This window comes from Pteronotus mesoamericanus, unplaced genomic scaffold (genome assembly GCF_021234165.1).
Source record: "Pteronotus mesoamericanus isolate MK-2021 breed Mesoamerican mustached bat unplaced genomic scaffold, CSHL_Meso_final contig_44, whole genome shotgun sequence".
Lineage (NCBI taxonomy): Eukaryota > Metazoa > Chordata > Mammalia > Chiroptera > Mormoopidae > Pteronotus > Pteronotus mesoamericanus.
Window position 1 is genome coordinate 3,405,299 of NW_026555166.1, and position 288,358 is coordinate 3,693,656.

The window sequence follows — 288,358 nt, forward strand, 5'->3', positions numbered from 1 at the left end:
ACAGGCAACCCTCCACCCACTGTCTGTGCCCATGAGTCCTCTATTTGTGTTCCTTGGTTTGCCCCTTCCCCTACTGTCCCCTATTAGCCCCTCTCCCCTCCTGTCTTGTCACTATCAGTTTTTTTCTTTATTTCCAAGTATTTGGTTCTATTTTTACTCATTTGTTTGTTGATTAGGTTCCACTTACAGGTCTTTTTTCTAATTGTTTGTGAGTTACTCAAACTCAATCATGCAACATAAAACTTTTTTTATGACACTTAAAAAGTCTTTAATAATTTTGCACAAAAAATTCCTTGTCTAGTGTGGCTTAGTGGACTGAGTGCCAGCCTGGGGACCACAGGGTTGCTGGTTCAATTACCAGTCAGGACACATGCCTGGGTTGCAGGCCAGGTCCCCAGTAGGATGCGCATGAGAGGCAACCAGATATTGATGTGTTTCTCCTCCTTCTCCCGCCCTTCCCCTCTCTCTAAAATAAATAAATAAAATCTTTTTAAAAAATTGTGCACAAATTACTGATAGGCAAGCTGATTCATTTTTTTTATTTCTTATCTATACAAAACTAACTAGTGCATGTGGCTGGTTTACTTTTTGGTGAAGCTGAAATACAAATCTAAATGAGTAAAATCTAATTGTTTAACAAGCTGCTTATGTTGCTTAGAAGATTTACAAGTTTCATCAACTTTAATAAACAATATGTAATACACTGTTTACTATTGTGATATATTTTTAGGATTTTTGCATAAATACCAGCAGTGTTTTTTTCAACCTATCAAGATAGCAAGGCAATTGTTGTGTCTATAGATACAACTCAACTTCAGAAGCAAAGAAAAATAATAAATCTTCCACTCTATAACACTTCATATTTTATTATTTTCCTTTGAATACATTTTTTTCAGTCACATATAGTCTAGAATATTAAACTAGTTATCACTGTTGAGGTTTTTGCTTAATTTATTCATATGTACAACCTATTATTTATTTAGCAGATATTTTACCAAATTCTTACATGTGCCTGGGCATTAAGAATCCAAAATGAGAACAATAGGAATAACATAAATAAACAAAAAAAAAACCCACACACACACAGTTCCTTCCCTGAAGAATTTTGCTGTCTAATATAAGACACATACAGTTAATTAAATACACATGCATTTGGATAAGAGAATGTGCATAGAATGATGAAAAATGTCTTTAGAAACAGTGCAAGGAAAAGATTAAATGGCATACTTTGGGAGGTATAATTTAGCTCAATCCCAAAGTGCCCATATCTTTAAATGTTTTTTTCTCTTCTATTATTTTGTTTTTCTATTTTGAGTATGCCAATGTTTTTATATTGCATTACTTTTACCTGTATTTTTGTTTATAATTCATGTGGAGATATTTGGCCACAATTTTCTTTTTTTTATTTTATTTTTTAAAATTTTTTTTATTGTTCTAATACCACTCTCCCATGCCCCACCCACCCCCACCTCCTTCCCTTAACCCTTCCCCAACTTGGCTTCATCCCTGTGTCCTTCACATCTGTTCCTTGATCTGACTCATCCCTTCCCCTCCCTGCTACCTCCCTCCCTCCTTCTCATCCCTGTTGGTTTCTTCTTTTTTTCAATGTTGCTAGTCATATTTTTGTTGCCTGCTTGCTTTGCTAGTTAGGTTCCATTTATAGGTGAGATCATATTGTATTTGTCTTTCACTGCCTGGCTCATTTCATTTTTTTGTTCCTGGTAATAAAGATATCATGCGGTTTCTTTGCCTGTTAACAAATAGTACTTTTTCATTTTCTTCTTTACTGTTTTTATCTTGTGTACGTGTTATTTCAAGGCTTTTATTTTTTATTATTCATTATTGAAATATTTCTTTCCAGCATCTCTTCTGACCCACAGCTACTGGCATTTTCTTCGGGTTCTTGTGAAGAAGAAAGAAGATAAAAATGTCCAGCCTCCTTCTATGCTGCTGTAACAAATATAGACTATTTGACTTACATGCTGCCTCCAGGATTTTTAACTCTTCCTACCACACTGTTTAAGAGGCAGTGTCATGTAAGTACATATGTATATGCTGGAGAGCATCCAACAAACAGTCAAGAAAGTTCCACAATAACGAATAAAAAAATGTCATGCAAAATACCGGGGGTGGGGTGGTGGAGGTAAGGGGATACTAGAGTATTTGTGCAGTCACTGTGGACGCCCTGGAAAGCAGTAGTGACACAGCAGTCTTTTAACACTGTCTTAAGGACAGTGAATTACTTATAAGAGTTCTTGACTATTTTGCCCTGAATGCTTTTGCTATACAAAATGCTAAGGGGGAAAGTCAAACATATGTAAGAAGTCTATGGCTGTCTATCTACCAGTATTCTGACTGATAGATAAAGAGGCTCTGATCTACTCTAAGTACAGTGGGAATAGAATGAAGTAGCAAATCTGCAACTCACTCAGTTTATATGGAACTGGTGACAGTTCAGAATAAGGTTGGAGGAAAAAGGTAAGTAGATATTGTCCTATTACAAATAACATAGACAAGAATATCAAATATTTTAAAATTTCCTGTTAAGGAACTAAAAAAAAAATGTGGGATAAGACATGGGAAAGAGATTCTTAGTATTAGAAGAGAAATCTTATATATTTGACTTATAGATTTAAAAAAATTTACAAGTAGAAAAAATAAAACTCTTAAAATAAAAAGTTGTGGCTGAGTTCTAATTCTATGAAAAAAAAAATCCAAAGTGTAGTAGTCTATGTTAATTAAGAGAAACTACATATAATCAGTGTCTGCAAGGTGTATTTAATGGCCAGGGTGCTCATGTAAATATTATTGCCATTTTCACATGGGCCAAATCAACTTAAATTAGCTGGCAGTTAGTGTAACAAAAATTATATTTTTAATTACTTTTCAATACTTAAACAGAAATAGAAGGCAGAAAATTTGCCTAGCAGGTTTTGCCACAGGGAATCATTTTGCTGAGAGGAGGAAAGGAAATCAAGGCAGGGTTGCAATAAGTATTGATATTTTGGTTAAGAGGAGGTATAGAGAAGATGTCCCTGTGTGTCTTCAAATGGGAAAATAATAGAGTAATATGAGAAAAAGTATGTCTTTCCATAAGATAGTCCAGTGACATGTGGTAAAGATGTTGACATAGGAAAAATCCAAACCCGTAGGGAGGTTTTACATTTTTATTTGAGCCAAACTGATGACAATTGCTGGGAAACAAAGTCTCAAAAAATTGAAAAAATGCTTCAGAGAATGGCAGTTTTGCAGCTTATTTTATACATTAGAATTGAAGGAGGAGATGCAAGGAAAAGTTACAGGAAATCCATTGGTGATAGATGAAGAGGGTGGAAGAAAACAAAGAGGAAGAAATATCCTGGATTGGATAAAAAGTAAAACAGAGAGACATATACTTATTTTACATTGGTGGTTACGGTATAGTTAACATTAATAGCACTGAGAGAGAGTTTTGAGGAACAAGATGACAATGAGAAGTTCTGTGGTCTCTAGCTCTGGTGTAATAGTTGTGCTGTGAGGGGTCTGGAAAAGGAGATTACTGGACATTTCAAAGGAATGTTATCTTTCATGCAAAAAGACAAAGGACAGATTCACTTAATGTAAAGATTGACTTTTGTCAAAGAAGCTACAGGGCAGTGTATGACTACCCACCATGATTCACTTTTACTTAGAAATTTTTATGTTCAAGTTTTATGTGGTTACTTTCTGTCTCCGAATTTGTAAGGTCTGCCATGCAGGCCTTCTCGAGCTTCTCTGGCCTAGTATGTGGCCCCTTTTTCATCCACAAAGGTAGAGAACACTAAATGAGCTGTCCATTCTGATTTGATTGACTGATATAAGTATCATACAAGAATCATTAGATCAATTGATTTTATAGCTCTATTAACTGAACAACTCCAAGGTATGAAAAGGAGGCAAGGAAGATGGGATGTTTGGTTAAGCACAGTGAATGGTGAAATAATTTATTCTCTTTTACAATTTTTCTTGAGCTCTACCTCAGTTCTAGAGTTATTTTACTACCATTTAGATAGAGAGAGAAATTAAGCACCATGTCCTTTACAACCCACTGAGAGTGTACAGGAAACTTAATTACTTAAGGTTCATTCAGCATTATTTAGAAGTAGGGCAAGTGGGGGAAAGGCATTTAGTATATGGGAAGATATTTACTTTCCCATAAACTAAGAAATGGAGGAGGCATTATTGAGGGTGGGGAAGGGTTGACATTTCAGTAAGACAATAAGGGAAACACCAGAAGAAATGTGGCTGGTTTATATAAGAAAGTTTGCCAGGCAGAATTTCCACTGAAAAAAATATTATTTTCCTTAAAGATGATATATAGAAGGAGATAATACTATAAAATATAGCAGAACATTTAAAGAGAGTATCATAATAGAAATAAAATTCATTTAGGACTCAAATAAAATTACATATTATGTGGAACTCTGTGTGTAGGAGGGTGTATCTGTATAGGAATATATTCAATTAATATAAATATACACCTTAGTATATATGACATAAATGTAAATTCATGCACATATTTATATCTGAATATTTAAATAGTATTATGCACATATATCTGCAGATATACTCAACTACAGACACTGTAAGTAGATTATTTCTACTCAGAACTTGATTGTGACAAGCTAAGTATAGAAGCCATGCTAAAAGTTATGGATAAATGGGACCTTTTATGAGAATGAAAATATTAAACTATAAATTGCTGTTAATCAGCAAGTTGAATTATTTTAGTATAAAATATGTGTTGTTTGGAATTACTTCTTTACCAATAAGTTTCACCAACAAGACCAGCTTTATGACAAGAAACCAGCATTGCAGAGGAAGGACCAGTGCTCGGAGTTTGCTGTTTTGTGGCTGCTGGTTAAAAGTTCTTAATAATTTTATCTTTCAGTTTAAGTGAAGTTCAATGGGACCGAAGATCCTCTGCCGCCTGCTTCTTAGCTCAGCCCAACGCAGGGCACAGGTTCCCACCACGGTCCGCGAGGGGGCTTGGGCGCCCTGCTGGGAGGGTCTCGGCCGCCCTCAGTTCAGTGCCATCTATTCCCAGGTCAGCCTGGATGCCTCGTAGGGTTTGCATTTGGCCCACGATTATCTTCTTTCCAGAGGGAGTGCAAGATTAAATAGCAAATGCATAACATCAGGAAAGGTCAAAAAAGAAAACGCTGTTTTTCCTTCCACGTAGAATAAAGGCCCTGGCATTTTTACCTTGGACTCAGTCCGATAAATTCTGTGCTCTGACCTGGCTACTAGTGATTATTAACCTTTCAGAATGCACCCCTTCTCTTGGTAACAAGGAGCAAGATTTATTTTATTTTATTTTTTCCAGGATGCTAAGCTCGTATGAACTGCTCATCCGTGGAAGGGCCGGGCCCTCCAGAAGGCAGCCACACTTTCCGTGTCTGAAGCCGCTGATCTCTAGTACTGGCCGAATCCCTTTCAAAAGGTACCGGTTTTGCTGTTTTAGATTTTAGTTTTCTCTGCATTGGAAATTGGGGAAGTGGTGGCATTTATCCTACCTTAATTGTTTTAATTTCAACTGAGGTAAAAGACATTAAAAAAAAAAAGAAGAAGAAGGAAAAGAAGTCTGAATCTTACCACTTTGCTGGAGAGACCATGACTGACGCGCCATTTGTAAAATCCTTTTCAGAGCTCAGGAGACTTTTTTGTCAAATGCATGGAAAATCTGAGAAATGAGCAAAAAATGTTGGTAAATAAAATTCTTTTGCATTTTGTGGATGTATTTTTCATACTCAATAAGTTTGTATGTTATTAATGCTCTGTTAATATATTTCTAATTAAAATTAATAATAAAAAGAGACTATACTTTAAAACTGTATGCCACAGCTCCCATAGTATTTAGAAAGAAATCTGCAGATTTACTATAGAAATAAATATTGAGTGTAATAAAATATATATTAATGCTGTGATATTTTTAAAAACTATATTACTAAAAATATATCAACAAAAAATAAAAGAGGCTCTTCTAGAACTATATTTTAAAAGTTGAAGTTATTAAAAAATGTGCTGAGGAAGATTACAGTCATACTACTACTAATGTTACAAAATGACAAATCTAAACAAAATGTGTAAATATATACATATAAAAATCATAAATGGCTGTTATAGTGACCGAAAGGAAACCCAAGCAACTGTTAACAGTGAATTGCTCAAAATGTTAGTACTCTTTATAGTAATGGTTTTATTTTAATCTCTTAACATAATATACTTAAAAGTATTTAAATGCTTTAAAAAGTGAATCAATATTAAAAATCGGAATTGTGAGAACATTAAATATTTCCCCATTGGTATGAAAAAATTATATTCTATATACTCTTACTTTCTACCCATGAAATTTTTTATGAGAGTAGGTATTTAGTTGAAAATACTCCTCTTTTACTCTTTAATTTTACTGTGCTTTATCTCCTTGAGCTTGAAGCTTGTCTTGGGAGGAGTCATAGAACAGAGACTGCTCTTCTTCTATGCTGTTTGTAAATAATAACTCTAGATGTGATTATAAGACACAAAAACAGCTATACAGCCAATAAATTCAATAGGATAAAATGTATTTAGAATATGTATATAGTCATTTATATAGCAATATGTGTGTATATATGCACATATATGTATGTGTACACATGTACCATACACTTACGATATTTTATAGCCTATATATAAACTAAAAAATGTACATCAATTTGATGTAATAATCTTTATATTTGAAAACAACTGAGTGAATCAAATCATGAATTTTTATAATGTAACCTTTTTTTCACATGTAAATGCTCAGACCAAGTGACAATGCAGCATAAACTGTTTAGGGCACTGAATGTAACTCATGTGCACAATGATGGAAAAGTGAAATAAGAATTACTTTTTGCTGCATTTATATAAGAATTGCTCCTGTTATATTTCCTTAATTTCCTTCCCATGGTAATTTCACTGGATAAAATAAATCTCATGATATTTTCATTTTTTATTCATTAACAGCAAGCTTAGTTCTTAAAAATAAGTTATGCAAGTGAAAAAAATAAAAATTTGGTAAAGGGATAATTCAATGTCAGGACTAAGAGAATAGTGTTCTATCATTTTCTTTTTTTGTTGATATGTTTATTTATTTTTTCTTCTTTCATTTCTTTCATTATTCACATTAAATTCATCTTCAGAAATAGTTTATAAAACTTACAGTCTATTATTGTAATCTATTTTATTTATTGATCTAGTAAACTAAGATTATCACCATTCAAATTTTCTTATATTTGTTTTTCTTTCAAAATGGAACTTTTCCTTTTCTGTATTCCTTAGAAAAATATTTTTCAAGCTTGACTAAATGCACCATTTTTTTAAAACAAAGCATGATGTTTGACTTTGTTTCAATCAAATCTTGTTTAAATACACACAATACAAATTTAATTTCTTTATTCTTTTATCTGTTATTTACATATATTATCATTTAAATTTTACTCAGACTGTAACTATAGAACCCATAATTTTATGTTAACAACATTGATTTTCTAAATCCAGCATATTTAATGTCACTTACATAGCATTTTATGTTTTTTGTAAGTTTGACAAGTTCTAACATTGTACTATGTGGTACCCTGCTTCTTATACTCTTTTCTACTATAGGATAACAAATAAATGGTTTGAAGATATTGGCCATTGTTATGTTATAATCATTATACCCTCTGCTTTTATAATCAAATTATCAGAAAAGATCCCTTACATGAGGGAAAGACAATGTCTGCCTTCTTTCTGAAATTGCTTCCTTGGAAGATTTTTTTTTTTTTAAAAAAACATCTAACTGAATACCACTGTAAGAATAAATAACTGTATTTCTTCTTTCATTTGCAAAATTTTTAACAAGGAGAGGAACATAACTACTGAAGAGATTTCATGGTGAGTTGGACTCAGACTAGAGCTCCCTGATTTTTCATAATTTGTACCTGCTTTTAAGCAGAATTGAAAGCAGTCTTGACAAGCCTGCTGGTTGAAAATGAAGCAGATTTTAAGAGGCAAAGGGCATTTTTGCTTTTCGTTTGGGACCTAGTACCTTCTGGCTTCCCATAAACTGCATCTCCACAATCCCTTCGGATTGAAGAAATAACATTTATTTGGATGGATTACCTTTGGTGAATGAATATACAAATTAATGTTTAACTTAAAGAACAAATTACATCCTTAACTTCTTTATATCCAGGAAGTCTGTAGCTTTAGCCATGTCTATTCTTGTGGATCACATTATGTATTTTGGAGGATTGATCCCTGATAAATTGATTTCACATCATGGGGAAACATTTTCTCAGAGCAAGCATACACCTAGGTGAACAGAAAAGACAACACCTTCCTGTAGATGCTCCACTGCATTAGTGCTTTCAGGCTCCAGATCTGGCAAGATAAGCCAACCATGGGCAATCTCTTTTGAAAAAAAGCCAAAGATTCCTAAGATGATGTGATTCAGAACAAAATGTTCTGATGTCTTCCAGTACTGATTATCTCCAGTCCTAGGAAACTGATCTCAAAACTAGGAGCTGAGCAAGAAAGCCCCTGGTTTAACTTAATGCTATGATGTAAGGTGCCCTCACAATGTCTCTCAATAATATAATCAAGTGGTACATGGGGAAACTATTGCTGGAGGAACATTGTAAAGTCTGTTATTTATTGTCGAAATAAAAAGACTTTCGATCTCAGATAGTCTCCCTCTTGGTTTCCAAGATGTATGAAACCGATGACTTACACTTTAGTCCGTGAAAATTCTGTTGACTTTATCAGTCCACAATAATGAAACAAAATCCAGCTCATGCTGTTTAGTTTACTGCAAAATGCCCCTGATCTGCAGCCATGCCATCTGCTTGCTACTCTATGGTGCTTATCCATTTCTTTTTCATCCATCATTCCCAATCCAAATTATAGCTATCCTCCTGTCCTTACTTGAAACAGCGCATTCTTTATAAGAATGCAAAGTGTTTCTCTTTGTTGAACCCTCAAAATCATGTTATATCATTCTTGTGACAATTTAAGTTTCTATTGTTTACAATCAGTTTTAAGGGGCTCCCACAACTGGGGTGAGGAATGTAGTCTTTGGAGGCAGACAGGGACACGCTGAATTGGAGCTCAGTAACTTAGTCACGTGGTTCCCAGCCAAAAGCTTAAGTTCTTTAAAGCATCAGTTTCTTTATTTGGAAAACGAGGATAACAATAGTACCCAGGTCATACACTTATGGAAATTAAATGATACAATATACAGGGTCAGCGGACATAATGCCTACTTGAGTGTGGTTGCTCGGGTACATGAATGTCTCGCATGAGATGGACAGCAATTTGAAAATTTCAATTAAAATGTCATATGATGTGCTTGAATGTGATACTATGTTATAGAATTATATACTTATGATTTTGTAAATAAAAAAGGGCATTATATGTGCCGCACCTTGTATTTAAAATGTTTCATAAATTTTCTGGTACAGTGGAAGTTTGTTGTTGTCATTTTTACTAAATGCTCAAAATCACTGCTTAAATCAAATTCCACTTCTCATTATAAACCACCTATTTTTCTCCATAATGGAAAATTTAAAATGGGACTTTTATTCAGAATATGTAAGAATACATTCTTAAAATTCAGAAGTATCAAGTATAAATGGCCATGTGAATCGTGCTATTAAAACAGTCTCCAAATGTATCACTACCCTTTTAATTATGATTCACATATTGCAAATATGACTTTTTTTTCACATTCTGGGCAGACCACATGCAGTTCTTTTTACCTTAGCAGTATCACACCATTGTGATTCATTACACAATATGATATGTCAAATAGGAAAACACTTTACTGACTTGCTGATGCAAATTTAACATGTCATTTATATACCTATTTTCAGTTCTTAAATGCTTTTCGAGGCTGAAGTAACATGGTAAATAAATGTGATGTCGCTATACGCTTTGAAGTTTTAAAAAGAGAAAAAGAAAAGGAACAGAATAGCTATTCAAAATCATTATTGATGCTTTCAAACCATATGTCTGTCTTAATTTGTTGAAGACATGGCTGTGTGGGAAGCCGCCTAACTGGAGGAATTTGAAGGGCACAGGAAAAATCCTCTTGCTCAAAATTTTCAGCTTATGGGCTTTCAATTTCACCGTCTCTCAGCCTTCAGAAAAATCCAAATTAAAATTCAAATTTTAATGAAAGTGATAACATTTTCACCTTTAATTAATTTCATAGATTAGCAGTAGAGGAATAAACATCAAAAAAAAAAAAATTCAAAATAGGTAGAGGTGAGAATCAGAAAACCCCAGGGAAAAGAACAGAAGGAAAGAGTAGAAAGAAAGAAATAGTAAATTTTGCCCCAGCCCAATTTAATATCTTCTAGAGTCAGAAAGTAAATAGACTTCTTATTCACCATTGACTGCTGTTACTAATATTAACCAAAATCTACTATTCATACAATTGTTTTTATGAAGTCCCATGGAGGTTAAGATTGGAGATACATAATATCAATCTGATATGTTTTGTTGGCTATTGAGAGTTGTTGAAGAGGTCTGGTATTTTAATATTAGCTATACCTATTCAGTATGCATTATTCTCCTAACTCCAAACCTGACTGATGCTAAATGAGCATATATATTTGCTCATACTCTAGTGGGGATAAAATGCAAAGAAATGAGTAAAGTTTTTAGCACAAGTTTTATCATATATTCATTTTGTGATCTATAGTAATTCAATAAAACTCTATTTAGCTTTCAGTTTCCTTATCTCTAAAGTGTGACAATAAAAAAGTTACTCTTTTCTTATTAACACTGCAGTGGTGAAAATATTGAATAAAACAGTATTATTTAGAATGACATTTAGGTAGAGGATAGATATAGAGAGATAAGCAACATACAGCTTAATTTATCTGACTCTGAAATAGTCACTTCAGTATAATTAAGTAAACGAATTCTCCATGATATATGTTTTGTTATTCTTAAAAAATTTGATTTCATTAAATGATCCAGTCTAAAGGACTGTAGTATTAATAACAAGATAGAATTTATAATTTCTATGTAACATTATTAAAGATTGTTCAAAGACCTGATTTAAATTAAATATTAGAATTAACTATTGATTTTATTTATCTAATCTTTCCTTTAATTCTTAGGGTAATTAAGTGTAAGTTACAATAATATAAGCATGTTTAAGTTAATTCTAACTGAACAATAGATTGTATTTAAATATGGAATTTAGCATTTGATAATCACTTGTAGTTATGAACTTTTATGCTAACTCTGTATTTTGTACTAACTTATTTAAATATCTTGATACACCTCTCTTGAATATGCCAACATATTTATGAACGCTTTCAGCCAAAACAATTAGTTTCTCATCAGATTTGATAGACTCTATCCTCTTCCTGTGTGATCACTGCCACCTTCACCCAGACATACTCCCATTCCATCATTTCTTGAGGATGTAAGTTTCACAAATCATATATCCTTATGGAGCTCATATCGCTGAGAGGTTCTCATCTTCCACCTGTCCTTGATTTCTCCACAGCACTTTGCTGCTTATCCCTCAGTCCCCTTGCTTCTAACACTGCTCACAGGAAATGAGTGCAAAAAAGGACCTCTTTCTCAGTGAGTCTGGTGGCCAATCTCCTTTCAGTTTCACCTCTCTACCTGTGGAATAAAAGACAGAGCAATGAAAAGGTTTATTGTACTAAATTGGGAGATTATGCGTGTGTAAGTTTGTGTGTTTCTCTCATCATCACTATAGACTATCAAATTGCAAATAGGCTTTTCTTTAGGAAGAAATACAGTGTGTCTGCAACAACTGAAAAAACTTCAAAAACCATTAAATTTCAAATCTATGAGTTATCTTATAGCTCATCCAGTTGAATATACTTTCCAAAGCTGAAATTTTGTTAATGGATTTTTTAAAATCCTCCTCCTTTGTGCTGTTACTCTTTGTGCCTCTCAGCACACTTGCATGGTGCCAACCTTGCATAATCTTTTCTGACTATGCTTTTGTCGACAGTCTTCTGTGATAAGGTAGCAAGGGATACTAATCTTCTAGGTCCAACCCTTTAATAACAGATTTACCATTTTGTTAATTTGTCCACATTGGGCTCTATTCCACATTACAAAATCAAAATCACATTTTTTTAACTAGGTCTGCCTGATAGCATATTATAATAATATTATAATCATCTTAGGTCTTCTTTAGATCATTCACTGATATCCTCTTGTAATGGTTTTCACAGATATCTTCTTGGCTACCTTGTTTCATTTACCACTCCAATTTTTCCCAGTTCATGGTTGTCACCATTCCTGATTCTTTCCATGAACTTACTCATTTAGCCTGTCTCCTTGCTGTCAAGGACCATGAAGGGTTTTTAGCATTTTCAAGCTAATAAGTTACAAATTAGCCACCACAGTTTCATGTATGTTGGTAGAAGGCACAATACTCTAGTTCAGAGAAAAAGAACTCTATTAGAGCCCAGATGGCTGCATGAATTCATGTTTGCATATTTCTTCCCATCCCTCAATGTTCCACAAAATAATGCAGAATAACCCAGACGGATGCTGTGCTCAAGTGGATTTGATTCACAGTTGAGGAATCCCAGACTTAGGACATTCCTCTGCTTTATAAAGGGGCAACTAGCAAATCTATCCAACCTTTTCCAAATAGAGACATCATCTTTATTGTACTTGATGAAAAACAAATTTGCTCTCTACTCAGAAGGTATATACTCTCATTATGTTCTAAGATGTCTGCCACACAACACCCTTGAAAAGGTAGTCTGTAACAACAGCTTTTAATGTTTTTCCTCAGAAGATGTGCAGAAATGCAAGAGACCCATGGGAAATTATCTCCAAACATCTACCCAGAATAAACGTGGTTTATTTTCTTTTAAAACATACTGAAAGATAAGGAAAGTAATTTTTTTTGGAAAGTAATATTTATTAATCATGTATTTTCCAAATATTATTTTAATCTCCCAAAAGATTAAGGTTTAAAAGAAGCAGCTGTTATTATTATTACTTTACACAGGCAGAAGGTAGGGCTGGTTTAGGCAGAGTCAGCACTTAGATTAAATGCTGCTAATTTCATGATCCCATGATCTTTTTTTCTCAGTTTTATTCTGGTGGCATAATCCTTCTTACAGGTCAATAATAGGACTTGAAATAGCTATACCACCCCACAACTTCTCTGTGGAGATAGATCTGTTTTGTATGCCTATAAACAGTTGACTCTTGGAAATAAAAGCCTGCATTTAATGCCTACTCACTTGACGTATGTGGTAGGTTTTACTTCTTGGATAAGTACTTTGTAAGAGATCCTATGTTCCTATCAATACTGAATTTAGGTAACATGGAGAAGTGGGCAAGACTTCTGGTTGTAAGCTCTAAGTTTCAAATCATTACTGTTCCCTTATCTTAGTCCAAAATTATAGGTTTCAGACTTATTCTTTGCAGTCAATATACATGACCCAATGACAGCAACTGGAGTGTCACAAGGAGACACTCCTTGGTAGAAATTTCTGTCACTGAAATGGCTGTTTTTTAAATATTCTCCCCAAATAATTGATATTGCTCACTGGGCAGACAAGAGGTCCCTTTTTACTATAATTATTTCAACCATAACTATGTAGAGATCTTAAGAATATAGAAAATATATTTTCTCATAAAAATTTTTATGAACTACTGCCCCAGTCTTCATGTTCATGTTATATATATCATTGAATCATTCTCTAGAGATTTTGTATTCAAAAGTGTATCATTTGATATCCAATCTTTTATTTACTGCTGTGCAATGGGCAGTGAATTTTTTTATCACAGTGTAGATATAAGTTAACCAAGTCTAAACAAATATGAAAAACATACCTTGACCCCCCATTATCCAATAAACAAAGATTTTACCAGCTGAGCTGTCATATTAAGACTTTAAAAATATTGAGACTATTGTTTTCTCCTTTATACCAACTATTATCTTAATTGCCTTCACTATAATAGAGCTAGACTGGAATGAATCTACTTTTACAAATAAAATCTATAAGAAGATAACAATAGGTAACTCTTTCAATAGAAATTGCTTAAAATATGACAGCATCGTGTTCGCTTATTGTTACATATTTTTTAAAAAAAGAAGCTTTGAAAACAAGACTTATTTTAACCTCTTAATAGAATTCATTTTAAAAAGAAACATCATTTTCATCTCTTCAAATATCCAACATGGAATGAAAAAGTTTATTTATAAATGTGACTTTCTGATACTGTGTCAAATAAAACTCAGAGTGTCAACGCTGAAATAAATTGATACAAGAGAAGAAGAGAATCCCTCCCTATCTGAGAAGGAACTTATTAAAAGCAGAATGGAAAGGTGTTATAAACATCCATAAGTTTCTTTTGCTGAATACTAGTTGAAAAGAGATGCTTTCAGAAAAATAAATCTGAGACCATTGTTCATTTCATGTGAGCATAAGAGTACCAAAAACATATAGCTTCCAGTTCAATGATTAAACTCTTTACACAAACAAATGTTCTCACACAAATGTACAGCATTAACAGTAAGTCATCTGCTTTAAAATAACATTAAGGCTAAAGTTAAGAAGGGAGGTAATAAAAGGGGGACACCTATGGGCAGCAAAGCCAGAGGGATATTGAAATGGACAGTTGGATCCCCCTGAGAAGAGCAGCATCACCAGTCTACAGCACCAGAGCCCAAAAAGTACACAGATAACAACCAGCTGCGAAAAGCAGTAGTGTTGTTCTCTGACAGAGACTGGTGGCTGGAGACGCAAAGAGCCTTTTAAAAGACAAACGCATGAACTTTTATTTGCAGCCACCTACTCTGGCCTCTGGAAAAAGCAGGGGCAGAGTGGGTTAGAGATGCCTGAGGAGAGACTGGGGGAGGAGGCTTTGGGGAAAGAACAGAGAGACTAGCCAATGGGAAGCAAGTGCTGACTCATCCCCCATATGGCTGCAGCCATGCTGCTCAGGCAGACCACTCCGCTGAGCAGCAGCAGCCTGAGAGAACCCAATAACCTTACCCTCAGGAGAGACTCTGCCCTGCCCTGTGGTGCCTAAGCCTGACTGCTGAGTGCAGAGTGACTAGATTAACAGATGAAGGAGACAGCCAGACAATAGATTCCTAGAAGTCTCAAACAGACTGCCTAAGGTCAGACAGGGACAACAGCTGAAATCAACAGAGGCAGATCCAGAAAGAAAAAACAGCTGTGTCTTACCATAGAAGTTCACCCCACAAAGTCAGGAAATCATAACAGATCAATTTAAGAAGCAGAAGCACAAAAGAAGAGTCTCACAAATAATGGGAAGACAAAGAAACACCCTCCAGTCTAAGGAAAAAGAGGAATCGCCAGAAAGAGAACTAAATGAAAGAGTGTCAAGTACACTATTACATCTTAATTTCCAAACAAGTTTCTAGGGAAGGTCAATGAGCTCAGTAAGCTCAGAGAGAATTACAAAAACTACAGGGAAACTACAAGGAACTTACTGCAAACTATATTAGCATGAAAAGGACATAGAAACTATCAATAAGAGGCAAGAGGAAATGAAGAATACAGTTTCTGAACTGAAGAACACAGTAGAAGGAATCAAAAGCAGGCTAGATGAAGCAGAGGAATGAATCAGCGAGCTGGAGGGTAAGGTAGAAAAAAGCTCCCAGAAAGAGTAAGAAAGTGAAGAAAGACTAAAAAAGAATGAAGAGGCATTTAGGGAAATGCAGGACAACATGAAATGTAATGATATTCTTATAATAGGGATACCAGAAAAAGAAGAGGAGGAGGAAGGGATAGAGAACATCTTTAAAAAGTTAATGCTGGAAAAATTCCCTAATTGGAGGAGAGAAAAAGTTACACAAGTCCAGGAAACACAGAGGGTCCCATTCAAGAGGATGCAAATGAGGCCCACTCCAAGGCATCATTAAAATGGCAAATATCAAAAACAAGCAGAGAATCCTAAAGGCAGCAAGGGAAAAACAGATAGTAACACACAAGGGAGCCCCAATAAGGCTCGCAGCTAACTTCTCAACAGAAACACTGCAAGCCAGAAGGGAATGTCAAGAAACATTCCAAATCATGAAAAGCAAAGACCTGCAACCAAGACTGCTCCACTCAGCAAGGCTCTCAGTTAAAATGGAAGACAAAATAAGGAGTTTCCCAGACTAAAGAAGGCTAAAAGAATACACTTCCACCAACTTGAATTGCAAGATATGCTAAAGGAACTACTTTAAGAAGATGAAGAAAAAGATTCTAGTAATACCCAGTTCCTTTCACAGTCACCGATACTTGATATTTTCAATATTTTTAATACTGATTAATCTGATTGTGACAATGATATGTTATTTTAGCTGTTTATTATTTGTTGAAACTAAACTTGTTTTTATATATTTCTTGCCTATTTCTATTATTTTTTGAAAGCTTTAAATGACATTTTGGTATTCTTTATCCATTTTTTGATTACATGTTTGTAGAATTTTTTTCTCTAATAAAATCCAAAACTATTAACCCTTTGTCCAGATGTGCTGCAAATACTTTCCTATTCTATTACTTGTCTTTTAACTTTTTTATATGTATATTACTGTATAGTCTTAAATGTTGAATATGGTCATATTAACATTTTAGTTTATAGCTTCTGGGTTTCAATATTTTACTTCAGGGTAAGGAAAATATTATTTTGTATTTTCTCCTAAAACTCCTTAGCGTTGTGCTGCGCAGCAGCTATAGGGGTGCACCGCTGAGCAGGAGCACCACAGAGAGCACAGCACTCCCCGAAACCTGAGGGAAACTGGCCAGGGCCAGCTGAGGTGGTAGCAGGGCTCTGAAACCTGCAGAGCCCATCCTGGAGTTGTCACGCATGAGGGAGAATAAACACAAAACGTCTCAAACACTTCTCTGTTTTGCCGGGATAGCTGAACGGAGCACTTCCCTCTTACTGGAGAAGGCCGTGGCACATCCCACTAGTGGGGAAAGCCCCATCGCCCTTTGTTCCAAGGCTTTTATTGAAAAACTTATCAGTGGGCCAGGTAACAAGAATGCATACGTACACTCATTACACTAGCATGTTAAGTTCCACAGAGAATAGATACCTTTAAGAAAACAAGTGACAGGAATTCACTGATTTACATGGGTCCAAGAGGAGACCAGTCTAAACAAAAGAGAATGAAGATAAGGGCAAGTGTTTTAATGATAAAAGGTAAGGGGTGTAAATAATGTGAAGGTCCTTTGCAGCATGAACTGACCAGAGATCTGAAGGAAGAACAAAGCGCACTCTAAAAAATTTACCTCTTGGCCTGATTACCCCGGGACCCGCCAGATCTGATTTAAGGCTGTTTTTCTTGCACTGTCTCAAGTCTGAGCCAGGTAGGGGGAGGGAACCACCAAGGGATAAGGAGACTGCTTCTCGGTTGCAATGAGGACTCCGGCCTTGTCCAAGCCAAGACAAGAGGTGTGGGGGCCTTTTTGCCCCTTTTCTGTGTGCCCCAATTTCTTATTGGCTGCCCATATTGGTGGATGCCTGTCTTAGGTTGCCCCTCCCCTGAGGGATTTCACCCGCCCTTGGCAGGGACCATCACAAGGCAAAGCAGAGAGGCAGGAGCTACGTCCTGGCCCCGGGGGGAGCGGGGGTGGAGGTCAGGTCGCCTCAGGAGCCTGTTTCTCTAAGGCCTCCTGATTATTTCCAGCCTTGGGGCCCTCCAGCCTGTTGGCAGTGTTACAGCTCCTGAAACCAGGCCAGGTGTTTCCCAACACCTTAGATTTTACACATTGATTTTTAACTCATCTGAATATTTTTTGTATAATGTGTGAAATAGGGCTCTATCTTTGTTATATAACAAGTAATAGTGGCTCATGCACCTTATTTGTTGAATAAGTCTTATTTTCCCCATTGATTTGAAATATCAATTTAATCCTATATTACATTGTTAGACAGATATATATGCTTGTTTCTAGAATGCTCATTTATTTCATTGATCTACTTGATTATTTCTGTGCTGGTGTCATGTTGTTTTGATTGCTGAGAATTCATAATGGATTTAAATGTTTTAATATTTTACGATGGAACTTGACATTTAATAAATAAATAAATAAGTAAAATCTGCATTTAAGAAAAGAGAAAGAAGGTACTCCTATTTTTTTGCAACAACATTGATGGAACTGGAGAATATAATGCTAAGTGAGATAAGACAGTCGGTGAAAGACAAATACCATATGATCTCACCTATAAGTGGAATCTATTCTACAAAATAAACTAACTAACAAAATAAACCACAGGCATGGAAACATGGAGCAGACTGAACGTGACCAGGAGAGATGGAGAAGGAAGACAATGGTGGAAGGAAGAAGAAAGGACTAGATGAAGAACATGTATGAATGACCCATGCACATGGACAACAGCGTGGGAATTGACTGTGGGAAAGGGGGTGGGGTGGGGTGGGTGGAGGAGGGCAAAGGAGGAAAAATTGAGACAGCTGTAATAGAATAAATGACTTAAAAAAATAAAATAAAAGATAATCCTCAAAAACAAGAGAATGACCAAACAAAAGGGGTAAAATCTAAACACTTGGTGAATCTAGAGAAAGAGTAAATAAGAGTTCTTTACATGATTCCTGCATCTTTTCTGTAAATTTGAAATTATATAAAAATAAAAAGTTACCAAATTAAAATAAAAAAATGATTGAATGATAAAAAATATTTGGCTCTTCAAATTTTCCTGGAGCACAAAATAATTTACAATTCAGTATATCTGCCAATAATTTTCATCCACTGTATTTCCTGATGATAAGAAAGAAAGAACAGAACACACCTAAGTGTTTAAAGAGATCTTGGGGTCCGAATTTATGTTTCAGGCTTTGTAGACATTGTGGTGGCAGTGATATATGTGGTTGGTTGTAGCTATACTATGAAGAATAATGATTCTGAAATTTTTACTTGTTTCAGATTATACTATGATAAAGTGCTCAATTTTATTGACAAATGTAATTTTGTCATCAATGTTCCCATACGCATGTTAAAAAGCAAAAGGTAAGTTTAATCCACATAGAGGCTACAAATTGTATTCGCTGTAGTTTCATTTCTCAATGTGACATATGTCATTGAATTTTGACAATTCAAAATAATGGAATAGTATTAATTATATTGTATAAAATCTGCTTAACATATAAGAATATATGTATGTAATTAAATGTAAAGTTTTAGGTATATATAAAAGTTTAGGTGTTGCAAGTGTGTTTATACATATACCTATATGCATATACACACATACTTATATACAACATATGTATGTACATATAGTCTTTTTTTATAAAAGACTACATATGTATATACAGACTACTATATATATACACACACCTATATGGATTAAATAACATCCCTGACTTTGATTGAAATAAATATTTTAAATAATAAAATGAAGTAGTAACATAGTGAATAGGAAGGTATAAATTATATGTGATCATCTTATCTATTTGGCTGCTCATCTCTACCTTTTTTCTCTCTATTCTAGAGTGATATCCATTAATAACAGTTATTTAACAAGTGCCCTCTTATTACAATGTTTTCTCATGATGTTTTCTAAATGTATAAATAAATTTTATGAATTAAATTCTACTTCTAATTTGAAGGAATTTTCATATGACCATTCTTGATAGGAGGGGGTATCCTGTTCCCAAAAAGTCCCCCCAGGTCACCGTGGATGAAGAAAATAAGTCATTCCAGACACTTGCAGTCTGCCCGGAAAAGGGGGTGGCAATTCCTTCTAGTCAAGAATATCCCAAGCCCCTCTCTTAAAATGGCTTTTATTGAGAACAATATGTGTAGGGGTACACAGCATGTGTGCAAAGTTCATCAATCAATGTCAAAAGGCTATGATTGAAGGAACACAGAGATCTGCTTCAGTTCAGGGTCTGGTAGACAGGATTGCGCCCATTGGGCCCTGAAACTTGGGAAACTGATCACATTCTATGCTCGACTCCAAACACCAGTACTCATTAACTCAACGGCATTCTTAGCAAAGTAAGTTTCATAGAATTTAATGCATTCCTTTTCCAGGCCTAATTGTCCCCAGGAACCACCTGATCCAGTTCAGGGCTGTGCCTGACTTTAGTATTGTTTCACTGACCTTGTCAGGCAACAGACAGAGCAACCAAGAGATAAGGAGATTTCCTTCAGTTAGGATGAGGGCTCTGGTCATGGCAAAGCCTATGGGTGAGGGTCTTTCAGCTTTTTTCCGTGTCCCCCAGGTCCTTCCCTGATGACCCCTGTGTGACTGTGCCTGTCTTAGGTTGCCCCTGCCATCAAGGGGTCTTACCCTTCATTGGCTAAACAGCCATCCTCCAAGTCCAAGCATGATGATGTGAAGGAGGCAGAGGCTGCACCCCTGCCAGGGGGACATGTTTTTTCTCTTCAGTGGCCTATTTTCCCAAAGCCTCCTTGTTCAGCTCCAGCCTTGGGGCCCTCTATCTTGTGAGCGATGCTACAGTCCCTGAAACCAGGTGAGACGGTGCCCAACGCGCTGTTATTAGGCATATTGCTCAGTGAACTTGTCATAACACGAATTATCACAGTTGTACATTTACATTTATTTAATTGATAAATTAATATTTACTGCCTCTACAAAATATCTATGAAGACAAAGACCAGCCTGTAGAGTGTCTGGCAAATAGTTAAATACTTGGTAAGTATTTGTCAAAAAGAAGATAAAAAAATTAACGAACACAAATTGTGAAAATTCACAAAAGGCAAAAAAAATCTAAAAAATATTTTCCCATGGAATAAAGTGATGAATATCTAAAAAAAAAATAGTCACATGCAATATTTAGTTTTGAGAGATTCATAGTTTCAATCAATATAATTTTAACTGATACTGTTACAATTAATTGTTTCTTCCCTTCTTATATCATGTATTGGAGATTATTAAATTAACAAGAAGGAATTTCTAGGCCATTTAATCAAATATGCTTAAGAAAAGGAGGCATATTCATGGACTGCTGACTGAACATATTAATAATGACGTGTGATAAGTATTTTAATTAGTAGTCAGTTTTAGGATGGTACAAAAAACCCAGAAAATTAATTTTCTTGTTATTTATCCTTTCATGTTTTATAATTAGATTTTTCCCTTTCAGTTGTCCTCACTTGAAAATATCATTTTCACATGTGATCTAAGTATAACAGGGTGCTAAGCTATCATCACTGCCATAGTGATGTCCCCGCCCTTCTTTGTCACTCATTGAAACTAACAAACGAATCCCAATATAATCACACTTGTGTCACAGTGTCCTTTGTCCCCACTATGTGAATTCAAGTTGTCAAGTTGACTCTAACACCACTGAAAAGCTGGACTTTTAAAAGGCCAAGCAGCACAATGTCTGTAAAGCTATTTTTCTACTTGGTTCATACTACAGAATGAAGATTCCAAGCCTAGAATGTGTCTGTCATTTTCCACTTAGTTCACTCTCTGCAGTATAAAGGAAAGATCTAATAATTACAAGGTGAAAGTGACATGTAAGCAGATGCTTGCGCTACAGATCTTTTTCTCTTTTGAATGATGTCTCACCATTCCTCAGTGTGAGAAAATAGCCCTGCCAGTTTCCATTCTAATTAAATTAATTAGACCTTCTTGGAGTCTTTTTCAACTGAAAAGTGTTTCAGCTGGCATTCTTAGTATTCCTGTACAATTTCAATATAGGTTTTCCCCTTCTTGCACATGTGTTTTAAAGTTATATATTCTGACACTGGGTGTGAAGAAAACACTACAGCAATCTTTCATTTTACAATCACAGACAATAGTCACAGGCTTTCATTATTGCAAATATGCTCACATGATGTTCAGGATTTTTCAAAATGGAAAAGTAGAGAAATTAAAAATAAAACTTTGTTAAAAATATGATAATTTGAGAACAGAGAATGGTTTTTGAATATTCAGGACTTGGAGATAAAGTTTGCAGAGAGTACCTGGGACTTAGAGAGTCTCATTATTCCTATGTTAAATGCTTAACATGAAGGGACCTTATTCATACCCAGATGAAGATTGCCAGCCTGACTTCATGTTCTGTAAGCATGCATTAACAATTTGCATTTCTTTCCTGGAATCCCATTTTACAACCTATAAATGTTATGTGAGAAGCTTAGCAATCATAAGTGGTAACCATAATGATGCATGAGGCAGAGTAGCAAATGGGGAAATTTGGGCTTCTCTGTACAATACAGAAGAGGGCGACTCAGCCTAAGGAGTTCCAACTGAAGACAGGAAGGACATGCCTGACCCTTGAATATATGTATATGAAGTGGACATCAACACATTTTTTCTGTACTGCTTTTATACAGAATATAGAGGTTCATAAAAATTTGTAAAATGAGAATGTATAAATATATATTTATCAGAATATTCTGAGCATTTTCAATAGTAATACTTCACTGTAAATGATGTCCATAATTGACAATTTGTTCCAGAGCAAATACTAATTCCTAGCACCCTTTCTGTTTTTCACACTATTAATTATCTCTTATTATCTTTGAGTCTGGCTTTTTCTCCCATTTCTCTCATTATCATAATAGCTCATTAGAACTCAACAGTACCTCCTAATTGTTTAAATTTTCTCCTTAATTATTCTTCCTTAATTCTTGTCATCATTTGAAATGTTGATCTGTCAGCATCACACTTATTAAAACTCCCAACTTCCTTCATTACATTTTCATAATATTACAATATGACTAGATATTTCTTCCTTCAAAGTTTCTTTTTTTGTTGTTTTGTTTTGTTTCCATCTGTTCCTATTCTTTCCAAAACATTACATTGCTGAGGATTGTGCCCAAGGATCAGTGCTCTAATTTTTACCCTTCTTTTTATCATTCCTGTTTCATAGTACATAATCACCTAACCCATAGTTCTAAATTCATCCCTATTTGAGTTGTGTCCAAATCTATTTTTATGGCCCTGAACTCCCATTGTTGTAGGTATGAGTCAGCACTTACTCTTTCCATCTTCAAAGTATATGGCATGTGGTAATCTGTGACATAACTTGACTAAAACTGATGAGTAATTATCTTTTTCTTAAACCCCATTATTACTGATTAAAAAAAATAAATGGTGCCATCAGTCTTTATTATCCAGACTTAAAATTGTATGTCAACTTCTGTTTACTCACATTAAGCCCTAATATCCATTTTAACCGCAAACTCCTACAGATATTTCTAACATCAGTTCCTATTGCATACTCAGTTTATTACCTAATAACAAATATTTTAAATTATTTTTGCTATACCATACCATTCTATAACTGCTTTATTCTTAATATTTCAACTTTGACTACAAAATAAAAAACAAATAGGTTTGAATTCAAAAGTCTACCACAATAAGATCCTAGCCAATGTTTCCAGTTTTCTCTGTATTAATCTATTTCAACTATTTCTGTGTGTTTACTAATTTTTAATTATAAGAGACATGCATTGGTTTATATTGTAACATTATATTCACATTGTAAAAATACCCAAATGTTCCATAAGAACACTTATTAATTACATAGAGAATACATTTCACTATGTATTCAAAAAAAGCAGCTGGACATCATCTTAAAGTATTCAATTCAACATTATCTAAAATGTTTAAGAATAACATCATGTACATCCAGATGTAAGTAACTGAGAAAGAAAAAGCATTACCAATGTCATATGACTACCAAAATGTTCAACTTGAATCCAATCATGAGTAAAATAGACAAATCTAAACCGAGGGACATCTAAAAACCAAGTGGCTTGACTTCTTGAAAATATCAGTGTACTAAAAAAAGAAAAAAAAGAAAAAACTAAAAATAAGAAATATTTTCCACTAATGAAGCCAAAAGAGACATGCACTCTAAATAAAAAGATTAAATATTAATCAGATCCTGAATTTAAAAAATAGCTATACAGAACTTTATTTGGGAAATTAATAAAATTTAAATATGGTCACAAATTCATTCAAGGAAGTAAGGATTTTTCAAAGTCTTTTCTCTGGAAGCCATCAATATAGTTCATCTTGACTGTCATGTTCTAAACTGCAATATTTTGTAGCATTTAATTTTGTCTTAATTCTTCACAATTTATAATTTTCCTTAACAACTGATATTTTGGGTAGATGGTATTGATCCAGGAATAAAGATTTATATTTTGCAAATAGAAAAAGATCCATGGTATCTGTCTTTATCCATTCCCAATTACACAAACATTGTACACTCCTAGCAAAGAGCCTTGTTATGTGGTATTAGGAAAGTACATTATACTTGCCAAAAACTTTCATGTGTTATCTTATTTCCACCTGACAACAGTCTTGTACATTTGGCAGAACAGGACTTTTTATTATTACATTACGTAGAGTAAGAATAGAATTCATAGCTTGTATAAATATTTCTCTCTGAATAAAAAGTCAGAGTTTTAAAAATTCAAATAATATAAAATTATATAATGTGGAACAATTTTAAATTGTCCAAAACCCACTCCGTAACTTGAAGTTAATCATGCCTATATGATTTGTTGTTTAATAATTCTAGTGAATATATTAATTTTTTTTAGTCCTTAAATCCAGAGACTTTATTTGGGAAATGCAAATTAAAACCCTAAGAGATAATCTCTACATACATATTACAATGGTTATAATAAAAAATACTGACAATATCTAATGCTGATGAAGATACAGAACAGTTGAAACTCATACAGTGTTGGTGGAAATGTTAGATGGTACAACTACTGCAAGGAAATAGTGTACAATAGCAGTTGCTGAAAAAGTTAAGCACGGTCTTCCCATATAACTTAAAAATCCCACTCCTGGGTATTTACCCTAGAGAGGAAAAAATATTATGTTCATATAAAAATTTGTACATGAGAGTTCAGAGCAGCTTCATAATAGTGAAAAGCTGAACAAAACTCAAATGTCCTTCAGCATTTGTGAGAAGATAAACAGACTGTGTTGCATCTATACTGCAGAATACTACTCAGCAGTAAAACAGAAGGAATCATTGATACACACAAAAGCACGGATGAATCCTGAAGATATTGTGATGAATAAGACAAACCAGGCTCAGAAGGATACAGACTATGATTCCACTGATTTAACAATGTTAAAAAGACAAAACCAGACTGATAGGAAACAAACCAGTGGTTTCCAGGCATTATTGGTGGGAATGGGGTATGACCATAAAGGGAAAGCAAGTGGCATTTTTGGAGGAGGGTGATGGAGTTGTTTTTTTTACCTTGATTACATGGATTTATATGTGTGTTAAAATTCATAGATCTGTACTCCAAAAGAAAAGAGTTAATTTTCCTGTATGATAATTATAAAACTACAATAAAAAAAAATAATTCATCCAAAGACTACATTCCTTCCATGCTATGTTTGGGTGCATATCCTACAGCTCCTGGGCTCCAGCACTTGGGCTCCAGCCTCCTTAGGCATAGAGAACATGCCTCTTGAAGAAGTCACTTCCTTCTCCTGCAAATTTAAGAGAGACCATGGACCCTTCCTGGCTTCACAAAATGTTGATCCTCTCTGACATTTTTTGACCTACTCCTCTTCATTCTCTTCCCTGTCAGGGGACATTCTCATTTAGTATTCTCAATACTTTCAGGAAAGCCAGAAATAGAGGTTGTTTCAAGTCCTGTCTACTTTCAGCTCTTTAAATACCTCTGAGGCAAGAAGTACAAATGCCTTGACACTTTTTTTGAGTAGCAACGGCTTTAGAACAGTGCTTCCCAATCTCTTCCCCTGTGTAGACTAAGGACTGGAATACTAGGGTTGGTACTGTTCTCCTGCTATGCTTGTGGGTTATTATTAATTTAAAAAAAAATTTTTAAACAAAATTTAGGTTATATTATGTATGTTATTTTTTGTGGCTTCCTTTTCTCATAAAATGTATCATGGGCATCTTTCCAAGTCAGATCATGAAGATCTAAAAGATTTTAAAATTATGAGTGAAATATTTCATATTGATTGGTATTTATGTCCTCCACGTTTAACTAAAATGGGCTATATAGTTGAAATAGATATTTGTGTATATATCTCTTTTAAAATTTATGGGACTATTTCTGTAGAAACATTTTAGGATATGTCTCATTAAGTCTAAGGTTACAAACAGATATTCTTTTAGTTTCTTTATCATACATCATACCCCTACTTTTTCTTTTATTCCATTTGTATTAAATATCTTTTTCCATCTCTTCACATTCAATTAGTATGTTCTTAGAGCTGAAGTTAGTGTCTCGTGTCTTATTATTTATTAACCATTCAGCCACTCTGCATATTTTGATGGAAACTTTAATGCACTTAAATTTAAAGCAGTTACTAATAGTTATGGATTTATTATTGCCATTTGGTTCATTGTTTTCTGGTTGTAATATACTTTCTTTGTTCCTTTCTTTCTCTCATATCTTTGTTTGTGATTTGATCATTTTCTGAAGTGGTATATTTTGATTCCCAGCTCTTTATCCTCTGTTTGTATACTATGGGTTTTTACTTTGTCATTACATAAGGCTGGTATTAAACATCCAATAATAATAATAGTCTCTTTTAAGCTGATAACAACTTATCTTTAAAAGCATACAAAATGTCTGCATTTTTGCACTTTCTTCTACATTTTGTTTTGATGGCATAATTTGTAACTTTTTACCTGTGCATCCATTAAAAATTACTGTTGTTATAGTTATTTTAGTACTTTTTGTCTTTTAACCTTTATACTAGAATCATAACTGGTTTACCTATCACGTCTACAATATACAGGGAAACAAGCTATTTAACTATATATTTATCCTTACCAGAGAGTTTTATAGTTTTATAGTTTTCATGTTACTTATTAGCATCCATTCAAATCAGCTTAAAGAACATCCTTTAGCATTTCTTTTAAGTCCAATATAGCGGTAATAAACAGCTTCAGATTTTGTTTTCCTTTTTGTTACTTCTTCACATGGAAGGACAACTTTGATGGATAGAGAATTCTTGTTCAGAATTTTTTCTTCTTTATACACTTTGAATATATTAGCTTTCTGACCTTCAAAGTTTCTGCTGAAAAATGATTATGGGACATTCTTGGAAGGAGCTTTTTTGTTTTTGTTGTTTGTTTTTGTTTTTTAAATTAAAAGTCACTTTTACTCCTTTTGCTTCAATATTCTTTTATTTAACTTTTCACAATTTAATTACATGTCTTTGTATAGGTCTCTTTGGCTTCATTTTGTTTGGTATTTTTTTAGACTTTCTGGATTTGGATATCTATTTCTTTGCCCAGGTTAGAGTAGTTATAACTATTGTTTCTTTGGATTAGCTTTCTGCCTCTTTCTTTTTCTCATCTTTCTGAAGTCCCCTGTATAGTATATATTGTTTCTCCTCTGGTATACCATCAGCCTACTAAGCTATCTTAACTCTTTGCCAATATTTTTTCCTTTTGTTCCTTTCTTTGGATGAATTCTACTTCTTTGTCTATTTGTTGATTCTTTCTTCTGCTTGATATAGTCAGCTGTTAAATCACTTTATTGAATTTTTCAATATAACTATTTTAGCCTTTAGCTATGTGATTCTTTTTGTATTTTTTATATTTTATCTTTTTGTTGAAATTTTTATTTTGTTTATGCATTACTCTCTCAACTTCAGTGAACATCTTTATGACCATTACATTGAATTATTTGTTAAATGACTTATCTTTATTTCATTAATATCGACTTCTGGAAATGTACCTTTCTCTTTTGTTCTGTATCTATCTTGTTTTCTTCTTTATCTAGCTTGTTTCCCTGTTATGTGTCTCTCCTTATTCCTGTTCCATCATTTTCCTTGACTTCCTGTGTTATATTATGTGCATGATATAAGGCAAACACCTCTCCCACTCTTGACAGACTAGTCTTATGTATGAAGTGAACCTAATTGATCAGCTTGGACTGTGTTCCTGGTTGCCTCTCACATCTTTGTTATTGCTCAAGTTGCCTTTGTTCTTAGTGGCTCCCAGTAGGTGAGGGTATACCAAGATCCACAGATATCCCAAAAGGGAGGATCACAGTTAGCACCTAGATGCATGTTGATTAGAGGCCTGATTCTCAGACATTTAAAAATTACGTGTTAATTAGAAGTAGGTATGTAATCAAACTACTTCCGGGTGTGACCCAGTAATGAATATTTTTCATTGCTCTCTCTATGCTCTTCCTTAAGGAGTTACCCACAGTGAAGCCTCATGTACTAATTAAGGACTGCTTCTTTGCTATCACCCTGTGGGTCTTATGGACACAAGTCCAGCTGGTTTTCAGAGCTAGATGTTTTGGTGCATGTCACTTGGGTTGTGGGCCTTAAAAGTTGTATTGCTAGATGTGAGGTCCTTTGTTCCTTAGGGAGAAGTTGGAACTTGTGTGTTTCTTCTTAATTGTATGGTTCTGGGTCATCTATAAGAAAATAAGTTTTAAATCCATTCTGAGTTATTCAGTGGTGCTAAGAGATCATACATTGAAAACTATTATGTCCCATTTTAAAGGCCTAATTACAAAATAAGAGAAAATTATACACTTTAAGAATAACCATGGTTTTTACATTGGTTGTGTAGCTCATTATATATAATTTTATCCTTTATTTCTGCCTCTGGATAAAAAAAAATAACTTTTAGGTGTTAGAGACCTGGAAATGTTGAAAATTTCAATCATTCTTATACAAAGTTATTAATGGAGATTCTTCTTAGGGATATTTAAATCTAGGTATTTAATCCCACATTTAATCAGATTTTCACCTTACTTTGACTAAGTTCCAGTATGGAGACAGTTGTAAGCAGCCCAGCAGTGGGATTAATCCAATGCAGCTTCTCTTTTTAGAGCTGTTTACTTAAGCAAAGAATCAACTACATAAAATACCAAAAAGAAGCCCATGCCTTGAAGTTCTATAGAATCTGGAAAAACTATCTCATATATTAATATAATTGCTATGTATCATTGCATTTTTTATTTGTTAGGAACTGTCCTGCCTGGTTTCAGGGATTGCAGCCGCGCTTACAGGCGAGAGGGCCCCAAGGCCGGAGCTGAGCAAGGAGGCCTTGGGAAAATAGGCCATTGAGGAGACAAAATCTGTTCCCCTCACATCACCCTGCTTGGCCCCTGAGGATGGCTGGTTAGTCAATGACGGATAAGACCCCTTGATGGCAGGGGCAACCTAAGACAGGCACAGTCACATAATGGCCATTAAGGAAGGACTTGGAGGACAAGGAGAAGGAGCAAAAGACCCTCACCCCTTGGCTTTGTCATGGCCAGAGTCCTCATTCTATCTGAAAGAAGTCTCCTTATCTATTGGCTGCTCTGCCCTGTCAGCCTGACTTGTCAGTGAAACAATGCTAGAGACAGGTATGGTCCTGAACTGTATCAGGCAGTCCCTGGGGACAATTAGGCCTGGAAAAGGAATACATTAAACCATATGAAATTTACTTTGCTAAGAATGCCCTCTAGTTAATGAGCACTGATGTTGGGGACCACTTTATGAGGCGTTGGGAACTGTAGCCCCACAAAAAAATACATTGTATCCACTGAAACTTGCTCTACTTCATATTCCTCGAATAAGGAAAAACCAGGTATTTTACCTCACAACAAAGAGATAATTTCTGAGCCCTGAAAACTGTGCTTTAATGAGCATCTAGTGCCAACTTGTCTGACAGACCTTGATTTAAGACAAAACTCTGTATTTCTTCAATTTATTATCTATAATCTTTCGATGTAGATTGATAGGCTTTTTATGCATGCTGTATAACCCTGTGCATATAATTCTCCATAAAAACCACTTCTAGGGAAGGGCTCAGGGCATTCGCCACCAGAGGGAATCACCAGCCACTTTTCCTGATGGGCAAATTGTGTCTGGTGTGGTTTATTTCCCCATCCGCGGTGACCTGGAGTGGCTCTGTGGGACAGAGACCTTTCCCCTCATTTATTTTTTAAAGGAATTATAATTATAGATTTTAAAATTCCTCCCCATTGCAAGTCTTGGTTGCTGGTAACAGGAATCCCAGGTACATTCACTTTTATTTTAATGGAAAGCAAATGAGAAAACATTTAGGAGAAATCCCTGAATAATAGCACTTTTTACTCAACCTATTTCTTTTCTTTAGAAATATCAACTTTTTATTAGATCAGTTAATTTACTCTTTACATTGAAACCATACTATTTATATCTAAATAGGTTTTTAAGACATGATTATAGTAAAATGATGCACTGTGATATTCTTGACTGTATAGAAAACCACATGAAATTAGAAATGTTGAAATATCCCTTTTGTTTTGTGATTATATATTCTTTATATAGTGTCATATAGAGAATAACCAAATAATAAGAAATTCTATTATTTGATGAAGATATTGTTCACCACTTTCTGTCAGTTATCACCTGTTTTAAGGTTTTGCCTACCTCACTCAGTGTATGAAATGTCATTGAGCCTGTTATATACAGTCTTCTTCAGCTATTAAAAGTCAGATGATGAATGAATGTTTATGCACAGGGTAAGTTTATATCTGTGAACCTTAAGAAATCTTATGAATTTTAGAATTTTGTTTGGTTTAAATTTATAACTTAGCCTTGGAATGTCATCATATGACTGCAGTTTCTGACCTCTTCTTTTTGGTTACCAAAAAATATCTGGTAATTTTCTGTTCAGTTGCTGAAGCTATAATACATTTCACAGAAGGTTTATGCAAAGTGTACTCTGTTTGGCAATTGACAACCTTCTTCATAGCCCAACATGGTGGGCAAATCATGCTAATAGTCACAGGCTGAGCTTCCCAGAGGAGTCATTCAACAGGAGCATCAGAAGTCATCTTATTGTAATCTATTTTGAAAATCAAAGATCCCACCATTTCTGAATTTCTTAAGGTCATTGGTCGACTTTATGTTTCCTGTGACATATAGCCTAAACTAGCTTGGAGGTGAAAGATGCAGTTAAGAAGGCAAAGTGAAGAAAAGAATTTTGAGATGCAGCACTTTCAGTTTAATAGGCTATTAATGACCATAAAGGATGCAACAACAAAAAAATATGTTTCTTTCATCCTTGCAGGGACTCTAGGTTGCTGACAGAGGATACAGAGTAATACAACTTTTGGTTTTATATTAATAATACACACAAACACACATTTTTTATTTATTAATACATATTTTCAGAAAAACTTCTTAATTGAAAGGAATTGCCTTTATTGTGTGTTTGAGTATTTATGATTGTGTGTCCATGTTTCTGTGTGTTTAAACTATTTAATATTTTTATTTGTTATAAAATATTTTTATATTGTACTCCTGTCAATTTTACATGAGTTTATTCTTCATATTTAAAGTAAACAATCCTCTTTATTATAAATAAAAATAGAGAAAAAACCAAGACTAGATGGAAAAAATCACACCTTTGGCTTCCCTCACATGCCTGTGGTGTTTGAAATATCTCTCAATATTTCATGAAGACTTCGTAAAACCACTGTGTCTTTATATCTCTTGACAGTGCACTTCGCTGCCTTTGAAATCTGTCAAACTCATTCTGTCTTTGAACATTTCAGGATTTTGGGAAGTTCTTTCTATTAAATTTATTTTAAAAAAATTTTAACGTATATTTTTGCCTTGGCACTGTTCTCTGGGATCACATAAAACAGGTAAGAACCTTTTTTTAATGTGGCTTTTCTTTTTTCCGAATCCTTAAATATTTGATGTTTGTAAGCATGTACCCTGATGAATCTCCTTCGTACCCTCAATAAATTAAAGCATTCTATGAAAGTCATGACTTTTAATTGTATAACCATGTTCTCTTTCATATATGTCAGGGCATTTAAACTGTGTTCCACTAAAGGAAAACAAAGGATTAACAGAGTTGTTTGGAACGGAGGGGAGGGAAGTTCATTCTGTTCCTCCTGTTTTTCACAAAACATTTATGTGTTCACTCCTCCTGCCATGGGGATGAGAGAGGAATTTAGTGGGTCCCTCAAGTTTCTTCCACCATTCATTTATTGACTTATCCTTTATGATATTGTTAAAGAAAAACTACACTGGATTATTGCAATTGGAGTCAAGACTACTGCAGTGGAGAGGAGAGATTGACCTCTAAATCACTGAATTAAAAGACAGGACAATTTCTAGGCACTGGGGTGAGCTAGTGGGAGATTACTCTAGTACATTAACAGGGGAATTGGTCAATGTGATTATGTCATCTGTGTTTGCTAAGTGGAGGTTATTAAACTTGGGTTTCTATCTCTCCTCCCATAAAGACTGGAAGGTATGGGTATCATTCATGATGACTAAATTTCAAAGGATGGCTCTTTGGAGAAGGATATTCCTGAGCTGTAAAACAAGCAAGAGTCTGGGAGAGAATTTATATCTTACAGAGGAAGAAAAGTAATTTACAATTACAAGCTTAATGCTTTAAGAAAAAGGAAGCTAGGGCCTACAGTTAGGGAAAAAAAAATCTGTCTAAATTTTAGTCAAGCTGAAGGTAATATAAGGCTGACTTGATGAATATTTACCTTTGATTGTTGAAAAACTGGCCTTTCTTAGATGCCTTTAATAGGACAAAGTCATATTAGGTTAAAAAAAAAAGGGCCAACTGGGTTTCCCTTATTGCATATTCCCTGATACTAGGGACAGAAGGTTTTTAGAAGTCAAAACTTTTGTACTACAGAAAGTTGGATGAATGTGTAGCAGTTGTTTTTGAGGAAGTCCATATTTCTTACTGTGGGTCAAATAATCTTGACATTGTAGTAGAGGACAGCTCAACTTGGACTTAGAGAAACACATTTATTTCCTGTAGTCTACCTTACTCAGATGCTATAATTTGTCAATTATTGGACCTCTACTAACAAAGAAAACACCTGGATATCCTTATCCTTGTGGTTATCTTATGGATACTTTTTGCCTTGGTCAAAACCCAGAAAAGTTGAGGAATAATGATTGTGACCCTAACATAACTCAGGTGGAACAAAGTGAGGAGAAACATTGGGAGTTAAATACCTGGAGAGAAACAGATAAAATAGATGAGGGTGCTGAAATTGTCAATGTTTTGACAAAAACTGTTGACAAAAAAAAAATAATAAAAGCCCCCACAGATATGGGGCACTGAATAGAATGGGGCTGTAGTAAAAAAAAACAAAACACCTCTAGAATCTGGTACAGGAAACACTATATATTGACTAAAATTGAGAGAAAAAGTTGAAGGAAAGACAAGAAAATGCCCACAAAACGTAAGCCAGAGGTCCACCTGGTAAGCATTATTATGCTAAGAAAAATGATGAGTTTAGGGTATCAAAGTCATAGTTGTTGTACAAGCTACAGAACAATAAATCTGGAAAATCATAAAGAAACAAGGTGAATGAATTACTGAACTTTGCTAATACTTACTTCATGTCCTATAGAAGACCACTTCCCACTTCCCTTGTAGTATAAGCCAAGCAACTCAAAACAGAAGCAAGGAATTGTGATCACATTTGAAGTTTAGAAAGCAGCACTGGCCATAATAGTCTATAAAAGTGAATAACTATTTTCTCTCGATAATTTATTTCTATGACTTTAGCCTGAAAAAAAAAAGTTATGCTTTGGTTGCTATGCTCAACCTTATATTCTAATTGTAAAGTAGTAAGTTCTAAATATTCATTTCTGCATATGAAAATCTATGCCTCAACTTAAAAGTATTAGAGTGTTAGAGCTGGAAAGAGGTTTAGAGTTAATCTGTTAAAACTACCTTGTTCAGAGTTGAGTAACATGTCCAGATAATTTAAATCAATGCATGGGCCAGCTGTCAAGAATTCCATATAATGCAACATACACAGTAGATGTTTCAGTGCTTGGTGACCAGGGTTAGCATTTTCATATATACTTTAAGAAAAAATCCAAGGTTTGTAAGAGATATGAGGAAAGCAAAAGAAATAAAACATGCCTGTGGGATCTTTGAAGCATATATTTTCTTTGTTTTACACTGATTAAATTACTAGGGTGGGCGGGTGGTGATCTTTTATTGGAGTGACTGCTACTCATATGAGGAAGCTAAAAATCATTATTATGATTGAGCTTTTATAAAAATGTTCTGATAAAAACAAAACAAAATTTAAAAAGTAAAAAGGTAACATTAATAAATACTGGAGATGCACATCAAAATTTGCTTTAAAATACATTAAAATTACTTGAGGAGCAAAACACAATTTTCAATTGGAAACTGTTTGATATAACTAGCTGAGATAACATTGCAACCATAACATAAGATTTTGAGCAGATTTGTATATATGTGTAACTCTTTTGGATTATTTGCATACACATAATACATTTAAATTAATATTTGAATAATGGATGCTTGACTGAAGTAACTTCCCTCTCAAAGCCATAACATTGAAATGGAAATTATTTATTATGGGAATCCAGCCTTGGAATGATTTTATGTGATAAAATTTAATGGAAGTTATATCAAATTTTGTGTCAGGAAATTCAAGTGCAAGTTACAGGCCTTTCTTTTTTTTTCTGTTTTTGTTTGGTGAGATTTGAGTATAGGAACATCTATTATATTCCCTCCCCCAGAGATTTTTTTTTAAAATAAAAATATTCTACATGAATACTTTTTAAGAACTCTGAATTGTCATACAAACATTAGTTAATCACTGCATTAGCAATATGCAGTACTGATAACTAGGTATAAAATACTAAGATATAACCTCTATCCTTAGAAAACTTAACTTTAATGTTGGTGATATGGAGAAGGGAAAAATTCCCCTCATTTCCCTCTTAGTTTTCTTGGCTAATCTAGTAGTTAAATTGACATAAACAGGTTAACATGAGAAAATAACCAGATTTAATTATGTTTGGACCTAAAGGGATTTCATAAGAGTATGTGGCCCAAGGACAGATTAGACAGTCTTATATGCCACCTTGTATTAAGGAGAAAATATTTGGACTTACAAGGGAAAGAAGACAATGCACAAGTGAAAGAGCAGAAACAATACCTTTTTTAAAATTTTTGCCAGGCCTCTCAAAAACAATGGGACAGAAAGGAGAGTCTAACAAACAGACTTTGCTGGGTTTCTCACTCTTCATCACACTTAGTTCATATTAACAGATAGTTTCTATGGCAATAGCTCCCTTCTTGAGTCTTTTGTTTCTATATAATAATCAAGTTAAACTAATATCCCCCAAAAGGCATATTTTGGGGTGACAAAACTCTGCTTCTCCTCACTGACATGAAGTACAATTAGAACCTAATCTGTGATATGATGGAGCTGCAAAAAGGAGCAACTGAATGAAATTTTAATGGTACAGAAATTTTGCTAGAAACAATGGTTGCATTTAGCTTGATGAAAAATGAGAAGAATATTCTGTGAGAAAGGTAACAAAACATAGGGACAAGCCAGAGTTGAAAACAAAAAGGAGGATTCTGTGAGAGCCTAGGAGTTTGCATTTGATTCTGAATGGTGCCATACACAAAATACTTGAAATGAGGTGAAGCATAACCAGAGTTACAGTTTTGAAAGTTTGTTTTTGCTGTATTATAGGGAACAGTGAGTTACAAACAGCAAAGATGAGGTAGCAAGGAGACTTGTAAGAAATGATTATAATTAGTGGCAGGGAACATAGAGTGTGGAAAATCTGAGAATGACCAAGACTGGAAAGTTGAGAGTATTTGAGGCTACTCAGGTATTAATTTGAAAGAGAGGAAACTACCAGTGATAACCGGCAGTGGAAACTTTCTCCAGTATTGGGAATAATGAAGAAGGTGCAAAAATTAGGGGATAGAGATGGAAATATATCAATCAAAGTTCTCTGTGGAGTGTTCCAGTAGAGGTTTGTAGTATGTAGTGAACCACATGCAAAGGAGAGTGAACTGGGACAGTGAGAGATAGAAAATCTGTACCTATACCTGTATCTGTATATACATTAGTGTTTGAGGTCCTCACGGAGAGAAAATTAATCACTATTGGAGAGTGAGTAGAGTGAAAAAGCTGTTTAGAAAACTATGCAGGAAATATATACAGAGAGAGAAGCAGGCTGTAGAAAAGTTGTGAAGACCAAATAATCTACTTTGCCAATGGGAATGAATGTTGAGTAGGAACACATAAATAATGTGCTAATCACTGTTGATTTGTCATTGGCATCCATTGTGTAAGGTCTTAATTTCAATTTGTATGATACCCTCAAAAGTGTCAATAGCCTGACCTAGAAAAGGCAGCATTATTGTACTCTGTGCTGTTTAACTGCATTATTGCAACAGAAGAGTAACCAGTTTGTATATTGAGAATCTGGGCTAGAAGGTTGTTGATATGGTGACCAAGGATTTATGGCAGAATGAAATAGGAGGTGATTAAAGACTTGGGTAGCTAGCTTGGAACAAAATGTAACATTAGTAGGAGGGAGATTTTAATTATGGGTTGAAAAAATATATACAGTAGGAAAAGGTATGTCTTACTGGGATGTTTGTGCTTTTTCACAAGGTTATGAGGATAACCTAACAAGGATGAAGCAGAAAGGTTCATGTTGTAAAGATGTAATAGGATTGGCTTTTCTCCATTCTATTTTCTCTAATACTAGTTATGTGGACTAAATGTTAGGGAAAAAAATGTTTAGTAAATATAGAATGAACAATGTTAAATTTATTTTAAATAACTTTCTCAGTGATTTGTTTGAACTTTTAATATTTAACCATTTAGCATGAACTTCTAAAATCATTTGACCATCATATATATTTTAGATAAATATGTTTTAATGATAATGGTCTATGAAGTTTATTTTGAGAAATCCTAAGATAGATAATGTAAATCAGGTACCAGTTTGATGCCTAAAATAATTTATACTCAATAATTGCTACTTTAAAATAAGTAATATACTTTATGATGACCTTCTTTTGCATAATCCTATAGAGCCATATAGGCAATATTATTTTATTTATTTATTTAATCTGTTTTTGTATTTTTTTCATTGCTGCTAACCTCCCTTATAATCTTCTCCCCCCTGCAGTTACCACTGTGTTGTCCATGTCCATGAGTTCTTTTTCCTTTTTTGCTCGATCCCTCTACCTCCTACCTCCTCCACCCATATAGCTGTCATCGTGTTCTCATGAGTCTGTCTCCATTTTGCTTGTTAGTTCAGTTTGTTCATTAGATTCCACAGATGAATGAAATTATATGTTAATTGTCTTTCTCTGACTGGTTTATTTCACTTATGGAATCTTTTCCAGGTCCATCCATGCTGTTTGTCACAAAGGGTAAATGTTTCTTCTTTTTATGGCCCAATAGTATTCCATTGTGTAAATGTCCCATAGTTGTTTTATCTACTCATCTACTGATGGACACTTGGGCTGCTTCCATATCTTGGTGATTGCAAATAATGCTGCAATGAATATAAGGGTGCTTATGTTCTTTTGGATATATTCCCAGAAGTGTAATTGCTGGGTGAAACAGCAGAACTATTTTTAATTTTTTGAGGTATCTCTGTACTGTTTTCCACAGTGGTTGTACCAATCTGCATTCCCACCAACAGTATAAAAGTGTTCCACTTTCTCCACATCCTTGCTAGAACTTGTTGTTTGTTGATTTATTGATAATAGCCATTCTGACAGGTATAAGGTACAATATATAGACACTGTTAGACAACTGCTTGTGTTTCAGGTTTTGCCATGTTTTCATGTTTTTGCCTGTTACAGAGCTTAAGACTGTGCTTCCTGTAATTCAGTTCTGGTGGGTGAAGCTAAAGTAGAGGGCTATTTGTGGTAGGCACTGTGCTAAGCACTAGAGATTCTAACTCTTTCCCATAAAGAGTTAATGATCCAGGAGAAAAAAATAGACAAGTAAAAAAATCATAATAAACAATAAGTGTAATAAAATACATTTTACTTTAAGGGAAAAATGTCCAAGAAAGGTTCTCCAATGATTATTTATCCTATAGTTTAGTAAAGAAGTATGAGAAGGAAGTATTCAGTTAAAGAAGGAAATATGGATCTTTTAAGACAAAAGTAAAAACAATAAAAATAAAAAGAAAATAAATAATACCCATTTGAGAAACAATATGGTGTACTGAGGAATTAAAGTAGTTAATTTAAGCTAAAAAAAATTATAATTTAGGAATGGTAAATGAGGATGCTAGAATGTAAACAGGTGCTAAAACTTAAATTGCTTTATATTGCATATAAATTACTTTGGACTTTGCTCTGAGGGCAGTGAAAGAATTTTTAACTATTTGAGTATATATATATATAATATATAATATATATAAAATACATACACACAGAAGGAGGGGGAAAAAGAGAGAAGTGGAGGGGATCTGTCCAGAAAGTATCCAGCCATGCACTATGGAAAAAATAGAAACATTTATTAAAGAAGATACACAATACAAGAAACATTGTACATAAAACAATGATGCCTCAGTCCCCTTCAAAGGAGTCACCTGGGGACCTCGCACAGTTCTCCCAGCATCTCTTCCATTGTTCAAAACACTGCAAAATGCTCTGTTGGAATCGCCGTCAGCTGTCCCATCGTATTTTCTTAAATCTCACAGATGGTCTGAACTCTCTTTCTTTTCAAAGGATTTTTAGATTTGGGAAAAGGTAGAAGTAGCAGGGTGCCATATCTGGTTCATTGGTAGCAGTTTGAATCAAGTCATTAGCAACTGCAACACAATGTTCCTTCTGCTCTGATAGCAGAAGCCATGGAATGAATTTTGCCATGACACAGTTTATACCGAGATTGTGCATCAAAATCTCAGAGGGAGTAATTGTTGTAATCCCCAGATCGGATTCTAGTTCTCTCACTGTCAGTCAGTAGCTAGTCTTTGTTTATTGCAACCTATTCACTTTCAACATTCTCAGTTCTGGTTGTTGCAGGCCTTCCAGAACATGGGTCACTTTCAACAGATTCTTAGCTGTCTTTGAAGCATTTGTGCCACACTTTTATTTGTGCTGCACTCATTGCATCATCTCCCAAATCCTTCTGAGTCATCTAAATAGTTTGCATGAAAGAACGTTCAAACTTAATGCAAAAATCTGTTGCAAATCCGTTGCTCTACTTGCTCAGTCATTTTGAATGCAATGGCCACATAATACTCATACTCACCCAATGGTGTCTACCACCCCCACTGACTAAGTACAGTGAAGGTGTGGTTGTTCACCCATGTGTATGACAGTCCACTCTTCTTGGCTGCCAAGTACATCGATGTTACACAAACCATTCTCATATAACAATGGCTGGAGTTTTTTCAGAGGACCTTGTGTGTGTGTCTGTATGTGTGTGTGTGTGTGTGTGTGTCTGTGTGTATACACACATACTTTTTATTTGCTATCACTATAAATTACTTAATTAAAGAATGTTAACATAATTTTTGTGAAAATTATTGGTAACTAAAGACTATGACAGTATAAAGAATATAGATCCAATCAGTGTTGAGTTAAATGGATTAGAAATTAATGGGTGAAGGTCGTTCTGTGGATAAAAATGTCATTTTATTAACTTGTTTATATTTATTAAAATATTCAAATGTACATATATATTTTAGAATATTTTCAAATAATAGCTGAAAACTATCATCTAAACTATTCATCTAATTAAGCAGATCTCTCCATTCCAAGATCTTAACTGTTTGAAATTTGAAGGTAGTTTAGGTGTTGATGGCTTGTGTAACCTACCTAAACATCCTGTGGTGTCTCTTGAGGAAGTATTTTATTCATACAAATGACTTTGATTATGGAAATATTAGATACATATTTGCAGAAAGTACTCCTAGAGTAAAGCTAAGAAACTAAGGTTCATAAATATTCACCAATTCTGAACAAATCACCCTTTTTTTCTGAAACAGGCAAAATCCCTAGATGATGTCAGTGTTCCCACCTCAAGTTTCATCAATATTTTATTATCTCTTCAATTGCCAGGAAAAGAGTACAATTAATCTACCCATCATGGCTTGACTTCTGATTTCTATGGAGCTCAAGTTTTTCTAGGGAAACGTCTTTATTCTGTTAAGCATAATATAGCACAGGAGGAGTTCCTATTTTTCTCTTGGAGTTGCAAACTCCAGTAAGTTAGAGTGAATTTATTTCAGAGATTTGACAGTTCTCCAGTGTTAATATATTTCATTCTAATTTTGTACATTAGTGCATGCTTGGAGTGCCAACCATCCCCTTATTGTAGATCATAGATTTAGGGTGGCATTACTTAATGTTTGCTAAAGAGTGACTACTGTATGCCTTGCCAATTTTATTTATTTGGGTTTTATTTAATTTAACTAAATATTAGGGAAAATAAGTACTTAAGATAGCATTATGTATGATTCAGAATAAAATCACAGTGAGTTCCATTAAGTGGGTTTTCTTGGACTATGTATATATAAATACAAAATAGACAATGCCAGTTATTTATATATTTCAGAGTTTTCCACTAATTTTCTGTTCGTTGATATGTGATCTGCTATTTTTGATATGTAATGATGATATATTGCAATTTCAAAAATAGAAGATTCTTTAAAAAAATAACTAAAATGGTTTTTAAGTACTTGTAGCATCAAGCTTTATAGAATGACAGTTTCCGACTTTGAAGAAGAAAATATATTTTAACTAGATCAAATACTACTTAGTCCTTATGTGGTATGATAGTGACAATAGTCTACAATAGTCTTAGTGATCTCAGATCCCATAGACAAAGAAAGGAGAACAGCGGAATTCTCTGAAGCCATTTGTCAACCTTTTTGGTGGAATTTTTTTTGATGTGTGTAAGGATATGTCTGTGAGGGGGTTGTGTTTATATGTCAAATTAAACATAAAACTATGTCCAAATTTCCTAAGTGCAAAATTACTCTGAAAAAGTATGTTAGTTTATATATAAATACTAAAAAGGTATCTTTTAAACAGCAACTTATGCATTACTAAAACATGTAAGCTTCAGTGTAAGAATCACATTGAAATGCATCCAACTCTTTTGTTTAAAGTATTTTTAAAAGATCAAAAAATAGACTATTACAAATTGAAGTTTTAAGTGCAAATAACTTACCAAATTTTATTGTAGATTTCTGTAAATTGTTTTTAGAAGGTGTTTTGATTAATCATTAATATTTCTCTATTTTGATTAAATAGAATAAGAAAAATTAATTCTTGATATTCTTAATTAGGTCTAGTCTAGATATTAAATATTTCACTCTCATCAAGGTGAAATAAGCTATATTTTTCAATCATTGTACCAGAAAATTGGTTAAATGACTTCCTTTGAAAATAACTCTGTTCCTTTACCTTTACAAAGGAAACATTACTGATGCTGGGAAGGAGAATAGTAGTTTCCAAGCCAATGAACCCAGCCATCTTAGATGAATAGACAAAGAACCAATGTTTGCCTAAATATAATAATTAAGGTAATTTAAAAAAGCAAAATTGTGTCAAACCAGTGATATATTTGTAATACGTGTGTGCTTTTGTGTATTAAAACTAAAAATGAAAAGGTAATAAAGTGGTTAAGACGTAATTTAAATAGTGTTTTCATCTGAGAGGACTCAGAAATATGATATGGAAGGGCACATTATTAGAATATATTATTTGTAATGAGCTAATTAATGGGCTGAGTGGTTGGTGTACTAATATTCATTATATTATTAAATAAGTACCTAGTTAAAAAATAGAAAGGAAAGATTCAATTCTTATCTCAGAGAAGTAGAAAGATAAAAAGACCATTAGTTGTACACTTACAGCAAGAAAAAAGCTAGACAGACTGTACATTAATGACTTTTCTGAAACACAGCAGAGAATTTAATTCTCATGGCATTGAACTAAGCCAAAATCTGGGAGAGCCAGGCATCTGCTCCGAGAGAAATCATAGGATTACTTGCTTAAATTGAGACAGGTGCTGCTGGACATGAAATAAGCCAGCAAGAATTTAGGTGAAATACCTGATATTATTATCAAAGGCCTAGTGCAGACTATGTGAAAGTGTAAATCCCTTGAGCATTACAGATTTAGGAAATGTTCACACTTCTTACTGGCCTTTTCTCCAGGAATCTGTCAAGGCACTTTCAGGCAAGAGTGGGGAGAATCCTTTGAAATCTTCCCCTGTGATGCTAGCTACAAGAGGAGAATAGAAGAAACTACTTAGCTGTATCTTTTATTTCTCTTTTATAAAATAATGTCTTGATGTTCAGGCAAAACGGAAATTAATATTGTCACCTTAGAGAGCTAAATATGCCCTCTGACACTGAGGGAAGAGGAAAAGAGCAAAGGAAAACAAAAACGAATCCTCTGGCCCAGGGGAAGAGCATGGATAAGCACTAAACTCACCATCACCAGTGAAGAGGGGGAAGGAGGAGCTGCGAAGGTCCTGCTCACGGGACCCTTGGACACAGTGGCTGCAGAAGACTGAGGCGAAATCAGAACCTCAGAGGAAAGTTCCCCACACTGACCCTTACATCCAGAATAATAAGAATTTGATGTAGTATCTATGGAGTACAATTGAGAGAACCTCAAGACTGATATTTATTTCCAGGTACAATACAAAAGGAAAAATAAAAGCAAGGAGTTAAATAGACATTGAGAAAATAAACTTTGGCATATCAACCTATAGCCTAAATTCCAGGTATCATCAAAAGCAGTTGAAACCTGTGGTACACTTAAGGTATCCTTGGCTACAGCAGGCTAGCCCAATTCCTGATTAGATTAACATAAGCCCCAACACTAAAATAATAGCGGAAATAGAGAAGTGCTAATTACCGTGCATGATGACTCTCTATCAGCCTCTGCTGTTCTACATAAAATGTAAGTCTTTCAACTGCAAGTTGGAAGCAGGCATAAGAAAAGACAAGAAAAAAACAAATTCCAAAAAGACAGAGCAACCATCAGAACCTACTCATGTGTCACTTATGTTGAAAATCTTAGACTTGGAATTTAAAATAAAAGAACACCTCACTTTGTTGTGCTTTGCTCTCCTGCACTTAGCAGATGCTGCATTTTTTTAACCAGTTAAAGACCCTCCTCCAGAAAAACGATTAAGACCAGCTGAAGACTCAAATGATGGTTAGCATTTTTTTAGCAATAAAGTATTTCTTAATTAAAAGTATGTACATTTTTAGACATAATGCTCTTGCACACTTAATAGACTACAGTGAAGAGTACATATAAGTTTTATAGGCACTGGGAAAATAAAAAATCATGGAACTTGCTTTACTGTGATATTTGCTGTATTGTGGTGGTCTGGAACTGCACCCAACATGTCTCTGAGGTATGCCTGTAACTGTGTTAAATAGGTTAAGGGCCCAAATTGTAAAGGTAGACAATGGGCAAGATAAGCTGGGTAAAATAAGTAAAAGGTAACAAAGACTGCTTTTGATGGGCTCTTCAATAGACTTAACACAGCCAGTGAAATTAGAATAAGTGACCTGAAGACTGGTCAATTAAAATTATGCAAATATGAATGTAAAGAGAAAAGATAAGTGAAAAAACTGAAAGAAAAAAAGCTTCTGTAGCTTTTGGAGAAGATCTGTGGGACAATATAAAGTGGACTAACGTGTGAGTAACTGAAATTTCCTATGAACAAAGAGCAAAAGAATTATTTGGAAAAAATAATGGCTGAAAAATTTCCAAAACAATGATGACAGACTAAAAAGGAAAAAAAAAAAAAGAAAAAGAATACCCACCCTAACATGTCATCTTCAATAAAATTAAGACAAAGAAGCCGATAAAGAAAATAGCATATTACATACAGAGATAAAATTGTAAGAATTAGAGATTTCTTTTCATACATCATGCAATCTATAAAAGAGCAGTGACATTTTTAGAGTGATAAAAGGAAAGAGTAAACAAACAAACAAATAAAAGCCTGTCAACTGTGAATTCTCTACCCAGTGAAGATACCTAGTAAAATTGAAGACAAAAATCTAAAATTCTCAGATAAAAACTCTGAGAGTTTACTTCCAGTAGACCAACTCTATAAGAAATAGTGAAGAGAGTTTTTTAAACAGAAAGAGATTCTGCTGGGCAGATTAAGTGGGACTCTGAAAATAAAGTAAGTGTAAGATAAAACCTATTTTTTCTTGTTTTAATTGCTCTAAAATATTACTGAGTATTGAAATCTAGTGGATCCAGATCTGTTTCTCCCTACTTTTCTCTGCTGAGCACAGCTGTAAACCCTGGGAACAACACAAGAGGCAATTAATGAAGGCCTACGAAGGGAAAAGAAGAGGGCAAAATAATTAGAGACCTCAGGACTGGAACTACAACACAGCAACAGGAAGTTTTACATACTCCCATCCAACAAAAGTAGACGACCCAAACCTAGCATTTCTGATTCCAAGCTCAACAAAAGGCAGCACAGATAGGTTCATTCCTCCCCTAGGCCAAACATAATTTTTCTGACCACATTAACTGAGCCTGACAGCTACCTGCAAGACAGATCTTCAACAGACCTTGCCAACACTAGTAGCCAGAGAAAGTATTCTTCTTCCCCTCCCTGCCAGAGGTTTCTCTACTTCCTCTCCTTACAATAGATACTGATTTGGGAGAAAAGATCTGTAAGAAGAACTCAGCAGCCACAACAAGCTGCCAGGGCTTGGGATATCATGGGTCTTTTTGTCCCAGTGGCCAGAACTCCCCTCACCTTCCGAGAGACATTGGTATATCTGAGAGTCATGAGCAAAGATATCAGCACAAAACAAACAAACAAACAAACAAACAAACAAATCTGATCTAGTCAGAAAAACCACTAGTCAGAGAAGACCTAAGACTTTTCTCCCTGACTGTAAGACGCCAAGAGTCCAAAGCAGGGATCCCCTTTCTTTGTTTCAGACGGCAACATCAAGGGAAGTAGGTACTTCCAGCAGCACCAGATAAACTAATCACACAAAATAACACTACAAAGATTCAGAAAATTAAATTGCCCATGGAACCAGAGCTCACAGATATAGGTCAACCTAGATATAAAAACTAATCAGGGTGGGTGCTAAAATAAAATATTTAAATAGGACTTAAGATCTCTTAACATAATAGCCAAAATGTTTAAGATGCATCAAAGAAATAACCTATTATACTAAGAACCAAGAGAATAATCTGAATGAGAAAAGGTAAGCAACTGATACCACCACCGAGATAAATGAGATGTAAGATCTGAACAAGATTTTATGTATAGCAGTCATAAAAGATGCTTCAACAAGCAATTAAATGACTGTTGAAACAAATGAAAAATGGAAAATTTTCAGAAAATAAGTAGAAGTTTTAAAAAAGACTTAAATGGAAACCCTGGCCTGCTAGCTCAGTTGGTTAGAGCATTGTTCTGATATGCCAAGGTTGGATTCCCTGTCATAGCACATAAAAAAAATCAATCAGTGAATGCATGAATAAATGGAACAACAAATCAATGTCTCTCTCTCTCTCAAAATCAGTCAATAAGTTTAAAAAAGAATCAAATGGAAAAATTGATAAATTGCTGTATTACATATAGTTGGTTAAACATTGTCCCCCAAAGAGATATTTTCACCTCTCTGAACCTGTAATTGCGATCCTATTTAGGGGGAAAAATGCAGATATAATTAAGATAAGAATATTGAAACAAGATAATCTTAGATTACAGAGGTAGGTCTTGAATCCAATGACAAGTATCTTTAAAATAGACACAGAGGGAAAAATATGGAAACAGAGGGCAAGATAGAAACTATGAACTAGAAGCAAAGGGAAGCCTGGAGCCACTAGAAGCTGGAAGAAGCTATGATGGATTTTTCCCTACAGCCTTCACAGAGTGTGCAGCTCTGCCAATACCCTGTTTTCAGGCTAGGGGGCTGCAGACCTTTGGGAGAATAAATTTCTGTTGTTGTAAGCCACTAAGTTTGTGTTAATTTGTCATGGCAGTCATAGGAAATCAATATGTTTATTAAAACAAAACAAAATTTTGTTCTATAAAAGATCCTGTTCAAAAGATGCAATGACAAGCTACAAATTGGAGAAAATATTTTCACATCATTTATTTGACAAAGTAACTAAAGTATATAAAAGTGATAGTTGACTTTGTCTCTCAATTTGACAGTTCTGATAGTTGGTAAAACATTATTTCTAGGTATGCCTATGAGGGTATTTACAGAAGAGATTGACATTTGAATCCATAGACTTAGAAAAGTCAACTTCACCAAAGCAGGAACATATCATCAAATAGGCTGAGTGTCTGCATAGAACAAAAAAGCAAGAGAAGCACAAATTTGCTCTTTTGTTTGGTCTGGGATGTCTGTTTTCTCCTGCCCTCAGACTTACACTGTTGGCCCTTCTGGTTTTCAGGACCTCAGGTTTGGACTAGAACTACACCATTGGCTTCCCTGGGCCTCCAACTGACAGACATTTCATCATAGGACTCCTTAGTCTCCACAATTGTATGAGCAAATCTCTAACAATAAATCTCTTTCTGTAGGTGTTTATATATTCTATTTGTTCTGTTTCTCTGGAGAACTGAGATTAATACAGTAAATACCTCTCAAAAATTACAGTAAAAACAAAAGCCATAAATGTAATAAGAAAATGGGCTAAAGGTATAAACAGACATTGAAATGAAAAAGAACATATAGATGGTATATAAACACACAAAAATATATTCAATATCAGTATGTATCAGAGAAATGTATGTTAGAACCACAATGAAATATCATTACATAATCACCAGAGTGGCTAAAATTTAAAAAAAATAGTATCGACACTAAATATTTGTAAGGATGTGAACAAATCTGATCACCCATATATTTTGCTGATGAGACTGTAAAATAGTACAGCCACTTTGGAAAATATTTTGGCAGTTTCTTATAAAATAAAACTTGCAATTACCATATAAACAAGCAATTGCATTCATGGGCATTTATCCAAGAAAACTGAAAAATTTAGTTCACACAAAAACCTCTACACAAATGTTCATAGCAGCTTTATTTTTAATAGTCCCGAACCGGAAAGCCATCCCAATATCTTTCAACAGGTAATGATAAAATTAATTAGCCAAACATACCACAAAATACTACTTAGAAATAAAGAGTGATGCTAAATGAAATAGGCCAGTCAGAGAAAGACAAATACCAAATGATTTCATTTATATGTGGGCTCTAATAAACAAAATAAACTGAAAAACAAAATAGACACAGAAGAGTGGACACATGAAACAGACTGACAGCTGTCAGAGGCGAACGGGGGACTGGAGGAACGAAGGTGAAAGGATTAGCCAAAGAACGTACATAACTCATAGATACAGACAACAGTGTGGTGAGGGCTGGGGGAAAGGAGGGGAAGGGATGGGTGAAGGTGGGCAAAAAGGTGGGAAATGAGGACACCTGTATTAGTATCAACAATAAAAAGAAAGGGAAAAAATAAATAATAAAATAAGTGAAAAATTGATACAAAGAAAACAGGTGAATCTCCTGGGAATTATTCTAAATGAGAAAAACAATGCCAAAGGTTCACAAATTGGGTGCTTTCACTTGCGAAATATTTTGAGAAAATGTAAGAAATCGAGAGGAGATTACTGGTTGCCAGTCTTCAGAAAAGAGGAGGAGGAGAGAGAGAGGTGGATGAGGTTATAAAAAAGAAACAGCGATTAGAGTAGTGATGAGACTCTTCAGTATTTTGACTGTTACGGTGGATACATAAACCTACACATGTAACACTGTTCAGAACTAAATGCATAAGCATATGACATACACAGTTTAATACAAATAATGCTGGTAAAATCTGAATATGATTTCATTCAGATTTTAAAATTCATAGATTTAGAATTTACCCTTGTCAATACAAATTTCATTAAAATAATTTTAAAATGTGAAGATAATTTAAAAAACAGGAAAACATGGCTTTAGGATGCTTAATATTATTAGAAATTAAAACTGATGGCATATTGCTATGTACATCCTTTAGTGACTAGAGTTAAGAATCTGGCAACACCAACGATTACTGAGGAACATGGAAAAACACATATTATTGAGAGAGATAGAAATAGATATTATAACTTTAAAAAAATTAGTTGGCATTTTCTTATAATGTAAATTAGTGATTTTTCAACTGGAAACTGATTTTACCTCCTAAGGTACATTTGGCAATGTCTAGTTTTTTCTGGTTGTCAAAACTGACAGTAACTAAGCACTGCTGGCTTCTAGTTGGGTTAGGCCAAGATGCTGCTGAACATCCTACAATCTACAGCATTGATTTTCAAACTTTTTCATCACAAGGCACACATAAACTACTGAAATTCCAAATAATTACTAAATTTTAAATAATTACTAAAATTCTGCAGCATATATATATATATATTTTTTTTTGCCAATATGACAAAAAATAAATATAGCTTTGATTCATTCACACCAGATGTCTATTGCTATGTTGGCTGTTGTCATTTTGTTTTTTTAAATTTGACAATCTAAGGAAAAAGAGCTCAGTGCCTCTTACTGAATAGTCAGCTATTGAATGTTTTGAGAATTATTGCAGCATACCAGTGTGCTGTGGCAGACCAATTGTAAATCTCTGATGTACAGGAGATCCTCCCACGTGAAGAATCACTGTCCTAAGAGTGCCAAGGCTGGGAAATCCTGACTTACATATAAACCTCTTACATGAACCAGCAATCTCAACCCTGGGTATTACCCAGGAGAAATGAAAACACGTGTGACTAAAAGACTTTATACAAGTCAAGGAACATATAACAAGGACTCATGGACAAAACCAAAGGGGAAGGGTTGAGGGAGGGCGGGAGGGAGGGGGCAAGGGAAAGTGATGGGGAGAAGGCAGAGACAAATGTATTTGAAAAAATAAATAAATAAATTTAAAAATAAATAAATAAATAACTGACAGTTTCAAATACTGGGAATGATGTGGAACAACTAGAATTCTCACATATTAACGGTGAGAATGCAAAAATGGTACAAGCACTCTGGATAGAGTTTTTAATAAAATTAAATATAAATTTACCAGAAATAGCATTAAAGTTAGAGTAAAGGAAGTGAGGCATTCACCTAGAGAACAAAATATAAGGTCATGTCAGAAAACTCAGTAATCAGCCCTTGCCAGGTTGTTCAGTTGGTTGGAGCTTCGTCCCATACACCAAAAGGATGCAGATGTGATCGTTGGTCAGGGCACACACAGAAGGCAACTGATTGATGTTTCCCTCTCTGTCTCTCTCCCTTCTTTTCTCATTAAAATCAAGAAACAAATCCTTGAGTTAGTATAAAAAATAAACTCAGTAATCAAGATTTAAAAAAAAGACTTTATATAAATTTTCTTATCAGGCTGGTTCGTAATAATAAAAATTATGAAATAACCCATGTGCCCATTATCAGATTCATAGAAAATTATAATGTATTCATACAAAGAAATCCTACTCAACCAGACAATGGAATAAACCACTGATACATAAAAATATGGATGAATCACAAAAGTCTTACGTTGAAAGAGAGAAGTCAGACACAAAAGAATAGTTATTCTATTCATTTAATTTTTATGAAAATGTAGGACAGGCAAACTGAATCTATAGTGATAAAAAGCAAATCTCTAAATACCTTAGGTCAGAGGTGCAACAGGTGACTACAAAGTTTGATGAAAGAACTTATTGGAAATGATGCAGATATCCCTTAGGTTGTTTGTGGTGCTATTCACTAGGGTATATATCATTCTCAAATTGCATGTAACTATACAATTAAAATGAATTCATTTTAACACATAATTTAATTCATAAATACATTCAGTTATAAAACAGTAAGAACTGGTTCTTAATAGACAAAAAAAGCAAGGGATTAAATAGAATTCTAAAAGGGAGTTTTTCAGTTTATCCTGTCTACTATAGCAATTCCCTCTATACCACACCTTTTTCTGATATATTTTTGTGCATTTATTTATCTGATTATTGCTTGTATGTCCACTAGTATATTCATTTCATGAAGCCAAGGCTGCTTTATTATGTATTTACTAGCTGTATCTTGAACACTTAGAATAGTGTCTGGCACCTACTAAATACTCAGTGAATATGTTTTAAATTGATGAATGATTAGTAATGTTTTGGTTTCTCCAGGTTTTTTCTGAATACCACTAGCCTGAGAGACTACACTCTGTGTTGATCTCATAGAACATGTGATGCATGCTTTTATAATTTTGCCTATTTGAAGCTCCATTGCTATATTCATTTTTTTTCTGGCTCACTTGTTTCTCTCATTGTATGCTCCTTAAGTTTCAGAGATTGCATGTTTAGATCACTTCATGCTCAACATCTCACTGCATCCTTAGTGTAATTAGCACTCAGTAAATCTTAATTTCATGAGTAAGTAAATGAATTTTAAAGATAAGAATTTCAGAACTATTTGAATGCCACATTTGCACAGTTGAATAACTATTTAAAAATACTATTTTTTTAATTTATTGCTCTCCTTACAAAATGGAAGTATTGGAGGAAATAAGATTAAATCCAAACTGAGTCAATAATAGGCATTTTTGAACTTGAAGAGGGAGGTTACAAAATTAAACATTTTTCATAAAGGATCTAGTAGATCTATCACTGGACAGAGGACCTGGCCCTGAGTGGGTCTGCCTGTAATGTGTGAATTCTTCACTTCATGTAGGAAAGATTTCGCAACAGGAGTTCAGGTGACTATGATGGTACGTTTGTTAAAGCTGGGAACAGTAAAACAAGGAAGTGCCTAACATAGAAGCAGCAACAGGAGAGCCTATGCTGGGCTGCCTTAGCTCACTGGGAAGTCAGAGAAAAGGGACCCTTGGTGACAGGTCGAGGGGATTTGCCTGAGACAGGCTGCCAGCTGCCCATTGTTGTAGAGTTTAGGAGATGTGTCTCTGTGGAAAAAGAAGTGGGAGAAAAAGAAGGGAAAGGGAATGGTGCAGGCTGCTACCCAGAGAGAGGCAACATGCTCTGGGTCCTTTATCTTGATGCTTTTATCTCTTGTAGCAGGGAATTTGAGGGGAGGTTAGAGGAGAGGGTTTCAGTAGACCATTCAACAGTTCTCCAGGTGTGCCCTTTCAGTGTCTTGGTCTCCACTTATTAGTGACAGAGAAGGGTGTATTTAGTCATTGTTGTGGATCCTGGAGTTGCCCACCTGGTTTTGTTGCTTCTCAGAGCTTGGAGCTGAAATACATCTGATGCCTAGACTGTATCTGCAGGGCGGTGACCATCTGCACCTGGCTGTAAATTGCTCAGCCACTATGTTCAGCCACCTATCTCAGTTTTCTTATTCCACTTGCCAGGGAATTTTCCTGGTTTACTATACTGTCTCAGATCAATTGTTTTGTGAGACATAATTTTTAAATATAGACCTAAAAGTTAAAAAAAAAAATAAAAGCATGTCCTGATATCTTCTTTGTTCCAGGTATAATACTAAGGGCATACATTTTATTCAGTTCTTTCAAGATCTCTGAGACAAAAACTGTTTCCTCCACTTTTGAAATAATGAAATTGAAACTCAGAGAAGTTAAATTGAATATAGTCACAGAGTAACTAAAGGGGAAAACATAATTTGAATCTAAGTAAGTGTCAGTTATGCCTATTCTATTCTATTGTCTTCCATGTGCTGTGCCAACTTTTTCATTTGTTGAATATTCATGTAAAATAAATATTTAATATATTACATATTCAGGTAAAATAACTATATGGATATTTCCACAGTTTTTAAATGAAAAAAGCTTGAAGTTTCTTTGGTCTGAGTCATTAACACTTTTACTGTAAAACCATCTTTATTTTTTTGTTGAAGATGGTTCCCAAAACTCCTATTCAGGTGTCTTTATTGACTAGCACATTGAACACTAAGCATTTGATGCTGCATATTCTTAACCTGTGTTTATCAATACATAATTCCAACAATTGGATTAATACCTGATCTCCTTAAAGGAACCATCACTTTTTTGGTGTTATGGTCTCTCACTTCCTGCCAAGTAAATACTGGCCCACAAATGCTGATTTCACCAGCAAATGATTCTGGAGAGATTCAAGAAATAATCAGTTTGAACAATAGATACTAGATTATAATAAAACAGTAAACAATAAATAATATGAATTTTTCCATGTATATATCCAAACCTGTTTATGAAATAGTAGTGATTTCAACAGTTCTCAGAGAAACAAAGATATTCATTGCTCATTTGATAAAGTAATGACTTCCATCACCCAAAGATGATGAGAACACTAACAAATTTCCAAGTACAATATTGCTCCTTAATGTTTATATTCTCCTCCATCCTATCGCCTTAGTGCAAGTAGGCTGAGTTACCTGTAAGATAGCTCAAATTTTTCACATCTGAAAGTTAGGGAGAGTTTGAGCTTTTTAGAACTTAACCAAGTTCCATTTACAGCAAGTGATTCTCTGAAGTACTGATTTTTGCAAGCAAAATATTAACATCATTTACTTTTTTGTTGTTTCAAAGTCATGCCATTACAAATTCACCTGGGAGGCATAAGATGAACGAACAAGAACAGGGAAAGCAATGGACTGCCATAAAAAACATTTGGCAGAGTAATAAATAGGTCTGTCAGGTCAGACTTCATTTACATAAACAGTTTTGCCAAAGATTGCTTAAAAGGATAGATGCTTGTTCCCTGCATTACTTGTGATGCATCCTTCTGTGAGTTCTGACCTATTGTGCCGGCAACAAAGAAATTGTTTTTCTTGTTTCATTTTGTCTTGAAAGGACAAATCAAGATTTTTTTCCTCTATATTTTCAAAATAGGTGAAGAAAAACTTCAGAATCTTTCACTGTGTTATAGAAACTACATCTCAAAATAGGTGCAGGGACACTTCCATAAATTTGAGATAGCTTTCATGAAGTTACCTTTTATCATAAGAAATGTATTCCATACTCAGAAATATTGGACTGATAAAAAGAAACAATTTCAGTTCACATTCTGGATTTATAAAACAACAACAAAAATAAAAAAAAAACCTGTTCTTTCATATTCTAGTTAGTTATAATTACATATTCCAAAATGGGACTATATCAAACTAAAAGTTTTTTCACAACAATGGAAAAAAAAAAGGAAGAAAAGAAATAGTTACATATTCCAGATCTTTTGTGAGAGGAATCTCAGAGACAGTCTCTTCTCTTTTGGCCCACCACACCTAATTAAGAATAAATCCTTTCTCTGATCCTTCTCTAAAGTTTATTCTTTTCATTTTGCTTTTAATTTTCCCTTTGTTTCTAATTACATTAACCTTGTTAGCTTTTTCCCCAAATATTACAGCATCTCCCTATGGAAGATACCACCTTCATTCTATCCTAATTTGGATGCTTATATTAAGTGTTACATTTCGACTACAGACACAGTGAAATGTCTCCACAAATTAACATGCTCCAGTGCATTTTCAAGGGCATCAGAATAATGGCCAAATCTTAGCATTCTGAACAGTTGGTTCTTAAAATGCAGTCTATTTATATAACCGTACACTACGTACTCACAGGCCAGTCTTCCTGAGTTATTGCTTTCCTCCTTGCATAGGATGTTCTTCCCGACTCTATGGAGTTCTGCAGAGTCAACTTTACTCAGGTTTTCAACATAATTCAAAATGCTACATTAATCAATTTGCGCATATTTTTTTCCAGCAATTTTCAGCAGGAATTTTCAAAAGAGTTCTTGTTCTTATCCTGGAATTGTGGTAAAGTGCTGGTACTGAGGATAAGTTTTCCATTTGTCCTATATTTTATGTAAAATAAAGCAAAAGCAGCTAATGCTAATTTCTCTCTCCAGTGTGTATAGAAATTCAACAATTCAGGGACAAATCTTTCTCAATCCCACATTCTGTTAATTAGGACAATAGACCTGCATTTGGCAGGATGACAGTGGCTGGTTATTTGCTGTCTTCATACTCTTTCAGGGAGAAGACGATGGTATCTGTCCTCTGGGGGCTGAACGTAGGAGTCTAATCACTTTAGAAGACCAAAGAGTATCTGAAAAACAAACCGGTCACCTTTTTATTCCTCAGCTCTAATGTGCTCAGTCAGAAGACCTGTTGTCATACTGGTACTCGTAGGACAAAAGAGCATCTAAGGGAAGAGAGCTAGTGGGGATTAGCGGGCTAGCCATTTTGTCTTCAGGATACTTTGAATTGCCCCACCCCACTGCCAAATCCACACCACGTATAAAAATTATATCATGTAGAGAACAGCAGTCCCCTCCAATGGAAGCAGCGCTACCAAACATGCAGTTATGATAGCTCTCTGCACTTTCCTCCTTTATCTTATTTTGTTCCAAGAATGGGAAAGGTAAACTTAACCCTACTCTAGCTTGTACTATGGGGTACAGAGGATAATTTGATGTGTATAAAATTAAATCTTTGAGCAAAAATAAACAGTTTTAGGAATCAAAAGGAGACAACTTACATTGGAAGGGCTAAAATCTTAAGGATACTGAGAAGGTAATAATTGGAAGAGGGCCTGGGTGGACTACCATTTAGAAAAGTTTTTTTTTTGAGAATTAAAACCATTTTCTGATTATAATTCAATGAGTTAATGATCTGTAAACTGTTGGTTACATATTAGTTCATCTAACACAATCTTAAGTGAACCAATACCATGTACGCAAAACTGATACAGCCCCAGGACAAAAAGAAAGCATGGCACAGCCAGACAAGGCCAGTTTTTCTGAGTTTGCAGGCTGATTAACATTATGTCACCTGGAAAGGCTTCTCTTACTCTCATTTTAGGACACAGTTCATTCTTTCATTTTCTGATATTTCAAACTACATGTATACAGTTAGCCAAACCTATTATAAATTTAAATCAATTGTAATTCTTCGTTATGTTAAAGATGCTCTCAATCCACTGTGGGACAAATTTGTAACTTGTATAATTCTAATACTGGAAGTCAGAATGAAATTGGGCTCAGAAGCAATTTTGGCATCTTTAAACCATGTGACCTTGGGCAATTAATGAAGTATGTGCATTCATGAACGACTTCACTGTACTAGCCAGTAGGGGTGGTTGAGTGAGCATGTGTACTGTGTGGCTGTTGTTTCAGGGAGCGCCGGGCTCCTGGATCTGAGGGTCACTGTCTGGAGCCAGCTGAGGTAGGAGCGGGGCTCTGAATCCCACAGGCCTGGAGCTGAAATGGATGGGGGAATAAACACGAGTCATCGCAAACACTGCTCTGTTTGCCAGGAGAGGGGAAAAGGCACTTCCCTCTAGTGGAGAAGCCCTGGGCTCCTTTTTCCAAAGACTTTTATTGAAAGGGTTATCAGTGGGTCTAGTTAATAGGAGCAATCTTATTATATCAGTATGTTAATGTTTACAGAGAATAGATGATGTTTTGAAGAAAACAAATGGCAGGAATACACTGATTTACATGGGTCTGAGAGGAGACTAGTAAACATGAGAGCACCAAAGGGTTTAGGGTTAGGGTGTGTGAATAATGTAAATTTTCTTCCCAGCATGAGCTGGCTATCATAGCTTTTGAGAGAGAAACAAAGCATGCTTTAAAGATTTACTTCTAGGCCTAATTTCCCCTGGGAACTGCCAGATCCAGTTTAGGACTGTCTGCAGTATTATTTCGAGCCTGAACCAGGTGGGGGAAGGGAGCCACCAAGAGACAAGGAGATTTCAGAAAGAATGAGGACCCTGGCCATATTCAAGTCCAACCGAGAGGTGTGGGCTTTTTTGCTCTTTCTCTGTGGCCCTCAAGTTTTTTTTCTACTGCCCATTTCAGCTGTGTCTGGCTTAGGTTTTCCCTTCCATCGAGGGATCTTATCCGTCATTGACTACCAGTCATCCCAGGGCCAAGCAGGGTGATGTGAGGGAGGCAGGGGCACAGCCCCTGCCAGGCAGACCGGTTTCGTCTCCTCAGTGGCCTGTTTTTCCAAGGCCTCCTTGATTATTTCCAGCCTTGGGGTCCTCTCGCCTGTTGGTGGGGCTATAGTCCCTGAAACCAGAGGCTATCATATTAAAAATTACTGAGTGAGTAGAACAGTGAATCTGCATCAAATTTTGTGTTAAGCTTGAACATTCCTCTATGGAAACTATTCAGATGATCTAGAAGACCTCAGCTATGGACAACTGGTGATTGGCAGCTTGCTTCATCACAGCAATGTGCTCCCTCATGTATCACATTTCCTTCAGAGTTTTTTGGCAAAACATCGTATCACCCAGATGACTCAGTCCTCCTGTGACTTCTGGTTTTTCCTAAAACTAAAATCACCTTTGAGAGGGAAGAGATTTCAGACCCTTGATGAGATTCAGGAAAATATGTCAGGGCAGCTGATGAGGTTCCAACTGTGTGAGGTTCCAAGGGCCAAACTTAAAGGGGGCTGAGGCATCATTGTCCTATGTACAGTGTTTCTTGTATCTTCTATCTTCTTCAATAAATGTCCATTTTTCATGTTGGGTGGACACTTTCTGGGCAGACCTTGTATATATGTACACATGCACACATATACATATGCAGACATATGTCAATATACATATAATAAGTATTTATACTCATAAATTAAATAATATACAAGGGTTGGAAAAGTAGGTTAAAGTTGTTCCCATGGAAAATAATACAATAATTAATAAATAGTAATACAAGATTAAACTGTTTGACATATTCACAACTATAAACCTACTTTTGTCAACCCCTGTATATTAAGTATGTATAATATAAAACACCTGATGTATAGCTGCTCACTGATGACTAATCCGTTTCCATATGTCTTTCATTTGTTTATCTCCTATACCCAAATCACTTAATATTTTAAAAATGAAGTTTTAGTATATGTTAATTTACTATTTTCTCTAAACAGTGTTTTCTCTTTTATTAATTTGCCTTCTTTTAATGGTCCCTTTTGTTTCCCTCAGTTTTTTTAATAAGGCTTATCTAACCCTGGTTTTAAGCTTTTAAGTCAGAACTCTTAGGTATTTAAGAAGCTCTTTTGTCTTTCCCTTCCAATATGTGATTCTCAGTTTGTCTTATACACTTATTCTAATATCCAAGCTTGGCAGAGAAATTTTTAAGTGATCAGTCTGGGCTTATTTTTGTTCTACCTTTTGTTCCATATGTTGATTATTTACATTTCTGGAGTCATATTCATAACTTAGTACCTACCATCTTTTCGGATTCACATTCTTTTTTTAAACATATATTTTATTGATTATGCCATTACAGTTATCCCATTTTTTCTCCCCTTTACTCACCTTTGTCCTGTACCCCACTCTCACCAGTATGCCTCCACCTCTTAGTTCATGTCCATGTGTCACATATATAAGCTCTTTGGCTTCTTCATTTCCTATATTATTCTTAACCTCCTCCTGTCTATTTTGTTCTTACTATTTATCCTTCTTATTTCTTGTACCTTTTCCCCCGTTCTCACCTCTCCCCCTCCCTGCTGATAACCCTTCATGTGATATCCATTTATGCAATTCTGTTCCCGTTTTAGTTGTTTACTTAGTTTGTTTTTATTTTTTATTTTTGTTTTTTAGGTTTAGTTGTTGGTAGTTGTGAATTTGTTGTCATTTTACTGTTCATAGTTTTGATCTTCTTCTTTTTCATAGATCACTACCTTTAACATGAAAGAACAGATCAAAACTCCAGAAAAAATACAACTAAGCAATGAAGACACAGCCAACCTATCAAATGCAGAGTTCAAAACACTGGTAATCAAGATGCTCACAAAAATGATTGAGCACAGACACAAAATAAAGGAAGAAATGAAGGCTATGCAAAGTGAAAAAAAGAAAAACATACAAGGAACCAACAGTGAAGGGAAGGAAACTAGGACTCATATCTATGATGTGGAGCAGAAGGAAGAAATAAACAACCAACCAGAACAGAATGAAGAAACAAGAATTAAAAAAAAATGAAGAGAGGCTTAGGAACCTCTGGGACTTTAAATGTTCCAACATCTGAATCATAGGGGTGCCAGCAGGAGAAGAGGAAGAGCAAGAAATTGAAAACTTATTTGAACGAATAATGAAGGATTCACATTCTTTTTAAAAGTATGTTTAAGGTTTATGTGTATCTTTTCAGATTTTATAAGTCTGTTGTTCTAAAGCCTAGATATCTGTCTGAATTATATCATTTAAAAAATACGTTATAAACTGTGAGAGGATAAGATTACTTTATGCAAAGGTTAAACATTGCTAAATTGCTCTTTCTAGTCACTAAGAATTAAGCCCCTTTCTCTATTTAATACTTTTAAGGGATTTTCACTTAAGCCAGGGCAGTGAATTGTTTACTAGATTTTCTGCTTTTAGTTGAAGATTTCTGGTTCAAAGGATGATTCGGGTCTCCCCATTTTTGTCCTATACTCTTGCTGAGCACAAATATTTTATCAGAGTTTGTGTATTGGTCAGGATTCTCCAGAAAAACGGGATACATCCATCTATCTGTATCCAAATCTTTATCAATATTTATATCCATATCCATATCCAAAACCATATCTCATTTAATCTATATATCAGTATTTATATAGGTATAGATATATGAAATTCTTAGTAATAATTTTATTTTTTAATTACTGTTGACACACATTATATTAGTTTCAGGTATGCAACCCAGTGACATTACATAACATCCAAAGGCATTACCTTGATAAACCCAGCACCCATCTGACACCACACAGAGTTATTACATTATAGACTATAGTTCCCATGCTGTACTTTACATCCCCATGACTATTGTGTAACTACCAATTTTGTGAGGATAATTAAAAAACATATTGATTGATTTGAAAGAGAGAAAGAGAGAGAGAGAAGCATCACCTTGTTGTTCCACTTTTTTATGTATTCATCAATTGTTTCTTGTAGGTGTCCTGACTGGGGGTTGAACCAGCAACATGGCATATATCAGGATGATACTTTAACCAGCTGAGCTAGCTGGATGGGGCTATTGAGGAGATTTTTTTTATGAGTATTTGCACATGTGGTTATAGAGTCTGAGAAGCCTCGTGATGTGCCATCTTCAAGCTGGAGAACCAGGAAATCTGGTGGTATAAATCACTCCAAATGGGAAATCCTGAGAATCAGGGGGTTGATGGTGGATAGTGTAAGTGTCTGCCTGGTGCTGAAAACGCAAAATCTAGGAGCATCAATGTCCAAGGGCAGAACGTGGAAACCTCAACTGAAACAGAGTGAGCAATTTTGTCTTTCCTCTACACGTTTCTTCTCTATTCAAGCCCTCAGCAGCTTGGATGATGCTCACCTTCATTGTGAGAGCAATCTTCTTTGTTCAGTCTACTGATTCCAAAGTTAATTTCTTCCTAAGATACCCTCACAGATATACCCAGTCTAGATGACACATAAAATTACCCATCAAACTCTGTGAGAAGGAATATAATAAAGAGATAAAATATATCAAAATGTTGGAGTCAAATGGACCTGGTTCTATTTCTAGGGTTAGTCAGTTATTAGCTGTGTCATTTGAAAAATTGTATTTACCTTTAGCTTAGTGATTTGTAAAAAAAAATTATTATAGTGCCTATCTAAAAGGAATGGGGGAAATCCATGTGTCAATACATTGTTGGGTAGTGTTATGATTATTAGGCCATTTACATATATTATCATATTTACTCCTAATAATAGCTGGATAACTTAAGTATTATTATAATTCTGATTTTATGTAATAGAAAACTGCTTTTGAAAAATTCAGGCTACCTGAAAATATTAAGTGTAAATTAGTGGCAGATTTAGAATTATATTCAGTTCTGGTTCAGTTTAATTTGTAGGTCCATGTAATGTCCACTATTAATTCATGAAGGAAACCCACAGAGAAAAGTCCTTGTTTCTCTAAAATTAATTAATATTTAAATATGAAAATTTAAGTACCAATAATAGACAAGTGGAAAAGAATCGTCCTGGTGTTTCTTACATACTTACATATATCTGATACCTGATAGAATCATGTATGGTCAGCATTTTCCAGAGGTTTTCTTATCAGTCGCAACTCACCTTCCTTTGTATCATTCCCTAAAACTCTGCTCTTTGAAGCTGCTCAATCTGATAATCATCTCCATCAATATTATTTGTAAGTTAATTCTGTACCCACATAGGTTATTATTTTCATACAAAGCTAGTATTAAAAACATGACCTACTGGATCAGGTTTAATTGTAAGTCAAAGATGGAAGAGTATTTTGTAAAGGGCCTTTGTTCACTTGTAAAACATATTATGTAAACATAAACATATTATACTTGTAAATAAGAGTGACTCAAGGCAGAGGAATTGGAATTAATAGAGAAACATATTTCTAATGTCGATGCTTACTAGGCACTCCATTACAGCTTAAAATAGCTGCGTGCAATTTAAATTAAAACTTTAAGTTATAAACTTTTATAATATAAAAGAGTAAGGACTTATATAGGAGTCCAAGGAACTTGATTTTATTTGGGTCTCTGGTCTTTATTAAAACACTTGACATTTGGAATTTGAAATTTGGGCAAGTAACTTCTCTCTGCAAATGAGTTTACTATCAAGTGGGAAGCCCAGATGATCTTACTTTTTTTCAGTAAAATGATTCCAATGTTTTGCTTGACCAATATCCTCAAATCTTTCCCCGTTATCTTTTGTATTATACTTCCTAATTTTATTCCTTTCCTGCCTTTATGATTCACATTAGTAACATACACAATAAAAAATGAACAAACAAAAGCAACCATTTCCACATCATCTTCCATCAGGTACTTGAAAGAGTGTTGTCACCTTCTCAAACTCACAAATCACTTGATTCTTCCTAGAAACACAGAGCAGAATATGTAAAATCTTAGTATCAGAGATAAAAAACAAACTAATTCTGCTTAAAAAACATTTTACCACAATATAAATCAGCATCAAATTATATATTTGTGTACATATATATTAAAAACAATAAGACATATCTCGTATCTTTAAAAAAGTCTTAGAATTAAGTACTGAATAATGAGTTTCTTTAAATACATTCTTTCTAAGGAATAGTTTTCAAATTTGCTGTAAGAGATTTTCTTATACTAAAGACCATCACAGACAATGATGTTATTATTTTCTCTGAATGAGTCCATTAGTATTCTGAAAATACCCATGTATTAACAGCAGTTACACATCAGACCCCTTGATTCTATTTTTTCTACAGCACAGCTGGGGATATTTTAGGGTTTTTAAATAAAAACTTTACATTCTTTAACCACCTTGTTATTCAGAATAATTTATTTCAGAACTGCGGTAAAATTTTAGTTTTGTTTATCCCAGCCTTATAGTTGGAACTGAGTTTGCCAACTCACAAATTAAACTATCCATGGGGTTACTTTAGTCCAATGGTGTTAATTTTTACATGGCATTTTCTCAGTCCAGATTTTTTAGAAAACATAAACAATACCTGTGATGATGATGTTTTTCCTTTTTAATATTTCTCAAAGTCACCTTTTCTTTTTCATATTTGAGCAAAAAGGAATAAGGACTCATGGACATGGGCAAGTGTAGTGATTGTTCGGGGAGGAGGGTATAAGGAGACGAAATGGTGATGGAAAAAATACAATAAAGATTGACTAAAAGTTAGAGATGTTAGTTCTAGGAAAGATCTTATGAGTTTTCTGTTTCAATGTTTGTTGTCGTTGTTATCATTACTGTTTAATATGTTGGGAAAATGCACATCTCCAAGGGTAAATAACTGTTTCAAGATCAGAGTGAATGTGTTTTTAAGTCATAACTCTGACTCCAGCAGAGATACTCAAATGTCTATCTTGGAAATCTGATCCTCATTTTTTTTTCTTTTCTAAATTGATCTGAGAGGGAGAGGGTGGTGGGGAGAGAGGGGGAAAGAGAGTGAAAGAGAAACTTGGATTTGTTGCACTTATTTACACATTCATTAGTTGCTTCTTGTATATGACCTGGCCGGAGATGGAACCTACAACCTTGGTGTAGTTGATGGCGCTCTAACTGCACTACCTGGCTAGGACACCTGATCCTTATTTTCAAAAGCTTTGCATTCCTTATATTAGCTGACCTACAACCATAAAGTAGATTTTACAATTCATAAAACTTTCAAGAAAGATTATGCCAATAATATACATTTTTTTAAGAACCCATAGTTTTCTCATGAATTAAATTCATGGGAACTCCCCTTATTGTAGCCAATTGAAACTTTCTCTGACCTATAATATGAAAGTTTCACTTCTATCTTTCATTGAAAGAAATGTCTTTATGTTCACACAGTTCAAATTCTTTCTCAGACTCCCCAAGGATGGCCAGAGCAGGTCTTATGTGAATTCCTCACAAATTCAGTCAGCAGAAGAGGCTATGTTCATAAACTCTTCATCATTATTAGCTGTAACTTAAATATGAATAAGTTTTGTTTGCTGAAACTTGGATTCTATACATGAGGCCCATTTTTTTCCATTATAAAACAGCTTTAAAAATTTATTATTTTCCTCCTATTATCTATCCAGAATTACCTAGAGTAAATAATGTCCAGGTTAAACTGATAATGAGAGAGTAAGCAAATTTAAATAAAATCCAAATTTTAGGTCCATAACAAGTGTTCCATAACTTGTCCCTATATTTAGTCATAGGAATGATCTACATGTGCACCATAGCTTATGGGAAATTTCATTTCTATGCATATAGTAATTGCATGAAGTAAAAGTAGACATTGATTTTGGAAACAACAGATTTTGTGCTTGTGTCAGATCTCACACTTTATATTAGACTACAGGGCAGTCAGTTAATATTTATAGTCTCCTATGTGTGTATTTATTAAATGATGCTAAGAATATTAGTTTTACTTGTCACATAGGAAATTTGGGAAAAAGTTATTTATGGTGGAATGAGTATTTGCTATATAATAATTAATTATAATCTGATGTCCCACTAGATATTTGTGATCAAAGAGCAAGAGATCACTAAAACTTTGTGCTGTTATATGTTAAGTGAATAAATTATGATTTAACTCACATAGGCTTTATGAGGAGAAAATGAAAAAGAATTTAAAATACCCATATCAATAATCAATACCTGATATATATGTGCATGTACATGTCATTGTGTATTTTTATGTGTTTGTGTGTATGTAATACACTATGTGTATGTATATGTGTATATATTATATGCATTCTATATGCATGCATAATACATGCATTTACATAAACACACATACATATGCAAACATATAAGAATGCTAGGTATGTTGTATGAGGATCTTTGGAAATTAAGAATTCTTTGAAGTTGAAATATTAAGAAAACTTGACAAAATTATTTGAAAAGTGCTACTATTAAAATAGTGAAAACGAAGAGTGATTCAAAAGAATGTAATTTATAATCATAATTCAGAATGATAAAAAGAAAAGTATGAGTTGAATATCCTCGATAAGGAATTATATTAAAAACCACATAAAAGGGAAATAAATTCATTATTTGACCAATATTAAAATATTTTAGAAGATGTAAAGAAATGTCAATCTCATTTATTCAGTTAATGAATACATTTTTGCCAATTATTTAGACTGGAAAGAAGATTAGTTTTATGGCTTCTATAAAGCAAATGGTTCAAAGCATAATTTATAAAAGTTTTGGTTATATTTTGACCTCTATGAAATCCTGCAATGACAAACTAACAAGTTTTGACTCAAGATCACCCACTAGTATCATAAGATATATTAAAAGCATCCGCCTTTATCCTATTTATGCTACCGCTGTTATCAAACACATTTTATTTAGACTCAAAAGAGAGCCATATAGGTGTCAGCCCACCATTCATCCAGCATGTGAGCATGTTTCAGACAGAGCACCAGCAACTTGAACATCTGCTTTGTTTTCTGGTCTCTCTTATGACTAACAATGATTTGTTTTCCTAAGAAACACTTTTTTTGTTGTAGAGGTGATAGTATATCATTTAAGTTTCTTATAATTTTTTGGGCATATGTTGCTTCAATTATAAAATCACTAGTTATAATTTATTTGCCAAATGTTTTGTTGAGAAAAAGATACTCTAAAATAACATTAAGAAACATCTTGCATACTGATAAGATGCTTATTGATGAAAAAGTAGATTTCCAGTCAGTACTTTTTAATTCATGATGATTAATTTCACTAAAATGTAAAAGGAAAAAGAAGTTACCAAATATAACTTTAAATTTAATCAAACATGAGATCTTTGTGGTACAAAAATATTATCAAAAGACTTTCTTTTTATTTTCCTCTATCTTCTAACAGAAGAGTGTTTTGGGATTTTTAAGACATTGTCAGTTCTTTCTGCATTACCATGGCTTAATTAATTAGATTTTAAATTATTGTAGTTTGGGCAAAAACTCACACAACAAACCTCGTTATTAAAATTTCAACTTTCTAATGTTCAAAGCTGACAAATGCAACCTTACATGTTGTTTAAATATTTAAATGCATCTATACAAGTTGATAATTATGTCATACTCAAGCTGTCCCCTAACCAGATGCTGCCCCAGATCTTCCATTTAAGGTAAAGCCCCATAATCCACCAACAAATAAAGACTAATTCAACAGGACTCTGCTCCAGCACTAATATCCTTCAGTTCTGACATGTATGTGCTTATTTCTCATAAATTGTTAAACATTGTAAATATCACTCTCTTTTGGTTTGATTTATGTGTATTTTGAAATTTAATTAACATCTGTCATCTCATATAGATACAATAAAAAGAAAATAAAAAATTTCTTCTAGCGATCAAAATTCTTAGAATTTAGTCTCTTAACACTTTCTCTATATCCTATAGCAATATTAGCTACAGTTATCATGTTGCACATTACAACCCTAGTACTGATTTATCTTATGACTGGAAGTTTGTACCTTTTGACCACCTACCACCAATTCCCTCTCCTCCAACTCTTGGGAAATGCCCAGTCTGGTTTCAGGGACTATAGCTCTGCCAACAGGCAAGAGGGCTCCAAGGCTGGAGCTCATCAAAGAGGCCTTGGGAAAACAGGCCACTGAGGAGACAAAACCTGTCCCCATTGCAAGGGCACAGCCCCTGTCCCCCCTCACATCACTCTGCTTGACCCTGTGATGGTCGGTGATCCATGACAGGTAAGTTCTCTCAAGAGGAGGGACAACCTAAGCCAAACATCGGCTTGTATGGACAGCAGACAAGGACTTGGAGGACATGGAGGACATGGAGAATGGGCAAAAAGGCCTGCACCCCTCGTCTTGGCTTGGACTTGGCCAGAGTCCCCATTCTACCTGAAAGAAATCCTCTTATCTCTTGGTGGCTCTGCCCCGCCCTTCTGGCTCAGACTTGAAACAATGCTAAAGGCAGGTACAGCTCTAAACTGGATTGGGTGGTTCCCGGGAACAATCAGGCCTAGAAATAAGTTCCTCTGAGCATGCTTTGTTCTTCCCTCAAAAGCGATAATAATGGGGTCATACTGGGAAGGAGATTTACATTATTCATAGATCCTGACCTGAGGCAGATCTCTTGTGTTCCTCCAATTGTTATCCATGATCTCTATTTGTTTCCTGCAAACTGTGGCCTTTTGACATTGATTGATGAGCTTTACATCCATACCCCTGTGCAAAGGGTTCTCAATAAAAACCTTTGGACAAGGGAGTTCAGGGCCTTCTCTCTCCTAGAGGGGAGAGCCATGTCCCCTCTCCTGGCAAGCAGAGGAGTGTTTGTGATGACTCGTGTTTATTCCCCCCATCCGTGACAACCCTGGGGCCGGCTCTGCGGGATTCGGCCTTGCTCCCTCCTCAGTTGGCTCTGAACAGTAACCCTCAGATCCAGGAGCCCCATGTTCCATCGTGGCACTCCCCGCAAAAATGTCGCTCCCCGCGACATCCAACCCCCTACATCTGATAGCCACAAATCTGATATCTTTTCTAAAAGTTTGATTTTTTTGTTTATTTGTTTGTTGTTATATTTCACATACATGTGAGATTATACAGCATTGGTCTTTCCCTGTATAACTCATTTCACTTAGCATAATGCCTTCAAGTTTCATCTTTGTTGTTCTAAATGGTAGGATTTCTTCATTATTTATGGATGAATAATATTCCATTGTATATATGTGTATATGTATCTATATTACATATATTACATATAGATTACATATAGATTCTATATTAGAATATTACATATATTTGTGTATGTGTGTATGTATCTATATACACACATATATAAATGTATGTAATATTCTTTATTCATTTATTGATGGACATTCAGGTAGTGTCCACTCCTGGGCTATTGTAAATAGTGATACTATGAACATAAGTGTGCAGATATATTTTTGAGTTGGCATTTTTTTCTTTGAATATATTTCAAGTAGTACAATGAAATTTCTGGATCATATGATAGTTCTACTTTTAATTTTTGAGGAACCTCCATACTATTTCCCATAGTGGCTGCAAAAATTTACAATCCCACCAAAAGTATACATCGGTTTTCTTTCTCCACATCCCCTCTACCATTTATTATCTCTTGTCTTTTATAGATGTTACTCTTAATTTCTCTTAATTATTTCCAACCTACAATGATTCCTTCAAATATGCCAAGGAAAGGAAAAAGTAATGGAAGACAACATTACGGTACTAGCAATAGTGAGAGTTGTCCTACTCCAATTATATCTGGGAAATGTGCTCATCTTGTCATTAGGACCATTCTTCTAACAGGCACAAGCCACTGAAAGAAGCATAAAGAGAAGAAGGAGCCTAGGAGGTAGAAGAGGGAGAGGAGGAAAAATAGGAGAAGGAGGAGACAGAATACAGACAGGCATGCAGATGACAAGGATTAATGAACATCTCCAAGAATTCCTTTTCAGTTGGAGAAATATTCTTTATAAATCTTATAGAATGAACATCTCAATTTTTCCCCCACTATCTCCCAGATTATTACCTTTTGCTTACCATTAGTCAATTTACCCTGGAGTTCTGAACATTTATAAATAGTTCATAACCTTCAAAGAACTGCAAAATGCTATTCGAAAGTTCATGAGAGCTATAACTTTAAATAATATTTATTTTAAATTTTCACAAAAAATAAACAAACAATGAAATGCACCTATTGTTCCCAGTCAAGTTGAAAAATATAACTCTAACCAAGAAGTATTACATCAGGCAGAGGGAAAAGTTATCTCAGAAAATAAATCATTTTTGAGCATATAAATGAAACTGTAAAACACAGAACTTTTAGAATTTTATTAATTCAAATTTCATGACAACAAGACTAAAATATCCCCTTGCAGTATTTATATATGTGTGCTTCACTCTGTATTTTGGGCATAAACAACTCTGATGGACTATGTCAATGTTAATAAATTGGGAATTAGAATAAACTTCTGAAGAGAATAAATGACTCCCATTTGCAGAATTGTAGACTTATGAAATACAACAGTATTTAAATAGCAGCCACTCCATATTCCAAGTTTTATAAGTAAATAAAATGAATAAAGCACCAATTGGGGAATTAATTTACTCATAGTTTATTATGTAGTGAGTTAGTTTAATGGTACATATTTACTGATAATGTATCAGTTTGAGTGTTAGAAACCTGACTCAGACATATATAAGTTGTATCATTTTGTGTATGTCTTGGGCACTTGTTAAACCAGATAAAATTTCCTTGACTGGGTTAAATTTTCTTAGTAGGAGACCCTGGCCAGGTAGCTCCATGGGTTAGAGTCCTGTCCTGATACATCAAGATTGTGGGTTAAATCCTTTGTCAGAGCACATCCAAGAATCAACGATGAATGCATAAATAAGTGGTATGACAATCAATGTTTATCTCTTTCTCTCTCTAAAATAAATAAAAATTTTTAAAAATTATTAGTAAGAATCAGTCATCATTTTAAAAAATGGGTATCACAACACTCATTTAAGCCCTTAGTATGTGTGCGATATTTATACACAGTGGTGGGCAAAAGTAGGTTTACAATTGTAATACAAATAAATAATACAATAATAAACTATGTTTTGTATACTGACAACTGTAAACTTACTTTTGCTCATCCCTAAATGTCACATACTCAGGTCCTATTTAGAACTCTAAATTATGAGATTATTAGATACAGAAATTTCCATATATGTCTAGTGTGAGAAGGAAGGAGGTCCTGTGGTTTGCATATGGGATCACTCTCTGGACATGATGATAGGCAGAGAGGAGACGTAATCATAATTCTGTTCTTCATACAAAATGGCTTTATTTGGAAAGTACCCTTCTGATGTTTTAGTAACAACTTTCAGGAGACACCTAAAAAAAGTTTTTAAAATGGTGATAATCACAACTTTACAAGTATCACATACTTTTCTTGTTGCTCTAAAGTGAAATTTAGTTGTTTTTTGAGGAAAAATATACAACAATTAGTTGAGAGTTATTAAGTATAGTAGTTAACATTCACAAAATATCATTTCAATCTGCTTTTTCCTGCTAGAGATGGGGAAAAATAAATGTATGGTGCATTTAGTTAAGAGGTGCCAAGTTAGTAAAAGAGAATTGATGTAAAAAAGAGCATCTCTCAGGAGAAACAAAAATTCCTCTTAACCATCCTTACCTTCAATTTTCTCAGTTGTAATTTTGAAGATAAGAAAATCCATGTTTTTGGCAGTTTAACATATGATTGTATATATTGGTCTTAATGATTTCAAAAATTATTGTAACAATAAATGTTTAACAAATAAGGAATAGTATTATTCATAATGTCATATCCATTAATTGATGCCTTTATTTTATGGTATACTAAATAATCATATATATTTGTGAGGTAATAAAAATGTACTACATAATATTATATAATTTAATTTACATACTTATTTACAATATCTTCTCATAGTTATTTCTTCCTATTTATCCTTGATCAGGCAGTATAAAATAGTGGTTAGAAATATAACTTTTGGTATTTGACTGCTTGTGTTCAAATTTGGCTCTATCACTAATTAACTAGGATTTCAGAGCTTACTTATTCTCTCTATGCCTGGAATTCCTCATCAGTAAAATAGTAAAAAAATAAGAATAAAAATAACACTTACCTCACAGACTTCAATGTATTGCTTTGGCATTAAATTAGTCAATACAGTAATGCATTAAGAGTCTGTCCTGCAGCATGCATTCCACTGTATCTGGCTTATTTATTACATTTGTTTGTAATGATGATTTTTATCAGCAGAATGTAAAAAAAACAACAAAAAGAAAGAGAAGTCTTTAATATAAGAAGGAAGGTTTGAAATTTGAGGATGAGCTCTGACCATAGATCAGTTTTACATGCTGAGAGATAATTTACGTAATGGCAGAGGCATAATGGCTGGGCAGACGTCATAGAACCTGAGTTTTAGGACTGCGTCTTGTTTGTGCATTTCAGGGAAAGATTGGGATTAACGTAGAGATTGTTTAGCTTTCTAGTGTTTATAATGGTTTAGACATTCAAAAAGAAAAAAAAGAATATTGGCTTTTTATTAATAAGGCATGCTCAGTACCTCTATTTCTGTTTCTTACTTTTTTAAGATTACTTATTTATACCCTGTCTTGTTCCAAAACACATTTTTGGGTGATTTGCAGGGATCTATAAACTATATTACAATAAATTCAATGCATATGAGTAAAGCATAGATACTCTTGACTTGAAAATAATTTTTTGAAAGTTAAGGTTTTTCAGCAGTTTTAATTTTTATCGTTATTTTAATAGGATACATTCTTTAATTATGCTTTCAGAATTTTTCCTAAAACAGATATCCAGTTGGAGTTCTATGACTTGATAAAACTTTTATATTTTATTAGCATTCATTTTTGATTTTCCAAGATACATGCTTATATATTTTTTGTGAGTAAAGATAACTTTGTTTTCCACTTTACCAATGTGTAGTTGCATTTGCTAGTCCTTCTAGAACACCCTAATTATGAATGGAAAAGATGGGCATTTTTACCTCATTTTTAACTGTTAGTGACATTTTCATTATTTTAAATTTTAAGCATGTTTCTAGGCTTGGCTTTATGTGTAGGTGTTCATTTAAAATATAGCATCTATCTATTCTTATTTATTAATATTTTGTGTCATTTTTTTGCATTTGTTGAACTGATTCAGGACCAGATAAATCTGGATGTCCTTAAAGGTGCCAAATATCCTTACCATAAATGAGTAGCTTTGATGTGATTTATATTGTACATGGCAGAAGTTTAATTTTTAAATGTACCAAAAGTCATAATGGATTTTTTTTAGTTTTAGTTATACACCAAGTTAATGTTAACAATAGTTCATTGCATTGCCATAAGAGGGTGAATTTAATATATGTATAAGATCCTGGATTCCTATATAGGTCTGGTTGTAACATTTTATGTAGAATTTTAGAATCTCCATAAATGAGGTCACTATAGTTTGTTTGAATAAGGTGGTCATCTTAGGTAGGACTAAAAAGGTGAATTAAAGGTGCTTTATCCAATAGGGAAAAATCTAAAAATCTGCTTGAGCTTTTTTAGATAGAGACAAGTATCTTCCCAAAGACTAGTGATTGCCTGGACCCTTTGCTTTTGCAGAGGAAAGAGACTCCATCAAAAGTAACTAGCCATGTAACCTCACTTCTACCTTTGTCCAACTGGGAAATCTTGAAGTGGTAAAAGAGATAGTGAATTCTGAGACTATGGCTAGTATTAAAAATAAATAAATACATGTATCCTAACAGTGGATGACATCACATGGCTATATTTCAAACTATTAGCAAAGCTATAGTATACAAAACAATGTGGTACTTATATTAAAACAGATATAGAGATCAATGGAAAATAATTGACCACCCAGGAATAAATCCATGTCTTTATGGTTAACTGACCTTTGACAAAGATTCCAAGAACACACAACGGCGAAAGGGTAGTTTCCTCAATTAATGATATTGTGAAAACTGGATACCCGCTCCTATAAGAATAAAACAGTACAGACTTGATCCCTTTCATGCTATAAACAAAAATCATTCAAAATAGGTTAAAATTTAAATGTAATACTTGAAATTATTTAACCACTAGGAAAAAAATATAAGGGAAAAACTCGACGTTGTTTTTGGCAATGATTTTTTGGCTATGATCCAAAAAACAGTGGAAGAAAAAGCAAAAATAGACAAATAGGACTTTAACAAACCGAAAAACTAATGCACAATGAAGGAAACTATTATCAGAATGAAGAAACAACCTATGGAGTAGTAGAAAATATTTATAAAGTATACATCTGACAAGGAGTTAATATCTGAAATATATAAATACAAATAAAACAATAAAAAGAAAATAACCAGATTAAAAATGGGGAAGGATTTGAAAAGACGCTACTCAAAAAATTTAAAAAAGATATATAAACAGCAAAAAGGTACATGAAAAGTTACCCAACATCATTAATCATCAGAGAAATATATATAAAAAGCAAAATGAGAATATCACCTTACTCCTGTTAGAATGGCTAGTATTAAAAGACCAAAGTTACAGGCGCTGGCAAGGGTGTGGAGAAAAGGGAACCCTTGTACACTGTGAATGGGAATGTAAATTGCTATAGCCATTATAGAAAACATTATGGAGATTGCTTTAAAAAACTGAACATAGAACTATCATATAATTCAGCAATATCATTCTTGGGTATATAGCCAAAGGAAGTTATTAACTTAAAGAGATATATTTATTTCTATGTTCATGGCAATATTTCATAATAGCTAAGAGATGAAAGCAACATAAATGACTGTCAATAAATGAATAGATAAAATGTGATCTATACATGTGGATATAGACACTTACATGCCTGTGTGCACACATGCACACACAAAGAATATTTCTTGCCATGAAAAAGAAGAAAATCTTGCCATTTGCAAACTTGGAAGACATTATGTTAAGTGAAACAAGTCAATCACAGAAAGACAAATATTACATGATCTCACTTATGTGTGGAAGCTAAAAGGTTGAAACCTGAGAAGCAGAGAGTAGAATACTTGTTGCCAGAGACTAGGGTATTGGGGGAAATGGGTAGATTATTGGTCAAAGGTAACAAAGTTTCAATTATGCAGGATGAATGTATAGTGAAGATTTAACATGGTGATTTTATTTAATAATATAGTATTGTATGCTTGAAATTTGTTAAAAGAGTAAGTAGACCTTTAGTATTCCCACCATTAAAAATTTGAAAGCAACTATGTGAAGTGATGGCTATGTTACTTGGCTTGATTATGCTAATCAATTAACAGTGTATTCATATATCAAAACATCAGATTATATGTCTTTGATATTATACTTCAGTAAAGCTAGAGGAGGGATAATGACAGTTCACAGGGCTAAATAATACATAATTGGGTAAATTTTGTTAATAAAATAGATATATCCTTACTTTCTTAAAATAAACTGTTGATATATGACATATGAGTTTTTGATATAGTATTAGATTCTGTTTTTATGGAAAGCCTTTTAATCATAATCACATTCTTTTTCCATTGCTACTAAAAACCAATAATTTTTGGCTTAGGAATGTGAATCAAATGACTTCTCCTTTCCCACACACTCACCAGAAATTTAAAACCAAGAACCACTGCTTCATACTGAGCATAAAAGACCTTTTTTCCTCTTTAGTTTTCTATCATTAATTCTCAAGGTTAATGCAGTTTGATTTTTTTAAATAATTGTGCTCATAGACTAGAAAGTACTTCAGTTCCTTACTGTAATTTTCAAACTTTTTTTACCTTATGGTACACATAAACTAATTACTAAAATTCTGTGGCACACCAAAAAATATATTTTTTGCTGATGTGACAAAAAATACATATAATTTCGATTCATTCACACCAGAGAGCTATTATTGTATTGGCTCTTGTCATTTTTTTTATTTGACAGTCAAAGACAAAATAGGTCAGTGCCCCTGACTAAATAGTCAGGTTTTGCATGTTTATAATTTTCTTTTTTGTGGCACACTGTTTTAAAATCGCTGCTCTACTATGTTGAAACCAAGAGAAACTCAATCCAACTTCTTTTAATTTTTCTCCAAAGAAAAATTGTATTTATTGTATTGCATCTTGAAAACCCTGCTTCTGACACCAAAGAGACTAAATGCCACACACAGACACACACACACAACACTTTTAAAGAAGCCATTGTACTCACAACAGCTGTATGTTGGAAAAATTCCACTGATTTTGTTTATTCAAAATATCTAAATTCAAGAAAGTTACTAGAACTCTATTGAACTCTGCAGGATTCTACATCTGTATAACATAAGTGCACATGGAAAGCGCAAAGGAGACTTTCATAAGCTTCAATAGCCAAGTAGCCTGTGGGCAAGCCTCATTCCAGGATTCTGCTTTCCGTCAAGATTTGGGAACACAGTATCTTCCTAGTAAACATTTGGCATTTGTTTGACTGCCCTAGGCAAGTCTGCAGTGCTGTGCATATAAATTATCATATTATTCCCTGTATGCTCCTGGTGAAGTAGATAGGAATGATCAATGCTATTTAACAAAGGGGTCATGTATCTCTGTGTATGTTAGCAACTAATGAGGTACAAAAAGTGAACATCTTAATGTATAGTTAGAAATAACCCAACAGCTGGGTAAATTTTTTTAATGTTTGTAGCATTCAAGAAATTGTAAAAAATGAACTAGAGGAGCATAACTAATGCCTTTAAATTTATATATCACAGCAGGTAAAATAGTTTTTCTCTTAATAATTATCCACATACATTTTCTATATACTAGAAAATGTAGTAAAATGTCTATACATACAGTATAATTGGAGAAACGCTTCCAATCTTCACATAGAGATGTTTGTTTTATCAAGTAGTCAAATTATTACTGCTCAAGTTCAAGGATCCATTGAAGACTCTGTGATTAAAATCAATTAATTAAGTAAATAGTTATTAAACAATTACTTGGTTTTATTTATTGCAGTTGTCTCTGAAAATACAAAGTTGTTATATCTTCTAAGTGTTCTCTTTCTAACCAGTATGTTTAGCAGAGAATTTTAAAATTTGCTTCTAATAGAAATTGCTTGCTAATGAATAAATAAATATGTTTGAGGCAAGGGTGGTTGTGGCAGTGGTATGAGCGCAGTTTGTCATCGTGAAATTGAGCTACCTGTGTAATACGTGAGCGGTCTACAAGAGACAATTGATTTTATATTTCTTTGGTATCAATCTTAACAAAGTCTTTTTTTTTTTCAGAACTTATGGAAATTGTTTTAATTGCCTCATGTGACAATCAATTAAGGGAGGGAAGCTTATGGAAACACCTGTGGGGCCCGGCCTTGCCATCTGGGGTCGGGGCAAGTCCCTGGATCTCACCAGCTGGATGGTCGTTGGCAGGCCTTCTGAGCTGCCGGTTCTCAGGCAAAATGAGCACATCTTTAACAGAAAATGTTTATATCACTTCTGTGGCTCACGTCCTTACTTTGAAAGGGAAGGATTTGTTTCATCATGATGGTCTTCAACTACAGTGGGAGAGTTCTTTTGTTCTCTCTTCCTTGTATCTTAGTTACAGTCTAGTTTATTCAGACTGTTGATATAGTTTCCACCTTTCTTGTTCTAAGTTTTTTGCCCTTCCCTCTGAAAGACCAAAAGACTCTGACTCATTCAAAATAGGTTTTACTGAAAGGAGTAGTCCATTACACGGTAAATGTAATGGGCTGGTAAAAATGCCTTGACCGGCGTGGCTCAGTTGGCTGGATGTCCCGCAAAGCAAAAGATTGCTGGTTTGATACCCAGTCGGGGCACATGCCTGGGTTGTGGGTTCTGTCCCAGGTTGGGGTGTGTGTGAGAGGCAACTGATCAATGTTCCTGTCACATCAATGTTTCTCTCCCTCTCTTTTTTCCTCCTTTCCTCTCTCTCTAAAAACATAAAATATTTATGTTTCAGGTAAATAAAATATTTTAAAAATAAAAGAGTCATGGTAAATGCTAAATGCGAGAAGTTCAAAATAGATAACAACTGTGCTGCTTTTACCTAGACCAAGTCCTGGATGTTGAGAGAATATAAAAAGGTCCCTCTGCCCAAATACATTTTCCCCACATCTCTCCTTACAAATTTCTGGAGGTTCTCCTTCTGGCAGTTTCTTTGAATAGATACAAATGTCCCTGTGAGGGGCAACAAGAAGGCCCGAGCACCTCGATGTGAACCAGATGTTGAATAGAGCAATGACATCCAGGAAATTTGGAATTCATAAGTCAATTTTAAAAGATTTTGGGGGACTCACGTAGGATTACTAATTTTTTATTTAACGAAGTCTTAAAGCCAGCAACTTAAGATGCAGTTCTTTGCTCCAATTCCCATTTAGTACTAAGATACAGTCTTTTCTTAAGATCAAAATTTTAAGTTAATAATAAGACAATGAAGCAGAAGCTGTTTTTATTATAGCAACACTTTCTATTTTTATTTTTTTATTTATGCTATTACAGTTGTTCTTGCATTTTCTCCCTTTCCTCCTCTCCACCCTGCCCCATTCTCTTCCCACTTTTATAGTGTAAAGGAATTGTGTGTACTCTTCCTTTAATGTGAAGAGCAATAGAATAAAGCAACTCAATTACTGGGTAATACAAATCAGACTCCAAAGCAAATGGGTTTCTATTTTAGTTTTAAATTGTGTTACACTTGTTAAGCACACCTATTTATAAAATATCATGTGTAAATAAATAGAAATGTACTGGGCAATTTTTCAGTGGTCAAAAAAAAGCATATTCATTGACATTATACGGTGGTCAAAATAAATATATTGATATATTTCTACACTAACTTAAATATTAAACTTATTATCATGTTTCAAGTCTAACAATAGTTTTTAAAGATTATAAAGCTCAATACTATATATAGAGACAAATGGTAAACTCAAATGCCATTCCAAACACAATTCAGAATAGATATTAAAAGTTTATGAATATTAAAACATTTTACAGAATATTAGTCATCATACAGATGACTAAGAACTAATATTGCTAACATAAAATAAGTCTGTACCTGCTTCTATGTGAACATTCTGTAATGTCAACAGAATCAGTTGATCCATGACCACACAGAGAGAAATCTTGTGTCAGTTGAAGAATTCTTTCCTTAATGAAGTTTTGAATCTCTTTCAGTTTGAAAAGACAACAGTTACAAAAAAACATGTTTAAGATGTTGTGGATAGAATTTTTCTGTAACAGATGTTAAAAAATACTGGATGATTTAACCAGTATCCAAAAAATAACTTGAGAGGCTAAAATGCTATGCTAAGCTTACAAATTAAAATTTACTTTTAGGCTCTCCTAGCGGATACCACTAGAGCGGCTGCTCATCTTTCACAGCATTCTTCCTCTGAGGCCCTTGTTAGTAATCAGGATGGAATTTAGTAACCATGTGATTCCAATGTGTATTGACCCTCTGGCCACAACGGTTTAAAACAGAACTGGACAGTGAGTTTCTGCATGTGGCAATGAACAAAATCAAAGTGAAATTATAAACTGAAGGTTGAGCAATTTCTAGAAAATAAATGAATGGAAACTCAGAGAAAGCATATTTTCACACAGAAAACACCTAAGTGATATATGTTTAGAAGTGAAATAAAAGAAATTTAAAAATAACACATCTTATTTTTTGGTTTTCCAATCATATCCATTCATACATACTTAAGAGTACATTTAGAATATTGATATGGTGAGGGGAATAAGAACAGCAATCAACAAGTTTTGATAAAGTCCATACAATTTTCTCTAGAAATACAGAACCAGGGACCTTTTTAGGGCTGACATAAGCATTTAGCACATCTCCCAGATATGGAGGACACCAAAGGCATTGGATAAACAGAGAAGTTACCATAGTCTAATTCCAATGAATGTAATGCAATATATTCAAACTGATTGTTTACTTTTCTAAGAGATATTGTCTTAGAGCTTATGTAGCTTTTCATATGGAAGGAAGCATTGGCCCAAGTATTATGGCTGTGGTCCTACCGACAATTTATTGCTCAATATATGCCCATGAATTCTAATTTTTATGCACTTGTCATTTATGAACATCCTTACACTGATTTAGCATCCCAGAGTCTTACCAACTTTGGGAAATTAGCAAAATTTAATTTTTGAGCCTGTAAATCCATAAGAAAAGGTTAGGTCAAGTGTGCAGTAAATGAAACACTACAGGGTCTAGTAAGTATCCCAAGATCATACCGCTTTATTTTACTATGCATTATCTTCCAACTTTTCTAAACAAGATTGTGATTAGAGGGCTAACATCTGGTCTGGGTTTATGTTAACCTGCCGTGAAATGAGCTTGTTATTTATTTTCTTAAAAACTACATTTAAAACCAATTTAGAACTTTGTGTCTGTTCTGCAGAAACCTCTAATCTATACAACACATTGGGACTGAATAAACTGAATTTGCAGGCAAATTGCTGGCCTGTATAGTTGGTGGGAAGCTGAGATTACAGCCTCTCTGTGTCAAGATGACCTATCTATATCTTGGTTCTTATGTGTTTTTCTGTGGGAGTCCTGCATACCCGTGGTGTGAGGGACAAAGTAAGTTCAGTGCTGTAGAGCTGCTGGACCTCCTCCCTATACTGAAATCTATCTGCTACTTATCCAGTCCTTTTCTTCCACAAATTAAGTAAACACAGTGTCAGATTGAAACCTACTTGTGTCTACTGAGTCTGACAGCTTATTCTGACACTTAGCTGTTGTGACCTAGAGTTTATTCAAATGTTGCTATTTGGATTAACAATATGATAGCACCTAAAAATTTTGAAAAGGAAAATTAAACCTTAAGATTCATGAAGCCTTATGCTTAAAATCAAACAAAATCTTAAAATAGATAATTTCCTTTCCTCTGTTGTGAGTTTGTGACACTGTATTAGTTGACTAGGGCTACAATAACAAACTATTGCAGAATGGGCATCTTAAACAACAGAAATCTATTTTCTCACTGTTTTGGAGGCTAAATGTCCAAGATGAAGAGGCCAACAGGTTTTGTTTCTTCTTAAGCCTCTCTGCTTGATGTGCAGGCGGCTGCCCTCTCACTATGTCTTCACGTGATCTTCTTTTGTGCACAGACACTCTGGGATCTCTGTGTGTGCCCACATTTCTTCTTTTTATAAAGACAGGAGGCCATTTGGACTAAAGCCCACCCTAATGGCGTAATTTTACCTTAATAATCTCATTAAAAGCCTTATCTCTAAACACAGTTATTTTCTGAGGTTTTGGGTATTAGAGTTTCAACACAAAAATTGAGCCCATAACATACTCTATGTATTCAAGGCTAGAATGGATGACCATTGGTGAAGATATAACATAGAAAAGTGATACAAAGAGTTGGACATTTGCTATAGTCAGCAACCTAAACACATACTTTCAAAAACATTAGAAAGATTTTGTAGTTTGGTAGGAATAAAGTATTAGGTCAAACCATAAAATTGTCACTTTTATAGTTCTTTTTTTAAAAAAATTACTGTTACGTTTGTGATTGCTAGAACATATGCAGAAACAGTGTCCTACAATAAATAATATATTGTTGGTAAGAAGGAAGTTATTCTCACCAATATTTACATGTGATCAACTTTAATTTATCTTCCCACGTGGTCTGATTAGGCCCAAATATGTAGTGTAGATAGTAATCATATTATGTGATAAAGGACCCCCATATTATGAGGAATGTATTTACCTGCTTCTCCTGTTTTAAGGTCATATGTTATGTTACAGGATAAAGTAGCATTTTCTTTTCAAAATTGACAGTAAGTGGCAGGGAGTCACTGAATCAAGCACTGTATCTACATTGCTAAAATGACTTATCTGTGGCATTTTTATTTAAAAACTTTTTATGCATTTCATTTAATTATATCTAATGTCTAATGCATAAATTATATATCTAATTTTTTAACCTCACTTGAATAGTTATAAGAATCAAAGATTGAAAGAAAGGAATATGTGACAGAGTCACAATTTGAACTCAAAGTCCAGGTCGTCAAACTCCAATCTTTACCATATATTCCCTTGTCTTTCACAAGAAGAAGCACAGGGAAGAAAGTTCTGAAACAATATTTACAGAGGTAGCAGTGCTATGTATGTTGGTGAGCAGCCAGACTATGAATTTGGTCTTTACCAGGCAAAGAACATATTTTGTCTGTGGTTATTACTTATGCCAGTTTAAATGTCTTGTTGTCATTTTTAAATAAATTTTTATAGAAAATGTAATTTTAGAGTCTTACTGAGCCTTCTATATGTAAATCACTCAGTGTAAAATAAATCACCATAATTAGCCCCTAATAATCCATTAGACAGTAGTGCAATTAAAATCTAGGTATTCTATTTTGAAATCATTCGGTGGAAGGAATAGGTGACTATGTTATGAAAAGAAAACAGAACATTCCTGAGAATTCAAAAATTCCAAATCAGAAGCTACTTTAATGAAGACAGTTACTTTATTGATTCTAGAGTTGTTTCTATAATACTTTCTACAAAAACTGTTGGTTGAAAGGTTTTGGTGTAATGGAGTATAGAGAATGGGTCCCCTTAAATATGGGGTAAATCTCCCATTTTGCAAAAGGCAGGAAGGAGGCAAGGAACAGCAGAGAATACAGATTTTAAGACATTACATACAAAGGCAGGTTAACAGGCCATGACGTCCTGAAGAGAATGTCTGAGGAAGATGCAGAATTGTATATGTGACTCTGAGAATGTGCCTGGGCAGAGTGACTAGTGACATAGAGGGGGAGGGGGCACAGGTAGCTCTACAGTGCCTGAGTGATTTGCAGGTGGGCAAATGCCCTCCCTGGATGCCCATGTGTCACTGGAACTCTGGTCCTGACTAAAGATGGAACCTGAAAGAGGGTTAAAGACACTGAGAAGCTGACAAAAATGGTGGATACTAACACACTGTAAGAAGAGCCGATTGTCAGATATTGCATAAAGTTCTGAGCCACACACTTAAAATTAGGGCAGGCCGAGTAACAGAGTAAGAGAGGTGTGGAACAAGATTTGTCTTCCTGGTGTTTGCTGGAAGTCTTCCTGGAGGTCTGCCTGAAGAAGCTAGCAACAGAGCTGGAGGATCTGCGGGGACCAGCCTGGCCAAGCACATAGGCACATGAGAGATGCTTGGAGCTGAACTGTGACCTGGAATGCTGAGCTGCAGACTTTTCTGGAGGATGTTTGGAGAAGTTGCTGTCTTGGGATGTGTGCCTCCCTGGGCTCCAGCCTCTGAGACAGTGCAAACATGGCACATGTTTTCCTGGACCACTACATGGAAGAGCAGTGCACCCCAAGTCCTGAAGGAGAAAGCAGCTGTGAGAGGATGGCGACTCTGAAACATACAAATGCACATTCCAGAGAGGATGGAGGACTGTTTGCATGACTGACTAGTAGACAGGTAAGGATATGGGGAACTTCTGGGCATGGTTTTGCTTGTAGCCTTTTGGGGAACAAAGGAAATTCTGGGTCTCATGGGAGATGAGTTCTCTGGTTATCAAAGTATCAAAGCTTATTCTCAAAGACCTGTAGTTGTCTATTGTTTTCTCAGTTACCTTCCATAAATATTAGCTCAAATTTGTACCTCTGTTTCAAGTGTCTCAGAGGTTCACCAGAGCTGAGGCTTCGCAGGCATCATTGGTTGAAAGCACAGGGCAAAGGAGAAAAATTGAGACCAACACTAGACAGAAGTAGAGCCTAAGAAGGAAGAGGCTGGGAATGGAGATGCTTAGGGTAATACAGCATTCTAAAAGCTCCTGTCAGGGAATACTGAGGCTACCTGCATACCCAGGGATATATGCATGCTCAGGAAAGACCACAAAAGAACCTAAGTTCTCACCTGTGGCTGTCCTTCAGGGTTCATCCATGAAGGAAGTGAAGGCTAAGACAGAGTTATAAATTTTCTGGCAAAGTACTAACAATGCCCCAACACAGAGCTTGTCTTAAAATAGAGGGAGAGTATTTAATTTTTTAAGAGGGTGGGGTGGTGATGGTGTTCCTAATGTCTAAAGAATTCTCTTTAAAAACACTACCTAATCACTAGATTAATGGGTGAGAGATTCCATAGCAGCACTTGACAAAGAATGCAAAATTTTCAAAATTAGTTCATAAAAAGCATGAAACAAACCACACAAATATAGAAAAGCAGCAAACACAAACTAAGGAGGCCAGGGAGAACTGTTTTTCAGAATTGCTGTATCACAATATTCAGAATGTCCAGTTCACAAAAACAAAAAAGACATGCAATCAATACACTCATTTCTAAAATGAAAAATAAACCCTTTTTCTAGAAAACAACATTAATTTACCTTCTTGTCATTTTCTACCAATGTAAAAAGTTGGACTATAGAGCTATTGGTTAATTTTGAACCTCAATAATTTAAGTGTATATTTAACTTTTAGTGTTAATACTAAAAGCATAAAACACAAGTTTTATACTACGTATAGTGTTAATACTAGAAAAATAAAAACATTATTATTTTATTTTTGTTTTTACTCACATTGAAAACAAAAATAAAAAAAATATTTAGTCAATTCAGAAGGTAATGAAGTGGGTGGGGGAAGAGAAATGGATAATTTTACAAAGGAGAAACTTGTGAGACACATGGGAAATAGAGTTAATGAAGTCAACAGCATCACTAATAAAGGGAAAAGTCAGAGCTATTATATCACCTGATTGGATGAAATAAGAATGCACTGTCACTTTCGGGATATATCTGCCAACAAATGAAAATAATGTAATCTTGATGAATCATAAGAAAAATACAAACTGAAAGACAATATCCATAATAATTAAATTGAAATCTTCAGCAGCAGCATGTAAAGACTGAGGAGCTGTTTTAGACTGTAGGAGACTAAGAGACATGCTACAAATGATTGTAAACATACGCCTTTGCTTCAATGGGCCTTACTGGAACAACATATGAAACTTAAATGGGAGCTATATATTATATGAATTTAATGCATCACTGCAATTGTGTTGGTTTTGATAGTTATAATGTGATTGTGTAGGAGAAAATGTTTGTAGGAATTTCAAAGTAAATTATTTAGAAGTAGAGATGTCGTATTAACGATTGACAAATGCTCAATGTGGTTCAGAGGAAAAAATACTATTTTCAAATGATAAAATAGCCTGTATGTTTATAGTGTATAAAGTACTTTGAAAAATAATCTAAGGAATATATAGAGATAAAAATAAAGATTAAAGCAGAAATTAACAAAGTAGAAAATAAATTTGTAATAAACATTCAAAGGAGCCCAATATTCATTTTCAAACAAATTATTTGAAAAATATTTGACTATACTAATAAATAAATAAACACATTAGAAATAACATAAAGAATAGACAATAAATATTAGAAATAAAAAGGTACTTAAAAATACTATTGTAGATTGACAAGATTATACTGAGCATTTTTGGAAAGTTTTATACCAACATAGATATGTCAGATGAAATGAATATTTCCCTACACTCAGGATAAACAGAAAACCAAGATAATTCTATAACCATTACATATAATAAGTTAACTTATAAGTAAATACTTGTCTGCAAACAAAAGACATAGATGAACAGCACACATAAACACAAACACACTTTAGGCATTGTTGGTTTCAATAACAACTTACATCAAAATTTCAATAAAGAATTAAATTTAATTTTACAGAAGATATAGCAGAGTATAAAAAAGGAAGCAATGTTTCTCAATTTATGTATTAAGGCTGAAAAATCTACACCAAAATCTGAAATAAGCATTTAGAGAAAGAAAAATTATGTCTGTATTATAATATGAACAAAACTTGAAGAAAATTGCATTGCAAAATTATATAAACTGAATAATATATCATGGACCTTTGGATTTATAGAAAATTTTAAAAACTTTTGTTAAATAATGTATTAGAGAGTTTTGTAAGGCTTCTGGATATCGAACCATATACAAAAATCAATTGCAGTTCTATATACCATCAACTGACAAGGGAATACTTTATAATAAAATGAAAAATAACAATTGCCTTGGAAAATATTTAACAAAAAATACAAGATCTATTTGCAGAAAAGTGTAAAATGTTATTGATAGCCATTAAAGAAAGCTTGTAAATTGACAAATGTAATACATTAGAAATTGCATTTTCAAGACATATCCTCAAAGCATTGTCTTAAATCAATTTCTATATGTGATATGTATATATACAATCCAAAAGTTCTTTACAATGTTATTGTGTGAAACTTAGCAAGTTGATTTGAAAATGCTTGGGTCCAACATTAGGGGAAAAAAAAAAAGCCATGCTAATAATACAGGTATTGGCTAATTTTTAAAGTTTTTAAAAACTGATCTGTTTTAGTAATGCAAAGTTGTATGAGAGTGAAAAAATGGAAATAAAACCTAAATATAGACACAAATATATATGGACTATTGAAAAAAGAATGAGGCGGCACTGTAGAGAAGGGACAAAATTTCTTCTATTCAATAAAAAGGTACTTGTAAGGTGGTTGATTTAGCACTTACATGTTTTTGGCAAAATTCAAATGTTTTTCAAAGTAAAAATAACAATAGGGAATATTTTCAGAACTTTGAGACATAGAAGATTTCTAAACAAGATGCAAAATCTTTAAGTAGAATTTTGGCAAGAAAGAAAAGTCAGCAGTATAGTTTTTAATCTTTTTAAAATATCCAATAATGCAAAATGACAGAGTAAAAAGATCCAAAGATTGGTTTTTCTACCTAAGCAGCCATTGAACTGGAAAGAATGACTGAAATTACCTATGTTGAAATGCAGGAAACTTATTGATCATGTAAGAATCAGGGGAGTACTTGATGGAGGAAGAGGAGCTGTTTTTGATAAGAAAGTAACATCCTCAAATAGCTATCTTAGCCCCACTATAGCTTTGGGGCTAGTGATCTGCATTCCCAGGTGCCTAGCTGGTGCTAGGGCAGGCGTAGGAGGTCTTGGGCTTCAAATATTAGAAGTTGTGTATTCAGACTTATCTGGTGGTTCCCTGAAGAGCTGAAGCTTTTCTCAGCTTTTCTGGGCTGCATTAATTTCCCCTGGTGGCATCTGTCAAGATACTCAAAAAAGGCAGAACCCTTCTTTCACATGCCCTCTTGTAAGGCACACATTTAAGGAACACTTTATAAGGTCATTATCTGAATACAGAGAAAGTTGGCCAAAAATTCAGAGACCACACACATATCTTGCAAAAATAATTTGGAAAAGTCACAAGTGGACATTTTCAAGCCTACACAAACAAAATCAACAATTCTGGAGGATTGGGAGAGTCCAATTTTCAAAATTACCACATCAAACACTCGGAATGTCCAGTTCTTTAAAAAAAAAATGCGAAACATTTAAAGAATTCAGAAAGTATGATACATTGAAAAGATTAAAAAGAGTTTGACAGAAACTATCCCTAAGAAAGCCCCAAAATTATAATTACTGAATTCAACTACAGAGTAAAGGATGATATATCAAGCTGATTCATCATACTAAAATCAATCAACATAATGTACTATATTATTAAAATAAAGGAAAAATATGATCATATCAGTAATTTCTCAAAAATAATTTATCATGATATCCTTTCATGATAAAAACACTCAGAAGAATAATAATAAAAGAGAATCACTTCAATTTGGTAAAGGTCATCTATGAAAAATCTTCTGCTGAAAACAGACTTAATAGTGAAATGGTGAGAGATTGAAAGCTTTCTTCTTAAGATAAGCAAAAAGATAAAGATGTCTGCTTTTAACCACTGTTATTCAATGTTATAGTAGACATAATAGGGAAATTAGGCAACAAAATGAAATAAAATGCATCCAGAGTGAAAAGAAAATAAAACTATTTGCATTTGACATGATCTTGTATATAGAACATACTAAGAAATCACAAGAAATAATTAGAGCTAATAAACAATTTCATGGAAAATTGCAAGATATAAAGTTAATATACAAAAATTTTCTGTATTTTCATACTAACAATAAACTGAAAATTAAATTAATAAATAAATTTTTTAAAAGAACATCAAAAATCAAAATATTTAGGAATAAATTTGAGAAAATGAAGAATTAGACAATGAAAGCGAAACAACATTGTTAAAAGAAATTAAGGATCTAAATAAATTGAATGACATTCCCTGTTTGTGGAAAAGAAGTTTTATTATTGAAAAAATGTCATTACTCTCCAAATTGATCTATATTTCAAATTTTCAACTACTTTTTTTTTTGCAGAAATAAGTAAACTGATTCTAAATCTTATATGGAAATGCAAAGTGTCATGAGTAGGTAGAAAAACTTGAAAAAGGACGAAGTTGGACTACTCACAATTCCCAAACTTTAAAGACAGTATACCAAGCTGGTATAATCAACAGTAGCACATAGATTAAGAGCATAGATTAATAAGTGAGTTGAGGGTACACAGCTAAATCTCTACTTGTAAGGTCAATTAATGTTTGACTGAAACACTAAGACAATTTAATAGTTAAAAAAATGGTCTTTTCAGCAATTGGTTCTTGACTCAATATCCATAAGCAAAAGAAGTGCCTGGACTCCTACCTTAAACCATGTTCAAAAATTAAGTCAAAATGGATCAAATATCTAAATACATGAACTAAATGATAATATTCATAAATATAAATCTTGGATTTAGCAACAGTTTTATGGATATGACACCTAAATTACAAGCAACCAAGGTGGAAAAATATGAATTGGACTTCATTAAATTAAAAAAAATAAATTTGGGCTTCACAGAGTGCAATCCTGAAAGTAAAAGTTACAAAGCAAGAGAAAGTATTTGTAAATTATATGCCCATTAAGAGTCTAGTACAGAATATGCATATTCAACAACACCTTAAATGCATATTGCTAAGAGACAGAAGACAATAATGGAAAGGATGCATATTGTTTAATTCTAACCATATGATATTCTGGAAAAGGCAAAATATGTAGAGAGTAAACATATCAGTGATTGCCAGTGAGTTGAGGGAAGGAAAGGAGGGATGAATAGTTGGAGCACAGGGGTTGTTTAGGGCAGTAAAACTATTTTTTATGACACTGTCATGGTGAACACATTTCATTATATATTTGTTAAAACACATAGAATGCATAAGACAAAGAGAGGATCCTAAAATAAACATAGACATTAGTTAATGATAATGTATTGATATTGGTACATCAATTGTAACAAAAGTCTCACACTAGACCAAATTATTAATAATAGAATCTATTAGAATTAAAGATGTGTATAGGAACTCTGTATTTCCTGATAATTTTTTCTGTAAAGCTATACCTGCTCTAGAAAATAAAATCTATTAATTTCAAGAAATGTATGCTAAAATTTGTTTTCTGAATCAACGTTTTGGCAGGTTTGTTGCATATGTTTCTGTGCATATTTTGACTTGGTTCATAAATAATTTTATCCTTTTTTTGAGGTCACACTAAATGATTTACTTATTTATAATAATATTTTTTTATGAAAGCAATTGACTTTTCTGTTCTGTGACATTTCTGCGTTCACTTATTTGTTCCAAAAAGGTTTGAGTTGTTTGTGTTTACCCTCTGCCTGATTTGTCACCTCTTTGTTACAGTAGGAATTTTCAGCTTAACTGCGAACAGTGGGTGTATGTCATTGTTTCCTTCTTTTCTTTATGAAAATTTAAAATAAATATTTAAAGTTATAGTTCTTTCTTAAATAATATTGTCTTCTGTGAATAAATTCAGTTTTATGTATTCCTTGTTAGTGTGCATGCATTTCATTTTGTTCTTGTATGATATCTTTAGTTAACAGTTACAGTATAATGTTGAATAGGAGTGTTAAGAGAATATTCTGGCCTTGTCCTTGAATTTAGGGGTAAAAATGTCCCTTTTGTCACAAATAAGTATAAAATTACTGATAGGTTTTACATAGACGCTACCAATTTATGAGAGTTCTGTTTCATTTATACATTGCTATGCTTTTTGTAATAAATAGATAACAGATTTTGTCAAATGATTTTTCTACTTCAATTGATATGATCATGTACATTTTCTTCTATGATCTGTCCGTGTGCTGTATTACATTCATTGATTTTTAAATGATGAAGTGTCCTTGCAAATTGAGAATAAATCCCACTTACCATTATGTATAATTATCTTTTTAAATTGTGGGCTTTGATTTGATAATTCTTAGTAAAGGATATTTTATCTCTCTTCATGAGAAAGATTTGCCTGTTCTTTTTCTTTATTCTCATGTCTTTATCTGGTTTTAATAATAAGATAGTACTGGTCTCACTTAATGAATTATGACATGCTCCTCTATTTCCATTTTCTAAAAGACAATGTAGAAAACTTATAATTTCTTCTTTAAATAGTTGATAGAATTCACTGCTAAAATCATTTGGGCCTGGCGATTTTTTTATATAAGGCCACTTATTATTGATTCAATTTACTTAGTATTAATACACCTATGCAGAATTTCTGATCCCTTTTGTATGAGTTTTAGTAGTTTGAACCTGTAAGCAATTTATCTATTTTATCTAACAAATGTGTGGGCTTAGAGTTGTGTAGTATGCCTTTAGCATAACCTTATTGTCCATGGAATGAGTAGTAATGATCTTTCTATACTGAAAGATTACTAATCAGTAGAGGTGACCTTTTGTTTTCTTTATTGTGAGTTTTTCTCCTCTCTATTTTTCCTTGGTTAGGCTGTCTGGGTGCTTTATCAACTTTATTGCTCTAGTTAAAAAAAAATATTGGTTTTGTTGATTTTTTTTCTTTTCATTTATTTTGTTCAATTTCACAAATTTCTACCTTACAAGTAAATCTTCAGCCTTACTTGTTATTTTTGCAGTGGCCAATTGTTGACACTCAGTATTTTAATTTTAGATCTTTCTTGTTTTATAATATATATATTTAATTCTTTTTAAATCATTTTTTATTATTATTCTATTACAGCTGTCCCAATTTTCCCCTTTTGCTCTCCTCCACCCATCCCACCCTCTACTTCCAGTCAATTCCCACACTGTTGTCCATGTCCATGGGTCATTCATACATGTCCTTTAACTAGACCCTTTCCCTTCTTTCCATGATTGTCCTCCTCCCCTCTTTCCTCAGGGGTCACTTTCAGTCTGCTCCATGTTTTCATGTTTGTGGTTCTATTTTGTTCATTAGTTTATTTTGTTCATTAGATTCCACTTATAGGTGAGATTATATGGTATTTTTCTTTCACCAGATGGGTTATTTCACTTGGCATAATGCTCTCCAATTCCATCCATGCTGTCATAAAAGGTAAGAGCTCCTTCTTACTTTCTGCTGTGTAGTATTCCATTATGTAAATGTACCACAGTTTTCTTTATATTTTATCTAAACACTGTTTTCTTTTTATCTCATAAATATTAATATTATGTTCTAAAATTTTATTTACTTCAAAATATTTTAAAATTTATTTTGATACTTTTTTGGTACAGGTTTTCATTAGAAGTTTTTCACTTAATCTCCAAATACAGTTATTTTCTAATTTTCTGTTATTGATTTTTTGGGAGTTAATTCCATTGTGGAATATGAATATATTTTGTATCATTCATTTTCTTTTAAATTTGTTGACTTTATAACACAATATGTGGTCAGTCTTGGTGAATGTTCCATGTGAGCTTGAGAAATATGCATTATTCTGTTGTTGGAAACAGTATTCTATATATGTTAATAGAATCCAGTTTATTGATAGTGCTATTTAGTTAACTCTATCAATAGTGATTTTCTTCCTGCTGTGCATATCATTATAGAAAGAGGGGCTTTGAACTTTATAACAATAATAGATTTGTCTGTTCCCCTTATAGTCTTAATATTTTTCTCCTCTTGTATTTGGACACTGTTGTTAGGTTCATTTAGAATGTTTATGTTTTCTTTAATAAACAACCCCATTATCATTATTTAGTTATACATAAATATCCTTATATTTTCTTAAACTTATATTCTGTATCTTCAAATTTGTTAATCATTTGTTCTGAAAAAAAAATGAAAGCACAGAAAAGTAAAACATGTTATTTATAAAGAGTTTAATAACAGTTTAAAATATTGTTCTTATGTATTATTATGTAACAAAGTACTCCACACTCAAACAACTAATTTATAATTATTATAAATCCTTTGACTCAATAATTTAAACAGGGCATAGGAAACAAACTTTTGTGCTTCACTATGTTGGAGGCTTCAATGAGAAGATTTGAAAGGCTGTGACTGACTTAAATGATTGCAGCTCTAATTATCTACAGAATTATTCACTCATATTTTTGGTTTCTGGGTTTGGATGAGTCTAAATAGTTTGAACAACTCATCCATTTTGCCTGAAACTGAGGGTGTTCCCAGGATGCAGGACTTTCATGGTCAAAACTAAGACCATCTTAGGCATAGAGTTGGTCACTATCTTCTAAGTCCAAGATCAGCTATGACAAATTGATTAGAACACCTCTCATGCACTCATCATCTGCCTTATGCTTTTCGAAACATGGTACGGGATTATGAGAGGAAAATTGCTATGAGGACTTGGAAACAAATATTTAAAAACAGCAAGGCAGAAACTACAGGACTTCACACAAAGCCAGAGAAATCACAGAGCATCTCTTATTTACAAATGAGTTACAATGGCTACCTGACCTTTAACAGGAGGGGAATTAGCTTCTACCTTCTGAGATTGGAATGTCAAAGTCACATTGTAGAAGAGAACCTAGGGGAGGGAACAATGTTGTAGTAATCTTTGAAAAAGACAATATACCACAAAATATACAATTATTTTTATATATTTTTATAAAGAAAGGAAATAAATTATCATCTTAAAATTCAGGTTAGCAGTTATTAATAAGGAAATAAGAGTGAGTTGTGACACCAAGGCAAGCTAGTGGCATGTTTGAAATTATGACAATGTTTTTATTTTTTAAGTACTATTCTGGGTACACATTATTTTAAAAATATAAAAATATTAAAATTAAAAATGGAAAATTCTACTTTGGAATGATTTTCTAATGTATTTTTTTAGAACCTTTCTCTTTAAAAGCAACAAGTGAAAACATTTATTAGAGAATTTTCAGCTTTGATTATTTCATTTTCTGAAACTTTTGAGTTTGTAGATTAGAACCTCTAGAGCTGGTTAATTTATTGAAATCAACAACAACAAAACCATTGCATTTGAATAATGGTTTTCTCTAAGAAAAATTAAAAGGAATAAACCTGATGATGCTACAGACATATTTTGTGGAAAAGTTGAAAGCTTTATTAACAGTATAACTAACTAGCATAAGCAACAGAATAAGCAAACAAATTAGTAAAATCTGGCCCAAAGATATATCATTAAGAAATATATTTTTATTGAGGAAATTATCATTGTGAAGAGAACTTTCTATATTTTTACAAGATTAGAATCAGTGATGAAGATGCTTAGCAAACAAGGCTAGCTCTGAGCATTAAAGCAAGGAAGCCATATGTATTAACTTTCCATGGTGGCTGTAAAAAATTACCACAAGATGAGTGGTATAAAACAGCAGAATTTTATTCTTTCACACGACTGAAGACTAGAATTTCAAAATCAAGTTAGCAAGTTCATACTGTTTCGTAGCTTCTGGTGGTGGCCAGCAATCTTCAACATTCCTTGACTTGTGGCCACACAGCTCCAATCTCTGCCTCCATCATCACTTGACCTCTTCACTCTGTATGTATATCTGTCTCTGTGTCTTTCTTATGTTCTTATAATGACAATAGCCATACTGGATTAAGAGTATACTCTATTCCATGTCTGGGAAGCTGTTTATCTGCCCTTTGATTCTAAATGATAACTTTGCTGGCTACAACAATCTTGACTGTAAGTTCCTGCATTCCATGACTTTGAATATTTCTTGTCAATCTCTTTTAGCCTGCAAAGTTTCTTTTGAGAAATCAGCTGAAAAGCTTCCCAGACAAGAAAAAACTAAAGGACTTCATCATCACCAAACCATTATTTTATGAAATGTTAAAGGGCCATTAAGAAAAAAAAGATTAAAAGTATGAACAATAAAATGGTAATAAAAACATCTATCAACAATTAAATCTAAAAAACAAACTAAGCAAACAAGAACAACATAGGTAGGATCATGGATACAGAGGGCGTTTTGATGATTGCTGGATGAGAGGGAGGTTGTTGGAGAATGGGTGAAGAGGTGAGAGGATTAAGAAGTACAAATACGTAGTTATATAATAGCTATGGGGGTATAAAATACAGTATAGAAACAGAGTAGCCAAAGAACGTATACGCATGATCCATGGTCATGAACAATGGTGTGGGGATTACCTGAGGGAGTGGGAGGTACTGGGTAGAGGTGGGCAAAGGGAGAAAAGTTGGGACAACTGTGGTAACATAATCTATAAAATATCATTTTAAAAAAGAGTACACCCTATGACAGTATGACCTCATCTTAATTACATCTGCAAAGACACTATTTCCAAATAAGATCACATTCACAGGTACCAGGTGTGTGGAATTCAACATATATTTGGAGAAGATGCAATTCAATATACAATACCACCTATTAAAAGCTAGAGTTTATTTCATAGCATTGACTTTAGTTTTGGAAAATGCATTTTCAGCTTGTTTTGAAATTTTTTAAATAAATTGTGTTTGGATATATTTCTCAGGTTTTAATTTTTACAAGAGCTCAAGGGAATTGAGATCTGGTCATTTTTTTTTCTCTAAATGTATTTAGGAGTAGTGTCAAGAAAAATTCATATTTAGGGTGACGTTAAGGTTAGAGGTCATCTGAAAATTCTTAGCTTTTCATCTTTCATGTCTGACCCTCTGTACCACTTCTTATCCCCAACAGGTATCTACCTCACCCCCCACATTGAAATAAAACCCAAGGTTAACGTAAAGTTTATAATAGTAACATTTGACTTGATCAACCAAAATTATTCTCGTAGTATGAGAGTCATTACCATTTTAAATAGTGATACATATTAAGTATGTTTCAAGTAAAAGTAGAACTCTCAATTTGATTTATAGCATCTACTAACCACATCAGTTAACAAATACTTAATTGAGATGTCTAGGTTTTGGGCATGAGGCCTACAAAAGTTGAAAATGCCCTGTTCTTTTTTTAAAATTATTTATTCCTATTATTAATTGCCCATTTTCCTTCATAATGTTTATTTTTTTAACATGTTTATTGTTCATATTAACATACACTAAACTGCACATATTTAAAGGATGCAGTTTGCTACTTTAATATGTGTATTGGCTAGCTACTCTTCCATTTTTAACAAGCAACTTATACCATAGCTACAATATTAAAATTGTCTAATATTCACACATATCAAAAACATATATGAGGTCTGTCCAGAAAGTATCCAGGCATGTAATATAAAAAAATAAAGACATTTATTGAAGAAGATACAAGATACAAGAAACACTGTACATAGGACAGTGATGCCTGGGTCCCTGTCAAAGTAGGCACCCTGGGGCCTGACATAGTTCCAATCACTACCAGCTTCCCTTTCATATTTTCTTCAGTCACATCAATAGTCTGAAACCTCTTTCCTTTCAAAGGTGATTTTAGTTTTGGGAAAAGCCAGAAGTCACAGGGTGCCAAATCTGGGCTGTAAGGGGGTGGGTCACTTGGGTGATTTGATGTTTTGCCAAAAAACTCTGCATGAAAGACACATGATGCATGCGTAGGTGTGTTGTGATAAAGCTGCAATCACCAGTTGTCCATAGCTGTGGCCTTCTGAAACATCCTAATAAGTTTCCACAGAGAAATGTTCAAGCCAAATTCAAAATTTAATGCAGATTTGTTGCTTTACTTGCTCAGTCATTTTGAATGTGACAGCCACACAGTACACATACTCAATAAATAATGTCTACTGCCCCCAGTGACTAGAATGCTGAAGTCATCATTGTTCACACATGCACATTCCAGCCCACTCTCCTTGGTTGCCAGGTTCAACATTGTGCAAACTTTTCTCTTTATATGGACAATGGCTGCACTCTTTCTGGACGGACTTCATATACAGATCACTAATATAGAATTTAGATATTAATTTTTATCTCTAATGACTATAAACATCTTTGGAAACTTATATCTTCTTGCATCTTAGTCGCCTTACAAATAGGTGGTGGATGGGTGGACAAAAATTTTAATGATGACTTCAAAAAGTTTTGGTGGTCAATTGAGAAAATAAACTAGAAAATGCAGAAATGTAATACATTTGAAACTATCTGAAGTCAAATATAAAATTTCCAGTGTTCATTATACTTTAAAGATATTATACTTTTTTCTTACATCCAAGCTAGTGACATGGCCTTGTAAGGGGGCATGCTGGTTCCTTTTTTTCCAATAACCCGAATATCCAAATTGCATATGCAAGATATAAATGAGGCTGAAAATTATAATTATCAATATTTTTTCTTATTTAGCTTGTCTTCTATGCATCAAATTATTTTATTTTTAATGTCTTAAAATATTTTAATAATTAAATTACTAAAGTTGTCCTGGCCAGAGTGGCTCAGTGGATTGAGTGCTGACCTGTGAGCTAAAGGGTCATCGTTTTGATTCCCAGTCAGGGCACATGCCTGAGTTGTGGGCCAGGTCCCCAGTAGGGGGCTCTCGGGAGGCAACTACACATTGGTGTTTCTCTCCCTCTCTTTTTCCCTCCCTTCCTCTCTCTTTAAAAATAAATAAATAAAATCTTTAAAAAAGTTACTAGTGTTGGGTTTTTCCTCTCTCCTCTTCTTGATTAAAAAAATATATATATTTATATATATACAACAACTTGACTATATATATATATTTATAGTTTCTGGAGAAAATTTAATTCTTTCAATAAAAAGCTCTTATCTACTGAACATAACAGTATACCATATTGAATTTTTAAATATATTAGTTTATAAATAAATAAACTTCTTGAAAGCACAGATTTGGAGTTGTTTATTTTCATTACTATATCCCCAGTCACATCAGAACACACAACCGATAGTGGACACTGAGTATGTATTTTTGAAAAGGTGAATGCATTAATTAAAAAGACTGCACAGATAAAGCAGTGTAACAGTAGTTCAGAGTAGAGGTTCACAGTCAGACTAACTTGCCTCATATCCTGGTTAGCCCTGGTTACCGGGCACGTTTTACCATAAGTAAGTCACTCAGTTTCCCATAGCCTCTATTTTCTTATTTGTAATTTACAATATTAAATACATGTAAACTGCATAGAACACTGCATTAACAAGTATCTAATAATACATAATTACTAATAGATGATATAAACTAAGTACCCATAAATGATAACTATTATAATACTATCATTTGTCATTTGTTGTTTTCAATACATTAAATAGCAGCCACCTTTATGTATCACATACTTAGCAAAATTAGGTGTCATTGAAACCTATGTCTACCAATGAAATATAAAAGCAGTTTCCTGGGAAGTTGGATATTTCTTCAATTATAAGAATATGTAAATCAGTATACTTGTTTTTTTGTTTCTTACCTGTAGCTTAAATTTAAAGTCAAAGGTGAAGGAAATTGAACACTGCATTTCCCAGATCACAATCATGGAGAAAGTATGGCTTTGTTCTCACATGGCCAGCCTCAATGCTTTCCACTGTGACATGTAACTTAACACTTTTGAATCTCAGTTTTCTTATTTGCAGAGAAAGAAAGAAAATGTCTTCCCTATCTAGACAAGTGTGAAAAATAAATTGCATGCACATAAAAAGCTCATGCCACAGAGCAGGCAAACATTATGTACTGTTTCCTTCTTCATCCTTTCTACTTTCTTAATTAGCTCCCTTTTCCTACTCTGGCAACCACTACTAACTGCCTTGTCTCACAGTTTTTATGTTCCTTAATAAAGATCAATTTGTTTTGCCTATAATTATTGAAAATTATTTATTCAACATAAAACTGGTATTGAAAATTTATTTCAGGACTCTTTAAAAAATAATCACCAGAATGCCTGTTAAGAATTGTGAAAAATTTAATTATAGGAAGGCTGAAATAGTTATAATTTCATAATGAACAGTTTCTACCTTGTGAGCAGGACATTATGGAAGTTGAATGGTTACAAAAGATGACTTCAGAGACATGACCTAAGGACAATGTTTGTTTATTTGAATAGTCAATGATATTAGGTCACAGTGAATGTCTGATGGAGATTTTGCAACATTAACAATGTCCTCACCACTGGGAACATGATATCAGCTCTATGTTTATGCTTCTCCCTAAAATTCGTATAACTCCTTAAAAAAAGTCTCCTAAACAGAAGTCAGCAAACTTTTTGTATAAACAGACAGACAGTAAATATTTAGGATCTATGGGTCCTAAAGTCTTTGTTGAAAAGTGGCTCAATTCTGGTTTAGAAGAAAGGGAGAAACCATAGACAATATAGAAACACATGACTATGGTCTGTTCCAATACAATTTTATTCATAAAATATTGAATTCACAAAATTTTAAATTAAATCTATTTATTTAAATAATTGCTTTATAATTGTAATTTCAATGCCAGTTACACTATGGTATTCAAATTTCTTGTTTAAAATAACTCTATTTTTACAGTCAGATTCCTAAGGAAGGATTCCAACTTATATAAGGCATTGCTAATCAAAATTTCACCCACAAGTACTGGACTATAAAGTGAAATATAGAATAAGGATTTATATTTTTTTTTACAGCAATTTGACAAAAAACTTATGTATAATGAATCTAATAATTAAAAAATGTGGCCCTGGCCAAGTGGTTCAGTTGGTTGGAGCCTTGTCCCATACAACAAAAGGTCATGGGTTTAATTCCCTGTCAGGGCATATACCCAGGTTGTGGGTTCAATCTCTGGGTTAGGCGCACATGAGAGGCAAATTGTTGATGTCTCTCTCTCACATCAACATCTCTTTCTCTCTCTTTCAATCTCTCTCTTTAAAATCAATTAAAAAAAGAAAATCAAGATGGCAGAGGAGTGAGTGGAAGTCACACTGACCTTCTCCCAGGACCAATCTGGAATTACAAATAAATTCTGGAGAAATCACCTGAAACAAATAATTGAATAATAGTGAGAGAGGAGCCTTATAACCTCAGACAGACAGAAGAATCAGCTTTTGCACAACCTAACTGGTAAGGAGGGTGGTAGAGACTTAGGAAGGTGGGCAGGGCACCCACAGGTGGGAGTGCCAGAAGGATATTGAAACAGCCATCTGGATACCCCTGAGAAGAGCGGAGTCTAGACCATAAGTGGGATCTCCAGCCTACAGCACCGGAGCCCAAAAAGTACAGATATAACAATCAGCTTTCAAAAACAGCAGGGTTGCTCTCTGCTAGAGATACGCAGCTGGAGATGCAAAGAGCCTTTTAGAGGGCCAACGCATAAATTTTTATTTGCAGTCACTTACCCTCATCTCTGGCAAAGGTGGGGGTAGAGTGGTCTAGAAATGCATGAGGAGAGACTGGGGAAGGAGCTGTGGGGAGAGAACTGAGAGAGTAGCCTGCAGGATCCCAGTGCTGACTCAACCACCATACAGAAGCAGCCATCTTGCTCAGGCAGATCACTCCCCTGAGCAGCAGCAACATGAGAAGACACAATAGCCCAGCCCCCAGGAGGGACTTGGCCCTGGCCTGGCGGTGCTAAAGCCTGATTGCTGAGTGCAGAGTGGTAGCCACAGATAGTAGGTCCCTAGAAAAGGGCAGGGAGGCAGAGTAGACTAGAGACACCTGAGGAGAGACTGGAGATGGAGGCTTTGGGGAGAGAACAGAGAAAGGAGCCAGCATGATCCCAGTGCTGACTCCTCCTCCATAAGGCAGCAGCCATCTGGCTCAGGCAGACCACTCTCCCTGAGCAGAGCAGCAGCAGCCTGAAAGGGCCCAATAACTGTGCCCACAAGAGGGACTCTGCCTTGCCCTGTGGTGCATAAGCCTGACCTCTGAGTGCAGAGTGACTAGATTAACAACTGAAGGAGATTGCCACAGACAGTTGATTCCTGGAAGTGTTCAACAGACCGACTAAGGTCAGACAGGGTCAACATCTGGCATCATCAGAGGCAGATCCAGAAAAAAAACATCAGTCTCCTAACATAGAAGTTCACAGCACAAAGTCAGGAAATCAAGACGCATCAATTTAAAAAGCAGAAGCAAAAAAGAAGAGTCTCATAAATAATGGGAAGACAAAGAAACACCCCCCCCCCCCAGTCAAAGGGAAAGAAGGAATCCCCAGAAAGAGAACTAAATGAAATAGAAGCAAGTAAATGATCAGATATTGAGTTCCAAACAATGGTTCTAAGGAAGCTCAATGAGCTCAGTGAGCTCAGAGAGAATTACAAAAAACTACCGGGAAACTATGAAGAACTTACTGCAAACTATATCAGCATGAAAAAAGACATAGAAACTATTGATAAGAGACAAAAGGAAATGAAGAATACAATATCTGAATTGAAGAACACAGTAGAAGGAATCAAAAGCAGGCTACGTGAAACAGAGGATCGAATCAGCGAGCTGGAGGATAAGGTAGGAAAAAAGCTCCCAGAAAGATTAAGAAAATGAAAAAAGATTAAAAAAGAATGAAGAGCCATTGAGGGAAATGCAGGACAACCTAAAATGTAATAATATCCATATAATAGGGATACCAGAAGGAGAAGAAGAGGAGGAAGGGGTAGAGAACCTGTTTGAAAAGTAATGATGGAAAACTTCCCTAATCTGAGGAGAGAAAGTCACACAAGTCCAGGAAGCACAGAGGGTCCCATTCAAGAGGAACCCAAAGAGGCCCTCTCCAAGGCACATCATCATTAAAATGGTAAATATCAAAGACAAATAGAGAATCCTAAAAGCAGCAAGGGAGAAACAAGTAGTAAAACAGAAGGGAGCCCTGATACAGCTTGTAGTTGACTTCTTAACAGAAACAATACAAGTCAGAAGGGAATGGCAAGAAATATTCCAAGTAATGAAAAGCAAAGGCCTGCAACCAAGACTGCTCTACCCAGCTAGGCTCTCAATTAAAATGAAAGGTGAACTAAGGAGTTTCCCAGACAAAAAAAGGCTGAAAGAATACACCTCCACCAAACCAGCATTGCAAAACATGCTAAAGGGACTGCTTTAAGAAGATGAAGAAAAAGAGTCTATTAATACCAATTCTTTTCACAGTCACCAGTACTTGATATTACCAATATTTTTAATACTGATTAATCTGATTGTGATGATGTGTTGTGTTACTTTATTATTTGTTGAAACAAAACCTGTTTTTGTATATTTCTTTTGTATATTTTGTTATATTTAAAAGCTTTAAATGACTTTTTGGGACTCTTTATCCATTTTTTGACTAAATGTTTGGAGAATGTTTTCCCTAAAAGAACACAAAATTATTAACTCTTTTTTAGATGTGTTGCAATACTTTCCTATTCTATTACTTGTCCTTTAATTTTGTATATGTATATTACTATATAGTCTTAAATGTTTAATATAGTCATATTGTCAATATTTTACTTTATAACTCTGGGTTTCAATATTTTACTACAGGGTAAGAAAAATATTAGTTTGTATTTTCTCCTAAAACTCCTTAGATTTTACATACTGATTTTTAACTCACCTGAATATTTTTTGTATACTGTATGAAATAGGGCTCTGTATTTGTTTTATTTCAAGTAATAGTTGTCCATGTACTTTATTTGTTGAACAAACCTTATTTTCCCTATTGATCTGAAATAAATTTAACCAAAGACGTAAAAGACCTGTATGCAGAAAACTATATAACATTGAAAAAAGAAATTAAGGAAGACACAAATAAAGGGAAGCATATACCATGCTCATGGATTGGAAGAATTAATATCCTCAAAATGTCCATACTACCTAAAGCAATTTATAGATTCAACGCAATCCCTATTAAGATACCAATGACGTATTTCACAGAAATAGAACAGACATTTCAAAAATTTATATGGAACCATAAACGACCCCGAATAGCCACAGCAATTTTGAGAAAGAAACACAAAGTAGGAGGGATCACAATACCGGACATCAAACTCTACTACAAAGCCACCATACTCAAAACAATCTGGCACTGGCACAAGAACAGACCCATAGACCAGTGGAACAGAATAGAAAGCCCAGAAATAAGCCCACGTCTCTATGGACATCTAATATTCGACAAAGGGGGCAGAAGCATAAAATGGAGCAATAACAGCCTCTTCAACAAATGGTGTTGGGAGAGCTGGACGGCTACATGCAAAAAATTGAAATTGGATCATCAGCTGACACCATACACAAAAATAAACTCAAGATGGATAAAAGACTTAAATAGAAGTCGCAACACCATCAAAGTCCTCGAGGAGAACATTGGCAGGAAACTCTCAGATATCCCACGCAGCAATTTTTTCACTGATATGTCTCCTAAAGCAAGGGACATAAAGGAAAGAATAAACAAGTGGGACCTCATCAAAATAAGAAGCTTCTGCATGGCTAAGGAAAACATCAGCAAAATGAAAAGGGAGCCAGCCCTATGGGAAAATATATTCGCTAATGATACATCAGATAGAGGTTTGATCTCCAAGATATATAATCATTTATTCCATTGTTAGATATATACATTTGTTTCTAGAGCGCTCATTTTATTTCATTCATCTACTTGATTATTTTTGCGCTGGTGCCGTGTTATTTTAATTGCTGAGACTTTATAATGGATTTACATTTTTAAAATATTTTATAATGGATTTTGACATCCAAAAAAATAAATAAATAAATAAAATCTGCATTTTAAAAAAGAAAAAAAGGAACTCCTACCTTTTGAGACACATGTATGGAATTGGAGAATATTATGCTATGTGAGATAAGGCAGTTGATGAAAGACAAATACCATATGATCTCCCTTATAAGTGAAATCTGTTCAACCAAATCAACTAATGGACAAAATAAACCACAGGCATGGAAACATGGAGCAGACTGAAAGTGACCAGAGGGGATGGGGAAGGAGGACAATGGTGGAAAGGAGGGGAAAGGAATGGACAAAGAACATGTATGAATGACCCGTGGACATGAACAACAGTGTGAGAATTGACTGTGGGAATGAAGGTGGGATGGGCGGAGGAGAGCAAAAGAGGAAAAACTGAGACAACTGTAATGGAATAAACATGATTTAAAAAAAAATAAAATAAATTTAAAAATATCCTCAAGTGAGGATTTTAAAAACTGCAAAATTGTATTTTTTGTGTTTTCTGTGTTTTATTCCATTTTTATTATAATTTAATCTTGTCCATTCCATAGAAGTATTAGTCCATGATCAATTAAATTGCAGGGACAGGTCTCTTACCACCAGTAGAAAAGTCACTGCTGCGTGGTGTGCCGTGGTGCTAGGGTGGGCATCAGAAGGTTCACAGCAGAAGTGATGTATATCCTCCAGAGGTTGGATGGCTTCCCAAGAGGCAACCATCAAGCCCATGTCAATGTCATCAATATCCCTGTTTATAGGCTGAAAGGTCTAATCCAGTGGACTGGAAATGCTGGTGAGAACTGAGCTCCATGTAGGAGCTTGGCATCTTAGTTTAGGCCCCCATTTCGTAAGTGGCAATATATTGGCTAATGTTTTTACTAAAACACAATTCATTTTATTTTTACATTAGTATGAAACAACTAACATATTAACAGTATGCAATGTTTGATTTAGCACTATAAGGCCTTTCTTTTATTTAATGAGTTAATTTATTTAAATTTTTAATTATATTCCCTGAACAACAAACAAAACAAACAAACTATTGTGATGATTTATTAATTCTGTTATAAACATTGCTCTCTGTGGGCAGTGTTAGTATGTGGACAAAGTGGCTTTGAGATACTCCTGACCAGTAACCAATTAAAAGGTCAAATTCTGCAAGCTACACCTGCAAGCAGTGTCTGAGTGCAGACATTGGCTGACACAGCTATCACCTTACTTCCTTACTTCCACTCCATAGCCAGCTTTACCTTCTGTGCTGAGAGCTTTCAACCACAGCACCCGGGGAAGTGTTCTAACACCGATACTTGATAATAAATGCAACCGGGCTGATATATTGCTAATAACTTTGTACAACTGTATAATTTTGACTAATATAATGCTTGAACCCAGTTGGGTGTTGGTAATAAGGGGACAGTAGTTAAAATGTGAACTTTTCCATCAATGCGTGTACTCTTTGCAAATCATTTTGTCAAGTACGTCTTTGTTCTTATTTTCTTTGCCGACTAAGGTGTTAGGTGTTTAAGTTAATTCAGTCTTACAGCAATGAATTTTGTCCTTTTTTTTTTTTTAGTTTCAGCTACTATATTAGAAATTTGAGAAAACAGAGGAATAACATCACGTCCTGTTCTTTAGGGGCTCACAGATTAATTGTGGAGAAAATGATGCAAGGACTGTTACAACTCAGAGAACTGACTGTTATATAAAAGAAGTTAGAACCTTTTGTGGAAACCCACTAAGGACTTTTCCTAGCCTTAATGCAAAATTAGAGTAACAGAACTTAAAGCTTGAGAGAAAACAATAAATACATCTGGTGGTGAAACTGTGAATGTCCTGCAACTGTTCTGTCCTGTGCTAGACATTATATGGGTCATCATTAATTCAGTATGCATTGGTGTCTGTATTCCCATCAAGCATAAGACTTCCTCGAAGAAAACCTATACATGACCAGACTTATTAATGCCTCTCTTCACAACCACCTGAAATTCATTACCATAACTATGAATACTAGTTACCTGATCATATTGGACCAAATAGCTAGAAATGTAAGACTCTTTTCTTGATTGTGATTCAGTTACGTTATAAAAATAAATTATTTTTCTTTGTTCCTTGGAACACTTCTGGGTTTTGTTGAGCTATGTTTCCAGTTTGCAAACTCTAAGACCCATCAAAAAAGATTTGTCATTTATTTACAGCCAAAGCTTCTAGTCTCTTTTTGAAGTAAAAGGCTCACTTAGCTAAAGAATAGGGAACTATATAACATATTTGGTGACATTTTTAGGGAAATCAAACTGTGGCATAGAAGATGTGAACAAAACCTTGGTCACAAGAAAATATGTGACATTTAGAGACCTTTATGAAATTTGCTGTTTCTATAGCCAAGGTATAACATGAAAAGGAACTTGAAAGTGGCAATAGATGAAATTGCAGTAAGACTAGGATCAGTGTGTGAAGGGTTTTCATTTTTAAAAAGAGGAAATACACAAAGGAGACATAAAATATTATTTATTAAATATTTTTAAATGGGGGAAGGATTGATGAGAGTTCCACTTTAAAAGGTGATTTGGTGATGTTTTGAAAGATGAACTAGAGCAAAGGGAAAAAAATTTCTGTGTAATAAATGGAATAAGCTACACCTTGGAACTTAAAGCAAGACATAACATGGGAATAGAGACAGACACAGTTTTAAAGTCTTTGTGTGGCGGAGTCAGGAACATTTTGTGACTAATGAAACCAAGTAGATGAAGAAATAACTAAATCATTGGAGAGTACCTTGAGGTTTCTCTCTGAGTTAGGTGATGGTTATTATTCATTTTCTTGGGCTACCATACACTACATACAAAAGGCTGGGTGGTTTAAACAACAGAAATTTATTTTCTCTCAATTCTGCGAACTGCAGGTTTAACATCAAGGTGCCACCAGGGTTGGTTTCCTCTGAGGCCTCTCTCTGGGGCTTGCAGATGGCTGTTTTCTTGCTGCTTCCTCACATTGTCTTCCATGTGCAGAAATTCCCCTAGTATCTTTCTGTGTGTTCTAATCTCCATTCTTAAAAAGACAGCAGTCAATTGGATTAGGAGTACCCTAAGGGCCTCATTTTAACTTCATTACTTTTTAAGTCTCTCTATTGAACTATAGTCATGTTTTGAGACATTGGGAGTTAGGGCTACTAATACATACAGGGTTACCTGGTTACATGAACTTCATCAGATGAACTTGGGGGAAAGGTGGATCTAATTCAGTACTTAACAGACAGTGATGTGGTAAAGTAAGCCAGGGCACACAGAAAGTATTCCAATCACATTTATTTTTTAAATTTTAATGTCATGACTAGGGACTCTTTAATTATACAAATAAAGCTTTTAAATATGTATGGTGTGACTAATGTGTCATTCTGAAGATCCGGAGCATGGCCAGGACTGGTGGAAATCATCAGCTACTGAGGCTTACATCTATGAGAATAAAAATAAAAATTTTAGTGAGGAGAAAATCCTGGTGAACAGCATAATTGGCCAAATAGGAAAAAAAGAAAAAGTGGGATCACATAGACATGAGTTACAGTTGGGAGTAATTGCACTGTTTTGTATAGTTCAGCCATCAGTAGGTTAAGAAGGAAGGATTATCAAAGGAGGTCGACTCATGCTTCACCTCGCACTGGCCATGTCTCTTCTACTTTAACGTGTTTAGTACTGGGCACTGTGTTTTAAGGGGAACATGGAGTGGCTAGAGGTATATTTTAAGAATGGCATAAAGACCCAAAACATTCATTTTTTTCACTTTTACTCAACCATTAGTTATTTAATTTCATTAAGGCAACATTAGTACCTCACCATATGCTCAGCAACCATTTATAATCATCACAGTTTTCTTGGAGTTTATAGTGTAATGATAGAAGAGTCATTAATCAGAAAGTCACATAACTAAATGTGAAGTTACACTGTGACAAAGCATATTAATAAGAAATATATATATATATATAACAAGAGCCTACATTGGAGGGATATAAGAGAGATCTGAGAAGGCTTCCCAAAGAAAGTTGAATTAAGCACGTATCTCTTTCAGGAATATCCAAGGGGATTAGAAGTGTTTCACTTCTGATAAAGCCTTTTCCAAGATACATATTTTGTCCTTATATAAGTGACAAATTTTGCCATGGCTGGTGTGGCTAAGTGGATCAAGCACCAACCTGCAAACCAAAGGTCCACTAGTTCGATTCCCAGGCTAGGGCACATGCCTGGGTTGCGGGCCAGGTCCTTAATAGGAGACATGTGAGGCGCAACCACACATTGATATTTGTTTCCCTCTCTTTCTCCCTCTGTTCCCCTCTCTAAAAATGAATAAATAAAATCTTTTAAAAAATTAAAAAAAAATAAGTGACAAATTTCTACTCAAAGAGACTTTCTGTTTGTTATATTTCTTTTTTAACTACTTTTTATTGATAATGGCATTACAGTGGTCCCATTTTTTTCTCCTTTTTACCCCCTCCACCTTGCACCCCCCTCCCATCAGCATTCGCCCTACCAAGGTCATGCCCATGAGTTGTACATATAAGTTATTTAGCTTTTCCCTTTCCTATACTATTCTTTAATATTCTTAACCTCCCCTTGCCTATTCTATGTCTACCAATTATGCTTCTTATTCCTGGTACCTTTTTCCCCATTTTCCCCACTCTCCCTCCCTGTTGATAACCCTCCATGTGATCTCCATTTCTGTGATTCTGTTCTATTCTAGTATTTCGCTTAGTGTGTTTTTGTTTTTGTTTTTTAGGTTCAGTTGTTGATAGCTGTGAGTTTGTCATTTTATTGTTCATAGTTTTGATCTTTTTCTTAGATAAGTCCTTTTAACATTTCATATAAATAAGGGCTTGGTGATGATGGACTCCTTTAACTTTACCTTATCTGGGAAGCACTTTATCTGCCCTTCAACTCTAAATGATAGCTTTTCTGGATAGAGTAATCTTGGATGTAGGTCCTTGATTTTCAAGACTTTGAATGCCCAGCCCCTTCTTGATTGCAGGTTCCTTTTGAGAAATCAGCTGATAACCTTATGGGAACTCTTTTGTAAGTAACTGTCTCCTCTTTTTCTGATGCTTTTAAGTTTCTCTCCTTATCTTTAATCTTGGGAAATTTGATTATGATGTGTCTTGGTGTGTTCCTTCTTGGGTCCAGTTTCTTTGGGACTCTCTGAGCTTCCTAAACTTCCTGAAGTCTATTTCTTTTGACAGATTGAGGAAGTTCTCCATTATTTTTTCAAATAAGTTTTCAATTTCTTGGTCTTCCCCGTCTCCTTCTGGCACCCTTATGATTTGGATGTTGAAATGTGTAATGTTGTCCTGGAGGTTACTAAGCCTCTCCTGATATTTTTGAATTCTTGTTTCTTCATTCTGTTCTGGTTGAATGTTTATTGCTTCCTTCTGTTCCAAATCATTGATCTGAGTTTCCTTCCCTTCACTGTTACCTATATATTTTTCTTTATTTCACTTTGCATAGCATTCACTTTTTCCTCTATTTTGTATATGTACTCAACTATTTCTGTAAGCATCCTGATTACCAGTGTTTTGAACTCTGCATCTGATAGGTTTGCTGTCTCCTCATCATTTAGTTCTTTCTTTGGACTTTTGATCTGTTCTTTCATTTGGATCATATTTCTTTGTCTCTGTGCACCTGCTATGTTGTAAGGAGCAGAGCCTTAAGTATTTATCAGGGTTGGGCAACCCATTTCACTACATTGTGGTGCTGTATGTGGGGGAGGGGTCAGAGAGAGAACAATGCTGTTGCTCAGCTCTTGCCCCACTTTCAGCGCCTTCCCTCATTACCCACAAGCAATTTGGGTACTTTTGGTGCTAATTCCTGAGTGGGTAAGTTTGTGTTCATCCAAGACACTGTGGGTCTCTCCAACAGACTCTCCTGTGAGGCTGGGAGTTTCTCTTGCCACTGCAACCCCCGCAGATTTTAACAGCCAGGGGTTTTGAGGCCTTAGTTTCCCCATGCTGGAGCCGTGGGTTGCGCAGTCTGTCTTGTTCCCTAGTTGTTCCTCCCAGTTTATCTGCACGTAAATGTGGGACTGCCCTGACTACCAGCAGCCACCTTGCTGCTTGTTCTCTCCACCCCAGCTGCCTGTCTCCACCCCTCCTACCAGTCGGGATGAATGTTTCTTATTTAACTCCTTGGTTGTCAGACTAACATACAGTTGGATTTTCTGGTAGTTCTGGTTGTTTTTTGTTTTTAAATTTGTTGTCCTTCTTTAGTTGTGTGAGGAAGGAAAGCACATCTACTTACATACACCTCCATCTTGGCCTGAAGTCCCAGAAGGTATGTTTGTTAGTTATATTTCTAAAATGTGGTGTGATAAAAGTACTTGAACATTAAAGGAAAATAAATTTCATTTTGATATGACTGGAGGGGTACTCCTAATCAAATAATTGAATTTGAGGGTCAAAATCAGAGGAAGTGAAAATAGTGAAGGTCATATAAAATAAAAGAACTTTATTAATCCATTGAAAACTGAAGTCTTCAGCTTTCTGTGATATCTCATTTGTTATAAAGAGAGGAAACCTTGAAGCAATTGGATGTAACAGCCCCACTGGTTGTGAATGAAGAGGTTGCAAATATGTTTTTAGTGTGCATAGAGGCTTGGGAACCAGTTCCATTGTCATGAATGGAGGGATGGATATGCTTCCTGCAGGCATCAGAGGAAAGTAAAGAAAGAGCTAGGAGAATGTTCAGCAGCAATACTAAGAGGACTAATAACACTAAGATGAGAGAATGAATATTGCAAAATACTATGATAGGAACTGGAGTCTCACAGCTATCTGAGGCCTTGAGATAACAGAATACATGAGTTACCCTGTCATTGAAGAGTTTCCCGTTAAGACACTGCAGGAAATAGAATAAGGATATGTGCATGATGCCACGTGAGTACACACAGGGAATGCTTAGACACTCTTTGGGTAAGAAAAGTCCTTTTAGAGATGGCAACTGATTCTTGAAGAGCCAAGTGGGATTTTTGATGTGATCTGAATGTTTATGACCCCTACCCCAATTCATATGTTAGAAGCCTAACTGCTAAGTAGATGTTGTTGGATATGGGGCCTGTGGGTAGTCATGGCAGAACCCATGAATATGAAATTAGTGCCTTTATAAAAGAGGGCTGACAGACCTCCCTAGTCTTCTTTCACCATGTGAGGGCACAGAGAAGTCTGCCATCCATATCTGAAAGAGTTTTCACCAGGTCCTGGTCATGCTGGTACCCTGATCTAGGACTTCGAGCCTCAAAAATGTGTTTGAAATAAATTTTCTAATGGACAAAGACAAATATCCAGGACAACAGGACAAGAAATGATATCCAAGTTAAAGAAGATAACATCTACATAACCATGTACCATGATATGTGCTAAAAATTAAAAGCAAGTAAGCACTGTTGGAAATTAAGTGATTGGTAGATAATACCTTACCCCATCTGAATAAAATTGCTATAAGAAAAAGATTGGAGACACTGACTTTACCAAGAATCATGTCCAAGATAAATTGTGGAAACACCTGTAACTGTATAACTCTTACAAGTGTGTTATTTGTGTTACCTTTGTATCTCCACATTGAATAGGAGGACATTTTAATAACAACAAATAAAAGTTTTCATTTTTTGTGATTAAGAACAGATAGATGAGGAAACCTTAAAAGGACTATTTATCTCTGTATGACTTGCTTAATAGTATTATATACAAAAGAAAACTAGACTGAATCCCTTGGACATGAAGAAAAGAGAATTTTTTAAAAAGTATCTCACGTATATGTATAATCAAATGAAAAAAATTAAAGAGTAAAGAAAATAGAAACAGACTCATAGATACAGAAAACACACTGACAGCTGTCAGATGGGTGAGGATTGGGTGGCTGGGTGAAAAAGATGAAGGGATTAAGCAAAAAAAAAAAAAGGTAACTCATAGACACAGACAACAGAATAGTGATTACAAGAGGCAAAGGGGAGTGGAGGGAGGTAGAAGAGAGTAAAGGAATAAATGGTAGAAGTAAATTCGACTTGGGGTAGTGAAGATACAATACACAGGTGATGTATTATAGAACTGAACACCTGAAACCTGTATAAGTTTATTAACTAATGTAACCTCAATAAATTCAATTAAAAAAGAAGGTGAGGGAGGGAGAAAAGCATCCACATTTATGCAACTTGACCTTTGGGGAAGTGAGTACTTCAGATTAAGCAGCCAGTTATCAACTCTGTAAATGTCTCTTAAATATTATTTATCTAACTCCTAGCCTCTCTTCTAAAAATCAAAATAATAAGGTATACTTGGCATACAGTATTACTTAAGTTTCAGGTCTGTAACATAGTGAGTCTACACTGCTATACCTTACAATGTGATCACCATGGTGAACCTAGTAACCATCTGTAACCATGCAAAGTTACTATGATATTATGGATTGTATTCCATGTGCCATACGTTACATTTTTAGGGCTTATTTATTTTATAACTAGAAGTTTGTACCTTTTATTCCCTTCATGTTTTCATACATTCCCCCATCCTCAAGCCCTCTGGCGGCAATCATCAGTTTATATTATGTATATAGGAATCTCTTTCTCTTTTATTAATGCATTTGTTTTGTTTTGTTTTAGATTTCACATGTAAGTGAAATCATATAATATTTAGCTTTCTTATTTCTAAATAAAATCTGACATTTTATTTAGAATCATACCCTCTAGTTCTGTCCATGTAGTTACAAATGACACAATTTTGTTATTTTCTTTTGCTGCATAATATTCCATTGTGTGTGTATATACTTATTATTTCACATCTTCTTTATCCATTCACCTATTAGTGGGCACCTAGGTTGCTTCCATATCTTGGCTATTGTAAATAACGCTGCCCTGAACTTATGGATGTGTATACAAGATATATATTTTTTATTTTTTTAAGATTTTATTTATTTATTTTAGAGAGAGGGGAGAGAGAAAGAAAGGGAGAGAAACATCCATGTGATAGAGAAATATTGATTGGTTGCCTTCTGCACACACCTCAATGGGGATTGGCCTGCAGCCTAGGCATGTGCCCTGACCAAGAATTGAACCTTTCACTTTTCAGGATAAGCTCCTGGCCAGGACAAGATGCATATATATTTTTGAATTAGTGTTTTTGTTTTCTTCGGGGAAATATCAAGAAGTAGCATTGCTGGATTGTTTGGTAGTTTTATTTTTAATTTTTTGAGGAACATATTGAAATGACAGTTTCTTCAATAAATGTGTTGGAAAAACTACAGGTGCGTGCAAAAAAAATGAAACTGAACAACTGTCTTACACCATTTACAAAAATAAAATCAAATTGATTTAAATGTAATATCTGAAATCATAAAACTTCTAGAAAAAAAAGCAAAGGCAGTAAATACTTTGGCATTGCTCTTAACTATATATTATTTATTTATTTATTTATTTATTTATTTATTTATTTATCTCCCTGGGAATGTCAACAAAAGCTAAAATAAACAAATGAGACTATGTAAAACTAAAAATCTTTTGCACAGTGAAGGAAACCATTAACAAAAATTTTTTTAAAAACTTACTAAATGGGAGAAGATATTTGTAATGATATATCTGGTAAGAGATTAATAGGCAGAATACATGAAGAACTCATATACTCAACATCAAAAAGACAAACAATCCAATTATAAAGTGGGCAAAGGACCTGAGTACATATTTACCCCCCAAAATATGTACAGAATGCCAACAAAAATATAAAAAAGGTGCTCAACATCAATAATCTTCAAGGAATTCAAATCAAAACCACCATGAGATATCACCTCACACCTGTCAGAATGGCTATTATCAAATAATTAAAAAAACAAGTGTTAATGAAGATGTAGAAAAAAGAGAACTCTTGTGCACTGTTGGTGGGTGAAGCAATTGTGGAAAAAGTATGGATTTTTCCTTTCTTTTATTTTTTTTTGTTTCTCAATACGTTGTCATCTTCACAGAACATTTGTCATGTACAGTGGAAGTAGGGAGCTGGTGCCTGGGGTAATCTGAGGAGTATCAGGAAAGATCTTGACAGGCAAAATACTTTTACTACTGTTGCTTAAAAAAATCTGTGCTTTCTTCACTTGCACAAAATGTCTATAACGTACTGTGCCTGTGGGGATGGTGTAGTGGAAAGAATGCAAAGGAAGAGATAGTACCTTCAAAAGTGTCTTGAATATAGCATGATGTTTTTCAGTAACAAAGCAAGTATCTATCTTGTCCAGGTTAAATAAAACATCAATTTCCCAAGTAAAATATGATTAAAAGTACAGTTTATTTATAGACATCCATGGCAATTGCAGTCACCAATATAAATACACTACATTTTCATTAGAAACAGACCACATATCAAAACACATCCTGAAAGCCTGATAAACAAGGCTACTGTGGGGAGAAATATGTTTAAAAAATTCTGATGGATTAATGGAAGCAGCAAAAGGGAAGGAGAGGCAGTGCAGGAAGAAAAACATGAGAGAGAATAAATTGTTATATGTGTGTGAAACAAGCACTCTTTCTGTAATTCACTGTACTTTGCATTTGGAATTTAGCCTCTTGAGGAAGTGTGATCTGGGTGGATACATATGGGTGAAAAACATGTTCATAAACTGGGTTTGACAAATATATCAGATGGACTGGGAAATATAAAACAAACCAATATTTAGCAATAACAATAAAAATAAAAAATACCTTCTGCCCTTAAAATTATTGTATTGCATTTGGGAGAACAGTACATTAGCTTAAGTTAAGTAAGTTAAGCCTGTGTTTCCTTTGTTCTTTCAACTCTCCCAAAGGCCGAAGTGTTGTAACTTATGACTCAACCTTGGATTGAAGAAAAGGACTAGTTCAGCTCCTACTTTATGACTGGTTCAGATCTCCCCAAATTATGTAGGATCCCAGAGGTGGTTTTGTGGATTTTGCCACTAGGGAAGTTAAAAGTGAACCAGAAGAAGGAAAAAGCTGCTTTGTGAGAGAATATTTGGAAAGGCAAGTACATGGCTTTGAATGTCTTGTCCAGGTGCTTGTATCTGTCCATGAAGTTTGAAGAGGAATGGAAGCAAGCAGGGTGACCAACTTGACCCAATAGTCTAGGATGTTTCCAGTTTTAGGACTACAAGTCTCACATCCTGGAAACCTCATCAGTCCAGGAAATATTTGGTCAGCTCGGTTTTCTAAAAATAAGAGAGATTTTCATCTTGCCTGCACAAGGTTTAGCTAAGTGTAAGAACAAGCAGAAAGACCCAGGTACCACTAGCTATTAACTAAAGGTCTATATGGGATTGAGGTTGTGCTTATTGAATTCGACAAAGCATAAAGTTTCCCAAAAGATCTAGGCTTCCTGTGATAGAGAGTCCTTATTCCTCATGGTTTATAAAACTGTAGAAAATAGGAGCTGGGAAAAATGTCATGACTGCCATCATCTCTCCTGTCAAGTATTACCTAACGGCTAATGGGATCCAATTGAAAAGTTCTGAAGTAAACAACTCAGTGCAGAAGAAGATGGTTGTTATGCTCGTATGGAATTCCTAACTTCAGAAACTATGAAATATGTGTCCAGGTGAGGCTCCAAAGCTCTAACTACCACACATACCAAAGCAGTCCTCATCAATATCCAGACTGAGGGAATAAACCGCTGACTAGGTATAGGCCGATGGTTTCCAGAAATCAAGAAACAAGATTGGATGTGGGCATTAAAAACTGCTGTTGGCAGAGAAATAGAAAGGAAACGGCCACTACACATCCCATTTCCTCTGTGTGTTCTCAACCAGGGCTTCAGCAGATAAAACTCGTCATTTCTGGCAGTGGGTATAGTGGAAACTTAAAAATATAGGAATGATATCAAAAGGAGACAAGGTAGAGTGGGTGTTGGAATCATGAGGTTTAAAAGCAAACCCTGATAGAGATCAGTAAATAGCAGTAGTCAAGCCTGCAATCATTGAACTAAACTAAAATTGCCCTTGCTTGGATTTACCACCAAAAGTAACCAATGATGGCAAAATGAAGTTGATTTTCAGAATAAAGACACATTCAGAGATAGGAAATAGTTGTGTTTCAATATTACCCAAGATTTATTTTTCTAGGAGAGATATATTGATTTTTTAACAATAAAAATTAACATACTTAAATAATTCACAATTTGCATGCCTAGAGAGAGGATTCTCACTTGGCCTGTAAGCAAAACTGATTAGAACATATGACAATCTCTCAGTACAAGAGACATTCTACAAAACCCTTCTCCTGGTGCACTAATAGGATAAGAACATTAACAGTTACTCAAAAGCAGGCCCTAGTGCTCAGGCATCCATGTCTTCCTGAAATGAAAAAAAGAATGTGGAGTCTTTGTGTTGTATAGCCAGAAGCAAAGAAGGAATCAAAGGCAGGGAAACATGTTTTGTATTAAAACAAAATATTCTTCTCTGACTAAACCACACTCAGATATATTCTTGTAGCATATTCATAGAAAATGGCTTCTGAAATAGTTGAACTAACTATATATAAAACTTAAGATGAATAGATAAGAGGAAGACTGAATGTAAGAAAATGTAATTTTTGAACTTTACTTTTATTGTTGACGCTATTACAGATGTCCCGATTTCCCCCCTTCCCTTTCCCCTCTCTACCCAGCTCTTGCCGCTCTTCTCTCAGACCATCACCACGCTGTTGTCTGTGGGTTGTGCACATGTGTTCTTTGGTTAATCCCTTCACCTTCTTTCATCCAGTCCCCCCTCTTCATCCCCTTGACAGCCATCTATCTTTTCCATGTATCCATGCCTTTGTTTCTATTTTGTTCATCAATGTGTTTTGTTTATTAGAGTCCATATATAAGTGAGATCATATGGTATTTGTCTTTCACTGACTAGCTTATTTCATTTAGCAAAATAATCTCCAGGTCTATCCATGCTGTTATAAAGGTAAAATCTCCTTCTTTTATATGGCCATGTAGAAAATACAATTTAAATACTAAATGAGGAAGACATAATCCAGGATAGTGTAAGGGAAATGTTGGGAAAAGAATCTAGGAAGATTGGACATTAAAAAGTAAGGAATGTCTGAAATGCAAAACAATGCAGTAATGTGGAAAACTTTATTTAAGTTGTTAAACTAGATGTAAAAGACATAGATGTTTTGTTGAAGTAATTGCTCAAATATAAAACATAAGATAGTATTTTCTTCTTTTTCTTTAGTTTATTATTTCTTCCTTTAGTTCTGTGACATGACAATGTATTTCCCAAGAACCAATAATGTCAAATAGAATCATTTTATTCATTTTTAGGATGACCTCCCATAGGGAATTAGAAAAAACATCATGTTCAGAGGTTGAAATTCTGAGCTTCAGCCTTGATCATGTTTCTAATTTATGGCCTTAAAGAATTTGTGTAAGACTTCAGAATTCCAGTTTATTTACCAGTAAAATGGTAGGAAAAAATATATCTATTTTAGGGTTATCAGGAAGATACAATACAATGACATATGACATATATAAAAAATTTCTAAGATCATTCTAAATTTAAAGTATGAAATTTGATCATTCTATTTTTTTCACAATCATCTGACTTTTTGTTCTGGGATGCTAGAATCTGTTTGGTTAAGCTACAACTCTCACTTTATTATTGTATGTAAATTACCTCCACATTCAACTGGCTTCTTTTCAACTTTCATTTCTGTCATCTCATGCTATTTCCTTTCATGAAAGAAAAATTGCTGTCACAGTGCCGGGAGTCATATACAGATGTGATAACAAAAGAGGGAATAAAAGAAACTTGCTGTCTCTGCATATTTCTAATGTGCTACTGTTCAGTGCAGCAACCTTTCAAATAAACTCTCTAAATACATATCCTCACATCATATTGGTCCAAATTTTATTACATATCTATTCTAAACCAACCACTGGAAAAATGAACTTGACTCTAATCCTACCACTGGAAAGATGAACTTGAGGAGTATGGTAAATTTGTAATAGAACCAAATTTGATTGCCTGATGCACAGTGAGGCCAATCACTAAAGCATTGAATATGCAGCAAGGAAAGAGTTTATTTTGAGAGGCAGCCAAAAATGGAGATGGAATACAACCCAAATCTGTGTTCCCAAGAGAGAAAAGACTGGGAGTTTTAAGGAATTTGAAAATGGTTAGTGGGAACAAGTAAGCAGAAGTGTCTGTGGGGAAAATTTTAATTGGAGGACCTTGGAACTTGGCCATTTATGGTAAGGGGTGGCAGCACCAGACCTTCCTGGCCAAGTGACCCTTCACTTCTGAAAGGATTCCAATATTTAAGTTCTGGTTATGTCCTTGTCCTGTTGTTCCCTTGGTGGTGGGGGAAACTTTGGCCCCTGGTGCACCTGGAGGCTCAAGTTGCCTTGTCTGAAAATGCTTCAGCTGCATGACTTCAGGTTTTGGTCTGTTGTCTCTGAAAAGCAATGCAGTACCTTGTTAGAAACAGGAGAGGACCATTTGAGCTTGTTCTGGGGTTACACGTTTAGATCAACCAGAACCTAACCTTAAATAAAGCTTTTATGTGAGGAGAACCAGGATTTTGTTGTAGTGAATAAGAGTGGCTACATTTGGTAAACAGCAATTAATGTCTACCCATCACTGTTATTCATAATTTAGTAGCATTAATTACTCACTTTCATGAAAATAGAGGAATAACATAAATATAATTAAAGAGTCTGGTTCAATATTTGCTTTGTTTTTCTCCTAAATCTTATGTTTACAAAATACTTCTTGTTTTTTCAATAATTATTGATCTTTTCTGAAAATGCCAGAACCAGACAAACTCATGGGATTTATACTAATGAATTAAAATTTTAGAAAATTATTTTTCTTGCTTGTTTTTTTTTTGTTGATTAGGTTCCACTTAGAGGTGATATCATATGGTATTTGTCTTTCACCCCCTGACTTATTTCACTTAGCATAATGTTATTCAGTAATATTGAAAGAAAAAAGAAACCAACAGTAATGAGAGGGAAGGCAAGAGGAAGGTAATGGGGAAAAGAAGGGGAAGAGTCAAATCAAGGAACATGTATAAAGGACCCATAGACAAAGCCAAAGTGGGGAAAGATTGAGGGTGGGAGGTGGGGGTGGGTGGGGTAGGGGAAGGTGGAAGTGGGAAAATGGAGACAAATGTATTTGACAATAAAAAAATATATATATATTTAAATAAATAAATAAAATTTTAGAAAATTAAAGAAATCACTAGTTCTAAGTAAACATTATGTGTTATTCAAAATGAAAATATCAGGTGACTGCAACAGATTCTTCAAAGTCTAAGTGTGCAGAGAATCATTCTCTACAGAAATGGTCTAAACCAAGTGATTTCCTGTATGTTACTGGTGAAGTGCTTTTTCTCATTAAATTCACTGTTTTTCTTTTTCTCTTTCTATAGTTAACAGAGGGAGATAGACTAATTTACATTTTACAGTTTTATGAGGAATTGCCATGGAAATGTGGAATAGCTGCTCCCTACCTATGACATTTTATAGCAATATCATGGAATCTTAGTAGATTAACACTGACTAATTCTGGTTGGACCGACCCATTTTAACAATATCTGATATCACTTTTTTGTTTCTGAGATTTTCACAAATGAAGAAAAGTGATTCCATTATAAAAGAAAAATAAGCCTTTTAATAAGGTATTCTTTAACAGTTATGAACATTTTGTGTATATTAACACTGATTCATAAAACGCCTGTATGGCTTATTAATTCATGCCTGGGGTATAATATAGTAGACTTTAAGCATTGTTTTCTTATGGGGAAAAATCATTTAAAAGTTTCAAAATATTTCATCTATAGTTCATGGAAATCTGTTAAGCTAAATTTTGTTTTAGTTAATTTCAGGTTAAAGTCAGGAGAGTTAGGGAAAGCTTCAAGGCAATTCTGATTTCTAAAAAAAAAAAAGTTACCTTGACATTAAAAATTCCATTTTCTTTTCTAATTCTCAACTATTCATGCATCTTTGCAATTCTGTGTACCACAACTTTCTTGAAAGTTACCTGAGTAGCAATGTACACTGAAAATTAAATCATCTGAGGTCATGCTTATCCACAGAGAAAGACTTTGATTATTTAATAAAACAATTCTTCCTTTCCTATATAAACACAGTATCTTTACAATGGAACTTAGTTGCTCTCCAGAAAATTGTCATGAGCAACTGTTCGTGATATAGTCTTTCCTGTAAGTCAGCCAGACAACTGTTTCGCTAGCTGCCTGCTAGATAGCCCAACACCAAGGAGCAGATAAGAGTCACACACAGTAACTACGCCATTCACTCAGCTATTAGTCAATAAAGTTTCACTCAAAGTAGAATGTCAACATACATTAATAGCCTATTCTAACAATCTAAGAGGAATATAATATACACAGAGCAACCAAGGTGAATAAGGAACCCGAGTCCCAAAGTCTCAGTCTGCAGGGCTGGAGACAGCACGATGGACAAGGGAATCATTAGTATCTTGCAAGGAAGGCTCTCCTGAGCCAGGTGGGAATCAGGGCAAAGACCTCAGTCCAGCAGGGCAGAGACTCCAGCAGCCGAAGTCAAGGTAGATCAGCATGGCATGGAGCAGCATTCTGGTGTGTGGAGCTCAGCTTTCTCAGCAGTGGTCTGGAATCTGATCAGTTAAACTTCAAAAGTGGTGCACTCCACCCTTCCGGGGTTTTTTGATAAATGTTTTTGCACCCCTGATACCAAGTGTGGAATTTCCCCAGGAGCCTACCAATTGGTGGTCCTGCTTTGCAGACATGGCTACTTTGGCCTTGTCTGCACATATCTTAAGTGTGTTTCCTCGTCAGACATGTCTGCTCTGACTACGTGGGCAGATATGCCTCCTTGCCACATGTGTTTACTTGAACTTAGGTAATTTTCCTCTTGAATCAAAGTGTCATGGTTGGCCGACAGCCATGTTAGTTGTCATAAGTCACTCCACTTTGTTTTATATACTTTATGCTATCTTAATCAGACCAATGCCATTTTACTAGTCCTGCTCTCCACAAAAATGTTTTAGAACATTGAGCTAAATGAGCTTGTGACATCAGCTGCTGCCTGGCAGTATTAAAAACAATATTTAACAGAGTAAAAATGAAGCTCTAATTGGCTTTATTAAGCAATTATTGAATCAAATGGCCTCCCAACTAATAAGTAGAAGGGAGCTCCAAGGGTTTGTACAAAATGCAAGGTTTTTATAGGAAGTGTAAGTCAAAGGAGCTATTAAAAAATGAAAAGAAAGATTATTCTTCTTTTGAGGGAAGGGAATGGCAAGGATTTTTATTATTCAAATTACCTCTTCTTTCTATGGGGCATGGAGAGTGTCTATGTGACAAATTACCTCATTGGTATTGACCAGAAAATTCTAAAGTGATTAAGATTATGTTTCTCTGAGCAGGTGAAACAGTGAGTTGGTCAGTTATTAAATATAGGCTTGGTATCACTGGCTTTAGCACAAGTTTTGCCATTGTAGCCCTGTTATTTTCTCTTTAACAGCAATAGTGAACAGTCTCTCAGATGCCAAACAATTGTAAATATATAAGAAGCTGGTGTGTTTGTTATAATACATTGAAAACAAGACAAATGTAACAATAAAATATTTAGATAATTATAACAAAAGAAATAAAATCTGCTTCTTGTTACAGCAATGTGTAATGCAGTTTATGGTAATCTCTTGACTATTAGATTAGATTCATCAGATTGGGTAGATCAGGTAGGTGTATCTATAGGTTAGTATGCATGTGTTCAGATATAATCACAGTAATAGAGGTAAAAGGAGCATGGGAAGAAGCAATAATTTCCGTAGACCTCATCAGCTAGTAATTTTTTTTAGTTCTCTTCGTGATCTGAATGGCCACCTTTTGTTTCCTGTTGGCAATAATGGACAGTAACTTATTTTCCAGGGCAGGATTATCTCCAGCATGTCTGGTTTATCTATTGTTTTAACAACTACTTAATATCAATCTATGTTACAATAACGCCTGAGAAAACTAAAGTAACAATCTTGTTCTGCAAATTTGGTCATTTCCTTATTCTTTGGGCCACTCTCATGATTTGGTTCATGTGCTTTCTTTTTATTCTGTTTTTCTTCTTTTTTTTGTAAGAACCCTGCTTCCTTAACAAGACTGATTACTTCTAAGCACTTAAAAAAAAAGTGTTTACTCTTTTTAGAGCAGTGTCCCTTCCAACCCTATCATACTACTGCCCTCCCTCCACTCCTCCCTCCCACAAATGAAGTATGTGGTATGCTGTCAGGAATATATTTTGCTATATTTTGCTTTAGCTTGATTATTTTAATAATTAAATTTTTATACTGATTAACTGAATCCAGATCTTATCTGTTATAGTGGTGATTATTCTTTAACAACTCAATAAGAAAGTTACATGTCAATAACCTTTTTTAGATGCATAGATTGTAGATATTAAAGAGTAAGTCACATTCCTGGTAAAACTATCTTTTTCTAATTATAGAATAATCTCTTTTCTTAATAATGATGTTTGCCTTACATTCTTTTTAAAAGATTATTTGTTTATTTATTTTTAGAGAGGGGAAAGTGGGGAGAAAAAGAGGGAGAGAAACATGAATGTATGGTTGTCTTTCATGCGCCCCCAACTGGGGACCTGACCCTCAATCTAAGCATGTACCCTGACTGGGAATTGAACTACAGGCCAGCACTCAATCCACTGAGCCACACCAGCCAGGGCTGTTTGCCTTAAATTCTATTTTATGTGCTATTACTATCATAACACTAATTATACTTTAATATTGTATTAACTAAAGTCAATACTTTACTCAGATTTCCTTATTTTTATGTCTTTTTTCTGTTCTAGGGTAAACTTTCCTTTTACTTTTTATGTCTTCCTAGTCTCTCCTTGACTGTATCAGTTTATCAGACTTTCCTTGTTTTGAAGGCCTTGAGAGTTTTCAGGAGTATTGGTCAGGTATATTGTAGATTGTCACTCTCTTGGGATTTATTTGCTGCTTTTCTTATACTTAGACTGGGTTTATGGGTCATTGGAAGGAAGACCATAAAGGCAAAATGCCATTCTTATCACATATATTAAAAGTACATGACACCAGAAATACTTATTACTGTTCATATCATCCTTCATCATATGACTGAAGTAATATTTGTTGGATTTCTCCTCTGTAAGGTAGCCTCCCCCTTTCAATATTGTACTATGGAAGGGAGTTATCATGTATAGCCCACACTTAAAAAGTGAAGAATTATGTTCATTAAGGGTAAAATGTCTACTTAAACTATTTGAAATTTTTCTGCATGAGAAATTCCTTCCCTCCCTCCCTTCCTTTTTCCTTTCTTCCTTCCTTCCTTTTCTTTCTTCCTTCCTCATTTGTTTATATCAATATGGACTAATGGACATTGATATTTTGAGTAATTGCCCAGTATTGCTTTATGTTTGTCATTGCTCAGATTGTTCCAGCTTGGTATTGGGAGCTCTTCCAGTTGGTTCACATGTTCTCTTGACATTTTTCCACAAATATAAGTTCTTCTAGACTCGTCCTGTATATTTCTTGACCTAGTCCTAGGATTAATTATTTGTTAGAGAATGATGTTAAAAACCTATATCTGCGATCTAGATCTATTTCTCTAAGTTTATTTTAGTTAATATTTGTATGGTATATATTTAGATATTTTAATTGAAAACATCTCTCATAATATTTTATTATTTTTTGTTTTTTTCTTTTTTCTTTTCCTTTTTTATATCTTTCCAAATACATTTGTCCCTGCCTTCCCCCTCTCATAATATTTTAGATGTATCTTCTTTTAACATAAAATCATATTTACAAACTTTGATTAAATTAAATTTTCTGTCTTTTAGAAATTGGAGTCAATTTTATTATGATTAACAATAGGTGTTAATTCAAATATTATCTGTGTGTGTGTGTGTGTGTGTGTCAGATTTAACAAGTTTTCTTTTGCTTTTGCTTTCATTTTCTTTGTCTTTTTTTTACTGCTGGGTTTATTTTGTGTTTTCTAACTCTCCTTTTTACTTTCTGATTTTGGATGTTAAATATTCTATCTTATTTATTAACCTATTTATTTATATATGTATTTATTGCTTTGGTAATTCAAAATTTCCACATAAATATTTGATCGAAAAATGCCCCAAATTAAATAGGATCTTTACTTTTACGACTTAAACTTGTATTTCAGTTTTATAATTTTTATTGCCATCTAAATTTAATTTTTGAAATCAGCATTTATATAGATTTATATTTAATTTTTTTTGCTTTATTAAAAAATCCTGAACCTAATAGAGTAGAACGTCAACATTTGTTACTAAAGGAGTTCATCATAGCCAAATCATTATTATGTGAAATGTTAAAGGGACTTATTTAAGAAAGGAAGATCAAAACTATGAACTATAAAATAGCAATAAATGCATATCTACAATAATTGAATCTAAAAAATGAACTAAGCAAACAAGAAGAACAGAGAAAAAATCATGGATATGGAGAACTATTTTATGGTTGCCAGATGGGAGGGGGATGTGAGGGAAAGGGTGAAGAGCTGAGGGAATTAAGAAATACAAATTGGTAGTAACAGAATAGCCATAGGGATATAAAATACAGTATAGGAAATGGAGTGGACAAAGAACATATTCATGACCCATGGACATGAACAATAGTGTGTGGATTGTCCAAGGGAGCAGGGGGTACTGGGTAGAAGGGTGAAGGGGGACCTCTGTCCCGTGGTGTCCCCCAGCATCACGGATGAAATGAAAATGCCCAACGTCAGATCTGCTTGAGGAGGAAAGGCTGGCTAACCTCTCAGAGAAGAGCCCTGAGCACTTTTCTCTGTGGGATTTTATTGAGTTTAACTTGTATAGGGATACAGAGCATGCATGTAAAGCTCATCAGTCGATGTTAAAACAGCAAGGATTAAAAGAAGACAATGTGATTTAAGGATAACAGTAAAGGGATTATAAGAGTCTTTCTGAGTAAGGGTCTGGTAGACAGTGATGCCCATTAGGCCCTAAAACATGGGAAAATAAACTCATCATATGCTCGGACCCCAAACACCAGTACTCATTAACTCAAGGGCATTCTTAGCAAAGCAGGTTTCATAGGATTTAATGCATCCCTTTTCCAAGCCTAATTGCCCCCAGGAACCACCTGATCCAGTTTAGGGCTGTACGTGCCTCTACCATTGTTTCAAGCCTGAGTCAGGTTGGGGGAGCAGAGCAGCCGAGAGAGGAGACTTCTTTCACATAGAATGAGGACTCCGGCCATGACAAAGCTGAGGGGCGAGGATCTTTTGCACCTTCTCCATGTCCCCCAAGTCATTCCCAGATGGCCCCTATGGAACTGTATCCGTCTTAGGTTGCCCCCGCCATTGAGGGATCTTACCCATCATTGACTAACCAGCCATCCTCTGGGGCCAAGCAGGGTGATGTGAAGGAGGCAGGGGCTGCACCTCTGCCAGGGGGACAGGTTTTGTCTATTCAGTGGCCTATTTTCCCAAGGCCTCTTTGCTCAGCTCCAGCCTTGGGGCCCTCTCACTTGTAGGCGAGGCTACTCTATCTGAAACCAGGTAGGAGAGTTCCCAACAGAAAGGGGCAAAAGGGGAAAGTTTGAAACAACTGTATAGTATAATCAATAAAATATAATTTAAAAATAAATAAATAAAATTTAAAAATACATAGATTTTCATTTATATTTACCAGTTTCTATATTTATCATTAATTTATCATCCCATTATTCTTTCCTATGCTCACATCCCTACTTAATTTTCTGTTATCCTTCTTTTGATTGATCAAGTCTAGACTGGAGGAGCCTAGATGTGGGTCCAGATACAGGTTGCTGGTGAGAGAGGGACAAAGAATGCATATCAAATACTTGCTGATCATGTAACGTAGCTTCTCAAAGAGTCCTCTTCTGTTGTATAGAGAAAATATTGGTGCATAACTAATTACCCCAAAAATGTATGTCTTAAAACAGCACATATTTGTTAGTTCACATTTTCTGTAGGCCAAGAATTTAAGCACAATTTGTGTCCTCACAAGGCCACAAAGTGCTGGCCAAAAAGATCTTTCCAGTCTACTCTCATAGTTGTTGACAGGATCAGCTTCTTGGAGTCTGTGGGTCTGTAGGCCTTGCTTGCTGTGAGCCAGTGATTTCCTCAATTCCTTTCAACCTGGACATCTTTCGTGTGGCAGCTTATGTCATCGAAGTGAACAACCCAAGGAGTCAATAGAGGGTGAGTATGAACCCTCTATTAGCCTTGGGGAATATAGTCACAACAAGAACATGTTATCGCTTTTTCATGTCCTATTTATTAGCAGTAAGTTTAGAGACCCACTAAAAGCACTCAGGGAGAGATAACACAAGGATGTGAATCTTGTGGGTAGGGAATCATTGAGGGCTATCATAAAAGTCATTCTACTATCTCTATGTAATAGGATTTCAGTGGTAGTAGCTACCTCATATGATTGTGAGGCATAAATGAAAAATTAAACATTTCCAGAATCTGTTCAGCCTTGTAATCAGTCAATGGATATTAGTTTTTACCATTATTAATCTTCTTAGCCAACATATGCATCTCTGTATTTAGCATTCCTAGTACTTCTTGGTTTAACAGATTTGTATGTTTTAGTCTCTCATGACCCTTATTATAAGATACAACCATTTGTCAGGACAAAGCTGTGTTTCCTTTGAATTCACACAGCTCCTCATAATGAATGATAAGCAAGTGATGCAGATTTAATGTGTTAAAATCTATTTGTGGTATCATGAAAAAAATAGAATGGTTTTCCACTTTAAGTTATTGTAAATGTTTATGAACAGATTTTTGGAGGGCTGTTTTTGTATACATTTATATTTGTGCTTGGTATAGATATTGTTGGTATCATAAAACAACTTGAATGTGACGAGTTTTTCATTTCCTCTAGGCTGTTCAAGAGCAGTTTCAGGATCTGAAGCTCTGTCCTGGGCGGAACAATTTAGGTGCAGAGATTAAAAAAATTTTATCTTGTTAATGTATATTGGTCACTACCATAATCTTAAGAAGGTCTCTTTAATATCAAAACTTTCAGCTATTGATTAGAACTTATAATTGCATAAAAACATGTAGAGAGAAATGAAGCTTAAAAGTTCTGTCAGTACTTTTATTACAAATAGCAATTCCTAAGTTTTATATCTTAGCTATAAAATTTATAGTTAGATCAATCATTTCTCCAGGGCCCAGTTTAGAGGTAAATTTAATTTTCTGGGAAATATTTTAAGCAAAAATTTTAAGTTACAGTAACACATGGGATATATATTTTCCAGTTTACAATGTACAGATTAATAACAGAGGCATTATAACATTCCATTTTAGAAAATAAAGAATGATATTCTTGCCAATTACTGATAAAAAATTAAATAACACTTTTGATCATACTGTAAGTTGCTAATGAAAGTGCTAAAATTATTGATGAATTATTGTTTTGATAACTTTTTTCCACTTTATAGAAACTATCAAAAGAAGCTGAATTAAAGCAACTGTCAAGGAAAATGAAAGAAAAATATACAATTTATTTCTTGATATCTTGTTTAAAATAAACTATTTATTGAATATTAAAATTTAAAATGAGTTTAGAAATATTCCATGATTTTTAGATGAACTATCTGAAACTTCAATAAGTACTGTAATATCTTTGTGACAGAGAAACCAGTTAGTAAGAAATCATTAAATTATTTTTAATTCCTCACTTTTAGTTTTCTGTCCATGCAACCATCTAATATCCAAATAGTACTTTCTGTATTTTATTTATTTGCATTTTCATGATTACTAATCGTGTTGAGAATTTTTTCCAATGCTTATTTACAATTTATATGTATCCTTTGGAAAATATTTGTTAAAAAATAAAGTTCACTTATTGCACAATTATCAAATTTGAAATGTAATTTTAAAATATGATCTAGACACAAGTCCTGCGTCATTTTGTGGCTTTGATTTTTTATTAATATTCTTTATGAAAGGCAGATTTTTAAATTTTTTATGAAGTTAAAATTAGCTTTTTACATTATCATTAACCAAAGTCTACTGTCTAGTAGGCTTTCTTAGTTTTCACCTATCACCCTATTCCTATTTCAGGATCCCCATGCAATATTACATATTAGATTTATTTTTCATGTCTCTTTAGGCTATTCTTGGCAGTGGCAATTTTTCTGACTTCTTTGGTTTTCATAACCTTGACAGTTTTGAGGAGTATTGGTAAAGTATTTTGTTCAATGAACCCACTATTAAAACTTTTGTGATTTTTGTTCATGACAAGATTGGGGTTATTTATGTCTTATTGAGCAGAAGACCACAGAAGCGCCATTTTCAGCACATTCTGTCAACTGTACATACAATCAACATGATTTATGACTGTTGCTGTTGGCCATTTTAGTGTTTGTCAGGTTATTTCACTGCAAAACTTCCTTTCCCCCCACTTTCCACACTTTCCATACTATGCACTTCAAAAGGAAGTCAAAATATGCAGGTAAGAAGCTAAGGGGTGTTACTTGAAACTTTTCTGCATAGGACATCTGTCACCTCTCTATATTTTTAATTTATTTAATAATTTATTTATATTAGTATGGACACATGGATATTTATTTTATACTTTGGGTAATGATCTCAATCATCATCGTTTTATTTTTTGCTCAAATTGTTCTGGATTGACTATTGAGAGCTGTTTTTATTGGCTCCTGAGCTACTTTGATATAACCCGTCAGCGCGCGCGCGCGCGCGCGCGCGCGCGTGTGTGTGTGTGTGTGTGTGTGTGTGTGTGTGTGTGTGTGTGTGTGTGTGTGTGTTTCTGGTTCTTCAAGATACTTAAGTCTCATCTTGCATATTTCCTGCTATAGTTAAGATGTGGAGGTTAGAGGTGCTTGTTGCTACTAGAGTGTTAGTTCTTTAGCATTGCTCAGCTGAAGGAGGAAAAACTGTGTTTATATTATCCTATGTACATAAACATGTCTATAAATATTTCATTATGTAACTATCCATACCTATTTTAACCTAAACATGAGTTTACGTTAATGTTTTCATACCTAATTCATTACCACATGTATCATTCTTGCTTCTTTCTCTGCTTCATCTTTAAATTCCAGTCCACAGCAAGATTCTTGGCTTTCCACATCTGCCATCCATTTATTGTACTATTTCATTCCAGTATTATCAGAATTGTTAGACCATATCCTAATGAGAAATTTATCAACTAAAGTAAAATACCTATGTTTATTTCCCTTTGCCTTCAGTTTTATAGACTTTACATCTTTTTAAAAATACTTGGCTTAACATTTTTAACGCCAACCTTTTCAGGGAGTTGTTTAGACATTTATAATACAGTTAGATTCTTCTGCCACACCCTGCATGTTTTCCTGGGTTCTCTCTAACTCCTAAAGGATTTAAAAAATTTGCATACATTCAGTTCACTCTTTGGGAGAAGTCTTGATATAGGTATAAATGTCCTGTATTCACCATTATAATATCACATTGAATAATTTTATTGAGCAAATAAATTTCCTATACTTTACCTATTCACCCCTCCCTCAACCCCATGAGTCCCTAGATGTTTTTATATGTCTATATTTTATGAGGCAATATGTTATTGACAAAGGAGAAATAAAACAATTATTTAAAAACCAACGTTACCATTCTAGAGCTCTGACAAACCTCCTGAGCTCACGTCGATGTTCTCATCAGTTACTTCTCCATCTTCTTAGCTGAGCTGCTGCAGTGGGAGGGGTCAGCGTGTCTGCCACTTTGATCAGAGCATTCTATTGCTTGAGAGCACATGCCTTATCCACATTCTTTGCTGTCTCCTTGACCCACAGTCCTCACTGAGACTGCCTTCCGTTTTCAGAAGAATGCAATCTGACCAGTTTCCATAGGTCATAAGGACATAGTTTCTTTTCCACTAGATGATGCAGACGAGCTCCTGGTATTTCTTCCTCTTCCTGCTTTTCACTGTGAGCTATCACTCTTTCTTTCACTACCTACTTCTACAGTTCATGGAACAGGGTGTAAACCTGGACCAAGCAGCAAAGGTGCAGTTATCTGGACATTAAATCATGCACTCTTGTACAAAGAGAGGAACCACCGGTCCCTTCCTTGTCTCTGGAGTTTTGCATTTTCCACAATATCCAATAATTGGAATTGTACAGTACGTAAGATTTTCCAGGCTGCTTCTTCCACCCCCAATTTTCCCTATGTATTTAAAGTTCTTCCATGTCTTTTTATGGCTTGACAGCTCTTTTTCTAAATCATCAAATAATAATGCTCTGTATAGATGTGTCAGTGTGTTCACCCATTCATCTATAAGAGGATATATTGGTTTCTTCCAGATATTGGTGATTGTAAATACAGCTATTAAAAATATTTGTGTGTAAAATTTCACATGGACACAGGTTGCCATGTTTAGCTTTGTAAGAAACTGCTAGACTATATCTCAAAGTAGTTGTATAACATTTTATTCTCGCTATCAATAAATATAAACTCATGATATCCTGCATTCTTACCAGAATGTGACGTTTCCAATTTGAGAAAGGGATAGATAGTCATTCTATAGGTTTGCAGTGTATAATATATTCAACTATGACAATTCACATTTTTTCCTTTGCTTGAGATCAGTAGCTATGAGAAGCTAAAGGACTTGTCTCATCATGTTCAAAAAAAAGCAATGTGTAAAAGAAAAGATAAGTAAAAGTAAAGGTAAAATATTTACAGTGACTGTCACTAACTTTCTGAAATTTTTCATTTGCATTTCAGTAGAATTTTTTCCCCTTTGGCTAGAAACAAAAATTTCTTTGGCTGAAGTTAACTTTATCAAACAGTTGAATAACTCATCATTAAGATGTGCATCCAAGAGAAAAGTTGACTATTTTATTTTTTTCATTTAGGTTAAAAAAAGCATAAAAGAGGGGAAAAAAAGCATTATTAGGAGTTTTCACTCTTTTTAATGTATAGGATTTGTGTGACTACTCATGTTATGCTGAGGTTAGAAAATTACAGTGCCAAGGCCAATGCAATGGAGGTGATAACAAGATAATGACTCTTTTTCAGCCATTCAGACAGAATCAATAGTGCTTTACTGGAACTTCAGTGAGAAAACAACTTGTCATGCCAGCAGCTAAGCAATATGTGTTAACAGAAAGGAACCACTGCTTAGAGCCGGCAGCCCAGGAGATGACAATTGTACGCATGATTGCTTATTGCTGGTGGTTTCGGGTCATTGATGCACACGGTAAACTCTGATTAAAAGAGTAACATGCAATGATAGGAAAGCAATATTTTATTCTCCAAGTTACAGCTCCTTTAGGTTTGCAATGTAGCCAGACCAAAGCATGGTGCATATAATACTGCTGTCCCTTCTTAACAACAACAACAAAAATACTCATTCAATGAATATTTTCATATAATATTGAATCTTGAGATGCTTTTTGCTATTTCATAATGAGTAAATAAAATTACCACCTAATAGAAACAACATACTGTAAAAATGAAAACATGGATTCTGTCTGCTGGCTCCCTGAGTTTAACTGCAGATTTCATCACTTCCTAGCACATGGCCAGTGAGCAATCCTTTGGGCATAAGTCTACTCTCTTTATATAAAGTGGCTATAACAACATGTATACCATAGTGTTGTAACAAGAGAGAGTTAATATTTCTCCATCACTCATCACCTAGAATAGTTTGTGGTTTACAAGATAAAATTCATCCATTTAAAGTGTATGGTTCAATAGATTTTATTTATTTATTTATTTATTTAAATTATAACGTTTATTTATTTATTTATTTATTTTACAATTTGAGAACACTTTTTTTAATTAATTTATTTTTTCAAATACATTTGTCTCTGCCTACCCCCCACCACTTTCCCTTGCTCCCTCCCTCCCTCAACTCTTCCCCTTTGGTTTTGTTCATGAGTCCTTGCTATATGTTCTTTGACTAATTGTGCATCCTTCACCTCAATTGATTTTAGAATTTTTTTTAACTCTCAAAAGAAATCTTGACCCCAAAGTTCCGCTTCCTCATATCCATAGGCAGCCACAAATCTGCATGCTACTTCTATAGACTAACCTATTCATACAATATGCAGTCTTTTGTAACTAGATTCTTTCATTTACCATAATATTTTTAAGGTTCATTCATGTTATAGCATGTATTGTACTGCATTCCTCTTTCTTTTTTAACTCTTGTATTCCTTCTATTTGGATTTTATTTTGGAAATCAGTGTTTTAACTGTATTTGATTGCAAATAACTTCTGTGGAGTTGAACAAATGTGCCATGGGAAAACCAGCTTTTCATTTAGTGTTCAAGTTTCTGAATTGCCATGTAAGCACCACAAGACCATGGGGAGCTTTCATAGTGTCCCTTTCCTAATATTTAAGATTTCTATTCTTCCTGTTACTTCTACCTGTAATATATTTGATTACCACACTTTCTTTATACTTTTACTCTTAAGGTGAAGAAAGACCAGTATGTCTGTAGTGGACTATTTTAATATTAAAATAATCAGAAGAGATAATATATGTATCTAGGACTAGATACTTTGCAACAGATATGACCTTTATTTGGAATTAGATGATAAGCCATTATGGGATTTTGTTCAGAGAAGTTGCATAATTTTATTTAGGTATCATTTATTTATATTATATTAAGTTACAAATACCATATAACATTGTATAAGTTTAGGGTTTAAAAATATTGATTTGATACATTTATATATTGCAATATGATTACCACTTTAGCATTAACTAATACCTCTATTATATCACATAATTATCATTTCTTTGTTTGTGATGAGAACAATTAAGATTTACTTTCAGGAAGTTTGAATTTTATAATATTGTATCATAGTCTATAATTACTATGCTGTGCATTAGGTCTCCATGACTTATATATTTACTAGTTGCAATTTTGTACTCTTAAACAACACATCCTCAATTCCTCCACTCCCTGGATACTCATAGCTACCATTGTACTCTCTGTCCACAGATCCTGGACTGTTTTTCTGATATCTCTCACCTTTGTACTAGGAAGCACACCCAAGCAGCTGGGCACAAGTTGGGGGTAGGTATGAGTTTAATACTCAGGGCTGGGGGTGCCTGTACCCAGTGTCTCTATCCTTGGGTGAGGTACTCCCAGAATTGGCAAACTTCTTTATGGAGTCTTCAGTGTAGTCAGCAGGAACCTCATCTTTTGAATAGCTTTTGATATCTTATCTGCTTTTTTCCCTATCTCCTTCTACCCCCCAGTTATGGAGATCCTATCTCAGTATTCTAGATGCTACTGGGGAGAAACAAGAGTTCTCCAGTCATGCTCCGACACAACTAAGGTAGCCAGGCTCTTACTCTCCATTCTCCTTTTCCAATGGGGAGGTGCTTGCTGCTGGAGAGTTTAACTCTATGTATTGTTGCCTTGGGGTGGATGGTGCTGGCTTACCTCCTCTTACCATCTGCACTGCATTTTTTAGCTATGATGAATAATGCTGATATAAGGATTCATGTAGTTTTGTGGATATAAGTCATTTTATAGGTAGAAAGAGAGAAACAAAACAATGAACAAATAGCTCTAAATTTTATTCTGACATGGGCTATTTTGATTAACTGGATCTTGTTGTTACCAGGAACTTCCAAGCAGGGAGCTGGCCCTGCCCCAGCAAGGTCTGAACTTTTGACTAGTCAGGTGACCTGCAGGTTCCTGGCTTGCCCAGAAAAAATTTCGAGAGTGAGTCAAAGTGAGAACAAAACACATTTTGTTCAGGTAGAGAAAAAGAAAGAGGCCAGGGTGTGGGTGCTGCTATGAAAGAAGCTGAGATATATGACCGGGTGGACACGGGCCTACTGACTCCCTTGTGAACTGCTCAAGTGGTCAGTTAGTTCTTGGGACTTTACGTGTTTCCAAGGGAGGGAGGAGTTGCCTCTAAGCTTTGTAGCACCAAATTCTGACTCCACCTTCTGGTTGGGAGGAAGTCTTGTTGTGACTTCCAGGACCACCAATAACCACAGGGGTTTTCTGCCATAAAAAGTTTTCCTTTAATCATGCATGGAGGTGGGGACTTTGGTGGGAAGGTATGAGCTTCTATGTCCTCACTCTACTTGTAGGATTTTTCACTAACTTCTTTTTATCCAGACTCATTGTGTTCTCTCTTTTTTTTCCTACCAAAACCTTCTGTTCAGGTTACATGTTCCACTTAATTTTTATTATATTATTTTAATCAGGTCTCATTATGTAGCTGAAACTCTACATTCTTTTAAAAAACTCCCTGTTCATCTCAACTGAAATTGTTGAATTGCTTCTTCCTTCATCTGAACCTTATGAAACTTACTTTGCCTGGAACTTACTATATTTTGGCTGAGGATCTAGGTACCTACCAACTACCCTGCCCCCAAACACTTAAAAAAGGGGAAAACAAACTTTTGTCTCTAGATTAAAATTAAAACACTTCTCAAGTAAGAAATTTATCCATTTAATATACATTATCTTATATACGTATATTCTATTTTATTTAGGATATATCATATCTTAATATATTAAGATATACTTAACATATGCCAAAATAGAAGCAATCCCTCCAGTTGAATAATGTATTACTTGTTTAAAAAATATCCTTCACCAGTAATGCTTGCAAGAAGCTATAAAATCCTTGTTTATGTGGCACAATTAATAGACCCTCTAATGTCTAATATTAATTGTCATTTCTGGAGGCAAGCAAGTGGCAGAAAATAATACTAATCACTCTCTCCTCACCATTCTACATGCCATTAGTGTTGTAGATGTGTGTAACCTTTCAATGCACAGTGATTACATAACATGATATGTGATAAGAAGTTCTCATATTTTATTTTGAGATAAAAGCAAGAGAGAAAAATATATTGATTCTACATACCATATTATACCCGTCTTTAAAGTAGAAGCTGATTGTGAATATGGGATGGGCCAGTAAGCCGGGGCAGATGGATTAAGGAAACTGAGACAGCTAGTTAAACAAGCAGTTCCAGCCACCTAGTAAATCCTATCTTTCTTAAACCAAGGACACTTAAGAGTAAATGGCTTGTACTTCTCCTCTATAACCACATGCAAATAGCTTAAATCACTCTACTCAGGGAGAAAGCTGAAATTCAATTAGTGCCATTTACCAACCACATTCAATGACAGATGAAGTTAAGGGAATAAATCTCATTTTAGTGTATCAGCATAAAGCTGATGAATATTCTATTGAGATCTTCCCCTAAGACCTCTCCTAAACCCTCAGCCTTTAAAAATCCTCAAAACAAAAGTCCCAAGGTGCTCTCTCCTTCTCAGGAGCATGCCCCCTTTTCTCTGACTTCTGAGTGAGCTAAAGTAGCCCCACCTAGGTTCATTTCTTTTCTATAACGTTTGCAGAGAGCCAAGGCATCCCTGCTTAGGCCCTCCTAGTGCTTTTAATATCCTAAATCCACTCTTGTTTCACTGTCCCCAGCTTTAATAAACATCCTCTCGAAATCACCAGGACTCACATTGTCAAATCTTTCTTACACAAAGTCAAGAACACTACTGGCCAGCCCCAGGCAAACCCGCTCAGGGCCAGATCCTCTTTCTGGAAACAAATATATTCTATATCCCCATGATACCTATTATAGGACTTTCCATGAGATAAACCACTGTCTGAGCACACTACATTGTATAGTGCATGAAGGAAATTTTCATCATTTGTAATGCTAACTGCCCTGCCTAGATGCACATCTACCATGGTCTCCTTTTTGATACCTGTATTGCTTAGGACTACCATGCCAATGTATAGCAGACTGGGTATCTTAAACAACAGAAGTGTATTTTCTCATAGTTTGTGAGGCCAGAAGTCAGACTAAATTGTGAGGAGGGCTGGTTCCTTCTGAAAGTCACGAATGAAGGGTCTCTTCTTCACTCCTCTCCTTGGCATATAGATGGCTGTCTTCTCCCTGCGTCTTCACATCATTTGTCCTCTATATGTGTCTGTGTTCAGATTTCCTCTTCTTATAAGAATACCAGTCACATTGAATTAGGGACCACCCTAATGACTCCATTTTAACTTAATTTCCTCTTCAAAGATCCAATCTCCAAACATGATCACTTCCTGAGGTACTGGCAGTTAATACTTTAATATATGAAATTTGGGAAGGGAGACACAATTCAGCCCATAACATTACTTCAATCTGCCGAATACATGGGACTGAACACAATAAAGATTTTACTAACACTAAGCTATAGTCAATTTGAAATAAAAACATGCCTGTGATGACATTTTCAGGAAAGTTAAAGAACCATCTTCCCACATATTCATCCCCAAGGATACAGGGTGCCAATATTAACTATAGTACTGTATCTTTGCATTTAGTTTTTCATACTGAGATTCCTCCCTATAAATGCATGGGGAGGAACTGTGATTACATCAGGAAGGGCTTGTTATAACTTTCTTCCACAGATGTGAAAACTGGCTCTGAAGTGTTAATTGACTTGCCTAAAGCTACTAGGTAGGTCAGTGACTTTTCCAATGCTCTGATTTGTTTTATAATGATTGCCATATACAATCTAATCAGCTTGCTCATCAGCAGCTGTATGACAAAATAATATTCTCATTCCCTTTTCCTTAAGCTGTTCTGAAATTGGATCATTATACTTATCTTTTTGCCACCACAAGAAACACTTGCTTATACGTTAATTCAAAGAATATCTAAATTTGTAAGATTAGGGTGTAATTATAATGTGCTTCAGTTCCCCGGGGCAGTGACTGTGGTAGGGAGAATAACAGCGTTTCAAAGATGTTCCTGTTCTGGTCCCCAGAAACTGTGAATATGTTAGGTTCTCCAGGGGGGTTGGGAGAAGGGAAAAAAAAAAAAGGTTAGATGGAATTAAAGCGGCTAATAAACTGACCTGGGAAGGAGAAAATTATCCTGGGTTATTGGGTGGACCCAAAGTAATCACAAGGGTCTTTAAATGTGGAAGAGGAAGGCAGAGAAAGAGGTGATATGATGCAAGAAGGACCCAACGTACTGACACTGGCCTTGAAGATACAGACCTTGGTGTTATATTTTATCTGTGCTAGCTCATTTAAATCAAAAGCACTCTTTTGGTAAGTATTAGTCTTCTATTTCAAAAGTTATTAAAAGCAAAAAATTTAAATTACAAAAACTTGAAGCAAGTTGTTCAAGTAATTAGTAAACATCAGAGTTAGATTCAATTATAAGTATCTCTGCTACCAAAGATACAAAAAATATGCTTTTTTTTTTTATTATGGTACATACCAAGAGATTATGCTCAATAGCTTCTCGTTATCCCAGTTTATTGGTGGAGCACTATTACCGGCTTAAGAGAGAAGTGAGGAGTTGGTTTCTAAATGGATAGGTTAGGAGAATGAAAATGTGAAATATAATCATTTCATATATAACCATATAATCATTCAGAAATTATATATTTTATAAATTTTACCTATATACTTATGTAATTATGTATAATGTATACTTTATTATCTATAAACACGTTTTTAAAAGAAATTTTAAATAAATTGGAAACCATGATTACTTTTTTATTTAAATTTATTGTACTGACATTGGTTAATAAGAAATATAGGTTTTAAGTATACATTTCTATGATACATGCCCTGTATATTGTGTTGTGTGCCCAACACCCAAAGTCAAATCATCGTCCCTTACCATGTATTTGGCCCCCTTTGCCCTTTACTACTTCCTCACTCCCCTTCCCTCTGGTGACCACCACACTGTTGTCTGTGTCTATGAGTTTCATTTTTATGATTTTTTTCAATGTCAACAGTCTTGCAATATTGAATAAATAGGTGGAATGTACTTTTAAGCAATAGCTGAATGTGATATTTTTCCATACCACCCAGACATTTATCCTTGAAGTTGAAGCCAAAATACCACTTCCTAAGCTCATGCCTGTTGAGGGCAATTGTGTTTTTGACTTTCACGGGTTGAATTAAGCTGTCATTCCTTTGCATTTCTTCTGATCTCATAGACTCTTGACTATAAAGAACTTTTCAAAATGAATTTTATTTCTCAGCTAAATGTGAAACAATTCAGGAAAAGACCCTTATTAATCCTTATATTCCATGTGCTAAAGTAAGGTACTCAATAATGTATACTAAAGTATAGTCAAATATATCTACATATGAATATTTTCACTCCTTATTATAAGATTATACCTTTACCTAAATTCTACCAATTTCTTCCGAGATTCTGATGCATTGATTTTATACCTCACCCTTTAACTTCAGCATTGTTTTGCCACCTCAGGTTTTTCTCCCAAGCATCTGTGTGTTCAGACTTTTGTAGGTTATTGGGGATATTTGAAAATTGTTGGAGGTGTGAACTCTGAGAGAGAAGGGATCCTGGTGGCTAACTGGGCTAAAATTTTTAAAAACAGTCTCGCAGCCATTTTAGACAGGGATCTATCATGCCAACTGCACTTCAGGGAGAATCCTGCACCGAACTGCCTGCCTCTGTGCTGCACTGCCTGCCTGCACTGTGTTTCTGCCATCAAGCCAACCCTTATAGACGAGTTCCTGAAATCCTATTTCAACCAATAGAGCTGAAGCTTTTCCCATTCATTCAGAGCTGTGCAGCTCTGACCAATCAGAGTGGCTCTGTTCTGACCAGTAAGAACCGTGCTCTTTGGACCAAACTGTGAGGATTTGTAGTCCTTACATGCATGAGAATCCACCCATTGGGAACCTGTGGTGGAGATTTCTGTCCTCATAAGCCAGTTTCTCTCTGTCTTGGAGAGCACACTCTCCCTTTCCACCTAAGACTGAAGACTGTTTCACTGGCTGAGCTGAATCATCCAAGATGGAAGACGTACTGACCACAGGAGCAGATGAACGCAAGCAAAAGCTGATCGGCAGAGAAGGGAAAAGACCAAAGCACAGCAGAGCAGACCAGCAGAGACCAGCAAGGAGCAGAGGGAGCTATGCTGTGTAGCTGGAGAAGCGCTTGCCTCTGGGGCAGCCTCACAGCCATGCTGTATCACAATGGAGCTGTTTTCACTAAAGTTTCCTTCTTTACTGCAACCCAAATTAGAAATTCCTGTTGGAGTTGATTTGACACTAAGGACTATTGGTTGACAGCGGTAATTATAGGTTGTCAGAGACATGCTTTGGAAAAATTCTCTAAAGTTACAGGCTGTGGCCTGAAGGTAAAAATGAAGTGAGTGTGCTGTAGAAGTTAGGGTGAAACTGCAAACAAGGACTTTGGGGGCTATTACTGTATCTCAAGTGATACAGTGAATCAGAAATAAGAAGTGGTTTCACAGAAGTCACATGGAACAACCGCACTATACATGAGGGGATAAAAAAAATGTCTAGTATGACTTCTGCATTGTCAGCCAAGTTGAAGTAGCTTCTTTATTATAAAATATTTTATTATTAAAACTCCCCAGCAATTATTCACACTCTGCTACTCTTAATAACAATTTGATATTGCCAAAGACTTTTTCTTTCACTCCTCAAGTTTCTAGGTATATTTTCCTTGTTACCATACATCATCATGTGAACACTGAAGTGTTACAAAAGTCAACTTTTTTATCTGTATCTCAGACTATGTAAACAGGATTTAAAAAAATTTTAAATATTGGTATGGTAGTGACCTCATAAGAAAAAGCTTTTTGATGAACTGAGTCCATTTGAGCTAGCACTAAACTTGTGTTTTTATTTTTCTGTGAAAATGGCTTGATTTGAGTTTTCTAAAATGGTTGTATGTAAGAAGTCGTAGAGTTATCCATAATAATTTTGATTCTGAAAAACTTCAGACAACATGGTAAACTTAAATTAAGGGATGACATTAATTCAACTGGATGCTGTCTTTCCAGCATAATGATGTGTGATGAAGTCAGATGGACGTAACATGACTGAAATAAAAATCTCTTTTATAAAAACTGATTTTTATATTTCATTGGGAAATGGAATTCTCTTTTAAAGATATTTAATAAGATCATATATTATGATGCAGAATGTTATAGTTTTTTAAGTTTTATTATTATACCTTACAAGACAGAAAAAATAAAAATATCAGTTCATTCTAATATTTTAGAATATCCTGGCTTAAGAATTTTAACTCCAGACACTAGTTCTAAAATATCAACCTCAGGTGGTTTAGTTTTCACCATTATTCATTTTTTAGTAGGAATATGTCACACATAAATATGGAAGTATGAGCAATTAATATAAAAGTTGATACTGAGCCATTTATCTTCTCATTTTGAAATATTTTCACAATTTTAAAAACTCTGCTCCCATACTTCCCGAACTTAGACCCAAGGGAGTGGGAACATCCATTTTTGCAGATTGATAAACACAAAATTTCATTTAGCATTTTTTTAGACATAGACATGTCTCTATAGAGAAAAAATAAATGGTGATTAGAAAAAAATACCAGAATGACCACATTTGAATTGGTGCAACTTGATTAAATAAATGGAATAACTAGGCCCTATTATTTTTCCCCTTGTAATGAGTGCTTCATCATTTTAACAAATATATAATAGTGTCAAAACAAGTCAAAACACCATTACAAAAATCTTTGTAGAATGGGATGCTTTTTTTTTTTTTTTTTACTAGGAAGGATACTGTAATGGTGAATATAACCAAAATCATGACATGCATGTGGGTTTCCATAAAAGCTAGCTAGCTACTTCTCTTTTGCAAGCAAAATTTTTCCCTGTGTCCCAAAAGAGTGGGGGGTGCAGGAAGAGTCATTTACAAGCTTACACTTTCTGCATCAGCTGTGTTAACCCTGATTTAGTTCTGACCAAAACATTCTTTATTGGTACCATATTTTTTAGGATTGCATAGTCACACAACTGCCCTATTTCAGTGTCTAGGATTCCTCTGATGACCTAATCAAAAACCGACTTTTCTTTGCAAGTATGCCTTACTACATGACAAATGGCTTTATTAATTTATTTATTTATTGCCCCAAAACAGATCCTTTACTGTATTAAAGTGTTATCTCACTACCCAGCTCCTGGTGACAGGTTTCCTTTCCAGATTTTATAATTCTGTATTTCTGTGCAGTTATTGTAGCCTTATCCTTTGGTATTTAAAACACAACTCCATTAATGTTAATGCTCCCATTTCAAAGTCAGTATAAAGTTTTTTTCATTTCTCTCTCCTGCATGACCTATACATACACAAATTTTTCTGAGCCCATTTTAGTTCTCCTAACTCCTATCTCCTTGAGGATTAATTATATCCATTATATTTGGTAATCATTCTTAATTAATTTGCCTTTTAATGTCTCATATTGTTGAATTGAGCAGTTATTCATATACAAATTATTACTTATCCTGCCATTGTTTTGCTTTACTTTTTCCTAAGTTGATTAGATATTTATTCATGGAGGTTTGTTACACTATTTTTAATCACTCACCATAAATATATATATATTTAATATATCATTGTTTGTCAATAAATTATAAAATAAGCTTTGTATTTCTTTTTTCTTTATGCTTTACATTTTCTTTTTAATTTATAAACTACCAAAGAAAAGGTAGGCAATTAAAATTTAAATCTTAGAATAAATGTCAAGTAGTAAAATGTGAAAACTAACACTTGTTAAATTCTAGAGATTTAAAAAATAACATTTACCTAAGTTTCATTAAAATTTTAAAAATTGAATTTCTATAAACAAAGAGAGATGTTATAGAACCCACAAGAAAAAATTAAAATGTGCCTTCTAAAAGAAGCTATATTATTCTTTCAATTTTTCCAAGGCCACATGGATCTTAAAATTTCTTTTGGAGAGGCTGCTTTATCATTTGGATTTTAAGTATGCTTTGCTTCAGTTATCTTTGATTTACTCAGCTTCTCAGATCATAAGTTCAGCAGACTATGTGACTATTTTTTTTAATTGTAATTCAAATATTCAAGAAAAACAGCCCTGTTGGCCCAGTTTGCATTACATCTTATCTCCCTTGCTAAAAAACTGTGTCCGGGAAATGAAACCATTCATTTTAATTCTTACATGGGTATAGGCTATTGGAAAAGGATCTCTTAAAAGATGATAAATATAAGCAAATTATCCAAAAATAGTTCGTGTCTAGGGGGGAAACAGGTGGATTTGTAAGGAGAAATTGTTGACAACCATAAAATAAGTACCGGTAATCAAACACTGCAAAAAACAGTTCCTTTTTATTTTTTATTTTTGTCTCATTGAATGAATTTTTAGCTGTGTTCCTAAAATTTTGATCTCTCAGTTGTGATTTTCCCCGTGTCTGTTGACAATCAGTATTCCCTTATGTATTCATTTTATTATCCGTGTTTTTACTCTTTCCATTCTCTGTTATTTAGAGCTCTCCTATTTTGACTCTGTTTCTCATATTCAGGTCTTACTACCAGCTCATTCCATCCACTAATGAGTATATAATTTACATTATTATGGTAAAGATATTTCCATTCTCAATAAAAGGTTATATATGGTTCTGGAGAGCAAAAAAGTTTGCACAGAAAAATATTCTTCCAAGACCTGCTTACCAATAAATGAAGTAGATATACTTTTACCTATTAATCTCACAAAATAGAGCTGAAATACCCCTGCCTATTGCATATAAAACAAGCATAATAATACTCTTAAAAATGAATAGAAGATGCAAAACTGTTTAGGAAACTTGTGCCTGGGGAATGGCATCATGCTGAGTGCCCTGGACTTTGTTTTTGCTCTAAATATCCCAGTCAGGTTATTGGGAAAGATGACAAGCCAACACACTCTTAAACACAAGTTTAGTAGAGACCCTAGACAACCACACTCAGTAGGCTGTAGAGAAGTTCCCCAAGACCTCCAGCAAATAAGTAGTATCCGAGAAGGCTGAGTAGAGGGACAGGACTTCCATTTCCGCTCAACAGTAACATGTCCCCTGCCCTGTAATACAAAAGGAGACCATGTGAGGAGCCTGGAATTCAACCCCTGCTTAGGAGTTACAAAGTGTAACCTCTCCCTACTGGGGTGGCTTCAGGCCAAGGGCTAGTTAAATGGCAGGACTTTCAGAACTGCTTAGTGGCAATCAGGGTAGTCTCTTGCAACGTTACTGGAAGCCAAGTGAGGAGCAGTGAAAAGGTGGCCTTCCCTCTCCTAGGCAGGGAGGTATTAGTGGAGGCTTAGTGGAGAAGTTCCATTAACAACCAACAGTTGAATGAAAAGTTCCATTCAACTGTTGGTTGTTAATTTTCCTAGGAAGAAAAATACATTTTTTTAAGTGGCTAATACACATCATCTTGTTTTTGAGAAAAAAATTCTTGTAATTATTTTTACAAGTAATTATTATTTTTAATGAGACATCAGAAGCTTAATTATGAAAAATCTTTGTCTCTATACCCTAAGAACACCAAAACGCCAATACAAAAGAACCTATGCACCCCAATGTTCATAGCAGCACAATTTACAATAGCCAAGTGTTGGAAGCAACCTAAATGCCCCTCAGTAGATGATTGGATCAAAAAATTATGGTACATATACACAATGGAATACTACGCACCAGAAAGAAAAAAGAACTACTAAACTTCGTGACAGCATGGATGGAACTCGAGAGCATTATGCTAAGTGAAATAAGCCAGGGGGTGGAAGACAAATACCATATGATCTCACCTATAAGTGGAACCTAACCGACAATACAAAGATGCAAGGAAAATAAGACCAGCAACACTGAAAGGAAAAGAAATCAACAGAAACAAGAGGGAAGGAGGGAGGAGTGGTGGGGAAAAGGAAGGGAAGGGGAAAGTCAAGGAACATATAGCAAGGACTCATGGACAAAACCAAAGGGGAAGAGCTGAGAGAGGCAAGAAGGGAGGGCGCAAGGGAAAGTCATGGCGGGGGGAGGCAGACAAATGTATTTGAAAAAATATATTAAAATAAAATTAAAAAAAAAGAAATACATTCTTTCTAATGAAATCAATAAGCACTTAATTATAAGAAAAAATATTAAAAGGAAATAAAATCAAAACATTTTTTCATATGTCATCTATACAATTAATTGGCAACAAACTATCTTTCATGAGTTCAAAACCCAAGATATATCTTACCAAAATTGTTTTTCATGAATTTAACATTTATATAGTAACAGCTCTGCAAGAAATTATGAGATTATAACTCCTACTACTGCAATGGAGAGTCTAGGAAAAAAAATGAAACTAAGAATAGCAGAGGGAATATAGTCAATAATATTGTAATAACTGTGTATAGTGTCAGATGGGTACTAGATTTATTGAGGTGATCACTTAGTACGTTATATAATGATTAATCACTGTATTGTACATTTGAAATTAATATAATATTGTATGTTAACTGTAATTGAAAAAATTATGGTACATTTATGCAATGGAATACTACACACCAGAAAGAATGAAAGAGTTACTACCCTTCACAACAGCATGGATGGAACTTGAGAGTATTATGCTAAGTGAAATAAACCAGGTAGTAAATGACAAATACCATATGATCTCACCTATAAGTAGAACCTAATCAACAAAACAAGCAAGCGAGCAAAACATAACCAGCAACATTGAAATATAAAACTGACAGTAACCTGAAGGGAGCAGGAAGGGGAAGAGAAGGACAAAGGTCATCAAGGAACATGTATAAAGGACCCATGGACAAAGCCAAAGTGGTGAAGGATTGAGGGTGGGAGCTGGGGGTGGGTGGGGCAGGGGAAAGTGGTGGTGGGAAAATGGAGACAAGTGTACTTGAACAACAATAAAAAAATTTTTTTTAAATGACAGTTAAAAAAAAGAATAAGCAAAAAATATTCAAAATCATGAAAAGCAGGGACCTACAGTGAAGATTGCTCTACCGAGCAAAGCTATTATTTAGAATCAAAGGGTAGATAAAGAGCTTCCCAGGCAAAAAAAAAAAAAAAAAAAAAAACCCCACAAAACTAAAGGAGTTCATCATCACCAAGCCATTATTATATGAAATGTTAAAGCAACTTAAGACAAAGAAAAAGATCAAAACTATGAACCATAAAATGGCAATTAATACTTATCTATCAACAACTGAATCTAAAGAACAAACTAAACAAACAAGAACAGAGACAGGATCATGGATACAGAGAGCATTCAGATGGTTGCTAGATGGGAGAGGGGTGTGGGGGAATGGGTAAAGAGGTGAGGGGATTAAGAAGTACAAATAGGTAGTTACAGAATAGCTATGGGGATATAAAGCACAGCATAGGAAATGGAGTAGCCAAAGAATTTATAGACTTGAACCATGGACATGAACAATGGTGTGGGGATTGCCTGAGGGAGTGGAGAATGATGGGTGGAGGGAGGCAAAGGGACAAAAATTGGGACAACTGTAATAGCATAATCCATAATATATAATTAAAAAGAAAAAAGAAATATGAAACAAACAGAAAAATTGACTAATTGTGAAACTTTGGTATAAAATCATTGTCAGCACTTAACTCTAGACTTTAGATTAAATAATATTGATTTGTGAGGTTACAATAAAAAATAATTGGCATAATTTTCACAAAGGTAAAATAAGACATCTAATTAATAAAGTCCCAGAGTGAATGGTTTAACAAAAATATACTGAGAGTGGACATAAAATATGGATATATAGGTACTCAATAATTTCTCTTTCACATATAATATCCAAATAAAGAATTACATTAATGAAGTTGATTAGTTTAGAAAGATAGATTTAAAAATATCAAAGTGTAAAATATATTATCAGACTCATATGAAGTATATAAAGATAAATATATAGATTTTATTATATTATGTAAAGCTTTTAGGGGTGTCCCACCTTTTGGCATCTCTGGGCCACACTGGAAGAAGAAGAGTTGTCTTGGGCCACACATTAAATACATTGCAACATGTAATCACAAAAATAAATCTCATAATATTTGAAGTAAATTTACGATCTTGTGTTAGGATGCTTTCATACACACCCTGGGACTCACATCTTCCATGGGCTGCAGGTTGGACAACCCTGCGCGGGAATGTTAGTACCAGGGCACAAAGATAACATATCTTAGAAATGAGTGGACATAAAGAGTGACTATATTACAAAGACGCAAAATGTAGAAATTATGTAGTACTGAAAGAAAATGGGAAAATAACATAAACATTTATAGGTTTAAAGAGAAAATGTAACTTCAAAAATATAAATCTCAGTGGTAATTTAAAAACCACAGATATAAGCTAAGATTTTCTTGGACAAACTAACAATGATGGTTAAAGAACAAGAATGTCAAATTCCCTTGATTGACCATGGGTAGAAGGTGCATTTTTTCCTTATTTCTTCTGATATTTTACCTGAGTTTATTATCATAGTCCCAGTGCTCAGAATTGGTTTAGACTTTTTAAAAAACAAGAATCATAAGATACTTATTTGGGATATAGATTCCAATGATATTCAATAGACTATAAAAAGTATCTAAAACGCCATGTGACATATTCGTCATCAAAGTTCATAGACAGCCAGGGCATTGCTTAAGTTAAAACCCATACCATGCATCATGCTGCCCATGACCTAATTGAGAGGCCATGTCCCCTGATACTGACAAGGTTATCTTGTTCCAGAGGGCTAATTTAATGACATTTAGACTCTATGACATTGGTCTGGCATGTCACGAACCAGTAGGGATAAATCACACATAATGATAACCGCACCAATAATTCAGAAACAACAAACCCACAGTTAGAAAGCATTTGTTATATTTCCGACATTCATATAGAGAATTATTGATATTCATTTAAAGCTTTGAACAATGCTACAGAATAGACGCTACTGTCATCCCACTTTACGAAGGAAACTGAGACAGGTAAGCAGGTTGTTAGTTCCAACAGAATTGCAATTGTTCAAATTTTCTTTTTAAGCAAGGAATTGGGAATTTCTTATGCAGAAATTTCATTTTGAATATTAAAGTACATATCCTCCCAAAGGCGTTGGATTTATACATCACTTGGTAGAAAGATAGGTGTCAAGAAGTAAGTCTCTTATTTTAATATAAGTGCAAGTCTTCACCTTGTAGCCACAGAGATGACACATATGACTTGTTTAGTTTTTTTATTAATATTTTATTTATTTATCTTTAGAGAGAGAGGAAGGCAGGGAGAAAGAGAGTGAGAGAAGCATCAGTGTGGTGGCCTCTCATGCGCCCCCAGCTGGGGACCTAGTCCACAACCCACATATGTGCCCTGCCTGGGAATCGAACTTGCGACTCTGGTTCCCAAGCAGGCACTCTATCCACTGAGGCACACCAGCCAGGGCTGACTTGTTCTAAAGTGGAAATGAGTAAGCATGTTGTTAGATCATTGTAACAGAAGTGTATGATCCCTTAGTAGTTTGCTGGTGATTAATAATGTGTTGGGCTTCATATACATAAACATATGAACTTCAATGGCTCTAGGGCCATGTAAAAATCTCAATTGGAGTTTTTAAAAATAGAAAGTTGTAGTTGAGTAAATGGCTCTATTGATTCATCTCAAAGAATGTTTCAGCTCATTTTCCCAAATAGGTATTGCAAATATCATTGTTTTGTTTCAGCTCTTCCATAGGGCCCTATGTTTCATAGTAAGTAGACCATTAAGCCTAGCCCTAGGCGAGTCTGCAGATTGTAAGGGTGGACTTCTTTTGGCAGGTGGGATCAGTCAACATGGCGTTTAAAGCAGCTTTGAGGCCCAGGCAATTTTAAAACTGTGGGCTATAAGGCTATAGAATATTTACCATTTTCTTCTTTGCTTTGACTTTCAAATATTTAATTTTAAACATGACATCCCTTTCTTAAAACTTGATGCTTTGTGTGTTCTAATTCAAGCCTGTCTACAAAAAAGTATGATAAGTTATCTCTGGCATAGGAATATTTTTTGCTGTCAGGAACACTGTCTGGAACACTGATAATTTTTTTTTTTTCCCTCAGAACTCCTTTAGCTGAGCTGACACACCTGCAAATAGAGGGTATGATTAGGCTTTTGGAAACTTGGATGGTGTGGCACCATGGAACTTACCTTCCTTAATGACCACCCAAGACTACTGGAGAAAATGAGAAAATATTACATATGTAGCTAGGAGACTAATACTAAAAACAGAGGGGCTCATTGCTGCAAATCCTTAAAAAATAATATATTTATAACATTACACATAAACTCATGGTATTGACTCAGCCAAGAGAAAAAGAATGACTCCAATACAACATGAGAGTGACTCTGATCTCCAAGAACATGTACAACAGCCATTACATAAGCTTATTTCTAAAGAGATATTTACTATCAGTGTTCTCACTATATTTTGTTTTAATGACTCTCTAGCTGTTTGGTGAAACCTATGGAAGCTTATCAGAATAACATTTTAAAATGCTTCAAATAAAATGCACAGGACTTATAAAGAAAAACAGTTATATAAAAATATATTTTAATCTTCAAGTTAAGAGTCATATAAGCTTGCTAAATCAGCTAGGAGATAAGTAGAGAAAGGAGGATCCTATTAAGAGTCCCAAAAGTGTTCACACATTGTGCCTGATTTAGAATGTCAAAACACGGTATTTGCCATTTATCCTGTGCGTAAAAATACTGTGACTTAGGACACAAAACTAACTTTGACAAATAACCACTTTAGGTTTTTTTTTGTTTGTTTGTTTTCTTAAGAGAATTAGAATACTTACTTAGTTTTAGCATAAGAAATGAAACTTTAATGACCATTGTCATTAAAGGATATTGTGGCTGTTTTGAGAGCAGCACACTTATAAAATACTTCATGAGGAATAAATTTAAATGCTCACACATTTTGGAGAAAGACACATATATCAAAACTAACATTCACTTTTAATATACAAAAATCTCAATTTGTACATAGCAATCATATTCTTTTTTATGTCACCTGTGATCGCCATAAGATCATAGCAAAACGACTTTTTTTTTTTTTCCAAAAGTGCATGGAAGTTATAGAGCTCAATTTTTAAGCAATAAACTAGATAGAGAATTTTGTCACCAGGATAGATTAAAGTTTTTGACTAAATGAATTTTCTTGCCAAAGGGGCTTACAGTACTTCATAGAATCTATTTTCCTGACAGAATAAATCATTGCATGTGACAAAATGCAGTTCCTCAGAAAGGATTTAGTTTTTTCCCCAAATCCATTCCCTTTGTAGGAATATATTTTGTAAGACAGCAGCAGTTCCAAATCTTAAACTTCTTGGGGAGAGTTGTATTTATGCTCAGCAGTGTAAGTTTTTACAAATGGTGAAAAGTTAGCACACAGATTGGAAAAGGTGTGAAGGGTATAGATTTTAAGCGCATGCCAATTTATTACTTTCAGTTAGCATATGGTGATTCAGAACTTAGGACAGCATCTGAATTGTTTCCCTCTTACCAAGTTTGGTATTAGGCACAAGTGTATTAGTTGTGTTCATTTGAATGCAGAATTAAACTGAATAAGGCATTGGACAGAACATATGATAGGAAGGAATAATGAGTGTTTCTGCTTAGAAATTTTGTAAATGTGAATTTATGTTTTGGGATCCAACAAATGCTATATTCGACTATATATTCTAATAACTTGTATGTATACACAGACTTAGAGGCTCTATTATTTAAATCCTCTTTTCTAAAGGCTCATGTCACAAAAGGTTAAAATTAATGTTCAAAATTACAAATCCAAATATTTAGGGTTGGGGTGGGGTGGGGCAGGATGATGTGAGAAGCAGAAAATGAGAAATCTTCAAATATTGGCTAAGTTTTTCTATGGCTTTTGTTCAAGTGACAGATGCTAACCAATAATTATATAATACTGTAATGGAGAAACATGCTTGATAATAATGGTGCTTATTATATACTTGCAGCAAAATTGAAAGATAAAAATCAGTAATATACAATCAAAAGTTCTTAGTTAAACAATTTAAGACAAATAGTATAGATTTAAAAACTTTATACAAGGAAAGAAGCTTCTAATATCATGAAATTTTTCCATTCTGGTCCGCTTGGTAGTAATGACTGGCTATGCAATTTGTGGGGTCTAGTGCAAAATGAAAATGAGGGACCTCTCGTTTAAATAGTTTTTTAAGAATTTCAAGATTGTAACAGTGGAATATTAAATTAAGGTCTGGTGTTCCTGAGCACACAAGGTCCTGTGCAACTGCATAGATCAGACGTCCATGGTGCCAGCCTTTCCTCTGCTTTTCATGACATTTGAAAAACCTATATAAAGTTAAAAAAATATCATGGAGCAAACAAAAAAAATCAATGTTGTCATCAAAACTATTAAAACTTGAATAGTCAGATTTAAATTTTATTTTTCCATCAGGGGTCCTTTGTCTTTTTGTATATTCATTCAACAACCATTTATTGATCACCCGTATGTGAGGCATGATGTAGCAAACACTGTACAGGTACTACAGAGAATAGAAAGGCCACAGTGCCTGCCTCCACAGGGTTTTTCCTATGCTGCCTCCTCTCTGGGCACTCATAATCACATTTTTTCTCCCTTATTCTTTAATCGTATGTTTCAAAAATAATAGGAGATACCAGACTGATTCTTATACAACAACATGCTATTCCACTTACAACCTTACTTATATCACATCTCTGTTCCTTCCAAGTGAGCAGTGTTCACTCATTCTGCTATTGATCAATCAGCCACCACAACTATGCTGTACATTTTCATCTCCTCGTATACTTTGCTACATCAGATAATTCTCTCGTTCTTCATTTTGTCCCACTGGCCATTAAACAGATTGATAGTTGATATCACTCTACCCTATCCACTCTTCAAATTGTCAGTTTAGCTGAACTCATCTCCCTATTTTTTCATAGAAACTTTTTTTTTCAAAATCACATTCAAAACTCATTTTTAATAAAATTTAAGTAAAACACTATTTAAAAATATACAAGGGACTCTTTCATTGTTCTGCAGTTTTTTCACTGTTTACAACACACATTACGTTTTTTAATTTTTAATTATATTTAATGGGGTGGCAATGGTTAATAAGATTATGTAGATTTCAAGTGTGTAATTCTATGACACATCATCAGTATATTGCATTGTGTGTTCACCAACCAAAGTCAAATCTTTTTCTACCACCATGTATTTGATCCTCTTTATCCTTTACTATCTTCCCACCACTGTTCCTTCTGGCAACCACCATACTGTTGTCTGCATCTATGAGTTTTTTGGTCTGTTTGTTTTTCTTGTGTGCTCCTTTGTTAATTTCAGTTTGTTTTTTTTAACCCTACATATGAGTGAAATCATATGGTTCTTGACTCTTTCAAACTGACTTATTTCAGTTGGTTTGATGTTCTCAAGATCCATTCCCATTGTCCCAAAGAGTGCTCATAGCTCATTGTTTATATGTACCACATCTTATTTATCCAATCATATATTGAAGGACACCTTGTTTGTTTCCATGTCTTTGCCACCATGAAAAATGTTGTAGTGAACATAGGGGTGCATATATCTTTTCAAATAAAAGTTTTCAATTTATTGAGTAGATACTCAGAAGAGGGGTTGCTGGGTCATAGGATGATTTTTGAGGAGCCTCCCTATTGTTTTCCATAGTGGCAGTACCAGTTTACATACTTACTAGCAGTAAATCAGCATTCTTTTTTCTCTCCAACCTCTCCAACACTTATTATTACCTGTTGATAATAGCCATTCTAACAGTTGTGAGTTTTGATGTTTATTTCCCTAATAGCTAGTGAAGTTGAAAATCTTTTCATATGTATCTGTTGGCCATTTGTATGTCTTCTTGGGAGAAGTGTCTATTCAGGTTCTTTGCCCATTTTTTAATTGGATTATTTGTTTGGCATTGACTTGTATGGCTTTGTCATATATTTTGCATATTAACCCGTTTTCAGAGGTATTGTTTGCTGATATCTTCTCTTTCAGTGGATGATATTATTCTTTATGTAGGAAACCCAGATGACTTCATCAAAAACCATTACAAACAATAAACAGATACAGTAAGTTGGCAGGATGCAGAACGAATGCACAAAAATTTACTGAATTCTTGTACACTAACAATGAAATTTTAGGAAAAAAAGATGAAAAATAAAACCAATTCCTTTTCCAATTGCAACAAAAAGAATAAAATACCTAGGAATAAACTTAACAAAGGATGATAAGGAAGTACATACTGAAAATGATGAAGCATTATTAAAAGAGATTAAAAAAGACACAATGAAATGGAAAGATATTCTGTGTTCATAGATTGGAAGACTCAATATAGTTAAAATGTCCGTATTACCCAAAACAATATATAGACATGATGAAATCCTCATCAAAATCTCGACTACATTTTTTAAAGAAATGGAACAGAAGTCATCAGATTTGTATAGAACCACGAAAGACCCCAAACTACCAAAGCATCCTGAGAAAAAAGAACAGAGCAGGAGGTATTTCACTAACTTCAAATTATACCACAAAACAACAATGCTCAAAACAACATGGTATTTGCAGAAACACAAACCAATGGAATTGAGAGCCCAGAAATAACCACATGTGTATGGGCAAATACTTTTTGATAAAGGAGTCAAAGTCATAGAATGGAGAAAAGAAAGTCTCTTTAATAAATGGTGCTGGGAAAATTAGAAAGCCACAAGCAAAAAAATTAAACTAGACCGTTTGTCCCCATATACAAAAATAAACTCAAAATGAATCAAAGATCTAAATATAAGACCTGAAACAATAAATTACATAGACGAAAACATAGGTACTAAGTTTATGGATCTTGATCTTAAATATTTTATGAACTTGACACCAAATTCAAGGGAAGTAATGGCAAAAATAAATTAATGGGATTATATGAGTATATCAAACTAAAAAGCTTCTGAAAAGGAAAAGAAACCATCAACTAAACATGGAAAATATTTGCAAATATCAAATTATTTTTTAATTTAATGTTTTTTGCCTTTACTTTTAAAAATATTTCATAAAATATTTACATATTGTTTTAAAATGAAGAAAAAGAAGTACGTATTTAAGATAGAAATTCTGTGTCTTCCCATTCTAGTCACAGATGAGAGAATGAATATGTTTATATTATTTTGTTTCAATGATGAGAGACAGAAAATTGATGATAGAAGAAGTGGAGGCAATTATATGGGCAGCTAAATTCTCATTTCCAACTTTTTATATTTTGACTGTTTATAATACAGACTCCAGTATTTCCAATATACTGTTATCTTATGCTTTATAAATTGAAGGAAAGCACTTACTTGTCATAACTGGTCATCATCCCCCTAAATACAAACCAAATCCTTCTCTCAAAACCTTTATGGAGACAGTATCTGAATAATTTCATAATGAATATTCATGATTGATTGTGTTTCATTCACTTGAAACTAATAATTAATATAGGTTTTCTTATACAACTTTTTGTAATTAAAATCAATGCCTTGTTTTATTTAATTTTCCACTTTTCTATATGCTTCTACTTTATTATTATAGCTACTCAGGAAAAAGAAATTACACTAACATATTATCCTTAAAACTTCTTATATTACATATTACAACTTTACCTCTAATATGCTCTTTACCAAAATAAAATCATTGTATCATATTTTATTCTCCTATTTCTATTAGCACATTATATATTTTTCCTGACTTTTTACTTTTAGATATCTTCATATAGTATGAAAATATCTGGTTGAAGTGGCAAGCTAGATGAACTAAACCAACCGGCAGAATGGTTTGATTACACAAATACAAACATACTTTGCCATATGGATATGTATAATTGTATATAAACGTTATCTTGCATTTTGAATGTTTGCTTTAATGTTTGGTATATCATTACCTCCATCTCCATATTCATCAAAATCATTACATGGCTGGTGTTCCCAGGACTATGGCAATATTTACACACAAAAATTACGCCTTACTCAATCTTGTCCCCAAAGGAAGCTAACCTGTGAGCTCCTATTTTAATGTTGAATTAAATGTAATTTTTATTGAGAATTAATTACCACTTTAAAGGTAATTAACAGAATGTTTGTTACACCTTTGAGATTATTTAATAGTGTCAGTATTCCAATACTTATATCTCTATCTTATTTTCTAGAAACCATTACAACATGGACATGAAATATCAAATAAGTAAGCCACAAAACCTATTTTAATGGCAAAATTGTTAATTTTAGTCTCAAGTCTTTGTCAGTGAAATGTAATAGAGGTGGGCGACTATTAGAAACAGTTTATTGTGTAGAAAAGTAATAGATTAATCCAGCATCTTTCTTATCTATACAAAATACTAGGGGAGGACCCAAAAAAGCCAGAATTATCTCCTGGAGGGTGGGCCTCTTGTAGTACAGGCTTCCCCTACTGGGTGAGTGTTGTAGGAGCCCATCTGTTTCAGTGTATCACATGATGCAATTGTGAGAGGCTGTGTCCAGCTTCAGTGAATTTTTTTTCAAGGGTCTTTCAATGTGTTGGATGGATGATTTACGAGAGCACATACCCACACCGTGCTGAGTATTCAGCAGTTTTTGACCCAAAATGGCATGACCTCCATGCCCCACCCTCCCTATTCACCTGATCTCACCTTGAGTAACTTCTTTCTGTTTCCTTAGATGAAAAAAAGTTCTCAAAGGGAAACGTGTTGGTGATTTAGAAGAAGTGAAACCAAAAATGGCAGATGCACTAAAAGTCATCAAAATTGATGAATTTGAAAACTGTTTTGAGCAGTGGAAAAAACGTCTTGATAAATGTACTGCATCAAATGAAGAGTAATTTAAAGGTGACCGAAGTTTAAATGTGTAAGAATAAGTCTTCAATTTTTAATAAAAAAATTCCAGGTTTTGGGGGAGTCTGCCCTCACAGTTTTTTTTTGTTTTGTTCTGAAGTAGGTGTATATTGAATTATTCTTGATAATTATTTAACCTTTCTTTTGTACAATGTGAACAGCCATAGGTGGGAAAAATGTAGTTCTGAATATCCAGAAGTTGCAAGCATTTTACATTTTTCTGCAGTATCTGTAATCTTTCTTCAGTAGCTTCTAAGTAATAAAACTTAGTAATTTTATTCCAAAACCCATTTAGTTGGAAATGTTTGAAGTATAAAATTTTAGAGTTATCCCAGGATAAAAACTCACAATTTTAAATTATTGACTTCTACGTACTATGGACACATTACAAAAGATGTTTGAGGAAAGTATATAACATAAACATATGTTTTTGAGCATATTTACTATTCATGGTTGTGCTTTGGAAATCAAATATGTGGGAAGCAGAAGTGATTGTCACAACATATGTATGCATTTATGTCCTTGTATTAAGTAGAAGGAGATGATATATATGATATTTCCTCAAACCATCTACTTTTTCTCATGAAGGGATTTGGCCTCTATTTAGCATTCCCTGTTGTGGTTTTATCCTATTATTAGCTACTTATTTTCTTTTACTCTGTATGTACAATAGGAAAAAATAAGGACTTCTACATGACAACATTTCTTTCAAAAATTTTAGTTTTAATGGCAGTGTTATTTTGTTTTACATATGTATACACACACAACCAACAAAATAAATTCTGGCATGTGTACAGCTCTAAGGACAATGAAGTATCTACAAAAGATTATATAATCTCTCTGATAACAGAAGTTAAAGATATGTAACAGATCATTTTTCTTGTAACATTTAGGATTTTAATGTGTCTGGGCTGGAATCTGAAGACTCCACGATTGATTCTTACTTGTTTAAGAAACACATTTGAAATTAAAAAAAAAAGGATTTACATTCACATTTACTAAATGAATGTGATAATAACTTTAAAATCTTAACAGTAGACATATAAATAATTTAACTCAAAAGATGAATGATGGATTGTCCTTTAACGTTTATGCTAATCTGGGAAACTTTGTAAGGATTGAACAAAGTTCTTAATACATCCTTGTTTTTACTCTTCCCATGGGAAATACTGTAAAACTATACAGTAAATCTCTCTTATTCTTCAATTAAATGTCTTCAAAGTACTTATTCATCTGCTGATGTTATAAACATAGTGAGCTCTGCTTCATTTGGAATGCTGCTCACAGCAGCTTGCTCTTATTTACACATCTTATGAAGGTGATTTGACCAAAGCTAGAGGGAAGTTAATGCCCCTTTTAGTACCATCAAAATTCCATTAATGCAGTCTTTTTTTTTTTTTTTTTAATTCTCACCAAGGACATTTCCTTATTGCTTTTTAGCGAGAGAGGAAAAAGAGAGAGGCAGACAGACAGACATCAATTAGTTGCCTTCTCTTATGCACCCTGAACAGGGATTAAACCCACATCCTAGGTATGTTCCCAGACTGGGAATTGAACCCACAACCTTTCTGTCTGATGTTCCAACCCCGTTAACCATCTGGCCAGGGTCATGCCTTCTTCTTCAAATACTACGAATGTTTCAGTTTTAAGGGTTTTGAATATGATGACTAATTTAATCCTCACACAAACTTGTGATGTAGGATATTATCACAATATTACAAATAAGGAAACTAAGGCATAAACAAGTAATTTCCAAAGTTTATTGAACTAATAGTTAGCCTGGCTACAGACTCTGTAGTCTAATACATTCTACTATGCCAGCTCTCTGAAGTTTCTAATAAAAGAAAATGTCACTTTGGAAGTTGTTTTTTTTTCCTCTACTCTTCTGGTAGTCAGTATTCAATGTTTACATTAACTGTATATTTTCTTGTAGAAATCTAATGTATCTTTTACTTATATCTCCCTATCATATAATAAAATTGCTTCAACTTTTGAGTGAGCATTCTTTCTTTCTTATTATTGTCAAGAACAGTGCTGTTTAATTGAATGTCCTATAACGATGAAAATATTCTATATCTTCACTAGTTAATACAGTATAACTACATGTGGTCATTGACTGCTTGAAATGTGGGTAGCATGACTAAGGAAATCAATTTTAATTTAATTTTATTTAATTATAATTAACTTAAAATAATCACATTTCTAGATACTTCATATTGGAAAACACTGGCTTTGAACTTTACTTTTACTTTTAAAGTAAAAACACATAAAATAAATAAAATATAAATTTATTTAGTCAATAGTTATATAGATTCACTAATATATTGTCTATGTATTTCCTGACATGCCAATATTTTTAATAGCCCATGTGGTCTTTGGTTCAATTTTCTTCTCGCTGTTTGAGGGAGAATGAGAGACAAATAAGTATACTTTAATAAGAAAAAGTCTTCACATGTTATAAAGTTGTTAAGTCCTAAAGAGAAAGGAAAAACAGGATGGGAGGATAGGCATGATTAGGTTGTAAAAGTATTTCTGTTAGTCCAGATAAACGAAATTATGCTTCAGATGACCCCAAAATCTTAGCACCATAATACTACAGAATTTATTTCTCTCAAACTGCAAATTGAACAACAGTTAGTATCTTGCTCTGTTCATTGTAATCCATCAACAATCCAGCCTAAGAGAGTTTCCTCTTGACTTGTGGTTTTATAATTACTATAGAAGTAGAAAGTGAAAGAGAAGTCATAAAAACAGTGAGACTAGGACAAATAGTGCATTAACTCTTAAAGCTCTTGCATAGAAGTAACACAGTATATCTGTTTGTATTTTAACAGCTTAAGCAAGTCAGGTGACTACACATTAACTGAAAGGGTCAGGGAAGTTTAGACATCAACCACATCTATGCTTCATATTAATACACTTACTTATGATTTCTTTAAAGAAGTAAATAAACATCTCATCCAGTGTAGAAATGATACAGTCTTCATAAAAACTTTAAATAAGACTGCTTTTCATCTGAGACCTAAATTCTGAAAAGATAATCTATTATCTTAATGCATGATATGTAATGATAATCTAAACACAGGTGACTCTAATAAACAATCCCATAAAAAAAGGAGAAGATAGAAGACATAATGTGTAAATTTTGAGGAATTCTTAAATTTCAATGGACAGTTTCTGGACCTATCATTTCTTGGTAAGTAAATTAGGTAGGTAAATTTTCTGTTCTTTGAGAGTTGTCCCAGTATTTTGTTATTTAATGCCTCTGGCTTTACTTTTTGACAGGTCCTTGCTTTTCCATTGTTTTCATTGTAAATGAAGAACATCTGAAACTACTGGAACTCTGGAAAATTATCATCCTTGCTGGATGAACAGGTTCCTCAGACTAATTTCTACCCAAAAAGAGTTGGAATTCTAAGAGAATATTAAAATAGTGAGTGGCCAGAGACATTCTAATGATATTGATGATAAACAGATAGATACACAGATACACAGATAAGGCTATCTAGTGAAATAGAAAGACACACATATACATAGATAAAGCTATCTACTGAGATGATGAGAAATGGATGATAGATGATTATAGATGATAGATGATAGATAGATAGATAGATAGATAGATAGATAGATAGATAGAAAGAATGAAATTCTAAGGATGGTTTCTGAACCATAGGTGAATCAAATAGGTGTAGATTCAAAAAAATTTGAATCTACACCTATTTGATGATGATAGATGATAGATGATAGATAGATAGATAGATAGGTAGATAGATAGATAATAGAAAGAATGAAATTCTAAGGATGGTTTCTGAACCATAGGTGAATCAAATAGGTGTAGATTCAAATTTTTTAAATCTTGTCTTTTGTTTCAAAACTTAGTGTTTTCTTTAGACCACACAGCCTCCTATAAGACTTGGATGACTAGTGAAAAGTTCATATAGTGAACAGAGCCTTAGAGGGTAGACCCAAAGAGTAGATAAAAGGAAGAAGTAATGCTACAGATAATAAACATGAAAATGGCAGAAAATATAGATGAAATTATTTATCAACAATTTATTTATCTTTTCCAATATGTCATGTAACAAACAAAACACATATACATTGGGGAAACTCTAATGACATGCACAGAAAAGGTGCATGTGAAGGGTGACTGTTTTATCAAGTACAAAAAATAAAGGAATGGAGAAAGGATCTTTGGTGAATATCTGTAAAATATGTGGCATATGTGGTAAGTGCAGGAAATTGATTTTAGATAAGAGTAACAAAAAATCAGATATGGAAAAATAGAAAAAAAAAACAGTTTTTCCCAGAAATTAAATTGTAGTGGATTCTTGAATTAAAGGAGACAATTCTTATCTCATAGGCCAGTTGCCAGTGTCAGTACCATGACAGGAAGCCTTATTTCATCATCAGTAGAAAGTATTTTGCAAACCTTACTCTCTTTCATGGAATTTAATATCCATTTAAACTAATCTTTTCCACTTCAATGAATAATTCATTGACCATACAGAGGGTCATTGAGTTACATACACCCATCACTGTCCATTTAACAACCATGTGTTCTCTTAGATAAATAAGACAAAATACTTTATGTTAAACTCCTTGTGATTTTAACAGACAGCATGTTAATTGAATGACCAACACATTATGTGACTTCATTAAATGGCAACTAATTATATGACCTTTAATATAAAGAACAGGCATTAATAACTAATCTAATGAGGTACAAATGATTATACATTAATTTTGCATTTGTTTTGTAACTAGAGGTAAAAGTTATTTTCAATTTTAAAACTCATTTTTATAAAAGTATTACATTATTATAAAAGAGAAAAACATAATGTTTTGAACATTTCCATATATTTTGAAATGAGAATGTTGATGGTTTCAGTTCTATTTTCTCTCTTTTTATCCTCATATGTGTACTTTAAAAAAGATAAATAGTTAGAATCTGTTAGTTAAAAAAATAGCAGGTATTCTACTCAGCCATAAGAAAGGATAAAATACTGCCATTTGTGACAACATGGATGAATTGAGAATATTATACTAAACAAAATAAACCAGGCAGAAAAAGTCAAGAACCATATGATTTCACTCACAGGTGAAATACAAAATAGAAAGTAATAAATGAACAAACAATAAAAACAAACAAAATCTCATAGATACAGACATCAGTATGGGGGTTGCCAGTAGGAGAGAGGGTGGATCAGGGAGAGAGGGAAAGGGTAAAGGGGCTTAACTATAAGGTGACAGAAGATTAGACTTAGAGTGTTGGGCACAGAATTGTACATTTGAAACCTATATGATTTTATTAACTAATATTACCCCAATAAATTTAATTGATAAATGAATTGATTGAGAAAAAATAAATAACCTGAACTTTCTCTTCTTTCTAACTCTGGGTATTTCTGACATAGCCAAAATAATTGGCAATTACCAACTTACCAATAAAAAACTTCTCTCCCTAACTCACATTTTTATTTATTAACTAGGAACTGTTGGTGTCTCATACCCACACCTACGCTAGAGTCCTTGTTTTTACTTCTTTTCCATGTATCCTATTTCCATGTATCCATGAAATAACCTATAGTGGTAATTTCATACTTAGTGTGCAATTAAGTCTATGTGCTTCTTTCTGTATAATTTGAAGTTTGGTACCATCCTTGAAAGATAGTTATATGACTTTTCATACATTATCCATTCACTCTGGGAAGCTAAAGAAGAAAAGAAGAACATTATGGACCTCCCAAATATATCCCACATAATAAAAATGTGTAATTATTTGTATTAAATCTTTCTAAACTATAATAATCCCACAGTTGAAAGGATATCATCTTCCATGAAAAACCAAGATATATTCACACCAGATACAGGTGATTATTTATACCAAAAATTACCCACATAGTATATATTTTAATAATGAGTTTATTACTCAAGGCAAGAGAAACAAAATAAGAGATTGCTTTTGTAAAGAGGTAAGCACTTTTCAAGTATTTTGGATTTCAGAGGCTGATTGATTGAGCTGAAAATAACAAAGGTATTGTATGAACAACTGTGTCCAAATTTGATATGTGAAATAAACCAATTCATTTAAAGACAAACTAACAAAACTCACAGAAGAAGAGTTAACTTGAATATCTCTTTATTTATTTAAAAAACTGAATCAATAATTTGTATTCTTCATAAAAGAAAGCAACAGGCCCTGGTAGTTTCCATGTAAATTCTACCAAATATGTATGAAAAAATATGAATTTTCAACAACACGTTCCAGAACAGAAGTAGAAGAGACAACTTACTGATCCATTCCATGAGGCCAGCATTAATCTAATACCAAACAAGATAAAGGTATTCTAACAAAAAGAAAAGTATAGCCTAATAACCCTCATCAACAAAGATGTAAAATCTTGAAAAATGTTAATAAATTAAATCTAACAATGTATTAAAACAATTTTAAACTCCAACCAAGGAATTAATTATGGATATGTAAGGCAGATTCAACATTTACATTAATTAATGTAATCTACCATATCAATAAAAAAGAATAATATGGTTATATCAATTGGTGTAGGAAAAACAAGTAACAAAATGCTGCATTTATTCATAATAAAAATGTACACAAACTAGAAATAGATGAGAAATTTCTCTACTTCATGAAGAGTATCTACAAAACAATCTATAGTTAATATCATTTTTAATGATGAAAGATCAGGCATTTTCCATCTAAGATAAGATAAAAGGCACAGATATCCGCTCTCACTATTCTTATTCAACATTGTACTAGAGGTCCTAATTAGTGAAATAATACAAGTAAAACAGATAGAAAATAAACATATTGGAAAAGAAATTGTTTTTGTTTTTTATTAGCTGATGACAATGTTGTCTATGGGAAGGTAGAGACAAATGTATTTGAAAAAAATTTAATTAATTAATTTTAAAAAAAGATAAAAGAAAGAAAATCCCTAAGATTCTACAGTAAAACTTCTGGAAACAATGCCATATCAAGGTCAAAAGATATAAAATCAGTAGCTGTATTATTTCCCAGCAATAAGCAAGCTCACAATAGCAGAAATAAATAAAATAAAATAATAAAATAAAATAAAATAAAAACCTCTAAGTCTAACAAAGTGTGAACTGAATCTGTATAAAAAACAGTGAAACACTGATAAAATAAATGAACGAGATAAAAATAAATAGAGAGACATTCTATGTTCAGTTATTGGGAGACTCAATATTGTTAAGACATTAATTTTTCCAAATCAAACAATAGAACCAGTGAAATTTCAGTAAAAGTCTCAGTGATATTTGAAGACATTGACAACATAATCTAATAAAAATAATGAGGAGCAAAAGCCAAAAAACTACTTGACCTAATAAATAAATTTGGCAAAATAGCAGGATACAAAGTCAACATTCAGAAATTGAAGGCATTTTTGTACACCAACAATGAAATATCAGAAACAAAAATTAGGAAAAAAAGCCACTTATTGTAGCAACAAGAAAAATAAAATACTTAGGTATAAACTTAACAAAAGTCCTGTATTCAGAAAACTACAGAACACTGAGGAAAGAAATTAATAAATAAACAAATAAATGGGAACATATACTGTGTTCATGGGTTGGAAGAATTAACATCATTAAAATGTCCATACTACTGAAAACAATCTATAGATTCAAAGAAATCCCTATCAAAATACCAATGACATATTTCACAGATATAGAACAAATATTTCAAAAATTTATATAGAACCATAAATGACACCAAATAGCCTCAGCAGTTTTGAGAAAAAAAGAACAAAGTAGGAAGGATCACAACATCTGATATCAAACTATATTATAAGGCCACTGTAATCAAAGGAGTCTGGTACTGGCATAAGAACAAACACATAGACCAATGGAAGAAAATAGAGAGCCCAGAAATAAATCCATGTCAATATGGTCAATTAATATTTGACAAAGTGGGCAGGAACATAAAATAGAGTAAAAATAGCCTCTTCAATAAATGGTGTTCGATCTGGACAGCTACATGCAAAAAAAAAAAAAGGAGAAAAGAAACTAAACCATCAACTTACACCATACACCAAAATAAACTCAACATGGATAAAATACTTAAATATAAGTTGTGACACCATAAAAATCCTAGAGGAGAACATAGGCAGGAAAATTTCAGATATTCCACACAGCAATATTTTTACCGATACATCCCCTAGAGAAAGGGACATAAAGGAAAGAATAAACAAATGGGACTTCATCTAAGTGAAAAGCTTCTCCATGGCTAAAGAAAACATAAGTAAAATGGAAAGGGAACCAACTGTATGGAAAAATATATTTGCCAATGATATCTCAGACAAGGGTTTGATCCCCAAATATATAAAGATACTGCACAACTCCACATTAGGAAGATAAGCAATCCAATTAAAAAGTGGACAAAAGACCTGAACAGACACTTCTCAAAGAAGGACATACACAGGGCCCAGAGATACATGAAAAAATGCTGAACATCACTATATATTAGAGAGATACAAATTAAAACCACAATGAGATAACACTTCACACTGGTCAGAAGGTCCATCATAAACAAATCAACAAACAACAAGTGCTGGTGAGGTTGTGGAAGAAAGGGAACCCTAGTGCACTCTTGGTGGGAATGCAGACTGGTGCAGCCACTGTGGAAAACAGTTTGGAATTTCCTCAAAAAACTAAAGATGGAACTGCCTTTTGATCCAGCAATCTCACTGCTGGGACTATACCCTAAGAATCCTAAATCACCAGTTCAAAAGAACCTATGCACCCGTAAGTCCATAGCAGCGTTATTTACAATAACCAAGTGCTGGAAACAGCCTAAGTGCTTACCAGTAAATGAGTGGATCAAAAAACTGTGGTACATTTACACAATGAAATACTATGCAACAGAAAAAAAAAAGGAACTTGTACCCTTTATCACAGTATGGGTGGAACTGAAGAGCATTATGCTAAGTGAAATAATGCAGGTGACAAAAGATGAAAAAACCACATGATTTCCCCTATAAGTGGAACCTAATTCACAAAGCAAACAAATGAGCAAAATAGAACCTGAGACTTGGAAATAAAAACAAACTGACAGTGAACCGAAGGGAATCGGGAAGGGGATAACAGAGGAAAGAAGGGGAAGGGCCAAGCCAAGAAACATGAATAAAGGAGTCTGGGCATGACATTGAGGAGAGGCTGACTGGGAGTGGGGGTGGGCAGAGCAAGGGAGAGCAATGGGGAAAAAGGCAGGACAAGTGCAACTGAACAGCAATAAAAATAAATAAATAAAAACCAACAAACATTAATTTCCCAAAGATGGAAAGACAATAGATACTAAAAAACATGTTTATGAAGAAATATATATGAATTCATACAATATATATTTATGAATAAGTGAATACTCTAAAGCAAAAGAGTTTTCCTATAGCAAGTGAGTTGGGAGATGGTTATAGAACCTTATTTTGTATTTTTGGTATTAACACACTTTAATTTTTTTATGTTTGTATATACTATTTGATAATATGTAAAAAGTGTACACATTTTTCATATGCCCAAGCATTTAATAAAGTTTCTTTGTAAACTTGAAAAAAAATCTAGACTTAGCAGAATACAATATAATTTCAAAGTCTAATTATAAGACTGAAATCCAGACACCATTTTATTGGTGAAAGAATAATGCATGAAGGGACAGAATAGAGAACCTTGAAATAGACCCACACAAATATTAACTGATCTTTGACAAAGGCATAGAAGCAATGCAATACAGATAAGATAGTCTACAAATTCTGGTGCTGAAATAAATAGAAATCTTATGCAAAAAATGTCCTAGACACAGACATTATACCTCTTACAAAAATGAACTCAAACTGAATCATAGATCTAAATTTAAAATGAGAAACTATAAAACTTGAAAAAAAAGTTAGGAGAAAATTTACATGACCTTGGATATAGGCATGAATTTTAAATATTACAAGAAAAACACAACGCCTGAAAAATAATGATAAATTGAACTTCATTGAAATTTTAAGAAAATTGTTTATTTATTGATATTTAGAAAGAGAGAGGAAAGGAGAGAGGGAAAGAGAGAAACATTGATTTGTTGTTTCACTTATCTATGCATTCATTGATTGTACTTTGTATGTGTCCTGACCAGAGATCAAACCCACAACCTTGGCATAGCTACATGATGCTCTAATTACCTGAGTGATCCCTACAGGGCCTGAACATCATTGAAATTGACAAACTTCTGCTCTAGAAAAAACAAGAGAATAAAAAGATAAGCCACAATCTTGAAAAAGTATTTGCAAAACATGTATCTCAGTGATTTTTCAACCTTTTTAATCTTCTGTCACACACAAACTACCAAAGTTCTGTGGCACATCAGAAGTATATTTTTTGCTGACTTAACAAAAAATATGTGTAATTTTAATTCAGTTACACCAGATGGCCATTGTTGTATTGGCTGTTGTCATTTTTTAATTGACAATCTAAAGGAAAGAGATCAGTGCCACTGACAAAATAGTCAGGTGTGGTGTTTTTAAAAAATTCTTGTGGCATATCAGTGTGCTGTGACACACTGGTTGAAAATCACTGATGTATCTCAAAAAGGCCTTGCACATAAACTATATAGACTGTTTTTAAGACTTAAAAATAAGAAAACAAGCATGCAAACACAATTAAAAATGGGCAAACATCTTAACATACGATTTGCCAATGAAAAGAGAAAGATGACAAGTAAGAATAAGAAAAGATTCTCAACATCATTTGCATTTAGGGAGATGCAAATTAAAATAAATGTGATATGACTATATATCTCTTAGGATGGCTAAAATCCATAAAACTGTGAACATCAATTGCTAAAGAGACTATACAACAACAGCAACTCTTACTCATTTTGGTGGGGATATAAAACTGTACATTACTTTAGAAGAGTGTGGCAGTTTCTCACAAAGTTGAACAATACAATCCATCAATTATACTTTTGAGCATTTATCAAACTGATTTGGAAACATGTCCATACAAAAACCATGCAAAAACCTCTGAGTGTTTATAGCCACTTAACTTATAAACTATCAAACACTGAAAGGAACCCAGATGTTCTTAGAAGATGATTGGACAAATGAACTGTCATACATCCATGCAATAAGGTACTATTCAAATAAAAAGATTTGAGCTATGAAGCTATGCAAGACATCTGGACATCTTAAATGCATATTGCTAATTAAAATAAGTCAGTTTAAATGATCCCATTTGTGATTGTGTGATTTATAAAAGATATACTATATGATTGCATTTATATGATGTCCTGGAAAAGAAAAAAAATATAGAGAGCAAAAAAAATTTTCAGTAGTCAGGGCTTTGTGTTGGAGTGGGCACAGAATAGGTAAAACATGGGGGGTTATTTTGCAGGGTAGGATTAGTGAAACTAATAAACTATATAATCCATAGAACGTCACTGGCTTCCTGAGATTTCTCATATTTAGTGTTAGCACATGTTCACATCAAATCAAAATAAAGCCTTATCCATCATGTAACCTGCTCAAAAACAATCTCTTCTATTATTGAAACGAAAGCCAAACTTGATTGCATTAAACTTTTCTCCAGAATCCAATTAAAATTTTATATATAGATACATACACACACACACACACACACACACACACACACACACACACACACATATATAATTAAAGCATAATCAGCTTCTAATTTTTCCCATTGTCAATCTTTGTCAGAATATATTAGTATTTCAGAGATTTTAATCTGGTCCATTTTCTCCAAGTCTCCATTTGCAAATGGGTAATAATTAATTGATTATTCATTAATTGAATGAATGAATAATCTCATTACTATCTCTGTTTCTCTTAAAAATCCTATTCATGGACAAGGACAATGGGGTGGGTATTGACTATGGGAGAAGGAGGGGCGGTGGGAGTCGGGAAGGGGATAGTAATGAGGGAAAAAATAGGACAACTGTAATTGAAAAACAATTTTTTAAAAGTCCTCTTCATACAACTTCACTTTCACTATCTAATAAATGAAAAATGAGGGATTTGGCCCTGGCCATGAGGTTCAGTTGGTTGGAGCATTGTCCTGTGCACCAAAACATATTGTGAGTTTGATTCCTGGTCAAAGCACACACCTAGAGTGGGTTTGAGCTTCCATTGGGATGTTTATGGGAGGAAAACTGAACAACGTTTCTCTCTCCCATTGACCTCTCTCTCTTTCCCTCTCTCTCCCGCTCTGTTCCCCACTTTCTAAAATTAGTAAACATATCGTCAGGTGAGGATTAAAAAAATGAGGGTTTTGAAGTACATTAATTATATAGGCACTTCTATAAAGTAGTATAAAGTATAAAATGATAATAAAAATACAATAAAAAACTTATAGATGATTTAATTCTATTTGTGTATCTTTTTGCACTATATTACCTACTAAAATATATGAAAATAGTTTAATAGTTTTATTCTACTTAGTTTTTAATTTAAATTATAGATTCTTTACCAGTTTATTTTATATTTTATAATTTTACTACATTAGCAGACATTAAAAAGTATATTTAATGCCTATTGTGTGTAAGGCCTGTTTCTGAGCATTGGGGTTAGGACACTGAATCTTCTATTGCAGTGCACATTGTCCATGCATATTTTATGAGTGTTTATTTTAATTTAAAAAATCTAGAGCTGATCTACCAATATAGTACATGAGACTTGTAAGTCTATTTAAATTGAAATTTAAAAATAAATACATGTAATATAAAAGTCAGATTCTTAATCTCTTTTATATATTTCAAGTGTTCAATCACCATGTGTTGCTATTGTCTATTTTATTACACAGCACAAATATAAAACTTTACCATCATTACAGAAAGTTCTGTTAGATAGTACTCATCTAGAGATTATTGCCTAACAGAGAACAAAGTATTATTTAGTGAAATCACCTTTGGATTTTCTCATTTTGTGTTGTTTAGATCAAAGTCTGAGCAATATTACTTTTTGTTTATGTGTTTAAACTAAATGATTATTCATCATCATACATATGCATACTCACTTGCTTATCATCCATCTTATGGGAGACACACATGTTAGTTTGAAAAATAACACTTAAAGTCAATTTTCTCAACAAGAAAGAAAGTCAAAGTTAGCATATTCAAAAAGTTTTGACTCTTTTAAATTAGGAGAAAAAGTTATGACCAAAAAGCAGCTCAGTGAAATCAGTCTACTCTATTTCCTGACCCAATGGATATAATATTATCAATATTCTTTTCCCTCATTCTTCTTCAACTTATTCATGTTCTTCCTGAACATAATATCTGCTATGGTTGTGAGATAAATATTACACAGATTTCATTATTTCTTCTTTTTCATTTACTGGAAACCAATGTAAAATTACTTCCAGGAGCACGATCAGAAGAAACAACACTGCAGAGTGCCGGCAGCTTAGGATGAAGGTTTAAGAGTGCAGGTCACAAATTGAAATATTTGTATACACACACACACACACATGCACACGCACACGCACACACACGTATATGACTGAATATACTTTCTCTGTTAGGAATAAACCCCACTGCATGTGATCCTCATTACTCACAATAGCAAAGGTAGAGGCTTGATTTTAAAACTTTGTTTAGTTTAAAATTTTGCATTGAAAATATTTTTGTTACATTCAAAAGACACATCCTCATTTGCTTTCCATGAATTTCTTATAATGAAAAATTCTATGACAATATATTTAGTTGTTTTCCTTTTATTCGATCAACCAACATAAATGTACTTATAGCTTATTATGCTGTGTGTAAACTTTGGGCGGTAAGGAGTGTTGAGAACAAAACAACCCAAAGCCTACTTAAAATGGCAATATCAAACATTTGACTGTGTAATAATATATGTCAACTTGACTAGCCTATTGTACCTACATTTTTGGTCAATTAATAGGCTAGATATTGTTGTGAAAGTATTTTTTAGATGCAATTCACACTTAAATAGGTAGATTTTTGAGTAAAGATTACCATTCATAATGCAAGTAGGCCTCATCCAATGAATTGAAGGTCTATGAGAAAAGACTGTGACTTCCCAAAGAGGAAAGAATTTAACCTCCAGATTGCCTTAGGAACGACTTAAAACTGCAATGCTGAGTGCTGGTGGAATTCCCAGCCAACACTGCAAATTTTAGACTAGCCAGCCCCCAAAAATTATGTGTTAATTTTTTAAAATACATTTTTCTTTTTATATAAATATATACATTCTATAGGATTTGTTTTTCTGAAGAACCCTGACTAATGCAGATTTTAATAACATGTTAAGCAATATACTGACAAAAAAGGAAAATTCTGCAGACTGTTTCCAGAAAGTGTGACTACTTCATCACATGTAGATGCTCATACTAGAAAACTCATTTGCTTTGGTGTCACATGGGGGAACAGGGCTCTTTAGAAGAAATAATATCAAATACACTAAACATTCTAGTTTGGATATTAAAGGCACATGATTAAATAATGGAGTAAAAACTACTGCAGGAGAATTATTTGGAAAAGTAGAATCTTTTTTGTAGCTTATTTATTAGTCAGATTTAGTGAAGAAAACCATATGATTTAGAGGAAAAATACGGTTTACTGTGCTTTCAATCACTAAATGCACAATATTGAGAAAAATCCTTTGCACTCCATCAGCTTTAATTGTCTTGTTTATAAAACAACAAACACAGTGGGCTGGGGAGAAAGACTTCCTGTCCTACTTACCACACAGGCAAGTTAGACATGTGAGTGAGACTGAGGCAAGATAGTAAGAAGCTAAGAAATTCCCTGGGCAAGTGGAATGGGGAAATTGAGACAAGAAAACAGAACAAGGCCAAACATTTTGAGCAACTGACAGCCAGTTGGTGATGCAAGATCTTATTTCCCCTAGCCAAGGACCCTCCAAAGCAAGTGGTTTATATCTCCTCCCTAACCAGAGAATACATAGCTTAGATTTCCCTGGTTAGGGAGATAGAGAACAGAGGCCTAATTAATGTCATTTGTGCCAGCTTATCCAAGGACCAATGAAGTCAGGAATAAATAACAACCCATTAAAAGCTATACTAACTCAAGGTAAAAGTAAAACAATATAGCAGACCAAGAATATACCAAAGAATATGCCCAGAGTCGCCTTACGTGCTCATTTTGATGTATTAGTGCATTAAAAATGCAAATGAAAAGCTAATGTATATTTGGCTAAAACCCTCCTCTAAGATTCTCACCCACAGGAAAAGAAAGCCCTCAGGACAAAGATTCAGTGCTGGCTTGCTCTAGAGCAGGGGTCCCCAACCCCCTGTTCGGAATCAGGCCACACAGCAGGAGGTGAGCAGTGGGTGAAGGACTGAAGCTTCATCTATGTTTACAGCTGCTACTTATCACTACATTACTGCCTAAGCTCCGCCTCCTGTCACATTAGTGGTGGTGGTAAGATTCTCAAAGGAGCGTGAACCCTACTGTGAACTGCACATGCTAGGGATCTAGGTTGCATGTTCTTTATGAGAATCTAGTGCCTGATGATCTGAGGTGGAGCTGAGGTGGTGATGCTAGCGCTGAGGAACAGCTGCAAATACAGGTTATCATTAGCAGAGAGGTTTGACAGCTAAGACTATAACAAATCAACTGCTTGCAGACTCATATCAAAATCCTATCAGTGAGTGGCAAGTGGTAATTAATCTGCATGTGACGGCAAGCCTTAAGAATCTGACACTTATTTTAGTCTATACATGGCCCGTCTACTATTTTATTTACCATTTCCATCTGTGCCTCTTTTGCACTGTTCACTTGTTTCAGTAACAGATTTGGTAAGCCCACAAGCTATCCCTAGCCAAAATGAATACAAAACAAACATCACTGGAGAGCTTCTTTGAAAAAGGGGAAAGACCCAATGATGAGAGAGCAGAAGACTCTAAGACTGCCAACAAAAAGAAAATTGCATTTAAGAAAAAAATACCTAGTTCTACTTTAATTATGGGTTTATTGCAACAGATGATTTACATTCTCCAAGCGTGCTTTGTATAATTGGCAACCAACTATCCAATGAAGTCATGAAACCTTCAAAACTGCTTTGCCACATGAACACCAAGTGCCCTGCTTTAAAAGACAAGCCTTTGGAGTTTTTCAAAAGAAAAAAAATGAACACGAAGAACAGAAGCAATTGTTGAAAGCCACCCTTTCATTGAATGTGTCTACACTGAGAGCACCATTTTTTGTGTTTAACCACATTGCTAAAGCTAAGAAGCCCTTTACTATTTATGAAAATATGATCCTGCCTGCTGCTAAGGACATTTGTCATGAACTTTTAGGAGAGGCTGCAGTTCAAAATGTGACACATATTCCTCTTTTGGTTAGTGCTGTAACTAGACAAATTGATATAATAGCAGAGAATATTGAGGCACAATTGTTAGAGAGGATTAATGAGTCACCTTGGTATGTCATCCAGGTTGACGAGTCTACTGATGTTGACAATAAGTCAACAATATTTGTTTTTGTGTGATATACTTTTCAGGAGAATGTGCATGAGGATATGCTATGTGCACTTTTGTTGCCAACCAACACAACAGCTGCACAACTATTCAAATCTTTGAATGACTACATATCGGAAAAACTGAATTGGTCATTTTGTGTTGGTATATGCACAGATGGAGCAGCTGCCATGAGTGGGTGGCTTTCTGGTTTTCTACTCGGGTCAAAGAGGTTGCTTCTGAATGTGAGTCTATGCAGCTGTGTCATCCACAGAGAAATGCTGGCTAGCCAAAAAGTGTCACCTGAAGGTAACAACATTTTGCAGGATGTGATTAAAATTATCAACCAAATTAAAGTACATGCCCTTAACTCACATCTGTTCACTCAGCTCTGTGAGATGGATGCAGAGCACACAGGTCTTCTCTTGTACACAGGAGTGAGATGGTTTTCTAAAGGAAGATCACTGGCCAGAGATTTTGAGTTACGAGAGCCGCCCCAAGGATTTCTTTTAGAAAAACAGCCACCACTGACAGCACATTTCAGTGACACAGAGTGGGTTACAAAACTTGCTTACTTGTGTAACATATTCAACCTACTCAATGAACTCGATCTGTCACTTCAGGGGAGAATGACAACTGTGTTCAAGTTGGCAGATAAAGTGGCTGCAGTCAAAGCCAAAATGGAATTATGGGATGACAGGTGAACTCTTGGATTTTTGACATGTTTCAGACATTAGCAGTGAATTTGAATGAGAATAAGCCAGGGCCTTCTTTCTCCCAGCTGGTGCATGATAACCTGCCTCAGCTTTCAAAAGAATTTGAGCCTTACTTCCTAACCACAAACGACCCTGAACTGGGAAGGAACGGATCTGCAACCCATTTGTGAATAAGCCCAGTGAATTGACTTCGTCTATGCTAGGTGAGGATCAACTGCTTGAGATCGCAAATGATGATGGCCTTAAAAGTATTTTTAAGATAACTTCAAATCTCTGTATATACTGGATTAAAGTCAAGGTGGAATATCCTGAGATTGGCACAAAAGCATTGAAAAACCTGCTTTTATTTCCAACATCCCATCTTTGTGAAGCAGAGTTTTCTGCAGTGACAGCAACCAAAATGGGAGAGTAGACTGGACATAAGCATTGCACTTTGGGTGTCACTGTCTCCCATCACCCCCAGATGGGACCATCTAGTTGTAGGAAAACAAGCTCAGGGCTCCCACTGATTCTGCATTATGGTGAGTTGTATAATTATTTCATTATATATTATAATGTAATAATAGATATAAGGTGCACAATAAATGTAATACACTTGAATCATCCTGAAACCATCCCTGTTCCCCCCACCCCATGTCCATGGAAAAACTGTCTTCCACAAAAACTGGTCCCTGGTGCCAAAAAGGTTAGGACTACTGCTTTAGAGCATGCCCATGCCCCTTTTCAGGCATGACCTTTTTATTTCCTTCTAAGGGTCCCAAGAAGACTTGTAGCCTGGGGAGCATTGGGCAGCGCCAGCCTGACCCAGGCTTATCCCTGGTTCTGTCTTCAGGGCCCCATTTTCCTCTAACTTTCCAGTGAGCGACAATCATCTCACCTGTCCTATAACTTTTCTAGGGAACCAAAGCAGAATAGTACCTAGGTTCCCTCCTGTTTCTTCTTCTACCTTATACCCTCCTTTTGTTTCACTGTCCCAGCCTTAATAAATATGCTATCAAAATCACCTGTACTCATGTTGTCATCTTCTCTTCATGAAGTCAAGAACCCACACGCTACTGGCCAGCCTGAGGCAGACCTGTTTTAGGGCTGGTGCCTGTGTGATAAGAAGACTAGGTCTCTTTTATATTTTGACATTGCAAATACAACAAAAGGAGATAAGGGAAAATAAAAGAACTCACCCCAAGTCCTCTGAGTGCACTATTTTACGTTTCATATTGACTTTCTAATTTCAATTCAACACTTTCCAAACTCACTTTCCATATAATTTCCAGGAGTATGATAAAAAACCCACATAATTCAGATCAAATGAGAATTTATGTCTGCTTATCAACCACAGAGCCTCATGAGAATTACATATTTGATTATTGTAATTTCAAATTCATTTTTAATAAAACTCATAGGTATTAATTACTGTGAAAATTAAAGATTATGAGTATGTTTCCTGCTTGATTAATTTACTATTACTATTTTCTTTTATGGTTTTTTTTTGGTTGTTTTTTGTTTGGTTTTGGTTTGGGCTTTTCTTGCTGTTTCTTTTGCTGACAAGTATACCATATTTCTTGGTAACCTTGCGTTTTATAACATAATTCAAAAATTAGTAGGTTTAAGTTATATTAATTTTTTAAACAAAATATATCTGGTTATTGTGAAAAACACACAAAGAAATTCTAGGACCTTTTACATGCTCTTCTAAAATTTTGGGACAGAATCTTTGAATTGGCCTGTTATATTTGAGATTTTTCCCCCTCTTCATTGAAAATAAAAGCAACATTTATTTTAGAGTAGCGTTCAGTATACTTTACATTATTCTATTTAGATAGTAAGCTGTTATTAATAAGAAGTAAATGGTTATTCATAACATATACCACAGGGTCATCATTAACTGTGCAAGCCTAGCAGTTTTGTAAACTTTCAGACATTTGCTCCAATTTGGCTTAGTTATTCTTGCTCTTTTCTAAGATCACTTTATGCATTTTAGGATGCAGATCTCCAACAAGAAAACCAAAGAGATCTTCCTTGTTTGGAATTGCCAAGCCCATATTATATCAATAGTATATTGGAAAAATCCATTTAAATAGTAAAATTTAATGCTTGAAATTTTATAATAATGATGATAAAGCCTATAACTTAAATTTTTTAATAAATTACTCAATTTTTCTGTAAACTCAAGCATTTGAAGACATTGTTGAATTACATAAAGTCCTTTATTCTATATCCCAAAAGATATGTTTTTAGCTAGTAGGTAAGGGTATAAATTTATAAAACTTGGATCATCACAAAAGAAAAGAAATTTTAACTATCCCTCTTACTATTAAACTTTACAGGCCATCCAATCAAATATAATGAGGTCCGAAAGAGAAGAGAAGGGATAATTTATTTTTTTGTGGGTAATACGACTCTTTATTTTAAAAGGCCAAGAGATTCAACTAACTTAGTAGAACAAGAATGGAAGTTCAGTAATGAGATTGAATAAAATTTCAACATACTAAAACCAATGCCCTTTCTGTAGGTCAGTTATAACCAACTGAGAAATGTGACAGAGATTTCATTCACAGGAACAAAAATGAAAACATAAAATATCTAGGAATTAATGAAATAAATATAAAAGATATATAATGAAACAAATATAAAAGTATAAAAGTACTAAATAAAACCCAAGTGGTAAGATATAACATTTTTCAGGATGAGTAGTCTAAATATTACATAGGTATCAATTATATACAAATAATGAAATCCCAATTAAAATCCCAAAGGATTTTCATAGAACTTGTAAAGCTGATTCTAAAATTTATCTGACTTTCCAAAACATAGAACAATGTCTGACACATGGTAGAGTGTGACAAATATGTGTTGATTGAATGAATTGGTGAACAAGTTTCAATAACTACCTGTATCCAATTACGCACATATCATGTTCCTACCCCAGATTCATCCTCTGAGCTCTAGATTTGTATATCTAACTTCCTTCTTAATCTCTTCATTTGATTAGCGGGAAAGAAATTTAGACAAAACTACCCTCCCTCTTGCAAATCTTTTCCACCTGTCATGAAGATGAATCAACTGAAAGCTAAGAGATATCTCTAACTATCTAACTGTCCATTTGTGATTATTTAAATCATCACAAGTCTTGTTGTGTTTATCTGCTGAATATTTCTTGAATCCATCTGAGTTTCTCATCTATACTACCACTGCTGTCTGCCATAATTTCTTCCTGGTTCTAGTAAATAACTTCCTAACTAGTGTCCCCTTGCCAAATTCACTGCTTCTCTTTCTGATGCCCTCCTTCCTTAACTTAAAACAATGTCAGTATTTTTCTGTTTTTAGTTAATTCCAAACTCTTCACCATTACTAGGTTTGGCCTTGCCAGGTTCTCATCTGTGTCTTCAGAAGCATCTTCCATGACATTTGGCCTCTTTATATTTGATGTTCTTATTGTTGTATCTAGTTTTAAAATAGCTACTCAATTTTTGTATGTCTGAAATCAAATAACTTAGGAAACAAATTGTGGTCTAATGGTCAAAAAAAATTGTTTTCATCCTAAGCACTGAAATGTTGTTACAAGGGTAGTTTAAGAAGAAAAATTTGATGAACAAAACTGTGCTTGACTTGGTCCTCATATAATAATGGAGACTGTTTAAAATTTTTTAACTCCTCACCCCTGGAAAAAAAGGCATGAAGCAGAAGAAAATGTGCACAACAACAAAAAAATAAAGTACGTATTCTCATACATTCAGATTTATGAAAATAATTGAATCAGAAAATTTAAAACTTAGAAAAATAATGACCAAATGAAGATGTAAAATGAGAGGTGACAAAATTGAAAAAAATTATTGAAATCAGAGATGAACTCTAAAATAAGATTTAAATTTTATTTCATTTACTTTGGATGAAATTTATAGCTCAGAAATCTCTGTGCTGATGTATAATCTTATCGCATATATCAAATGCATTGTAGAGATCTACCTACAGAACACTGCTTATTTTTAAAAAAGAATCCTTTAGTTATTAAGGCTTCTTAATAACTAAAGTGACTTTTAAGTGATTTTAGTCATATATCTTATGCTATATAGTTTATTTAAAAATAATATACACAAAAGTAAAGACTTTTCTGTAGAGTTAACTTTTGCATATAAATTATTAAAAATATGGAAAATAAAACAAATATGTATATTGTAAGAAAGTTATTGTTAAAGTTTATTAAATTTTTATTGAAGTATTTAAAAAATATTATTTATTATATCTGGGACTTCATAGAGAAAATGAAATGGCTTTCTCTTTATTTAACATTTTATTTATTTATTTATTTATTTATAGAGAGAGGGGAAGGGATGGAAAAAGAGAAGGAGAAAAACATCAATGTGTGGTTGCCTTTTACATGTCCCCAACTTGGGACTTGGGCTGCAACCCAGACATGTGCCCTGTCTGGGAATCAAACTGGCTACCTTTTGGTTCACAGGCCAGTGCTCAATCTACTGAGCCACACCAACCAGGGCTGGCTTTCTCTTTTAATCATTGTTGCATGTATACCTCTAAACTAAGGTAACTTATTTCTTATATTAGAATCTATGAAGACTGCTAATGTCAAATTATTTTAAGAATTATGGTTATGTTTATGATTTAATTAGTATAACAACCTGCACTTATTAAATTTTTAAGAAATAACTCTTGGTTGATTAGTTGTATACTTAGGGCTTATTCAAAGGTGATTCCTAGATTTGCTATGTTATTATAACATGTATTCAAATATATTTATCATCTAATATATGTAATTTATCTATATCTATATATACAGGCTTTAGATAAAGAGAATAAAGTAATTGTTTTCAGAAAGGTGGTGAAAAAAGTGAAAGGGAATAAGAAACATGTCCTTTAAATATAGAAACTACAAAGTAACTCTAAGATAAACTTTTCTCATTTGGACCCACCCTTCCTCATCAACTTTTTATTGTGTATCTGTTCATAGTGTCTGCACCTTACAAAAGAATGGAGATTGCATGTGTTTGGCAAAGTGTATTGTCAAGTTTTAATAAAATTCTGCAGCTGATAGACTTTAAAGTTAACTACTCACATGACTTTTTGTAACTACAAATCCTTCAGACTTGGCCATCTTTCAAGGCAAATCTGGACAAATTGCTCATGCTTGTAATGTTTCTTTAAAACTGAATCTTTTCTACAAATACCTTGCAGAGAAAGAAATAAGAAAATAGTTGAGAATAAAAACTTTACAAAATGAAGGCAGCAGTATTACCTGTTTGTTTCACATCTCTGTTTCAAGTAAAGTACATTGCCATATGATTTCCACTTAACAAACTGTTACTGAAAAACAACAAAATACATAACCTTGAACTGCCACTTATTGTGGATTAGATAGACTGAACAGGGCAAATTTTCAAACACTAGTGTTTTCTTTTTATTCAGAATAAACCAGTGGTTTGTACCTGGAAGAGGATTATTGTTCCCAGGGGCACATTGCAATGCCTGGAGGCATTTCAGTTTGCCACTATTGTGTGGGAACTGCTTCTGTCATCTCGAGGCCAGCGATGCTGCTAAATACCCTACAATTCATAGGACTGACCCTCTAGAAAACAATTATCCAACTAAAATGTCTGTAGTGCTGGGATTGAGACAATGCATTAAACTTAACCTTCCTATTTTTGATAGCACAACTGTCTCAGCGGTTTAGGTTTTTACTAACAGTCTGAGATTGTACCATCCTCACTACTTAAACATCCTCCTTGTTTTGAATCTTTTTAAGCTGTGCAGTACAAAATTCAAGGACTGACGTCCCTAAGGAAAACATGAACCTTTGGACTGAGATAGATGCGTACAGGTACAAATTTTTGAAAATGTGAAATTTCTACATAAGTAACTCCTAGTTAGGTGCAGTTAGGAACTTAATTTAAACATTTACACTATGGGAGTGGACATGGAAAAATGCTTCCTCTCCCCATTCCACAAGGACAGAAGAGGCATAGATCTGGTACAGTCAAAACATAGACTCTAGAACTCCAGGTGCTAAAGAAACAAAAAGAAAGTCAATGCTTATTTAAGTGCAGAGGCATTGGAAGTGCTCAAGTGGGGATGGGGGGGGGGGATTTAAGAAATTAAGGAAAGCATATTTTCATATTTTTATAAATCAGTGGTAGCCATGTGAAATTACAAGTTTTGGAAACCAATGTAATGAATCTATTCAAAATTAGAAATGAATATGGTATTCATTCAATAATTTTTATTATTGGGGATCTATTCCATAGATAAAAAAGAATCAATTCATAATGACACATGTACAAAGGGATTTATTAAAGAAATTTAGTAGAGTCCAACAAATGTGAACAGACATCTAAATAAAGTGGATAATTTATGGTACATGAAATGTTATGTAGCCACTGGAAAAAGAAAGCATTAGAGCTACATCAGAAGACCTGGCAAGAGGGCATTGCCATAAGTTATCATGAATGAGAAAAAGAGTAAATATTATATAACATGATTTTCTTTACATAAAATAATTATTGACCAATAAGCTCATTTGCGTGTATACATGTGTGTATATGGAGGTGCACACACATGCATGCCCATGCGTGTTTAGGCAGGCCTTCAGAGTATTAAACAAATGGATGTGTTTCAATACAAGACAGTTACAGTGCTTTCTATTTTTGTACTTTGGGTGTTATTTTGTCTTACACCTATTTTCCAGTTCGGGCCTCCAGACAATTGTCCATTCTGTAGTATCTGATAGCCTATGCAGTTTGTTTATTTATTATTTTGTTTAAGATAGCAAGAACAGTTTTTAATGCTTGCAATTGATAATGCTTACATGCTCACTTAGGCACTAGTTTTTGAGTTGCCATGGTCATCAAATTACCCTTGTGAATTTTCTAGGTCCTCAGCACCAGATCCCCACCAGCTGTGAAGCTTCATCTTGTGGTGTCTGTCCCTCTCCACAGTGGCTGTCACCCTCCACGGTGCCTATCCCCCCTCTCAGGTGAATGTCTCTCTATGGTGACTGTCCCTCTCCATGGTGGCTGTCTTTATTCAGTCAAAAGGCAATTCGATTAAGGAACATGATTCAGTATTTCAGAATCTATATATATATACCAAGACACAATTTCACAGTTGTTTGATGTTCCATACTGAAAAGTTTAACAATCTTATGAATATTTAAGTGGGTTATTCATGAAGTCCCTGAAAAAAAAAAACAAAAAAACCAGTAACATTATTTACAACCTTTATTTTCCTGAACTAGAATTTCCTAGAATAGCAAAGTTATTTTGGTGAAAATGGTAAAATCATATTATTGAAGAGAGCTGAAGGATAAAGTAGTGTTAATATAGACAGTAAGCTGACTGAGTATAGATGGCTTATTTCTTGCTATACAATAGAAAAAAATGCCCAACATCACTAATCATCAGAGAAATACAAATTAAAACCAAAATGAGATATCACCTCACACCAGTCAAAATGGCTATCATTAATAAATCAACAAACAACAAGTGCTGGTGAGGATGTGGAGAAAGAGAGACCCTTTGGGACTGTTGGTAGAAATGCAGATTCATGCAACCACTGTGGAAAGCAGTATGGAAGTAACCCCTAAAATTAGAAATTGATCTGCCTTTTGATCCAGAGATCCCATTTCTGGGAATATATCCAAAAGAAACCCAAAACATTAATTCAAAATAACATAATCACATCTATGTTCATTGTGGCATTATTTACAATTGCCAAGACAAGGGAGCAGCCCAAATGTCCATCAGTAGAAGAGTGGAAAAAGCAACTGTGGGACATTTACACAATAGAATACTATTCAGCTGTAAAAAAGAAGAAAGTTTACCCTTTTGCAACAGTATGGATACACATGGAAAATATTGTGCTAAGTGAAATAAGCCAATGGGTGAAAGACAAACACCATATGATTTCACCCACATGCAGAATCTAATGAACAAACTTAAATAACAAGGAAATAGAGACTGATTCATAGATGGAGAGCAGGATGACAGCTAAGGTAGGGGTGGAGGACAGGAGGTAGAAGGATTGGGCAAAAAGGACTCGTGGACATGGACAACAGTATGGTGAATGAGCGGGGAGAGGAGTATAAAGGGACTAAATAGTAATGGAAAAATACAATAAAAACAAATAAATATATAAATAAATAAAGTTAGGCAGTGTGTTACATCCAAAAAAAAGATAAAATGTGTTTATTTATATATTTTATAGCTATCTAACAAAAGAAACCATATACACAACAAGATTTTTTCTAAACCCTATATAAATTCTCTATTTTTATTCCTGAAAATAATTTGAAGTCAAACCAATTTATAAAGAAAATGTTAGATGATAAGAAGAGAGAGATTGGTAACTTTCTCACCTATGTTGCATTACATAGAGATAAGTAGAAATGTTACCAAACAAAAGGACCCAAGGGGGGTGCCCAGATGCTATTACTGAAACAATGACACCCTCCTTCCCCGGGACCCCTTGGTTGAGGGTCCTTTGCACCCCGGCCCTTGGAATTATGGCTCTGAATGGCAGGCAGAGTTTGGTGAAAAGGAAAGGAACTATTTATTCAAAAGTTATACAGGTTTGATTAATGGCTAAATGTCACCCTTAAACCTCAAAATCCCTTCAAAACAACCACCAGCACACGCACCGTCCTGCCTTCCCCGCTTTGCCCAGTCAGGCCAGTCAGGCCAATCAGGGTACCGTCCTTCAGAAGAAAAAAAAAACCACAAGTCAGGGGCTCGGCTAGGCCGGCCTCTCGCGGGTCTCAGCACCATCCACTGCGTCGCCGCGATCTCCAGCTCTTAATCCATAAACATGTGGCACCTTCTCCTGGCCCACTAGCAAGAGTCCTTTCTCCCCTCTTTCTTCCCGGGTGGTCTTCACACTGTTCCCCAGAGTCTGTGTCCCTTTTTCTCTCATGCAGGCCCCTGTCTCTTCTCTCTCTCTTTTAGTTACATTCTGTATTAAGTCTTTTAAACCTTCCTGATTAGCTTTGGTGATATGCCAAATAATCCTCTTTGCAAACGAGGAATGAAGCTATCCTGTTATTGACAGGCCAACTGACTTCTCAATGGCCCTGCTCAAGGCTCCCATTCCCCATGGCGGCCCGCCCTGGGGTGGGGAATACATTTTTCTTGGACACCCCAATCTCTGGACTATGTTACAAATACACTTTGCGGGGGTCCCTGGCTGTGCCCTGTTACAGAAATGCTGTACTCCTACCACTCCCACATCATCTGAGTCTCAGAAGATGACAGGGGCAAGTTTCAGGGAAATAATTTCGATTTACTTGTATTTTTTTTACTGTGCAGATATATGATCTTATGATATCTTCTTAGGTAGAGGGAAAATATATTTTTTTAAAATTGTTTAGATATGAATAATGGTGATGAGATTTCTCTGTTGCTGATACTAATAGTAAAAACAAAACAAAAGAAAACAAACAACAAACAAAGACAAAGAGTTCCAGTAGGACAGCATTAAGCTGTATAATCCTTTAAAATGATAATTCTCTGTTATTTATTTTTGGTAACAGTGAATATCATGAAATGAAGATGTGACCCATATGAAACAAATTGATGTCATTATTTACTGTATGCAAATAACCTGATAGGGATTTTAATGGCATTACCAAATCAATTTAATAAATTACATCTAAAAGATTAATTCTAATATTTATAGTTCAGGAAAGGACAGAGACAAGAAATTGGTGAAACAGTGAATTATTTTCCTGTAAACATTAGTGAGTCTTATTACTTCTTCAGCCTCCTTCTCAATAATCTGATAAACCAAGAAGCTGAAGACGTATAATTTTGAAAATGTAAAAGATTTCCAAGGAAGAAACAATATGTATAAATATTTCACTTTGTATTGTTATCAGTTTAATGGAAATATGTTTATTGTATAGTTTCTATAATATTCATAGAAAATCTAAGCAGTTATTTTGGTAGAAAGTATACTATTTTCTACATAATAAATGTTGTATAATTAATTTTTAATAACTTGTCTGAAAAAACTTTATCTTAATTTAATAATAATAATATAATGTATAGAGTATATATAAAGAGTAGCTTTCACCCGATCAAATATCTTATTCTCCTATAGTTTTACTTTAACATCAAATTGTTTTGAAATTCTGTATTTAATTTCCAAATGCTGAGGTATTTGGTTGCTGGGTTTAAATTAGCCATAGCAAAACTTCATATGCCAATGATTATTTTAATTTTCCACACTATAATTGGAGTATAACTGGACAGCTTAACTGAAGCAAAATCTGTTTTTAAAGTAAATATTTAGGGACATTTTCTATACCATAGGGCATATCAATTTCTTGATAATGAATGTGTAGAAATTGTTAAAATTAAATACACATGGCCATACATTTTGGCCCAAGTATAACACTCCTCTGTAGTTAAAATATGTACTACATATGGTGATAAATATAATATGATTTAAGTTGTTTTAAAGTTGTAAATATGAGCCAAAGCCAAGCCTAAGGATCTGAGCAATAACTTAAATAAGTTTTAAGGATAAGAGAACTGCACACTAATAATAATATAGACCTAGGTCTCATGTTATTTCATAACCAAGGTAAAAGCAGATTGAAGCCCTTGCCCTTTGCAATATTAAAGGTTGACAAAAGCATTCATTCCATTTCTAGGCCTTCTGGGTTTTCACACTGAGGCTCTACCTGTCATTTGTTAAGCATTTTGGCTAAATTTTCAATTTAGAATCAATGTGCTTATTTACAAAAAGAGCCAACAGCTCTGGCTTCCAAGAGTCATTGTAAAGGAAAAAGAAAATATTAAATTCATAGTAATGGTTAAAAAGTAGTTAATATTAAATTCTTAATCTCTCAAACTGGTTTTTTGTACTAACTTTTTATTAAAACTATTTTTCATGAAGATTTTATGATTTGCATTAACAGAATATGATTTACCCTGGATTTAATGCTCCTTTGTAAGTCCACTTTATGTAAAGACTTTGTATTTAATATCTTTGCATCAGGAATCATCAATCAATTTTAGTTTCCCATATATTAACCACACATCACCGATAAAATAATAAAAAGTCAACAATGTTAATAATAATAGTAAATAATAGTAGTGATTGACATTTAGTTTTCTAGGTTATTAACATATATGAAATTTTATCTAGTGTTCACCAAATGTTTAGTATTTTTCTACTTAAAAAATGAGGAAATCAAAACTTAAAGACGTTTAAAAAAAATGTATCCCAGATCACGGTGCTGATAGATGGCCAGGCTAATATTTGAGCTGAAATGATCTCACTCCATGATTCATGTTGTTGATCATCACACAAAGAAGTCTTCCTAACCTAACAGTTAAATAATTCCATCCACGCCCATACCAGGTGCCACCATCTTTCTGAGCAGGACTACATGATCAGCTCTCTGGTCACTGCATTGGCAAAACCTCACGAAGGCTATGACTGACACTTCTGGTTTAGGCATGATTTTATGAATATTTTTGGGGTCATGTTTATAGTTTCAACAATGCTGATCATCTTTTCCAACCAACTACACCTAAGTAAAACACAAAAGTGCCCTCCTCCAGTATAAGGATACCATTACCAAAGTTTTATGTTAGACTGGACATGAGCTATATTAACCAGTCTTTTTTTTTTTTTTTTTTTAATTAATTTATTTACTTTTTAAATACATTTGTCTCTGCCTTCCCCCCACCTCTTTCCCTTGCCCCCTCCCACCTGCCCTCCCTCAGCTCTTCCCCTTTGGTTTTGTCCATGAGTCCTTGCTATATGTTCCTTGACTTTCCCCTTCCCTTCCCTTTCCCTGCCCCCGCCCTTCCCTCTTGTCTCTGTTGATTTCTTTTCCTTTCAGTGTTGCTGGTCATATTTTCCTTGCTTCTTTGCATTGTTGGTTAGGTTCCGCTTATAGGTGAGATCATATGGTATTTGTCTTTCGCCCCCTGGCTTATTTCGCTTAGCATGATTCTCTCCAGTTCCATCCATGCTGTCGCAAAGTTTAGTAGTTCTTTTTTTCTTTCTGCTGCGTAGTATTCCATTGTGTATATGTACCATAATTTTTTGATCCAGTCATCTACTGATGGGCATTTAGGTTGCTTCCAACACTTGGCTATTGTAAATTGTGCTGCTATGAACATTGGGGTGCATAGGTTCTTTTGTATTGGCGTTTTGGTGTTCTCAGGGTATAGTCCCAGCAGGGGAATCGCTGGATCAAAAGGCAGTTCCATTTTCAGCTTTCTGAGGAAATTCCACACTGCTTTCCATAGTGGCTGCACCAGTCTGCATTCCCACCAACAGTGGACTAGAGTTCCCTTTTCTCCACAGCCTCGCCAGCACCTGTTGTTTGTGGATCTGTTGATGATGGCCATTCTGACTGGTGTGAGGTGATACCTCATGGTGGTTTTGATCTGCATTTCTCTGATGGCTAGTGATGCAGAGCATCCTTTCAAATGCCTCTGGGCCCTCTGTATCTCCTCCTTAGAAAAGCATCTGCCCAGGTCCTTTGCCCATTTTTTGATTGGATCGTTTGTCTTCTTGGAGTGGAGTCGAGTGAGTTCTTTGTATATCTTGGAGATCAAACCTCTATCTGATGTATCATTAGCAAATATATTTTCCCAAATGGTTGGCTCCCTTTTCATTTTGCTGATGTTTTCTTTAGCCGTGCAGAAGCTTCTTATTTTGATGAGGTCCCACTTGTTTATTCTTTCCTTTATGTCCCTTGCTTTAGGAGACATATCAGTGAAAAAATTGCTGCGTGGGATATCTGAGAGTTTCCTGCCAATGTTCTCCTCGAGGACTTTGATGGTGTTGCGACTTCTATTTAAGTCTTTTATCCATCTTGAGTTTATTTTTGTGTATGGTGTCAGCTGATGATCCAATTTCAATTTTTTGCATGTAGCCATCCAGCTCTCCCAAGACCATTTGTTGAAGAGGCTGTTATTGCCCCATTTTATGCTTCTGCCCCCTTTGTCGAATATTAGATGTCCATAGAGACCTGGGCTTATTTCTGGGCTTTCTATTCTGTTCCACTGGTCTATGGGTCTGTTCTTGTGCCAGTACCAGATTGTTTTGAGTATAGTGGCTTTGTAGTAGAGTTTGATGTCCGGTATTGTGATCCCTCCTACTTTGTGTTTCTTTCTCAAAATTGCTGCGGCTATTCGAGGTCGTTTATGGTTCCATATAAATTTTTGAAATGTCTGTTCTATTTCTGTGAAATACGTCATTGGTATCTTAATAGGGATTGCGTTGAATCTATAAATTGCTTTTGGTAGTATGGACATTTTAAGGATATTAATTCTTCCAATCCATGTGCACGGTATATGCTTCCATTTATTTGTGTCTTCCTTAATTTCTTTTTTCAATGTTGCATAGTTTCTGCATACAGGTCTTTTGTGTCTTTGGTTAAATTTATCCCTAGGTACTTTATCTTTTTTCGTGCTGTATCGAATGGTATATTTTTCCTGATTTCTTCTTCTTCTATTGCATTGCTGGTGTACAGAAACGCCTTTGATTTCTGAATGTTGACTTTGTATCCTGCTGTTTTGCCAAATTCACTTATTAGGTTGAGGAGTTTTTTGGTAGAGTCTACAGGGTTCTCTATGTACACTATCATGTCATCTGCAAACAATGATAGTTTTACTTCCTCCTTTCCTATTTGGATGCCTTTTATCTCTTTCTCTTGTCTGACCGCTGTGGCTAGGACTTCCAATACGATGTTGAAAAGAAGCGGTGAGAGCGGACATCCTTGTCGTGTTCTCGATCTTAGTGGGAAAGCTTTTAGTTTTTTGCCCGTTGAGTATGATATTGGCTGTAGGTTTTTCATATATGGCCTTTATTATGTTGAGGAATGCCCCATTTATTCCCATTTTGCTGAGTGTTTTGATCATAAATGGGTGCTGTACCTTGTCAAATGCTTTTTCTGCATCTATCGAGATGATCATGTGGTTTTTGTCTTTTCTTTGATTTATGTGGTGTATCACGTTTACTGATTTGCATATATTGAACCATCCCTGCATCCCTGGGATGAATCCCACTTGATCGTGATGGATAATCTTTTGAATGTATTGCTGGATGCGGTTTGCCAATATTTTGTTGAGGATTTTAGCATCCATGTTCATCAGCGAAATTGGCCTGTAGTTTTCTTTCTTTGTAGGGTCTTTATCTGGTTTTGGGATCAGGGTGATGCTGGCCTCATAGAAGGAGTCTGGCAGTCTTCCCTCCTCTTGGATTTTTTGGAATAGTCTGAGAAGGACAGGGGTTAGCTCTTCCTTAAATGTTTTGTAAAATTTCCTGGGAAACCGTCTGGCCCTGGGCTTTTGTGTGCTGGGAGTTTCTTGATGACTGCTTCAATTTCCCCAACTGTTATCGGTCTGTTCAAGCTTTCTGTTTCTTCCTCCTTCAGTGTTGGAAGATTATACTTTTCTAAAAATTTGTCCATTTCATCCAGATTTTCAAATTTCTTGGCATATAATTGTTCATAATAGTTTCTGATAATCATTTGTATTTCTGTGGTATCAGTTGTTATTTCTCCTCTTTCATTTCTGATATTATTAATTTGGGTCCTCTCCCTTTTTTTTTGATGAGTCTGCTTAAAGGTTTGTCCACTTTATGAATCTTTTCAAAGAACCAGCTTCTGGATTGGTTGATCCTCTGAATTGTTCTTTTTGTCTCTATGTCATTCAGTTCTGCTCTAATCTTGACTATTTCCTTCCTTCTACTTGCTCTGGGATTTATTTGTTGTATATTAACCAGTCTTGTCAGGACCAGGCACAGTGACTATCACAGGGTTGGGGGGAATATGAGGGAAAGAATAGCCATTACTCTGAGTCACATTTATGTAAGACCTCAATGTGTATTTCTCAAAGTCATTTTATACTCAGAAAGAAACACTTAGTATCTAAAAATATGCTCATTGTATATCTTTAAAACTGTCCATTAAAGATGACATTTCTTGTATTGTATTATATTTCATTTTATCTCTGAATTCCTGTAATTATTTTATGGATTGAACAATTATATTTTATTTAAATGTTTGCATTAAAATTTTATTATGTTAAAATGTTCATCACAAATATTGTAGATTTGTAAAACTTTTTTTCCCCATTATTTATACTGTTATTTCAGGGAAAAGAGGAAAGAAGAGGAGGAAGTGGAGGAAGAAGAGAAACAGAGAAGGGGCGGCGGAGGAGAAGAAGAAGGAGACGGAGGAAGGGCAGCGACATTAAAGCAGCCTGGGATTCTCTCAGGAGCTGCAGTGTGCTGCCTGGAAGTGTTCTGGCACTTCTGATTCTTCTCAACAATTAAATAAGCAAATAAAAAAAATTTAAAAAGAAGGGAAAGGAATGAAGGGAGAAATAAAGATGTTCATAATGCACTTCTGTTTCTCTGGGTGAAAGCCCAATTAAGGCAAGCACATGTAGAAACAAATTAAGTCATTATTCCAATTAGCCTGCATTCAAAATCATTATCTTCAAGGCCAAAGGAAGTCTTTGCAATGGTCTATATAATAGAATTAATTTTTACAAAGTCCAGTTCTGCCTTGCTATGCAGCTTCAGAACAATATAACATATTTAAAAATTTGCTCCCCCAAATTAAGCATTTTGCAGAGCTAGTCCCAAGAAGTATGCTGAAATAGATGGACATTTAAACAAAATAAAAGAAAAAAAATCAGTGCATAAACAATGAAGTTGAAAACACAATATTAAAAAATAAATATTTTCTAGTGGTAGCAATGAATAAAAATTACCTATGGCTGTAACCAAAGACATTTCGTATTTCTATGTACAGAAATTACAGAACTTTAGCATGTAAACATTAACTTAGATAATTTAAAAGATGTATAATATTTGTTAATGAAAAAGGAAGTTAATAAATTTGTTATTTAATCTCAAACTGATAAAGAGATTCAATATAATTTCAATAATTTCCCAGTAAAGTTTTCATGGAACTTGATTAGATGATTCTAAAATATATATATGCTAGCTCTGGCTGGAGTGGCTCAGTGGATTGAGTGTCAGCCTGTGAACCAAAGGGTCACCAGTTCAATTCCTAGGCAGGGCACATGCCTTGGTTGCAGGCCAGGTCCCCATTAGGGGGGGCACATGAGAGGCAACCATACATTGATGTTTCTCTCCCTCTCTCCCTCCCTTCTTCTCTCTCTAAAAATAAATAATAAAAAATCTTTTAAAAAATAAATAAAATTTATATGCTAAAGAAAAGTCCAAATATTGAAAAATCAGAAGAAAAACTAGACTATATGTACCAGATATATTATGGAGTACTGGTTTTTAATATATATTATATGTGGTAGTAGTGTATCTATCAATAAGCTGATAAGTGAAATAGGATAAATGCACCAAATCATGCCCATACAGTCCTTACCACTTCTTGTGTGTGTGTTGGGGTGGGAGAAATGGCAGAGGGGGAGGGTGGTCTTCCTGGGAAGGAGCAGTTTGTTAGATATTGGAGGCCTGGTGGGCCTGTCAAGTGTGCATCTCAGGTCATGGTTGTCCTGGTAAGCAGTGAATGTTGCGCACCAAACTTCTCTACCCACTTGTAATCCTGGGCAACAGAGATGTCATTTTGTCCCCTTCATGTCTAGAAGCCTATGGAGAGGCCCCTTTTACCTGAAAAAGGATAAAGAATTTATGGTAGGTGAATAAAGAGTTTATGGTAGGTGCCCTTCTGTGGAGAGGGAAATAAAGAAAAAAATAATAAAATGCGATTACATCAGATTAAAAATGTTCTGCATGGCTAAAGAAACCATCATCAAAACGAAAAGGGAACTGACTATACCGGAGAACATATTCACCCATGATGCATCTGATAAGGGGTTGATTTCCAAACAATATAAAAACTTATACAACTCAACACCAGGATGACAAACAACCCAATTAAAAAATGGACAAATGACCTGAATAGACATCCTCCAAAGAGGACATACAGATGATCAACAGACATATGAAAAAATGCTCAATGTCACTAATCATCAGACAGATGCAAATTAAAGCCACAATGAAATATCACCTCATAACTACGAGAATGATCAATAAATCAACAAACAAATGCTGGCAAAAACGTGGAGAAAAGAAAACCGTACGGTGCTGTTAGTGGTAGTGCAATCTGTTTCAGCCACTGTGGAAAATGGTATGGAGTTTCCTGAAAAATTGAAAAATGGAACTGCCTTTTGACCCAGCAGTCCACTCCTGGGATGATACCCTAAGAATCCCAAAACAAGTATTTTAAAGAACCTATGCACCCCAATGTTCAGAACAGTGCAATTTACAATAGCCAAGTGCTGGAAACGGCCTAAATGCCCAATGTAAATGAGTGGATCAAAAAACTGTGGTACATTTACACAATGGAATACTATGCAGTAGAAAGAAGGAGCTCCTACCCTTTGCAACAGCGCGGATGGAACTGGAGAGCATTATGCTAAGTGAAATAAGCCAGGCGGTGAAAGACAAATACCATATGATCTCACTTACTAGTGGAACCCAATCAACAAAACAAAGAAGGAAACAAAATATAACCAAAGACATGGAAATAAAGAACAAACTGACAGTGACCAGAGGGGAGGGTGGAGGGGGATAACAGCGCAAAGAAAGGGAAGAGTCATCAAGGAACATGTGTGGAGGACCCATGGACAGGGACAATGGAGTAGTGATTGAATGTGGGAGATGGGGGTGGGTAGGGTGGGGGAGAGTAATGGGAGGAAAATGGGGACAACTGTAATTGCACAACAATAAAAAAAATGAAAAATAATTTAAACTCACCTGGTGCCAGTTCATCCAATGCTGTTACAGTGGTCTTTGATGTGCTCTTGTTTCAGTGATGCTTTGAGTCACCTGTCAGCTGTTCACCAACCACATGGGTTTTCTCCTTCCTGAGTTATCTGCTCAGATTTTTTTCCCTGTGATGGGTAATCTCTCTTCCTGAAATCTCCTAGTATTTGTCCCTTTACTAAATCTGGAATCTCTATAATGAGGGTAACAAAACTTGATTTAATGTAAAAGGAAGAACAGTCTCTTTATTTAAAATCAAGAGGGTTCTCATAGTGTGTGTCTCCCTTGCACACTGTCTCCAAATTGGGGAGCGATGGCATTCTCCAAACCTTTCCATCCCTGTCAGGCTTAGAGAATATGAGGTGCAGCCCTGCTTTAGATGGTTCTCACTTCTGACCTGAAAGAGCTTGAGCAGCCATTTGATATCCCTAAGCTATATATTATGGAAAATTTATTTTATTATTATTTTTAAAATTACAATCACAGAAATGATAAAAAAAAATTCTTCCTGAATTCAATGAGTTTAAAATATCCTAAACTATCTAGGATTCTTATTATGGAAAATTATTTTTTGAGAAAAACTAATCAGCTTTAAATATATCTGAATTCCAAGAAGTTGAGTTTTTATCCTGGAAAAGAGGCTATTTTTTAATTGTTTTTAGGTATTTCTTTTCTGCAACTAAGATGTGTGTTTATAGTGAGGATAGGAAAGAAAACTGTCCCCTTGTTTCTGATAACATTTGAATAAAACAGTGGGCCTTCTGAAAATATATTTGTCATATCTAACAACACTCTCAGAAGTTATATTAGACAATATAGACAACCAAAGAATAAAAGAACTTTGTGTTCTGGGGAACTTACTTGGTTTGTTGTTGTTGTTGTTGTTGTTGTTGTTGTTTCTTTTGCTGAAGCTAGTGTAAGAAATTATTTCTAATCTTGCCTTTTAGGAACAAATTATTATAATTTCATGGCACATAGTGCAAATTGAATTAGAGATGCAGGAAATCTTACAGAATTCTCAAAGACATGTTGTTAAGAGAATTGGCTCTTAAAAAAATATAATGACCTTGAGATTTCACAACATTGTATATCTTTTTAAAAACACATGATAAAGGTATAATGGCTAATGACTTATAGAAGTGTGGGTAAAGAATGGGTAAAACAATGTAAAAATACCAAAACAAATTTAATTAACTTAAGTTAGTTGCCATTGTCTCTGACATTGTAAAAAATGCAACAGAATGTTAAAAAGCAGTAAAAACTGAAAACAAACACTCCAAAAATGTACTTTAGAAGGAAATAGAGTTTTCTTTAATCACAAAGAAATAAAGTTCAACAGGTCTTGATAATATCAAATATATTCTTCTTTTAAAACTTTTTAAAAAACTTTTTCTATTACCTTTATATTATTATTCAGTCACTCATATTTGTGATTTAGATCTGACACACTGCTTTTCTACATAACGTATGACCCAATAATTGCCCTTCTTGCTATGTTCCCCTAAATAATTTCTTATATATGTACAAAATGAGACTGGTACAAGAATATTTATGTTATTGCTATTCAAAATAACAAAATCACAAATCAACCCATATTAATTATATATTGCATCACAAATTACCCAAAAATATAATCACTTAAAACAAACCATATTTATTATCTCACAATTTAAGTCAGAATCCCTGTGGGTCAGGGGCTTTCAAAAGGTTATAGTAAGCAAGGTGATGGTCAGAGCTGTAGTCACTTTGAGGTTCAGACAGAGTGCAATCAGCTTTAAGTTTCACTCATCTTACTATTGAAGAATTCTTAGTTTCTCACCAGTTGTTGGCTGGAAATATGAGTTTCTTATTATGTGAGTCTCCCTCCATAGGGCAACTCAAAATGTTGCAGCTTGTATTCCCCAGAATGAAGGCTCTGAACAAGAAGAAAGACAAAGTCACAATCTTTTTATAACTTATTCTTGTAAATGATATCCTATCCCATTTACTATAATTTATTTGTTAGAAGTAACTTTATACTCATATTCACAGTCAGTGAATGCCATGGTGCAGGGTCATTGGGGGTCACGTGAAAAGCTTTCTACCGTACAATCCAAATGCCTGCCAAGGAGAGTAAATAAATTAACTACAGTGCATTCATACAATGGAATCTTATACAACACTCAACATGAATGAACTATAGAGACCTACGTAATATTCCTAAATCTTAGCAATACAATATTGATGGAAATAAATCAAAAAGCATATAAAGCATAATACTCAAGTTTAAGAATACTTTCCATTAAGACATATTGTACTTTGTAAAGATATATACATATATTCTAATACATATACTGTTTAAAAGATGCTCTTAAAACTTATTTTTAAAAACAGTTATCTATATATTATGTATGCCTTATATATAGCTAAGTATTCCAGGTGATAGTTAACTTGGGGTGTGGAAAAGCAAAATGGATTAATACAGGGGCCCATGTGTTTAGATGTAGATTATTATCAAGGTTGCAGCTCTTTTGTTTACAGACATGCAGATGCTAATAGTTTGTTACAATTTCCATCCTAAATCAATGAAGAAAGTGTAAAATAACCTAAGAATTACGTTTGTCAATTCTGCATATTATGGTCTAATTAAACAAACCAGTAACACTACCAATAACTAAAAAAAGCATTAATTAGACATGATCTAATGTATAAGGTGGGAAAATAAATGTTATCAAAGAAGGGGAACAAAAATAATTATTTTATTTTTGGCCATCATCATTGAGGGAAACATTGTGTGTCCCTGGTTTCTCTCTAAATAAAAAGGTGCCATAGTAGCTAGACAGGACCAGTGTGTACTAGGTATCAGCAACCCTGACCACTGAAAAAAGAAAGAAAGGCTTAAAACAGTTAATCGGGTTGCTTTGGGAATTAATTCAGCTACTGAGCCTGGGTCTTACCCTCAAATTTCAAGGGATCTGCATTAAGCTAGCATGAAAACAATATCAATTTAATCTAACATATGAGACACAGAAACAGAAGGAAATTATTGAGCCAAGCATCAAAGTTGGTTAGACAGGGTGGTTGTCTTTCTGGACTGCAGTCTATTAAACAAAGAACTATGGCCATGGACCAGGACAATGAGGAAAAAAGTTCTCTCTCTTTATAAATGGGTTTGGCCATCCCATTCTTGGAGTTCCTGATTCACTAGCCACTGCCAAGGAAACTATTGCCAGCCCACTAGCCATTATGCCTCAGGCTGTTGATGTTCTCCAACCCTTGGCCAGAAAACATCTGGAACTGAGTCTTCAGCTGGACAACATCAAAAATTCTAGCTGCTGTGCTATCCCCATGGTCTTTTATGTGTTACTCAAGTGCTTAAGAGTTTAGGTGGTCTGTGGCCTGTCATCAGGAAACATGATATAAAATAGGTGAAAGTTGCCAGTCCATTTCCTTCTTTCAGTTATTTATTGTAAAGAGCTAGAGAAGACCAGTGTTAACACTAGGATAATTAAACAGTTTCTACCCAAATCAAGAATATGACACATTGCTTAAGTTTCCCTTTAAACTTAATTGAAGTACTCACATCTTATATATAATATATAATATAAATGATATTACTTTACATATAACCTATGAATATAGACTATATGATACTATGAGAGATCTGTCCAGAGAAAGTCCAGCCATTGCTAATATAATGAGAACGGTTTGCACATCATCAATGTAACCCGGCAGCCAAGGAGCGTGGACTAGAATGCGTGTGCACTGACAGTGATGACTTCACTGCCCTAGTCAGTGGGGGCGGTTGTAACCTTTGAGTGAGCATGTGTGCTGTGTGGCTGTTGCATTCAAAATGACTGAGCAAGTAGAACAATGAATCTGCATTGATTTTTTGCATCAAGCTTGAACATTCCTCTATGGAAACTATTCAGATGATTCAGAAGACTTTAGGGAACAATGCATTGAGTGCAGTACAAATAAAAGTGCGGCATAAATGCCTCAAAGGTGGACAAGAATCTGTTGAAAGTGGTCCACATTCTAGAAGGCCTGCAACAAGCAGAACACCTGAGAATGTTGAATGTGTACAGGCTGCAGTCAAGAAAGATTGGCGACTGAGAGTGAGAGAACTAGAAGCCGATCCAAAACCTAGTGTGTTCGAGATTTTCATTCAGGTTCTTGGCATGAAATACGTCATGGCAAAACCTGTTTCACAGTTTCAGCTACCAGAGCAGAAGGCACATCACACTGCAGTTGCTAAATTGCTAATGACTCGATTCAAAGCACTGCCAATGAACCAGACAGATTTCCTCAAGAAGGTCATAGCCAGAGATGAATTGTGAGTCTATGGCTATGATCCAGAAATGAAGGACAAGTAATTCCAATGGAAGTGGCCTGATTTTCCTCACTCAAAAAAGGCATGGCAAAGTTACAGCGAGATAGAGACCATGTTAACTGTGTTTTGAGTGGGAAGGTGTTGTTCCTTATGAGTACACTCCTCCAAACCAAATAATGAAGAGTACTACTTCAGCATTCTTTGTCAGTTGCAATATGATGAAAATGGCTGCAGCTATGGGCAACTGGTGAATGGCAACTTCATCATGACAACTTGCCCACTCATGTATCACATCTCATGCAGTTTTTTTGTAAAACATCAAATTACCCAGGTGACTCAGCCCTTCTCCTATAGACCAGATTTGGCACCCTGAAACTTTTGGCTTTTCCCAAAACTAAAATCACTTTTGAAGGGGAAGAAATTTCAGACCATCCATGAAATTCAGGAAAATATGACGGGGCAGCTGATGGTGATTGGGAAAATTGTGTGAGGTCCCAAGGTACCTACTTTGGAAGAGACTGAAGTGTCATTGACCTACGTAAATGTTCCAGGTATCTTGTCTCTTTTTCAATAAACATTTCTATTTCTAATTCTCTTCAAGTAATAAGAACAAGAAATTATTACCTGATTCAAGATGAGTTGAGCCTATCTCACACCGACATCAGGTCCAGATTGGTCTGTTGGGATAATTCCCTAGTTGGCATTATTCACCTGAAGAAGGTGAAAACAGATGGGATTTTTAAAAATCACTCTTTGATATTGGTAGACATAGGATTTTTCAATTCCTCTTATTGTCTGAAAGGCCATAAGACAAAAATCTAAAGCTGTATGTTAGAGAACAAAAATAATGTCTTTATTCAGAAACCAAAGGATATAAGGGGAAAAAATGGCTCAATTCTGGAATACACTACAAGCCACAAATGTAGTGGAATGAAATGAATTAATTTAAGAAGTATATTAAAGTAGTAGGTATCAAGGAATTATCCTGAAAGGGTTAGTGCAATATCATAGGAAAAGGGAACATCAATGGAATATTATATCAATTCAGTAAAAATATGGGGGGGGCAAAAGTAGGTTTACAGTTGTTGAGTGCATGAAACACAGTTTATTCTTGCATTATTTATTTATTAACTGTTGTATTATTTGTTTGTATTACAACCATAAGCCTACTTTTTCCTGTCCTATATTTAAAGTGTATCAAGTGTGCATATTTAAATTCAGGGATACTTGATATCTCAGAAAAAGTAGTGATTCCAAGAGAACAGTGGTTCAAGTTAGAACACCCACAGATCAGGAAGAACATACACATCCAAAGCATCAATAGGAGCTCTACCTCATATATCTGTTAATACTCATCTTCTAAGAGAAACATATATAGGAATGAATGGGCTTCTTCTCCAAGAAGGATATTTCATAGGCATGAGAAATTCCCTTGGAAGGATGGTGGTAACAGCCACTGCAGCCCAAGAAATCTACTGTTCAAAGAAAAAAGGTGGGAGCTTTCTCGTCAGGTAAAGCTCATATTCAAGGCAGCATCATCGCACCAAAAAATTGTGGTTTCCCGAAGAAATGGAAATTTGGATACAATAATTTAGAAAAAATGGCACCACAATAAGACCTAGTATTTTAAGTTGGTATTCTTGCAAATTTCTAAATTTTGGAGGAAAAAAATGTCACTCTCTAAAATAGGAGTCAATGTGCGCTTCCCCTACCTCCTTAAATATGGTAAATAATATTGTCATAATTAACTTTCACATGAAAGATATAACTTACTTAAATTTAATCTTATAGTTCACTTTGGTCTAAACTGACTCACTGTATAGAAAATATTTTTTTTTCTCCTAGAAGACAAGTAACCTTGTAAATTTTCTATCATCCTTTATAGTATGTTAGCCATGAAATACAGGCAATAATTATGTATGCCACTTGCAGGCCTGGTCCATCAAAATTTCCCTCCTGACCTTCAGTTCTCTCTCTTTGCCCTCCGGCCAGATAGATAGCATACTCTGGAAGTCCTTGCTATGACTTCCACAAGCTATCCCTGTAGCACTCCTTAAGGTGCCTCCTACTCTCATCCATACAACTTTACCTGAGCATGTCATAAACTGCTATCCTGTTAAGAGCTAAAATTATGATGTTCATCTGTTACAGCACCTCCCGTTATTTTAATAACTGCTATTATATATTGACTAGCTCTTGATAATGCTTGAAACCAAGAAAATTTCATCTTTAATATCACCCATTTGGTGCCTTTGGTTCCAGCATCTTTAACCTGGATCTTTAAGGAATGAACAGCTGAGCTTATTCTGAGCACATCACTTACCTTGAGTCAGCTATGTATGGGCAAAGTATTAGCATCAGCTATGATTTCTAGTGCTCTCTGATGGTTTTGGACTCTTTACTGGAAGAACCTGTGAAAGACAAGTCCAACATTTGAAGACCTGCAAAAAGTACTCCTGTGATGTGGAAGAGTGCCCAGGTTGAAGCTGCCAAAGAAACACCACATCAATCCAGGAATAAAATGAGACTGCTCTGGATGAAACAGAGATGAATAATAAATAGGGAAGGCTAAAATTCAAATTTAATTTACTTAAATTTTAACCCTTTGAATTTTAATTTTAATATAATTTAACATTTAGACTTTAATTTATCATTATGATACTTGATATTGATTATATTAAACATTGAGCTTCCTGTCCATTATGTTGATTGTTAAACAATGCTGCTTTTTAGTCTATTGCAAATCATTATTTAAACTATTTGGATAGCATGACTTGATATAGTCAAGGTTAGGGAATAGCCTAGGAAGTAAATTTCTATCCTTGAGAAAAGAGTAAACTAGCAGTTTGTTTAGTTTAATAAATTTTCTTAACCAGTTTCAGAACCTCGATGAGGGGAAGGATATGTTAATTATCATTGTTGTGGGATGACACCCAGAGAAGCAGTAACTGGTCAAAGAGTAAAAGCCTTGTTATGTCGACAGTAGAACCATGGTGACAGACAATTTATCAGTATAAAAGTAATACTTTTTCTTTTCTCTGACTGTGTTAATTGACTAGTTGATTGTGAACTACATCAAGGAAAAAGAGTGCGATATCCCAGAACCCTAAAATCCTGCACATTACAATGTGCCATGTACTCTGCAATAAAAAAACTTAAGAACGATTGATTGTTGCTAAAAGAGAATAAAGGCAAGAAAGGGTCCCAGTTTACAAGTAGACATGAGAGGGAAAAGATACCTTTATTTCAACGATTTTCAACACCAGAAGGCTATTGTTGTATTGGCAGTTGTAATATTTCAATTTGACAGTCTAAGGGTAAGAGAAGTCAGTTCCCCTGGCTGGATAGTCAGGGATTCAATGTTTTAAAAATTCTTGCAGCACATCACTGTGCTACAGAATACTGGCTGAAAATTGCTGCTCTATTTTAATTATTTTTATTAATTTAATTTAATTTATTGGAGTGACATTGGTTAATAAAATTATATAGGTTTGAAGTATACAGACCCAATAATGGTATAAATGACATAGAAGACAACTTAGGTACTAAACTTATAGACCTTGGTTTTAGGATTTTATAAATTTGACCCCAAAAGCAAGAGAAGTAAAGACAAATATAAGTGAGTGAGATTATATCAACTGAAAAGCTTCTACACAGCCAAAGAAACTGCCAATTAAACAAAAAGCCAACCGACTGATGTGAGAAGATATTTAAAAACAACAGCTCCAATAAAGGGCTAATATCCAAAATATATAAAAAAAATCATACAACTCAACACCAAACAAACAACTCAACTTAAAACTTAGGCAGATTACCTGAACAGACACTTCTCCTAAGTAGACATACAAATGGCCAACAGCTATAAGATGTTCCACTTTACTAGCTTATTAGGGAAATGTAAAACAAACTACAATGAGATACCACCTCATACCTGTTAAAATAGCTATTATCAACAAGACAAGAAATAACAAATGTTAAAAAGGTGCTGGAGAAAAAGAAATTTTATTAACTGCTGGTGGCAATGTAATCTGGTATAGTCACTATGGAAAAACATATGAAGGTTCATCAAAAAATTATGAATAAAGTTACCACGTGACCCAGCAAAACCTCTTCTGGGCACCTAACCCTAAAATTTGAAAACATTTATTCACAAATATATATATGCACCTTTCTGTTCATTGCAGCATTATTCACTGGGAAACCACAGCAGTGTTATTTTATAGATGATTGGATAAAGACGATATGGCACATATATACAAAGGAATACTACTCAGCCGTAAAAAAAATGAAATACTACCATTTGCAACAACATGGATGGATTTTAAAAATATCATGCTAAGTGAAATGAGCCTGATTAAAACAAGTCAAGAATTATATGATTTCATTCATATGTGTAATATAAAACAAAAACAACAAATTAACCAAAAAAATAAACAAAAAACTTATACACACAGAAGACAGTATGCTGGTTATGAGCGGCAAGGAGGTGGGGGAGTAGTAAAGAGTAGAAGGGGTCAAATATATGGTGATGGAAGAAGGTTTTACTTTAGGTAGTGGGCACACAATCCATTTTAATTCTCATTTTATCAGTAACTAATGGATAGGTATGAAAAAGTATATTCCTAAACTTCAGAAAAATCAGTCTGCACACAATATATTTTATTTCCTTTAACCAACATGTGCATAACATTTCTCTCTACTTGACTAAACTTTAGACAAATTTCTTCCTGATCACAGACCTCTCTTTGACCTCCATTTTCTTAGAACATTTACTTTAGAAAGCTTAAAATTTTAGAGTTTTTCTCTGCCCACTTAAAATGTAAATCTCCCAGCCTCTTGTCAGTTTTACAACCCAAGGACATCTTTGTTAAGTACCTGAGAGCCATCCCTTTGAAATGCAGTCATCAAGAAAAACGAAGACCAGCTCTCTCAGTCTCTTTGGGGTAGTAGAAACCTAATTTCAGTGAATACAAATTAGCAATTACACGTGGCCTAATTACATTGACCATTCTCAGCTCCCAATATCCTCTACTACTTTTCTATTAGCTCACCCCAATGCTTTAAGACCTCATATTTTGTTTCAGTAGAGTTGAATTTAATCTTTTTTGTCTATGGCAAATATTCTTAACCTGTTTAACTCTATCCAGTTTGTTTGTTTGTTTTCTTTTTTTTTTTTTGCAACTTCATACTTTTCACTTGTAAAAATCAGTGACCAAAGTTACATACTTTTTATGTTTTTTTCTAAAAAAAACTATGGTGAAATTTATGACATTTTTGTTTAGGAAGGTATACCCAAATCAGATGAGTGTAATAGATTGCTATTTTATATATATATATAAATATATAAATAGTCACTCAGGATTCAGTACTTCTTGTGTGTCCCTGTTATGTTATCTTAATTTCTTAAAATCAGGCAGCTGGCCTGTATGTAATCTCCTGCGATGTGCTCATGAATCAGGAATGTCAGATAGGTATCACAAACTATCTCTGGACCTAATTCTCAGATTAAGCAGAATGCAGAGTTTTCATAACAGTGTTCTCATCTGTAGTTGCCAAGATTGAATGTTGTATCAGCTACTAAGGAAATAATATATTTACTCCCATAGTTTTCAGATTTATTGTCACAAATGTTTGTGTAAACTCGAGAAAAGATAATGTCACAATGTTATGTGGGGGAAAATATTTTATATGTAACTTAGTTTAATCTCTTCATGTTGCCTTTAAAGAGATCAATGATTCACTATAATTCGTATCTCTTTTGACTTGCAAATAAAAAATGGTGAATGAATATCTGTTGAATAATAAGTATGTTCATAAAAATAGTGTTATTAAGTTGTTTAGCTCCATAAAGAAAGCTCACATGCCAGCTTCCTGAATTGATGTCACCAACTATAATTTATTATAAGGATTAGGTCAAATGGTATTCATTCATTCATTCATTCATTCAATACATATGGAGAACTTAGTTTCCACCAGAAACTATTCTCATGGGAGGAGGTAGTGATAAGCAAAAATAAATAGATTAATAAAAATCTTCATCCTCATGAGCTTCATACTTTAGTTGCATAGACAGATCATAAACAAATAAACACATAAAATATGATAACTGACTCTGTGAATAAATAAAAATAAGCATTTATTAGCCCTGGAATTTAAAGAAAAATGGATATCATCTTGCTGAATATGTCTATAAATAAGTGCTCTTTTCTATGAAAGAAGTTTTCAGGAGCAGTTTCTTAAGGAAAGTGGTCAAGGTCAAAGAGAGAGTGAACTTTACTGAAGTTTCTATGTGGTACCTTAAATCTCCCAACACTTGCAAATTTGGGGGGTATGTAACCATTCTGTAAAGTGATAACACTAAAGCTATATCCCTCTTCTTATTTATTTGAGGGTTTGCGGAGGTTTAAGGTGAAGTGATGGTAATTATAAATATTAATAGCCAGATAAGTGGGCAAACTATTTATCATATTAAATTAAATAATTGTGTAATTAATAAATATGTTCTAACTTTATGTATAGACTTAAAACTGAAAGTCCTTTAAGCCTAGACAGCAGATCTCAAATATGGTACCCAATCTATTTATTACAGGCTGACTTAAATGATTTTCATGTCATTTTATGGCAGCTGTGTGATACAGGAGGAATAGTTTATAAAAAAAAATTTTATACTGGAAATTCACTTTTCATACCATTTATTATTCAATTTTATTATAGGACTCCATATTTAAATATGCTTTTTTCTACAAGTCTAAAATTCAATAAGTATCAATATAAAGCATACATGTTTGACCTTTGAATTTTTGTGAAGTGTGTGCTTAAAGATGTTCTAGGCCAGTCCCCTTTTCTAGAGATCAGAGGTCTCAGAACATTTACTTTCAGCCATAGAATTAAAATACTGGTCTTATAACTTAGCTCAATACTTATTCTAGGGCACTATGCTGTCCTGCCAGCTTCATGTTGCCTTTAGTATGTAACACTGCTGAATCAGGAAAAGTAGGTAGTGCATGATAGTACTTTAAAAATTCAGAATACAGTATGGACACAGTAAGTTTGCTCCTTGACACAGTAGAAAATAAATTGTCAATTTATTTTTCAGCCATCAGGTTTCAAATTATACTCTATACTCTTAGAGGCAAATAGAACAAGATATGGCAGAAAGAGGACAAGCCAACATAAGACAAGTATTGGACTTTGAAGTTTACTAACTTTAAACAATGAAGAACCCCTTCCTGGGAGATTGACTCATCTAGATTTAGTTAATCTAGCATGGCATGCAGTGTTTCTCATATTTTTTTTGAGTGGCTGCAAGCCTCTTAAGGTTGGTCGTGTTTCTTTTCTTCCTTATCCAAGTACACACCAAGTCACTATGATTCATTTAGTGCTCATAAATGAAAGTGGATGATGTTATGCAAAAACGGTGCTGTCTTTATTATAACACAAAATAGCAACTGTTTCTATTAGCAAGCAGTTTACACACATAATATAATTGTTTCTAACTGTAGAGAACACATGGCTTGCGGATCATGAATCCCTAATGGGTTTTGACTTTTAAAGGCACTGGGATAAAAATAAATTCTGGAACTGTCAAGTAATGTTGATTATGCATTAAATTTTGTCATGTGTCAGAAGGATAATATGTCTCTGTGAATTCCACTCCTATTTCTCATTATCTCCATCCTACATCATTAACTTTTAATGAACCTGGCTTTTATTTGCTGTCCCAATGTTGGAAAGATTCTTTTTTTTTTCTCCATTGCTGTGCACTTTTGAAGAAACAAAGAGTATTTTCCTTTGGTCTACAATTCATAATTACAGCTGGGTTTTATTCTGTTGTTTTTGTTATAGCTGAAAATAGAAGGCTATAGAGAGTATATGGTAAAATGTCGCTTAGAGAATTTGCCATCAAACCATATCTTAAATGTGGGAGGACATTCTTTTTTTGTTAGTTAGTTTGTTTGTTTTTTATTTCCATGAAAGCCAGGGAGATATATCCTGACATAAATTTCCTGATGCCCTAAAGAAAGATTAAAACAATGTATATCAAAATGTTATAAATTGAAGAAGTATTCTTAGATATCATGCATTCAGGCAACATGACATGGCATCAAGGGGATATATGTAGGACAAGGATCTATTTCTTTGATTTTTATCTCATGCCAGAGACTGGCTTTTTTTTTTTTTTTTTTTTTTTTTTTAGCAGCGATGCATAAGACTACATCTGCCTCTACCTCACTTATGGACAATGAACATCTTGATTTAAATTGAAGATGACCATGGCATGGGGCCTGAGCTACTGATATAAAGATAAATGGAAAAAAATATTATTTGTGACTCTCTTTTTAAGAAGAGGTAGCCTGAAAACATAATTTCCAAAGGCATGGGACTTGATTCCACATATGAAGAAGATAATTATCATATCATAGAGTACCCTTTCACAACTCGGACCCACCTATGCAACTTGTTATAATCAGTCATCTCTGCTGCTGAGAGCTGAGGAATCCAGAGAATTTTATTCAATCCTCTCACCTTGAAGTAGACAGGGGAGCACTGTTCTGTTACTTGAAGCCCCATGATGCCTATAAAGCTATCTAACCATGGATATTTAGGAATGGACTAAGATTTTTCTAATATATCACTTAGCTGCTCACAAAAAGGTCTCAATCCAATATTCAAAGTTAAACTTCTCTTTCTAGTCTAAATATGTGTAACCTGTGGTCCACAGATCTGAATAGCTTCATATTAAACCATCAGGAGATATCAAGGGAAGTGAGGGGCAGAGTTACAGGAATCTGTCCTTTTGAAGCAGACTAGCTCCATTATTATTATTATTATTATTATTATTATTATTATTTTGTTCCACATAGTAGTATTCCATAAAATTAAAATTCAGGAAATGATTAACTGCAAAAAATGAGTGATGACAATTTTCACTTGATCTTCTCTCCTTCTAATGCTATAAAAGGCCTCTGCTCTATTGAATTATATTCTATCTTTTCTCAGAACATTGGTGTACCATGTCAAGGCTTTGCTTAGTTTAAGGCTGTGAAGCTATAAGAAGCGAGCTTCTGGTTTGGAGACAAGGGTATGCTGTCTCTTTTCAGGAACCTCAGTCCCTCTTTATAACCCAGTCATTTACTTCTCCATCTCAGGCACATAAATACACTACAGGCAAGAGTGGAAAAGGCCTCCTCTACCCTGTACAAACAGAGGTTAAAGAGATTCAATTTGTTTGTTTTCTAAATCAGATAAGGCACCAAATCAAAACCCTTGCTTGCCCCAAATGGAGATTAGTACCAACTGAATGATAGTCTTCACAGTTGATAAAGAAGAAACCATCTTTATATTTCGAGGTTAAAAATAAGCATAATTCTTTCAATCTACAAATAGACTATGGCACTCTGAAGGATATAGACATTTTTATTTTGATGACCGAGTGGCAGACTCAGTAGTATTATTCCACAAGTAGTCATCCCACTGACAGCTGAAAGTGCCCCCCACAGCACTGACTTCCTCCTGACCAGTCCTCCCTTGGTGTCTGCCGTGCTGACCTGTCTTCTTGTGTATGGCTCTTTCTCTTTTCAGAAAAGCACTTTGGTGCATACTGTATAGAACAGAATGTCATATCAGGTGACATCATTTTGATGCTTGATAACATCACCCATTTTTTTTCAAACATTCACTTATATTGGTAGAATCCTTATCAAACTCCAGAAGCAATGAGAGGAATCTGTGATTACACATCATAGTCAATGGAATCCTCTCATGTCTTCTTAAATATAGTACATCCGTATATGGAGTAAATCCTCATCTTTGTAGTTTGTGTGGTGGTGACTAAGTACATAAAGTCTAATTTAGTGAAGGATTGAGTCCATGATCTGCTCTTAGTACCTGGGTCACCTTGGACATGATGTCTACCTATGCTTTCTAAGCCTAAAAATGAATTAATCAGAGGCAGAGAATGGAATACAACGAAACACTGCTCATTAGGCAAATCTTTACTATTCTTCTACTGCATGACCTTATAAGTCAATTTATAATGGGGAAACTATTTAGTGAAAGATTTTTCTGGATTTAGATTTTATTTTTTATTCTGATTGGGAGCAAGAAAAAAGATTTGAAGATAAATTTAGGAACAGCTTCACAAAGAAATTTTTGATGATCCTTAAGAAAAAGTGAAACAAACTGGCCAGACCAGGAACAAACAAATCTAGGTAGAGGGAACAATGTTAGCTCAGGCACACAGGTGGAAAAACACAGGATATTTATAAGCCAGTGCAAAACCCAGACATTTTAATCTATATGTGATAATTTATTCATGAAGCTAAATTGATCAGCTAAGAGATTATGAAAGCTAAATTTATTCAATATAAAAGACTTTAATTTTATATGGCCTGAATTTTTTTCAGTTAAAATAGTTTTAAATAAAGCATTAATAATACAGCATGTAACATACAGTCTTAAAAATGCTCATACTTTTCAAAATTGAAAGTTGGCAACCATATGGTGGTCCCAAGAATATTTTCTTAAGCATTACAAGTTCATTAAAAAAAATCTGAGACCCACTGTTGCAAAATCAAATAGTAACCCAAGAGTCACTCTTGGATTGACTCTAAGAGTAAGTTCAAAGGCCAGGAATGTCAAGGAACCTGTTAGTGTTATCACTTATTTACTAATGAAGAAATAAAAGTGCAAGGAAGTCAAGTTTCTTTTCCAAAGTTTCATAGTCAGTACTTAAGACTTCAAAGCCCATGTTCCTAGTAACTGTATCATAGAGAGTGGTCCAAAGTTTTAACTTCTTATTTAATGATATTGATGAGAGCAGTCTCATTGAGGAGGTGAGAGTAGAATCAATTTTGCCTCATGTTGTAGGAGCTCAACAGAAGGCTACTTAGAACAAGATGAATTTCAAAACTTCTCTGTGAAATAAGATCACTTTGAGTTATACATAATGTAAGGCATCGGTCAAATTAGAGCTGTAATTTTTTTAAAGATATTATTGATCATTGACTTTTTTTTAATAGTGTGAGTAAAAATAACCTATAGAAGAAGTAGAGATAGATGAGTAAAACTAAATAACTAAAGCAGCATTACCTGTAATCCCGCTAGAAAAGTGCTAATGAAATGGCACAGAGACTTTTGGTTTCAGACATATCCCAGTTAATCTCTCCAATCTACTTCTTAATGGCTATATGAATTTGGTTAATGATATGAATGTAAATGTAAAATATAAACCATAGAAGTACTTAAAATAAAACATTGTGGATTCTCCTTAAACTTGTGTAAGGAAACACTTTTTCTAATTATGACTCAGCTCCTTTTCTTTTTCTTTGGGCAACAACACTAATTTTGCTTTCGGAGATTATGTGTGACTTGTACAAAACTCTCAATCACAGTTCATTGCCTTCTCTGGGAAGAATTGGGTTTATGAGTAAAGCTAGTCTAGTCAGGCTTTCTCCCTTGGGATTTAAATCAGTTATAATATCTGTGGTTATATTATTAAATTATTAAATAGAAATTGATCTAGATACACACAAATTGCTCAACTGTCCTCCCTGGAAAGGCAGAGACTGGTAGATTACTCACACATGGAAAGATTACATCTGGACTAAAGAGGGAGTGGAAAAATAAGATGGTAAAAATACATTTGAAATTTCTGTGGGTAATTAGTAGTTTAGAATTTGACAATTTAGGTTTTGAAGAAAGTGGTAAATTTAGAAATAGTAACTAATAGAAACAGGAAAAGGCACTTATTATAACATAGATGGATAAGGATTTGTATTTTGAGATTTTAGTGGATATGGAGAAGAGAGAATTTGTACTGATTTAAACATGTAAAAATGCATTTACAGTGAACAACAGATGGGGCAAGATAAAGGACTGATCTGGGTAATGGATCTTATCTTTTCTGGGCTTTTGATACACTCAAAATGGATGAAAAATCACACAACTTAAACAAAAATTCAAGTATCTAAAAACTAAGTCCAAGGAACTTTACAGTTTTTCATTAATCAATTATTTAGCATTAAAGATTGTGTTCAGATATCAGTAAAATAATTTACTATATTAACCAAGTTTTATGGATAATCCTGAAGCAAATTTGTTATTTATATATTTTTTCAAGCACATGGTATTAAATTTCAATTACTCATAATTACAGCAAGTTGTCTATATCATTGTATGTTTTACTAAACACAATAACAAATCTGAAGATAATTCTAAGACAATACAAAAGAAACTGCTTGTCTATGGAATAAAACAATTAATTAAAAAAGGCTAAAGTTTGAGTAAAGACAAAGGACTGGCAATTTAAAAAAGAAAACAAAAGGACAACAGAAATAAGAGAATGAAGGTTTCAATGTGGGAAAATAAAAATTAAATCATAGTGTTAAAGATTTCTGAGGTAATATAGGTATTCTTGAGAAGGATAAGTCTTGGTATACAATCATAATTATGTATAGATTAAATCATGTTGAAATAGTGTTTATACAAACAAGAAAATGTCCATTTAAATAGCAACGTTTTTCAAAATGATGGGAGAAACTGGATAGATATCTGTAAACCACTTTTTGGGATTAACTAGTAGGTGGGTAAATGACAGTGATGAGGAATAATAACAAAGTCCTTTATTAGAGCTCTGTTTCTGTCCGCACCCCTAGATTGTCACCCGGTCAATATAATTGCTAATTCCAGTTTTAGAGGATTAGAATCAGGCACGAAAAACAGTAAAAGCAGGCAGCAGCCAGCTATCAGAATAGCTATTCTATTCTATCTGCCTGTGCTTCTAATTAACACAACACCAGTCTTTAAATTCTGGTAAAAAAGTGATCCTATTTACTCTCATGGCATCTATCAATGTCATGCAAATTGAACACCAATAAATCATTCCTTATGAAGATATTCAAGTTTTCAGAAGGACAAACATATTATTACAAAAGAAAGGTTTATTTTATTAATAATAAACACTTGATGTGTCACCTGGGGGTATGCCTCTGCCTGATAAAATACAGCTCCCCTTTAGTTCCTGTAAACCCTATTGAATGATACTTTATTTCAAAAGGAATTTTTTTTTTTTACTTTCATATCACAGCCTGATACTAGGGAAAAGGGATGTAGGCTTAAACCAGAGGGGAATTCAGAAGAGTTACCCTGTGGGTTTTATTAATTGAATAACTCTTGTGAATGAAGTTAATTCTGTTTATGGATGCCGGCAGGAAATGATTGGTTGGAATGCGACACATTTTGAGACACTTTGATGACAGCAGGAAATATTTTATCAGTCTTGCATGAGTGGTTTAATTTTGTCATGGATTAAACCTCAGAATTGGTGAATGTGAATAGAGAATTTCATAAGTAGAGAAAAAAGTAATGGAAATTGGTAGCTCTAGGTTGGTTTCTCATTTCAAATAAGAGATCTATTATTCTACTCCAGCATATAAAATGCCAATGTACACAGAATAATTATTGGATTCTAGTTCCAATACTATGTAATTAATAGTATGTACGATGAATGTATTGTCTAGAAAAAACAATGTAGAGACCTAGAGATACCAGATACGGTATCCCCTGTTTTTTGAAAGTTCACGTTATGCCACTTTAGTTTTACAAAAGACCTGCATTAGTACCTGTTTTGCTAACAACAACAACAACAACAAAAATTCTGAAGAGGATTTTCACTTCTAGGATACAAAGAATAATTAAAAATAGCATTGGGCGTTTGTTTTGTAGTGAGCCTTTGTGGAGGGAGCACACGCCTCAAGCAGTGGGGGAGGCGCAACTAAGCTCCTTTCCCAGGACTATTTTGGGTCCTATTTTTTAGTCTGAAAACTCTCAAAAATTTTATGTAAATTAGTGGTAATTCATTTTTTAGATTGTCCTTGATTATGGTGTGAAAATATGGCCTATTTTAATTTTTTGCATATATGTCATTTCCCCATCATGATTTATTGTATACACTGTTTAAACCCTATTGTATATCCTTGACTCCTTTATCATAGATTAACTCACTTTACAGCTTTGGGCTTATTCCTGGGTTGTCCATTATGTTCCACTGATACGTGTCTGTCGATCACGTAGACAGTTCCATGTTGTTTTTATTATTATAACCTGATAGTATATTTTGATATTAGTAGTATGATACCTCCACTTTGTTCTATCTCAAGATTTTGGGTCTATGGCTATTTGGGGTCTTTTGTAGTTCCATATAAAACTCTAGAATTATTCATTATAGTTCTAAATGTAACACCTAAAACCATAAAATTCCTAGAAGAAAACATAGGCAGTAAACTATTCGACATTGCTACTAATAATGTTTTTTTCTCATATATCTCCTTGGGCAAGGGAAACAAAACAAAGAATAAACAAATAGGACTACAGCACACTAATAATGTTTTGCATAGCAAAGGTAACCATCAACACAATGAAAAAAGACAACCTATGGATTGGGAGTAAATGTTCAATTGTAATACATCTGATAGGGGTTCAATATACAAAATTTATAAAAATTTTGTACAACTTAACACCAAAAAGAATATCCAGTTAAAATATGGGCAAAGGACCTAAAAAGACGCTTTTCCAAAGAGGACATACAGATAGCCAATAGACATATGAAAAGATGTTCAACATCACTAATCATCAGAAAAGTGCAAATTAAAACCACAATGAGATATCACCTCATGCCAGTCAAAATGGCTATCATGAAAAAATCAACAAACAGCAAGTGTCATCAAGGATGTGAAGTAAAGAGGACCCTTGTACACTGTTCGGTAAGATTGTAAATTGGTGCAGCCATTTTGGAAAATAGTATGGAACTTCCTCAAAAAATTAAAAATGGAACTAACTTATGATCTGGGAATTCCACTTCTGGGTATTTATGTGATGAAATGCAAGACACTAATTTGAGAATATATATGCACCTCTATGTTAATTGAAGCATTATTTACAATAGCCAAGGTATGGAATCAACCTAAGTGTCCATCGATAGATGATTTGATAGAGAAGATGTGGTGCATATATACAATAGAAATACTAGCCATTAAAGAATGAAATCTTACCACTTGTAACAACGTGCATAGACTTAGAGAGTGTTATGTTAAATAAAATAAGTCAGACAGAGAAAGACAAATACCATATGATTTCACTTATATGTGGAATTTAAGGAACAAAATAAAACAGAACAAACAAAACAAAAACAAGCTATGGATACACATTACAGACTTATGGTTGTCAGACAGGCAGGATGTTGGGTGGTTGGGTGAAAAAGATGGAGGGATTAAGAAGTACAAATTGGTAGTTAAAAATTAGTCACGGGCATGTAAAGTAGAGCACAGGGAATATAGTCAATAGCATTGTAATAACTATGTATGGAGCCAGGTAGGTAGTAGAATTATTAGGGAGATCACTTCAAAAATGTTATAAATGTTTATCCACTATGCTGTACAACTGAAACAAATATAAAATCATATTGAAAGTTTCCCTGGCCAAGTGACTTAGTTATTTGAGGTATTGTCCTATACACCAAAATGTTGTGGGTTCCATTCTCAGTCAGGACATATACTTAGGTTTTGGGTTCAATCCCCAGTTGAGATACATGTGAGAGGCAACTGATAAACGTTTTTCTCTCACACTGATGTTTCTTCCTCTCTTTCTCTCTCTCTCTAAAAAAAAAAAAAATTCTCCCTTCTCTCTTTAAAAAATCAATAAACATATCTTCAGAAGAGTATTAAAAATAATAATATTGAATATTGACTGTAATTGAAAAATTAAAACAAGAGAAAATGTAGTACAACATGTAAATTAATCAATATACATACTAGTTTAATAGGCTGCTTTGTTATAAAAAATGCATAAAAGTAAATTAATGGTAATTCCTTTTTTTGGCTTTACATCATTTTATCTTATAACATATTTTATAAGAATGTTCTACTTTTGATAGCAGGAAAAACATATTTCCCTTCTTTATTTGCCAGCTAGTAGTTTATCTTGGTTTAGTTTTGCCTAGTTATATCCTCACCATCTTTAAAGAATAAAACTGAGTTAAATCTACATTGGTAGTGGTATCAGACATGTAGGATACTATTTCTTTTGATAGAAAAGCTTAGGTACCAAACTTGGGAGTAAGTTGGGCACCAAGATAAGGAGCCTAGAAAAATCAAAAGAAGATATTCATTAGATCCCAATTTTGTCCATAATTAGTCCTAATCTTCTACACAAAATGTTGCCATTCTCCATAGCCTTAATTTATTATATCATTTCAAGTGTTATTCAAATTGGTGAGTTGAAAGTCTCCCACTCAGTGAAAATATGAGAATTGTGCAAATACAAAATAATTAAACATTCCAGGTTTTCTAGAAATAATAGAGCCTAGAGCAAAAGTTTCCATGCTATAACAACAAAAATGTGCAACCAAAAGGAAGTGGAAGTGAAAGTTAAAATGAGACAAGGAAATAGAAAGATCCAATATGAAAAAGGAATATTAGTTCTTAATAAGCCTAGCTGATGGTTGGGCATCCTCAGAAATCCCAGATAAAACTACTGTATCTAATGGCAATTCATGATATTAAGAACAGAGAATAAGTTATGTACTTGCTTCTTCTTAGGCTCCATTCTCTATTGGCTAAAGTCCGTCAGGTCTTTAACAATTTGTGTGTTCAGGATGTGTTATCTGGCCCAACCCCTAAGCTTTGGGGGTGTCAGAAGGTCTGTGTATCCAGACTGGTTAGCAGACAGATGCAGTAGTTTCTACTCATCAGTCACCTTGATATGTGAGATCCTTGCTCTCTAGGGGTGGCAACAATTGCTGCAGAAATATTGGCTTGAACCATCTCTAGGACCACTTTGGAGCAAGGCAGTATCCAAGGTGTAATGTTAGGAAAGTAAGTGAGGTTGATCACATCTTTTGTGGAACATAACTTAGTATAATAAAGGCCATTTCTTGTGTCGTTTTTGTATGGTTGAATTATGCAGGAAAATTTGCCTTCACTTGCAGGAGAGTGTATATCCAGTCAGTCAAAGTCATTAGCAGTTGAAATATTCCAAAAAGAATTGAATAAAAAGGCTAAGCAAAATACAGGGGTCAATGTTTATATCCACCTGTCTCCTGTCTCAACTATTTTAGATTTACTTCAGGCTTCATCATCACTTTGACTAATGTGAGTTATTTACTTGGAGGGATAGTCCATACTGAGTCTATGGTTGTCTGTACACTTAGCTGCTTTGTCCTTTTCCCTTTGTCCATGTGGATATGGTTAGTGAATTGATCATTTTCATATAATGTTGGGCACTGAAGCACCTAGAGAAAATTCACTGGATACCTTGGGATAAACATAGTCTCATCTTCACCCTTGAGATAATCACAGTGGAATATTATTAGTATAATTTTGTTTTGCTTGCTAGTTCCCCTATAAGAAAGCCCCAAATAACTCAAATTACAGTTCAGTGGATACCTTACTATATTCCCTGGCAAGAGCACAGTTCCACCCACTCACCCGTAGGAAGCAGGAACTAATTCCTGACAGATCATATGCTTTTCAGGATGAGAAGTGCAAAGTCCTGAAGTGGATAAATGGGAGAGATTGTGTAAGATGTTGACTCTGCTTCCATTGCTTGATTGCTGGACCAGTGTTCTCTACTGGGGACACAGAACTCTATACAAATCATTGATTCAGTACATAAACTGCATTCTGGAAGACAATGCCCAATTCCACAAGGTGTTTTAAACTTGGTGCATTAATTAAGCCTTTGGCACTTCATTCCACTGCAGCAAGCCTGTTCAGTAAAAATCAGAGTTTTAAGCCCATTGTCAAAGCTCCTTCACTATAAAAGTCAGAGACAATACTAAGTGATATGCCATTCTGTAAATCTTTAGATAGTGATATGCATAAAATGACACTATCAGCATCAGATTTGTTCTTCAGGCATTAATCACCAGTCAACATTGATTCTAGTATGGTTGACTTCCCGTGTCTGCCAAAATGGATGGAGTTTGATGAAATTGATGTGTTTGGGTAGTTGATATCCCAGAAGAATTACACAATGTTAACATTTCAGAATTTCTCTCTGCTGCTGGTATGTCAGATATTTAAAAGTGGTAGGAGCTAACACATCTTTAGAGTAGGGGAAGCCCTGTTGAGTTTTTCATGTATATATTTCATTCATTGGGCACATTGTGCAAGTACTACAATGATAAAGGAAAGAATCAGATTGACAGCCACAGGATGAGTTGCCTGTGACTTGTGAAATATTTAAGGAACTTCTATATGGTGAATAACTCTGTTGGCCATTAAGATGAGACCCAAAAATGTTGCATTTTTTGTTCTTAATTTCACAGATTCATCTTGGTATCTATTCCATGCTATAACCTTATTCTGTATTTTACAATCTTGTTTCTTTTAAGCCTCTAACTAAATAATGTAGCCATTCTCCACTACCAAGCATCCAGGGAACACCTATACCTCAGATCTCTCCCACCAAACAGTGTGTTGTACCTCATCACAGTGTTTAGGGCCACCCTTAAGATGGGTTGTTATTCAGTAGAAGATCTCCTCCAGCAAGAGCCAAAATGTTACACTGATTATCAACCGGCCTTGTATTCCTTGCTCCAATATGTATTCTTTCCACAATCAAGCAAAGGGCATGAATTGAGGGAGAGCTGACAGGTCAACTAAGGTAGGTGACATGGGAGTCTGACCTTCCTCATCATACAATGTACTTATTTCTTTGATACCCATTTAAATCTAATTTTAAATAAACCTTTGTCATTATAAAATAAATTATGTCAATGCCTGCCTCATCCTATGACTGTATATATCTGGGCAGATAGTCTCTTGCTATGTAAGGATCAGGTTCTTTCCTTTACTAGGTCCAGACAGAGGAGTGAGTACCTAAGTCAGTGAAAGTTAAGTGTGTCCATTGAATTGCTAGAAATAGTTTTAATGGAATTATTTTTAAGTAAAGTTTTATTGCTATTCCATGCAACTTCTATCTTGCATATGTAGAAAAAAATAAGCAAAAGCCAAAGAACGGAAGAAATCAGAAAGAACCAGCATCTAAATGCTTACAACATCTCATTGTTGGTAACACAGTAATAAATATTACAAGTTTTAACATCTTACAAGTAATAGAAGATAGAATAGAAGAAAAAGAGTACTTTTTAATTATATTTAGTGCTGTAATATCATTAAAAGAGAAAACACAATACACAGTCAAATTTCTTTTAGTGCAAAAGGAAAATCAATAAAATAACATACCATTTTTAAGCCAAAATGGATGACTTTATATTATTGGAGTTAATGTCTGTGCAAACTTAAATATAGTGCCAGAGAAAAGGTTGGATTGTTAAGATGAAAGAGTGGTAACTGAGATAAGGCACAAATAGAAATAACACATACTTCTGTAGTAAATCCTAACTTATTTGGAAATCGAGACTTGATTCAGTAAAAGATAAGACCTAACAGTGTACTTTTAGAAGGGAAATATAACTAGCATATGCATAATATTTTTGTACTTATAAAATGTTTTCATGGGCATTATTTTAATTTTATTGCTTGTAAGTAGTCATAGTGAGTAAACAAAGTGCTCACAATGTGTTGCCTAGTAGAATTAATGAAAGAATGAAGAATATTGTCATCAGCATGTTATGATAAGATTTTGTATAAAATACATTTATTTTCCAGTTTTGTCCTCATAAAATGAATCAACATTCTCTAAAATTTGGCTTTACAATGTTAATTTGTATATAAATATTCATTTAATAAAATATTAAATAAAAATTAATATAGTTTTTCACAAAAGTTAAATATTTTACCTTTTCAGTGTATATGAGATAATATTAAGAAATATACACTTTGCATTTTAAGTATTCATTAAACTTTTTGGTTTTCAATATATTTACAATGTTCAGCTTATATTATAAAACAGATATATGTAAAAAAGACTCAAGTCATAATTTACATAAGTGATCAAGAAAATCATATTCTTTTCTTGATCAGAAAATTAATGAGAGGTATAATGGATTGTAGAAACAATTTTGAACAAAGAATTCATTTATGGAACCTAAATTCATGAATCTAAGTGCATTTGTATATTTACTGCATGGAAGAGTCAAGGTTTTCCATATCATTTCTACCTTTTGAAATTTATTGTCTACCTGAGGGGTTTCTTGGTATGTAGAATTTTAGTGCTAAGATCAAGATATTCCCAGCAAACTGAGATAATTAACCATTCTAACTACTGGACACATATGCTTGGGTTAATGAGTAGAGGCAATTTTATGTGACTTATGGGAACATTCCAATAATTTCAGACATTCCTTTTAGGGTTCTTATAATATGATCACTCCCGGAAGGCTTCAAAGCACTTACCTTTATTAAAAAATATGAGAAATGTAAAGCAACTTGTTAACAAGTAAGAAATAATTCTCAGTTAAATAATCATTACTGAATTCCCAACAAATATTTTCAAATTTTACTTTCCATTCTCACCTACAGAATATTTGTTATCACAGTCTTTATATTAACTTAAATTTTTAATGCCGAAAAATATTTGAAGTGAATTATAGACATCATGCAATTCTATGTGCTTTATCATGTGTCCAAAACATTAAAACACTTTTAATACATGGTCACATATGACATGCCCACACTTAAACAATAGAAATTTTAAAAATACCATCTAATGTTCTACACCTATTCAAATTCAAACAAACAGATAATACAATTTTTAAAAAAGGTAGAGGACCTGACCAGACACTTAAAAGATATACAAGTGGCCAACATATATGAAAAGATCCTCAACTTTACTAGCTATCAGGGGAATGCAAATCAAAACTGCAATGAGATACCACCTTACACATGTTAGAATGGCTATCATCAACAAGACAAGTAACAGCAAGTGTTGGAGAAGTTTTGTTGACTGCTGGTGGAAGTGTGGACTGGTACAGCCACTATGGAAAACAGTAGAACAGTTTATCAAAAAATTAAGAGTGGAGCTCCACATGACAGAGTAAACTCTCTTTTGGGTATCTACATGAAAAATTTGAAAACATTTATTCACAAAGATATATGCACCACTATGATTATCGCAGTATTATTCATGGTGGTCAAGACATGGAAACAATGGAAGTGTCATTCAATAGATTATTGGATGAAGAAGATGTGGTACATATATACAATGGAATACTACTTAGCTATAAGAAAAGATGAAATATTGCCATTTGTGACAACATGGATGAGTCGAGAATATCATGCTAAATGAAATAAGTCAGTCAACAAAAAGGCTAAGAATCATATGATTTCACTCACATGTAGGATATAAAACTGAAACTCATAGACACAGACAACAGTGTGGTGGTTACCAGAGGAATGGAGGTTGGGGGAGTAAACAATAAAGAGGATCAACTACATGGTGATGAAGAAAAATTTGACTTTAGGTGGTGAGCACACAAGGCAATATACAAATCACTTATCATAGAAATATACACATGAAACCTATGTAATCTTGTTAATCAATCTCACCTCATTTAATTTTTAAAAATTCAGCCATTGTTTGACCTAACCCTGGACTGTACATTCCATATGTTGTGGTGGCCATTTAGTTTCATATCATCTAAAACAGCTTCTGTGTTTCTATCTCTTAAAACTATCGTTCCTGGACATCCATGTGCCAGTGCTTATTGCTTTGGTTTTACTTTTTTCTTTTCGAAGCTGCCTTTGGTCTTCACATCCTTTGACATATGTTTGTCTTATGATAGAATCTGTATCTATAACCTTCATTTTTGTGATTTCAAATATTTTTGAAATTAATAATAAGATGCAAGAATCTGGATACCCATTACATTCTAAATTTAGTACAACATAAATCACCCACCCTTTACCACAATGAGATCTACTCCTTTTCTTCTGTTCCTTTTATCGTTAAGACTATGTGAGAATAGAAATTTTGTGTTTTTGCTTTTTCATAATCACCAAAATTTTCTGTGTGTAATTCAAAACTAATTTTTCAGTGTCCTTCTGTTTACAAATTCTGACTTCATTCATATCCAATCTACAAATTATGACCGGTTATTTTTATTTATAAGTATAAATAAGTAAATATTTGTATTTATAAATATATGACTATACTTATAAATTCCAATGTGACAAATTTGTTCTCTTTATGTTTATCTGTTTTCTTTCACATATATCTGTTGGTAATTTAGATCTTATTATTTGTGCATATATTTCTCCCCTAGTCAAATTATTATAGTAGCTCTCAATACTACAATTATCCAATTAAGGAATTTAAAGATATGTATTTTAATGTATCAATTTATATTTACATTTTTGCTGAGCACAAATTTGGATCCTTATTTTTTTAAATGTTGATTATCATTGTGAGTGAATTTTACACCATTTATTTGGAAATTTTCATTCTCAAGATTATCCTTAAAAAGCTTAGTAGGAAGTACCTCTTAATGATCACATATCCCAAATTTTGAATTTGTGGTTGTCTTCAAATGACTTTCTGAAGCACCAGCTGCTATTGGTACTAACTTAGTCCCAGCTTGGACCACGTGCTTTTTGTTACTTGTGTTTAATTTCTCCAGCCAACCAAGACAAGATGTTATATTCAAATCTTGGACAGTTGAACTCTGTTAATAGTTGGAGACAGCCAGCTTCTGGTTTCATGAGGTGAGCCAGGCTTTGATCCACAATAATACCTAACATATTGTTACACACTGTTATACAGGGACTCAAACTCCATAATCTCTCCTTATAGGTTCAGTCTTATATCTCAGCAGGCACATAGCTTTGGCCCTTACCTTGGCCCTTGCTACAATGTTTTTGCATTCATATTCTTTCTGGTCCATGGAAATTTTATATTGCTTTTAGTCATATTATTATATTTTATTTTTATATATTCTTATCATTGCCATTCTTGAAGGGAAGGAAACATTTAAATGCATTAATTATAGTTTTCCAGAAATCCTCTGGTCTCTTTTGAAAATTCCATCACAATTTGTCTACAAAAGTAAAATATACTTAGTATTTTCTTCTGTTTCCTCATCACTTATTTACTTTCCAACAGCTTGATATCTGCGGTCAATTTCCAAGATTTCAGATAAACTACCAGGGAAGTCGCTGATGGTCAATGAAGGATTCCAAGGTGCTTTTTTTGCATCTTTGATCTCTGCACATGGGTATTTGCCAGTCTCATCTTGCTTTAAATTTCTTTTCTAGTGTTATTTCCTTAATTTACACAACTTTTTATTCTAGTCTAAGTGTATGCATGCCAAATCAAAATAAATAGATGTCGGTCTCCTAGTGTGCTCATGCATACTTTATTTGTCAAGTAGAAGAACCAGGTCAAGATAAGCACCTTGGATTAAAACCTTTAATCATTGGTTTTCTAATAATTATGTGAGGCAAAATTAATCACTTGATTTGTAAACAATCATGTAGAATTTTTATTTCACTCATCTTATTTCCTTGCATATACTGGTAAGTGCAGGCGTAAAACGAGTGAAACAAAAAGTGATTTTTGAATTCTAAGTTGCCAGGTTGATTTAGACACACTGGTGTGGAGGTATATTTGAATACCTTATGACTATATTTTAGTTTATATCACGTAAAGAGAAGTTGTAAATTAAAGCAGTAAATGCATTTGTCAGATTTCATTCTAGAGGTAATATTAAACTCTATGTGGCATAAAGTGGCAATACACTGTTTTCAGTTGAAATGTTATTAAGGTACCTCTAAATTCACATACTGTTGTTAGAAATAATAGAAAGACATCAATGTACATTTTTTCAGCCTCTCCTCAGTGGAAATATTTGACCAAACTATATAATATTGCAAATAGGACACTGACAATAATATAATCTACTGACCTTATTCAGATTCCCATTTTACTTGCATTTCTGTGTGTGAATCCTTAATTCTGTACAATTTTATCACCTGTGTATGGTCAAGATACTGAACAGTTCACTCAATCCAGGTAAAAATGAGCAAAAAACAGAAGAGAAATTTCACCAACAAAATACATAGATAACAAATGAGCACATTAAAAAAAATTCAACATTATTATTCATAAGAGAAATTAAAATTAAAATAACAATACGATTTTCCTACATACTAATCAGAATAGCTAAAATTGAAAAATAGTGAAAATATTAAATGTTGACAAGGATGTAGAGAAACTTAATCTCATTAATTGTAGTTAGAATGTAAAATGGTGCAGTCATTTTGTAGAAAAGTTGGGCTATTTCTTAGAAAACCAAATATGTTCTTACTGTACAACCAAGCAATTGTACTTTTCAATTTTTTTATCACAAATAACTAAAAAATTTGTGTTCCTACATGTTGGGAAATACTCTGCCTAGTTTCAGAGACTGTAGCCTCACCGGAAGGCGAGAGGGCCCCAAGGCTTGGAGATAATCAAGGAGGCCTTGGGTAAACAGGCCACTGAGGAGACCAAACCTGTCCTCCTGGCACCGGCGCAGCCCCTGCCTCCCTCACATCACCCTGCTTGTCCCTGTGATGGTCGGTTGTTGATGACAGGTAAGTTCTCTCAAGAGGAGGGGTAGCCTAAGCCAGATATTGGCCAGTATAAGCAACGGGACAAGGACTTGAGGGGACACGGAGAAAGGGCAAAAAGGCCTGCACCCTTTGGCGCACCTTGGACATGGTGAGAGTCCTCATTCTGTCTGAAAGGAGACTCCTTATCTCTTGGTGGCTCTGCCCCACTTCCCTGGCTCAGGCTCGAAACAATACTAAAGGCAGGTACAGCTCTAAACTGGATGGGGATGGGGGTGGTTCCTGGGGACAATCAGGCCTAGAAGTAAGTTCTTCTAAGTGTGCTTTATTCTTCCCTTAAAAATGATGATAACCGTCTCACACTGGAAAGGAGATTTACATTATTTATAGACCCTGACCTGAGGCAGATCTCTTGTGTTCCTCCAATTGTTATCCATGAGCTCTATTTGCTTTCTGAAAACATAGCCTTTTGACATTGATTGATGAGCTTTGCTCCATACCCCTATACATACAGTTCTCCATAAAAGCCTTTGGACACAGGGGTTCAGGGCGTTCTCTCCCCTAGAGGGAAGAGTCACGTCCCCTCTCCTGGGAAACAGGGAAGTGTTTGCGACAACTTGTGTTTATTCCCCCCATCCGTGACAACCCCAGGACCGGCTCTGCAGGATCCAGAGCCCCGCTCCTTCCTCAGCTGGCTCCAGACAGTAACCCTCAGATCCAGGAGCCCTGCTGTCCACCACAGAGCTCCCCGGAAAGTGTCGCTCCCCGCAATAACCACAAAACACTGTAAACAAATTATCATAGCCTATTTATTTGTGATAGTCAAAAATGTTAAACAATTCATCCTTAAATTGGTAAATGGTTAAACAAAAAGCAATATATTCATGCCATAGAATACTATTTAACATTAAAAAGTATGAATTATTGATATATGCAATAACTTGGGTATGTAATTAGGGAATATACTGAGTGAAATAGCTAATGCATAATAAAGATTACATATATGAATAAATCATATAAATTGGGAATTACAAAATTATATAAACGGTGAATTTGTTCATTGTTGCCAGAGTAGGAGAGAAATGTGGAAGTGATATAGATGGCGTTTCATAAGGGCAAAAATGGTGATCTTTGTGGTGGTACAGTATTTTATATTATGACATTCCTTTGGTAAGGAATCCAGCATGTTTTTCTAGACACCATTTCATTAGTTGCTTCTTTTTACTCCAAATATTGAATTATTTTAATTTTAAAAAACAAGTTTACTGGGGTAACATTGGTAATAAAACCATATAGGTTTCAATTGTACAATTTCATATTTTCTGTATTTCCATTGTGTATTTATCACACAAAATCAAATCACCTTCCAAGACCATATATCTACACCCTTTACCCTTTACTACATCTAACTCTCTTTCCTTCTGGTAACCATCATAGTGTTGTCTGTGTCTATGATTTTTTTTTCCTTCATTTTTCTTCTTGACACTGTTACAGGTGTCCCCATCCCCCACCCCTTGCCTGACTCCACTCAGGCCCTGCCCTCCGTTCCCTCTGGCCATCAACACACTGGTGTGTGTGTCCATGAGTTATACATATACTAATATGTTCTTTGGCTAATCCTCTCATCTTTTATCCAGCCCTCTCTTCCCCTCTGACACCTGTTAGTCTGTTCCATGTGTCTATGCCTCTGTTTCTAATTTGTCAGTTTATTTTGTTCGTTAGATTCTACATGTAAGTGAGAACATAACATATTTGTCTTTCTCTGACTGGCTTATTTCACTTGGCATGATCATCTCCTGGTCCATCGATACTTCTACTGCAAAAAAGTAAGAATTCCTTCTTTTTTACAGCTCTGTAGTGTTCAATTGTGTAAATGTACCACAGCATTTTTATCCATTCATCTATTCATGGCCACTTAGGTTGTTTCCAGATCTAGTGTGCATATATTCTTTTGAGTTTCCTTTTGAATTGGTGTTTCAGTATTCTTGGGATATATTCCCAGAAGTGGAATCACTTGGTCAAAAAGCAGTTTTGTTTTAAATTTTTTGAGGAAACTCCATACTGTTTTCCTCAGTGGCTACACAAGCCTGCATTCCCGCTAGGACTCCCTTTTTTCCACATCCTTGCCAGCACTTGTTTGTTGATTTATTGATGGTAGTTATTATAGCAAGCCTGGTTTTATTTTGCATTTCTTCGATGATTAGTGATGTTGAACATTTTTTCGTATGTCTATTGGCCACCTATATGTCCTCTTTGGAAAAGTGTCTATTCAGGTCCTTTGCCCATCTTTTAATTGGACTGTTTGACTTCCTGGTGTGGAGTCATGTGAGTTCTTAATATATTTTGAGAATTAACTCATTTCAGGTGCATCATTGAAGTATATGTTCTGCCACTCAGTGGATTCCCTTTTCATTTTGATGATGGATTATTGCAGGGTACATGGAGATGGTCTGGCTCCCTCACCTAGATGTGTGGGTAACCGAAAGGAGTAGCTCCTCACAACCTTGTGTTCCCACAGCCTTGAGCCCCGGTGTGATAAACTGACCTGTAGCCTTGAGTAGGCTCGCATGCGCAACTCATGATGGTTACTTCATCTTTCTGGCTTGTTGGCTGTTTTGTTTGGGGCTAGTATTTAAGGGATAGGAGCTTTGGAAGGGGTGGAGAGTCAGGGTGCAGATTGGGACACAAGTTTGAGGCCTGTGTGACTCCCTCCACATGGGCTCATGGCCTGTGTGTGGCACAGATACAGGCTTTGTGGCCTGCGTGATTTTCACGGACTAAGCTTGTGCCTGTGTGACTCTCCCGAATAAAGGCATGTCAAGCATCCCCAAAGCTCCACGCATCTTCTTCCGTCTACCCGAGCCCCAAGGGGACCTGTCCAGCCTAGAGAGGCTGCAACACAATTATTTTGCTGTGTAGAAGCTTTTTAGTTTGATGGAGTTCCACTTGTTTATTTTTTTTTCCTTTATTTCCCTTGCCCTAAGAGATACATCAGCAAAAATATTGCAGCAAGAGAAATCTGAGATTTTACTGCCTGTGTTTTCTTCTAGAGTTTTTATGGTTTCACAACTTACATTTAAATCTTTTATCCATTTTGAGTTTATTCTTGTGCATGGCATAAGTTAATGGTCTAGTTTCATTGTGTTTCATGTACTTGTCCAATTTTCCAACACTATTTCTTGAAGAAACTGTTTTTACTCCTACATATGCTCTTGCTTCCTTTGTCAAATATTAATTGACCTATAACATGGGTTGATTTCTGAGCTTTCTGTTCTCTTCTATTGGCTTATATACCTGTTCTGCCAGTACCAATCTCTCTTTGATTAAAATTGCCTTGTATTATAGTTCGATATTAGGAATTATGATCTTTCCCACTTGGTTCTTCTTAAAATTGCTAAGGGTATTTGGGGTCTTTTTTGGTTTTATAAAAATTTTTGAAATATTTGTCTTAGATCTGTGAAGTATGCTATTGGTATTTTAATAGAAATGGCATTGAATCTATACATTGTTTTGTGTGGTATGGAAATTTTAACCATGATAATTCTTCCAATCTATGAACACAGTATATGCTTCCACACATTTGTATCTTCCACAATTTCTTTCTTCAGTGTCCTGTTGTTTTCCAAGTACAGGTCTTTTATCTCTTTGGTTAACTTTATTCCTAGGTACCTTAATTTTTTTTGTTGTTGTTGCAGTAGTAAATGGAATTGTTTTCTTAGTTTCCCTTTCTGATAATTCATTATTGATATATAGAAATACCACCAATTTCTGAATATTAATTTTGTATTCTGCTAGTTTGCTGAGTTCATTATCAGCTGTTGTAGCCTTTTGGTAGAGTGTTTAGGGTTTTCTATGAACAATATATCATCTGTGAATAATGACAGTTTCACTTCCTCCTTTCCAGTTTGGAGGCCTTTTATTTCTTTTTTGTCTTATTGCCGTGGCTAGGAATTCCTGTACTCTGCTAAATAAGAGTCATGAAAGCAGACATCCTTGTCTTGTTTCTGATCTTAAGGGAAACTATTTTATTTTTTTTTTCCATTGAGAACGATGTTGGCTGTGGGTTTTTCACATATGGTTTTTATTACATTTTGGTATGTGTCCTGTATTCCTACTTTGCTGAGAGTTTTTTATTTGTTTTGTTTTGTTTTGTTTTTTTTAATCATAAATGGGTGCTGGATTTTATCAAATGCTTTTTCTGCACCTAATGATACAATCATGTGCTTTTACTCTTAATTTTTTCATGTGGTGTATCATGTTTATTGATTTGAAGATATTGTACCAATCTTGCATCCCTAGAATAAAACCCACTTGATCATGTTGTTTGATCTTACTGTATTGCTGGATCTATGTTGCTAACATTTTGTTAAGAATTTTAGCATCTATGTTCATCAGGGATATTTGCCTATAATTTTCTTTCTTGGTAGTGCCTTTATATGTTTTTAGATTAGGATAGTACTAACAGTATAAAATGAATTTTGGAGTTTTCTTTCATTAATCTTTATAATACAGGTTGGAGCAAAAGTAGATTTATAGGGTAAGTACATGAAATAATTTATTCTTGTATCATTACTTATTATTGTATTATTTTTCATACAAACAGCTATAAACCTACTTATGGCCTGCCCTGTATCTTCAGATATAAATACATATATTTATCTCTATATATGTATGTCTTTCTATATCTATCTAGATATTAAAAATATGTACGTGTGCTATTGCATATATTATATAATTAAGAATATAACACTATATATGTATTGAGTTTTACGTATTGCATGTATGCATTATATATTGTACTTATATATTATATATTACTATATACTTATATATAATTTATATTAGATTATTTATTATATGATATATCAGTATATATGTTAAATATATTATATTTAATTTACATATTATATAATTATTTATATAGAATACAAAATTATAAGTAGTAAAAAAGAAAATACACATATGCAAATGTTATAAATAAAATTTATAATTGGAAAAATGTGAACATATTAAAATTGTTAAATAATGGAATAACAGCCATTAAAATCATATTAATGGAAATATTCAATCATAAGGCACATTACTAATATTTTTAGTGAATGAAAATTATGACCTTTGAAATGTATTATAAATTATCATTTTAATCTATATAATTAATATATGTATAAAATAATCAAACAGTTTTTATCTTTGGGGCTGTTTAGAATTAAAGTTCTTATTGTTTTTTGTATAATATATACCTGACTTTTAAATTATAAACAGCAAAATTTAAATAAATGTGAAATAGTTTCAAAGATACGTTACAATTTGATTGACATGTTGTTACGTTTATGAGCCTCCCTTTAAATTGAGTGTGCTCGTATGAATAATTTCTCAACATAGGTGTGTTATTGCAAGTATTGTGGATAATGTCTCTTAAATCCCTGAGTGAATCATTTTCCCAGCTTTCCCCCCTCCAAAACTGGAGTATGGAAGTGTACATGGATTATTTCCAAAAATAAAATGAAAAGAAACTTTGTTCTTAGAATGTTGTCAATTTAGATTTCTCAGCTGAAACTGGTAGATGAATTGAAATAAACATTTTGTTGTTGTTGTTGCCGAATCTAGTTGGAGCTCTCTTTTTGAAATAGCTTGGACTCATCCATCTATTATAAAAATTGGTGCTTAAAATAGGCTATTACTCTGAAGAACTTAAAATATGTGACACCTACTTAGCAACAGGGTGGCTAATAGAGAAGGCAGTTGTATTGCAGCTGGATAACATGTGACTGTTATACTATGGACTAATATATGATAAAACTTCAGCAATTAAAATAAATAAGTATTCAGTATATGTCACCTTGCCATTTTGAAAGTCAGCTTCTTTTATGTTTCAACTGCCAGAAAAGAAATCTGTTACACAGCAGCTCCCTGAAAAGTCTTTAGGATTGTCAGGTGAAAAAGGAAAGTTAGTCTAAATGATCAGACTGAGGCATTGCCATCCCACCCAAACCTATTGGTTAATCTAAGTTGATACAAGGAAGATATTGTTAAAATTAGGGAGAAAGAGATCAATTGAGAAGAGAAGATATAAAATTGGTTTAAGGATCTGCTTACAAGAACCAGAAAGTGTAGGACCAAACAGTAACTATTTTTGAGAAAATATATAGGTAAATATTCCACAAGAACTAACTGTAAAGAGTGAAAAATGCCTGTTTTTTGTTTTTTCTTTCTTTTATGATCTTTTCTATTTTTATTTTTTGAGTATCTGTATTGAGGTATAATTATATACCACACAATTTTCCTTTTGAATGTATATTAAGGTAAATTTTGAGAAATATATGCAGCCATGCAATTAAAATATCACATCAAGGCATAAAACATTTTCATCACCCCCAAAAAGTCACCCTGAACTTCCTTGTAGTTACCACTCACTGGGCCTTGGCAGCCACCAATCTGCCATTTATCATTATAATTTTGCCTTTTATAAAATTTCATATCAATGGCATCAAGAGGAATCAGAATCTCTTGCATCTAACTTACTTACTTAGCATAGTGTGATTGAGGTTCCCTATGCTGTACTGTATGCCAATAATTCATTACTTTTATTGCTGATCTACCAAAATTTTGTTTATCCATTCATCAATTGATTAACGTGTAGTTATAATTCTTATTATTAATAAAGTTGCATTGAACAGTTATACGTAAATTTTTTTGTGTCCACACACTTTCATTTCTCTGGGTAAATACTTAAGAGCATAATTGCTTTATCACATGGTAAATATACGTTGAATATTTATTAAAAAATCATCAAACTTTTTTCAAATTTGTGATATTGTTGTTTTTATTCCCACCATGAATGTATAAAAGTCCAAGTTGCATCATATCTTTGTGAATGTTGGACATTGATAATGTTTATATTTTAACCATTCTAGTGCATATACTCTAGTACTTCACTGAGCATGTTTTGAAAATATGCCCATAAATTCTTTGACATACTTTCCTTCAAGAAAAGTGCACAGATATTTTGAATGAGTATTTAGTGAATCTGCCAATAAATTTTTGGAGAAGGATATATTGATTCTATTCAGTTTTCTGCATCATGAGCATGGTGTATCTAGCTCCTTATTTAGGTCATATTTAATTTTCTCACAATGTTTTATAATTTTTTTGAAGATTTTAAAATTAAAATTTATATTTAAATATATTTTAAAATTTATGATGTTATTTCAAGAAGTATTTTATGTCAAATTTAATGTATTTATTAAGATATAGATAATTTTTATATTGACTTTGTTTCTTATAACTTACTGTTCTAATATGTATTTTTAGATTCATAAGATTGTCTATTTAGAAATTGTCTTCTGTAAAAGAGACAATTTTACTTCTTTCTAAATAATGATACTTTTATTTCTATTTTTTTTAGTGCACTGATTAGAACTTCCAGTTAAATGTAGAATTATTGCGGAAAAAGAAACCATTTTTGCTTTTTTCTAATGTTACAGTAAAAACATTCAGTTTTGCCCCATCATCATGTGTGATGTTAACTATGTTGAATGTCAGTTTTAATAAACACCCTTTATAAATATAGGGGAGTTTCTTCTTAATTAAAGTTTGGTAAAAGTTTTTATAACAAAGGATGTTGGATTTCATAGAGATTTTCTGAAGCTATTGAAGGGGTTTATGTTAGTTTTCAACCTTATAATTACGTAAATTATATTGATTAAGTTTCTAATGTTAAACCAATTTGCATTCCTGGCATAAATCTTACTTGAAAATAAAATGTCATCCATCTTATGTGTTGTCAGATTCAATTTAATAACACTTAAACAACATTATTATGTGTATAATTACCTTTTCTATGATCAGTCTTCCAAGTCTGAAGAGGTCAGAATATGGGTCAATTAAAAAAGCTATTTTAAAAAGATTATTTTGTTTGTGATATAGTTCTTGACTCATGGAGTTTTTTTCTGCTTTGGTATTTATTTTATTTTTAATTACAGTATTTTAAAGGTGTCACTTGAATTCTTAGTATTTACTTCATTTCTGAAAGACACCTGATAACACTATCATCGGTCCTTTGTGAGTTTTTACTGCCTGCTTTTAAAGGCAAATTAGTAAAATAGAACCAGAGACATGGAATAAGGAACAAACTGACAGTGACCAGAGGGGAGGGACAAGGGGGATAACATGGGAAAGAAGGGAAAGGGTCAATTCAAGGACAATCTATGTAGGATTTACGGACACGGAGAGCAAGGTGGGATTGACTGTGGGGGTGAGGACACGGGGCAGAGCAGGGGAGAGCAATGGGAGGGAGTGGAATTGGAACAACTGTAACTGAACAGTTAAAAAAAGGCTTTCTAATAAAAATAAATAAATAAAACACTTTAGTTTTTAGAACAATTTTCCATTTACAGCAAAATTATTGGCAAGATATGGAGAGCTTTCCATATTGTCTCTGCTCTTACATATGCATAGCTTTTCCCATTATCAACATCCCCCATCAGAATAGTGCATTTTTTCACAATGACGAGGAGCTACATTATCATATCATAATCACACAAAGTCTATATTTTATATTACACTTGACTCTTGATGTTGTACAATTTTTGACTATGTACGGACAAAAGAATAACGACATATATTTGTCATTATGATATCATATAGAGTATTTTTTGTTTTTGTGATAGCTTTAAATTTAAAAAAATTTAAGTGTAGTTGATATGAAATATTATATTATATATTAGTTTGAGGTGACAATACAGTGATTCAATGTTTTTATACCTTACAATGTGATTATCCTGCTAATTATAGTACTCATCGTACACAGTTCAAATTTATTACTATAATATTGACTATATTCTTCACCTTTGGCACACATTCCCACACCATCTTCCCCTCTGACAACCATCCCTTTGGTCTCAACTTCTATGGATCTATTTTTGTTTTACTTTGTTTTTTTTGTTTTTAATTCCACATGTAAGTGAAACCATATTTGTCTTTGTCTGGTTTATTTCAGTTAACATAATACCCCCTAGGTCCATCCATGCTGTAACAAATAGCAAGATTTTGTTCTTTTTTTTACAATTTTTTTATTGTTGTACAGTTACAGTTGTCCCACCTTTTTGTTCTTTGTAATTGTTGTATAATATTCCATCATGTATATTCACACATTTATGGACCTTAAGTTGCTTTTATATCTAGGTTATTGTAAATAATGCTGCAATAAAAAAAATGGTCAATATATCTTTCCCAATTAGTGTTTTCATTTTCTTTGGATAAATATCCAGAAGTAGAATTGCTGGGTCATATAGTAATTTTATTCTTAGCTTTTTAAGAACTCTCCATATTATTCTCATAGTGGCTGCACAAATTTACCATCCCACCAATAGTGTACAAGGGTTCCATTTTCTCCTGTCCCTCTTCAACACATTATTTGTACACTTTTTGATAATAGCCATTCTGACTGGTGTGAGGTGGTATCTCATTGTGGTATTGATTTGAATTTCTCTGAAGATTAGTGATGTTGAACATCTTTTCATGTCTGTTGACCACCTGTATGTCTTCTCTGGAGAAACATCTTTTCATGTCTTCTGTTCATTTTGTTCAGATTGTTAACTGAGTTGTATTGTATAAGTTCCTTATGTATTTTTGGTATCAATCCCTTATCTGATATGTCCTTTGAGAATATATTCTCTTATTCATGGGATTGTCTTTTTGTTTTGTCAATAGTTAGTTTGCTGTGTGGAAGTTTTTAGTTTCAAATCTCATTTGTTAATTTTTGCTTTTGTTTTTCTTGTTTGAGGGTATATATCTAAAAAAGATATTACTCAGATTGATCTCAAATAGTTTACTCCCTATGTTTTCTTCTAAGGGCTTTATGGTTTCAGGTGTTACTTACCTTTAACTTTTTGCTTAATTTGACATTATTTTTGTATCTGGTGTAAGAGAGCAGTCCAGTCAGTTTTTTTCTTTTTTCCTTACATGTATCTGTCCAATTTTCCTCTACAATTTGTTGAAGAGACTGATGTTTATCCATTGCATTTTCTTGCCTCCTTTGGCATAGATTCACTGAATATATAAGGAAGGGTTTATTTCTGAGCTCTCTCTTCTAGTCCATTAATCTCTGTCTATTTTATGCCAGTTCCATGATGGTGTGATTACAATAGCTTTGTAGAATACTTTGAAAGCAGGGAGTGTGATACCTCCAACTTTGTTCCTTTTCCTTAAGATTGCTTTAGTTATTTGTGGAATTTTGTGGTACTATATCAATTTTAGGATTATTTGTTTTAGTTCTGAGAAGAATGTCATTAGTATTTTTAAAGGGACTGCATTGAATCTGTGGATTGCTTTAGGTAGTATAGTTATTTTAATGATATTAATCTTTCCAATCTGTGAACATAGTATATCCTTTAATTTATTCTATCTTCAATTTCTTTCCTCAATGTCTTGCAGTTTTTAGAGTATAGGTCTTTTAACTCCTAAATTTATTCCTAGGTTCTTCCTCTCTTTCTTCCTTTCTTTCTTTCTCTTTCTTCCTTCCTTTCTTTCTTTCTTTCTTTCTTTCTTTCTTTCTTTCTTTCTTTCTTTCTTTCTTTCTCTCTCTCTCTCTTTCTTTCTTTCTTTTTTCCTTTCTTTCTTCTTTCTTTCTTTTTTCCTTTCTTTCTTCTTTCTTTCTTTCTTTCTTTCTCTTTCTTTCTTTCTTTCTTTCCTCTTTCTTTGTTCTTTCTGCAACTGGAGAGATTGTTTTTGTAATGTCTCTGATTGTTTGTAATGTGCTGTGGTGTGTTTTTTTCTGTTTTTGTTTTTCCCTTTTTCTTCTCTTCAGTGTTTATTAGACTCCATGGATTTGTTAGTTTAAAATTTTAAGAAAATTTAGAAATATTCTAGCCATATTACTTCTAATAATCGCTCTACCCTCTCATTTCTGCTCTTCTGAGACTACTATTATATTAGATTGCCAGATATCTCATAGTTCACTGGTTATCATTTTAATTTTTTCCAATATATTTTTTCTTGGGTAGATTCTATTTCTAATTATTCAAATTCACCAATTTTTCTGCTGCAGTATGTATAGATTTAAGTCCTTTCCAGAGTATTTTTTGTTTCTGACATTGTGTTTTACATTCTACAAGTCAAATTTTTGTCTTTTTTTATCTTCCAATTCTGTTCCCCTTGTTATCATGATTTTCTCTCTTTTTGTGTGTTTGTGATAGTGAAGTTTACACGCTGAGACTAATGTATTGATTAACAATTTTCCTGATTTTCTGCTTCTTAAAAATGTGATTGTTTTTGCACATTTTCTCATAGATGAGTAGATATGTTATTAGCACAATGTGGGGAATAAGCCTCTTTAGTTAAGAAAAAAAAGAGAATGAAGAAAGTTATATCTGTTGATTACTAAGAGAAATAGTTCACTAAAATCATTGAGCAAATAACTCAAATGGGAATATTCCACCTAAGATCTCAAAATCCAAGAGAAGTGTTAAGATTCCAAGTGCCAGAAAAAAAAAATGAAATACAGACTTTTCTATTAAGAAATAATACTATTAAAATATTTGATTGTATTAATTTTAATGAATGAATACATTCATAGGGAAATATCACTTAAGATAACTTTGGTTTAGAATTCTGTTGATGCCTGTTAGTAAGATAGTTTAGTAGTTGGCTATCAGTTCCATTCCCAGTATGCAAAGTGAAGCATATGTTATGAGGTCATTGGAGTCAAAGTGCAGCATTATCCAAGCAAGCCAGCTAGAAATACGTCTTAAGCCAAATGCTGATCAGATCATACTTTGAATAAAGAAAAGCGTCTCTTTATTCCCTAAACCTTACATTTAAGGGGTTAATGTATTGGCACCTTTAGTGTAGTTAGCCTGAATGCTATTTACACAGAGGGTAATTCCCGCAAATGAGCATTGTACAAAATGATCTCACATTTTAAAGATAACAGCAATTTCATGGAAAATTGCTTTCCAAAATGCACAGAGAACAAACAATAATATATTGCAAATGCACAAATTGCTTAAGTTGTCTCCAGTTGCCTATTTGATACATGTGAAGAAAGACATTTGTTTGCTTGCAATACTAAATGTTCTATTAAATTAGCTGAAACCTAAATAAGTATCATCTTTAGTTCACATTTGATTTCAAAGGCACTGGTAAGAATTTTTGAGATTATTTCCAAGATGAGAAAAGAAATTAAAAAATGCCGAACTCTTATCTAAGAAGACAATTTAACTTAAAAGATAAAGTGACCTAATGAAAAAGTATATTATCTGAGAAATCTGACTTTGGAGCTTTCCACTATTTCTTCTGTTTCTGTCTTAACACCATCTCCTATCATAGGCAAAGGGAGAGTAAAAATAAATAACAAATGGTCTAAAGTAACAAGATCTGTCATACTTGTAGGAAATCATGCATGTTAACACTTACTAGAAGAAGGTGATCTTATGAGAATTAACTACTTAAAAACCTTTGCACTTATCCACAGTCTCAGATTGAAGAACCAATATGAACCAAAGTGCCAATATGTATCTTCTAATAAATACACACATGGTCTCCCCAAGAGGAGTCCATCATGCAACATGGAGAAAGAAGTGGTTACACTTCCTTAAGACTTCTCTGATAGAGCACATCCATGAGAGACTTACACTTCTTTTAAGATGTAAAATACTTAACAATGACTGCCATATATTGTTGGTAGAAAAATAAACATTTATGATATTACCTTGCCAATTTATGTTAAAGCCATAAAAGAGTGTGTTTGACTTCAATTATAGATGGTTTTTAAAAAGTCTTAAATGTGTTCTTTGACTCAAACATACCACTTAGGAATTTATCTAGAAAGATAATAGGCATGTATACATTTATGCATATTCATTGCATTATATTTTATATGGGTAAAACAGGTCCAACCACAATGGTCAACAAATGGTGATTTAATAATTATAGTATTATAAATCTTTAAAATGCATTTTTATTAAATTATTAATTTTAGTATAGATGTCACCTTATAGACACATAAAACACTTTTAGTATATTCTTGCCTAAAAGAAGCAGTTTAAAAAACAATATGCACAATACCACATTTCACAAAAATAAATTATCTTTGTATATGCATAGAGAAAAAGCTGTAAGACTTATAGAAAAAAAATAATAATAATGGTGATTAAGCCCTGGCTGGAGTGGCTCAGTGGATTGAGCACTGGCCTGTGAGCCAAAGGGTCGCAGGGTCGATTCCCAGTGCAGGGCACGTGCCTGGGTAGCAGGCCAGGTCCCAGATAGCAGGCATGTGAGATGCAACCACACATTAATGTTTCTTTCCCTCTCTTTTTCCCTCCCTTCCCCTCTCTAAAAGTAAGTTCAAAAAATGTAATGGTGATTAAATCTGGATTTTGAGATTACAAAAATAAATACTTTATTATATCCATTATATATATTGAATGCAATAAAAATATATATTACTTGCAACAAAATAACATTTAAACAAAAAGATGAACCAAGGCAGTTTCAGTAATTTTAAAAGAAAATAATATCAGGACAAAAGATATGTTAGTGTTAAAAACAAAAGACAAAGCCTTCCATTTTCACTTAAGGAAAAGTAAAGAAAACATAGTCAGCAAGGAACAGGACATCAAGGAAGGTAGTCTCAGGGGTGTCCAATTTGCGGTTTGCACGTTGCGTGGGGCACAAGATGGCTATGAATGCAGCCCAACACAAAATTATAAATTTACTTAAAACCTTTTTTTTTTTTTGCTCACCAGTTTTTGATAATGTTTGTGTATTTAATGTGTGGCCCAAAGCAACTCTTCTTCTTCCAGTGTGGTCCGGGGTAGTCAAAAGTTTAGACACCCCTGTCAGTAGAGAGTGGTTACATGGGAGAGGACACATGTGTAGAACAGATACACTTGTGGAGGCACTCCTGAGTCACAGACCCACTAAAACACTGAAATTTAATCGGAAGACTACAGAATATACCTATTTCTTCACACATTACCTCTGTACTAACAGGACTCCAGAATAAAAGTCGGGTATAATAGCAGAAAGTGCCACAAGATGCAAACTCATTCAATGCAGAAGTACTTAAAAAAGCCCTGAGTCAAGAAGAGAAGTAAAAATAGGATACTAGAGGAATTTGAATTTTCTGGTCCAATAGCTACAACAAACATTAAATACAACCCAACTCCTAGCCACATTTACATCAATTCCCATATTAAAAGCCTATTTAACTCAGTTTTGTTGCTGATACAATGTGTCTGACTTTCAAGAAAAAATTACAAAGCATGAAGAAGTCAATTAGAAAGAAAAGCCTGAAGAGACAAAACATCTGCCAGAGCCAGACCTAAATATGATACAAATGTTGGATGTTTCAGCTGTGGAATTTTTAATTTTAGAGTAAGTATGACCAAGAAGTTGAAAGTTCTGTTCACAAAAGTAGACAAATAATATAAGCAGAGATATGGAAATTATACTAATAAAAAGATGCTAGGTAAGTACTCTTACAATGCAATGTTTAAACATAAATGACCCAATTGAAAAATGGGTAAGATACCTGACACAGACACTTCACCAAGGGAGATATACAAATGTAAAATAAGCATTGTGGGGGAAAAAAGCTCAGTGTCACTTGTTACAAGGTGAATGGAAATTAAAGCAACAATGAACTTCAATTATACGGCACTTAGAATAGCTAAAATCCAAAATGCTGACAATACCAACTGTTGTCAAGAATGCAGAACAACATGAAATCTCATTTATTGCTCATATATTTTAGAATTGTACAGCCACTTTGGTAGACAGACTGGCAGCTGCTTATATAACTAAATACAATCTTATGCAGTTATGCAATGATATTCCAAAGACAATTATCTACCTGATATGAATATTTATATACACTCAAAAACCTGTATGCAAATAATGTTTATAAAAGCTTTATTCATAGCTACCCCATACTAGAAGTAACCAAGATATCTTTTCAAAGGGTAGACAGCTAAACTATACTATATACATACAATGAAATGCTATTCAGTGATAAAAATTAATTAGCTATTGATTCACACAACATGATTAATTTGAAATGCATATTGCTAAGTGAAAGAAGCCAAACTGAAAATGGTACAATTTGTATAATTCAATTTATGTGATATTATGGAAAAGACAAAACAATTACCAAATAAACAAGCCAGAGTCTGGGAAAGGAGGGAAGGTCAAACAGTTGAAATACAGGAATATTTTAAGGCAGTGATAGTATTCTGTATTCTGCTGAAGTGATGAATATATGACATTGTATATATTTGTCAAATGTCAGAACATTACAGCACAAAAAGAGCATCTTAATGTATAAATATCTTTACAGTAGGTCTAAGAACCCTTGATGGGATAGAGACTATGACAAAATAATCTAACCATATGATAAATGTATAACAGCCTCACTGAATGAGTTCTGCATGACAGTGCAAACCCAAATATTTTTGAAAATAAATATAACTATAAAACTAAAGGCAAAAGGAACTGTACATTAACAATGTAATTTTTTTAGTAAAATCCTCCTGATACAAAGTCAGGCAAGAGAGAAAGAATAAAAGGCATCCAAATTTGAAATTAAGAAGTAAAATTGTCATTTCGCAGATGACATGACTCTTTTTATAAGAAAACCTAGACTCCACCAAAATATATTAGAAATAATATAAAAGTACAGTATAGTTGCAGTTTACAAAATCAATGCACAAAAATCCATTTCATTCCTATAGACTAACAATGAAATTTCAGAAAAAGATGTGAAAAAACCAATTCCTTTTGCAATTACAACAAAAGAAAAACAAAATAACTAGGAATAAATTTAGCAAAGGGCATGAAGGACCTATAAACTGATAACTATGATATTGTTAAGAGAAATTGAAAAACACAACAAATGGAAAGTTATTGCATATTCATGGATTAGAAGAATTAACATAGTTAAAATGACTGTGTTTCCCAAAGCAATATACAGATTTAATGAAATCCCATCAAAATCCCAAAGACTTTCTTAAAAAAGTAAAACCAAAAACGATTAGACTTGTATAGAACCACAAGAGACCCCAAATAGCAAAAGCGATCTTGAGAAAAAGAAACAAAAGCAAACAAAGCCAAAGGTAGTACACTCCCTCGCTTTAAATTATACTATAAAGACAATAATTAAAATAACATGATGTTGGCAGAAAAACAAATACAAAGACCAAAATAATAAAATTGAAGGCCCTGAAATATGTATATGGGCAAATAATCATCAACAAAGAAGCCAAAACCATACAATAAAGAAAAATATGTCTCTCCAAGATATGGTTGTGGGAAAACTGGAAAGCCACATGCAAAAGAAAGAAATTAGACTGTTATTTTTCACCATACACAAAAATCAACTCAAAGTGAATCAAATACTTAAATATAAGACATGAAATAGTAAATTTACATAGACAAAAACATAGGTATTAAACTTATGGACTTTGGTCTTAGAGACTTTATAAATTTGACCTAAAGGCAAGGTAAGCAAAAATAAATAAGTAGGACTATGTTAAACTAAAAAGGTTCTGCACAAAAAGACAAATTGTCAACAAAAGAAAAAGGCAACTAAATTGAAAAAGATATTTGCAAACAACATCTACAAGGAGTAAATATCTAAAAAATACGAAGAACTCATACAATAAAACAAACAACCCAATTAAAAATTGGGTACAGGACCTGACCAGACACTCATCCAAAAAAGACCTAAACATGGCCAGCAGATACATGAAAATATGCTCAAGCACATTAGCTATTAGGGAAAAGGAAATCAAAACTACAATGAGATATCACGTCTCACATGTTAGAATGGCTATTATCAACAAGACAAGTAACAACAACTGTTGGAGAGGTTGTGATGACTGCTAGTGGAAAATGTAAACAGATACAATCACTGTGGAAAACACTATGAATTTTCCTCAAAAAATTAAGAATAAAGTTATGATGTGTCCCAGCAAAGTCTCTTCTGGATATGTGCCTGAAAAATTTGAAAACATTTATTTGCATGTTACTGCCTGTTTTTCCCTTGCTGCCTTTAAGACTCTCTCTTTGTCTTTGATATTTGCCATGTTAATAATGATGTGTCTTGGAGTGGGCCTCCTTGGGTTCCTCTTGAATGGGACCCTCTGTGCTTCCTGGACTTATGTGACTTTTTCTTTCCTCAGATTAGGGAAGTTTTCCATCATTACTTTTTCAAACAGGTTCTTTATCCTTTCCTCCTCTTCTTTTCCTTCTGGTAACCCTATTATACACATATTATTATGTTTCAGGTTGCCCTGCATTTCCCTAAATGTCTCTTCATTCTTTTTGAGTCTTTCTTCATTTTCTTGCTCTCTCTGGGAGCTTTTTCCTGCCTTGTCCTCCAGCTCAGTGATTCGATCCTCTGCTTCATCTAGCCTATTTTTCATTCCTTTTACTCTGTTCTTCAATTCAGAAATTGTATTCATTTCCTCTTGTCTCTTATTGATAGTTTCTATGTCCTTTTTTCATGCTGATATAGTTTGCAGTAAGCTCCTCATAGTTTCCCTGTAGTTTTTGGTAACTCTCTCTGAGCTCACTGAGCTCATTGAGCTTCCTTAGAACCATTGTTTTGAACTCAAATCTGACAGTTTACTTGCTCCTATTTCATTTAGTTCTCTTTCTGGGGATTCTTCCTTTTGCTTCAATTGGGGCGTGTTTCTTTGTTTTCCCATTATTTGTGACACTTTTTTTTTTTCTTTTGCTTCTTAATTTGATCTGTCTTGACTTCCTGACTTTGTGGTGTGAACTATAGTAGGAGACTGTTGTTTTTTTCTTACTGGATCTGCCTCTGATGATGTGAGATGTTGACCCCGTCTGACCTTAGGCAGTCTGTTCAAGATGTCCAGGAATCTACTGTCTGTGGCTGTCTCCTTCAGTTGTTAATCTAGTCACTCTGCATTCAGCAGTCAGGCTTAGCACCACAGGGCAGGGCAGAGTCCCTCCTGTGGGCAGGGTTATTGTGTCTTTTCACACTGTTGCCACTCAGTAGGAGTGGTCTGCATGAGCCAGATGAATGCCTCCATATGGGGGAGGAGACTGCACTGGGATCCTGCCGGCTTCTCTCTCAGTTCTCTCCCTAAAACCTTTGTCTCCAGAATGTCCTCAAGCATCTCTAGACCACTGTATACCCCCTTTAGCCAGGAATCTACTATCTGTGGCTGCTACTATATACTCAGCAGTCAGGTTTGTGCTCCTCCAGGCCAGGGCAGAGCCTCCTGAGGTCAGGGCTATTGTGTCTTCTCACACTACTGCCACTCAGGGGAGTGGTCTGCCTAAGCAAGGTGGCTTCTGCCGTAGGGGGGGATGAGTCAGCACAAAGATCCCACTGGCTACTCCCTCAATAAATTTAATAAGTAAATGACAAAATGTATTTAAAAATAGATAAATGGAGAATAAGTGAACCTCACATATAAGAGAATTCAAAACAATTTATATAAACATTTTCTTTCAATGAAATGGAGCATAGCATCCACCACTAAAGTGTGAGCTGAACATCACAATTTCCTTCCATATGTAACAGTATGAAATGGGGGAAACAGTGTAACTTTAGTTTGGTAGAATTTTAAAAAGAAAACCTTAGGCATGTGATCAGGTCAACATCAACTGTGATGAGTTATGTTAATCATAAATACCTTTGAGATGATGTGAAGAGAATGGTCCTTTACACTTGTGATCTTCCTGTCAGGAGACTGTACTTTCAGTTTACTCATCAGGAAAACATTAACAAAAGCTAATTGAGAGATATGTTACAAAATACCTGACCAGTACTCAAAACTTCCAAGGTCATCACAAAAAAAAAAAAAAAAAAGGAAGTCTAAGAAACTGTTTCAGTGTAGAAGAGCCTAAGGAGTGACCAAAAGGAGTGTGGCATTATGGATGGCATTCCATAAAAGGCCTATGGAATACTTAAGGAAATTTAAATGAAGTATGATATTTAGATCTTTTTGTAGTTTTTTAAAATTTTTTAATTAATAATTTTTTTTGTTCAAATACATTTGTCTCCATTTTCCCACCACCACACTCCACTGCCTCCTCCCTGCTCTCTCCCTCAATCCTTTCCTACTTTGGCTTTGTCCAAGGGTCCTTTATACATGTTCCTTGACTTGACCATATTTATATAGTAATAATATGTTGATATTGGTTCATCAGTGGTGATGAATATGACTTATCAATGTATTATGTTAACAATAACAGAATTAGGTATTGGATATACTGAAGTTCTTTGTACTTTTTTTCTTCTTTAAAACTTTATTTTTATTGTTGTTCAATTACAGTTGTCCCCATTTTTCTCCATTGCTCTCTCTTGCCTTGCCCATCCCCCGCTCCCACATTCAACCCTCCCCAACATGGTTTTTTTCCTCTACTTTTCTGTAAGTCTAAACTTATTCTTAAAATTTCTTTTAAAAAAGCAAAAACAAACCAAATTCAAATAATTCAACAATGTTCTGCAAAGTTCTCTCATTATTTATTGCTTTAAATTTTATAATTATGTTTTGTTCTGAGAATAGTGCATATTTTCATCATCTGCTTCCTAGAAATCCTTAGTATAAGGCCCCTAGCTCAGTCTATCAGGTGACTGTTCATACTGGCTAGATTCACTGGGAAGCATGCACTGAAATGTCTGTTCCTTGTGGCATCATTTGCCAAGAACATCTGATACAATCCTTTTCACTGAATCCCTATGGATCACTGTCTTTGATATTTCTTTCATAGGACTCTATTTCTGGACAAAGCCTCTAGCTGAGGCTGTAGAGAAACTTGAAGAGAAAGCAGAAACCATCAAATGATTCCAAGACTGACTGTCTCAGGTTAATTTGTTACAGAAACTGACAAAATCAGAATGGGAGAAAGTTGATTCTCTTTTGGGAGATTCTAGTACAAGAGGGTATAAACCTATCGTTAATTATTTTATAAGGAATCAATAGATAATTTCCCTGAATAGAATAATGAATTTCAGACAACAAAGACATAAGGCATATTTCCTAGCTTTAAAATACTTCTTACAATGTTATGGAAAACAAAAACTAAAACCCTAGATTTAAAAATATCTTATAGTTTAGAGAAAATTAAATTTAGCTTCCTCCTCCTTCCCCATTCATATTTGTACACTTCATCTTATCTCCTTATTTCCAGAAGAATATTTTTATTGGTTATTTGTGCATTCTCTTAGTGTTTGTGGGAAAAAAAAAAGAGTGCAAATGCACTTTGCCCTATTCCTTACACAAAGATAACATAATAGATACACTCTCATGAATCTTGGTTTTGTCATTTCTGGTGATGATTCAAGAGCTCAAGGCAAAGCAGAGATCTGCTAATTTCCAATGCTTGTGCTTTTCTTTAATATGATCCCTGTCCTCATTTCAATGTATCTTTCATCTCTTCTCTTCTTCCATGACTGATGCAATTTTTCAGTGTACTGGTATGTACCATCTGTTCAAATTTGTGGATATAGAAATTCTGGTTAACTTAAGGAAATACCATTGTTTAGGTTTGAATGGAGCCTTTATCCCCAACCACTTCAACCACAAAATTCCCATCTTCTTAACTTTGCTGTAGTCAGATGATTGGGGTCATGTGGTAATAGCTTGCTCATTTCTGCAAAAATGGAATCAACCAGCATGCAACCTGAACAGAGGTTGTTGGCCTAGCTGTTTCTATCAGAAGAGTGGGGAATTTATATACATATATATAAAACCTTGATGAGCCAGACGTTATGCATTGCTTAGTTTTTTCATGTGCTATTACCCATCAAATAAAAGAGATTATTAACATGACATTTTAGATTTGTTAGAACTGGTTTATTCTCCTTTTCCAGCTTCACTTTGTATATCTCACTTCTTGGAGAACTATCAAATCACATCAATACAACAAATCCCATTCCCTGAATATGTTCAACTTTTCTCATACTTTTCCCTGGATTTCTTGTGTATGTGAAATACCATGAAATAGGCAGGCTCTCATATCCTGAATCTATATGAATTATTCTTTCATATGCAAACATAAGGTCTATATTTTTATTTATTTTATGTAGACTGGAAGAAATTTTAAGAAAAGAATGATTGAATATAGAGAACATAAGAAATATAGAGATTTAACTTGGTTCTGTGAACCCATGATAGTTTATAAGTACTGCTGATCATATGCTTCTCCCACTGAAACTGGTTGGAAAGGTGTACAAAATAAATTGAACAAGTATATGTCAGCAATGACTAACATTATACTTTTTTTATTATTTTACTGAGCTGTAATGGACATACATTATGTTAGTTTCAAGTATACAACATAAAAATTCAACATTTGTATAATTTAAAAAATGATCACCACCATAAGTCTAGTTAACATTCATCACTATACATAGTTACAGAATTTTTCTCATAAGAACTTTTAAGTTTTACTCTCAGTGATTTTCAAATATGCGGTATGCTCAGGGTGCCCAACCTGTGGCCCATGGGATGGGGCTCAGGATGACTATGAATGCGGCACAACCCCAAATCATAAATTTACCTAAAACACAATGAGATACTTTTTTGTGATTACATGTAGGAATGTATTTAATGTGTGGCCCAAGACAACTATTTTTCTTCCAGTGTAGCCCAAGGATGCCAAAAGGTTGAACACCCCTGCTACAGTATTATTTACTATAGTTACCATGCTGTACATCCCCATATCTTTTTTTATTTTTTAGCTGTAGGTTTACCTCTTTGACCCACATATTGTTTTAATTGGCATTGTTCTCTGGAAGAAATAATGGAATGGGCAGGGGCAAAAATAAACTACTTTATTGCTTTGGCTAGTTTATCCAGAGTTTCTGTCAGTTGCCTATGTTTGTTCTCCCTGCCCTTAATATTTTATAGGAGTGTTGAAACCAATAAGAACAAAGAGCAAAAAAAGAAGTCAATAAAATACATTGGCTAAATAATTATTTTCTCTTTTTTTCAACATGCAAAGAGGACAAATATTTATGCAAGTCACCAAAAACAACTCTACTCAATAATGATATCCATTTAGACATGACTACATCTTCACAGTTCTATTTCAAAGTCATTTTGCCATTGCTGAAGACAAATTTACTTTATTTCTCAAGGAACTGAAAAAATATATCTATATTTTTTAGTTGCACAACTTAAAAATATGTTACTTTGAGTCTATTCAATTTCTACACTAGGTCCAGGTTTACAATTTTAAAGAAATTAATTAGATGATATAATCCAACTTCCAAAAAATTAATCTGGTTATTTTAGCCTTTTAAAAAATGCACTCTGAATGCCATGGATTTATCTTAGGCCATTATTGCTTAGTGGGTGGTGAAACAATTGAAAATACTGAACTAACAATGTTGTAATCAGTTTAGTCATTTACTTTGATATGGCACCATGAACCCTACCTAAGTCAGGGTAGAAGTTCAGGGAGCATTTATTAGATATGAGCTCAATTGTAGAAATGAGATTGGGTTCTAGAAACTGAAAGCCATAAGGAGATAAAAAAACAACTGACATGTTTCCCAAAACTCTAATAGGGATAAAATACAGATACAGATACAGATACAGAAACAGACAACAAAAATGGGAGAGAAGCTAAACTACACTAATACAAGAAAGTGGAGTCTGTGCAGTTGATATTAGAGGAAAAAATATGGAGACCGTAAGAAATATATAGGAAGGTCAAACATTATTGGTTGTAATGGATCTATTTTGTTATAGGAATATAGTTTGTGAATGGGTCCACCTAACTAGGGAAGTGGGTAAGGGTAGAGAAGAAGAAATACGTATATATATATTTAAAGTTAGAACAAAACTCTAACTTCAATATCAAAATGCTACCTAGGCAGCAGTCAATTTTATACTCATTAAATGATGATCATGCAGCTTTCGTCTAGAAAAGAGTTTTCCAACCATTCTACTGCTGTCATTTTAGATCAGATTTTTTTTTTAAGAGATTGTCATGTGAATTCTAAGGAGTTTACTCCAATCCCAAGCATTTACCCTTGAGATGACAGTAACACACTCCCTGTAGTCAACATAATCAAGTGTCCTCCAAACATTGCCAACTGTACCCTGGGGCACAAACTTGACCTCCTATTGAGAATTGCTGGTCTAGGCCACTTCGCTGACTGAGAACTCATGTGTCTGCCCATATGACTGGTGGGCTCAAAGTGGACAGAGTGATTTTTGTGAGTTTTTAAATAGAAAATCAGCAAACATAACTGGGTATAAGAGAGCTAAAAATACCTATTAACATCTCCTGGAGTCACAGAAAACATAATTCCTTGAGATCCCTAAGCATTCTGCAGGCCTAGTTGGGGACAGGAATTAACAGCTGTGTCAGAATCAGTATTCAGATAAGTAAAGGAGCAAATCTCCATTTCTGGTTGGGGACAAGGACAGAAATTTCCCCTTTTACTTGCTCTTCTTTTGCAGTTAGGAAAGGAGACAAAGATGACTTTTCAATATAGAAATGAGGATAACGGAACATGTTTTATTGGTGTACGTATTAGGAATGAAAGAAAACCTGAGAAGCAGCCATAGAATAGAAACTAAGAAAACTTGCCAGATGCTTATTCAGCTTTAATTTATGATAGATTAAATAGTTTACTAAACTGAATAAATACAATGAATCTGTGTTTCTAGAAAAGTTGAAATTATGTAAATAGGTTTTTCTATTAACAAAAAAGAATGGGCGACCTTCATTTTAATCTGTTTTTTTCATTCTTTAAAAAATGTAATGGAAACATCTGCTTATTAAACGCTCTATAATTTTTCAAATATCAACCTAGAACTGTTGCATTTTGCACATTTCTCATGAAGATGAAAGTACTGAATTTATTTGCCAGAATAAATGAATATATATACCACACCCATCTAAACAGTATGTATTTTTAGGCCAGAATGAGGTTGACTTCAGGAAAAAAAAAATATAACATTACTGAATGGGAGTTATTTTCACTATTTCTGGATAAAGAATAATTATTTGATACCTGATACAACTATTGTCATGCCTGGCCCAGATCCCCTGTGATGTTTTTACCAGTTTGCTTCATGTATGTCTATTCCCTAGCTATTGTGTACACTGGCTAGTCCTCCACACTTGCAATTTTTCTAATGTATTCACTTGGGCAGATTTAAACCATTTTACCTGGTGATGTCTGAAAATTTCACTGTCTGACCCTTGGATTGTTGAGGACAACGGTTGATTAGGGTTCTAGTCTTGTATGCTGACCAACCCACTTGCCTCTGGATGAGAAAGATTTAGCAGTGCACTTTATGTTGTTCCAGAGCTTCCAGCAGAATCAGGCTGAAGCAAGACTTCACAACAGATCACAATCTTGTATGTAGCTCCCTCCTCTTCACTAATCTTCTTTCATCACTTCCTTGTTTTTCCTGAAAATATTTGCTCAAAAACTCTCGTCCACACTAATCCCTATCTTACCTTCTGCTTATAATAATACAGCCTACTGCACTAGCTTAAGGAAAGGACCGTGTTTCATAAGTCTCTGTTATTTTCCTAAGTATTGATTGAATATGTATCCATGATAATAAAGTGTAACCATTGAAATTCTACTATTTTCATGAAATTTACTTTTTTTCATTTTTAAGATTATTTATTTATTTATTTTTAGACAGAAGGGAAGGGAGGGAGAAAGGGAGGGAGAGAAACATCGATGTGTGGTTGCCTCTTGTGTACCCGCTACTGGGGACTTAGTCCACAACCCAGGCATATGCCCTGACTGGGAATTGAACTGGTGACCTTGTGGTTCACAGACCAGCACTCAATCCACTGAGCCACACCAACCAGGGCTGAAATTTATTAATTTTATGATATATTGGAAAGTTCTAACACTCAAGATAGAAGTTTTGTTTCAGGCCAAATTCAGTTGACAAGGAATGTGTAAACATAATTAAGTTTGCATTAGACTCTTTATTGCTTTGGATATTAGCCTAGTGTGTTCTAAAGGTTTTCTATGGATATAATGGAGAGGCAGCAGTGGTATTATTTGAAAAAGACCATTAAAACCCCCATCTAAATACCCTCTTCTATTAAATCTTCTTCATTATGATACTAAAAGTTTAACATACCATTACAGATTCAATTATTTCTATAAAATAATTACTTTAAAAATTTTAAGTCAAGAATTATGATTAAAGAAAGGAACATAAACAACCTTTCCTAATGAAGTGAAGATACACTAGTTTGTTGATATCAAGACAGTTATCTAAAAATCATGATCATTTTAAGTTGTTCTCTAACTGCCATTTTTAAAGAAATAAAAAATGTTGCTCAAAGTCAACATTATTTGAAGAGCAAACAAGAAACTCACTTTTCTCTCTATCTTTTCTTTTAGGTATATTTATTTCAATGGTAGGTTTGTTGGTTTCATAAGTTTAGTTTTTAAGTGTTGCTTTTGTATATAAGGATGCCACAACCAGAAATATTTTTTCTGCTGATGATTTTTGAAGTATGTATATCCATAAGTATAATGGAAGACTTTTTCAGATTCTGAGCCTATGAGGATATGATGACTAGTTCTGATTTCAAAATAATTTCAATTGGTGAGTGCACGTCTATATTTAATTTTAGTGTAGTAGTAACCATCTACTTTCTATGAACTATGACAAGCAGTAGTTTTATAAACATTAGAGACGAATAACTATGATTTTGGCACTTAAAATTTTCACCTCTATCTTTTTTTCTCAAGTGCCTGAAGAAGGACAGACAGAAAGGGATGAGAGCAGGGAAAGAAGAGATGTTTTTATTTTTTTTCAGTATCTAAAACTAAAGCTGAGATCTATTTTTTATAGTCTACAATGTTTATGTGCTAATTTTTTCCTGTGAACAATATTCTTGAGATATGAAGAAAACTAATTTGAGTTGCTGTTTTTATGTGCTTGCCGCTTGAATTCAATACGAGATTATTGGAATTTTTAGCATGTTAGTTACAAATATGCATTGAGCATCTACAGCAATATCCAATTTTTAAAATTATTTTCACAGATGTTTACATTCCTTATTTTAATTAGCTACCCTTTATATGAGTAACATCTTAAGGTGTACTTTATTCCTTTAGTCTTAATGTATTTTTTACTGGTTTATTATTCTCTTAGAGCTTGGCTAAGGAAAAAAAAATAGTGTTGATTTGAAGAAGGGGAGAGGAAACAATTTTTTCAGCAGGAGACACTGCCTTGGAATATAGCCTGTAACTTCCTTTTTAGTATTTCTTTTGAATAGTTAAATTATAAAACTTTTAGATTGGAGCTTGAACAAAGGAAAATAATCTCTCCCTAAATTCTTTAATATACATTGATAACACCAAGACAAGTACCTGGTTATACAGTGCCCTGAGAGACGGACCACAACCTCACTTAATCCCCATTTTTATTCACTTACAGAAAGTATATATTAGGTTCTTAACATTTGATATATTAATTCTTCCTCAAATTAGTTCTACAAAGTAAGTAAGCACTAATTTTCACATGATACAGAAAAATAAATTGAGTCTCTGATAAATGGTGAAAATGTGCCTGAGATCATTTCCATCTGTTTTTTAAAGAATATTGATATAATTCATTATAGACTCCTTCTTGGATCATGTGAGTGGAGGGAAGATAGAGCAGGAAAGGAACTCTCATGAAAAAATAGGAGATTCCTTCCCAAGTATAGGGTCCTTAGACAAGGTGTGATAAAAGATCAAACCTATGAACCTGATCATGACAGGAATTTGGATTTTTATTATGCATTCAAATGAGAGTAATTAAAATGTTTTTGTTAAGATGTTAAATAATTTTAAAAAGGAAAACAAAGGTAACAAAACATTAGAAGAATTATCTTTCCCCCATCTAGACTTATGGGAAACAAGAAAATTTTTATTTTTCATATGTAAGCAGATGCAGGAATTATTATGCAAATGTAAAGCAGAAATACAGATGGGCATGCTCTGAGGTGCTATAAGTTCTAAAGCTAGACTGAACTTACATTGTATTCCCCAATGAGGCAGTACTTCCTTAGCTCCCTCAAAGACCCTCAATCTCAGTAAGAAAAAATACGGTAAACATATCTATATCTATCTCTATCATCTATATCTATATTTATCTCTATCATTTATATCTATATCTATATCATCTATCTATATCTATCTGTCAGTCATCTAGGTTTACTGTAGCTTTTGGACATTTGATAGCTGTTCACATCTTTGTATTCTCTGAAATCTATATCTATCTACCTATCTATCTATCTATCATCTATCATCTATCATCATCTATCTTTCCAGAACAAAAAGATAGAGGTAAGTGCTATAAGATTTCTCTTTTAAAAATATTTTATTAAAGGATAACAATAGCATAAAGAATAGTGAATTACTACAAATAACACACATATATGAATTTTTACAGAACAAGAAATAGAACATAATGGCATCCAGAAGTTACATTGTGCCCCTCCCAATCACTATCCTCTTTCTCTTTCTCAATTAAATCATGTCCTAAATTCTAACACTAGAAATACATTTTAAATATTTTTCAATTTTAAAAACATGAACAAATTTGAACAGACACAAGTGTAGAAAGAAAAATAATGAACCCCATACATTTACATATCAACTTTAATAATTGCAAATTCACAGACAATGTTGTTTTATCTATCATATGATTCTCAAAAGGTGTAAACTGTAGTGGCAATATGGGTACCACTCAAAAACTTGTCAGAAATGTGTATCTTCAGGTTCCATCGTAGACTTTTTGCTCATTCATAAACTCTAGGGATGGGGCCTAAGACCCTACAGGTGATTCTAATACCTAATAATGCTTGATGAACTTTCATCCAGATTCACACAGATGCCTTTCCCCGCTAGATTAGTTTGATGCATATTTTATACATCTTTATGCATATTTTGATTTCTTCCATAAATATTTAAACATGACCCCTGATATAAATAACAATGTATTCTGAATATAAACAACTGCCCAGTGATAGTTCAGATTATTTTACATATTTAAGTTTATTTGCTTGGGCCAGAATCTAGGTAAGGTCTCTGTACTGAAGTTAGTTCAATATGTTTTTCACAGGTATTTACTTTATGATTTCTCCATTTCCTCATGCTCTCTCCCTCTCTCCTTCTCCCTTTCATTCCCTTGCTCTCTGTTTCACTCTTTCTTTTCTATACCTTCAGCTATCTCAGGTGTCAATTCTGACTTTTAAAAAATTTTTTTTCATTTAATTGCCACAATGCCATAATCAATAGTGCCAGAAAGTTTTACTTTGAAGAATGGAACCGAGTTACTGAGAATGGCCCTAGTCACTCACTGGACTTATCCTGGAAAATGAGCTACATGCTAATAAGGATTCTTCTTTGTCCAATAATGGGCTCCAGTGCCTTCTTTCTGTAAACAAAAGCACTATAATTTTCAATACCTCCCAAGGTGAAAATGTGCCTAGCAGCTGATGTTCCAAAACACCTGTGAAAAGTGGGCAGCCAATATAGGCTGTGTGGCATGCAAATAGTGTATGTGCTCTTCTTCGAAAAAAGCTAAATTCCTAGAAAGAAAAATAGGAGCGAAACTGGTGAGATGCCTTCACTGGAAAGCAGATTCACTCTGTAGGTTCAACCCTGGGTCCAAGACTTCTAGCCATCTGTTATTTGGGGAATTATGTCTCGTTTTCTTGCACCGACACTAGCTTTGTAAGTTTCTCCATTTAAGCCTTTGACTTAACCTATGTCATGTGACACTGTAGATTTATATTTTTACCCTGTTACATGAGAGATAGTTAATAACAAGTGACCCATTTTGCCACCCAAATGGCAGCAGTGAAGAAAACCTTCTTACAAAACACTTGTAAATTCTGCTTCTAAAACACATTTCAAATATGTCTTTTCTATTCCTACTGATGCATCATGCACCAAACTACTATCATGTTCTTTCTATACAATTGCAGATATTTACTCGTTTCCCTACTTTCAGTCTTACCTTTCTAGTATCTGTCCATCCCTCTAGACTGAGAGATCTTTCCAAAGTTTAAAAGTAATTTATGTCACTTGCCTCTTAAAATCTCATTACCATTACTCTTAAAATACAGACTTCTTACTGTGACCTAAAATAGCATTAATTCCCTCTGCCTTTATCTCCAATATACTCTCAGTTCACCTTCCACTTGTGCTTTATATCTAGTTCTAGGTTTTGAATATATTTTAGAATAAGCTAATTTCTTTACTGTTTCTAAGAAGTCATGACTTTTTATTGTTATAACAAATCACCACAAAACTGTATTATATCTAAGGAATGGTTCTGCTTTGAATTTTGGCAGCATGCAATAAGATGTTTCTTATTTTTATTTTTATTTTTCCTCTATGTGGCACTGATTGAAGCCACTTGACAGCTTTCATCTGGTGGGTGGTCTAGAAGAGAGGGCCATGATATCTTTACTCACATGCCTGGTGCCTTGATATCGATGGCAGAAAAGCTAGACTGAGGTTGGATCTTGTTTCTCTCCTTTTGTCTTAGGGCCTCTTTATGTGGACTTTTCTTCTAGGTAGTCTGATTTTTTCCATGGCATCTATGGGCTCTGAGAGTGTCTCAAGAGGCAAGAAGCCAAAACTACCAGCCATATAGACCTGGCCCACACACAGGCCAGCATGATTTCTGCCACATTTTAATGGTCAAAGTAGTCACAGAATCTGCTCAGACTCAAGATATCAAAAAACAAAACAAAAAAATCTCTCATTCACAATAAAGTTAAAGAATCTAGGTTATTTTGAATCCTCCATATCGGACTTTGTATTTCTGATTTGTTGCCTAGAATCCTCTCCCTAGGTTGACTTCATCATTTCTTTCAAAATGACCTAAAATGTTGATCTTTTTTCAAAACTTTGTATTGTACCTATTGAAAATAAAATATTCTAAAATTATTCACTATGGCAATATCTTACTTATTGACTTCAGATTTCTCCATAAATTCTAAATTAATTTTCTCTTAACTTCAATTATTTATAGTCTCTGTACTAAATGTAATTGCCACAGACATAACTTTATCTATTGTGTTCCTGACTTTTCCTCTGGCGCTAGCACTTTATTTAACACCTGGTAGACACTTAATGATTCTTTTTAAATGATAAGAACAGTGAGACCAAAAAAAACCTCCTGAATAGAGGAGATTATATAGTGGCTGATTCAAGATAGCAAGTATCAGAGAAAGCTAACACTGGACAAGGTAAACAGGCGACAGAGGTTTAATTCAAAACTGTCGCAAAGGGAGAAGGGTGACTCCAGTCTACGAAAACAAAAGGCTGAAGAGTTTTTACACAATGAAGTGAGCTAGGGGAAAAGTACTGAAAGACATTGGGAAGGTGGGGGCTGTTCACTGTGATTAAGCCAGTTGTGTTTGCTAATTGATGCTTATGGAAGTTAGGCTGCCACCTTCACACAGAAATTAGGACATAGAAATACTCTCTTCTGACTACATTGCAAGGGTTAACTATCAGGTCCTTGAAAAGACATGCCCATGTCCTTGACAAGAACCTGGGAGGAGATTCTACCTCAAAGAGGTAGAGAAATAATTTGCGATTACAAGTTTCTAAAGTAAATTCTCTAAGAAAAAGGAAGTCATAGTCCAATGTTCAGGAAGAAAACTACCTAAAATTTAGTCACACTGATGGGAATGTTAAGATCTTTCTTCATCTTCTAACAATTGATACCATTACAGTCTACTTAAATCCCTCTTTGGTATCCACCCAACGTAAAGGTTTAAAGCTATAAACAAAGAAGATATACAATTTTAAAAATTTATTTATTTTATTGTTTTAGCATATGTGTAATTGCTTAATATAATAATATAAAACATACTAGCAAATAGATAAACGTAGATTGGAACAGAGTTGCCAAAAGGAACAAAATTTATTATGAGAAAGAAACAATGAAGATATGGTAGAGTCCCTTATTTGAAAAGTTCTTAAAATGTACCATATAGATTTTAAAACAATCCTAGTTATTTTCTTAGCAAAAAATAAAAAATGGAATGGATACAAATCAATAGGGGAAAATTGTATATATAGAGAGAGATGTTTAGATATTTTCTTTAATCAAGTTGTTGCTTAAATTCTACCTGAGGCTTAATTGTAAGAGGAAGCTTAAGATTTTTTAAGCCATAGAAATACAAAAATTCAGGAGGGCATAAGGAGTATCAAGATTAGTAATATGCAGCATATTATACAAACTTCTAACAGAGGACTTAACCCAATGACAATAAACAAAATTTACTGTAAGACATTTTTTAAAGATTTTATTTATTTATTTTTAGAGAGAAGAGGAGGGAGGAAGAAAGAAGGGGAGAGAAACATCAATGGATGGTTGCCTCTTGAACATCTCTTACTGGGGACCTGGCCCGCAACCCAGGCATGTGCCCTGACTGGGAATTGAACCAGCAATCCTTTGGTTTGCAGGCCAGCACAAATACACTGAGCCACACCAACCATGGCTTAAGACATGTTTTTAAATTTATTTTTTAATCATTAATTTATTCATTTATTCATTGGACAAATTTAACCACCACTTTATGTCAAGAACTGTTCTAAGTTTTAGAGATAAAGCAAGGAATGAAGCATTGATCATCTTGCTCTGACAAAGCAAACACATAAATATATGATACATTACCAATGAAAAAATTAAATCCTGTTTTTAATATAATAGCTGAAGAGAGATTATAGAGAAGCTAAGGAAAATAAGGATAGATGGGGGGAATGCTCCAATCAGAGGTTACAGTCCTATGCATAGTGCCTGAGGTAAGGATAGCATGCAAATTTCAAGGAATGGTGTAGCTGAGACAAAGATTGCAGTTGGATGGGGGAGTATGATAAAAGAAAGCTGAAAAAGAAAGTAAGACTCAGACCATTCCAAGCCTTGTAGGCCATTGTAAGGATTTTGCACTTTATCCTAATGAAATTGAAAACTACAAAAGAGTTCTAAGGATTAAAAAAACATCAATTTTATTTAAAAAATATGAATTTCTCTTCACAGAGACTACTTGCTGTTTAATTTATGAATGGTGAACTGGGGATTATTTGGGAGTTCAAGCCATCTGTGTATTCTCCTTTTTGAAGGAGCTCTAGTTACTAATCTGAGTATAAAACTGATATATGCATTTCTTTGCTAGTGAGCACTATGGACTCAAATGCCTTCTCTACATAGAGCATGTTGGTTTAGAAACTTCAAGTGTACTATGAACCAGCAACTATGTGACAAAATCAGAACTGTATTTCTGATATATCAGTTATAATGTTTTTATTTATTACATAATCAGGGTTTTATACTAAATTTATCTGATGAAATAAGTAGTAGTAAAAAGCCTGGGAGAGACTGTTTGTTTAAGCAATTTTTATGTTTATTCTTACTCTAGCAAGGGTGAGAGGGTGATTTGAAAAAAACAGAGGATTTTGTTGAAAAAGAAAAATAAACTTTTAATAATACAAAAATTTCTTTAAGCTGGCACTGACACTACCTTTCAAGTTGCTGCCTGCTCCCTCATATATCCAAACCACATATGCTGAATTATTCATGGAATATCTGACTTATATTTTGTCCAGAAAAAAAGTTTATTTTAAAACCTATACACAGCACCAGCCTCTGCTGCAATTAACAGGATGAAGGACTGTCCCTCCTTGGCAGTGGCTAAATTCATGCCCTAATTTTACATCTCTACTTGAGGAAGTTTATAAATGAAAACCAACCAACCATTGAAATCCCAATATTTCCTAATAATGCATTGCTTGATTTATTATGTCAATGGAATTTTATGGGATTTATACTGAGATGTAAGGGAGCCCATTTACATGTTAAAAACCCATTTTTAGAATTCATAAAAGCCATGGGATTTATTTTACACTGCACAGGTCATTTATGATCTGTCCATTTGCAATTGCTACAACTGCATTAGCAGTAAACATGCAAACTATGGCTATTGTTAGTCTCTAAATTTATTGTTACTAGAAATATTCCTCAATCTCTAATTTCTGAGTACATCAAACTCTGGATATTTTCTTCTTCTTTTTTAAAAAATAATTACAAGTCTTTTTAGTACATATTTGGATTGACAGAATGATTGAGCAAATAGTACCCAGAATTCCATGCGCCTCCCTATTTCTTCTGCCTTCTGTCCCAATGTCCTCTATTATTTACATCTTTCATTAGTAGGTAAATTTGTTAAAATTAATGAACTAATATTGATACATTATCTTTAGCTAAAGTCCATAGTTCACATTAAGATTCACTCTTTGTAGTATACAACCCTATTTATTTTGACAAATGCATAATAACCAACATTAAAGTTTCATACAGAATAGTTTTACTGCACAAAAATCCTGTTTTTTACCTCTTCATGTTTCTACTTCCTACACAACCACTGATCTTAATGCTCTATGGTTTTGCCTTTTCCAAAATGTGATACAGTTGAAGACATATATTATATAGGTTTTTTTACAAAGACTCTTTTTATTTATAAACAGATATTTAACATTCCTCCATATTTTTTGTGGTTTTAGATCTCATTTTTTAAAAATATATTAAATAATCTATGTTTTCTTGAAAGGATCAGATATTGACAAGAATATTTGTATTATACAGAATGTCTCTTAGGGAAAAAAAAATCATGCAGCTAATTCACTGGTGCTACTTTGGTTGTCTCTCAACTGCAAAGTTGAGTGATTCTATAGGTAAGACAAAAAATAAGGAATAAAGTAAGGGTATATTCAATAGGATCAGAGTGATTAGCAGAAAGGAAAAGAATATGGAGTATAGACCTAGAGAAGCAGTAATTAAAAAGAAGCTTAAGGTGCAAAAACAGATGATAGAAGTTATATCTCAAAACCAGTATCCCTGATCACAGTAGAGACATGAAGCCAAGTAGCATAACTGGGTTCTCAGAGAAACCACAAAACTATTGAGAAATGCCCCGCCTGTAACCCCATTGACAGCTGAGAGGGCCCCAAGGATGGAAATAATCAAGGAGGCCTTGGGAAAATAGGCCACTGAGGAGACGAAATCTGTTCTCTTGGCAGAGGCACTGCCCCTGTCTCCCTTATATAACCCTGCTTGACCCTGCGATGGTTGGTTAATCAAAGACGGGTAAGATTCCTTCAGAGGAGGGACAACCTAAGATAGACACGGCTGGTATGGGCAGTGGGACAAGGACTTTGGGGACACAGAGAAAGGGCAAAAAGGCCCACACCCCTCAGCTCAGCTTGGACATGGTGAGAATCCTCATTCTATCTGAAAGAAGTCTCCTTATCTCTTTCTGGCTCTGCCCCATCCACCTGGCTCAGGCTTGAAACAATACTAAAGGTAGGTACTGCCCTAAACTGGATCGGGTGGTTCCCAGGGGGAAATCAGGCCTAGGAGTAAGTTCCTTGAAGAGTGCTTTGTTTTTCCCTCAAAAATTATAACTGGCTCATACGGGGAAGGGAATTTAAATTATTCATAGACCCTGACCTGAGGCAGATCTCTTGTGTTCCTTCAATTGTTATCTATAATCTCTGTTTTCTGTAAACACAGCCTTTTGACATTGATTGATTAGCTTTGCATCCATACCCCTGTACGTTTGGACAAAAATAAAAAGCTTTGGACAAAGGAGCCTGGGGTCTTTTCCACTACTGGGAAGAGCCATGTCCCCTCTCCTGGCAAACAAAGAAGTGTTTGTGACGACCCGTGTTTATTCCCCCATCCGCCACAACCCTGGGATGGGCTCTGCGGGATTCAGAGCCCCGCTCCCTCCTCAGCTGGCTCCAGACAGTAACCCTCAGATCCAAGAGCACCCTGAGTGGCGCTCCCCATGACAGATAACACCCAAAAAGGGACACCAAACAGGTTGAACAAGGAGAGAAAGGCTGGAGGGAGGAAATGAAGAAAGGGAACTCGATAAGCTATAGAAAGATAGATGATAGATAGATAGCTAGATAGATAGGTAGATAGATAGATGATAGATAGATATAGATATACACACATACATATACATATGGATACATATATACATATATGTAGATTATATATCTGTATATAAGTATATGTAGATAGATATATATATAAACAACATCAATATATTTATTGATTTGACAGAGAGACATTGATCTGTTGCCAAACCTGCAACCTAGATTTATGCCCTGAGTGGGAATCAAACCCACCACCTTTTTGGTGTACGGGATGACACTCCAATCCACTGAGCCATGTGGCCAGGAGTTGATAAACTATATTAAAACCACACTGTGTGCTTGAAAGTAGAGTACAACTTCAGTTATTCTTTTAATTACACTCTAAAAATTCTACCTCTTGAGGGTTAATGTTTATTTTATGCATAAATCTTATGCATTCCCCCAAATTAGAGGAAATGTGCTGGGGGGGAAAACAAAACTTGGTCAATCTTTGATCTTTTATCTTTATTGCATTTAACAATCTCTTTTTTTGCTTCCTTAAACGAGGATGGAAGGAAAATAAATTGATAATAAAACATCATTATGTATATGCTTAGAGAGCAACAAATAGAATAAATTACTTGGAGAGATGAAGAAATGGAAGAAACAGAAAGAAGACAGAATGCAGTTCTATCGCTTACATTTCAGAATGGATGAAGAGTAGATAAAACAAGAGCAGACTGAGCTTCCTTGCCTGAAAACCACCTAGTGCTTACCAGCAAAGAATCTGATGGTCCTTGGGGTACTGATATTGAAGACTTGGGAGCCGACCAAAGAAAAATACGTGCCCATACGATGTAGTAATACCAAAGGAGGTTTATTTGGGTGTCATTTTGACAGGATTTTCTATCATGGAAGTTCACTTACACTGTCCTGTTGGCAAGGAATGTGTGTCTCCTTCCCAGTCCTGATCAAGTACCCATGAACAATTTACTTGCCATCCAGTAGGCAAAAGTGATTCAAATATAAATTAGTCCGAGCTATAGCACTTTTTTCAAAGTTTGTTGTACAGCATCTGTATTTGTGACTTGTGAAAATAATATCTATAATATATTTATTTTATATGTCACTTATGCTCCCAGCTTCCTCTTCATAGGGATGCCTCCTTGCTTTCTGTGCCCCTCAACGTTGTTCTGGCCACTTTGTGGGTCCCATGAAGACTCTGCTTATCAAGCTTCAAAAAAACCAACCTTTTGAATTCCTATAAAAATAATTAGTTTAACCCCTTATTCATTACTTTTTATTTACCATTTGCTATTGTCAGACAAGACATATGCATATTTTGTTTTCCTCTGTAAACTCCATTCATTCAAATATATTCATAGAAAACCTCTATGGGTCAAACACTGTTTTATGCACTGGGAATATAGAAGAACAGAAAAAATATCTTTTCCTTCTTAGAGCTTATATTTCAATGTCAAAGAAAGACATTGAACAATATAAATAATTATATCCAGTATGTTAGATAGGAATATATGTTAGGAAAAAATAGATCCTAAAAGAGAATTGGAGGTTTCAGAGAGAGAGGTAAACTTTTTAGATGTAATGACTAGAGAAAGATTCACTTAAAGAGAGAGAATGAAATGAGGTGCATGTCATGTGACTAGTTTGGGAAATGGCCTATCAAATAAAGGGAACAGCAAGTTCAAAGTCTTATAGATGGGCACTAGCTGGAGTTTTTGAGAAACAATAAGACCAGGGTGCAGAGCAGGCAAGTAAGAAAATGAAGGATATAAAGTCAGAGAAGCAGTTTTAGGGGAAAGGGGAGGCAGACTATGTAATGAATTTTAGATCAGAATGCAAACACAAATTTTTATTTTGAGATGAGAAAACAAAGAATTTTGAAAAAAGGGTGATATAATTTGATTACCGCCTTTAAAAATTCCACTCTGCTGTGAAGAGAGTGCAAATGGGGAAAGGAACAAGACCTACTTGGAGACAATTTGCAATAACCAAGATAGGAGAAGTACACCAGGCCAGAGTGGTAGCAGCCTAAGGTGGTGAAACAAGGTCAGGTTTTAGGTATACTACATATTTGATTTGAAATTAAAGTCAACAGGATCAGATGGCAATTTATAGGAGGTATAAAAGAAGGTAGCAAATCAAGAATGAGACCAAAGATTTTAACCTGAAGAAAGAGGCATTTTTATTCTCATCTTTTCACCTCCTCCCAAAATACCCAGCACATTTTGAGTATTAGAATACTGTCTGATTGCCAGATAGAGTGTCAATGTCTGTAAGATCCCATTGTTGCCTACTATCTCTCCTCTTCATCTCAGAACACTTGAAACCTTAAGCTCATCCTGACTAATTTGAAACATATGGTTTTATTCTCATGATTGGAGCTGTACCCTGTCAACTTGGCCTCCCCTTTCAGCCTGACCTCCACTTCTTCGGGCAAGCCACATTCAGTACAGATAGTTGATGTAAGGATATAATTTCAATTAGATCTCTGCTATCTGCAACAAGCTCCCAAGTAAGCGATAGTCAACATCAAGTGTCCATTTTTATCAGAGAGGATGAAATTAGGAAATGGCAGTGAAGATAAGGTACAAAAATTAAAGGACTTCTTTTCATCCCTTTTTCAGTAACTGTTAAATCTGAATGGTCCCACCACCCTAACTAGGTGGCTATACTTGTGATGTGTGAACAATTCAAAGTAGCAATAACATCCTTGAAAATAAGACCGACTTATTTTTTGTCCACTGGGAAAAAAAAAGTTCTTCTCACATTTTTACTTTATTACTTTTGCTAACATTCTTCTCTGCATTTGCGTAAGCACTGATCATCATCCGAGACTGAGATCAACCCTACACCTTTCATCAGGAAACACCCTCTCAATACCATTAATGACATTTGTCCTTCAGTATTTTATAGCATTCTTCCCCTAGAGAATTTCTTTGGCACTCTCCTATACAGCTTGCAATTAATTACTTTTCTGTGTGAGCTTATGTCTGGCTTCCCCATACTTCACAATATGCTCTGTGAGGGCAGGGACTTTGATTTCTCCAACATGCTGCGCACAAAACCAATGGCTAGTGAACATGGATTGAAATATTTCATTTCTTTGTCTCATCAATTTTGTTGAGCTGAGTTTTTTGGGTTCTGTTTGTTTGTTTTGGTTCAAGGTTGTGAGGCAAATTCAATTAGCATTGTCCTCCTTTCCTGAAAATATTAGTGCCTTCCTACCCGAGGCCAGCCAAGAGAACCCTCGTTGAAGTCATACTCCTTTGAAAGTCCATCTCATATGATTTGATTACTAAATAATGGAATTAATTAATATTAAAAGTATAAGTAACCTAAGAGGATGGGGCTTTTATCTGTGAAATTTCTATAACTGCACTGTTAATTCAGTAGCCACTCATAAATAACTATTAAATATGACTAATCTGTATTTCAGGAGTAACTTAAATTCACATGGAATTCCAAATATTTAGTATAAAAATCTCAATTTTATATAGATTACATGTTGTAATAATGATATTTTGGAAATATTGTGTTAAATGAAATACATTATTTAATAAATTTTTACTTTTAAATTTAATTTTAGTGAGACTACTAGAAAGTTTATAATCATCATATATATGTAGCCTGCATTTCTGATTTACATTTTATTTTCTTTGGAGAGTGCTAATCTATCACATGCATTGTAGCCTAAATACTTAACATGACAAAGATCCTACTGCTTATGTAGGCAACGTTACACCCACTCCCCCATTGTTAAACAATTCCAGAACTTAAATATATCTTTGTTATTGTGAGAAAACTCTGCTTTCTTAAAATTCAACTCCATAGATTTTAGTGATGCTCTCTCTATTTACAAAGAATCAGTTAAACTTTTTAAATATATCAAGTTCATTCAACTTATATACAGTAACATTATGAACCTAATCTGCATCAATATAATAAACCTGCAAGACATTATATATTTATATGTTTCAGGGTGAATAAGAGTAATGTTTCTTTGAATTCCTAGAATTCTTTTAGGCTAATAGGTGAGGTTTTGGGGATGGATGAACCTTGGAGTCTACTAAATTATAGCATGTGAGCAGGATAGTATCACTTTCCTGGCCACTGGGTTATCATGGAGTCAGCACATGACTTCTTCCAAACTTCTGTTATTCTTTTCACACTCTCATTTCCCAATTAAAATCCTGGTGACTCCTTTTTATATAGGCAAATGTAAAAAAAAAAAACCCAAAACTTTGAAAACACTTTTTCTGCATGATAAATCCCCTTGATTAGGGAGATGTAACAAAGGTTCCATAGGAGAACAAGCAAAAGATCAATTTAATTAATAAAAAAGATCAGCAGCTCAAATTCAACAGCATTTTTTCTAAACCTGTTCCATCACATAACCCTCTTCAAAATTACTACTTTAAAATTATTTCTTCCAATTTTATGGCAATATCATAGACTCCAAAGAACTGTGTGACCTTCATGTGTGCTTTCTTGAAGGCATAATTGCTCGCTAAATCCTACATCTGACGGTCACAGTGCATCTTAGTTGTAAACTTGAAATACACAAGCCTGACAACTTTTGCTGCTGTATGGAGATAGAACAGGATGTGAGAACTACTTTTGTCTGTAATTGAGAGGAAATGTGGGACTTGGCATGATTAATCCCTTTATGTTCAGGACAGTGCTAGGTCCTGCTTTAACCCTGAGGGAAGTCTAATCCCTTTCAGGAGTCATCCCATCCATGTGGTGTGAGAAGCAGGCCCTAACCCCCGCTAAGAGAGGGAGTGCATTATGTGAGCGGTGATGGCAGCCTCTAAATATAGTGGAAACAACAGTTAGAAAAGTTGACAATCCTGTATATAGAAAAGTACTTTTGCAATCTTACTGTGATTTTTCTATACATAATTTATTTTGCCCATATCTACTATTACTGATAATTATGGCATTATCATTAATATTATTATATTAAACAATTAGAAAATCCAATCACAAACACATTGATAGAAAAAAATATTGTGCTGGATCTGGGATTTATCTCTTTGATAAATATTAGATTATCTCTTTGATCATATTCACTCTTTAAATATGCCTAATGGGTACTGCTACCAATATTTTTGTTTTATTACTTTCCAATGAAATAAGCACAAGTTACACCATTAGTAGAAGGATGAAAATGGAAGGTACCTCTCTCTGATGAACATAACAACTAGGGATTGTTTATTAAATTATCTTCAAAAACAAGAATTGGAATTTAAAAGGATGGAAGTGAGGGTAGTTAAATATGAGGAGGCGTTCAGAGATGGAGGGGTATCATGTGAGAAGAACAGGAGGGCACTTCTTGTATGGGGAAGGGTGAAGACATGGAGCAGCGAATATGACTCACCATCAGTGTGGACTAAGGTTGACCCTTGTTAGAAACATGTCAATTTAGACACAGGAAAAATTTCCATCAAACCTAGAGTAAAGAAGCATTGTATTTAGAGGAGGGGATGGCATCACGAGGATTTGGAGAACCGAGATCTATTTCACTTAGTAGCTTGGAGGTTGTGGGCAAAATACCTCCTTTCCTTTAATTTCACTGACATAATATGGCAAATGATGAGGACCGACACGGCAATCAAGGGGTTATGTGAAAATAGTTGGAAAAATTATTTTATAAAGGGGTCAATTTTTGTCATTAAGGGATTTTGAGGCTGCCTTCATTTGTGGAACACTTTTCTAAAGACTTTGTTTATTCTTAGAAAGAAGGGAAAGGAGGGGAGGAAGAGAGGAAGAGAAACATCTATGTGAGAGAGAAACATGGATCAGTTGCCTCTGGCACGTGCCTGACCAGAGATGAATCCTCAACCTAGGTATGTGCCTTAATGGGGAATCGAACCCCCAACATTTCCGTTTGCAGAACAACACCCAACCAACTGAGCCACAGTGGTCAGGGAAATTTGTGGAACATTTTATTTATATACAAGGCTATAGTCCATTCATATTTAGCTCAAACAAACAAACAAAAAAAAACTGAATCAGAGGATTTAATTTTGAAACTCATGTTCTACAGCCCGTGACTATGCCAAGTTGGAGGTGGCATATCTGAAAGTGTGTCCTAGGGCAACTAGCTTAAAGTGGCTGAAGATGTTGGAACTGAAACCTCTAGTGCAAAGAAATAGGAGAAAATGCAGACAACTCAAGTCTGAAGTCTTCTTTATGAAGCCTCACCACTGCTAATTCTAATTCCTATTACCATCAGTTCTTGTCATTTGGTTGAAGAGAAATTGAAAGCAAAGAAACATATTTTTATCTGTGCAAAAGTAAAGGTATTTGAAAGAAATCAGCAATGTAAAAATTATAATTGGAACAAGGCAGACAGTGCCATCATTTCTAATATGCTCCTATTTAGAGAAAATGGATATGGAAATGCTCACAGTGTGCAGGTATGCACAGAGCCACCTGACACTAATCATATAAAATAGAATGAATGAACACAGGTACTTAGGGGAGAAACAAAGAGCAGGATAAATTCTCAATGGGAACTGTGTTGGGGATGAGACCCAGTTACCTGTAAGAAGCATACAGTCAGGCGAGAATTACTGTATTATATCTTTCCTTCCCTCATTTCCAATAACATTCCTAATAAACCAAAACACTGTATTTCAATCCTAATATTCATGCCTGTTTCACTAAAGAATTATACCAACTGTGAAGTCAAACTCTACCTCTAGTTCATATTACTCAAAAACCTCATATATGTTTTTTTGCAATCCTCATCCTCAAAGAGAAAGGTCTTCCTAAAATGTTCACCCACTCTCTATGAAAGGTATAAGGGAAAAAAATAAGTAAGTCTCATTTTCAACTTGTTGGAGGAAGAGGTAGAATGCTAAGATACTGGATTATTTATCAAGCATTTTGTATCACAGGCTGTCTTTCGCAGAGGCCAGTGTACGTACCAGAACACAGCAGCAAGCAGTCTATAGCCTTACAAAATTGGTTCTTGTTAAAATGTTCTAGTTTCAAATTTCTGAACTCAAGGGAACCTGCAATTCCTGCCAAGTAGATTATTATCTGAGAAAAAGGCACAAGTCAGGTCATCAAGTATCATTTTGATGACAGAGCATGTTCTGCCTTGAGCTCATATTCATTTGAGCAATGAATATATCCTCTATCTTTGGATTGGAGTTTTTAATTAATACATTCTTTCTTTTAGCACCATTTGTATTTCAAGAAATGTTTTAAGTATTAAAGATAGATCAAGGACAAGTAAAAAAATGACCTTGTCCATATCAACCTTATGTTCTGGTGGGAGAAACACAAGCACATATATAGGTACATGTCAGACTAAAAGTTATAAAGAAAATGAAGTAGGCCAGTGAGCACGACCAGAGTGCTAATTCTAGATAGAGTGAAAGAGAAATTTTTCTTGAGCAGAGAGACCTGAGAGAAATGAGATCAGCAATGTAAGGAACACAGGCAAAGAAAACACCAAGTCAAAGTTTCTGAGTTGGAAGTAAGCTTGTCTTATTCAAAGAACTACAAAAAACCCAAAGGGAGTGAAGTTCCTTAGCAAGGAAAAAATATAGGGGAGTAATTTAGAAAGACATGCCAGAGCCAGGTCTTGTAGGAGAGTCATTTTCAATTCTAGGGAACTGTAAAAAAATGGATACTCAGGTTTCCCCCCCAGAGATTCTGCTTTGTTTGGTCTTGTAGGTCTTGGCCATAGGTATATTTTCAAAGCATTTCAAGTGATCTTCAAGTAACCACAGATTTGAAAAAAATTCAATCAGGATATGTAGGCCAACTCTTTCACCCCCAAATATGGCAAAACTCTGTAGCTTTTGATTGTGCGAGGGGAAACAGCTGATTCATCTATTGAATGTAACATTTTGGAAAGACTGGCAAAAGTGAAAACTCAAAGTAATCCTAGAAGTGCTTGAACTTACTTTTCACAGTATGCATTGTTCAGAAAGCAGAAAACAAAACAAAACAAAACCAAAAATTGTACCATGGACCAATCTGTTTCTTTGAAGAGTGGACAGATGAAATGTGTTTGTTAAAATATTTGCTGATTGTGTGATTCCTTTAATCTTTTTCAGCTTTCATTTAAATGGAAATACTTGCTATCCACTGATGATAACTGTGCTTCTCTAGGTATTATTTGCATTTTTTAAAGAATAAATTAATAATTATAATTTTGGCATTAATTTGTTTTTAATTACACACTCATTCATACTAGCATAATACAAAAACCATCAATTCACGTGTATCTTCATTCAACAACTTTGGGGATGTATTGGTAAATAAGACAGTTTTCATCATATTTTATAAATAATAGTTAAAATATTGTGAGAAATGTACTGATAAAAAAGCAAGTGTAAAAAAAGAAGAGCATAGAGCATAAGGTGAAAGATTATTTCAAGAAATATCTAACTTTTAATGCTTAAAAATTTGTACTGTTTCTCAGAGAAAAAAATTACCAATAGGATATACAGAGAGAGAGAGAGACAGAGATGTTGTATACCTGGTATACATATAAAATAGTATAATCATATAAATAATACTATAATATTATATAATAGTGTACGATGATATATATTATATATAATAAATATTTATTTATTTATTTATTTATTTATTTATATTTCAGTTCAGAAGTAGGAGAAAAAATCACCCCAGATGAGAACCGCTGGCCTAGAGAGATACCTGAACCTGCAGTGAGTTTTGTTACAGGAAAGCATTAAGCTTGGAGAAGCCACTCCTTTACAGCATCCTTTTAGTGAATTTGTTTTTTTCTACAGAGAGACATTACCTCATTCCTCAAGGTTGCTCTTCACAAACACAATGATGGGCCAGACAGAACAGTCTAGGCCTTGAACTCAGAGTATAACCAGCAGGACAGGGTGAAGTGCAAGAGACTCATGGAGACACGTCTGCCAACAGCCACACAGTTGACTCTAGAATTTCACTTATTATTAAATATTCAGTGAGAAAACAAAACCAATATATGGTCTCCTACAATTTTCATTTAAGTTCCTAAATTTAATGTCCCAGATTCGCTGTTTTCAATTTTTAGTTATTGTGTGTGTATCTGCACGTGTGTGTTTGTTTTCCCAGACAAGAGAGCCTCATTTAGACTTAATCTGGATTACATCATCATTTGAGCATCTTGGGCCTCTTTCCAGTGTAGTGAATTGAGCCAGTTCAGCACTCCTAAGTGCTTACATTGAATAATAGATAGCCTACAGAGTAGAACTAATAAATGTGTCATAATCATTGATTATTTTCTTATGTGGTTTGGACATCTCACTATCATATGTAATGGTTGTCATTAGAAGAGAACATTCCCTTGGAGGTTGTGGTTGATAATGTTCTCTTTAAATTGCAGATCCACATGATCAAGACTGAAAAATGCAGTAAGTTTAATTCATTTGATTTTAACTTACCAGAAGTCACAGATGGGAACAGATAAGTCACCACATTGGTGATACAAAACCTACAAGGCCCACATTGCTGCTATAGACCAGGACCCAGGCAGACTTACATTCTTGTTGGCAGATAGGAAGGAAGCAGACGCTAGGGGAACTTGTCAGAGAATTCGGTCATAAGAAATTCACTTGGATTTATTAACTTTTTCAGTGAATGGTATTCTTCTTTCTTCTTGTGAATTCACAGATTAAAACATTTGTTTTTGGCAGCTCTGGTCCACAGATCTCAGCAATGGTTCTTTTCTCCTACAAATACCTTGCATAAATCTTTAAAACCTTTAAAATTTCACCTTCCATTTTTATCCTAATTTTCTTTGTGTGCAGTGCTCAAATGAATATGAGCTCAAGACAGAACATGTTCTGTCATCAAAATGGTACTTGTAAGTTCTGTCTTCTAACCAGTGGTCTTCCTGTCAAATCTCCCATAGCTCATGAAGCTGCACATTGTGATTCTCAGAGGTTTAAAGATGTGTTTCCCCATTGATTTATATCTACTTGTACTTTTAAAAAATTTGTCTTTTGGATCAAATAATTATTTGTGAATACATTTAATTGTATTATTTTAATTCCTTTCTTTTGTTACCTATATGTGCATCTACACATCTTATCTATCTATTAATATTTTCAGGCCTGCTTATCCTATCTGATACAGAATTAACTAGAAATTGTGTAATTTTTTAAAAGCAGGTAGATATTAAAGCATCTGGTTTCCTTGTTTAAAAAAGTAAATTTCTAGCCTAGACATTCATCTTAGGTTATTAAGTTTTCAACCCCTCTTCCTACAGTTTTTCCTCTTTTTCAACTAGATAGATTAGATAGATAGAAAGAAAGAAGGACAGGAAAGAAAGGGAAGAAAGAAAAGAAGGAGGGAAGAAAGAATGGAAGGAAGGAAGGAGGGAAGAAAGGAAGGAAGGAAGGAAAGAAGGAAGGAAGGAAGGAAGGAAGGAAGGAAGGAAAGAAGGAAGGAAGGAAGGAAGAAAAATAGATGAAAGATTTATTTTTCTACCATTATTGTTCTGACACTGACATTATCTATTTCTTTCTTAGCATTAGTGTTTGTAAAACCTTCTTTGACTCACTCTGGACAGAGGGACCCCAGGGGGAGGGGGCGCTGTCTCGGTAATATTATCTAGACCATCTCCACCCCTGGCCCTCAAGCAGCTCACTTATTTTCTGCATAATCCAGACACATTTATTTAATCCCCTCTGTCTTTTAAATGCTTCTTTACTCAAATGTTTCAGACTTTTTTCCCAAGGCAAACTGTTTTGTACTCCTGATTTACTGAACTTGCTCTTTTTCAATCTAGGACTAAATTAGGGGCTCGGGAACAGTAGGATGTCTCAGGCACACACCATGTTGACTATTCTTATTTTTATCTTTTATCATTGCTAATTTCCCCTTTTTTCAATCCCCCGGATTAAGAATTTAGTTCTTTTAGGTCTCCTCTTCATCCTTTCCTTTTCCCTGGGATAGAACACAGTCCCAGCTGAAATAACAAGCCAGGTTCAATTGATTCTGTCTTATATCTGAGGCATTTTTGCATCTTTGCAGCCTGAGCATATGTTAAGTGTCATCCACTTTTGCTCTGTGTGTGGTTTCTGATGGCTCAGGAAAGAAGGTAGGGAGACGGAGGGTCATGCAAATAAATGGGAGGGAGCAAGGGGCTTCTACAATGGACTGGGCTTTATTTCCTCTGAAAATACTTGTATTTAAGTAAATGCACCATGCCAGGACAACTATTAAGTCATACTTGGCAGGGACCCTCCTCCTGTATGAAGGCTGGCACCTTCACTGTCAGGCAGAGCCAGTTCTTACAGAGCTGCCTCTGGGCAGTTCTGCTGGCTAGTGCTTCTCTTTTCTGTGTCAACAACCAGGAGTCTGCATAGCCTTTATTGCCCTTTAAAGTGACATTAAGTTAACTCCAGTTCAGAGGAAAACTTTTTAAGTGAGAACATTCAGCCCACTGCTTTGGTATGGATAAATGGATGCTAAGCTTTCTTAAAAGTAAAGGTTGTGGTAACTATAGGTAGATTATAGTTCAGAAGTTCATATGAAAGAAGTGTCACCAGGGCCTGAAACTTTTTCTAAGAGGTGGAATAGTAAAAACAATTTTATATCCAATAATCTTCCTCCAGATGGACCTCATACCTGTATAAATACAGAGCTTACCAAAAAAAGGAACCAGGGGAAACATGTTCATTTCTCCTTGCTATGGATGTGTTCAGTCATTGTCTTGAACGCTGTCTCAAATTTCTGCTGTTTTTGCTTTTAAAACATTGTGTCTCCATAGCAAACTGGGCTGACATTTCCATAAAGAGCCTCTGGAGTCACTAGCGATCAGAACAATTGACTTATTTGTGTCTTTTGTTATGCCTGTATCTCTTACTAGTTTTGACAATAAAATTCTGTAATACTTTCTCAAAAAATATTTTTTAAAATTCTTTCATTTAGCCTGAGACTTTCATGTTTCTGTTTGAGATATTATGTAACTGTATGTCTTGTGAACTATTATTATAATGGGGTGCAGACAGGGTCTCCCCCCAAAAGGGTATTTGTAATGGGGTCCAGAACTTGGGATGTCCAAGAAAAATGTAGGATACCCCCCACAAGGCAGGTTGGGCCACCATGGGGGATGGGACACATGGAGCAGGGCCATTGAGAATTATCTTGCATATCAATAACAGCAAGATAGCTTCATACCTGATAGGCAAAGATGGTTATTTTGCATATCAACAAGGCTAGTGAGAAAGTTCTACATAATTTAAACCCAGGATGTAACTGGCAGGCAGCTCTACTGGTTACGCCTATGGGAGGGCTTGGAGATGGTTCACTTCATACCACATGGCCACACCTGCGTGGACTAACTATGGCAGCCAAGAAGGGCAGAGAGTGTGAGAGGGATTGCAGGTGTAGCCGATTGTGGGAGGAGTCAGAAATGCAATCACGGACGAGGTTCCAGACTGGGATTTAAACTAAAGGCAGGTCACCATGAGGTACACAGGGTATAATATGGGAGACATGCACAAAGGAACAATGTAAAGACCATGCGGGCAAGAAAGGGTTGAAAGGACTCTTGCCTGTGGGGTCATAAGGAGGTGCCACATGGTTTTGGGTTAAGAACTGGAGATCCCAGCAACACAGCTGGGAACCGTGGGAGGCTTACGGAGCCGAGGCCGGATTACTGAGAGGAACTTGGAGTCTAGCTGAGCTCTGGACTTTCTTTCTTTCCTTGAGATATGGCACCCCTGACTGGCCTGACTGGGCAAAAAGGGGACGGCAGGACTGTGGGTATTTTAAAGGAACTTCAAAATTTAACAGCTACATTCCACCATTATTCTGAGCCTGTATAACTTTTGAATAAATAGTTCTTTTTTTTTCACCAAACTCTGGCATTGAGAGCCATAATTCCTAAGGGCGGCAGGCAAAGAACCATAGAACAGAGGGGCCCCAGGGGTGGGGGCACCGTTTTGGTAATAGTATCTGCCCCCCACCACCGGTCCATTTGGTAACATTATCTTGTTACTATTAAGTGAAGAAATCAGTTGTCCCCGTATCGTCATGTATGAGCTTGCTGTGAAGCACCTTCACATTAACAGATAGTGGAGAGTATCATGTTGAAATTGGGAAGGCTTGTCTTCAATGTTAGATCCTAGAAGTGAGCAGAGATAAATACTAGCCTAGGTTCTCTTATCCCAGTAATGTTACTACCGTAATCATCTAAACTACTACTACTCCCCCAACTCAGAACAACTGACAGAAACATCTGAGCTACTACAAAACATCTGAAAAATGTATTGAGAATGTTGGGCCTTCTAAATGTGAATCTAGAATATCTTTTCTATCTGTATCATAACTCCTTCCTTTCCCTCTCCCCCACCGCTTTTGGAACCTGGTTGTAATGTTTCCTTTCTTCTGAAAACTGGAGAACAGAAACAGGAACATGTGAGTCTAATAATACACTTTGATTACAGTCAGTATACAAATAGAGAGTGATTTTCCTGGCATTCTCACTTTTGATATCTCTTACCAGCATTTTACCCAGAATAGGTCTCATAGCTGGTAAGGCCCAGCACACAACAAAGGTACAGGACACCTTATTCAAGAATGATTAAATTGTCATAGGGTGGCAGCAGAGCCTTGCACCAGGCACAAGGCCACTCTGAGTGTGGGGCCCTCTGTAGATTGCACAGGTTACACCCTGAAGCTGATCTTTGTCTGTCCCATTTCGTTTGGAGTTTCCTCCTCTCTACTCTTGAATTCCTACCCTTACCTCTTACCTCCCTTCTCTTTTTTTTCTTCTTCATATCCTTATTTATCTCCCTCTCTTCTGCTGCCTCAGAGAGTAATTGTGAAATGAATACATTTTAAAAAGTTAAAATGTCTGGTAATCTAAAACTCAAATAAGTAATGGTGTTTAAATATCACTATGGTTTTCCTTCTCTGCAACTATTATCCTTCTGATTTCTTCATTGATTTTTCTCTTCTTTTTCCTCCCATCAACCTACCAGGTTTCCTTAGGAAATCTCAATTTCTACAGTGGCCTTTCTCTGTACATTTTTTCCTCTGATTTTATCCCCATTCCAAAGGCCTCTTGTTCCAGAAAACATATATACTATGTAAATAAGAATGGAAATTATGAAAAAATGGCAGAATTAGTATTGTTGTCTTTTATCTTCCTTTGGAAGCTGAATTATCTAGAAATTGCAGGGTAGAAATAGACTATACACATATATAAAAAAAATAAATATTTTAAATATCAACAATTCAATGTAAGTATAAACCGAGCTCTATTTGGAGAAAAAGAAATGAAATCCAGAAATAATTGAACCTGATTATTCTGCTTCTAGAGCTTCTGATAACACAAACTCACTTCTTTCCTGGTAACTTCCATTACATTTGTACATAAAACCTAACCATTCTTTAAAATGGAGTTTAAATTTGGTTTTATTTAAATGTACTTTTCTGACTCAGCTGCAAAATCAATTCTATTTGCATTAATAGATCCAGTCCCTGGAATTCAGGAAAAAATAATTATGTTTGGTGTTTCTGGGTATTTGCGTACACATAAGGGGCTGTGTAATTTAAGAACTAGGACTTCAGAATGAATCCAGATACAAAGATATGGAAAAAAAAAACCCACAGAAACAAAAACTTTAACACATTGTTTTTGACACATAATATTCTACTGCATAGATGTCTTATATTGGGTTGCATGTGTATTTTGCATATATATATTTCTCATAGCTTACTGGCTCAAAAGGAGTTGACATCCTTGTCCACTGGCCACCCAAACGATTCAAGAGAATCTAAAACTCAGATGGAGATTGTAACTTCTGAAAGATCAATTTAAAAAAAAAATTTAAAAACCCCATTTTATTCACAATCGGTGAATGAGGGAGGCCCCCCAAAAAAGAAGTTTCATTTGACCCTCTGAAAGGCAGTCAGATTAATTTCAAGCATGAATGGGGCTTACTCTTGCACTCAGGCAGAATAAACAGTAAGGCTCCCTGCCCAAAGAAAAACATGGATTGCTCCATAGACACTGCTTTTACATTTCACCTATTTAATGAAGAACATGCATACAGATGTATAACTCAGTGAGTGTTCAGAAACAGTACTTCTAATCTAATGGCTGCAATCTAAAAGAATAAAATTGCCACAAAATTTAGTTTGTGTGACTTTCATGTTTTTAAATGTCCTTTTCTTGGTCTTATCTATTGAATGCAGTAAGTTTTTCTTCCTTCTTTTTCTTCTTTTTTTTAAATACAAGGACCCATGTCACATGAGAATGGGACTTATGATGATTTTAAACTCATGAACAGGATCAGAAGCAGTGGCAATGAAATTCTATTTAAAGTGAAAAAGAATGGTGGAGTGACAAGAGATGGTCATATGCTGCCAAGTGTATAAAAGCAACCAATACCTAAATATCTTTTCTTAAATCTACATTATTACTTATAAACATTCCCCTTAATCACTTCTGTGGTTGATAGTATGCAGGTTTTGCTGGTCCTGCCTAAACTCCAGAAGGTCATCTATAGTGTTTTAAGCAACTCCCACCTACTGGTACTTGGCCTAGAAAATCTTTGTCATTATTTTATATCATTTATATTGTTATATCAGTGACAATATTTTATCAATGACATTAGTTATGAAAGATTAAAGAAACAAAGAACAAAGTAAATTGAGACAAGCATGCCAGTGAAGAAAATATGAATACTTGGACAAGATAAGCATGATGAGAGCTAAGAGTACTAGTAAAGCATATTTTCCTAAGAAGGTTAGTTTTCCCATTGAAGAAAGCCCCTCACACTGAAGAAAAGACACATATCCAATATTGTTACTCCACCTATTCGAGCTTCATGAAATTTAATTGGAGAGGACAGAAAAAATCCCCCTACTTGTGTCATTTCTTGTTAAAGAAACACCTCCAGTTGTTTAGTGGGCATTTATTCTTTCATCATTACTTACTTTTTTAAGAGGTTTTCTTTCTGCTCCTGAACTGTTTCCTTGTATTAAATGTACACACACAAACACATACACAAAAAGACATTTATATTTCTCTAACCAGGTATGTTCTTACCATGTTCATTTTCCAGTGAAATAATAATGTTGCATCCCATAGAAAATACTGGCATCAAGAGCTGCGTTGTCCTCTTGGCTTGCTAAAGGTCAAAGCTTGGCAAAACCCTGTCAAGGAAAGCCCTCTAGTAGGAGTGTATAGTCACGTCAGGAACAGCAACAGTAACATTAGCTTCCCTCCCAGAGCCTTTGTGATTGTTCTGTGCTGGGAGGGGATAATCAGTAGAAGACATCTCCGAGGAAGTTAAATCAGCTTCGGCTTGGTTCATTTGTACCAGCATTCAGAATAAAATGGTAATGCCACTGATGAGTTCCTTTTAAATTATTATTTTCTGCAGCATTATTTTATAAATGGTTGTTGCATTAAAGAGTAAATGAAACTTCCCTGAAGAACACACTCTGCCATGCCTTTAGTGTCTTTGCTGACATATCTGTGAAGATGAATCGATCCTGAAGAGCTAGTTGCAGTCTAAGTGGGTCATATTTATCCCCCAAGAATGTTTTATATGATGCAAAATGTGACAAAGGCCATTACAGAGATTATATTTCCCAGCAATGAATCCACTGCCCACCCTCTGCTATTCCAAACATTCTATGGAATCATTGCTATGGAATTAGCTGTGGCCCAGAAAGCAAGCAGCCATTGACTTTTTGCCCTGATAACTTTCCCTGAAGAGAGGGCAATGACAGTAAATTTTCCAAGTGGAGAATGGTCATTGAAAATATATTTAAAAATAACTTTCTAAATCTTACTCATTCAAAGATTAAAAAAAATGTTTTCAGAGTTTATATTGATGATTAAATATAAGATTTTGATAATCAAGTAAATAACAAATTTTGATTCCTCAAAGTATATATGGTTCCTTTTCTTCTAAAATAAGCACCTGTGTAACCTATCTTTGCAGATATTAAATTAGTCAAGTCAAATCAGCTAAAACCCTTCTACAATTTATTGAGAATTTCTAAGCTGAGAACAAGTCCTCTGGCACTGAGGACGATATGACAGTAATATCAGACCACATACAGGCAGTGAAAGTGTACAACCCAGTAGTAGATTATGTGATGCGTTTCTGAAAGCATTCACAGTAGAACATTTACCAAAGACAATCACTACCACTATTTCTGAGAAGTCCAATTCAAGGTGGTTGTTAAAGCGTGAATTTGAGAAGTGTGAAATCGGACTGTGCTTTTAAAATACCTGGCTGGAGTAAAAACATATGTGCTACTGATTAAAGCCACGTCGGACCCAGTTATGAGCACCACTCCTGGCCCAAAGTGCCTGCCAGCTCTGACTGGTTTCTCCCATTCTGTGTCTGTGTTCCCAAATTCCTCAGTGTTTCTGGCATTTTTTGAATGATGAAGTTTAGCCTCTCCACATTGTTGTCCTCTACATCTCTTGTGTCATTTTATTTTACACCTTTATTAAGCCTTACTTCTCAAATCTTGACCAATATCTCCTGTTTTGTCTTCATTGACCTTTGGTGCTAACATTATGTGTTCCATGTTGTACTAATAGAAGCAAATGTTGAACGGAATGTTAGAATGGACCCGAAACATACCAATAAAACAACAGCAGCAATCCATGCCTCTTACCTGTGTACTTTTCTCCTGAAACTAATTGTCTAGACATTAACTAGAATTATCATAAATCCTACGGTAGATGTTATGGTAGTGTTTCATAACATTTGTCTTTTGCATATATAACTGAATCTTAGCATTTTTATCCTACCCTTTGCCACAGAAGCTAAGAGAAGCCATAATGCTTAGTGGAGAACCTGTGCAGTCCCACCAGCAAAGTCACATGAAAACAACAAAAAGTAATAAGCAAACCTACTTTTTGTCAACTCTGAAAGCCAATGAGCATGTTCCACCAAGATTCCTATACTTAAAGGACTTGGGGTGGGGCATTGTAGCAGGGGGACACATAAAATGACTAAGACCCAACATAATAAAGAATTAGTCTTGTATTCTTGTGAAATCTTGAGCTCCTTCATGTTCTTTTATTAACGGAAACTCTGAATGCATTGCTTCTACCTAGATCCTAAATCACTTTCTACAGTGCTGTATAGCAGTTACTTAGAAACAATATAGTTTGTTGCAGTGTATGTTTCCCTCACACTTAAAAGAAGTGTGTGTATAACATGAGTATGATATTTAAAAATTCACCTTCATTGTACAGTTTGGTTAGTTATGGGTAGTAACTGAGAAAGAATAATCAGGGCTTGTCATGAGTAGTGAGGAAAAAATCTAGCTTCCAGCAACCAGATCAGGAACAAAGATCAATTGACTGACTCGACTTGGAACAAAGCTGATCTCTGGAAGTAAGGTCAGGAGCTCAGAAGAACAGAGTCAAGTTGATAATTCAAGATCTTGAATATGTAAGATCACTGTCAGAAAGAACATTAAAGATATTACAAAGTGTGTAGAGCAGAGATAGATAAATCATATTTTAGCCAAGAACTTTGAAGGTCATAAATCGTGGGGAAAAAACAATAAAACTCAAAAAATATAACTGGGATTTCTCCTATTATAAAAAGATGTAGCACTTGTCTTTCTCTGCCTGGCTTATTTCACTTAGCATAATACTCTCCAGTCCATTCATGTTGTCTCAAAATGTAAGATTTCATTCTTTTTTATGGCCGAGTAGCATTCCTTTGTATAAATGTATGTGGAATCTAATGAACAAAATAAACTACCTAATAAAATAGGAACAAACTCAAAGACACTGAGAATGGACTGACAGCTATCAGAGGGATTGGGTGTTGAGGAAAAGGGTGAAAAAGTTAAGGAATTAAGCAAAAAAATAAATCATTGACACAGACAACAGCATGGCGATTACCAGAGGGAAAGGGGAAAGGGGGGAGATAGAAGAGGCTAAAGGAGGTATAAATGGTGATAGAAGAAAGCTTGACTGGGTGGTGAACACACAATGCAATAGACAGATGGTGTATTACTGTAGAAATGACAACCTGAAACTTACATAATTTTATTAACAAATGTCACCCCAATACATTCAGTTTTTAAAAAAGATACATAGAACTGATATAGCAGGAAAAAGAAGACATAACTTTTCATATTTTATATTATGTTTTGTATTATTAAAATGATTGCATTAATCATTTTGCATTAAAGTGATTGATGTGGAATCACCTAGTTTATAATGTTATTCTGTTACCACTCACTAGGTCATTTAATCTTACTGAGCACTTACTGTAGCTTCTTACAAGTAAATGCCCAAGAATATGAAATATGTTCCCCTACAAATCAGGATTACATGAAGACATTCAACTTTATTTTATCTCATAAAAAAATTAGGATTTGACCTCTCTGTCTAGGCAACAAACAGTCTTGAACACTTTGTTCTGGAGTGTCCAATTTCACCATTTGGTGAAATAGAGATCAAGCTTCCAGCAGTCGTTATTTTAGAGGATTCCCCTGGCATCGTTTTAGTGTTTTCTGTAGATTCATATGAGAGAAGCCTGTTTTACATTTTATTTATAGTCTCTGATGGAGGAGAAATCTTCCCTTTTTCTAAGCTCCTATATTGTATTTATTGTCATCTGTTTAGTTTAACTCTGGAGTAGAAGTGATGTCTTTAAGAGAACATAATTTTATATGATTATATAATTTTAGGAATTCCTAAAGCCACTGAGCTATTGGAATCATACTTGATTAATCTATTGTGAACATTTTTCTAATTTAGGAGTCCACCATTAAAGGTGTTTTGACTTCAATTTAAAATTTAATTTCTTGCTAAAATCTGGGGAAGATCCCATGAATTGTAGTACAATTTAAGCTAAACTTAGTGACTTACACTGCACATTAATGGAAGGATATGGAAATTAGTACTCACAGGAATCAAAATATTCTGTGTTGCACTTGCTCCTTCTGTGGTAGTGATGGAGAAATGCTCATTACAGCTTATACATTTAATCAAAAGAGAATACTGTAAGCAAGATTGCTATAAAACGTGTGGATATCCAAAGGGAGCTACTATGTATGAAGGTAACTGCTTATTTGCATTAGGTATGTTAAACCCCAATCTCCAACTGATATATTCATTTAAATGGTTGGAAAATAAGTGCACTGTAAGATATTTAAATAGCTTTATGTTCAGGGACCCAGAAAAAAGCTTGGCCTTCACAGTTGGCCAAAGTGGGTTTGGAATCTCAATTTTCACATTAACTTTGTTATCTTGAACACATCATTTCCCTTCTCTTCACCTGTAAAATCAGAATTAGTTCTGATTTTGTAGTATCCTACAGGTGCTCAATGAGAGATTATCACATTTAGGAGAATCACAATGGGGACTGCCAAGGGACAAACAGGGTGCCACACACTGGTGTAAATTAGCGCATTCACTACGAACTGTTATCTATACTTAAGCCCTTGATGTCTCCAAATTGCCTTTCCATAGACAAGAACTGTAATTCTCTTTCTATAGTTTCAATTAGGAAAAATATTCTATACCTGTGGAGTACTTAAAAAAAAATTTACTGTTCCAGAGAAACCATGCAAAGTAACAAAATGGTAAATCATTTAGGAATCAAGGTAAGAACTCAATTGCTAAAATTAAGGTATTCAGTGTTTTTTAATTAATCACAAGAAACAAAAAAGTCACTATTATTATTATTATCTGATAATTTGGAAAATGTGTTCTCTACTAGGCATTGTATTAAAAATTTTGCACTCTCACAACAATAAGAGGTAGATATTAGAATCATCTCTGTTTTATAGACACGAGCTTTGAGGAACAGTGCTCAGAAGTCCTGTGGCTATGTTGGGTAAGTAAATGGTAAGTGAATATTCACTAAATGACTATTCCTGTCAGAAACATTACTCAGTACTACACAGCTTGAAGTTTGGAAGCACTTAATACTAGGGTTCTACGTAAGATTGGAAACAGCAATAATACTGACCTGATTTTATGTCGTTGGTCAGTGTCATTACTAGAACTAGAACTAAATCAACCATGAACCTATGCCAAACTTGGCCTATGTGTGCACAGGCAGAGATAATGGCCAAGGACTGAAGACAGGAGCCATCAGGGACTTTGGGTCAAACTGCACTCACTTCCGCCCGGAATAGTGACTTTGATGAATTGATAGGAGTGCCCTGTCCCACATTTGAAACATAGACATAACGACTTCTGGGCCCCACACCAAAGCACAAAGACAGGGCGTCAGGAGGCCGATCCACACTTGTCAGCCAGAATTGGGAACAGCTGAAATTCTTACCAGCCCTGAGGATAAAGGGGAAAGTTAAATAAAGTTTCCCTTCTTTCTGTCTCATGCCTAGAGAACAGTATTCTATTGGATTTGCTGCGTAAATAAATGAGCAGGTGAATTAACTAATGGAATATTTCTGATAGATTTCCTAAATTAATATTTGCATTTTTCATGTATAAACTTAAACACACTCACTGGTTTCCTATAACCCCTCTGATTAATTTTCTCATCTGCCCAACTTGGCTCAGTCAGTTGCCTTACTGCCCACCGTCTCCTAACTCTTTCTCTTTAGTTAGTGTTTCATGGGCACACAGTAATGAAAGGTATCATTCATTGATCTTTGTAATTATCTGAGGCAATTTAAAACCTAGATACCATATGTTCTTACAGTCTCATCTCCTACTTACAACCAACATACCTACAGCCTACTGATACGAAAATATTCACCCGCAGACAACTCCACAGCATCTCATCCAAGGCATTTGCTCATATTGGTTCCTCTGTCAGCCTCCAGTTGTTAATGAGACAAACCTCCATGGGACCAGCATGTGAGAGCTAGAATGATTTGGCCTCATTGCATTTATCAGTCTTGATTATACTCTCCTGTCATTTGGACAGACACTACTGACCACATGCTTGAAGGAAGTGCTCTCTGCTCATTAAAACCATCACACTCCATGATGAATGCTTTAAATCACACCAGTGAATAAACAATATTTAACAGACATTTATTAGTTCTTTCTGGGTTACCTCGTACTCTAGCTATGCGGTATCATTTTAAGAATTTATTTTAAAATGGGAAATGTGACTTAAATTACACATTTATAATGCTTCATCTCCAGGAATGTTGCTGCATTTGACAGACTGGATAGTCCCTTTTTCCTTAGTCTTTGATTATAAGAAACATGATAAAGGATCTCTGCTTACATGAAAGCAGTACAACTGAGACTTTATATCAAATTAACAAGATAGATATAACAGTGGAGAGCAAATGTAGGGATAAAATAGCTTGGCATAACACCTGAATCCAGATATATTTCCTACATATCCTACATTAGTTGAGATAAAAGCATTGTGGTTTAATGTTAATGATGATGAAGTTGACAGTGATGGTCATGACAATGACAATGATGATGTCTGCCGTCATTGTGATTTGGGGCATCTGAACTAGATTCTTTAAAATCAAATCTCAATATAATTATATATTCTATAATATGCATTTTATTGCAAGTTGAAAATTTTACTAATGGAAGTTAATTCATTCAACTAATATTGCCAACCTGATTCCATAACTTGATTCAAATAAGTGGTACTACCAAAAATAATCTACTCTTATACTTAATGCGCTATTTTTCTGTGGATAGAAAATATAATGGTGTTTTAGTCAAGGAAATTCCATGGTTTCTAATCATAAATAATTAGAAATTTAGTGCCATTTGATAATTAATTGATTCTAAAATCTAGCTAAGTTACTGGGAAAATATTTCAAAATACTACATCAACTAAAAAAAAAGGAAACTAGTGTCAAACTTTAAAAAAATGGCTTAAAATATAGCTATGTAGAGATTGCAATGTCCTTGTAATTATGAATATTTCTTGTTTTGCTCTAAATCTTTTAGTGTTAAGTTAGAAAAACTTCCTTCTGCTTTCTAAAAATAATAAAAGGCAAAATATGAAGTAGTTTAAGAAAAAGGTCTCAAACAAAACAAGTGACTTTAAGAAAAGAACACGAAATAATTATGCTCTAATTATCTTAGAAAAAAATCCCACTACAGTGATGTATTTGTGAAAACAAAGTAGGTGGAAAAGAGAATTTCACATAATTGTTTTCCTTTGTTAAAACACAAGCACTATATAATATAGAAATATGAATGAACATTCTATGGTTCTGAATTCACTGAAAGAAATGTACCAAAAATAAAGTAGAGCAGAACCCTGCCAGTTGGTTTCATAAAATAATTTATCATGAATTAAGGAGAAACAACTAAAATATAAGCTTTCTGGGGAAGGGATTTTTTTTCTAGTTTGTCATCTGCTAGATCTCCAGTGCTGAGAATAATGTCTGTCACATCTAAAACAGTAATTGTTTGATAACTGAAAGAATACAACAAATAAGCTTAATAGTTACAACACATAATTATATATTGAATGTACTGTTAAAGATGAAGCAGAAAGTATAATTTAATGAAAAGAAAGTTACCGAATACTTATGACTTTGGGTTTTGTTTTTACTTTTATTCTATAAGGTTAATTATACTTTCCTGAACATTTATATTCTAACATTGTTGATTCAAAAAAATGAGGCCCTAACTCATGTTGTCAAATGTGACTATCAATGTATTCTGGAAAACAAATTGGTTAAAATTGTACTTTGTAGTTTATTTCATCTTATGTTAAAATTAACTATTTTCTCACTCAAGTTGTAGAATAATCTACCTTATTCAAACAGAAATCTTCTGAACATAAATATGTATCAGCAGATTTACTGACATAAGCAACTCTGACAAAAATACAAACCCTTATGTCTCTACTACTTGAAGCTGAAAATGTTTAGTGGTAAAACTTATGAATGTTTACTTTGACTATATATGGGTTTGAATCGGAATTCCCTAACAATGTGACCTTAGGCAAATAACTAATAAACTCTATATCTCAATAATCTCACATATTAAAAATGTGGATAATATTACCTTAATTATTTTTGTGAAAATTGAATAAGATTATGCATACCTGGCACATATTAAAAATGTCATAAACAATGCATTGTTTAAAGCATCATCATCAGTATAAAAAGGTGTACTCAACTTGTATTGGTTAAGCATCTACCATATACTATTCTTAGAGTTGCAGATACAACTATAAACAAAACAAATTAAATTTTCTTTTCTTATGGAGCATTTGTTCCTCTAGAAGGAGATATACAAATAAAAATTAGCAAGGACAATATGTGTGTAGTGTGTGTGATGGTGTTGAGTACTCTTGTGAAAATAAAGCAGAGATCCCAGTCCAGGCTTTAGGAGAGGAAGAGACTGTCACAAATCTAAATGAGATGGATAGGCGAAGCTTCACTTAGAATGTGATACATATATATGCATCTTCTTAAATCTGTATGTGTGTCAAAACATACAACACTTCTTATAACGGGGATTTCCTACACTATTTTATTTTGGTTTGGAAACTACATGACCAAAATAAATTGTTATTTACTTCTATAATACAGGGGCAATCTTATTTTGCACACACACAAATACATATGTATATATATTTATAAAAACTTTCATATCGTATATGTTTACATACTTATACCTTTTATGTATTTATAATTTACATATTTATAGATACATATTTTTATATGCTTCTAATATTTTTCACAGTATTTTCACAAACGTTTTTGATTGTTACATTAGGAATGGACTATCCGATCTTATATTTTAGCTTATTTTTTGCTAAATAAAGTTGTTCTTTAAAAGTAAGTAGTATCAGCATTTTTCCATTAACATTAAGGAAGTTCTAGATATTTAATGGTCCATGCAGTAGACACAGGGAGGCCTAGGATTGTTATTATTTGAGAAGCAAAATTGTGCTGAGTTTTGAGCACTCATAATTGGAGAGAGTGAAACTCTATCTAAACCAATTATTGGAGGTCTAAGACAAAAGTAAGCACTAACTCACTGGTATTTCCAGAGAACATCATGAATATATTATAAAGAAATTATTGTCAGTCTAATTCGGAATAATGTCTGTGGTGTTAAAAGCAGAGGGTGAGAGAAAGTCAAGAAAACGTTTTTTAGCACATTGAGCTCTACCTCAGTCAGTATTTTGTATGATTTTCACTGAATCTTTGAAGTCAAGGACTGACCGGACACCTTCCCTGGCAGCTACTGACCCCCCTCCCCAGCCCAGCCAATTTCATGCCTGACAGATGGGATGGGAAGGGGGCCTTGACATTCATCATCAAATACCAAAGCATACTGGATAATTGCTTGTATTTTTTTCTTAATATAAGAAAAACACATCTACTCTTTCAAACTAATTAAATTTTAAAAAGAAAATAAAATCTAGATGGCGTACTTTGTTCATCAGAAAAAGGTAATCAACATTTTGCTAAGCAGCACAGGTTTAATTATGTTAGTTAATGTACAAGATGAAATGAAATTGAGAAGTAAGGTCTTTTGTTGAATTAAAATTGATTGACCCAAGAGCATGTCCTTAAATTGAAGAAAAGAAATAACTTGACCTTTGAAACCATAATAGCTATAAAGCTTCCTTTAAAAAATATAATTTTCTCTTGGGGAAGTTTGATTGATCACTTCTAAGCATTCTGTCAGCAAACATTATAATTTTCCAATAATTTGGACAGGCCTCATCTAAAGATGGAAACTGTTTTTCAGACGATAGTGAAAGAAACATTATTTGCAACCCCAGGTAGGGGAAAGCAATAATTTCCAATTTATATGCAAAATAAAAAACATGTATAATACATTCTTTCTGGTTCAATTAGTTAAAAAAATAAAAGAAAGTAAGAAAGACTGACTTAGCAAAACTGTATTGTATGCATAGTATTGGTGTTTCTAAAAGGAGCTAATTGGTCACATCAGTGCTTTACCAGCCTAGCAAGTCACACATGAGCTGTGCCATGTCCTTGACTGAAAAGCATGCAAGCCAAAGCTCAGGGAAGACAATGAGTGTGGAACACCGGAATATGTTTCTGAATATGTACTTGAAGACTTACCAGATGCAAGGCTAAATCAGACACTGGGTTGGCAATAAGGGAAAATATTGATTCTACTTGCATTTCCCATTGCATTTCTAGGGAAAAAAATAACTTCCTTAATATTTAATTAAGTCTCAAATAAGCTTTCTGTGCCCTGTCCTAGTTCTTGTTTAAATATATTCTCTACCCCCACCCTTATCTCAGTCCTTGCCTGTCTCTGTTTCTGCCTCTGTCTCTGTCTTTCTCTCTCTCTCACACACAATGAACATTAACTTTACATATGAACAAAATTAATAGAGAATTTAAATGGAGGAAACCTGGTTCTCTAGCATTTATACAGTTACAAAATACCAGTCTAATATAACTTTACTTAACTCTTACGTAAACAACTTGTGTAGTTCAACTATTGCAGAAAGGGGTCAACTTTATATTTTAAAGCAAAACTAAACTTCACTGAACTGTAATCCCCTGGGAAAAGAAAATAGGGAAGCTGTGCTTGGAAAATTGTCCATCAGGCGAAAGAAAGGTAATATATCTTGTGCTATTGATGTCTTGACATATTTAGGGGCTCCAAAATTCGACTAAGAAGTCCTCATATTTTTGGCCAATCTGGCTGATGTCAGTTCCAAAACTGAAATGCCGTATTTTTTCTTCTTAGTATCTGTCATCCCCTAATGGACAGGTCCATCCATACCACACTTCGCCCAACATAGATGTCTTTCTGATTCTCCTGAATGTTTGTCTATGTGTGTGGGTGTCTGCATGGAGTAAGCAGTAGTTGGGTTATTCATTAAAAATATAATAATTGAACAAACCTGGATAGCACTCAATGTCTGTACCTGCTAGTTTGCACACGATAGTTTCAGTTATCTGTCTTGTGTGCACTGATATTTCTGTCATTATCTTGTAAGACCCCTGTATATTTCTGCCATTGCTATGCTCTCACAAACCCCAGTTAAGTTCCCAAGAAACCTTGTGTAATGGAAATGACAATGAACTCTGATAATAATATTATCTCAGGTATTATGTCATTTGTTGATGAAAACAAAATTTTATAATCATAAATTTTTATAGTTCTTACTATGGCAATTACTTGATACAGGGGAAAAATAATTTTTCCTCATTTTTGCCATGAATTGTTTTGAATAATTGTTGAGGGATTCAATTAAAATGTGCTTAGATTACAAAAAAAAGTAATATTAATGATATAAGAAACACTTAGGGATTTTAAAACCCTCATATATTTTGGTATCCTTCAGCAATGAGGCAAGATTTAGGATATCTTTTTTTCATTTAATTCCAATACATTGCCTTTAATATTAAATGCACTGTATGACTCAGATCCTATAATGTTACTCAATTATACTTCTGTCATACCATCTAATGGCTTAGTCTTTGTAATTGTTACCCATTCTTGGAAGACAGCTAAAGGTTTGCAGAGAAGTAGTGTGCATTTTGCAATGGAATCTTATTAAACATATTTGCATTCGCTGCAAAGAGCAAAGTAAATTTAAAATCTTTACATATTAGGGGTATATTTTTAGGATCAACATTATTATTTCCTCCTGGCAATGTTAAATTAAATGGTTATATTTATAAATAATTATCTGAGGGCTTCAACAAGCATCAGACAATAGTAACTGTGGGAATTCAGTAGGGAAGCTGTGGCTGTTCCCATTGAATGTGTGAAAAAAAGTATTATTTAATTCGTGTAAATAATAATTTGCTGAATGTATACTATATTGTAAGGCATTGTAACAGACACTGGGAAAAGAAAAAACAGTAGAAACAAAGTAGCCCATGAAGTTTAAATCAAAATAGAAAAAAATACACATATTTAGAATAATTATTAGGTAGGGGTAAATAAAGGTCATCTTCCTTTAGACTACTTTATATGCATAATGTTGTATAGCAGCAAAGCTTTGTTCACTTAATTTTTTTTTTTTTTTTTTTTTGCGAAGGTTATACAACCCTCATCTTCTGTTTGAAACTCTTTTCTTTTCTTTTTCTATTATTTTCTTTCACTTTCCTTTCTGGCACTCCCTAATGTTACATCTTTTTATTTTTTTCCAGGAGTCTCTCTCTCCTGCATCAGGGCATATTTCAGATAGTGTTATATTTTCTGTAAGAATATACTTGTTTTAAAATATATATATTTTATATATGGTATACATAGAGTATATATGCATATCTTCAAGTATTTTGCTTCAGTGGTATTTTGCAATCAAAGTGTTCAAATAGAGTATTTTTTAATTCAGTTTATTAGGGTTACATTGTGATTAATAACATTATAGGTTGCAAGTATACATTTTTATGATACATGATCTATATTGCATTGTGTGTCCACCACTAAAAGCCAAACCAATTTCCATTACCACATATTTGGCCCCCTTTATCCTTTAAAACTTCCAACCCCATTCCTCTGGTAACCACCATACTGTTGTCTGTGTCTATGAGTTTCAGTTTTATATCCCACATATAAGTGAAATCATAAAATTCTTAGCTTATGAGTGAAATGATATGGTTCTTAGCTTTTTCTAATTGTCTTATTTTGCTTAACATACTATTCTCAAGGTCCATTCATGTTGTCCTACATGTCAGTATTTCATCTTATGTGTGTAGTATATATAGACCACATCTTTATCCAATCTTCTATCACAGACATGGGTTGTCTCCTTTTTTTGGCCACTGTGAATAATTGTGCAATAAACATAGAAGTGCATATATCTTTGTGAATAAATATGTTTTGAGTTTTTGGGTAGATGCTGAGAATAGAGCTTGCTAGGTAATAAGATATCTCTAATTTCTTATTTATTTATTTTTTTTTTTGAGGAACCTCCATACTGTTTTCCATAGTGGCTGTACTGGTTTACATTCTTCCAAGGAGTGAATAATGATTTCTTATCTCCACAAGCTCTCCAACACTTGTTATTACCTGTTTGGTTGACAATAGCTCTTCTAACAGGTGTGAGGTAGTATCTTATTGTAGTTTTGATTTGCATTTCCCCAATAGCTAGTAAAGTTGAATATTATTTCATGTATCTGCCATGTGTATGTCTTCTTGGGAAATGTGTTTGTTCAGGTTCTCAGCTCAATTTTAGTTGGATAGTTTGTTTGGTGTTGAGTTGTATGAGTTGTTTTGGATATTAGTTGGAGCTGTTGTTCTTAAATATCATCTCCCATTTGGTTGGTTGCCTTTTTGTTTTATTGGCAGTTTCTTTTTCTGTGCAGAAGCTTTTTAGTTTGATTTAGTCCCATTCATTTATTTTTGCCTTTACTTTCTTTGACTTAAGGGTCAAATTCATAGTGTTTTTTTTAAGACTGATGTCCATAAGTTTAGTATCTATGTTTTCTTCTGTATCAGATCTTATATTTAGTCTTTGATTCATTTTGAATGAGTTTTGGTTCATGGAGACAAACTGTAATTTAGTTTCATTATTTTGCACATGGATTTTCAATTTTTCCATTGTCATTTATTGAAGAGGTTTTTTCTCCTCCATTGTGTGTTTTTGGTTTCTTTGTCAAAAATTTGCCCATATGCAAGTGAATTTATTTCTGGGCTCTCAATTCTGTTCCACTAGTCTGTGCGACTGTTCTTTTGTCAATACCTTGCTGTTTTGATCATTGTCACTTTGTAGTATGATTTGAAGCCAAGGAGTATTATACCTTCTGCTTTGTTCTCTTTCTTGTTTTTTCAGGATTGCTTTGGCTATTCAAGGCTTTTTGTTGTTTCATACAAAACTAATAATTTAATATTTATATAAAATATATATAATACTTTTATATATTAAAAATAAAATTTATAAAATTTAATGTAAATTTTATATATACAAAATAACTAAAAAGAAAAAAAAAAAAAAATTGGGGGTTTTTTTTTCTTTTGGGGTTGTTTTTTTTTGTTTTTTTTTTTTTTTTTTTTCTTTTTTATTTTTTTTTTTTTTTTCCCCCCCTCCCCCTTTTCTCCTCCCCCCCCCCCCCCCCCAACCCCCCCTATATATACACACATATAGTATATATATAACATTGGGATTTTAATGAGGATTGCATTAAATCTGTATGTTGCTTTGGGTAATATGGTTACTTTATGTTAATTTTTCCAGTCTGTAAACACTGAATATCTTACCATTTCACTGTGCCTTTTTCAATCTCTTTTAATAATGCTTTTTAGTTTTCAGCATATAGGCCCTTCACAAATCAAGTATTAACATTCCAGTATTCATATTTACCTTTCAAAATTTTTTACCCACCTCTCTATCTGTCTCTCTCTCTCTATATGTATATATACATAACATAAATAAATAGAAAATTATGTTTCTTGGTTAGAGACATAGTAAGGATCCCTCTGCTTTTCATAAACTAGGCATTAAAATCTTGCAAGTACAATAATTCATAACATTGGCAATCACACTGATTCTTCAGCCTTGGAGGGCACTCTTTTTGAGCTACCTCCAAAGCTTGCTACTCACTCTCAGAATATTGCTATGGTTTTCTTGGAATAAGCCCTTTAAACTGTGTGTAATTTTGCGTGTCTAATGATATATTTCCTGTGATACCAACAGATAACATACTTTTTAGTGTGTTCTTGTGTCTATTTGCAAGAGTTTGGTCTAAGACTTGATTTCATTATTGCTTACCATTCATAATGAGATTGAAAAAGAGGAGATTTATAATCTTCAACTACCTGCAATCATACCATGCTACCAGTATTTATGAAATCTTTTGTTATTTCCTAATAACCATGAGGTTTAATAACAGATGACTCACTCACTTTGGACTAGGTGTTTTTCTGGATGAGGTACCTCAAATCCACACCTCCTCTCCTAAAGTAAAGGTGCTTCCCTGACACAGCGTCTTGACCTGGATTCATCATTTCAGTACTCCAATGGACTGTTTCAGTTCTGAGTGTTCATTTATTTTATTCTTTATATTCCACATAGAAGTAAAATCATGTGGTATTTGCCTTTCTTTGACTGACTTATTTCACTAAGCATAATACCCTTGAGGTCCATCTATTGTATCACAAATGGTAAGGTTTCATTATTTTGGGGGTTGAGTAATATTCCATTGTATATATGTACTACTGCTTTTTTATCCACTTATCTATTGATGATCGCTTGGATTGCTTCTGTATGTTGGCTATTGTATATAATGCTACAATGGACAGAGAGTTGTGTATATTATTTCAAAATGGTGTTTTGGGTTTCATCAAATAAACTCCCACAAGTGGAATCACTGGTTCATAAGGCAGTTCTATTTTTAAGTTTTTGAGGAAGCCCCATACTGTTTTCCACAGTGGCTGCACCAGTTTTCATTCCCACCAACAATGCATGAGGGTTCCCTTTTCTCCACATTTTTGCAAACATTTGTCATTTGTGGATGGATGTATTGATGATAACCATTCTGACAGTTGTGAAGCAATATCTTATTGTGGTTTTAATTTGCATTTCTCTGATGACTAGTATCTTTTCTATTAGTGATGTTGAGTATCTCTTCATGTCCTTTGACCATCTATATGTTTTTTTTTTGGTGAAGTGTCCATTCAGGTGTTCTCCCTATGTTTTAATCTGATTGTTCATTTTTTGGTGTTGAGGAATATGAGTTCTTTATAAATATTGGGTGTTAACTTCATATCATATATATTATTGGTGAACATCTTATTTCATTCAGTAGATTGTATTTTCATTTCATTGATGGTTTTCTTGATGTGCAAAAATTTTAGTTTGATATAGTTTCACTTGTTTATTTTTTATTTTGTTTCTTTTCACTGAGGAGATATTTCAGAAAATATATTGCTAAGAGAAGTTTCAGAGATTTCATTGCCTTGATTTTCTTCTAGAAGTTTTATGATTTTGACTCTTACATTTAAGTTTTTAATTCATTTTGAGTTTATTATTATATACAGTGTAAGAAGATGGTATAGTTTCATTTATTTGCAGATATCTGTTCAATATACCCAGTACCTCAGTGGGGATTTTTAAAAAATAGTAAGAAATAAAGGGAAGGTTTCAGGGAGTGTACACATTGTTACCATGTAGGAAACCTACACATTGGGTGATAGAGAATAACATGGAGAAATCCACTCAGATTGTTCACACTGCTACTAAATCCCTAAATTGCTCCAGTTTCAAGTTTTACCCATATTTCAAAGATCTCTTCAACCCTACCTATCCTAAGCATCCCCCCTTCCAATATTATAATCATTGCCCTTCAATTTACTTTAAGTATTCCTAAAGTATCTGTTTAATATATGACATGTGTCCAGAAAGTATCCAGCCATGTGCTATGAAAAATAGAAATATTTATTGATTAGGACACAAGACACAAGAAACATTGTGCATGGGACAATGATGCTTCAGTCCCCTTTAAAGTAGATGCATTAGGACCTCACACAGCTCTCCCAGCATCTCTTCCACTGTTCAAATCACTCTGCAAAATCCTTTGTTGGAATCATCATCAGCTGCCCCAAAGCATTTTTCTGAATCTCATTCATGGTCTGAAATCTCTTCCCTTTCAAAGGTGATTTTAGTTTTCAGAAAAGCCAGAAGTAGCAGAGCACCAAGTCTGATTTATTGGCAGTAGTTTGAATCAAGTTACTAGCAACTACAGAGCAATGTTTCTTCTGCTCTGGTAGTAGAAGCTACAGAATGAATTTTGCCATGACATGTTTCATGCCAAGATCCTGTGTCAAAATCCTAGACACAGTAGTTTTTGGAATCCGCAGATCAGCTTCTAGTTCTCTTACTGTCAGTTGCTGATCTTTGTTGATTGCAGCCTATACACATTCAATATTCTCAGTTGTTCTGCTTGTTCCACGGCTCCTGGAACGTGTATTACTTTTAACAGATTATTAACTATCTTCGAAGCATTTGTACCACACTTTTATTTGCACTGCATTCATTGCACCTTCCCTGAAAACCTTCTGAATCATCCAAACAGTTTCCGTGGGCCAATGTCTAAGCTTAATGCAAAATTTGATGCAGATTCATTGCTCTACCTGCTTAGTCATTTTTAATGCTATAGCCACACAGTACACATGCTCACTTAATGGTGTCTACCACCCCCACTGACTAGTACAGTGAAATCATCACTGTTCACACATATGCATTCCAGTCCACTCTGTTTGGCTGCCAGGTTATGTTGATGTTGTACGAACCATTCTCGTTATATTAACAATGGCAGGACTTTTTCTGGGCAGACCTCATATAGTGAATACCTACCAGTGAGAAGCGCTATACCATGTGGGTGTAATACAAGGGAAAGCAAATTGTTTCCACCATTTGAACGCATTTTGCAGGAACTCCACATTATCCAATCTTATTTATTTGAATATATTGCATGTACAAATTTAGGGAGAAAGTGTAATTTCATGGACTGTTATTTTTGTGCTTATAAATCATACATCCTTAAATATATCATATACATGTGGTTTCTCCTATGTAGTAAGAGTATGAAGTTTTTTTCCCTTAGTTGTGTCTATTTTAGTTGCTATTTGTTGATTAAAATATTGAACCATGTAATATTATCCTTTCAATTGTTCTACTTTAATGTAGTTTTTGTTATTATACAATCACAAAATATTAACCAGAAAGGGACCACATGTAGTTCAAACCCCAACTTTACTATAAACTATTTCCCAGAAAAGCAAAGTCAATGATTAAATGTCACAAACCAAGTTCTCTGAAACTTAATCTGGTCACTATGATGCATCACAGTGAAATACAGTGAGAATTCATTGTGTGCCTAATATTTGAATGGCAGATGATGTTAATTTATATTCCTGCCATTACATCCATGGCTCTCAAGTAGATTATATAGAAATTAATACTGTTTTGAGAAGTTTATTTTCACCATCAATGACTTTAATGAATGCTTTGTAAGATACAAATATTTATTCAAACATCCATTTAAAGCTGATAATTTTCAAATGATAAAAATAAAATTAACTTTTTAATTTGTCTGAATTTTTTAACATTACACAAAAGATAAATAACTAATAAACTTTTATAGATTTTTACTAATTGACCATCACCATAGACTTTAAGGAGAAAGGAAATTGATCCTTTATATGTATGCATTTTGCCAGTGTAACATCAAATAATAGGTTATTATAATTTATTGGTTTTACAGACTCATGACTTTAAAGGAATAAAACTCTTCTTTGAGCCAGCTGTGATATTGTTATAGCTACTAAGCTGGGAAGGGTTTTGGGAAGCAGTAGAAAAGGGGAGACTACTATATATAGCAATTTAAGTCCTTTAAAAACAGGAAGAAATAAAAGACTGCACTTATTTCATATTCATGTTGAAACTGCCATGGTTATAACCTAGGACTTTGGTCCCTAACCTTTTTTGCACCAAGGACCGATTTCGTGGAAGACAACTTTTCCAAGGACTCGGGGTGGGGTGGAAGAGGAGGAGGAGCTCAGGCAGAAACACCAGCAAAGCTTCTGGTGGCTGGCCCACAATCACCTCCTGCTGTGCAGCCAGTTCCTCACAGGCCCCAGACTAGTACCTGTCTCCTTCCCCGGGGATAGGGAGCCTTGATCTAGGAGGTAGGGTTTACCTCATTCATATATTTTTGAAAAAATTTGAAAAATTGTAAGCTCTTTCTTGAACATAAAACAGTTTCTCCTATGATGTCCACTTCTCATCCTCTATGTACCCTGAAAATATAGTTTAAACTAGATTAATATGAATAATAACTTTGAATAATGGAAATAAATTCAAGGAATTTTAAGTGATTAATATTACCTAAGCACAAAAGTCAAAACTGATTAAAAGATTAATGGAATGTCATAAAAAGATATGACAAAGATTAGAATTCAATAATTTTATTATTTTTAAATTATTTTTTTATTGTTATTCTATGACAGTTGTCCCAATTTTTCCCCCATGCCCCCCTCACCCACCCCATCCCCATAGTCAATTCTCACATTATTGTCCATGTCCTTGGGTACTTTTTCAACAGCATCAATGGAACTGAAGAATATTATGTTAAGTGAAATAAGCCAGGTTGTAAAAGACAAATGCCATGTGATCTCACATATAAGAGAAATCTAATGAACAAACTAAAGTAACGAACAAAATAGAACCACAGCATGGAAATGTGGAAATCAATAATTTTAATAGCATATATCTCAGTTTTTGCATTTTTCTAAGAAATCCAAAGATTCTTAATTATTTAGTCTTTACTCAGAGAGTAGCATACATTTGCTCATTTCTCAGGCAAATTTAGTTGCTTAATTATGCATGTGTATAAAATATAACCGTAAATATAAATCTAAATTATATGCATATATTGGTCTCACAGAACTCTCTTGAGATCAGGTCACCAGAACTAAGTAATATTAAAAATGTGTAATCTCATGATGTATTTTTATTACTAAACATTCTGCATAGCATAAAATAAATGTTTAAATGATACGTCTTAATTTGAAAAAAGGAGGCCAATTTATTTTGTTTTATTTCTCTTTTTCTCTGTTTGAAGATGTAAAATAACAAGAAAATAAGATTTCTTGTGCTATCCCCCTGTTCAGAAAAAGAGTACACTGTTTTAACCAGAAACACATAAAGTGGGCCACTTAAAGCTGATAGGAGCCAGGATCCTATAAAAGAAAATGTGTTCTTAAAACTCCAGATAATTTTTATTCTATTTGTAATTAAAAATAATCAATTCACAAGAGTGGCAGGTTTATTACACATGTTATAGTCCCAGGCACTACTTATTAAGCATTCTATTTTGTAATGCCATTTAAATTTTTTTACATGAGATATATACATTGTTGTTTTGTATTAAACAAGGTTGGCAATTTAAATCTATAATTTTGGGTTAAGAATTAATTTGCTTAAGTGATAGTTAAGAAAAATCCAATAGTAATTCCCTTAAAATAAAAATAAAGAAGAAAACAAGCTCAAGAATTTCATTTCATCTCTTCTATGGCTTCATGATAAAGTAATTATGCAATCAACAATTAATCACTTCTAGACAACAATAAGGGTATTGTAATTTTGGAAAATAATGTATTCTGCTAAAATGGTTGGGTAATAACCAACCTAACACAAACATTGAGATAATAGAGAAAAGACAATGAAAATAGTTGCGCTCCTCTGGAAAAGCAAACACAAATTAAATTAACATGCAAATATACAAATTACTGAATGTGATCCATGAATGTACATTAAAATGGAACAAACTTTGCTAAGAAAGTTTCACTTGGGTTTCCACAGGGTTGATCTCTTTCTTTGCCTTTGCCTCTTATGGATTATTAATATTGACTAACAATTTAATCTTATATAATTTAGATAAGAAAATATAATTGGCTAAAAGAAAATAAAATTATGCAAATAAAATTAAATAAATTATGATTTGTAGTGATTATTATGATAAAATGAAACATTACCCAATATACACTAGCAACTGCCATTTTTTTACCTACTGGGAAGATAGCTTCAGTTAACTTCTGCACATTCCTTCTTAGAAACAGCTGAGAAATAGCAAAATAATAAGGGAATCCTACCTGCAATCTTCATTTATCCATTTACTTTATGTCTTCAACAAATGACTAAGCTCCTGAAACACATTAAGAGATGGCCCACAATATTTTTGCTTGGATCCAGTGTGAAAACTTGCAGGTTGAGCCTCAAGATTAGATAGACTAAACATATTATAAAAATAGAAATTAGATAGAGTTATTTTTCTTATTTATTTCTACTGTAACTCCACCTACGAAACACCTTCATACCTACCATATTTGCCTTTAGCATAAGGTGTTAAAATATTGGATGTTAGCATAGATAATTTGTATTTTCATAGTTTTCCTATTTTCCATAATTATCTGAATTATTAATGGGCAAGGGTAATTTTTAAGGTTTTTAATATCCTGAGCATTATGTATATTTTTGGTCATATTCTCAGAAGTAGTTAGGCAAGCAAGAGTACAATTTCATAACAAAAATAAAAAATTATAGTATCTGCTGTTAAATAAAATAGAAAATAAATAGATTTGTTTAACCCAAAATCAATCACTTTGTTAACTCCAGATTAGCTCAGACCTGTCCCATTTGTCTTAATAATATATTCTTAGAGTTTTTAAAATGGTGGTTTTCTGCTTCAGAAAATTTGGTGCTAGAACGAGGAGTTGGTAGTAAGAGAATAAAAATAATGAAGTATTAAGGCTGATGGTTTTATAATTATATAAAAATCAACACGATGTGAATCTGAAAGATATTTTGGATAAACATGCAATGACTTACATTGACATGAGAAAATCCGGGGTGCTTGTTGTAAATGAAAATTCCAGGTGCCACATTGTCATGCCGATTCATTTGGGACAAGGAGTGGAGTCTAGAAATCACCCCTTGGTAACTATCAGTTTCATCAAATTTAAGAACTCTAAGATTTGCTTCAAACATAATACCATATGAGTCTCACTGAGCTCTACATTCTCCACAGGAAGAAAAAATATTAACCCTTATAAACTACTAAAGCACACTGGGTCACACGAGGCTATAAAAGAAAGAATCTGCAGTTTCAAGAACTTACTTATATGATATTTCATAAATCAATTGCTATGTTCCTTTTATTAACTCTAATCTATGTGACCTTTCTTTCATCCATAAATTAATTAGGATCTAAATTGTTTTTCTAGTGAAAAGACAAGAGGTACATAAATGTACATATATGAAAAACTAGGCATAATTTTGGAATATTTTTGCAAAAATACTAAAATCATGTGAATTTAAAGTATGCAGCAAAGTTTTTGAAACCAAAGAGAGGCAAAATACAGCTCGCTTGGTGTTGATTCTAACTATGTTTTTCAACAGATTTTCTCATTTTCTTGGGTAAAGTATCTTCAATAAAGATAGTATTAGAGAGATTTCTCCTTTTAGGAAGATGAGATAGGCATATTTTCCCTATTATTTCTCCTAAATACAACTTAGAACCCCGAACATTAAACATAAAACAATCCTAATAAAACTCATGCTAAAGAGAGACTAATAAACCAGAACCTGAAGAACAATATGGCAATAGATTCCATCCTTATTTTTCATTTTTTTCTTTTCTTCTATATTTAGCCTTATATATCCCAGGCATAGAAATGAAGAAACAGAAAATCCCAAAATGACAGTGAACACATATTGAAATGTCCAACAAGCATCTTCTTACTTTATTCAGAAGACCAACAAAGAGAACAAGGGGATCAAGAAAGATATGTTGTGTTTAATATAATGTAATGTAATTTATAATATAATATAATAATAATTACCTAGAGCAACCACTCAGAAAGCTATACAAGTATACATGCTTAAAACACTATTAAGTTAATCAAAATGGAAATACAAAATTATTCAAGTAACTCAAAGTAAGGCGGAAAAAAAGCCAAAATTTAAAAAGAATAAACAAAAACAAAAAGTAAAATACCTAACAGAAGCCCTAAAACATCAATAATTATATTATATACTTCATGTATAAAACACAGACAGGTTAAAAGTAAAAAATGGAAAAATATCTAAGGGAAACAAAAGTGGCTATGTCTGATAGAGTATACTTTTGAGCAAAGAAATAAGAGATAAATGTTATGCAATGAATAAAAAGTTGCTTCACCAAGAAGACCTAGTAATCCTCACTGTGTATATGCCAAAATAATAAATAAATAAAAATACAGAGCTGTAAAACATTTGGAGCCAAAAATGATAGAATTAAAAGCAAAAATAGTCAAATTTACCATTGTACTTTAATACTTCATTACCCTTCCCTCAACATCAGCTAGGACAGCTAGATATAAAATCAGCAGAACTATAGAAATAACAAAACACATCATTAATGGATATGATCTAATCAATATTTATCAACCATTTATCCAAAAGGAGACTACGCAGTCTTTTTAGTTCCCATAGAATATGTATCAAGATAGACTATACCCCGGACCATAAAACAAATGCTGGAAATTTGAAAAGAATTAAAATTATACAGACTGTGATCTCTGACTAAAATTGACTCAAGCTACAAAGCAGTAACAGAAAAATACCAAAGCTTCCACACTCTTGTAAACAAACAATATATTTCTAAATAGCCCATGGGTCAAAGAGGAAACCTCAAGGGAAATCAAGATTTATAGCCAACAAAGGTGTCAAAATTGGTTGAATACAGCTAAAGCAATGTTGAGATAGAAATTTATAGCACTAGATGTATGTATTAAAGTTGAGAAATCTCCTCAATTCAATAATCTAATCTCACAAAATAAGAACCTAGAAAAAAATGTGGTAAACAAAACTAAAGTGAACAAAGAAAAAAAGTGAGAGCAGAATGCATAAATAACTTTCAAAATATAAACTAAAAAAGAAACAGAAAATGGGGCAAAAAACATAAGTCAGTTACTACCAGTGAAATGGTATTGGTATGTGTAACAACCTAGATGAATCTCCAGAGAATAATAATAAGTAAAAAAAATTCAATCCAAAAAGACTACATGTTGCATTGTTCCTCTTATATAAAATCTTTGAAAAGACATAAATATTGAATAGATAAACAGACTCGTATAC